At 37.6% G+C, this 236,259-nt stretch overlaps 1 protein-coding gene across 13 annotated transcripts; it reads right to left on the bottom strand.

The window, feature by feature from the left end:
- Window positions 1–16,637: 16,637 nt before the first annotated feature.
- B3GALT1 (beta-1,3-galactosyltransferase 1) lies at window positions 16,638–228,896 on the bottom strand. 13 transcript variants are annotated; one of them, XM_054830421.1, is made up of 6 exons: window positions 228,662–228,833; window positions 187,818–188,061; window positions 133,032–133,173; window positions 78,570–78,675; window positions 22,066–22,118; window positions 16,638–21,490 (listed from the first exon to the last, which is right to left on the bottom strand). In XM_054830421.1, exon 6 carries the CDS (start codon window positions 21,259–21,261, stop codon window positions 20,281–20,283), a length of 981 nt encoding a protein of 326 aa, XP_054686396.1. In that variant the 5' UTR covers window positions 21,262–21,490; window positions 22,066–22,118; window positions 78,570–78,675; window positions 133,032–133,173; window positions 187,818–188,061; window positions 228,662–228,833; the 3' UTR covers window positions 16,638–20,280. The 13 variants fall into 13 exon arrangements, 12 of the variants coding, with proteins under 12 accessions (XP_054686396.1, XP_054686392.1, XP_054686395.1 ...); XM_054830417.1 differs by lacking the exon at window positions 187,818–188,061 and adding an exon at window positions 48,566–48,704; XM_054830420.1 differs by lacking the exon at window positions 187,818–188,061 and adding an exon at window positions 29,201–29,273.
- Window positions 228,897–236,259: the final 7,363 nt, after the last annotated feature.

The raw sequence follows: 236,259 nt of genomic DNA, 5'->3' as shown, positions 1-236,259 counted from the left end.
AAAAGATGTTGGGGTATGAGTAGCAACTGTCAAAAAGTGCTCATCTGCTGTACTGGTTAGGGCTGCAGGAGGTATCTAAATAAAGAAGAATGTAATATTTTAATTGAAGCAGTCAGCAGTATTGTACCAAGATAAAGCTGTAACAGTTGTTGCTCACTTGCAGGTTGATGCAGAAACACGCCAATGCTTCACTGAGCTTCCTTGGTTCAGTGAGACAGCAAATTCATGCAGCAGCATTATTTATTGCAGCTGTGTTGGTGCTGGGTTTTTAATTTTTTTTTTCTGCTGCTATGGTTTGTGAATAAATACAATGTGAACAAAACGAGTTCAGAAGGACAATGACCTGGAAAATAAGGTAGATAAAGCTTTAGTGTCTGTTAAAATGAAGTTTATAAGTAGTTTATTCTTGCAGCTATATACAGGTGAAAAAAAGGTAAAAAATATACAGTAGCTTGCAGTAGAAAGTAGTGTGCAAGTGATGATAGAGTAGAAATAGCCACTAAATGGAATAGGAATTTGCTTCCTGAATACTATATTCACATCCTTTGAATAACATGAGAAAACCAGCAGCTATTCATTTATTCAGGTTTACATGAAAAACATTTAGGAGATGGGTACAGTTCTCTTCTGTGTGTCATGATTTTCCCCAAAGCAGTTGTGGCACTTGTGTTAGAAAGGTGTTGCTGGACAATACCCTGGGCCTGTTGCGGGCTGGAACATGTGGCTCTGTTTGAAGGAAGAGGTCTCTAATTAACAAGGTGAGGCTTGAACAGGTGAGCTACCACAGAGCTGTCTCTGAGGCCAGAAAAATAGGGCTTAATTAGATGATTCTAAAAATATAATCAGCTGCAGTGATGATTATATGCCAGTGCTTGCAGCTGGGCACTTGCAGGCTCTGTGGGCTGATGAATGTCAATGTCCATGGAGGCAGCCCTGCCAGTGTGCTCTGCTTTAGTGTGCTGTGAACTGAGATTGAAGTCAGTTGATCAAACACAGTTCTGTAATTTATATTTCCAAAGTGTTAAAAAGGATTAATATAAACAGAGAATTTAACTCGGCACAAAACCAGGTCTGGAGGATAACTGGTTTGTGCATGTGGGAGAGGAGGGACACTTCTAGCCTTATATCTGCTGGGAATCCAACATGGGCTTTGGGCCAGGAGAGCTGCCTCCTGCTTTGGCAACATATGCTTTTCACACCCAGAGAGCAGGAGCACATGTCTCTCTCCTCTGACAAGTGCTGACCTCAGATATTCCCACCAACGCATACAGAGAGTTGCATTCAAACTGCAGTGCAGCTAGCTAGTTGTGATAAATGTTTTCTAGAAATGCTATGCGCTACCACAATTTCCTCTGTAGACCTCCCTGTCCCAGAGCATGCTTCTGAATTGTGCGTGGAGGTGGAAGGGGGAGCAGGGAAATAAACCAGGAAACATCATTGAATTTTCTCTCTCACATTCTCTCCTGAGATAAAGATGAATGTGTGCCTTTTCAGCCAGCTTGGTCTAATTTAAAATCTCCAATTCAGGGGCTTCCAGAGCAATCCTATAAAATTTGATTGTGGGGCATCCCTTCAGAATGTTTTTAAACACTGATTTCTCTGAGAGGGAATGCTGTGTGCAGCTTGTAAATGGTGTGCCTCCCCCTCATGCTTCTCTTAATCAGAGATTTGTTTTCCTTTTCACCACCTACCTCTGCATAATGATGTTGGATGGTGAGATTGGCCTGTGCCTGAAATCAATTAGCTCTGATGATGAATCTGACACAGACCTAAAACACTGCTAATTGAGTGCATTGAAAATGCTGATTTTTGTTTAGCAGGGAGCAGAGGATGCCCCCCCTCCCCCCATTTTTTCAAAGCAGCAAAAAAAATGATACCTCATGATAACAAATAGCAGTTAGTATATTTTTTTCCTCTGGATCAAGTGCAAAATAACTTTATTCAGTGAATTGCTGTGGGTTTATCCACTGCTTCAAGTGGGCAGCCTTTCCACCCTCTTGCAATGTACTCATGCATGTGCATGCTCTAAGAATGCTAATTACTTTAAAATGAGGAGTTGGAAAAGTAGCAGGAACCTACATGGTCGAGATCCCTGCGCATGTGCTCTGCTCATGAGCTGGTGGAGCAACTGGATTTACTGAAACTGTGAGAACTCAAACAAATCTGTTTCGCTTGTGTTTTATTACACAATGGTCCAACCAATGAAATATCCTGGCACATTAGTTGAGCATTGTGACATTTTAGTTATTAATTTTCCCTCAATGACTAAGAGTAATGTTACAGTGCACATAAAAATGTGGTTTTATAGCTGCTTTATGATTGTTAGATTGACGCTCGTCAAGCTGCTTGCATGGTTGTTGTAATCTGAGATGTTGAACCAAACTCAGTAGTTGTGAAGTTGTCTGCTTCTAATAATGCTCAGAATATGGGTGATAGTGGATCAACGAGCAATTACAGGGACTTAGAAGAGTGTATGGTAAGAAGGAAAAATATTTAATTTTCACTGCATAAACTAATAGGGAGGCAATCTTGTCTTGGGACATGAGTATTTTGCCATCTAATTTTCAAATGTGAGTTTGAAAGGCTATGGTTGTTTATTGTCTCAGTAGGGTGTAAAAAATCGCTTATGCAAGTGGATGCGTTTATGTAAAGGAGCAGCTATGAGAAATAGAATTGGAGTAGATGGAAAAATATATGCCACCTCTTTTTCTTTTTTCCCCCATAGGTACAAATTTTAGGAATTAATGAAAACCAGCTATCTCTCAAATATGGACCTTTTTTATTATATTTGTTTTTCTTCTAAATGAAACTAAATGGTTTTTTGGTTCTTTTTCCTCCATGTAATAATTCAGATCCGTTGAGGAAAGGTGCTGCTCATGCATAGGAGTGCTGGGCTTCTTTAGATTTACGTTGAGCAAAAGGCTTTTGTAGTTTTGTCATGTTTACTCTGCACCTATAGACCCTATAGATCTCACTTTGTTTCCTTTGAGGACAATCAAGGTAAGACATCTCAAAATATAAGGGAAGTTAAGGTTATTTTAGTAACACAACTGTCTAGTCACATAAAGGTAGTGCTGTCATCAGCGGGCAATTATAAATAATGAGGCAGAAGAACCAGAGTGTGTCCAGTGGTTTTGGAGAGGTGGACTCTGTCCTACTCATGTCATGTAAAAACACATAAATAGGCAAAAAGGTTATATCTCCCACTAGCAAAACTTCTGTGTTCTAGAAGATGGACTGTGTAGTGCTAAATTAGAGAGCTTCTTTAAGGGAGAGGCCTGTGTTTCTGCCAGCATGTGTTTTTGAAAGCTTGGAATTGGTTTTATGAAGCATTCTGAGGGGGATAGAGGGGGGAGGGAGCAAAAAACAAACCAGCCCCACTGAGGCTCATGTACTTTGATGTTAGAGACTGTGCTTGTGCTGTTTCATAATGTAAAGGGCAAGGAAAGTTTTTGAAGATTGTTACCAGGAAAGCTCCTTATGTCTCTAACAGTTACTATTTTTTCCAGTACATCAAAGAAAGTTGAGGGAACACAGTATGCCATTATTATATTTCCTTTACATGTTGGTATTTGTATTGTGTAAGTTTCTGAAAGTTTGGGCATTTTGTTCTGGCAAATGAGTATCTTTTTCTAATGCCCTGCATTGGGCTAGTACTTTACAATTGACCAAGAAAGAAGAAAATGCTAAATTAAAGAGTGAAGTACAAAATCAAATAGTGAACGTGAGCTTGTTCAGAACCAGGGAGGTGTGGATGGGAATGCTCCCTCTTCTCCCAAGTTTCCCTGTGGTTTAATGGGTCGTGCTGGGCAGCACTCCCTTCCTACCCTGCCTGGTGGGACAAGGTTCCTGTGCAGTAGCACAGCAGGGCGTCATGGCTGCTCCTCGCTCTTGCAGTGAACAGCGAGCCGTGCCTTTGGTGCTGAATGTGCCCGAGCAAGAAGCTAGCAGTGCTCTGGTCTGATGCAAAAAGTAGCTTCTTAAAGGCGCTTTTCTTTGCCTCTTTGCAATAGAGGTAATGGACTTTGTATTTGGACCAAGAAATAGATATGGTTTTCTAAATTGCTTTGGTTGCGGAGTTTTTAGCATAAGCTGAAAGCTGTATCTTTCTGATAGTGCAAGATGTGCAATTTGTGAAATTAAATAAAATTCCTAAACTTTTTTTTTTTCAGATCTATGGAAAGGTTTTTGTGGGTTTTGTGAAGTAAGTGTTCACATCGAGGAAAAGCACAGTAGATATATGATTGGGGTTGTTAAACCTGGAACTATTTCCAGCATCTCTGAGGGTCAACTGAGAATCCTGTTGAATTTGGGATCTTTTTTTTTTTTTTTTTTTTTTTTTTTTTTTTTTTTAGAACACCTCTGGTTAAACAAACTAACTTCACTGGAGTGTTTACTCTATATTATGAGAAATAGGAAGGAGGTGGAGAAAAGCGCCTTAAATTAGAACACAGAATCCAGAGGGAAGGACTGTTATTGAAATCTCAGCCCCATGAATTAATAATACTTCACAATAGCTTCGGCGGGACTAAAATTTCACTCCCTATCTGTGTTGATTATGAGCTCCTTGGTTTACTCCTGGGGCTATAAAATGGAAAAGGATCCAATCGTGATTAAAGAGTAGGTGTGATTTGAATGGAAGGTGATTACTAAAATCTCCCTGAAGTCTTCCACCCTACTTGTGCTGCAAGCTTTTCCTATTTATAATAGCATAGCCATCCAAGCAGAAAATGACACCAGAGAGAAAGAGTTTCTGATTGTTTCTGATTAGGTTCAGTGCTAACCTTGTAAATCTATCTGTCAGATGGGGCACAGTCAAGTCATCCATAAACCTGATGCTTTGCAAAAGATTGAAAGGGTGAGAAAACTCCTGCACTTGTGTGTTGCTTGATACCTTTTTTTTCCCCAGATTTTCACAAAGATAAATCTACAGTCTTGGATGAGAGCTATTGAGCTACTATTTAGCATTATATAAATTACTATGCTTATTTAAAACTACTTTGTGTTCATGGATTTGTGTACTGTATCACAGTGCTTCCTTCTTGGATGTAGAAGGCCAACAACGGTCTGAATCTGAGGTCTGTCCTCTTTGAAGGTAGCATAGCTTAGATCAGTCTGTGGAAATCAAAGCAAGGCTGTGTTCAAGCAAATAAATGTTACTCTTTCCCCTTTTTTATCACTATCTTTGTATTCTGTTGCCAGCATAGTTGAGCAGGGTCTTTTTCATAGGCAAAAATTTTAATTTTTAATAAGGTAATTGCAGATAACGTCTTATAGTAAGGCTATATCTATTTAAATCCAAAGATCACTGGGGCTGTTACATTTGCATATGCCCCATAAGTGGTTTTAGGCAACATAAAGATTTATGCTAAGAGTAACAGTAATGAAGTAAATTTCATATTCCTCCCTTCTTCTAGTATAAGCCAAAGACCTAAAAATACCATTTGGAAGAGTACTCCAGTGACCTTGTGGCAAATCAAATTGATGTCAGTTTAAATTGAAGACAGCTGTTGGATGCAAAAAAATTACAACAAAGTGAATTAAACATTCAGTTTCAGTTGAGAGTAAATGGATTCGTTTTCCCATTTATGGTGTGTTAGATGTACACTTTCAGTGTTACAGAAAAGTGACAGTGTTTTACTCACTGTGAAATTGGCATCCTGAAAATGTGTGGTACTGTTCTGGTTTAATGAGGGATATACTTTGAAATACTGGAACACGTGGATAATATATTCTCGAATTCAGTTGAGGCAAAAAGTGTTCTCTAGCCTGAGATAAAATTTTGACTGGTTAATAATTGCAAAAGGCCTGTTTTGCATATGCCAGGTATCCGTGGGGCTACCACTTATCAAATACACCTCTTTATGTATTTATTTATGCTAATTACTGCCAAGGCAATGCATAGAAAAATGATTTATACTGTAATATTTTGTAACTCTGTATGTCCACATATGTTTATGTTCATATTGTTTTTCCTATGCTGAGCTGTCATCATCATTCACGTTCACCTGGAAGTAAACTTGTATTAACCAGATATTATGTTAACTTATATTAACTTGTATTTACTGGAAAAATCTCATCTAAAACAGAGGCTCCAAATGCTGTTAGAAGTCAGCATGGTTTTGTAGAAGCTTTATAGAGAATCAGCTTAGGCTAGCGCTGTGATCCTTGCAAATGTGAAGCAGCTGTAATGCAGCTAGCTGGCTGGGATACGGACAAGGCTGCACTGAGGTCCTGGACAGGGGAGCCGAGGGCTGCGGACAGCCCCACGCTTCTCCTGCGTTCTGCTTGTGCTGGCTGGCGCTGGAATTATGCTGGTCCCTGTGCTGACTCTGGCATGTCCCCCCAGGGTGCTGCCAGAAGAACAAAGCAACTTTTGCAAAAATAGTCCATGAAACCAATTTTTTTCCAAGTTTTTTTTATTTTCTTTAAGCCATACTCCAAGTTGGGAAGTGATGTTTCCTTGTCCCACTGTTTGGGGTGCAGTGCATTTTACAGATTCCCCTTCCAAGGCAGTGCGCAGGCCACAGCCCCCGGGCAGCGTGGTGGTTAGTGCCGGTGCTTGGCAATCATGGGAGCGGTGGTGTGTAAAAGCTGTGGACTACGGGCAGCAGAGAGTGACAGGAGAGGCAGTTCTCCTTCTGTGACATGTTGTCCTTGTGCCTGGAAATGTCTTTGGCTATGGACACTAGGTCAGTTATGGTACTAACGTACTACAGTATCTGCTTTTAAAAGAGCAAAGCTGCAGCTCAGAATTTTTCTCATGCTTTTGCAACTTATTTCATGCTTTCTCTGCACTGAGGCAATCCTTTCCTGATGTGCCCACCCTGTCTTCTCTTGCACCTCTTCTCCCAGAGCCCTTCTCCAGAGCTGCTCCAGCTGTATCTACTCTGTCTTCTGGAGGTGGTTTTGCTCTTGTGCTTCAAGGTAGCCCAGTGGGGCTGATGTGCTCGGCTCAGCGTTGTGCTGTGTGGTGGCATTTGGTCACTGCAGAATACAGAGGGAGCAAGCCTTGCGTGTCCGTGGAGTGCAGGCAGGATAAGCATGTATGGACTTCCAGAACGTTGCCTGTACGTAGTCTCGGTGCTCGTTATTTACACCTACCATACAGTCAAAGAGGAGAAGGTTCTGTGGAGCAGGATGGTAAATGTGGTATTGCCAGTCAATACAGTGTATTTTGTTATATTGTAGCTTATATGTAGACTGTAAGTGCCTGAAAGTGAGTACCTCGGCTCTGGTTCTCTCACCCTGCACCAGCACATATCGCTTGTAAATTCAGTTATTTTCACTTGGTGGTTTTAGTGCTTGCTTTGTACTGAGATACATGACTATAAAAAATTCGGGATGAGGACACAGTGCCTGATAAAGTATTTAATCCATCCTGGAGGTATGCACACACATTTTTCTGTTGCTCTTTGTTTATATGCTGTCCTTGCTTCCTATCTAGGAAGTACATGGTAGCAATTTCTTAAATAAACAAAACTCTACTACTTCATGTACTAATTTAATTTTACTAGTGGCATTTGCTTTTTCCCCAAAATTGCATCAATAACTACAAAGGTCTCCAAAGTATTTATTTTTCATTCCAAATTTATAATCACACGCACATATATTTCTATAAAACAGTTGTAAACCTTGAAGTTCACAAAATTATTTTCCTTTCCCTCTGTTCTAAAATTTTATTATTTACAAGAGGATTTATCTCTTCAGGCGGGTCCAAACGTCGCAGCACTTGGCGTGAGAGAAAGAAGAGCTCTCAGGCCTCTTGTTCTGTCTCCTTCCTCCTCCCTCCCTTTTGCCCTTTCTGTGGACAGCTCGGTCTAATGAGGAAATCTCTGGGGCCCACGGATGTCATGTTGTGGTTCATGCAGAGGCACGTACTGTGTGTGGACTCTCTTCGGAAGGTATAATAACTGCTGTCGCTTGGGAACCGCCCCTTCCAGGAAACCATTTCTGCTCAGGCCTTGCTCACAGCTTTTTGTGGTTTAGTTCTTTATGGTGGCACTGGAGACCGAGATGCAGCCGCACTAACTGTTGAGCAATTTCTAAATGTTCTGTAATACAAACTCCCCCAGGTTTGATTTACTCCAGCAGTCATTTGTGGTCTTTAAAAGCTACCGCTATAATTGCAAACAAAGCCAAAACAGAGCTTTGATGTCTGCGCAGTTGTATAATGTTGGGGGAAAAATCCAAACCCATTTTGTAGCTGGTGCTTCAGATGTATACCTAAAGGGTGCTTTCTTACAATATTGAGCTCTTGGTACGTACATACCATGTTTTTCTTTGATTGTCACCTGTGAACTTGCATTTTTCTGACTAGTCCTGGGTTCTGTTTACATGTCAACACAAATTAAGCTAATGTTGCATTACTAATGCTTGACAAAATAAATCTGTGCACTTAAACAATTTGTTATTGCCTTTAAAGGCGTTTGAAAAAACACAAACCAAAACCATTTCAACTGTTTACGCGCTCAGATCTCAAGGAGAACCCTTTAAAAGCTGTTGGAGACAAATATGCGTGCATGTTAACACTAGCTAATATAAATACATAACAAGCAGTGGAAATTAAGGTTTCTACTGCTTATCTAACAAAGATCATAATCCTTGTCTTATTCACAGAAGAAATTCTCTTATCTGTGAAAATAATTTTTATAATTAAAGGCAAAACTATTGCCTTCTGGAGAGGATTGCAAAGCTTATCTGTTCTTGAAGAACTGAACTATATTACTGTCTGAATTTATAGTAAGTTAATATAAAAAAAGACTTTTTGTATATAATGACCTCTTAGTGCAAATATTGGCAAATTTAGGGACAAGAATATAAATGTACTTATTTTGCAAGGTACAAAATGGTACCTACATAAATTCCATTATAATGTCAGGCAGGTGAAGCTAAGTAAGTTCTTGTGTATACCATTTAAGTTGATAATATGAACTTCTTTGTTTTAGCTATTCTTGCAAACTAATATGAAAGAAATTTTTTCCAGGAAAAAAAAAAAAATAGAAGTAAGTTTTAGTAACTTTACCTATTGGTGACATAATATGTTGAGGAAATGGAACATGTGGTTTATAGTTAAATTAAGTCTATGTTGTAATTTAGATTTGATATACAAATACATATTTTTTTGGCTTAAATGCACTGTTAGAACTGAATTTATTGGAAGGCATGTTAGAATGAGTTGTGTGAAGAAGACGGAATGCATACTACTCATCTGGAAAACGCTGCTTTTCATCGTTGTGTGGATACCGATACGATTAAAAGCGCAGGTTCACAAATTCATACTTTAAGAACTGTTATGATAAATCTGTTGCCAATTGTCTGATGTGTTCCAGGCAACTGCACATCACACAGATGATGTTGCCTCACCGATTGTGAATTACTGCTTACAGCAAGTAACATGTCTTTGTGTTACAGCAAACTGAGAACAAACTTGCAGATCAGAGACAGTGGCGTACATGAAATTTTGGAACACATATGTTTTTCCAAAGCTTTGTTGTTATCTGACATAAGCTTCAAAGATACAAGTAGTTTTGTCACCTAGAAGTGTATCACTTGCACTAAAATTTTTGCAGCTCCCAAGATTTTTGTGTCCATCCTTAACGTGTAAGGCTTCTTTGTTCCTTCTCCTGTGCAGTTTCTTCACCCGTGGGCAGTGATGTTGTTTTTGCTTCCTCTTGTAGAATTGTGGAATGATTTGGGTTGGAAGGGACATTTAAAGGTCATCTAGTCCAACCCCCAATCTTTGACTCTATCAGGTTTTCTTGCTGTCAAACAATAGCACAATTTGTAAAAGTAAAACCTGGGAAAGGACAGTTCTGTTTGCTCTAATCTCTCCTCGGGAGCTGACACCTGTCCTCACAGCACATGTCAAGGAACAAAACAATGTTTTTCATTTTGTTTCTGTATTTCATGTATGCATGTTGCCAGCCAGTGTGCATGTACAACTTCCCAGGTGCAATTTTTTCTATTTTTCATTTAAAATGTTTGCATTACATTAAGGGTTTTTTTCTTAAATGAAATACAACCTTACTGAAATTGTGATGCATTAAAAAAAACATAAACACAATTGTTAGGTACTCTTGAAATGAAGGTCATGGAAAAGAGAATGAAATATGATTGATCAGAGCTGGAAAGGGAAAACATGGGCAGTGCTAGTATTAACACTGACAATCCATATGGTTTTTAGTTTACTTACTGATGTGGCTGTCCCAGCATTCAAATGAAATGTAACATACTCCTCTGAAGTTGTATTTCTCTTGGGTTTAGCAGAAGATAAAAGTGCAAGCTTGTTTTCAATGACATTTCCAGCACAGCAATTTCAAAACCATAAAAAAATTTTAAGTATTTCATCACCTAAAATGTCCAGGAAATAGATCATCTCTCACAGAGGAGACAACTTTATCTGCTAAGGATTCATTCTCCTTACAGCCTAGAAATCCTAAAATGTCATGTTTGGGGGCACTATGATTTATTCTCTGATGTAAAACACACAGTTCCCCAGTGGAAGCTTTATGCCAAGGTGTAACCAAGGATCCTGCATGGTTTCTGCCTAATTATGCTAGAAAGCACCAAAACCTGGGGCTGATGTGAGTCTTCAGAATGTAGGATCTGTAGGATCTCAAAGGGTCAGGATACATTTATGTTTTTTAGTAGCCATACTATGAGGGCAGCCCTTTCCGTTAGAGGTGGGAAGGATGTGCCAGCCTCCTCAGTCAGAAAGGACTTTCCTTGCTAATCTCTGCTTTCCCAATATTGCAACCAGGGAGGTTATTAACCATTTTTGCCCTATAGATTTTGTCTGGTTACCTGATTGGGGTGTACCCCTCTGTGGTACTTAGTGGGTGAGACATTTTTCTGCTCTAAGTCTGCTTAGACTTATTGTTGGAGGCATTGTTTTTGTTTGTAGTTTATTTTCATAGAGGTGGTACTTCTTGGGCGTGAAGGTGGTTGTTGTAGGATATCCCTGGAGTTCAAGACAAGCACCATTGGGAGCTTAAACCTTAAAGTGAATAGAATAGAGGTCTAGACATTTCATAGGCTAATACACGTTCAGGTTAACCTGTGGACTATCTTCCACATGACTCATGTTTTAGCAAATAACTTTGCCCTAAACAAGAACAATAGTAGTAATCCCACATTATCTACCTCAACTGCACACTTAACTAGTGGTTTTTTTGGGGGGGAGTAAAGGTAATCAGTTTACATTTACTTCGTCCGATCATTCTTCTAAGCGTATGGCTGGGCTGGATATATTGTGTACATGTTATTCATAACATGTATCTCTGAGGTGCAAATCTGTCATGTTAGGCACATTTTTGCCTTGCGTGAATGGTGGGGTTTTATTTTGTTTCTGTATTGATAAAACAAATAGCCAATAATTATTTTGTTAGCTTTTCCTATAGATACTACATGTTCAAAATCCCTTTTAAAGGAGTCTGTGAACCATTGTGTAATTTATTGCACCTAATTAACACAAGCCAATACTTTTACAACTAATTAAATCAGTTTAAAAATGTTGTACGACTCACCCATCTGTTTGAAGTAACAGCTAAATTGCAATATAATACAAATTAAAATGTATACTCCTATAAGCTGTACTTCTAAGTATATGCCAGCACTTGCATTATGTGCATGTATGTTCCTCTATTAAAAAATGTAATTTTAATTACATGCTGTATATATTCTTTATTCTAGCCCATTAGTTTTATTCCCATGTGTAGAAATGCTGAATCCAAGTAACAAGGCTGTAAATAATACTGGCTTTTAATGACCAATTAAAGCAGCCTATCATCAACCTTGGTCTCAGCTGAGTTTGTAATTCAAAGTACAGCTATGCTGTAATTGGTTAGAATAAAACGGTGCTTGGGAAGTACCCAGTCAGTCTCATCCGTACAGGATACCGCTCGCCAGAGGCAGCAATACTTCATTTTATTAACCATCCTGCAAGTAAAACTTGATAAAACTGGAAGCTAAATAAGTGGTTCCAAAGTGATGGCAAATATAATACAAACCTCAGTGCACCTTGATGACTTTATCCTGACTGAGCTGGACCTTTTTTGTGGCCTTTGTGTGGGGAAATGGTGTTCTACTTAAAGTTCATTAACTAGGTACTTTTAAAAATAGTATGGCTATGCTGACACCTGCCATGTCGATAGCTACTCTAGCCCTGTAGACTTGCTGTCTGTTCCCAGATGCTAGCAAAAGTTAATTTTCCGCTTTAAATGCAATAATATAAGACAAGCTGTCCTGTCTGGTGAAACTAATCCAATAACACAGTCATTGATACCTCAAAAACAGGCACAGAGAAAAGTACTGCTGTGCTCAGCCTTCACGCAAATGCACTTGTAATATTCAGTGCCGGATGTCTATTAGATACGAGGAAAGTGGAGGCAACATAGGGAGCAGAAGCAGATAAAAAGATTAAAACATTGAAATTATGAAATAAGGTTTACTTGATTAAATGGAAGTTAAAATGAAATGTGAAAAAAATGCTGTTTTGAATTCTGATGAACTATTCAAGGTCATGTGAGGAAAGGTAAGAGGAATAAGGGGGGAGGGGGAACATATAAAGTGTGCAATAGCGAGATCTGTTAGGCTGTGCAATGATCTCTGCAGGCAGAGGCAAGATGAAAGATGATGGACCTGTTGTTTCCATATACCTAAAACTAGACCAGGCAATACCAAAGAAAAAGTTCTTGAAGGAACCTACTTCAAGGGCTACTTGTACTCTGAAAGTCACTTAATTCATTTTGCCAGTGGGCAAAGTGGGGAACTTCTCTTCATAAAACCCTGTGTTCTTATTTTTGTGGCTGGTTTGGATGGATACATTAGGTGTTGGAGAATGCTGTGCTATGTAAAAGCACATTAGGAAAACAGAAAGAGTGATGGAAACAACAGGGAAATGTACCAGATTGGAGGAGATTAAAAGTGCGGAAGAATGGAGTAAGGCTAAAGAGATTTTTGTAAATCAAGCAAAAAGCTGAATTGGAGAAGAGAGAGGAAAGAGAAGGATGTGGTGGAAAGTCAAGGCATCCATCCTATCTTACGGTAGAAGGTTTAAGTTGGGACTGGTAAACCATGTGCAAGTCTCAGGGTTTTTTTAAGAAACTAATAATGGAGAGAAGTAAACAGTCCTGCAAGGAGAAGAAAGAACAGTAGGAAAGCAGGCAGGTGACAGCTTTCCAGGGCTTGCTGGCGGAAGGAGGAGAGATAGGGAAGAGGAATGTGTTGAAGGCTAAGCCCCAGCTGAAGGACTTGCTGATGGTTGGAGTCTGTCATGTGAGATGGGGCAGCTGTGGTGATGGCACATCAGTGCGGAAAGGGACCTCTTTGAGTGCTGGAACTACATTAAATAAAGAGCTAGCTGAGCATGGGGAAAAGGGAGGAGGTTTAGTGTTGCTTTAAGGTAAGAGAAGGGGGAAGAAAATTATCCTAAATGAGATTGTTTGGATTCTTTGAGATGAATGAAGTCTAGGAAAGGCATTGTTGTACCACTATTTTTTCTCCAATGCAATGACTGCAAAAATAAAAGTTGTGTAGGGAACGAAAAAGAAGCAATTGCAAGAAGTAGCTATGGCCCTCTGAGGCTCTTGCTGGTGGTGTGTATTTGTTTGTGCTGCCAAACAGGGTTGTGGTTTTTTTTTTAATTGAGCATAATATAACATGTTTGTGAACTGGCAGAGAGCCAGGTGATGGATAACTCAACACAGAGCTGTCTTTCATCAAGAGCTAATGTTATATGCCCGCTTTCACTGCACAGGTTACAAACCCGTGCGTCTCATGTTCTACTTTGCCTTCATAAGGAGTAGGCTTAATGGGGAATTGGAGAGATTGCTCCTTGCTTTGTCTTCCTGATTGCATTTGATAAGAGTTGAAGTTCCTGGTGAGTGAAGTACCACCTGGAATACAGTGTTCTTTCCCAGAAACCTTGATAATATCTCAGTTGACTTCACTGCAAATAGGAGTAAGACCCAAGCTGAACGCAGAGAATGAAACTCAGTCCTTTGTGAACAGGCATAAATCCCATTGAAACTGATGGGCTTGTGGTTTGAATCAAGTCTAATTTGCCTCATGCAGGTCAATCCAAATGCAGTCTGCAGTATGGCAGATAAGGGAGACCAGTGTTTTACTTCATTGTTCCTGAATATTTATGAGAATAAGATCTGATGGATAATGGATAACTGTTAAAAAGTCTCACAACAGATTTGTTTTGAGGAGGAATTTTAATGAAATTGAATAAATAATAAAAAAATTCAGAATGTTTAAAAATGATTTATCCCTTTCTGCTCTCACTATGCTGTGGCACTGCTTTTCTTTTAAGATGTTCCTGTAAATGTCTTGCACTAAGCAAGAATCGATGTGTGGTCTGAGCATGATGCACTTAGAGCCCAATGGCTGGTGTATCAAGATGGATGAGTCCAGCTGCTGGTTGTGGCTTATCTCACTTACATGGCTGTTACCTTTATTGCCAAAAGAGGATGGATGCCATGCTAGCATGGTGCTGCTAGCACTTCCTTAATGATACTGCAGGGACCTCTTTGCTTCCCCCTTGCTTTAACTGCTATACTAAGGTGCCTGGGAGGTCTGCTTTCTCTGAGCAAAGAGGTCATGCCAGAAAATTGGCCACAGAAAGGAACTCCTATAGGAGAAAGGGATATAGGGATTGGAATTATTCTTGATAGTCTTGACTTGGCTGCAGATATGGTAGGTGTTATCCAGCACACCTCAAGTTTGGGATATTTGCTTCCTTCAGATAAAAGCTGTCTGCATTATACAACCATTGCACATAATTCTGCACAGCTTGATATGTAACACTGCCTTTGCAGAGTTAAATGCTCAAGGATAAATATTGCATGACGAATAAATCGCCTCTTGCTCTCCTTAGCTCTTTTGGGTGAAGCAGAGATATGGAGTTGGCTAATGCACAGACCTAGCAGAAAAATGGATCTTTTTTCCTGTGTTAGGCATGTCATCAGAGGAGATACTTGAGACAACTCTATTACAGGTGCAGTTGAATCAATAAGGCATATTCTTTTTTTTTTTTTCCCCTAGATGACTTCTCTTCTTCCATTTCATAAATTCCTACTTTTAACAAGAGAAAAGTAAGCTGATATTATTCAGTACAATGGTTCATGTCATACAGATCTCCTTTACTGGCACATTGCTGCTTGAATAGGCCAGCTTCAGCAGTATTAAGAAGGTTTTTTTACATATTGGTCTCACTTAGGGCAGTGCAAATTTCTTTGGAAATCTATGACAATCAATTAAGTAAAAGAGAAAATAGAATGCTTGTAATTAAGATAATCAAGCTACATGGAATCCACCCTACTAGTGCTAATATCTATATATCTCTAAGCTGTATATTAATTAAACACCATGTAAGTGTTGCAATTAGACTCAGGCTGCTGTGGTGAAAATGAGAGAAAAATGAAAATGATTGGAGGGGTTTTTAATGTATGTGAAACTCTGAGTTTTAAAGCATCTCGTGATTTGTAAGATTGCTGTGCTGCTGCAGACTCTCCTGTGATGCCTGAGGACTCTGTAGCGGGCTTCAGCTGCTTCTGAAACAGGTGACCCAAAGAAAATACACTTTGGTTTCCAACAGCTATATTTCTTCTCAGGGGTGTGTGTTATTTTCCCATAAATTTTGTGAATGATTTTGGGTTACTGAGCTCTGACACCAGTGGTCAAAGAGGTTAGATGTTTCATTTGACATAGGAAACTGCAAACAGGAGAATGGAGAGAGAGAAATTATTCTGACTAGTGCTTACAATAAAAGGGCCTCTGTCCTGCTTTTGTTGTTTTCTTTTGTGTTTTTAATGTGAAGTCTCTAAGGTCTCCCAGGCTTTCCTACTGGATAAAAGAACATCTTAATATATTTTTATTGGGAGGTGAACATTACATAAGACTAATTAGATAATCTGGGTGTATTCAGATTGTGCTCCTTCATTTCTTTCCTGGTGCTTTTGGAGGGCTTGGGAAGCAAAAGGTTCTGTCAGGGTGAGCGCGTGGCTCTAGGAGGCCAGGGAAGGACCCCTTCCCTCAGGGTGGGTACCCTCCCGGCAGTCACGCAGCAACTTCAAAGTGGGTTTAGTGTGTCTTTCTGAGATGTGGGGTTTGGGACGTTTGCGCTTTCTCTTTTTCTCCTGTGTGTAGCATTTGGTGGCCGCAAGCATACACATTAAGGTACCATGGAGGTAGTGGAAGAATCATGTTGCAGGGCCAACGGAGTCAGCCAGCTTCACCACCTTTATAATTGCCAAACTTCAGTTTCATTAGCTGGGGATGCCAAAGCAGCTGAATAGGGCAAAACAAATGATGAATCCATCTGCTAATTTGGCAGATATTGCCGTGGCTATTTTAAGATTAAGTCTTTGGAGTCAAATGAAGTAGTACACCTGATCAGTGTGGGCATCAGCTTGATGAAGCTGTTGCACAAATAATAAATAAAAGTAATATTTTAGTTGTGTGTTTTCCAATTATTTTTTTAAAAGCTGCTTTTGCAGCACAATATTCTTCCTTATTACAAATGAGTGTATTCACTGGTATTGTGTTTTCAGGTAATACCACTTACATTTCTAGAAAGAAGCCAAGGAGAAAACTGTAAAGGACACCTTCAATTTTTCATTGGACTTTGTTCTTAATTTTTTTTATTATTTCACATTGATACAAAAAAATAGTATCTTGATTAGCAGCTTTGCTGGCAATCCCACAAAACTGTAAATAATACTTTAATCTAAAAGAATGCACTCCTACAGACACTATAGATAAAACAATATATACAATTTAGACAAATAAATACATAAGTACAGCCAGTCATATATAATGATACACCTAAAGTTCGGTTACTGTTGACAAGCTTTTCTAGTTAATTACGCTCTTCATTTACAAATTGCCATTGCCATCTACATTATAAAGACCAAAAAATCCCAATAAAGAATCAAAATTGATACTTAACATTATTATTAGGAAAGATGGAAAATGAATCTTGAGACTTTCGTTTAAATACTCTCACGGTTTTAGCAAAAAAATGTTTTTGTGAAAAACTCCTCCTAAAGCGAGGCATTTCCCCCTAGCTTCTTTGCTCAATGTGCTTTGTTTGTGTATGTTTTGGAATCAAAATGTGATTATAGCCACACCTTTGAAGTGACTAGAAGCCAGCATGTCTTAACCAAGTTGTCATTTGTCCCAGGTCTAGTGAAACAAAATGACATTTAAGTAATATAAATATTTCTTTTGATTAAAGGAAGCCCAGTGCAAACACTTGTTTGTTAACAGTACCCCATGTGGCACAAATACTGCTGGGTGGAAGGGACAGTAAGCTGTCCCTGCGCGTAGATGTATTGCTCCCTTTCTAGCTCCAGGTTGCAATACTGCAATTTCTGAGCAAAGAGAAAATAATACATCTGTTACGTAAGTTAACAAGCTAGTCAAGTCTAGTATCAGAAAATTAATAGAAGTAGAAAAATTAGGCTTTTGTTGTGTTCTTTTAAATTCACTTGACAATAAAAGAAAAAAAAATCTTGTACATTCAAAAGTTAGGGCACACATGCTTAAGGCTCTTGAAACACTGGACAAATATAATGCCTAACTCAGCTCCATGCATAACAGAATACTACGTAGCAAGCAGACTCTACACATATATACAGCTGAATACAGAAGAAAATGCCTTAGAAATATGTACATCAGTTCCAAGATGAACATTTACATTTCTGTTGAACATCTATCTATTTATAAGTGGCAGGAAATACATTTTTTTCAGATACTGTTTTCAAGATGTACCTTCCAATCATTAATGCAGTCTATTTGTACTAGGAGAAATTCAAGGCTACCATGCTACTTGAGCCCTGAGATATCTGGATTGGGAGCCCTGCTGTCCTCTTGGTTACTAACCAAAGGCTGCAGAAGCATCAGCAGGAGAAGTAAGGCCACCAAATCCATTTGATTGTGTGGATTCAGAAACCCCAAATTACTGCACGGTGCAGGGGGATAGCAGAAGTGATTGCAGCGCGTGGGTTGAAATTATTATAAAGTGTGTTCCCGGTAGGACGGTGTCCATGCTGTCTGATTTACCCAAGGGCTGGGGATGAATTCCACCTTCATTTCCCTTCCTAAACCACATATTCTGGGGCTTAGGTAATGAAAGATGAACTTCACCCAATCAGTGTGTGTGTGTTATATATTCATCTATGCAATTAGTTGGACCTTGTTTAGCTAGAGTTCTGAGTTTGTCAGGAAGCAAGAGCAACTTTAACAAGGACTAGGTCAACTAGGGAAGGATAAATCTTAATTATGCTGTAAGAGATTCAGTATTTTTATATAAAATTACCAATTTTCATTTATGAAGGATGCGCAAGTTCCTGTTGATTAGCAGTAACTGCTGGTCTATCTGTTGTGTAGTTTTACATTTTGATCTGAAGTAGATTTGTTTGAGATGCCTACTACTGCCTGTGGCTTGAAGGCCAGGTACGGTTCACCTTGTTTACAAGTAGTTCCTTTCAAAACAATGTAGTGCTGCATCTGTGAATAAGACTAACAATTTGTCATGAAACGGCAAAACTTTTGGGGTAGCATCTTTGTTCCTCTGTTACTGTTGTTGTAAAGTGCTATGTACACCTATGGCAAAATCGGGTCAGAGTTTTCCTCTAAATTCTTGCTCAGTTGATTTCTGACAACTTTATAGACATCCTGAATTACATACAGACTTAACAGTTTTTCATATGTTACATATAACACCAGCTGAAATGAAATGAATTTGTGCTGTGGATGGTGTGAGTAATCTATGCTAATACTATATTTGGTGAGTTTTGTATCTTTGTAACTTGTCTGTGAATTCTTCGTTCCAAGTTGTTAGCTGAGCAATGTCATATTTTAGCTCTTTGCTAGAAGGTAGTGCTGCATAGAGATGGCCTGAATTTATTGGAGAATTTTCCAGGAAATAATTTTCATGACATTTCATTAGCATTCATATTCAAAACACATAAGCACAGCATTAAGCTTGAATAAAACATTGTGTGTGATTTCTGTCGCATGCTCTGGGGGTCTCTTGAACGGGACCTCAGTGAGTATTGGCTCTGTGATGAGTACTCTGGGAGCTGCAGATTTTTAACAGAGGCTATAGCTTGTTTTTCTTTAATAGGTGATTCTTAAAAGCCCTCTATTTTGCTGTGAAAGTTGTATACAACTGTTGTGTACTCTGCCCAATCAACAGAAAATTGATTGCATTCTTTATTGGACAATATTCTACTTTTCTACACCATGAAAAATCTGCTAGAATCTCATTCACATATGTACGTAGCAAAAAGTAGAGCTTACCCTTAAAAAGCTGCTTCTGCGTTACTTTTTTTTAGGTAAATAGTGTGCTGACATTGAAGAAATATGCTGCTTATTGACACTTTTATCATTCAATGTAATTATATATTGCTGTGCAAGACACTTATTGGAGAGATCCACTGATACTGAGAAACATTGCACTTGCTTTGAAATTAAGTTAAAAGATATTCATACTTTTATCATTAACTTTTAAGATAGCTTTTCATGCATCTCTCCTGTGTTATTTCACCTATAGATTCTACTTCATTTTGAAATTGTATTAGATCTTTTAGGGGCTACTTTAGGTAGTGGAAAGAAATGGGGTATCTTCTGAAATAATCTAAAGGAATACCATTTGGTGGATAAAAATATACTTCTGTGTGTGGGTTTGTTTCTAAGGCCTATGAGACTTCAATGTTCTTACCTGTCTAAATTCTGCTATTATACCATTGGTAAGCTGTTTGGGAATTGCACACATTGTACTATAAAATATACATGTCAAGATAGGTGTATAAGGTCAGTGCAAATGTATACCGCTCAATTTATTAACAAACCTCTAAATAGAGATGGTTGTAGGGTGTCAAAAAAGGCATAAAAGCATATTTGTAATTCTTCATTTCTTAGGGCCTGAGTCTTATCTCAGAGGCTGGGGCATGAACTGTTAAGCAGCTCAAGATAGTTTATTATTGTCCTTTTACATACAGATGCAGGAGCTGATATGCGTGATAGAGGATAATATACAAAATCTGAGATTTGACTCTAGATCCTTTCGGTTGGTGTAATGTCCTTATGAAAAGAGCCTGAAGTCTGTAAACCAGTAGTCAAAATGAGAATGAAAAATCAGTCATTAAAAATCCTTTCACAGTTAATATCCCACAGTTTAACCTGTAAATCAGCAGATCACTTTGTCAAAAAATAACCACACTAAATCAAAATTTTAAAAAAAAGGTATTTACATCTGTAAAAATCTTAACATCTAAGATGTTTCTTGCTGGACATGTCATTCCAAATTCTGTGCATTTCTTCTGGTGTTATCTGGTGCACTGTGATCACCCTGCGGTACCTGCACAAGCTGTAAGCCATTTTCCAGTGATTGAAGCCGCTGTTTTGGAAGGGGTGAATGCCCAGCTTCCGAAGACAAAGTCCAACGTACACGTCTTCAAGATGAAGAAGTCTGGTATGAAGGGAAGTTTTGTATATCAGTTCCGCTACGTCAGCTGAAAATATGTAGCCGGTGCCTGAACAGAAGGGTGGATAATTGCTGTCAGGATACAAATCTCTCGGCATGTACCACTTGCTGCGAACATCTCGTATTGGTCCTCCGTTTATAACATAACCTGTGAAGTACCTTCTCCTTGGCTTGGTGTTAGGTTTGAGCAGCTTATAAATAAGATTATCCATATTTACAAAAATATCACTGTCTGTCTTCATGACATACTTTGCTTTTGAACAAAATGTTGCTACCCACCGCATCCCCATCAATGTTTTCAGAGTGAGGTTATGATAGGAGTCGATAAAATCCTCCACAATAATGTCATGAAAAATTTGGCTTTCTTGCTCTACCATTTGATTTAATACAGGATCTGCATTTTTTCCAAGAAGAAATAGCGTGGCGATTTTAATTCCTTTAAAGTTGTTTTCGTCTCCCCACGTTTCTCGAATGGCTTGCCTTGCATCAAACTCTTTGTGAGTTGTGCTGATAAGAATGACCAAGAAAGGGATGCTCTTCTCACATTTGTTGGGTTCATTGATAAGAAAGTCAAAGGAATGTGGATTTATAGGTCGAGTTCTTATGTTGCCAAAGGAAACATTTTTTCTGGCTATAGATATGCTACTGAGCTGTCTGTGGCCAGTGTAGGAAGAAGTAGGGCGAGTTATACTTAAGTACCAGAGAGCACTTGCCCAACAAACTACTGTCAAAACATATAAGCATGAGACCTTTGAAGCCATTGTTCCTCTAGCTCTTCTATTCCGTATGATGAATAAATAGCCTTCGTACCATGAGTGCACCTATGTCCCAGAAAGGCAGCATATTATTAATGAAACCTGAAAGTTCGATATAGAAAAGTAACTCTGTAATCATTCATGGATCTCAGATAGGAGCTATTAACCCTGGTGATACTCAGCTTTTCTTCTTTTACTAGCAGTGGCTTCCATTTCTTGGAATTTTCTGTTATTTCTGAAAAACATGAAGAAAAATTTTCCATTGCTAGATCATAAAAGCCTAGGGCAAGTAAAATTAGCTTAAATATGACTGGCCATTAATAAGCTAAGTGTCTTAATGCATTTTTTGGATATGTGGGTGGTTGTTTTTTTCTCATGAAGTACCACAATGCAAGATAGTGTACTAGAATATAGCAGTGTAACTGAAGTAATGCTTTTATGATTGATAATTTTTCATAGATGATGATATAAAAAAAAGTTAAGCATGCATAGCATGTTGGCTATTTAGGTAATTTTAAAGGTATATGAAAATATTTTTCTGGTTTCTAGCGTTTCTTGGTTTCTAGCATTTTTTCTGGACAATCTTTCAAAATACGCCATGGAACATTTTAAAATTATTTAAAGAATGAAAATGTTCTTTATCTTAGGATTAATAGCATCGGTGGCAACCATGCACATGAATACCTACAAATCCCATTTGGTCTAAACGTTGTTAATATCTGCCCAGCTAACAAGAGCGCGCTTTGGTGGAAATCGAACAGAATGGGATTCACTGGTAAAGGTACAGGAGAGAGAGAGAGAGATACGTACGTATGCTGTCTTACCCATGTAAACTTCAGCGCTTGAGTAGACTCCAGAGAAGTCTAGAAATAAATTAACACAGTTCAGTTATTCTTGTTGGCTTCCTTCTCCTCTCCCCACAAACCAGTCTTTACTTCTCATGAGCGTTACATCATTTCTATACCATGTGAGATAAATCACGATGGCAGCCTATTAACAGTGTCACTTCACTGGCTGGCGTGCAGAGCACTTTCCTACCCGGCCGGAGTTCCTGCACCGACAGCCCTTCCCTGCTGCTGCACCAGTCCTGCCTCTGGCACTGGGGAGCTTTGAGGCTTCCCTGGATCTGGGGAATGTGCCAGCCCTGAAGCTTCCTTTGCTCTTGGCATGTGCCTGGGAACCAGTTCTGTTTATCATCATTTCATGGAAATGAGACAAGCTGCATTAAGCTTGCTGGATCAGTGCTGATTCCTCCAAGGCACACCAGTAGCTGGAGAGTGCCTGTAGGCTCCATATTCCTGGGTTTTGATATTGCTTCAGAGCTAAAGGATAGTACAAGCATGCAACAGATGAGCTTTACGCTAGAGGCTTTGAAATATTTATTATTTACTTTGGATAGAACAAAACATATATGGATTCAGATAAAAGATGGAAGCCCTGTCTTAGAAACATTCTTTCAGTTTCTCTGCTGCTTTGACATGTTGCTTGAATTACTTTTAAATGCTCTTTAAGGACCCTCCCTCACATCGGATGGGGAGGCTCCTTAAATGGTCTCTTTTTCTCTTTTCCAAAAGCAGATGAGAGTGTGGCCCTGGAGGGCAGCCCTGTGGCAGGGTCCCCTGCCAGGTGGCCTGTTGCTGAGGGTTTGTGCAGAGCGAGCCCCCCTGCCCTGGCCAGCTATCAGAGTTAGAGGACTGTTAGCATGTGTCACTGTTCTACACCGAGGTGTAAAACCACCAAAAAACCAATCTGAATGTTGGCTAAATATATACAGACTATATTATCCTTATAGATTCTTATAGCTAGTGCTGTCCTGCTAGTCATCAGATGCACTTTTACCTATTTAATGTCCAGAACCCACATACCCCTCTCCCCTTCCATGAAGTAGGAAAATGTGAATTTGTGGCCTGTTTCAGAGCTTCTTCAGTTTCAATCGGTTTTGCCCTATAACTGAGGCAATTAAATGAGGCAGATGTTGACTGTGATCTCCTTTGCTACTTGTCACAGGACTTGGGGTTTGCAATCTTTTCCCACCAAGCTGTAGCAATAAATGTTTGGGGGCAGAATATTTGAGTCCTTTAATTGCCCCACAGGGCTGCAGAACACAGTGATCTTGGCACGCATGTACATCCTTGTAAATAAATACAGTTGTAATAAAAATATGCACGCATGCTACTATCATGTCTGGAGCTCTGTCCTGCTGTAACAACCCGCTGGGGTCACTGGGACACAGTTCTGAGAAAGGCAAAACACACCCCTGATCTGGTAGGTTGGGTTTTCTTTCTGGCTTTGTTGTGAATCTCTGATAACCATCCCCACTGAAACCACAGTGGGGAAAAACACCAAGCGCAAATTGCCATAACCTAATGAAAACATAAGAGTGTAAGATCTAGAAGACTGTGTTAATAAAGAAATACAGCAGTCATGGATTGGAGATGTAGAGTGAGAGCTATGTAGGTCAGTGTGGTTAATGGACTCCAGAATTAAGGTCTCACAAATACTTCTAATACTCTGCATATGATGAATTATTTTAGGAAACTACATATTGCATTCTCTAAATGTGTATATTTTTCCACATCTTTTTTTTTTTTTTTTTTAAATAAAGGCAGGTGCATTAGTTACCATGAATACTGTGCCGATATCTAAGGGAACGGAAAATTGTAACCAGTGTTTCTTACAAACTGCAAAATTACATAAAATAGCTTTTCAGTCCAGCAATGTCATGGTTGTGATGTCCAATCTTGTGTGCTCTGGAAGGCTTAGAAGCAACAAAAGCTTCACACCGTTTTGAAGAAAGATGCCAAACTACTGTAGGGAGTTTTTTGCTCAGTTATGAAATCTACAGATAACTCTTTGTACAGGATGAATATTTCTTAAATTGGGCCTTGGATTGCTCTCTCTTGAAATAAGTTTATCTTTTTTTCTGTTGTGTGTGTTGATTTTTTTTGTTTGTTTTGCCTTTTTTAAAGAAAAATGAGAGTTTAGATGTTGCCAAATTCTGTTGTTAAAGACAATGCTAGTTCATCAAGGATCTAAACAAGTGCCTAACTCAGATCTTCCTAGAATTACTCTGTGTTGAAGGTATTTTGCAAAATTATTCACAGTATCAAAGTCTGTGACATCAAACCTTTTCCTTGTTATGTGTTGTGATCTGAAACTAAACTCCACACCCATGCAATATTGCGGGACTTGTATATCAAAGATGTGAATTACAAGAAATTAAATCCTTTTAACTGACTATAATTTGAGCATATTAATTAAAACTTTTGTGTGAATTACTCTTTTGCAAAAGAGAAGGAATAAAGTGTGTGAACTAAGATCACTACTTTCATCTAAGTAACAACCAAAAGCACTTCAATACCTGCCTGTTATTGTGGTTCCTTTAGCAGTTTACCCAGAAGTTCTTCAGAACGTTTTTACCCTAGTCTGTAATACATATATGAAAAGCTGCCTTAAATATTAAAATGCGTAGCAAATTCATTAATATATTGTGTTTATAGTCCTGATACTGGATTTAGCATATTGTCACTATAAGGATGATCTTGTTTGTTTGTTTTTTTGTTTTGCCATGATGTTCTTGAATTTGGTGTTGAAATTTGAAGACGCTCTAACAGCAAGATCTGGGTTATCACAGAGAGAGAAGAAAGCTTTTATCGGCTTTGGATTTGTTGGGATAGGGTATGTCACATTTGGGGACATTGGCGCAGACAAAGGGAAGTGTTATCTCTATTCCTCTGTTCTGTGGGGTGAAAGAAAGCTTTTTAGCAGGGCAGCAGCAATGTTAAGCTCATGGATCCTTGTTTTTAATAATGTTTTAACTTTTCCTAACCTGGTTCTCATACTATTAGTAATCAAAGGCTCAAGCTTTCTAGAGTAGATGATTATAAAAAGCAAATGTTGAGCATTGTGTTTCCATATTGTGACTTGAAGTTGCGTGCTTAGTTGCACTATTCCCAGCTCCTACTGCGCAAGGCTGAGAAGCCACCCAGTCGGAGCACAGAAGCTGTACTGTGTAACTTCTGTAAGTAATTGACCTGATGGTGACTGTGAGTATTCGCAGCAAACCTTTTATGAGCTGACTGCATATCAAGAATAATCCTCCAGATAACGAGTGCGTTTGAGAATCTTGCTAACTGTTCATGGGCAATTTTCAGGCAGACATCAAGAGAGTTTAGCAAATGTTACTTGCCAACTGCAATATTTTGTTGATATTTTGGAATGCTGGTTGCTGTCTCTGCTGAGAGGTTGTCGATCTTTTTCTTTCAAGAAAGCCCATCCTCTGTAAGTGTAGTTGCATTAATGTAATTAGATCACAGTGGATGCACATGATAGAAACCACAGCTCTTGAAGCCTGGCGTATTGTCATAGTTGTAATCCATATCTGCTGCTGAGGCATAATGTAGGTGCTGAGTGGGGGCAGTCATGGTGCTGAGTCCCAGGGATGACCCCAGGTGAGAAGCCAAGGGAGGCCGCAGCTGCTCATCCTGACACCTAGGAGCCTGTTAGGCAGAGCATGACTGAGTCAAATTAACAGCATGCATCTCTGCCAAAATGTACCTATTCCTCTTTCTGGGAAAAAAAAAAAAAAAAGGAAATGCAGCTGCTAAATTATTTAGTAAATGTAGCGCACGCTTTTCATTTTCCCTGAAGAGAGATTTTGTAAGAGTTTTCTATGATCATAGCTTTCATCTGTATATAGACCAAGACACTGAAATGTCTTCGCTGTTTATGAAGTCCTTCAATTACTGAAGGAAAAGTCTGTGATTATTACAGAGTCTTGTTGAGAAGACAATTATCCTGAACATCAAGAACACGTCTACAAAGAAATCTGGGGATGCTGTTATGTTCTTTGCTCTATGTTTTCATAGTAATTTCTTGAGGAAATTCTGGACAGATGGCATAGGCGATTTAACAAAAGATTGCAAGCTCCTCTTTGGCAACTTCATTTGAAGGTTTCTTAAATATTCTAAATGCTTTTGCTGTGCCTGGGTGTAATGGACATTAAACCAAACCAGTGCTGCAAAGGAAGACCTTCCTTTCTAGAATATATGTGGAAAGAGACTGTAATAGATGGAGGAACCACAGTCTCGGATTGAGGGGAGGAAAGTAACAGCATTCATTTCAGGTCCATGTTTTTTTAGAAAAATCAGTTGTTCTACTTTGGAGGTCCCAGCTGTCATACTTTAAAAGGGGCTGGCTTCTCTTCTCTTCCTTCAAAGGCAACATAGACAAATATTTTCTGACAATCAAGCTATGTTTTACGATATGCCATTTGTACATAGAGAATGATTCCTTGTTCACAGAAATATTGATGATGGGCTTTACCCTAGGCAGTCACTGAGTATGAAAGCAAGTATTTGCACAAGTGATTCTTTCATACTAATAGTTCTCTTTTAATGAATGCAGATTTGCAGATGGTTTATGCTGTATTTCATCACTGAATTGAAGAATTGATCTTTGGAAACAAATTTGGGATTTATAAATTATTTTTCTTTCAATCTTTACTACTTGCTCTTAATAGGAATGAAAGCAAGAATGACTGTGCATTGGGGAATTTTATGAAAGCTTCTAAGTCTTATATAGGGACAATGCAAGTTTTAGAATTTTCAGTAAATGTGCCCATGCTACCAAAGCTTCTCTAACCTTTAAAGAGCTACTGCAGAGTCTTTTAAGAGTTAAAAATTACTCTACATGAAAGCAAATCTGCATATGACTTTTCTGTATCTCCACTTTATATATTTTCAATGAATGTCTCTATAAAAACAGGATTTTCTGTTCTTTTTCAAGAACTGCTGAGTTCTTGAAACAAACTATGTTTTCTTTGTTTTTTTTCCCCCCCCTCATGCTTAAGAATGAATTATGCACCTATTTTTTTTCTCAAATAATTAGCAAGTTGAAAAGTAAACAGTTTCCACCATGACTAAGCTGTAAAGTGCAGTTTTCAATTGCAGAAGATCAAACAGTTGAAAGAAATATTTAGGACTCTTTGAATCAACACAAATGTCAGGCTTACCATGACTGAGGGGACTGGGATAAGAAGCTGGTTAGGAAACACGAGCTTGGCATGAAGGACCATTCCTTGGTTGGCAATGTACGGAGGTGGGATTTCAGTGTTGGTTTGAGCAGCCTTTCTCTCTGGCTTGGTTTATATATCAGGAGCTTTGCAGCTATATATTCCCATCCAAGTTTTGCAGCTCAGGAAGTATTTTCTATGCAGAAAATATTTCCCTGTTTTCTCTGAGCAGAGACTTGAGAGCTGCTAGGTGGACCACATGGTGTTCAGTGATTTTTGTACTCGCAGATCACTCCTCAGAGAGTCGGGCGATAGCAATCGGCTTCAGTACGACTGGGGAGTAGCTGCCTTCTCTTGAGGTGACTAGGAGCCTGGTCTGCACCAGATGTGGCTATGTGGGGCTTCTGTAGCTGCATTTTCTTCCTGGTAAATCTGACTCTGAATAAAACTGGCCTTGGAGAATCCCCTGTGCTGGTGTAGGACAAAAGTGGTGATAGATCAGGATTCAAACTTGTCTAAACTGGACACTGCGCCTGTTTGTGTTTGGGTATTTCATCAGAGCAAAACATTCACAGTTGGTTTGCTAACCAGAAAAAAAGTTTGATTTCCTAAAATCTGGTATTCATAGGAAATGAAAATGTGGGGGTTTGTTATTTGGTTTTGGTTTGGGTTTGTTTTTTTTTTTATCCCGTTTGGCACGACTCAACATTACATTTTCAGTAGCCCTCTTACTGTTTTGGTCATTTTTTTAAAAACAACTCTTTTGGTCATAGTCATTGTATGTTTGTGACAGCCTAGTCTTTTCCAACATCTCCAACAGTGGGACACAGCTGACTCCATGTGGAAGGAGATGAAAGGGCAGACCAGACCCTTGAGGACTCTGTATGATGGATGGATTTCTAAAGTTTTAGCAAACTGGCCACGCTTTGTCAGATATTAATCTAGAATGGTTAATAGCTAGATTTTACTCAACTCAAAATAATATTAGAACTTGGGACATGCCATTCAGCAGTTCTGTCTTGTTATGTTGCTGTTGCAAGCGATTTACTAGGAGCCAGTACATGCTGCTGTTAATGGGAGTCTTGCGTGCTACTAAAGTCGGCAGCATTTTAAGCATGTATTCTTTGCACTAACTAAAGAGAGAGAAAAGAAATGAACATAAACTGAAAGAGCAGAATAAAGCAGGAATATATTTTTTCTTTTTTTTTCTTTTAAAGTTGCTCAGGAGATGTCAAGTGTCAGACCTGTGCATTTTTTCCCATGAATGCTTTCCTGAAACAATTTTAAAAAACACTTTGTGACTTCATGTTTTGATAGGTCATTTGTGATTACATCAATCATGTCCAGTTACAGCAGTAACATGTAAATTGCATCTCAGTATGGTTATAAACTGATGCAAATAACATATTTCACTTTGGGTTACCATAGCCACAACCATTATTTTCTTTTGCTATTGTGCTGTGCTCTATTGTGAAATCTCACAGCAAGGTTCCTCAGCTCATGTCACCGCCAAATTGGTTACAATATTTTGCATCTAATGAAAGTTTAGGACAAAAACAGAGGCTTTGAGTTGTTAAAAAAATTTTAAGGGGAAAACCTTTAGAAATGCTTTAACAAAATCTTGATTACTTGTGAAACAATTTAATTTATTATCAGAGTCAATAGGTTAAATTACATTCAAGTAATAACATTTGAAATTAAATATACTGCTGTTCTTGCCTTAACCTTCTTGAATTTTCCTATTTCATTTCCTTTGTATTCACAGTGGTGCCTGTGAAATGGTAGTCTGGGTTATGACACCAAGAATAGATGATAGTGGCCTTGATCATATAGATGCCTACCCTAGCAGCACTGCCATTCTCAATTAATCTTTGTCATAAAAAGGAGGAGTAACAATTACGTGAAGACTAGAACACCTGAAATCACACTTACAGTGTCTGTGGTGATGATAACTCATTGAACTGGATAATGAATCTACTTCCCAGAATTCACATGCTATCAGGGGCTTTGGAGGAAAAGCACAAACAATTAAAACTTTTGGATTTACTGGGAAAAGTTCTAAAATAGTTTTGAACCTGCTCATTAAGGTCTCTGTCATGATGCTTGGGAAACTTTGCTTTTAACCTCATCAAAACTGGAGGCACTTCAGGCTGGAAACATAGATTATTGCTATGTATAAATACATTTTTATAACCTTAGAGCATAGCTCTTATAGACAGTTACTGGTGGGATTCTTGCATATCTCAGGTGTAGCTGTATGGTACCTATATTTATTGTAATTGTTATATCATTTACCTGTGAATGATGGAGATACAATTTTTAAAAAAAAAAAAAAAAAGGCTAAAAACCAGCTAGAATTCACATTATTTTTTCATTTCTTCCGCAGCAATGAGGTTAGAAAACTTTGTAAACAGTGAGTTTAGGTGATCATATAATAGCATAGCTGCAACTTTTTGTGCTTGAGAAAAAAACATTAGATATTATCAAATGTCAAGGAAATTGTTGGATGCTGTGACACTGTGGCTACATGGGCTTTTTTTTTTTTTCCTCCTTTTCTCTGGAAATATTCCCCATGTTGAAGAGGTCCTAGAGCCTTGATCTGTCCATCCAGGAACAGGTTGCAGTTCTGGGGGTGGGGTTTTGTGGTTTTGTTTTTTATTGGTGTTTGGTGTTTTTTTTCATATTTGCATGACAGTAATTAATGTGAAGCTATGTTGTGAAGTATTTGTGACCACGACCTATTTATAAGCCAAGCTTCAAGTTTCCACTTCCCTTTGTGAAGTAATTGTAATACATTTAACACAAGCTGTTGCTTTCAAAATTGCACCTGCCTCTCACAGAACTGTAACATAAAAAAAAAACCCCAAACACATTACTTTTGTCTTCAACCTGGAAAATATGGCCCATACTTCAGCCAGATGACTTATTCTCAAATATGCAAAAAACATTTCCTAGACATACACTTTTTTTCTTTGGTAACTGTTTAGTCATGACTGAGATTGCCCAGTTTACAGGAGCCATTCTGGGAATGGTTATCTGGTAGCATCGCCTTAAATCCAGCAGAGACAACTAACTGCAGCTCTGACACAGCCAGGTGGTGGCTGCCTGCAGCCGGCTGTGCCCCCTCGCCTCCCTGGTAGGTGTTCCTGGGGTGCTCCCCCACGCCTCTCCAGCTGTGGCACTGAGCGCCTGCAGCGCTGGCTGGGCTTTCCGAACAAGTTACTTTACAGAGAAGCGATAGTCCTCTTGGAAAAGTGGGATTTGCCTCCTCTTTGCACTGAAAGGAGCTGGAATGACATTTTCTTGGCTTGGCTGTTTACCTTAAATGCGTGGAGTGGTGCTTTCCCGCTAAGGAGCTGGTGTGGCCAGCAGCTGGTACGCGTGCTCACTGGCCCACTGACCTGAGCGCAGCTTAGGCCAGCTGAGGCACGGTACTTCTGGCTGGTAGTGATATATGATTGCCTTGACAACGAAGACTGGAAACGTGTTTCTCTTCGCTTTGTCATAACTAAATGGTAGATGGGGTTTTGCTCAAGCTTAAATGAAAACCTACTTTAACTGGGGATTGAACAAGAAAAAATTTCAGCTGCAGAAGAGGGCATTTTTTGCAAAGCTCTTAACGTTTGAGAGCAAGGTAGTGTCAGGCTCTTTCAACTAGCATATATGGAGCGTTTCACAGACATGACCCCAGACAATTTGTCAGCATTTAGTTTTCTGAAGCTTGCTGTTGAAAGGACCATTGCACAACGTTACACATTCATAGAACATACACTCAACTGAAGAGGCCATATCTCTTGTGGCAAGGATTTAAAAATGGGCTCAGCGTAACTGGAGTTTTTTTCATGAATCAAATAAAGGAGTGTATGCTGTAATAAATTTGTAAATATATATCCTTGTGAATCCACAGGAGTAAATTCGTCCTCATTCTTCTATGATATTTCAAAAGTGCAGCAAATTGTGTCCTCAGCTGAGACACAAGTTTGAAAAATATTGTTTGGGATCATAAATGGGTCGCTGCCTCCTTGACTAAACTGTAAACCCATTCTGGGTTACCAGCTATGCCTTACTTAGTCCACCCTCTTCTCCAAAAGAATGTTTCTTTATTTTTCCACTTTATTCCCTTTATGAAAATTGTGAATGTTGTCTATTCGTCTCAGTGAAAGAAACCTGGGTGTCTCTGGAGAAAGCAGCCAGTTAACAGCTTTTCTATTTATGCTCAGATCAGAGTTTAACTTGAGCCCTATGAGAGTTGTTGTAGGCAAAAAATGAGGAAGTTTTCTCACAAACTGTTATTGATGAACAGTTTGTGAGAATTTCTCAGTTAATAACTCTTATCTCCCAGCTGGGCAGAGTATGGCTGATAATCTCGGGTAGCTAATAAAGCTGCAGGAAGAACTGCATTCTGGTAAAGAGTAAATCTGAATTCCTGTTTCAACTCACTTTTATCACTTATGTCATTAGAGATGTCCTTCATGCGTACTTTAAAAGTTTTCACCAGGGAGCATAAATTTCAAACCCTGAAGAACTGTGTGAGTAGTCAGGAATACTGACTCTGATTTCTTACATCTTTTGTCTGTGAACCTTCCTAATTAGGGGTATTTGCAGTGACTGGTGACTAGGAAGATAGTTAAGCAAACTTCTAATGTGTGTGCATGTGTGTTTGTTTGTCCCTAAACATAACAGGGCCCATTTCTGTGGGCTCATTATGCTGCCAGCACATTTTGCTTTCTCTTTTTCCTATTGTGACTAGAGAAGCGTAACCTTTGCGATTGCAACTTCTCAGAATAATTGGAAACTCTCCAGTTGGCTTCTCCACCTGTAATTGTGTTGTCCCTAGTGGGTTGATGTAGGTGCAAATGTAGACTCATTGTCTATATTGAAGGATTTCTCAAAACATAGGCAAAGTAGTGTTATGTAAAGGATGGCCTCAAGCGTATTCGGAGTTGAAAAGCAGGGAGAGCAGTCTTCCTTCTCCTCCCAGCTTGACTGAGACTTTGCTGTGGCATGGGTAAAACCTGTGATTACAGTGCTGCTCCAGAGAAGAGATTATGCAGCAACTTGTACACAGCATTGCTTTCTGTTGCTCTGCTCTGGTGTGTTGCGCTGTTAGCATTGCTGGCACTGGGGATGGCTGTCTGCCTTGATCCTGATGCAGCTCGAGAAAATTCTTTTTATCACCCACTTTTCTTTGGGATGTGTTGGCTTCTGCTTGGATAGCAATATAATGCACTACTGATAGAAATCAACTTTGTGAAGCAATAAACAGTAAATATGTTTTGTCGCTGTGCCCAAGGGGAATCATATCATACCTTAGTTATCTGTGTATTCAAGGCCAAGCCTTAAGGAGAAAGAGGGTATATGAACATACAGTGTAAAAATACAGATTGCTTCTCTCAGCTCTCCATCTGTGGACCTTCAAGACCTTTATAAACATAGGCTCACTGAGCAGCTGTATACCCCAAGGAGGCAGGTAATAAAATCTGCCAAGCAAGTTAAGGGTCCAAATCTTGATATATGCCTCAGGGTTATAAGAATTAAATAGAGCCATTTCACAGAGAGACATTCTTCTGGGACACTCTTTTTTTTTTTTTTTTTTTTTTTTAATAGAAACAACATAAGATCATCCCCCCACTTTTGATCATTTTCCAAACTTTGGGAATGCTTAGTCTTTGAGTAGAATCAGAAGAGATTGCTATATAAATAACATGAACTCAGACCTTCTCTGGAGGAAGGTGTTTGGCTCGTAGCATGGCTGGAAACAACAGTGATTCTCCTGAGCATGTTTAAACTCTGTGCAGGTCTCCCTCAAATTCCTAAAGCCTTCTCTGGCTTTCGGCAGTCTCCTTTTAGCATTATTTTAATCTGAGACATCTCTTGAACAAAAGAGATTTTTAAAGTAGTCTGTGGTTCCATTTATTTCCCAGCTATTCTGATATCAAAGGCAGCATGAAGCAAAAATGATATGAAATGCAGCAAAGCAGCTGTTGGGCCAACTGTTGTGGGATCACACAGGCCATGGGAGGAACGCTGCTTTGCTGTGTGACCAAATGCTTGACGTGGGAGTCCGTTAGATGATACAGCTAGCGTCTCCTCTGGCGCTTTATATCTAGGGAGGAAGAAGGTGTGCTCTGACTCACTCTCCTCATACAGAAAAAGCCAGGAAACATGAGGGTTGATGCAAACATCAGTAACACTTTGTCCTGCTGCTTGGGAGAAAAAAATAATTGATTTCCTGGCACTCTCATTCAAAGCAGGGTGGAGCTGCTGGAGAGGCAGGGGCTGTCTGGCTAAACCCTGCTGGGTACACAGAGGAGGACAGGCAGTCCTGCCTGGGGTGTGCGGGGTGAAGCCTCCCTGTACTCTGTGGCTCCAGGTGAGCAGAAGACAAACAATCTAAATGCATAAAATTTCAAATTATTCTCTAAAGCTTTTCTTGCTACTGATGCAATGAAGAATAATGCTCCTTAGCAAAGGGATACAAATAATTTTTTGATAGTTTCTTTTGGCTACGTGGTAACAATGTAACTAAAAGCTGCCCAGTACTTTTAAAGAGAACTTCAGTGCTTTATTATCCTTTCATATTCTTAAGAAAAGCGCACACTTTCTCTGTCCTTTTCTTTGAACAAATTAATTTGCAGTCTGTATAGCTCAGAGTGCACGTAGTTAGCAAAGATGCTGCCATCTGCCATTTAGTTTCCTTTCTAAGCTGTGATCTTAGACATATATTTCAGGGAAAAGGAAGCCAAGTGGTTGAGTTTATTTTCCCTTTGTGTGAACAACAATGGGAATAATTCCAGAGCCAGGCAGCAAGGCTGCCTGAAATGCCAACTGCAAATCACCTTTTCAGTGAGGCATTAATTCATTCTGTGAAAAATATGCACAAACTGGGGAAAAGAACTCCATTTCAATTCCTCCCCCTGTCCGCTGGCTGGATCAATTAAACTTCACATAGGAAGTTTTTGAGATGATTTATGTCAGATTATTGTTTTTACTTTTTCCTACCCCCTATTTCTGATTATCTCCCCTCCCTCTCAACCTTTGCCGCATGCGCAGAAGATGGGGGAGCGGTGGTGGGTGCTGCTGGGTGTATGGCAGGGCCAAGGCTGCCCGTCCTCGGGGGCTCCTGGCCAGGGCACAGCCCTCCCTGCAATCAAGAACCCCTTAGTGGCTGAGGGGCATTAACGGTCCCTGCCTGTGGGCACAGAGAGCAGGAGGAAGGGGATCGCTTTACCCCTCCTTGGCTGGTTGTGCCTTGTCTTTGGGTGCTTCAGGAGATAGGAAATTCTACATGAGACCAAGATGGAAAACATTTCTTTGCATCTGCACTGGCAAAATGAGAGTCGCAGTGTGTGTGTAAGTCGGCACTGCCACAAAAATATCCATGCGTTCTTTAATACTTGATAATTATTTTTAGTCACATCAGTTCCCCAGTCAGATTTGCTTCGTGGTCACACAAAAGGCTGGATCAGCACAGCTGAAGGGCATCATCAGCCTGAAGTGAGAGGGTGGGACAAAATGGGGCAGACCTGTTTTCATGGCCACGCTCCTGCCTTAAGTGATCATCAGAGAGCTGAGGCGCTCTCCTTGTTCCTCTGGGGACTGTAGCAGTAGCCCCAAGGTTTCCTTGTACAAGAATAAGACCAAGCAAACAGCTTCTTTCTTCCTCTTGGATCAACTGCAAACAAGTAATAAACCAAAAAGCCTTTGCTTGCCTATTAAATATTTAGGTTTAAATTTCAGTGGTTACTGGAATGTTTTGGAAATCAATTCAAGCACTTCTTGAGAAGTAAAAAAATAACTCTCCCTTTTTTCATTTTTTTTTTCATTTGTTTTCACAATACCTAATGATTCTTTGTATCCTTTGACTCTCTCGAGATCACTTTGAACTTAAACTGGAAACTTAATTGGATTTTAACAGGAAACTCGTTCATGCATATAGGAGCTTTAAAGGGCACGAATAGTATAGTATTTGAGAATGTGCTCCTATTTGAGATTGATGTGACTTTCTGATTTTGACGTAAAATGAAAACATAGTGAGGGGTTGTCACAAGCCTCTGAATCAGCCAGATTCTTTTTAGAAGCTGAAGACAGCTCTTGGCTCAGGTAGGCTGTTCTCCTACATGTGCCTTTGCCAAAACAGAATGTGTATGTCAGGGCTTTTTTGCTGCTGGTTTGTTTTTTTTTTTTTCTCCAGATGGTGTAATGAGGGATAGACTGCTTGTTGCTTGCCAAGGGTTGTATAATATTGTGGTAAAATGCAATCCCAAGCTGCAGTTTTGAAGGTAGCATATCAATCACTCATCAGGTTTCTATGCTTCTTGTGTGTAGGGTTAAACCTCTGTCATCAGGCCAAACCTATTAACAAGTTTCATCCAAATGTTTTGAGAGTGGTGAAATTTGGTATGTTTTCACTCCAAATGTTGGTTAATGTGTCCACTGTTAGGATCGTAAGAGCCAATACGTAGCTGATCCTTTTTTCTTCTGTACTTCAAACCTAAGTCACAAAATCCCTCAGGTTAGCTAAAAATAATAATGCTTTGGGTTTGTCTGTAATACAAATGTCTCTATAGTACATCTAAAGTAAAAGCAAGAAGTATTTGGTCTCACAAATTATTTACTACCATGCTTGTGATTAAGTCATTTATTAGCTTTTGAAACACATTTTGAGTTTGGGATTTCTCAGGAAACTTTTAAAAATAACTTTTTGTAACTGATTGAAGTTATAATAATAAACAGAGATAAAAATGTGACCGGGTAGTTTTACAACTAAAGAATGTGTAGTTTTTCACTGGATTGATATCTGAGTCTTCCTCCTGCTGACAATCGTCTTCAAAATAAACCCAATATGAATTGCACCTTCACTCAGTAACAGAATGGCAGAATGATCTGCCTTCTGGCTCTTGGGTGTTTGAGAGTGGTTAAATACATCTAGAAAAAAAGTTACCCCTTGAGAGTCACATGGAGTGAATTTAGTCACTGTAATCTAGAAAGCTTCCAATATAGAGAGGTTTAGAAACAAAAACAGTTGGGGGAAGTCAATAATCTCTGTCATCTTTCAGCTTAAACATCTTTATTTGTCATAAACACTGTTTGTTATAGGGACTGTGTTCATTCAATCTCACAGCACTCCAAGATAGCCAAAGTGGTGGTGACTTAAAATTAGTGCACTGACATTTATGATAATAAAAGCAATTTTAATATGGTGATACGCTGCCTTTTTAATAAACTACTACGAATGGTCTCTGCCATGCAGCAGGAGAGAGCAAGATATTCAGTATTATATTTTTTTAAATACTTCAGAATGACAGCTTGTATGAAAAACACATGTAAGATGATTGCTTTGCCATGAGCTATAAAACAGCAAAAATCCTCCAAAAAACAAGAGCTGTTTTTAAGAGCAATCTGACAAGCTAAACAAGAGTAGGCATGCTAATTTAGCCAAGGCACTCCAGAAGGAGTGTATATGAGATTTTCAGCATCTTAGTGATATGACAACAGACAAAATCTACAAACACCCTTTAGGTGCCCTATATGCCATATTTGGACCACCAAAAGGATTTTCTGTCTCAGGCAATAGCAGATTACTATCCTGGCTGGCAGGAAACAACCTGTAAATTATAGCTACATCTGGCACATATGGAAGAAAAGCCATCAGACGGTATCATACATGAAAAATGGTTTCTCAGTTGCCTTGGTCAAGTAACTAAAAGTTTAGACATATCATCTTTTAATTTAAGGAATGATGAAACCAGCAGTGACAAGAACAAAACTGCAAGTTTCTAAAAGTAGATATATTGAACTGAGAGGTAGGTCATTTGTCAACCACCCTTGTAGATAAAATAAAGTGGAAGACAAAAAAGTTTGCTTTGTATCACAAAGCCAGAGACTGCAGCACAAGATTACGTATTCTAAGGTATCTACCTCTCTCTGTGTACACCTCTAGAGACACTGAAGAGGGTCTTAAATTTCAGCATGCTCCAGCATCTCAAGTTCTGGAGGGAGAAAGAGACTGTAGAGAGCTGTCTTTATACAGCTGACATCTGTAGCCTCGAATGCTGTCCATAAATTAGGCCCCTATGAAATAACAGTGCCCCTAGGCATCTGCCATTTAAAAACTGCCCTTCTGAGGGAGTGGGCAATCTTCTGTTAGGATGGATTATGCATTTTACAGTCCTCATAAGAAACCAGTCAGAAAAATAGGTACCAAAACAATTAAATCATCTCTGTTGGTTGATCTCCTCTGAGTTTCTGAAAACCTGCTGAGAGAAGTAAAGTTACTTTTGCAGTATTTTTTAGATGTTGTTTAGCAGTAACTTTACCTGCTACATGCAGAAAAGGAATATGGCAGGACGTTTCAATTCTGCCTTTCTTCGTTTGGCAGTTGATCTGGAGTGCCCGCATAGCCTTTTAAACTCATTTTGTTATAGCTTTACTATTGACATTTGAGATTAAATGCCAGGGAATGAAAGAAATTTCAGGACTATGACTCTTTGTTTCAATACAATTTTGTCAGGATCACAAGACTGCAACAGCCTACTGTAGTGTGTTATTTCAATCATTTCTTTCTACCTAGGAAAAATACCACTGATTAGCACAGCTACTATTGTTAAAAGGTTTATACAAAGTTCAGCAGTGTTAATACAATTGAACTTAATGGGAGCTGTGAATGCTTGGCACTATCTTGTTCCTGTTTGCAGTGCTCGCTTATCTCCTCTCATCTGATAAGCTACAAAGCAGGATAAGATCTTTACGAAAGCAGTGGTGAATCTTGGTGCTACAACACTATGGTAAAGGTTTTTTCCAGGGCTTAACCGATGCTTTATGCATGGTATTCTCACTCATCTAATCCTCATTCAGTCTGAAAAAGAGGGAGACCAGAGACCCGGAGTGCTTTACAGGCTGGCCTGAGCATGCCCTCCACGCAGCCAGCAGTGCTGGCGAGCACAAAACCCATGTGTGGGGAGGTCTCTTTCAGAGCCAGCGCCTGCCAGGTTTGCCTCTCGTGTTGGCTCTGGGGCAGCATCCCAGCAGACCTGTGTTAAGGCCTGGGAACCAGGTTCTGTAACTTTCTACTAAAAAACCAGGAGAGTCCATGGATTTGGTAGCTATTGGCGAACTAGAGGTGAACCACACAGGTCGCTACTTTTCACTGTTTTCAGCTGGCAGAAACGTAAAACCCTGTGAACTTTATCTGTCTGTAGACAGAATATTCTGATCCAGTGCATCCTAGAATTGCCTTTAAATACTTGGTGCTTTCTCTGAAATTATCATAGTGAAGGACAGAGCTAGTGTCATTTACAGATATTAGGGTTTTAGTGAAGACTTCAGAGTGATTTGCATGTCTTGTGTTAGTCTAACACTAATTTAGAGCTCAACTCATCTAGATGAAAGCATTTTCATCAAAACTATTCTGGAAAAGATAAGAATCACTTCATTTTGTATCTTAAAACTGCTGTTGTGTGATCAGATCAAACAGAGGATTTACAGAAAACAGCTTCTTTCTATCCTTATCCCCAGCACTATCGCTTTTCTAATTGGACTTGAACAATTCTTATTCCAGAATAAACTACACCTTTTACTATTACCTGCTGTGTAATAGACTACTGCAGCTTGCATCTGCTTCACAGAATGTGTTGGTCTGTCTCGTTAGACTGAAGATATTGGAAATGGCACCATTTGTTTCGGGTGTGTCATTGCAATTCTTTCCTCCCTATTCTTTCTTACTATAACTTGTCCATTACTGCCAAACTGGTCATGAAAAGCTATTCTGGATTGGTATCTTTAAAGCTCCCCATGAATGGTGGTGTGCTTGATCTCAATGGTGGATGAAGTATTTAAATAATGATGGAAGCTGTTGTAGCACAATAATTGTGCTAAGATTTCAGAAGTCAATAATGATTTTAGTTGCTACCGGTTTAGAGTAGCATGAATGTGAATGCAGATAGCATTAGATTTTGGTATGCTTCATGAAATAAAATTTTCCAGTTCTGTGTCTCACTTTTAGAAGTGGTAGGGCACACACACATGTAAGTTAAACTTTTTCAGTGTTTTTTTCATGGTCTGAAACAATCCCAAACTTTCAAGGGCAATGAGTGGTAGAAGAGGTGGCTCATGAGGTGTTTATATTAATTGTGATTGTATGCAGCCTAATAATGCACTTTCTCCTGTGTGATAGAAACTTTTTCTTGATGTCCACTGGATATTAAGCAATTTAATGACTTGATGAGCAAGAACAAGATAATTGCAGAAGTACTCTCAGCCAGCTAAAACTGAGCATGCAGCTCATTTTGCTGCTCTGCATCCTGTCTAAATGGGGCATTTAATTATAGGTACCATATTTGGGAGGAGTTCTTTGGTTTACAGCAGATGCCTGATAATGTCATCTGGAGTTTTCTTCTTCTGCCCTGAACAGATGCATCTTCTATTGAATGTTATAGCAAATACTTTGCCTGAGGGTTTGCCTGAACAGTACAGTTGTTTGTATCCCACTGTGTAAGACAAGACCTTCAAGGGAGCAAACCTAGCCCAGATATCTATTGCTGAATTCTGCTAGAAGGACCCACAACTTGCATGCATCTTGGAGTGCAGTGCTTTCTCAGTGGCTAATGAAAGGGGTTTTGGCCAACACTATGGCTGTCTTTTCTCTTGCTTCTGTGAGGGTAATTGCAGTCTGCCTGTGCCTCCCAGTGTAAATAGCGTTTACACAACCAGTGTTGTCAGAGGTTACTTGAGGAGAGATTCTTCTGTTCTGCTGCTCATACTTATGTCTGCTCCAAGATCATGTGCACATACGGATTTAGTTTCCAGTTACAGTTTTGACATTTAAATCTATAAATTAGTCTCAAGCTTCTTCTTATGCTACTGTCATTACTGTCATCTCCGTTTCTTCTCTAGTGGGATGGGTCTTGTGATGTTTGCAAGCTTTTCATTGCTTAGTCTCTTCTTGAAGGGCACCCAAAATAGTACTAGATACTTCCGTAATGGCTCTATGGTATGCTTCTAGTATGTTTTCAGGCCTATTATGATATTTATTTTTTTTTAAAGTATTTTGAATAAAGCCTAGACTGAGATGTTAGATACAGTCCTTAAGAAATAGAGCTCTTTACTCTGACCCCTGTGTTGCCTCATGGCAACAGTTAACTACTGAACATCTGAAGCTTCCTACCAGGGATATACAGCAGCATCTGACTAGCAGCAACTGTGTGGCCATAGACTCCAGACGTGAGAAATCCGGTATGTGTTCTGAGGAAAGGCTAATTTACTGAGGTCATTTGAAAGTCCTGCTGATGCCCGGTTTTCTGTCTCCCGTGCCTGTAATTGGCCTGGGCAATGCATGCCTGTTTGTATCTCTCAATGCGTAATGCTTTATTTCTCTGCTAAAGGTTATGCTGTTCAACTGATTAATTGTTCAATGCTGACAGACTAGATTTAACAGTAGCAGCACTTGGATTTTAAGAAGATGCAGCACATTGACTTTATAAATGTAACATCTGGCTTTTCCTATTTTAACATAATGTAACATTTAAAGAGCCAGTCAGGCTTGTGGGATTTTAAATACCAGATGGGAATTTTATATTCCCTGTATACTGTATCGTATCTAGTAAATAATGAAAGAAGCAGTGGCTAACTCAGAGGACCAGCGCTTTTCAACTCGCAAATGATTGTGCGATCATTTCTGTTGCTACTTTCAAAATTCTCGCGATCACCTCTGTCCCATCACCACCCTAAGCCTTATCCATGTCCAGCATATCTGCTTATCACTTCTATAACGCTTTTTTTAGAAGCAAGATGCTGCATTCTTCTTTTGTTGGCACTGTGGTAGGAGCTAAACTTAACAACAAATGGCAGTATGGAACTGGGCTGTGCCCGGATCAAGGTTTTCATGCTCTCAAGCATTTTAAAATAAACACCATTATTTTCAAAATAAATAAGGCCTTTAGAGTCTTTACTCTGCATTAGAAAAACAACGGTATAAAACCCAAGCAGACTATGAACCAAACAAAATTTTTAAAATCCTGATGATGGACCTCTGATGCTCTCGCATACAAGTCCACTCTGTTTTGTGTTCCATTACCTGTTATGCTTTACAGACAGCACAGAAATGAACCTACAGTAGTCAAGACAAAGGAACTCTCAGATTCTCCTAAATGACAACTAAGCTGCAACAGCCACTGCACATTCAGCTCCTATATGTCAACTGCTACAACTAGTCTGCAGTGGGAAAAGAAATAATCTGTTTCTGATGAAGCAACACTTTAAGATGGATGGTGTGAGTAGTGGAGATGCTGAGATGTATGTAAGAGTAAATGTGTATAGTCCAATATAACAGCTGATTAGATGCAATAGTTGTTGATCAATGCAACTTTCATATTTTCAGGTTTTAGCTAAAGATCTGCATCTCCTTTAATGAGGATATTGCTTAAAGTGGTGGGAAAATTAGTGATCAGAATTTTGATATGACTGGAACCCCAAAAGTCATATTAATTTAGATTTGAATGTGTTTACATGTGAAAATGTTGTTTTAGTTTTTAAAATTAAGCATTTTAAAAGCTTTAAAATACTTAAATATATCTTATTTTTGATTTCTTATCATGATTAGAAATGTAAACCCTGAATAGCTGGAGAAAGAGTGCCTGTTCACTTGAGATTTGCAGCTCATTATTGCAGTCTTGGACATTAAGATGCTCATCTGAGCTCCAAACCTTTAAATATTTGCTTTTGTCTTCTAATATATAAGGACATTCCTTTGAAAATACCAGATCATATAAACTACATAATTAGCACTGAATTCCCTGTATAAAGAACACTAATCTAGAATTTTCAGACTTCAATCCCTGTTCCTCATGATAAATCTGCTGTATAGCCATTAAATTATTATCGTATCATATAGTTAAGCGAATTAAAATAAAAATGAGATTCATGTTATCTGACATTTCAAATTGTAGTTTTGATGGACAATATGAAAACAGGAATAGTGAAAGAAAAGTTTTATATTGCTCCCATTTCACTGACCTTCATCCTTATTTCTACCTTTTCTGCTCAAATATCAAAAGATCTAGTGTAATAAAAGATGACGGGAAGCTCATCTGACAAAACTATCTCTTAAGTCTTGTTGAATAAAACATTCAGTGGAAACGCTTCTTAGCAACAGCAGGTTAGCATTAAAAGTGTAATGGTTTTGAAGGAAGCCTAAACACCCCTCTGACAAATGACAGCTCCAGATTTTAAAATTAAGATTTGAGATAAAGATGCTACTGAAGTTATCAAAGGAAACATACCCAGCAGCTGCCTAATGCACATGCTCATGACAATACTATTTGTCTGTCAGAAAATCACCTGCATGGGTGATCTAATGCTGATGATGCTGGCACATGTTATGCAAAGTAGAAGCCCTGATCATATTGTCAGTCACACAGCCAGGGTTCTTGCCCTTCTCTTTTATACAAAAAGTTTCCCTTTCAAATTTCTCTAGCATAGTTGGAGGGACCAGTTTGTCTGAGCTTTGAATTAACATTTGTTTCCATTTGCTTGAAAAATAAATCAGAAAAACCCCAGCCTATAAAAGCTATTTTATTTTGCTTATTTGTTTTCAGTAATAACCATGCTAAATACTAAAAATATGGAAAGCTTATATTTTAGCTAAGTTACTCTGGACAAAATTCTCAAAACTTACATAGACATGTTGAAGCCTAACGTAAGAGTGTAAATTCCAGGCAATTATTTGGACATATCTGCACTTGCTTCCCACACAGGGTTTTTGCATAGCAGGTTTGAAAACCCATGGACACAGTACAAGCTGAAGTTGACTTCTGCTGTGAACTAGTCAGTGTGTTTGCATAACTTTTCTAGCATTCTCCAGCCTCCTCATAACCACATCATCAGGGATCATTGTCTCCTTCAACCTCTGATGCCATCAGAAGAGCGTGTTCTTTATGGGTAATTATGAATGCAGAATTCTTTTTCTGCATTTTACGTAATATGCTCAATTACTTTGAATTGCTATTAGTATTTTTCCAAATTGAATTGAGGAATACAGATTTTTTTATGCTATATCCAGATGCCTAAAATGGAAGACTTCTAATATGGGCTCCTTGCCACTATGTATTGCTCAGGCAGCATTCAAGGAGGATCAGGGTTGTTGGAATGAGAATGAAAGTCTCCTCATCACTCATTTTACATTTCTCTTGGAAAAGTTATCTTTCTGGGAATCATTTTTCCTCCACTTTTCAAAAAGGGATATCAATAAAACTTGGAAATTTGAATGTAGATTGCTAAGATCTATGTTTAAAAATGTGAAATCAAGGAAATACTGACCAAAAGTGTCTTTTGTTTGGTTTCTTGATAACAAGTCTTCAAGATAACATAAACAGAATATTGCTTAAGTTGACAGATAAAGTTTTCATTTAGAATTATTTTAAAACTTGAAAAGAAAATGCCTCATTTTACTCTTAAAAGCTCTGGCATCAGATCATTATCTAAAAGTTGGGCTATTTCTTACTCAAAGACATTTCTAGTCTCATTATCTTTATGCAGACATAACTCCCATTGGAATCATCCTGAACTTTGCTTCTATGACTAGTATGGGTTTGAATGAGACACCGAGATTTCTAGGAGGCTCATTGTTACGCTTTTTATGCTTTGCTATATCTTCCATTCCACTCCTCCTCTGTTGTGACAAAACTACTGCCCAGTTTTCTTTTGTTCCAAAAATCTATTCACTCCTTTTTCTTTTAAGAGAACAAAAATAGAGGGGGGGAAAAAAAAAATCTCTGTATCAAAGGAAATGAATATTTGCGTCTCAGGGAATACTTCCTTTTAAAAGTTCCTTGAAAAATTGCAATAAAATAAAACCTGAGATATATTCTGGGTGGACTGTGGTGTATAAATATCTGTATTTTGACCCAATCTGTTTTAAGCAAGTCCATTAACAAGAACGTAATTCGTTTTACTTTTACGTTGGTGTAAAACAGCAGGCAAATTAACTAGATGCTGAGTATATTTAAATTATAATTTCTCCTGGCAGTAGATCATTTGGTGAAATAATTTTTCCAGAGATCTCTCTGCCTGCCTTTGAACAGCCTGCTGTTTCTTGCCACTGTTGTCATCAGAAAGTTCTTACAGACTGAAATATACTAAATAAAGCAGATATTAGCCAAGAAATAGGTGCAAAGGCTGCTACAATAAATGCTTCCTATCATGGAGTGGCCTATACACATAGGATTTCCAGGGTGCAACAAACTTCATCCAGTGCATCAGATGTCCCTGGGAAAACTCTTTAGAGAGTGCACCCTGTGCACAGAGCGAATTCATTCAAATATGTGAGAATAGACAAAAGTATATAGTTGTGAGAATACAGCTTCAATTTTAAGGTCATCCTTGTATGGAAGATGAGCTTGGAAAGGAAATTTCTTAGGACTCTTGGACACAAATTATGTATTCGATAGATATTGGTTTTTATGGCAAATTGTAGTTCTCTGTGTAAGACACCCTTGGTGTTCAAAGACAATTATTAATAGGTTGTCAAGCTTACCCCATGGGACCTAATCATCTCCCTTTTTGCTAACATTCCCTTCTTCTCCAAAGGTGCTTTTTCCTTTCAAATTTTATAAAGGATTACCATAATTAATTTAAATATGGAGATTTGTTTGCAAGCTGTCCTTAGGCTGAAGTTGGGTTGCTTTTTCAGGCCTTGCTGGTGTTGCATGCCTAAAACCATGTCTGCTCTCTTGTCTGCTATATAATGTTGTTTCATAAAAAGTGCTGCCTCTCCCTACAAACTGAGTCTTACTTAGAAAATTCATTAATTAGTTCCCATTATCTTTCTTGCCTTGCATATTTTCCTCTCTAGTTATAGCTTTATGCAGTTTGCTTTGCCTGGCTTTGGTTTTTTTTCATTAGACTGTGAGCTTTTAAGTTCAGAGATATAACTTGACTTAATAGGATCTCATTTGAGAAAATGCTGGCAGGTAGTACAGGACATAAATAGTAGAAATAATTGTCCATAAATGCTTATTAATGCAAATATATCTCCAGTACTTATTTAGAGCGTTTTATTTGAAATTTTCTATTTTGAGGTAAAAGTTCTCTTCATTTTAGACTCTTGTTCATCCAGCCTGTGAAGTTAAGGACTGAAAGTTCTGCTGCTGCCAGTGGGATCAAGGGGAGATGTGTCACCAGCTAAAAGTCAAGCTGATCGGTTTTAGTTGCTATGAGCTACTAATTTGATGAATCTCCATATAGGACAGGTGTAATAGGGAACATTAAACAAACGTCCTAGCTTCCAGATGTCCTTGCCATGTCTGAGCAGAGCACTGACGTTTCTGTCATCAAGCTTTAGTTTAGAATCTCAAACTTGAAGTAGTTCGAAACAAATGGTTTTGTGAATTTTATGACAATGATTAAAGGAAAAAATAAGTTCTACCCTCTCCAGAACATTAATGGCAGACCAGATGACACATCTTCCGTACGTGAAATGAGATTAAGCACTTTGAAAGCCAAGGCATTTCAATAGAAGTGAAATTGAGCTTTTCAGAGCAGACTATCCAATCACCTCATATAGCAAGCAAATCACTCTGCTGAGTGATTTTATAATGTGGAATGTTTTTGGAGTGCTATTGCAAACTTCGTATCATCCTCAAGCACAAACGCCCGTACACTTGCTGTAGAAATGACCCTATTAGGGACAGCTGTACAAGTGACAAATCTGCACATAGATTGCCAAATAAAGTAGTAGAAATTCTGTGCAGTAGCTGTGCTTTTTAAACCTTTCAATTTTGTGAAATACACTTCTCTAATGATGCTCATGTTGTTATTCCAATAATAGATTATATCCAATCACTTCAGAATTTTAAAGCTAGTCTGGGAAAACATCAGAAAATGTAACTTATCATGCACTTGCTGTCAGCTCTAGTGAGTGAGCTGACAGGCATTTCCTCCTACAATCTTTTGGATCACTTTCACCATTTGGTCATGAACTTGGGACGAGAGATGCCAGTCCATTCTACACTCTTCTCACAACTGTGCTGGCAATGTTTGCTATCTCTGTCAAAGGCGGATTGACCAACGTTCATTTTCTCAATAATCAAAATTAGAGTCCTACTTTATCAAATTGCAACCTGTTTTTGCACCTCAAACCAATCAGAACTATGCTGGATCAAAATTCAGTAAGCAACCCTCACCAAGTGTTCTTCCCAAGCCACTAAGCCACTGGGTACCTGTTTCTTAAACCTTCTGATAAAGAAATAATGACACTTCAGAATACAACGTTATTTCAAGTCCAGATTTGAGATGTAACTTTTCATATTTTTAAAGTTTTCATATTTTAAAATATGAATTAAAATTCCTCTTCAGGGCCAGGCAACTTTGCAGGATGGAGAGAAAGGGAGGGTATGGCTATGTAGTTAATTGGGTTTACTTTCTAACTTGCTAGTAAAGAAGTGTCACTGCCTTTAAGAATATTAAAACTATGCTTGTTTTTTGGTGAAGGCTGCAAAGCTGGAAACTAGTAGAAGCTGTGGAGAATGTTTGTTTAGTGTTTCTCAGACAGACCGGGACTTCCTCTGTTTCCTCTTCGCGGACAGCCGCAACCATGTGGCTCCAACAGAGAGGGTGGGCAGGGAAGGCTTAATGTCTGCTGGCAAAATGCTCTTTTGCCCTAACCAGTTGAGGTTGTGTCTGCCAGTTGACTTGCCCTTACTGTGACCTGCTTTATTCCTCTGATTCTGTCTGAGGAAAATGGGTCTAAATTCTGTATGTATTATCTAAAGCACTTTGAATGTTTGTTTCACATTATCATTGGAGCCTTACTTATCAGCTGGTTTTAATCCTCTGCAAACACGGTTTAATAGAAAGCATAGGGGAGAGAACAAAGTAATCTAAATCTCCGTGTGGATTTGCATCAGTGATGTAGCATAGGCAAAAGACAAATCCCCCAAAGCTGTGGATCCCCAATTATAGGACTTGCCTTGTGTATGCTGGAGCAGCAGGAGCTGTCAAGTCTGCATCACTGCCTTTCGCTCACAGAACATTAATTACCTTTGCTTTGAGCCCCTCCTAAATTTTGGTTCCCAAAGGGATCTTCAACCTGCAGTGACTGAGAAGTGTGGTGGGTGGAATGGCTTGTTCCTTGCTTCTTCTCATTCTCAGGCCGTGCTCTCCTGTGCCCTTGTTGGAAAGCACCAGCTAAATAGATGTCTGTGTGAGGAATGGAGGGGAATGTTCCTTGTGAGTGGCTTTTTTTCAGATTTTCCATCACCGAAGCCCGACAGAGACTTCATTATTTATAATTTCTGTGATTTTGTGTTGCCAAGTTGCAATGTAAAATGCCTATGCAGATATTTTTATATGTTTACAGTATTGTCTGGCAGTTGGGGACTTTGTAAGGATGGAACTTGTGAATTCTGGGTGATTTTATGAAAGCATTGTGTTGTGAATGCTTTGATATGGATGTGATCCATGATATGCTGTTAAGGCAGTGTCGTGCCTCCCTCAGAACAGGACTGAGGGCTGGGTGAGGAGGAGGTGAAATGGCTGCTGGGCATGCTCTTCAAAATGTGGGTGCAGGGAGGTGAAAATTCAACCTCGAAAGATTGCCTGCAGAGCTTGAAGCAGTTATATCCTTTCACTGGAGTTGCAGCAAGCCTAAATTTCACTCCTTATTTAGTATTATAACATTTGGTTTGAAACACTGCTTTATTGGTTAATTACATAGCATGCCTTTATGTGTTCTCTCTCTATAGAAAGTGTTTCCAAGAAAGGTCACAAGATTTCCTTTTACATTACCTGATTTAAATTAAACAGCAGAACCATAATATGCTGTAGCCATCTTTTAACCTGAAGCACAGCACTATGGTAGTGTATTATCATTTTTTGTTAGCTTGATGGTTTAGTGAGTACCAAATGGAAATGTTAATATATGAAATATGCTAAAGCAGAACTCGGTTACATGCAATATATTATTCCTGCTCCTTTGAACAAATTTATCTTTATGCTCTAATGTAATAAGATCGGCCTTGACCTCTCACTTCAAAATGTTGTCATTGTATCATAAATAGCAAATACAGTGTTTTATATATACACACACGCTATAATTGCAGTTAGACTTGTCCTGGTCTCATGCTGCCTTGTTTCACTGATGTCGATGAGGTTATGTGGTAGAGAGAGAGCAAAATGTACTCCTTCCATTTAGACTAAAATGGCAAATTACAGCTCTGAGTGCTTCTGGGAACACAGTGAAAGTCACAACAAAATTAAATTATAATTTATGCATTGATCTGAAATAGGAAACTGAGCGCTCACAAATTTTACAGAAAATTGCAGCTACTAGTGTTGAAATTTTGGGCCTGCTTCTTCATTGCATCTTCATCATCTTGTTACAGCTCATTGCAGAACTTGAGATCCGGTACTGCTTCTCACACAAGAGGAAAGCGGGTTTTGTCTAATGGCCAAAGTAAAAGAGTGTCAAACTCATTTTTATGAGAGAGAATTAAAAAAAAAAAGTTGAAGGAAGTAAAATTATTTTTGTAAGATTGTTTCTTTTTGAACACAGATATGGGCTGAAGTTAACAATATTTCATAATCAAATACCAGAACAGTGACATTATCATAATCATCATTATTTTAACTCAGAATGAAGACGCTTGTAATTTACACAAGCCAATACATGTTCATCTGCATTAGATGAGCACGCAAGCATACTATGGTACTTGCTGATGTCATACGTTGGAAAAAATGGAACTTTACATCCTCAGATTCTAACACCCTATTCAAGTGTGAAAAATCACCTACATGTACATTTTAAAGACTAGCTTTTAGGGTATCTACTACCTTTTTTTCCTTCCCAGAAGTACAGACCACCAGCAGCAGTTGTGATTTATGAGGCACTCCAAAGAAGGGACTACTTTCTTGAACATACTACATCTCTCTGTCCTGGGTCAGAGCTGGATCTGAGACTGTTGCTGAAATTTTAATTTAGTGGGGTAGATGCTGCAACCTATGCTGAGGCAGTGAAGACAATATCCTTATGATAAAGTGAAGAAGGCTTAGACAGTCTCTAAAAAGTGGTGCTTGGTAGCAGTATAGAACTGGCAGCCTCCAAGGGATAGATAATGCTCTGGGAAGTGGTGAGACAAGGATTTTGTGCAGATCTCAGAAACTCAGAGAATTTGGACTAAGGTATAACTAATGATAAAACAAACAGAGATATGAAGACGGATTGGTGGTGTGCCAAAAGTTACTGGCTTAAATGTTGATTCTCAATAGAAAGGCATGATTATCTCTTCTTCATGAGTTTAGTTTTATTTAGGGGAAAAAAACCCCCTAGTCTTGAATATCAGTGTAATATTTCTGCAGAAGTTAATAGTATGCATAGAAAAAACTTGGACAGATCATCTGCACTGACTCACCCTCCATAACCAACTACTCCTAATACCACACAGCGGGACCTTTCCGTGAGCGCGTGGGTGTGTGGCACTGCCCCAAGTTTTGTGTATATAAAAAGTGGAGCATGGTGCCCTTTGGCTCTGATCACTTTCTCCTGTGCTCTCAGAAGCTGCGTGGGCCTTTCTGAATGCGTGCTAGAGAAATATGGCAACTTATTTTCTTTCAGAGAGTCATAGAGCAAATAAATGCCCCCAGCTATGGCTCTGCTTTTCATCTCGCAGAGAGCAAATGTAGGCTGGTTAAATGGATCAAAGGAAAAATGTCGCTTGGCCACAAGAAAAATAAGTTCTATAATTGATTGGGTCAAGAGGAGCTCAGGGACACCTGCTTGGATGAAAACAGAATGGCATTCACAGCACAGACAGGAAATCTGATCTAACATGGCTAAAACAACTCAGGAGCTTCAGACATGCAAGTTGAAACTAAAGTTAGAGGCAAACATGAACAGCGCAAGCTGTGGAGGACCAGCCTTTGCATGCTTGGGGGCCTTGTTCACTCCCAGGCGGGTAGACAGGCCAAACCAATATAGTGACATTTCCTGTGAATGGTAGCTTTCCTAGGAAACCCTGCTCAATGTCAACCAAATTCTCTATTTCTCTGGCTAGCTTTCTTAGCTGATGCCTCCACCCAGCAGCCAAATCTGGCAGGCTCATAGGTCAGATCAGGCTCCTGGCCTGATTTGTTGGCCATCGTTAGTTGAAATGAATGGGAATTTGCAAGGACATGTGAAGTAACACAATACAATAAAACCAGTTACGTCCTCCTGTACATTAGAAATGCAGGAAATAATGGGTTAAAGTTGTAGTTTTCAGGGAAAGCTCTTACATTCTTTCAGCTGCATTCTGCAAAAGGAACTGAACAATATAGTCTCTATGCACTAAGAGCAACGCAGAGTGCTGTTGACAGTATAAGGAAAAATCTAAAATCAGTTACTATACCCATAATACCAAATATGCCCTTTATGTTCCTCCTCCCCATACTAATGTTTATATCTTTTCCTACAAGTGCTGAGATTCAAGCCCCCAATAGGATTCTCCTGGCAGGCAGAAATTGATGCAGCTGCCTCTTGCAGTTGTTAGTCAACAAGTTGTATCGGTCATGGGACACTGGCAGGTGAGCTGGGTGGTTATGTGCACGGTGAGTTATAGTCTCCATTTGTGACCTTGTGGGAGGACCACAGCCACCTGGAACAAATTAGAGCAAATGGCTTTAATGTGTTCAAGAGAGGGGGCAGAAAATCAGAGCCCACCCAATGGTGGTGTAACTGCAGGGAAACATCAGCGATGTCAGCCCCAAAGGTGTCAGCAGCCTCAGACTTCATCTAACAGGTAGCTGCTTTGCACAGTAATACATTAGTAATGCAAGGGAAGGAAGAACCAGCTATACTGACCCCAGCTTGTGAGTTGCGCAAGTATAGAAGAGAGGAAAGGATTAGCCCAGGCACATTAGTTACCCACACGTATCTGTGGGAGGACAACATGAGTCACTAAACCTATGGTTGATGACTTGTATACTGTATTTAAGTTTGAATGTGTATGTATGCACCTATATAGAGAGCTTTCTATATGTATAAGTATATAAATATACATGGTTAGCTATGGTTGAATGTTCCGCTTTGTTTTGAACTTAGAAATTAATTTTTTTTTTCTAACTAGGATTTTAATGACCCCACAGAAAATTCTCACTTTTCAGAAAGTCTGTGATTATCACAACAGTTTTCTCTAAATTAATCTGCAGAAACCAATCTTGACCTCATTTTCCAGACCATGGACAAAATGAAACTGAAGCAGTTGACAGCTGCACATTAAATGACAACTTTGCACAATAATTTATTAGTTAATTTTACCTACTTGGTGATGACTGTCCTTGTACCTTAGGGTTATTTGTGGTTTTCTGTTATCTGCGTTTTCCATTTAATTGTTTATAAACATGCTAGTAGTGTTCTATACATTGCTCTATTCATGTAAAATTTGGATTTTATTTTTGTGAAGCTGTTAATTATTCTTGTATCCAGATTTTTAGTGGGCCTGCAGGAAAGAATGATTCTGGTTTTGATTTATGTTGAAGTAAGATTCCTGAGGGCTGGATTCAAGAATACAATCCATTTGTCTTAAGCATTGCAAGGGCTCATGGCAAAGCCCTGAAAATTAATTTTTTGAGAGACAGAGAGAAGTTGTCTAGCTGTACAGAGGTTTTAGCAGTCCAGAACACTGAGGATTTTATTTTTTTTAGCTGGTCTTTAAATGATTATAGATTTCTTTGTTTTAATAGGGTGATAGTCAAGTATTTAAGGCTCTAAATATAGACCCTCTAAGTAGAAAAAAGTGGGAGATGTTTATAAGAATACATTCCTGAATTTAAAATAAATACCTATCAAAGCAGATTGATTGGAATTTAAGACCTCTCTGACACAGCTGGAAATAAAACCAGAACTAGAACGTGACTTCAACTAGAAATCATTTAATACTGTGCTGCTTTGCTGACTAAATGCAAAATATGAGTGGCAGCTTTGCGTCTACCTGTCAGCTGGAGAGCCAGTCAGGGCACACCACTCGCCCCTCTGGAGGTCTGTGTCAAGCTGTTGGCCAGTGAGGAGGAAGGAGTGCTCGTACAAGGGCTGGTGGCCATCTTGGGAGCCCCATGAAGCACTGATACCTTGTGGTGTTGGTGCACAAGTGGCCTTGCTTGGTTGCCAGCACAGCAAATCCCATCTTGCCAGGTTTAATCAAATTATAAAGGTGTATAAAGTTACTCGTGTGTGAAATAATTTCCAGATTTGTGATGCTAGTTTAGGAATGAAAATGAGGCTTGGGGTCCTTTGAGTTATTCAGCCCTTTCCATAGCCAGAGACATTGGTGTCCTATGAGACAGGTTGATTCTATGTTTGAGTGAAGCCTGACTGTAGTAATAGTGAAAAGTGAACAGGGAAAGTGTTATGGATAATACTATGCAAAACACAATGAAGGAACTGAAATATGTTTCTGATTTGCAGTACAACAGGCAATACGTCAAAGGATAATGTTTCCTTTTGCTTCTGAGGAACAAAGTCTGGGTGTTCAGTGTGTGCATTGTTTATATTCTAAATAAGTCCTTAAAATGTTAACATTGAAATGGATTTGTCTGAACAGAATAGAGATACGTTCAATTCATTGGAAGACTTCACAATATTCAATGATAACAAAGCTGAAAAATAATTTAAGTAGACTTTTATTAAACATGAGAGAACTAATCTGTGTTTCAAAATATATTTGCATAGGTTTAAGGGAACTTTTGTGATTGAAAGAAGGTGAAAAAAGAGGATTAAAAGTAAAGAATTATATGGCAGTGAGACTTTAAAAAGACACTAGGAATTTAATCCTATAAATCCTGTAGGAGTTACAGGGCAGGACTTCAGCTGATAAAAAATTTTTGTTGCCCCATTGAAGTAATTCTCCTGTATTTACAGTGGAAGTCTAAAGATGTGTACTTTCAAATTGCATTCTTATATAAAAAAAATAATCTCTGAATGGAAGTCTGCGATCAGGGGTTCACATAAATGCAGGTTACATTACACTGCTGTCTCCCCCTACCCACCCAGCTGTCTGGTGTAATGCCCAGTGCTGAAGATGGGGGCTGTCCAGAGCCAGTACTTGAGAGCAGGTGAGGTGATAGACCACAGTGCCATTTTAAGGCAAGGAAAACTTAAATTATTCAGAAGAAATGGTGCAACACTTTTAAACCATGAATTTACATTTAAGAAAGTATCCTTCTCTATTTTCACCCCCCCAGCTCAGCTCATCAGCCCCGGCACAGCAAATCTGTTGGTGGATGTGTGAGATGGAGGGAGAGCTGTGAGCTGTGCCACGCTGCACACCGCTGTGTGCAGGGAGATCTGCCTGGCAGGTCTAGAAAGCCTTTTGTTTCCCTGCGTGTATAACAATGATGTGTTGGACATCCTACATCCGTGCATGTGGTATACACTTGCCTAAGGTCTCAAAAAGCCTATGACAACCCTTCAGCTTGTTGAGAAGTTAGTATTATTGTGGCCTGTTTTCTGATATGGCTGTCTGTTTCTTCTGTGAACCTACTGACTGATACATACAAAACAAATGAACATTTAAGATCAAAAGTAAACCAATTCATGTACAGACTCTCTTGCTAACAGGTACTTCGTAACTAAGGTGGGACGCTTCTTTTGCTTCCATGTCACTTTAAGTGAGATTGGGTACCATGGAAAAGTTGGCATTTAGCAATCTACTACTTGCTAAATTATTAGTGGGTTTCTCTCTCTTAATAATTTTGGAGTGCTAACTGCTAGCAAATTTTCCTTTTTTAGTAGTGGTGACTGTACTTTTAATGTTATAAAGAGATGTGGATTGCAGCTTTATGTGGAATTACATATAAATACTAAAACCTAACATTTTAGTTTGCCTAAAGAGCAGATAATGCAAAATTCATCAATATATGTCATCCTAGTTATGCCTATAGCTTGTGGAATGAATGATTTATACAATTAATGTAGTCTTTTTCTGTTTGTGCAATATCAATAATTAGATCATGATTTCTTAAGTGTGCATGTTTATTTGCCAAAATGTCTTCTGAGGTTTTATCTCAAAGAAGGACTGCAAATTTTTAAAAATTATGCTGTGCTACTTAGATGTGTTTCTTCGGATAAGCAAAACAATAGAACTTTATTCATTAGATAAGTTCGCAAGTGTTTCTAGAACTAGTTTGTGTGTGTGAATTTGCCATTCTATTTCTATGAAATCTCATGCATTCAGTTTTGAAATTTCTTTTCTGTTTGTGCCAACAAAACTGAAGTACCTGAATGTTCTAAAAAAATGCTGAGGAGTCTGGAGAAAATCGATTAGGTGAATTTTGATTCTAAAATAAAGAACTGTTTCTTTAATTTTTTTTAATGACAAAAAAATAGAAGGCAATAAACATAATACTGAGACTGAAGATTTATTTAGTCATGTCCTAATTAGTATTAAAAATGAAATTCTGGATACAAATACAGAAAATGTGACTTGAAAAAAGGATGAATTATTGTAACCCTTACAAATCCAGCAGAGTGTTGAATGCATTTTATAAATTGATTATAAATTCTCTGAGTACAAGGGTGATTCTACTGCTCTCTCTCCCTTGTCTGGTGACTTTCCTTATTTTTAGGAGAGGATTTTTTCTGTTCTTATCTTCTCGTGTAATTTAGCAGTTGGCTTTCTGATGCAACCCTGATAAGCTTGAACAACTTCACAATATGGTACCAATAATAATATATTTATCAGTTGCAGAAGTAGAATGAGGTTGGGTATTTTGTGTGTTGTGTTTTTGATTTTTTTTTTTTTTTTAAATTAGGAATCCTTAACTAAATTAGAAATGAAAAGGAAAAAAACAAAAGGCTATTATAACCTAGGCCCTGCAATATCTGTTATTACAGATGACAAGATTTTATTTTTTTTTGCAGTGGGTCCACATTACAGTGAATCTTGCAGTAATGCTTGACAACAGCTTGAAAATGGATCTGCTGGGACATTTTTGATCTGGAATTGTGCTGACTTATGGCTAGACCTACAAGTGCCTCTGCTTGTGGGATTTTACTCTGTGTTTTTAAACCAAAAGTCTTCTATCCATTTTAGAAATTTCTGATGCTTCTTGCATAAGTGTTTCATTAAACATTTATTTGCCACACAAAAATTCAAGGAAGCTAACATTTTACTTTTCATTATACACTCAGATGTAATACAGATCAGCAATTCCACATCTCACATGGAATCATGAGACACAATGATCATTGACCTCCTATGTTTCCTCTGAATGTCGTCTAAGGGACACAGTGAGGAGGACACTTCACAGACAGGATGCCTTTAATTTCCTCAGGCCTCACTTCATATGGGAAAATCTAAAGCATGAGGTGAGTCTGACTGACTATTACACTATCAGAGAGATATATCGCAATTAGGAAGCCCAGAATAAATGCAACTTTTCTGGTCAATGAAGCATGAGATTAAAGGCTGATGTCCAAATGTGAGAATCCAATCAGTAAGTAACTTATGTCTATGTTACAAAAGTAAAATACTGCAATTTATGTTACATATTGTAGCACAATGTGGTTCCTATCCATGTAAATTATAGAAGATTTTATTATGAGTAGTTAAATACATATCTGGAATAACAATATACCATGTTATCAAGAAATAGCATATGAGAAATGAAGTATGGAAGTGGTGTTTTTGCTTCCACTTCATGTTATTTTCCACACTGAATAATATATACCAAGGCCTTTAGTGGTGTAAGTTGTTACGGATACTGACTGCAGTTTTGTAACTTCTGTTAAGTTTGGGGATAAACTGACTCAGTAGTTACACAATTTAAAAAGGCAGAGAATAGAAAACTCAATTTACATAAAGCATATAGGGTAGGAGAAGCATGTTCTTGAGAAGATATTTTTCAGTATCAGACTGCTGCATTTTGCAATGGGAACCAGTTCTCGACAGTCTAACAGTGCTTTGGACATTCCTGTGATGTATTTCCTAAAACTAAGGGAAATAAAGGGGAAATTGTACTGTTTCTTTGTGATATGTTCCTTGAGGAATAAAACTATGACGCTTAAAGATTGCTTTGTAAGTGAGACGTGGTCCTGTTAAAGACTCAAGAGATTTTGGTGGGGGAAAGACTTGAAGGTTATGGACTAATTTAGATAGAGGTTTATTTCACAGGTCATTTATTTGGATGATTGGGATTTTACAAAAGGAGTCTGGGGAAATGCATTAATTTCTTTAAAGTGACTAAATGTGTATGGTTTTATGATTGTTCTCACTTTATTGGGTAATGCACCTTTCCGATTTCCTCTTGATGACTCCCCAGAATGTATTTATAACTCATTAGGATCATGCCTAAGCTATGCAGGTCGGTATCTGAACATGTGTGTCCATTGCCTGCATGTAATAATGAATGATAATGGCGGACGAGGACTGTGCTGTTAGTTAGTTGTAGGGACTAGACACCCCTTTTTGGGTGACCATGAAGAAATACAGCTGATGGAGGATAGCTGGATTCACCTATCTATCCATCTTAGTAAGAAACATGAGGCGTGTATTATGAGATACATGCGTGTGTGTGGGAATTGCATCTAAGAGGTTAAAAACACAGGTGTCCACTTATCTCTTATAGAAACATTGTGGATGGAGATCTGCAAGGTTGGTACGAGAAGCAGCTGAAGGAGGGAGTCTTACGGTGGCAAGACAGCTCTGTTTTGACTAGAGAATGCGGAATAAAAAGATAGATAGATTCTACACAGAATTTTGAAGGTCGTGGTGCCCTGAGTGAGACCCTTTGCTTCATTATCTGTGAAATGAATATTAAAGTTGACATCCCTAAATATGATAATGAGCTAAAAGGAGTACATGCTAAACATATATGCCTATAGTACTTGACTCTCCACCCAAATAATGTTAAACGCCACCCCTGGGAGGGAACAGCTAAGATTGGAGTGTAATGGATATTGAAGAAGTTACCCCCAGCAGGGGGGAGAAGAAATTGAAGACACTGAAGAGGCAGTCAATGGGCTGTGCTCCTTCTCCTCCACCCAAGATAGAGACACCTTCTTGGTAAGCAATTGCGATCTCACCTTTTTGGTGAGAATACCCGGGATAGTATTTTGCTAGCATTATAATCATAGTCATATATTAGCGCTATTGCAGTAAGTGCATTTATCAACGACAATTCCGAACTCTTTATAAACTTTCTATTAGTTTCAACTTTGCGAAACTGAGTCAGTGCAAGTCCTCTGGGGGCTCTGACAGGCAAACGTTGGCTCTGGTATGTGGCTATATATATAATCCTTTAGACATGAACCGTTGACCAAGTCTGGGACTAAGACTGGACCTAGCCGCACCTAGGCTCCTCTCTGAGAAGGAGTTTAGAAAGCAAGGGGGTCCTTTCTGAACCTCGTGACTCAATGGGAGGGTCTCCTTCAGCCACACACCAGACTTTACCTTTTATGTGACAGTGTGAAGAGAATGGAAAACTGAGGACATGTGCTGGCCTTTCAAACAATGTAGAGAATGTGCATTTATATGTACTTATGTGTAGGTGTATAAAGTTGACCTAGACACAAAAAAAACCCAACCCTGACATCAACCAGCTATGACCTAGAAGTCCTGCATGCCTGGTAAACCCTACTGAATAACTTCTTATTACTTTGAACACAATACCTTGCTAAATATGATTACAGAGATTGTAAATCCACATCGGTTCAGGAAAAGAGGTCTGTATAAAATGAGCAAGTAAATATATCTCATGTTAGTAGAATCTACGTTGTCTAAGCTTGGCCTTGTGATTCCTTTTATCATGGTTGCCTTCATCTTACAAACATATAATTAAAATGTTCCTAATTACCAGCTTATAAGAAGGGGCTTTCAATTAAGCTGTTGAGAAATTTGGATGAGGAAATAGTATAATTTTATGGTTTTCATTGTTTGTTCTTAGCAGTGCTTTCTTCATCCTCACAAGCTATCACTGTGTGTGGTCACTTTCCTTTGTTGCAAGACTCTTCTCATCTTGTCATGATATCTGCTCACAGTCCACGTTATGGATTTCACTGCAGTGTCATTCTTCCAGATGCTGCCAAAGGCTATTATTCTGGGGGAAAAGTCTCTTTTTTTAAAAATCCAATTCAGAAGGTGTAAACATGAAAGTGAGAGTTAGTGATCATAGCCGTTTGTGGGTTCTGCTTTGTCAGACTCCCTGGTTTTATAGCATGAAACAAAACTTCATTAGAGAGCATATGGTTATTGTGACCTCTCCTGACACTGTTGTTTGCTCTTTTCCAGTATTGCTGCAAAATTTTACAATGCATGAGAACCTCCTGAAAGTATTCATAGTGTCAGTACTAGTTGCCACACTACTGTTGGCTCTATAAAGCTGGCAGAGACCATGTTCCATTTCTTTCTCTTCTGTTCCTTTCCTGCTGCAATTGTATTTCCTGAAATTAAGACAACAAAACGTTCTAGGGAAAATTTAAAATTTCATGATAAATTTTACACTACTTCCACTCTTCCTGTCATAATTTAGAAAAATGTACTCAAGGGAGGAGGCTGAGAAAGTGATTCAGATAAGGTATCAGATGGGAACAAAATACAAAAATTGTGTCTCTGAACCCATGAAGGAGAGTGTTGACCCTTATAGATAGTCCCTTATCTATTGCTGGTACTACTTTTACTATTCACTATAACTTATGAAAAAGTGTAACACAGAGAATGACCTGATTCTTTTTTTAACCCTGTCTGTCTTTTCCTTTTTCATCCCTGGTACTTCATGCTTTCAAAACCTTCCTGCATAAACTTCAACTTTTAAATTTCCTGTAGATAATTTCTTCTGCTAATTAATGCACCAAAAGTGGATTGTTTGCAATATATATATGTTTTTAATTTTTTTTCCCCAGAGATTCAGTTTTTGTTCCAAAATGCCTAGTGTTGTAATATATGTGGTGGAGTCCACTGTCTTAATTTCCTAAGATCTGTGCTATTTCTTGAGATGCAGAAAACAATTGGTGCATTTTAAAATGTATATTACATTTTTATTGAATAAATCATTCTAACAGGAGCAGAAATAGCTGTCTTCCTGCTGTGGATATATAAAAGATACACTCATCTTTGTACTGAACCTCTAGATCTCATGCATATTATTGTGTTAGACTTTGTTACAGCTGAGACATGGAATAAAGCTTTCAGCAAAGGTTTATTTTAAATGCACTGGTTTTTGAAGCCTAAAGTGCGTGTTAAAGTAATGAAATGTTTTATATTCAGCTTTAACACTGGGCAGTAACAACGAAAAGGAAATATTGCTGCATTCTACCAGGTATTTTGTATTATTTATGCTAGACAGGGAGAATAAAAGATACAGAGGTGGCTTAGACATAGCTATGATTTTACTAGAATTTTGCTTTTCAGGGTTGTTTATAGAAGCTAATGTGATTTTAAGATTTTAAAAAAAATATTGCAAACTGTCATTATTCTGTAAAATATAAATTCTGAAGGTTCAACTCATACCAGCTTCATTGTAACTTACAGCCAGGTTCCAAGCAGTGCACATCCTTCTACCAGACCAGACTGTTATCAGTCTTTGAAAAGTCCTTAACATCAAAGTAGTTTGAACTGATAGAAAATGTCTGCTATTCCCTGGAAGTTCACAGTAATTTCTTTCATTTATTGAGATGTTCTACCACTTCTCTGTCCTCTAGGAAAAGCGTGCCTCTATTCAGTCTGCTCAACATCTAAAGGATGTGAGATTGGACAGTTACAAATGAACCTTTGGCTTAAGGGGAGAACATTAGGCAAACTGAGAAGGCCAGTCCCATTGAACCATCTGCTACATAAAAACAGAGCTGAATTAATGTAGATTTCAATAGCTGGACTTGTGAAAGCATAATTTAGGAAAACTAAGATGTAAACACTTTGGTTTGTGGGGCTTTTACATCTGGAAGTACACAGAATACCAGGAAATGACAGTGCCCAGAGGGACCGGTACCCCGTGAGGGTTGTGGATTCAATGCATCCATCATTTGTGTAACTTAGATTTTATTAAAATCAACAGGCATTTTACCACTCATATCCAGTACGCTGATATCCACTGTGCTGTAAAAGCCATCAGATGAATACAGAGTACTTCTCACATCTCACCATAAATTGTATTTTTCTGTGAGCTTGTTGGAGTACAGAGTTTCTTCAACATTTCAGTCATCCATAGCAAACCAAAGCATGTTATCAAACTTGTTGTCAAATGAGTATGCAGTGATGCACGAAGCATGTATTTTAGATCCCAGATTGGTAGGAGATTATGTAGGCTTACATGGACTAATATGAAAGTAAGCTCTTTCACATCTGTCCAGAAACTAATGTTATTTTAAAGTGACACTTCAGTATTCCTGTATGCTTTTTGCCTAAGAACATGTGCTTTTCTACTGTTGCAGAGCCTTTCCTATTGTTGCAGATATTTATAATGCATTGTTTGAATGGCTACAGCCACTGACTACTGGAAAATCTGAAAAGAGCTGTGTGAAAGCAAGTAAAGAGTGTTCAGCTATAGTGGAAAACCAGCACAGGTTAGAATATGAGATGTGTTATATAAAAGGAAATAGAAGTGTAAAATTTCACATGCTATTGTTCCTAAAAATGTTGTGCGACAGACATAAATTGCAAAGACAGAAAAAGATCAGAAGTCCAGCAAAAAAGCCAAGAAAGAAGAGAGTCCTAAAATGTTTAGATCCTGTGAGAGGCAAGTTGATTTTTTTTTGTCACAGACTACATCAAAATATATTTTAAAATTCCTTGATAAATTCTCCTTTTATAAGAAGCTCAAAGGCTTCTTCAGTTTCAGCTTTAGTTGGACTCCTAACTTTGACAAACAGGTAGATTCGGTGAAGGGGTGTAGACAGCTACAAATGCTCATAAGGAGTGTGTGCCCCATGCTGCTAGTTAAGTTGAGAAGGCATAAGGCTGCATTTCGTGATGTGAGGAGCAGTGAAGGTGTGGGAGCAGGAAGAGAAGAGACCAACTTGTGAGTCCCATTAAAGCTGAGCTGTCTGCCAGCTGTGCGCTGGATTCTTGGGCTCTGGGCTCAGGGTCTGAAATGCTGTCATGGCCTGTTGCTATTAGCTATTGAAGACTTTCTCTTAGTGGTTGAACCAGAACCCTGCTTGTTAGAACATACCCATGCCATGTCTGCCCTGAGAAAGCACAGCTTTATTTACAAAGAGCCCAGATAGGTACTGCTCAAGCTGGTCTCACCAAAGCTGTTTATTATATAGCAAAATAAACCCTTGGTAACCAGAATTGCCCGTGTCTGTCAGATATAAGGTTCACTTAAATTGTTTAGAAAAAGGGAGGTAGTTGCTTCTTTAACAAATATTCTCCTCCAGTGAAACATTTCCAAGAAGTTAAAACAGGAGTATATTCTAGTAAATATTAATTGTGCTGTAAGGTTTCCTGCTGATTTGGTCTGTGGCCTCTGCTGTTCAGCTGTTCTCTATCTACAAGCCTTAGGTGGTCTTATATCATTCAATGGTTCAGTGATGCTTATGTCGTTAATAATTCTCAGATGCTCCTCTGGAAAGTGGCACAGTAGGATAAATCTTGAATGGGTTACTATACAGTTTGTCAATAGATAGAGAATTTCAGGCTTTTAAAAATGTATTTCTCTAGTAAAATGAAGACTTAATTCATGCTGTGTCAGGAACACTGATTTTATGATGATGGATGCTGAATGAAAGGCTTTAGAATAGATAAAGAAGAATGCAAGCTATGGGTTATTATCAGTTTTCTCCTGAGGTTTTTTTCCTCATAATTTCTGGATGGGTCTTTCCCTTTGGCAGGCTCCCAGAACAGCAAGTAACTATAATAGGCTGTCGGACATATGCTATTAAAACCGATTGTCCGTGGCAGTGTTCAGACAATTTATATAATCCCTAAAACTTATTTTAAAAGATCTTTTTGTTCACCTTCTATCTTGAAAGCCAGTTTCAACAAGCAATACTGAGAGATTTTGATTTACTGTTATGAGTGATGGTTTTAAATGTGCTGGCACTTTCACAGGAAGATGAAAAATATACTCTCACGTTACATTTTTTTCAACCCTGCCTGGGATTTCAGGTACATGAGGCAGATTGTGGTTTTGCTGTTCAAAGGCTTCTTTGACATTCCCAATGACATTTAGATGTGGATTAATATTTTGTTGATTATTTTTAGGCTAAGCTTTACTAAATACAAAGTCTGTGTATGCTGCAAATCTCTTAATAAGAATGAATAATTCTCTGAACATCTGTAAAAAGATCTGTCATTCTTTGACTTCATTACTATAAAATAATCAGCAGTTATGTACCTGACCGGGAGTACAAAATAATAATAACCTATGAATGCAATAGCTTTGTTAGTAATTGGATTATTAAGATTTTGAGGAACCTGTCCATCAATTGCCCTATAGAAAACAACAGAGGTGACAAATTTGGGGAATGCTGAATCAGTGCTGAAATATTTGCCTTAGGAAAACGCCAAACTAAGTTTACAAAAATTTTGTATTCATTAAGACTAAGGATAGATGGGTATATATTATTAATGTGTATATAGAAAGATAATACGATTAACCAGTCACCATACAATACTACCTCTCTATTCTTTTACTCAGAAAGGAATGCTGTATGTAGCTACCACAAATTTAATCACTTTTACTTTACTGAAAATACTTCAATCTGAAATAGATTTATTTATTTTTCTGAATAAGTATTTCATTAAGAAGTTCTGTTTTATTTATGTATGCAACACGTATTTTTCTTAGAATGACTTGGCTTTGATTTAAAACTTTTCATACGTGATATTCTGGTTTCCAGGTTCAAAATTGGATCTTTTGGCAGAAAATGAACTTTTAAAATTGATTTTTAAAATTCAGTCCTCAACATGAAAAGAGTAAGTGCTCAAACTAAACATTTGGAATTACTTGAATTTTGACTTTTTTGTTAGTAGAAATATGCCAGGTTGAACTTTATTTAGGACAAGATTTTCAATTTCTCAAAAATAAACAATAGTTTTCTACCCAGCTCTACGTAAGTTCTATTTTACACTGAGCTGCTCCCAGCTGTAGACAACCATTAGTGAAGGAGAGGTCTAGAAAATTAGTCTGACTTCTGGATGGTCTAATTTTGTGGTGACTTGTATGAAAAACTTCAGAACAGCTTAATTGCAGAGTACCATGATTGTTACTATCTTCAGTTGTGTGAATGGTGCTCCAGGCATCTCAATATTAGATCCTTAGTTTTGCTTTTTATTATCATCAGTGGTCTTTTACAATGTGGGCTTAATCATGCAATGAGTACTCTAGGTGCTCTAAGACTGGGATGTCACAGAGGCCATCTTTTTCTGGTTCAGTGATCCCAACAGATGTCTTTCACCTCTTCTTCTGCAACTTGAACTGAAAGATGCATTTGCTTTAGTTCGAGCCTTAGCACGGCTTATGTTTAAGCAATAGTGTTGGTTACAGAAATATCAGCTTGTGAAATTTTACTTTGTGCTTAGTTTGACTGAAATGAGCTGTCTTTTCTTTCCACCATACTATGTATATACGGTTATGTCACATGACAGAATTTCCCAACTCCTTTTTAACAATATAGTGATTGTTTCAGATTACTGTTATAGGTGTGGTTGTGAGGTTTTAAGTGCTCTAGGATGGGGAGTTCTTTGTGGGAAACAAAAATCTATTTCCATACTTCTTACCAGAGCTTTTCCATCTTTGGTGAGATTAGATGATTATTAGCTTTTGAATGCTATGGTTACAGACAAATAGTTTCATATTTATGTGAACTACCAGGCAACTATTAACCTGAAACTAATCTAATATCTAGAGCTTTCTACTTATCAGAAGTTTTTCTGTGGTACTCTTAATGTTCTGTAAAATTGGACAGTTGGGTTACATTATGGTGATATCCAGAAAACTCCATGTTTATCAGTTTCAGCATAGATATTTATATAAACATCCAAGATGTCTCTTATCTTGGTATGCATAACTCTTCATGGTACATCTCAGACCAGTGAGAGAAATCTTCATAGATGGAAAAGCACGATTCTAATGAAGCCATTTTATTCTTTGTATGTTGTTAGAAACATCCTGCCATTTTATTCTGTGAAAATTAAAGTTTGTATGTACATATTTGCAAGAAATGTTTAGCCATACATTGAGAGCAGAAGAGAATAGATGAGTTGTATGTGAGGTTTTTATTTTTAAATTCCAAGTAAATAAAAAATTGGGTTTGTAATGATAGCAAAAATAGCACTCTAGTATTTTAAGAGTGATGGCATAAAGACCATTTAAATGCTTGGATTTAATTAAGTAAAAACCAAGAAGAGAAACAATAAAGGTAAATCAACATCTTAGAGTGGACTGTAAAATGCTACAGAATTCCAGAAAGAATGTAGCCCAAACTGAAACCACTGAAGTCAGTAGGAATCTTGTACAACCTAGTGCAGCTTGGCAACAGGAGGAAAAAGGAGGAAGCTGGGGCACTTCTCACTGTGTATATGCTGACTGTGTATGCTGTCACAGAAATTAGAATTTAAAAGAATCATCTGTTCTGTTGCTTAGGCCTCTCACTGCTCCCTTGAAAAAGCAACATGCATCCTGGATGCTCAGCTACTATGGGTATGAAAACCACGCATGAAGAAAGGAAAGTGCAATGATACTTTGATATTTTTTTCTTGTACCCCAGAGTGTCCTAATATGCATTTTTATTATGTTTATAGAGTGTCTTTTGGCTATGCAGTGTTAACAACTGTCCATAGCCTTTTATTCCTCCTTCCTTTCTCATTTATGCATTATAAATCAGATATGCCACTTATTCCTCTTGACAGTCTCAACATATAGTTGAACTGGAGTTTGCCAGCTAGTCATGGTTCTCAACTACAGTGTGTGCGTGTGAAGCCAAATTCTACTTTTCTTTGACTTCTTAAGGAGGTTAGAATAGACCATTACTTTGTTTCATGGAGTTAGACAGTCTTGACCAGCTACCATGCAACCTCACTGTGCCTTTGCCATGTTTGCTAAGTCAACTGAAGTCTTTTTCAAATACCTTCTGCATTCTTTGACAGTGAAGCAAATGTCCCTGTGGTGCGTTACAGCAGATTTTTGTGTAACAAAATTGCTAATCTGTATGCATTTAGACAATCTATAAGACTAGAAAGTGCTAGAAAATAAAAGCACGTGGAGCCTAAACATCCAGTCACTTGATGTGGGTACCTCTTACCTCATTGTTTAATTCTTCTGAATACTATGGTCCTCCTGAACTGTACACAAAACCTTGAAATTCTGTGTGATTTGCATTTTCATAGAATAGATGTATAAAGGCAGGTTCTTAGCACCTTGATTGACATAATCCTGACATGCAATGGGCAAAGTTTGATCCTTGGAACCATCTATCTGATTTGCATGAGCTGCCTATGCACAAATACGTAGCCAGATGTACAATAAATGGGCTATGTGATAACAAAATAATACAGAGCCCCAGGTGGCCTCTTTAGACAAACAGAGCTTTCATATTAATGCCTTGATACTACATTTGGATGAAAAGAAAGGCCTTTTCTCTAATAACATGTACAAAGACTATAATGAATATTTTGTTATTTTAAATTGCATACATGTGCAGTAAAATTCAAACCTAATATTGACATAGTTCTGAAGTGAACAAAAAAGATTATTATCACCAGAAGTATTGGCTAGTGTGTGTTTAACTTGCAGATTAAATTGAATATATAATTCTAGTTGGTTTATGTTCCTTTAGATTTACAAAGAATTTTCCCTCATCTTTTTTCCTAATCTGTAAAATATAAATAAGTCTAAATATAAAAATTACAACTTTTCCAATAAGCATGATGAAGCATATGTCAGAAGCTACTTGCCCTGAGCTAGGACATATAAATTATGGTGAACCACAATGTTATCTAGCTCTTTTCTAAATCAATACTTCTATTCTGAGTCACTTTTCCATTAGTGACTTGTGTAATACTAACCCAACTTTTTTAGGTCAAGGAGCCTGTGTAGACTTTAAAGTTCCAGATACCTTTCTGAACAATTAATAATCTGTGCAAAACAAGAATATTGGCTCTATGGAGACGTGAAGTAGCATTGCAAGTTTAAAACTACTAGAAAATTCCGAACAAAATAAAATATTATAACAAGTTAATCAGGCAGACCTTTTTGTAAAGTAGAGCTTTAAAGTACTTTTTTTTTTTTTTTCTTCATTCTAGTTCCACTTATCTGCTGTAGGACAGCTATTGCTTTTTTCTGTATGAAAGCTCATATTGGGCAAGGTTTACAGCTGGAATGCCAAGTGGAAATGAATTACAGAAGAACATGGAGGGGGAAGAAAAGAAAAATCTCCTTCCTAACAGAAATATGGCACCTTTATATATGTGCAGTGTACACTTTCTTGCAGTGACCGTCTGTTATTGGGGAAGAAAGATGAGAGATGTGTAATGCTTCCCATCCCTAATCTCCCTCCTCACAAAGGTCAGTGTCTCAGCAGCACCCTCAGCATGTTCAGTCACTGTAGTGGGAAATGTTTCCCTTCCTTGCCTGTCGTGTCCTGATGCAATTTTAATTTTACAGTTGTAGTCTGTCCCTTTAAAACTAATCTGTCAAATTCTGTTTTCTTCTTCAGAAACATTCAGAACTGGGATATGAGCTTAACCGTTTCCATATTTTGACAAGAAGGGCTCATATGGTCCAATATAATTGCTTGGTAGCTTCAGTGCTTTGAATAGTGATTGAAACAACATGATAACTCTCATAGAAAACTGGGAATAGGCAAGGTTTGTGCTTTAAATGTTATTTAATTATTAAAGGTAGCTTAAAATGGAGGGTATAATCAGCGAATGGTAGTGCCCATCCTTGGCCACTGTATGTATCAGCTTGCTGCCTGGGTGGGAGTTTGAGGCAGGCTTCTGCTTGGGCAATTCAGTGAGTTTGTCATTGTTCTGCCCTTTGGTTATTTCATTCAGAGATGCTATATATAGGTTGTGCATTCAGAACTACACCAGATGCACAGAGCAGAAAAACGGAATCGCTAAACACTTTTCTTTTACGAGACACTTTTCATTTCCCAGAGTGTTTGAGGATATTCTGGGGGAGGGGATATCTTTTGGTGGTATTTTACAAAGATTGTTGTGTAATTGGGCAGGTATTAATCCAAACTCAGTTCATTTTCGTGTTTCAGGATCACTGTCTTGCACTGTCCAAAATACTTAGGCTTCAGGCTTCAGCTTTGAACTTACATAGTAGGAGACATTCAGAACACTGTGATTAAAGTTCATTCCATATCTTTCACTAGAATTCATAAGTGATGGCCTCGCCCCTTTACAATGCATAGAAAGTTATAGAGTAAACCAGAAGGTACTAGTTCTGTGATAGTTTAGACTGGTTTTGTGCTAACTTGACAAGAATAAAATTAACCATCTGCATAGAATTAAAAATATTAAATTGCACTCATCTATAAAACTGAAAAGCTTTAAGAGTGTGCACGTATTACTGCATCTAAAATGTGCATTTGTCTGTCGATGTTGAATTGGTTTAAATTTCCCCTCTCTTTTTTTTCTAGAAATTTTCTGTAAGTAGGATTTTCATCATGTATGTTAGGAAACAGTTGGTTTTCACGTAAAGTCCCTGTGTTTGGATTTGAGAATAAGTAATGGCGGTGGTAGAAATGCTTGTGCTTTGCTGAAAATTAATAGCAGAAGTAGTCCTATGCAGTTTATTTCACCATAGTACTTTGTCCAAGACAGAGTTAAAAAAAAATATTACTCACGTGCCCAACTTTTGCTTCAATTACTTTTCTTCAAAGGCTCTTATCAGATATTTCTGATGTATATTCTTCCAAGTGAAAACAGTTAATAGTTCGACATATCTAAGCCTAAAAATATTCTACAGGGTATGATGGATACACAAGACACTTGGAAGGAACATCAGCTAGTTTATATCTGAGCTGATGCATAGCTGATTTTAATTTTTGACCAGAATCTCTTTTGTGTCACTTTACTCTGGGCAAAATCACTTTAGTATAGAAATTGTTTTGCAGCTTGTGTGGAATGAGCTTGTGGTTTTGATTTTTCCTAATAAGATGGTCTAGCATAGTAACTGTGAACACTGACTTTACCCAATGCCTTTTATGGTTCTTTTGTCAAGATTAAAGAGATAAGAAAGGCAAATCCTCAGGCAACTAAACGTGGATATTTTTAGATTGCCTGTGAGACATGAAGTGGATAAGTGTGATCCTTATGATGTAGTGTCTGTTCTATGAGCAAATAAAAAAACTCTCATCCACAGATGTTTGTTTGGACACTTTCCCCAAAAGCTGTTTTCATATATGGAAACCTAAAAAGTTTGAATGTATTTTGTAGCTTGGCAACCAGATGATGTGCAGACACTGTCAGAGAAATGCTGATCCTACATTTCATTAACCTGTATGTCCTCTTTAATATAGAGGACACAGTTATGCTGTGTAGCAGTATCTTTTATAGAGATATCAGAGTGCCTGTGTTTACAATGTGGAAAGAAGAAATGGAAAATTCATCAGGACAGGAACACTTCTATGTTAGTATCCAAAACAATAAAATCTGCCTCAGAATTACTGCTTTCCAGCAGCGGTAATTCTAATAAAGACATTAAAGTACTGTTGAGCAGCTTATACATGAATAGAAAGGAATAATAACTAGTTGACGTGTTACTAGGATATTTTTTTTTAATTTCATCTGCTTCCTTAAGTTTGATTTAAATGTGGGACTTTTTGAAAGCCACATATAAGTGGTGTATATGCTAATCCTATTATTCATTAATAGGATTAATGAGTGTATCTCCTGCATAAAGCTTTGAAAACGTACCCTCTAGGTCCCAAGCTTCTCTTTTTTTGTGAATTGATTGTCATGATAATCCACATATATGCAAGAACATTCTGACGTATGAATTATATATCTCTTTATGGGCCTGAATTTTGCTCTGCATTTATCATTAGTAAGCATTGTTTCTGTACCTAGGGGCATTCTAGCAAAACAGTGAAAGTGAGTAGTACGTTATCCTCATGCTTTTAATGGTTATCAGTTCTGCTCAGGTAAGACATCTTAGATGAAAGAATTAAAGTTATCCTTTAAAAAAAAAAATTCACTCATCTGTAACTTCAAAAACAAATAGAAAAATTAATGTATTATAAAGTTCAAAGTAACAGAAACAGAAGTACTAGTGCATTATTAAAGCTGCAAACAAATTTCTTAGCTCATGATGTCCTGACTGCTGTTTTTTCCTAAGCTGAACAGATACTTGTCTGAAAGACAGACATCATGTGTCCCAGTTTAAAGATCCAAAGTCATCTCATAGGCAGGTACATTTTCAGAAATATCATTGGTGTTCCTATAGAACTATACTTTTACAAAGGTAGGTTTTTCTTTCTTTTAAACACAAAAATCTGCTGCAATTGCTTATGAACAGAGAATGCAAGAACAAACTGGCAATTAAAAAGAAACAAGAGAGTCCCTAATATTGTCACAGATTTTTGTTGATATGTATTTGAAGTCCGCTTCTTCAGAGGCAAATTTCTTATGTCTGCCATTTTGTGACTAAAAGCAGTTTTCAAGCTGTGATGTAGAGTTGTGGTTTTTTGATTTCTTTTTCTCCAGAATGACTTTTGAGTCTTACTCACAGGTCTATGCTATGATCAGTGAACAAAAAAAAGAGCACAGTAAATGAAGGTCATGGCTGATATGCTGTCTACTAAGAAATTATAATGGCAGTATTATATATAGTGAAACAAAAACCATACTGCTTTTGTACTCAGGAGTGCCTTTTTTTCTTTGGTAGAAGAGATTCTGGTTTTGATATCCTATATATTGATCAGTCATTACAACATTAATTTGACACAACTTGAACCCCTTCTTAAATCTCTTTCATAAAAAAAATCTGAAGAGGAGGAACTAAAGATGATTCAGGCCTCATCATAAGATAACTTTGGTTCATCCACATTTTGAAAAAAACACTTGACTGATTTTTTTTGCCATTGTAAAAGCCATTAGATGAGTAAAACTTCTGCTAAATACCTATTGGAGAAAGAATCTTTAAATTCATTCTCATCCATTTTTTTATTATGCTAGAGGAAAGGGGTTTGTTTCAAATATTTGTGTCATACAATTTTTGTTTTTCTAAAAAAACTTCTTTCCTACACAGAATTTAGTAAATTCAAATTCATCTGCATGATCATGTTAGAACTGTATCCAATGTGGAAATGGAAATCTAGACTGCCTAAATCTTGTTCTTCCCAAAATTTCCTTCAGGTTTTGCCACCCTTGGGTACTAAAATCTACCTCACTTTATATTGCTTAAACCTGGAGTTGCTGCAAACTCTTTTGATCAGGAGCACAATGCTATAAGCTCTTTTTTATCAAAACTCATCCAATTCCTTGGGTTCTGGGTATACAAACGTGTACAATGCTTACTCCTGGCCCTTTGTTCAGGCTAGTGTTAGAAAGAGGGTTAGAAGTTGTATACCACAAAAGACTTTGGTGTCTTCTATCTGTGACAAGTATATTTGTATGCTTTAGCTTTCTATTTTTGAAACAAAGACCAGTGTAATCTATGCTCTCCAAGAGAGTTATCCAGATGGAGAAGGTAGGAAGCCAGATGTTTCTGAAGATGGAATTCAGGGTGCTGTGATTTAGTTTGTGGTCTCTGGACTTAAATATCTATGCTTAAATGTGATTTAAGGGTAAAATTCCAAAACAATCTGTTCTATTTCTGGGTGACAAGTATGATATACTAGTCCTATCTTGCAGCACCCTGGGTCACTTGCCTGGGTACAAGTCAAAAATACTTCTTAGAGAAGTCCCTGATGAAGCCACTAGTGTTTTCAACTGGAGTTTTAAAACCTAGAAACTTACCAACTTTTGTCTTGTTAAGAAGAATAGGTTAATTAGATACAAGATTAGTCCCATTAAAATCAGTGACAAAACTCATTCTGCTCACTGTGATATTCAGCCCAATATGAAAATGAAAGGTTAAAATTTGTTATTGGCTGCTACTTTTTGAAGTACTTGGTGGAAGAAATGAGTTATACTCCTATGACTACAAATTCTGTGTTAAGATAATGATTATTCAGTAGCTGAAAAATTTTAGAATTTACTATAATTGGGAAGTTACATAATAACAAGGTGACTAAAGATTAAGCAACAAAATTTGGAAAGATTTATGGAAGTATTAAAAAAACCCCCACGTTAAGGCAAATGGTGAGGATATAAAACTATTCATGTGTGTGTATTAGTAGCAGAAAAAACATGGTGATGAGAGAATCACTGGTACGTTCAATCCCCAGCATTTAAAATGTTCATACTTGATGTTTATAAATATTCAAGCTGTTACCATGTGATGAGGGAAAGTGGCACTTGCACTTACAGCAATACCTCATAATATCATTGCTACCCAAATTAAATTCATGTTATAGGAACCCCCTAGTGCTTTCGGTGCAGAACAACAACTAAGAGCCTGCTGAAGCAGAGTGTGTTTTCATATCTCTCTGATGACAAGCCTTCTGGGCTCAGATAAGATGAGGTTGAGAGAATGGTCATTTGGTTCATAATAATATCTGAGTAGCAATGTCCACATAGCTTTTAAATCAGCTGTGATGACTAAGTAAAAAAAGTTATATCCAGACTGTGTGCTCTTTATAGATTGCACAAAGATTCAATTCCCAGATGGCTTTTGAAGGAGGGGTAAATGTTATTTTTGGTTGATAAATGGGATTAGTGTTCTTTGAGAGACAGTGGTATTAGGTAAAAGTCGACATCTTTTTTGCTGTGATAGTAATATAATTTCAAAATGTAACTTTCCTTTCTCTTACTTCTTTCCCCCTAATATTCTATACTGATATTGTGCCAGATGTGTTATCTAGTCAGCTTCCCTGCTTTGCCTCTGAAGAAGTCATGTGCATATAGTATTATTTTACATAGCATATTTTTTACCTGCATATATTGCTCTTCAAAGATTTAAATTCCTTTTGTAAAGTGTTTTTTAGTCCTGGAGGAAAAATAAATTGACAGAAGCATAAAACATTTCCTACTTCTTTCTCAACCTCTTTTCACTTTGGTATTTTAATCATTCATCAAATGATTCTTCTCTGCAAAATTATGTCATTATAGAAGACAGGCCATCTACAAAGATTCATTTGAGAGGTCTTACATTGGCTTAATGAAAATTCCAATAGTAGACATATCTGTTAACTTTTTTTAAATTTTGCAATCAATAATACATTATTGATCTTTCCCTGAGCTTAACTCTTGATGCACTAGCAAAATCTAAGATTACATCTCTACTGTGCTTCTAACAGAAGAATGGTTTTCAGTCTACCTGAAATGTTTGTTATTCACTAATATGGCAGTTATTACTAGCTGAGTAAGTTCAAGAACAGAATATATTTATTTTTGCACATATTTTCCTGATGTTCTAGAACAGTCTTTTAGAAAGAAAATTAGTATGACCTTATGAAAATACAGTCAAAGAATAAAAAAAAAAAGGCAAAATACTTTATTTCACAAAGATGTGTATTTTCAGGGAGAAGACAAGTACAAAACCCCACAAATTCATATGGAAGTCAGTGGGAGTTCTGACCTACTTAGGCTTATGCAATTTTAACCATTGTATTTCTGTGTCAAATCATGTAATGTAATTTATTTTTTTATTTGGGTTTGCTCTGCATATGAAATATTATTTGAGAGGATTTTTATCGTATATGTGAATCTAAACCAATCTTGTTTTATCAGTGCAGTGGATTAGCTTATGTCTCTTAAGACATGATTTAAAGTAAGTCATCTGCTTCTGTGAATGTCTTTTTGTTTTGTTAGTTACAGATAAAATAAACACAACTAATACTCCTGGCTATGGAACTGTATTTCAATAAACTTGTAAAACAAAGACTAATTAGATGATATGGTCTGTAGGAATATAGAAATAGAAGCAGAAGTGTAAATGAAATACAGATAAAATTGGACATACAATGCAGTCCAGACCTCCTTCCATTCATGGTACTTTTTCTCTACACAAACTTGCCAGAGTTAAACACAAGTATTTTGTGACCTTGTAAAAGCCCGACACATGTATCTTTTTAACTTCTAGCTCTTAGTAAATGCATTCAGTTTTCTGTTAATAACTGAAAAGAGGTGCAAAGAGGACAATAGAGTGATCCATTGCTATTTTGCTACTAATTAAAATAACGGGGTATTTTGTGTCAGTTGTGGGTTAACCCCAGTAGGCAGCTATTTACCCATTTCCAGGAAAGTAGGGCATCATTGTGCGCAACAGCTGGGAAAACAAACACCTTAACTCAGAATGTTCCCCCTTCCTCCTTTTTCCCCCCAGCTTTATTGCTGAGCGTGACATCATATCTTATAGGATATCCCTCTGGTCGTTTGGGGTCAGCCGTCCTGGCTGTGTCCCCTCCCATGTCTTGTGCACCCCCAGCCTGCTTGCTGGTGGAGTGGTGTGAGAAACAGTGATGGCCTTGATGCTGTGCAAGCATTGTTAAGCTCAAACATTGGTGTGTTATCAACACTGTTCTGGGCACAAGTCCAAAACACAGCACTGTACAAACTGCTATGAAGGAAACTAGATTTATCCCAGCCAAAACCCATACAGTGTCTGAAGGGAAGGGACAAAGCGAACAGGCAAAGGATTAATGCAAGAGATAGAAAATAGATGGCTGCAATAGCCTGACCAGAAGAGATCAGAAGTTCCTGTGTGAGCTACCAAGCAGTTGTGACTTGGCTATAAATACTTGGACACAGTAAAGCAAGTAATAGACTGGCCACTAGCATGGTGTGTATGCTTTTGGCGTACCTTCAGTGATTATCATGGTCAAATATGCAGCCTTGATGTTATTGAGGACTGGGCCTGTGTATGGATCTCTCTCACGCATTTCTTCTGCAGTTCTCCTGTAGCACATAGCAGAACTGCACTCAGTGCTCTTTGTTTTTATGTATGTAGAGTGTCCTCTAAACTTGTATAAATATAACAAGCAAATGCTACTTCTTTCTATGAGATATGAGGCTTGAGTAAAGTGACATTTCACCTCTTTGCTTTGCAATGTAGGTAGCACTATTACGTTGTGCTGAAGGTCAGTGCAGTTTGTTCTTGTTTGCCTATCAAGCTGAAGAGCAACTTCATGCCAAGCCTGCGGTCCTTTACAGAGGGCTAAACATATACATAATTAACTGTAATTTTAGTGTAGCTCCTCAGGTTGTCATCACGAAAACTGTCTTGGGTTTATTCTTTAATACATTGATTACAATAGATTATTCAGCAGCAGACAGAACCAGGCACAGCTGAGCAACTTCTGCCATGCTCCCTGGCATCAGGACCGCTGTTCATAATTTTATTTGAGAAGGTGAAAAATGTTCTAATGATAATGCTGAACTTGATGATGCAGAAGGTGGGAAGGGAGAAAAGAAAGACTTATATCTCTCTGACAACTGATAAATCCTGTTTAATCCTTCCAATTTATTTTCTTATCTTTCAAAAGGCTATGCACATTGTCAATGTTTTCCTTTTTTCCTTTAAATTTATGCAGATAGTTATTTTGCTGCATCTCCTACCTTGAGGGTCCTCCCCTTTTTCTTTGCTAGGTTCCTCCAGTTGTCATTCCCATAACTTTTTATGTAATCCCTGTTCTGTTCTCACCTCCAAGATTCCATTCAACTTGAGTTTGTACAGGGAATTTTGCTTTTAGTAATACAAGCTAAGGTTGTTCCACTGTGTTTCCTTCTTGCCACCTTTCCCCTTCAAAGTCTGTATGTTTTTGAAGTCAGCCTTCTGGAAGGACATGAAACACCACAGGCAATCATAATTTTGTGTTAATGAAGTTATTTGTCAGTGAATTAAAATTCAGAAGTGAAGTTTTCAGTTAATTAAATATGAAAAATTACCAAAAAGTGCAACAGGGCTTGTTATTTTGATATTAAGTTCCATTTATTTGACACTGCATTGTCAGCTTTCAGTATTATGTAGACTTTCTGCATTAACAATAAAATCTAAAGAAGAGTGAATGAAAAGCATGTTCTGATCAGTTAACCATGGAAGGCTAAAATCCTGTAATTTTGCACTTGTCTACAAACCAAAAGTGATTGACTAAATTTTCAGGTTATGGTCTCATAGTCTCAAGTAGCTGGAAATGAAATAATTGCTGCTGGAACTATTTAAATGCTTTGCCTGTGATCTAATTACTTTTGCTTTAAATGATTATGCCCGTTCCTCATTTAGCATGCCCAATGCATCCATGATTCATTTTGTCCTCACGTCAGGATAGATTAAAACGTCGTTGCACTCTGAAACAGGAAGTTAGGACTAAGAATGTGTCATTTATTTGAAACTCAAGTAAATGGTATTTAGGTTAACGTCCAGCTGGTTTGAAATAGGTCTCTGAAGGCACAGTTTAGGTCTGGTCTAGGCTACAAGTGCTGCCTCCTGCTGCCATTGAGTATTCCCTGTATTTGTGCAAATATTCTGCACTTTGCGGTAGCAGTATACAGCAAATAGAGAGCATGTGCACTGGGTTGTGTACTCCACCCTAGACTGTGCTTTTATGCACACTGATACGTATCCAGTTGCTTTGGTTTATTTTCTTCACAGAAAATGTATGTGCCATGACTGAAAGGATACAGAACAGTCCATTTTAAGGTGAAGAGTGGGGGAAAGGAATAATAATGTCAGCTACTGGCTGGCAAAATGTTGTCTGTAAATTAATGCATTTTGACTTTTTGTGTGGACAGATGGTAGGTTAAGGCAAACCTAAAGATATTTCCTCCTATGATGATTTTGTAAAGCAGCATAGCAGATTGTCAGTTCGTACGCTGTTCTAATGGGATAAATTTTTTGACTGCTGGGTTGTTGCATGGTGCTAAAACTACGTGAATTGTTGCTCAGTGCTGTATCCTGGTGAATCAATGTTTGCAAGTATCTGCAATCATACAGATTGGATTCCTGAGTGATTCTGCCTGTGAAGGATAGTAATTTCTGGCATCTTAATCTCCCTTCTCTTAGTGCAGTTGTCTAAAAATAAAGGCCATGGTTGTAATTAATTTTGTGAAATCCAGCATGCAACTTTTAACTTGGCTGAGCTCTGTGGCTCCATCCAGCCACCTCCTGCCCCCAGCTCCCATGGAAGATAACTTTCCCTGCTTGGTTCCATTTCAGTCCCTCTAATGGTGCTCTCCAGCTCTGAGTAGCTGAAGTGCCTTCTGTTTTGTCCGTTGCCAGCCTCCTTTTGCCGATATATAAACAGGTTGCTATTTGCTCGAAGAAAGAGCTTGATATGCACTTCTGCAGTGAGTCTTGGAAACATTACTGTTCAAAGACAGCAGCTGAAGTACTCTCTGAAACTGAGAAGCCCTAACACCCACCTTGATGGGACTGACTCTGCACATTACTTTGAAATTTCAACCTCACTGCTGACCCCTATATTGTGTCAGCTTTTGGGTTTGGAATTGAGCCTTGGATCGTACTTGTTTCTGAAGGTATATTTATAACCAAAGCAGGAGAATACAGTTATTTTAAAAGAAAACCTCTATCAAATTTCTGGGAAGGAATGGATTATGTTACTAAGGACTCTCCAAGCCTCTGGTTTTTGATTATGAATAAGAAAGCAATATGAACAGCAGCTGACTTGCTGATCTCTGTCTTCACTTAAAAGTCAGAGCTCAGGCATTCATTTAGAGCACTGAATACTTTTTTTCACTATACAGTTCTTCTGACGTTCACAGTTAATATTGATACTCTGTAGGCTAGAAATATTACTAGAGAGAGAATGCCTCAAGGCTGATCCTGCTTTGAGTGGAGTTAGTGGAAGTTTAACCATTGCTTGTAAAAGGAGGAACACTACACCAAAAAAGATTTATAATTTAAACGTGTTTAATGGTTGTGTATCTGTATGATACAGACTTACACTATTTAGAGTATATTTTAAAAACAGTCTCTCTTATTTTCTAGGGCATTGTCTTGTTTTTAGTCTCTATATAATTAGTTTCTATTTATAGAGCAGATCAAGAGAAGTAGCTCACAGATGTCAAAATGATGCATGTTTTCTCACATATGTGTTTTCTTGCTTTCACTTTATGCAAATACTTTATTATTAATGCTTTTTAAAAGACCACAGGAGGTATATTGACTTCAATTTTTTTCTGTATGATTAATACTAGCCATTTGTTTTTTGCTTTCATTTGTATGTACTTCAAACTCTGCCATAGAAAGGAGAAATGGCCTATATGTATTTAAATATACACATAAAGATTAAAAGAATAGCAATCCTAATTTTTTTTAGTCACCTACATCACTATAATGGATCTCTAACATGAAAGTTCTATTTTAGAAAGTGCTATTACCAGCGCTTGTTTCCATTTTTCATCTTGGAAAAACATTTAATTTCCAACTTAAGTTCTCGCTACATATTTTTAAATTCCCTTACGTTATAAATGCTCCTTCTATGTCTCAAGAAGTTAGGTAGTTCACTGCTTTTGACTCAATAAAATTCTGACAGGCAGTTGTGCTATTGAAATTTTGGTGAAATAACATGTGAGGCTAAAAAAGAAGTGATGACTAGAGTTACTATCACCCTAGTCAGAGTTGTGTGTTTAAATGTACGTTGCTGTGAACTGTACTCTGTATGCTAGTATTCTTGTATATTCTATTCTGTATAAATTCAGAATCACTCAAAAGTCCTTTGTAGCTGCAAATAAAATGTAACTATTCCCTTTTAATATGATGCTAATAAGGAAGTGGTAAATGCATTAAAGTATTTAAGGCACGTAGGTATTCTAGATACTGTGTTAGTATAGAAAAGAAAGACACCATGAATATTGAGAAACTTAAACTGTGAGCCTTTTCACAGAGCAACAGCAACCTCCCCCTTCTCAACCTGCGAATGACCTCACTTACCACACTACCTCAAAGATGAGATAATAATGGAATTTATTTATAGTATCCCATAGAACAAATGTTTTTAGTAGTGGCTTTTGTATTTGTGTTATGCAAAATTTCTCAAAAAATTAAATTCAGCCTTTATATTGTATCTTCCATCTTGGATTGTAAATGGGGAAGGGCTTTGTTAGGTTTTCTTTTCCTGTTAAACACATTTAGTGTAGAGAGTCAAATCAAAATCTTTAATCATTAACAGGCCAAAGAATTGTTAAAGAATAAAAAAACTTAGGCAACACAGTTTAATAAAAGTTATACTATCCAACGAAATCATATGCATTTATACTGTTGTATTAGCTATAAAAATATAAACCAGTTTATAATATCATACAGTTACGTAGGTACTTACCATTTTAAAAGAAGCATTAAGTGGAATCGGTTGAAAGTCCCCAAGGTGTAATCAATAATTGATTAAAATGATGAGCCTTTGATGGTATTATTTTGAAGTGCACAATCTGAAATTAGAGGAAATTTACTGACAGTTTTATATTTTGTTGAAAGAAGGATTGCTCAGAAATATATTAACAACAAAATCAATGTCTGTTGCCTTCTACAGAGTACAAGGAAAGTGATTTATTTTGAGAATGTCTTTCAGCTGGGTAGCTAGGTAACTTACACTGTGCTACACGAAAGAGTTTGGATTCCATTTTGTGAAGCAGGATTCCAGTGCAATGAGTGAAGGAAACAGATGGAGTAAGAGGAGGACAGATGGGTACCAAAAAATTACAGCTACTGTTTTCAGTACCTGGCATTAACTGCCATAAATCAATTTATTTTCATTTACTGAAACAGGAAAATCATAGATTATGAAGCCAAAGCATTACGGCGCCCAAATCCCACTCTATATTGAAAACATATATTTGTAGTGGTTAATAAGAGTTCTAAATGGGCTACATCTGAGAGTAAAATTTTCTGTAGGCAAGAACTTCACCCCTAGTGCAGTCATTTCATTCTGTTAGGGAGATTTAAGCATCTCTCTTATTCAGCAGGGGGAGAATTTGTTGGTTATTCTGCCATATTATACAGCTGTACGGCTTTTCTTGGAGACCAGAGGTGGGTTACTGAAGTGATGCAGTGAGTGCTTCAAGCAGCCTGGGAAGGAGCTGAACCTGAAGAGCCCAAAGTAAAGGCTGAGAGCACAGAAGGCCACTTTCTCTCCTACAGCAGCCTTGAATTGCAAGACATGAATGGTGGATTAGAAAATCAAAACAAATTTACTATATATATACACACCAGCAGTCCTTATCTGCTACATGGCACAGCTGCTCTGTTGCATACTTGACCTTGACTTAATTTGATCATCCCTGTGGTTAAATAGGAAGTTCAGCTGTGAGCCAAATAATTTCTTAACACCACTCAACCCACCAGTAACTGCCAGCTTGTTGCTGATACTGTTGAATTTTTATATGACCACCTGTCTATTAGAAATTAGATGGTGCCCATCCAGACAATTAACACTTATTTTAGTGTCTTGCAATTAGTGGATTTTCAAAATTGTAGAATACAAATGGAAATCATCCTTGTATTCAAAATATGAGAGAAATGAAGAAAGATAGGTCAGAATATGTAATTGTTCTCATTCTTGTTGAATTTATATCAGGAAGTTTTCTTGTGTAGAGACACTGCATGAATAGTCACTATCTTTTGGTGCAGCAAGGGCAAAAGTACGAAAAACTCTGTAAATCAAATATCTTGGAATTGGCTGTTAGATTTTATCCCTGTTCCTTTAAAATTTTCCTATGAATAGTTTGAATTAAAAATTCACAATTTTTTTTTAATTTCTAATTGAAAATTATTTATTTTAAGGGTTAGGCTCACTACTTTTGTAATAAAACATAAATCAGATATGGTGTTTTGTCTTCAAATGAAAAAGGAATGGTTAGACTTTATCCCTCAATCTATTAAATGCCATTTAGAGGTTAATGTGGCAAAACCTGAGGTTTTTAACTTTGTTACCTGATTGTAGATTCCCTTCCCTATGTTATCTCATTCAAGGTGAGCATTGCAGTGCAGGCTGTCATGAGTGCTAGAGGCTGGGTTACAGTCTTCAGCCATAAACAAGTCCTGTTCAAAACTCATCATCTTCTCCTCCCACCTTTAAACAAATCTCTGTTGGGTTGGGATGTGGCCTACAAATCAGGCAAATAGTTGAGAAGGAATGTGGTGGGATAAACAGGAAGGAAGATGGTTTGGCTTGGTTTCATAGCTGAAGCGGAAGAGAAATCATTGTTTGGTTTCCTTCAATTAGAAAACATTAGTGATCTGAATCTGGTTTCAGAACTGCTCTATGCAGATGCAAATATACTAGTTTTATTTTTGTTCCATTACAATTTTTTGAGTTGCAGAAACATTAATACAATTGCCATTATTTTTTTTTCACTAGGACTTCTTATAAAATTCCATATCTCCATAGCCATTGAGCTTCTTCCCTTCCACCACCAATCAATGCTTTTCCATTCTGTGTTTGGAATAAAATAGATATAAAATATTATTTCCTTTAAGCAGGTGGGAGATAAACTATACTGCTTTTTTAAGCCATCTATCTGAAGGAGACAGTTTAAAATCTTTACCAGGGTCAAAACCGTGAGGAACTCTTTCTGATTTTTATAGTTTAAAGATAGAAAGAAATTATAACTTAATCATTTTGAAAGCATAAAATTGCTTTGGAAATTAAACTCAGACTGGAATTTACTATTTACTACTATGATTCTTTTGAAAACAAGCTTGTAACACACAAAGTAAGCACTCTTAAATCCCCATGAAAAGTAATGGCCACTCATAATTCTGTTCTAACAGATAACCCTTCAGCCCATTGAAATCTGGCAGTGTGTAGTGTCAGGAACATCTTGATACTAGTATGGAAGAACAGTATAATTATTTTGATCTGTATAAGTTAGACTCGAAGAGAAGATTATCTAGGGAAAGGGAAAAGGCCACGTTGCTGTCAATACTTAGCAGTAAGTCTAAATGATGTGCATCTTTGTTTATATTTTTGATTTGTATTCAGCCCAGACTGAGATTGCCCTTTCTCAAACTGCTTAATCACTTTTAATTCCCTAGAGGAATGCTTTTAGAAGAGAGGGCAATCTTGTACAAGGCTCTTGCTGATAACTAAATTTGGGGCTTCTTGCCCTGATGTGGAGAAAGAACGTGTATGCACTGCAGAGAAGAGGGCTCTCTGTTAAAAATCTCCTGGCAGTCCTCAGCTATTATGCACTGAAGACTGTTACCCACATGCTAAGGCTAATCTAAATTGCAGCAAACAGGAGATCTCTCTAAAGTGGTCAAAACTCAAGTGCTCGATCTTGTTTCTCTGCACTACAAAAGATGGGATGCTAGTTTAAATGCTTCCTTGAGCTGTCATCCTGGTGGTTTTGGTTCCACCATTCTGCTTGGAGAGGGAGTCCACCATACATATTAGCTTATTAAGGTAATAAAAGATGATGGTGAAACAGCTGTGGGGCATACATGTCCAAAAAAAAAAAAAAGTCACAAGCTTCTGTACAAGTACAAATGGGAATAAATGCCCAGTATATTTGCTGCTTTTGGAGCATCTGTCAAGAGCTGAGTATCCAGCAGAATTCCCAAATAGGAAATCACTCGTACCAAGGAATTGTTTCTTTCCATATTTTTGTCATCCAACCATTTCAAAATGAGCTGAGCTTCGTCATCTACATTGCAAGTTGAAACAAGTGTATTCTGTTCTCTATGTATATGCAATACGTATGAATTGGTCTAATGGATTAGTTCAGTTACTGAGATCAACCAAACAGCAGATTCCATTCTATATATGAAATTAGAATCTTAAGTTTAAGCTGTAGGTATCATTATTTCAGATAATGTAAAACCTTTCAAATTAGTTACTTCAGTCTGGTTTCACTTCAACAGTGTACATTACTACAAATGAGAGGGTGTACTGTGAAGGCAATAGCATAACCTGTATAACTGCTTTAAGAATATTCCAGGAAGAGTTTGCAGGGCCTGGGAGTTTGGAATCCCCACCTCAACTTTGCGTGCCTCAATCCAGGTGTGAACGGCTATGGGAAGAGTACGGTGTGTGTTTCAGCCATCCTTCCCACCAGGACCATGCTAGCCAGCAGTCAGAAAGCCCTAATACTTTTACTGGTAGAAAGTAACTACAGAATACTAGGTATTGTAGTACAAAAGGAAAAAAAAGTTATTCTTTCTACTACGAGTGAATTGAATGGTCTGTAAATAATACTTTTTCTTTTCACCTTGTGTGCGCTTGCACAAAAATGCTGCTACTCAATTGTTCTGAATATGTCTTCACTTAATTTCAAAGCTCAAATTAGTGATTAGCAAGAACCTTGGGCTCCGCTTTGCTGTTCCACTGTTAAGTAGCAGATTAAAAAAGCAGCTTAAAACTCAATGTAACTGGTGATTGTTAACACTGTTTCTGCTTGTATCTTTGGGGATTCTCACCTACTATTCTTAGTTACTGATTCCCGGATCTTCAAAATAATAAAAAGGCCCTGGGCAAGCACTTTTCCTCGTGATACTGATTGTTCTTATTGAAATTGCAGCTTCTTTGTGAGGAGGAAGAAGGAAGTATAAAGGCTTGAGGCAGGTTTAGCTGTGACTAAAATCAGTTTAAATCAGTTGGCAAGGGCTTGAGCAAATGGAGGGACAAGCTGAGGGAATGTGTTTAGGACCATAGAATGAAAAATAAACAGAGAAAACCAGAAAAATATAGCAAGGAATATGATGAAGAAAAGAGTGAATGAAGGTATGAAGGAGCTTAAAGGTTGGAAAGACAACAGTAATTAGAAAAAAAACTTGAAGAAATAGGATAGCAAAAAACCAGAGGAGCACATAGCAAGAAAACAGAGAAAGTGCAAGTGTGAAAGGGTTGGGACTAAAAGAAAGGTTTTCTGAAGATAACGCCTATCTGTCAGTCTGACTTCTTTTGTTCTAGACTCTGATTCCATTATTCCCCACCCCTCATATATCCTGTTGACTTGTAGGCTTCTCTCCCAAGCAAACCAGCTAGATGCCTTCAGGAGAAATTGTGGTAAAATCAATAAAATTGTATGGTTTAGATTGCTGTATGAGATGCAGAGGGTTTTAGTTCCTATATCTATACAGTAAGAACATGGCAAATCTATTCCTGCTAGGTCTGAGCACTGCGGGTATGAGCTGCTGCTCACTAACTGCCCTAGGAATTGATGCTAGTTTCTTCCGTAGAGCCCACCCCCTACCCTCCCAAAGAGTATATATGTGGCTTTAGTTTTTCCAGCAGTGAGTTTATATTACTATATGTGTAACAAACTATGTTTAGAGGTCTGTAAAATGTTTAGATGTGAACGTGAATCTCATCTTCTATAAAGATGCCTTCAGTATATTAGAAGGTACTTATTTGTCCTTGTTAATTTAACTGTTCTTTCCACACTGGTAAATAAGCCTCTTTCTTTCTTTTCTTTCTTTCTTTCTTTAAAAAATTTTTTTTTTTATTTCTCACTAAATAGTCACATGAAAAATTGCTGTGATTTAATCAGGAAACTTTCAGTAAAGGATGCAATGTCAAGCTTTTTGGGGGGAGAGAGGAAAGTGGGTGCAGCATCCAGAATTATTTCTAGAACATTGAAGAAGAAATAGGATAGGGAGTCTGGAGACCGTTTTTAGAATATTTAGCTCTAACAGTTGAGTATTAATAATTCTGAGTGATAGAAACAGGAATCAAAGCACTTTGTGGTCTGTATATTGTTAGTATAGGACCACCTGTGAATGAGATAATTTTAAAAATAGCCAGTTCTGAATTTCTGGTAATACTTTCTTCTGACTTTTGACAACTATTTTAGCACTATAATGAATTATGTTGTTTTTCCTTGAGTAGTTTTAAAATTTCTATATATAAAACCTCCTCACACAGGTGCAAATACAAAATACTGGGTATATGCACAAATGTTAACCAGACAAGCTTTGTGTAAGGAACCTGATTTTGTGATAACGAACATTCTGCAGAATGGCTATCATGATATATTCTCCTACTTAGCAATAGGAGAGGGATGTGTAACTAAATAACTCATTAGAATGATGAAGATCATGTTTAAGGCATGTTCATTTTCCTTACCCATTTTTTTCCCCTAGACATCTAGCTCACTAAAGAATTTATCACTGCAGAGGATGATGTCTAATGTATAACTTGTTTTATGCCAGCTATCTTTTACAGGCATTTGTGCTACCTTATTCCCTTGACTCCGTCTGAAAGAAAAGGCATAGGATCATATGTCATTGAATGCTCTAGCATGGGAAAATAGACATTCCAATGCTTGGCTTTTGCCATGCATTTAACGAAGCCAGAGTAGTTCAGTAAGCTTCACTACTAATATTTTTAGGCAAACAGGCAACAGTTATGACCGCTACGATACTTGCTGTAATTTAAGTTAAAATAAATTTAAGTTAAAAAATAAACTGTTGAAGAACTAGAAACCACTGGCTATGCTCAAAGCTTTCATTTTTTAGAATGAATTGCTTTGTCGTTCTTATTTTCTATAGCTGTTTCTGTAAACCTAGAATTGAATCTCAAGTGTTGATTTGTTCTGATGGTATTTCCATTTGGAAATGTCAGATATTTCAGAAGAAATTTTATTCCTAGAAGATCTTAAATTGCAGACCTATTATGGAAATTTTATCCTTGCAAAGCTGAATGGAATTTACCCAATTATAAACCTTAAACATTTTGTAAAATGCCTATATTAAAATATGGCCTCAGAGTTAGTAAAAAAAACCCAAAAAACCCACCAAACAAAAAAACCCCCTGAAGCTAATCTAAACTGATCTAATAAAGAGTATTGTGTCTGTCTGTATATGACAATGTGAGGATGATAAATTCTACTATAAATACCCATTTCTTTTGTAATGACTGCTATATATTGTAAGTAGGGCATCTGTATGCTGCCTGAAATTAATTCCTTAGTAGCAGCAGCAAACTTTTGACCTCTTTGTTAAATAGCTGTTCATTGCAAAGTTCATGCCACCCTTACTAAACTGAAGCTGTACTGTATTTAGATTAAATAATGACCAAGGTCCAGTCCTGCAGCCCACAATTATTTGAGTTATTTTTTTCTTAGTGCTGAAGTCAGCAGAACTTCTCATCACAGTCCAGGGGCTCAGAATTGGCTCCTCGTGTTTGTTGAGCACCATAATTCCATGCCAGCTTGACTTCTAATTATGTTCCCTGACGTCTTGCTAAGTTTTTATCTGCTTTATACTGCAGCGACAAAGGCTGAGTATATTTTAAACAGAGGCTTATCATAATGTTTTACAGTCTCATTAAAACTTTTGGCCGGTCTAGTCTACAATTTCATCTTTTTTTAATGTATTTCCATCTTCTCTATATTGCTTACACAGACTGAATTTAGAGGAGACTTTACTTCATAAAGCGTCTACTTTGGTTACAGTCATTTTACACTTATTTCATCATTATTGCATGAGATTAGTATTGAGTATATAATTTAGCTTGCTGCTTGCTCTATGTTCAACCAAAACACGAATTTTCTGCCATACCACTTTCATTAAAAGAAAAAAAGGAAAGCACTTAACAATGAGAAAAAAGACAGGTAAAAATAACTCCTTGTCCTTTAGGAAAATGCATTTTATTCTTTCTCTCATCTGAAACAGTTCCCCTTAGAAATATTCTTGAGTTGTCTGTTTTCCAGCAAGTTCTTATTCTCTCATGCATCCAGTCTAAAACATCATTTTGCTGCTTTGTGAAATTGAATCAGACTTGCAAAATTCATCATCATTTAGAGTTGTAAATAATGGTCATCCTCCTATCCAGTACTAAGTAATAAGCTCTCAATGTTTCACAGTGCTGGAAATAAAAATAAGGTCTGTTATGTGTTACAAAAAAGAAAGTTCTTAAGTGTTCATTTAAAAAAAAATTAGAAAAGTAATTAAAAACACTTAGGAGAGTTTTCGAACAGTTAGTGTTTGGTGCCTATCTTTATACATCTCAAATGTATGAAAAGAAATCGCTGTTGCTGCTTCTGCAGTACCAGAAATGAAATTCAAAACTTGTTTACACAACCAATAGTTCATTCATTTCATATTAAAGGAAACTGGTGCTAACTGAGCATTATTCTAGATCTAGTTCTCAATCAGTCCCTTCAATTGCTCTTGAATCTTTGAATCCTTCTCCCATTCTCTTCCCTTTTAGAATTCAAGTGTTAATGAAGCAAATTAAAAAGTCTTGCATCTCTCAGAACAGTTAAATGTGTACAAATATGAAAGATGTTTCTGGACTCTGATACCTTTATGGTGTATTTTGGGAGCAGAAATTAACTGGTGCTTTTTGTGGGCTTCACAAGCAGTTCTGTGCTGTATCTTTCCTGTAGTTTGTAGAAAAGATTGGTCTTTGAGAGGACTTCCATTCAGGAAACAATTTCTGCTTAGTATTTCAGACCTTGTCTTTGGATGTGTGTGTGTGTGGTGTGGCTTCTGCTATTATGTATTTTGTAGTATTACACCTTTTATTAACTGAAGGCTTATCTGCTTATCACTAATTCCTATCTGAGTACCCCACATTGTACGACACCCTAGGCCTCATTAGCAAGATACTTACTATTTTTTCAGAATAATTCATTGAGTATTTACTGTGATGACCCAGAGGCTAAAGTGGTTCCTATTCTGAATAACTTAGTTTATTCTAATATTCTCTTCATACCAATTCTGATTTCATATCTCTACTCCTTGAGCTATCTGCATCAATTTAATTTTTGTATGACAAAACACTATACACATCTGTGCAGGTCTATAAATAAAAAGCAAAAGCTGACATTTTTCACCTCTATCAAATGTATTTCATACCCTTTTTTCTGGTATGCTTGCTATTAAACTTCTGTCTCTTTATCACCCATCTGTATTTCCCATGTCCCTCTTCCCCTTTTCTGGCAATTGACAGAGTTTTCAGCCGCAGATGAAGTGTAATACACCATGACTCTCTTCACTATATCTACCTCTGTGCTGATGGGTTCACACAGGCATTGCAGATACTTTTTGTGCTATGGCATATAAAATAAACTGTCTACAGTCATGTATGTTTGCTTTCACACATATAAAGTACTGCTTATTTCAAGCAATATATCTAAATATAAGGAGAAAGTTGTGGATCTCATTAGAATCTGTCTCTGAAGTGAAGGCAAGGCTAAAAACCAGAAAGCAATGATGGGCTGAGATCATTGGCAACTCAAAGCTCTCAATGATCTAATCAGGCCACTTATTACATAATGTCTGTAGCAGTATCTAATATATTTTAAGAGCTCATGTTATACTTGTGCATGGCAATTGTCCTACGTTTATAAAATTCAGCTGGACATTCGTGTTGTCTATTTTCAAGACTCAACTATAGCCAGCCATCTGGCTATAACTGGTCAACCAGGACTGAAGACTGGTCTCTTAGCCTGACCAATAGCTGCTGACCCATCTGGTGTGGGAGCGAATTACACTAATTGCTCTAGGGCACTCAGCAGGTTGCTTTTGTTTTTACTCACACGCATATTATTGTACCTCATCCTTGTCTTGTGGCTTGCTTGTTAGTCCTACTCTTTAGACCCTCATTCCTGCTCTTGTTCCTAGATCTCCCACTTGCAGTACAATCCTCTTTGGGTTTTGCTCACTTAGCTTCCTTGCTGGCAATACTCTTATTTCTCAAGCTCTTGCATGCCATGGTTTCTTCAGTTCTTGACTTAAGATCATCTTAGATCTTTCATCTATGAAACAAAATGAGAAGTTGAGCAGAGACTTTGATGACAATTTCAGTAAGAGGCTAGACTTAACACTTAGATTACTGTTGCAAAGTGGTCTGTCAATTTCTGATGCTCCCTGTTAATGTTGTTGATTCATGCAGGTTTTTTATAATTTTACTTTTATTGTGCTTTAAAAAAATAATCTTTAAGCCCCATAACACCTAAAAGTGTGGTTTTAATTTACAACCAAAAGATATTAAGGCTTCCTTGTACACACCTTTGATTGAAAGACCTGAAACTGAAGACAAATGCCTCATAAAATATTGTTAGATTTTTATCAGAATCACAAATTATGGTGAAAATACAGTCTGTTACACCAAACAAGCTACAGGATTTATCAATCCAAGTATAGAGTTATGGAGAAGTCAGGGAAAGGAATAGGCACCTTGGGTGTCAGCAGAAATGGTTGATGCATTTCAGTTTGAATTTTATTCACATTTAGCAAGATATACAAGTAAAGTAGGGTCTCTGGGTTGTTTTAAAATGTAAATATGCCAACATTTAAAATAGGTGGTGTCGTATGAGAAGATGGAGAAAAAGCCAACAAATCCCCAGTAGTGAGGTAAATCAGCATGCCCTTAAGTGGTAACAGATATTTAGGAGTGCGAGATCATTTTTTGTGTATTCATCCTTTTTTACTTCCTTTTCCAGAATGTTGGGCAAAATCCTACAGAATTTTGTCTTACAGCAATACCAATGATGTAGGTTGTAGTTACGATCTGTTCAAACAACTAGTGAAATGATGCAGGGCTTTTAACTGGACTGCAGTACTCACTGATTTTCTGGTTGTAAAATAACAAAATAGTCAATGGATAACTAAACTAAAACAGAAAATTCTAGGTCAGAAGCCCTGAATAGGGAAATGTCCTAAGTAAAGAACAGCTCAGTCTAATCTTATATTTACTTCTAATGCACAGGAGTGTAATCCTGTCATTTAGATGAAAATAAAAGGCCTTTTGTGTACATAGGCTAAATCAAGATTTTCATATTACTGAGCTGCGCTGTAATTTTAGCACCAGTGTTGCATGTGAATAAGTTAGCTTTTGGTGTTTTAAGTCCACGAGCTGAACTAATTGTCCACCTTTGTTTAACCATAGAATGGTTTGGGTTGGAAGGGACCCTAAAGATCGCCTAGTTCCAACCCCCCTGCCATGGGCAGAGACACCCTCCACTAGACCAGGCTGCCCAAAGCCCCATCCAACCTGGCCTTGAACACTTCCAGGGAGGAGGCAGCCACAGCTTCTCTGGGCAGCCTGTTCCAGTGCCTCACCACTCTAACAGTGAAGAATTTCTTCCTAACATCTAATCTAAATCTACCCTCCTCCTTCAGTTTAAAGCTATTGCCCCATGTCCTATCGCTCCATGTCCTTGTAAACAGTCCTTCTCCAGCTTTCCTGTAGTCACCCTTCAGGTACTGGAAGGCTGCTCTAAGGTCTCCCTGGAGCCTTCTCTTCTCCAGGCTGAACAACCCCAACTCTCTTCATAGCAGAGGTGCCCCAGCCCTCTGATCATCTCTGTGGCCCTCCTCTGGACTCGTTCCAATCTTTCCACCTTCTGCCCCTATAAATCCTTTTCACATTGTTCCATACATGCAGCAGTAACCTTAGTCCCATTAAAAAGCAGAAATCTATCTGGAACATATAATTTCAGTATATGGCTTTCATACTCATGTGCATTTGTCACTTACCTTTTTACACTTGCTTTTGAAACTACACCAGGTTTAGCAGCTGGTGCTTTTAAAGTAGGAAGTGCTGGTCAACAGAAGGACCCTTGCCACTGTGTTTATTTCTGTGCATTGTGATTGTTTATAATACATTTTAATAAGTTTGAAAATATACTTCCCTACCAAACTGTTCCTTCCCATTTGGCACCCTGTATCTCTGTCTCACTCTACCACAATTTTGTTGCTTACAGAACTGATTCCATAGTTTTTCCTCAAATTCCTTCCCAATGATTATGCACAACAGCAGAATTCAGCCTTCAATTTTTATCAAAGAAATGAGACTTAAGCAATCACGTCATCTATCTCTTTTTAACTTTTAATTGCATGCTTAAATATTTAACCATAATTTTTGGCTGGTAAATTCAGCCAAATCTGAAAGAATGATAGATTTCCTAAAGACCACACACACGCTTTGTGAAAATCATCAGCATGAATAGAAGAGAGAGACCAAAATTACATTCCCTGCTAAGAGAATGAAAAGAACAACTCAGTGACTATACCTTCTGTTTTCTAGCAGCTAGCTGGTAAATTTTAATATACATACTGAACACTGTTAGTGGCAGAGATGGGGAGAGTCTCTTAGGGCAGTGGGACAGCTAAGGATGTTGCTTTTGAAGATATTTCTGTGATATTCCCATGGGGTGCAGAAGCATTACCTATTATATCAGCATATCTCTGGGAATGTTGGCATTTCTTTTTAGTTATTTTTACTACTATGTGGTTCAAGTCATTATTTCACTTAACAAACTATATTAAAGATATTTAGGAAACTTATCTTAAATCACAATTTCAAATGAGAAGAAATTTAGCAGGCTTTACTACGCATTATTCATACTCCCCCCCCCCCCCCCCCCAATCCCTATGTGGACAAAACTGTTTGGAGAACTAGGGAGAGATCTTTGAAATTTGGAAAAATATATGTATGTTAAGTTGGAGGTAAAAATAACTGCAATATTACTTTTTAATTGCAAACATCATTGTCCCTGTCTGATACCAGTTCAATGCATGGCATTCTTCAATTTTACAAATGGAGGCAATATCACAAAGCCTGACAGGGTACAGTATAGTGTAGAGCAGTGTATAGTGTACAGCATCAGTATGGATGCAGTGCTCAGGTTTATCCTTAAAAATACATATCTGAAGGTTCTGATTCTTTAGATTTATCTGTGATATTAGAGTCTCATGGGTGCCACCACACAAGCTTGTAGTCTGTAGGACCAAAATGTAAGATCAGACTCTAAACAAAGAGAAAACACAAACCACCACTGGAGAAAGAAGAGAAAACCTTAGTTTAGGGCTGCCTTTTGCTTTAATACTTTGATAATGATTTGATTACTAATTTTTTTTGTGTGTGTGATCTAGCATTTATTGTAGGCTTGTTTTGTGTAACAGCCTGCTGTACTGCTGATTGTTATTCATATTAGGTTTTTCACTTCCTATTTTTTGGAAGCACTTTGAATACCAAATAGTAGCAGTCATCTGTCAGATAATAGATAGGAATCTGGGATTGTAATTAAATGTAGCTACAGTACATGTACTTAAATACTAATTAAAAGGCACTGACTCTGAGATCATAATCTGAGTGATTATAACTAGATTCAATTTATGAACAGATCCTGTCCAAATAAGATTTTGTCACATTCCTAATTCTTGTCTTGCATAAAAATAGCTAAGAAACTCACTCCTTCCAAAGAGATTTTCTGTCTTAAAGTTCTTACAACATAAAACAAAGCCTTTTGAAAGATTTGATCTTCCAGCATTGGAATGCTATTCCAAATTGTTCTTGTATTAGTTTGCCATGTGTTTCATTAGTTTCACGAAGACTTTACTAATAAGTATATGTTAGATGTGACACAGGAAACAAGACTATATCTAAGCTTCCCAGAACTTCTCATTATAAGAGTTTGCATTCAGTTGCTAGGAGCTTAGCCAAACTTTTAAAGTATTTGGGCTGAAATATGGGTTTGCATTATGATACAGACTTTAATTATGTGAGGACACACTCTTCTGCAACTCATTCCCTGCCTGCCTCATTCAGGTCACAAGATGGATAGTACTCATTTAACGGGCAGTTTTCCAACATGTCATTTAAAAATGTGCTTCATTCAGTTTGCGGCCCCCTTGCCTGCTGCAACATTCAAATCTTTCTCTGAATACGACGCTATTGATTTCCTCATAAGAGTGATGGGCTCCATTGAAACTACAATACCTCAGAGTTCACAAACGGTACCGTCTCCATTTTATAATACTCTTGTGAAATGAGTGGTTATTATTATTTCCGTTTTACAACGTGGTACTATGGCACAGTAATATAGCCTCAAAGCACAGACCAGTTTGGGGGTCTAATGCAAAATGATTGTCACCTTCTTTCTCAAAGTACATAGTTTTCAATATTTGTCCAGAGCTGCAGTTTTTAAAACTAGCAAGTCGATTCATTTTTAGCTATGAATTCTTAAAACTTCTGCAAACTTAATCCTTTGTGTGTCAGACTGAGTGCTCAGAATACACAGCAGCTGCTTGTGAAAGTTTCGACTGAAGCGATTTGCCTGGGATCATGCAGGAATCAGTGGCAGATCTAAGACATTTCAGTTCTCCACTCTACTTTCTTTAGCATAAAACCTGAGCCTCCTTTCAATTTCTATAACAAGGGAAAGTGGGTTTACAAACATCAAGGTCATTCTCAACACAGCTGGCTTTTATCCTCTGAATGTCATCTTTCCTGTGCACTGCAGTGACAAGATTTTCTTTTTAAATTAAAAAAATGCTGATGCTTAATATTTTGCAGATAAGTAGGAGTTAGCAAGACATATGTTAAATTATGTTTTGGTTTTGGTCTTATTTAAGTAATATTTAAATCTCTCTCACAATCTTTGTTCTTGAGCTTAGCTTAAAACCCCCATTGACATTTTAACTCCTGTCACTCGCAAAATGCACGTGCTTGGGATCTATGTTATGCAGCCCACACCATAATTTTAAAATTATATCAGTATTGGATTGACCTGATGACTGATTTCAGAATTCTTCTCTGGCAAGATCTGCAACACATCTTTACTGAAAAAGTGGTTTGATAGTAGAAGCTGGGAATTCCTGAATAAATTGACTTTTTTTTGTGCCGTTCTATTAAGGCCAGATTTTCAAATGGGCATCTTCTTTAACATCATTATATTAGAAGTTGTTTTCAGAGATAACTACCTACAGAGATTGCTGGGAAGAGGGTGGAGATTGTGAATACATCTGTTTAAAAATAAATAAAAAATGTAAGAAGCCCACTTTTGAAAATTGGGAAATACAGAGCCAAGAGCGTGTCTTTATGAGGTGGTAAGGGGGACAAGCCTGCTCTGGGAGCTAGAAGTTAGGACATGGTGGCTTTGGTGCTGAGGCTGGTTTAACCACTGCTGACCATGTGGTCCTGTCCTCATGTAGTGGAAGATAGCTCTCTCAACTGTATTGGTTGAACTATATGTTATTGTGATATTGGCATACTCACTTGAGAAAATAGTCTTTTCTGGAGAGTTATTTTTAACCCATGGCATGGTTTATACCAGAATTTCACAAGCAATTATGGTACTAGAAAGGAAAGTGAGGAACTTCTGAAGCAAGCTTTTCACTGAAGTCCATTGATTGTGGAATTATGAGTTAAGCATTGCAACATCCTAAATCCTGTCTGTCTGTGTGGTTAGGTGGAAATGCTGTCAGTTCAGGTCAGGATTAACATTTTGTCTTATCCAAATCCACTTAGATGGAATGTGTGTTTACGGCAGCAAAACTGAGCTATCTTCCTCAGCTTTTATGACATCAAGCATTGAATAAATTCACAGGCAGTATGTGGGGGCTTTCCCCCCCCCCCCAACTGAACAGTGTATTATATTAAGGGTATGTGCATTTAGGGACAGACAACCGTATACCCAAGATATTACATTAACCTAAATTAAAGTCCAGGAGAATGAGTGTCACAAACAGAGTAAAGAATTGTTTATGCTCTGTCATTGGGACCATATGGATATATGGTCAGCTGTGATCCAACTGAAGAGAAATCTGATGCAGGAGATAAAAGTGAGCAAACTAGTTCTGTGCATGTTGTGTTTTTTAGAACTCTCCATAATGTATGTATAATTCATCTTTGATGTGTCCCACAAGAGTCAGCAATAAGGCTATGTCCTACACTTCATTATGAACCACAATAGCACAGGGAGGCATGACCATGGTCGTGAACAGGTTGTTCACTACTCTGTGGGTAAATTGAGTCATATCTCCTTAAAACCTGACATTTTATTCTTAATAGGTGGGCACAGTGGATGGATAGAAAGACTTCAAAATTACCTTTTTTTTTTTTTTTTTTTTTTAGGAAAAAAATCTATTGTCTTGGGGAATTGGAGTGGCTAATTTGTTTTGTTCATTTGTACCTCATGTGGTCTTTGCCATCTTCTATGCCTGATTCATTCACCTCTAGGTTACTGGGGGAATGGAGTACATTAAATAAGTACAAAGGATGTTCTAAACATTAAATGTCAGTAGGAAGCAATGCTTGAAGAAACCTCAAGCGTTAGGCAGGATGAACAGTTTTCCATTATTCTTTAAATGACAGAATTATAATTTGTGGTTTATTACAGCTAAATGGAGACAGTGGTATAGAAAATAAATCGGAAAATCATACCAAACTGCACCCTCAAGACTAACGTTGTCTTTCAGTCCATCATTCAAAATTTCTGCTATTTTTCAATTTTATGTAACTCCTCAGTTTTATAAAACTTTGCCTTTTCATTTTGTATTCATCCTTAGTCAGCTTTTATATGAATATAACCACACTCTTAATAAATGTATGTGTATATTTAAAAAAATTAAAAGGAAATCTTCTTGCGCATTTAGATATACTCATAACTGAAGGTGAAAAAGAGGAAGAACCCTAATGACTCTTTCTCAGTAACAATTTTCATGAGAATGCCTCAAGACTCTAATCAAATGAAGAGATTTTGTCCTGCTGAGCAGCTGTCAGTAAGAAGGTTCTAAATTAATATTAAATGTCTTTCAGCAAATGTTGTCTACATCTGAATAAGAAATCTGATTTTCTGTATGATATTTTAATAAGAAATATTTGTGTAGAAGTAATCCTCCATCAGTAGTGTTTGGAATTATTCAGTAGATTGCCAAAAGGAAAAAGAAATAATTTAAATGATGTAGCGTTGCAAGGTGACACGAAATTATAGACCTGCAGCAGTGTCAGCTAGTTGGATATTATTAAATTTTGTTAAGCTCATAGAAGCTTGCTTTAATGGTGAGGAAAGAAGACTGCAAAATTGAAAATGTATAACTGGTTACAAGATTATTCTGTTTTTTGATAACCCAAGGAAAAATAACTCTGTCCTCTAAGATTAAAATCCCAAATTGTCTTTGAGATTCTTAATAAACAAAATATAATTCTTCTTTCTTCCAGTGAAGCATGCACATGCATTCTGTGTGTATTCTTTGCCAGCAATTAGAAGTAAGCTTGGTAGAATGCTCTTTCTATAATCAGTGTCACTTATCTACATCTCTGTGTCAGTGTTATTGCAGGCTTGCTAAAAGGTTTTTGAAGGACTACTGACAGATTTAGACTGTCTTGATGAACCTATCCTGGCAACACAGAGAAAAATGCATCTCAAGAAGGTTCAATTCACTGGACCTCTAGAATTTATTTCAATGACATTAGTGTTAGTATTCACAGCTAACTCATACGTTTCTAAAGGGAACCATAAATAGGAACAAAGAGAAGAATCCCAAAGTATCTATTTAGTTTTTAGTATGTTTTTATCTCCACTACCTGTTGACATGAAGTAGCCAGCAAACTCACCTGAAGAAATCCAAGCTAGTAGGCCTTCAGGTACACATAGTGTATAATTTTTTTGGGAAAGAGATGCAAATTCTGACTTCTTGTGACTGAACAACTATATTTGTCCTGGAAGTCTGTGTGTTTTTTGGGTTTGGGTTTTTTTTTTTCTTTAGTTTAAAGGGTAACCACAATAGAGTACTTTTTCTTGACCTTACACGGGCACTCACTAAACCTTCCTCTTGCTTAAATAATGAAACAGTGATGTGCCTCTTCAAAACAGCTCAGAAATTTGTTACAGGATTCATTAGCATTCACAATGTCTTAAAAAACATGGTATGAACACTTAAACCGATGACGACAAAATCTAGAGCTAATTTGCTGTGGTGAGTTCTAGCTGTGGTACCTTCCTATGACTTGGGAGCTAACATTAAGGTTGAGTTAAAACCACCCATGTTAGAAAAGCAAGCTTCCTTGATGGGGCACTAAAAAATCTGAATTTTCAGAAAATGCAGCAACTAATGCTTGGAATAGTTTATGATGTAGTTGGCAGCATAGTTTCTTAACTGTGGCTGTCCCTGTATCATGACATATATTCCACTTCCCTATGGGAGTGCTGTATGTGGTATTGTCTGTGGATTCATCCATACCAAGACACTGCATAATAAAAGGGAAAATCTCAACTCCTAACCTGGGAAGAGAAAGACCCACAGCTGTCTACACACAATATACCTCTGAAGAGATAATCAGAAATGTAACATGTGAATAGATTTCCAGCTGGAAAAAGACATTCACCTTTAGGAGACTAGAATAATTTTCCATATTATTGGGGGAAATAAATTGGTGAGGTAATAGCTAGAGAATATGTAAAATTTGTAAAAGGAATACAAAAAGCTCAAATCCAGAAAAATATCCAACCCTTCCCTCCTGATATTTTTTTATGATTAAGTTACATCCTAATTATTGTATTTTTCTACTATTCTGGATCAGTCTTGTATTCCAAATGCTTTTTCATTCTAAAGCAGTCTTCCCATTGCACCATTTTCATTTTGTAAACAAAAGCAGCACTAGCACAAAGATCAAAGCACACTGGTAAGAGAATGTAAGTAGCAATTCCAGTAAAATTTGAGATCTGCCTTTGAAAGAAAGATATGGCTGAGTTGTCTTAGTACCCACTAGTGGAAATGGAGCAAAATTTTTACAAATTGTTATGCAGTTGTACTGTTTTTTAGAGTTGTTTCCCAAAGCAGCAAATCCTGAATGATTTCATTAAAATCCAGTGAACTATTAATTCTAGCAATCAATGAATGTTGAATCAAACCATTTCTAGTATTAACTCAGTGCCTCTGAGTTCAAATGAAATTAATAACCATTGATGGGTGGGTCAGTGTAAAATTCATCGCTCTGCAGAAAGGCCTTTGTGAGTTTGTGTGTCACTTAAGTAGCATTAGAACTGAAGTAAGATTTATGTTCTCAATGCTACTATGTTGAGTGCTAGTTTGATGTGTGTTGCTGGGTAGCTGTGTGAAGTTAGGCAAACATTTTTACCTCTCTCAAATTTGTAAAGGGGCTCTGCAACACTCTAGTGCCTTTCAACAACGCAAGGTCTCTCGGATTTATTATGTATCTCACAATAGTTGGTGTTTTCCTTAAAGTCCCAGCTGCTAAATCAGAGTCTCAAAAAATTGTTGAATCCTAGTGGTTACTGAAAGAAGTCTGAAAACATGATCAAATGTATGTGAAGTCTCAAAAATCTGAAATCAAATAAAACCAGAAAAACAAAATGAAAAGGCCTTAAGTTCTTGGCATGTGAAGGGAGTATCTACAAACACTTGGAGGTCAGTTACGTGAAGTTTCTGGGGCTATAGGTGTGTGATGTGTGCACTTTCATTTTGTGTGCTTCCCTTTTACTCTTCTCCTTCCCAGTAAAACCCTAGCGGCTTTCGAGTTGCTCTGCAATGATGTAGTACTTAGATGATTGCCATATTGCTTTCAGCAATGCTTGGAATACTTGGAAAAACAGGGTACAAGAAATGTGCAAATGAAAAGGCATCTTCTTTTGATGCTACAATGCTCCTTGTTTTCAGTATGAGGAGAATGGGATCTTCATGTTTGGTCATTTGAGTAACAGCTCAATAACTGAGACTGTGCTATCTTTTATTGTTAGACTTAGTTGGTCCTGAAGAAAAATTATCCCCTGATATTTGAACAGATTTTAAAATTCAGTTGTTTCATGGTGTTTGCTTTTTATGAACATTCTAGCAAAAAACCAGGAGTGTTCACAGAAGAATACAGTTTAAGTTCACGCTGGAGGAGAGGGTGTTTGGAGAACACATACCGGTTATAAGAACAATGTTCAGGCAAACACTGAACAAAATCTAATATATGGCTTAGGTAATTAGTTTCACAGACTAAATTTTGAATAATAAACATTCATAATGGGAGTGAGCTACAAAAGAGGAACTGTTTGCAGAAATTATTCAGCAAATAGTTGCAATGAATAATAAATACAAGAAAATTGTGATCCACTCATAGGCATTTCATTGGTAAGTAAAAAAGGCAAAAATTGTCAAGTAAATTATGAATGGCAAGTAAATTATTAATCATTTCCACAAATTTACTGTTGAGAGATCATGTGTTGACTTTGAAATGACTCAGAGTAGGTATGTGATTTCTTCTCACTTTTTTTTTTTTAAATTTATTTTGACATGACAGGTTCTGAGTTCAAAATACAGATACTACTCACAGGCGTAATAGACCCTAGTAAATCACAAATCCTAAGCACCATATTGCTCTATTAAAGGCAACCATATGTAAAGGCATTTATCTAATATAAATGAATGGGCATGTTTGTCTTCAAGCATATAAAAGTGCTGGTTGACTGTGCTGGACTATTTAGGTATCTGAAAGTAAACATAGCACCAAGTGGTTGCTGGATACTAGTTTATACCAGAGACAGGTAGCTGGTACAGGCTGGCTAGTCACGGCTAATGAATGGGAATAGCATAGCATGGCATGGGTGCTTATTTTTCAAGTATCACATAATATGATATATTAATTTCTGGTAATAATAGCATGTATAGCTGCATGTTTCAGTGGGCTTTAACAACATGAGCATACAGCTCTGATTTTCACAGAATCACAGAATGGTTGGAAGGGACCTCTGGAGGTCATCTGGTTCAGGTCTCCCTGCTGAAGCAGGGCCAGGTTGCTCAGGACTCTGCCTAGATGGCTCTTGGGTATCTCTAAGGATCGAGATTCTACTTCAAATGCAGTTGGGCTTTCATGCCAGAGGGGTAAATGCTGCTGCTGGCTTACTACTTTGGTAATAGGGATCCTTGCTGGATCCCTAACCATCCTAGGTAGATATATCCTACTTACATGCTACAGAGTAAATATGGTGATATTTATGGATTGAAGACTGTTGCAGGGAAATTGGAACTTTTGTGTTATAAGGAAAATTACTTGGTTGTCTGTAAATGCGAGTACACGTCTGTATTGTAATGATTTCTCATTGTTTATAAAGTTTTTGTGGTAAATCATCCTGGAAATTAGGAAGATATATATTAGTATTTATTAGACAAAAACACACTTTTAAGAACAGTAAAAGAATTTCATTATTTGAGTCACACATAGTGAATGTAAGCTTACTAAAGAGAAACCCCATCTACCTCTTCATAATTTTTCCAGTATCTTACATAGCACCCTGATCAGGGTACCAAATCCTAAATAAGACTTTGAAAATCACTGCACATATGTAATTAAAAATGCTTGTTTTTCCATGACAATGTTTATCAGTAGAAATTATTTCCAAAATGTCTTACTGCAATAAACTACCCAGGAATTGGAGCTTTACAAAAATGAATAAATAGTAAAATAACATTCCTTTGGAAACTTACAGAATATTAAGTTTGTGCAAGAGTCTATAAATTTGTCTGTGCTCATCTACTGCTGGCAGATTTTAGGGGTTCTCTCACAGTTTTATATCCAATAAAGTGAAAATGCAGTTTTGAGAGGATATTCCTTCCCACATATCACAAGAACATATGCTGTTTTTACAAATTACTATATTACTTTCAGACCCTGGTTCGTACACTATTGAGAATAAATTTGAGTGTTATTAACCATATATCTATATCACACATTTGAGAGAGTGATAAATGATAGTTTACCACATGTCCTTGAGATCTAATTTTTTTCTCAACTTCCAGAAGCATCTATGCCATTCCAGTGCCCAAAAGGCTTTTTTTGAAAGGTTTCCTTTCTTATGCTTTTTATATCTTCCCATTTTTAAGACACAAATACTTTGATTCTTCGATGAATGTGTTCCATGTCTATTGCTTTGGGTTTCATGTCTCTACACAGTTTAAGAAGGAAATAGCAGATTACTTGAGATCTTGTACATTCTTCCTGCTTTATGCCAGTGAGCGTTAGGTTAGAGCTGCTTGAATTTGATGTTTAATAGGAAGGATGCATGTTGTTGTTAGCAACCTAGAATTCTATCCCTGTGTCATGGTTTAATCCAGCTGGCAGCTAAAACAATCACACAGCTGTTTGTTCACTCTCCTCTCCCTTGTGGGATGTGGGAGAGAATCAAAAAGAAAAAGGTAAAACTTGTGGGTTGAGATAAAGATAGTTTAATAGGACAGAAAAGGAAGAGAAGAAGAATTGAATATACAAAACAAGTGATGCACAGCACAATTGCTCACCACCCAGAGCCAATGCTCAGCTAGTTCCTGAGCCATGGGTCTGCCTCCCAGCCCGCCCCCGCCCCCCCCCCCCCCCCCCCCCCCCCGTTATATACAGAGCATGATGTCATGTGGTATGGAATATCCCTTTGGCCAGTTTGGGTCAGCTGTCCTGGCTGTGTCCCCTCCTAGCTTCTCGGGCACCCCTCGCCTTCTCCTTGGCAGGCCAGTATGAGAAGCTGAAAAGTCCTTGACTGGTTGGCAACAACTAAGATGTTGGGGTGTTATCAACCTTATTCTCATCCTAAATCCAAAACACAGCACTGTACCAGCTGCTAGGAAGAAAATTAACTCTATCCCGGCCAAAACCAGGACACCCTGAAAAACTGTTCAATTATTTTTCATGTCGCAACAAACTGTGATCAAAACTCTTTTCTTCTAATGGAAAAGCTTGTGCATGAAAACATAGTACATGTAATGTTCATTACAAGACCAGGTTCTGCAATATATATATAGAATGTATGAACAGAAAACTGTAAACTCTTTGCTTTCAAATATGTATGGCCAGGAAAAAAAAAAGAGCTTCAATTTCATTTATTTTGAACTGATTCCTGGAGCTACTGCAATCTTAGTGAGCAGGAAAAGCAATCACCTCTTTTGACTGCAACACAGAATGAGATAAAAGCTTTGCAGCTCTGGGTAACAGAAACCTGGAAAAGTCTGGAGTATCTGGCAAGTTTTCACTTCTTATCTGATAATTCCCAAATGCTGATCTTTTCATTGTTGAAACCCTAGTGTTCCTACACTGAACAGAGAGAAGGCAGTTGAACTTTGCACCTTTTTTGCCTCAGTCAGCAAACAAACATTAGATGTAAAGTTAAATACACGTCTGTTGGTGGTTTGTCAGAGAATCTCGAGATAACATCTTACATTGCTGGCACTGATCTTGGCAGTTAGAGAACTGTTTCAAGTCCTGCTTTGAGACGGTCATCCTTGCTTCTGAATAAATTGAACATTTTATCCACCTTTACCAATAATAGTAAGCATTATCTTAGACCAGGAGTAACACAGTTTCCAATACAGAAGACGAGAATGTCCAGTTATATTGAATTGTAAAGTTATAGAAAACTATATGATCTCTTCATTCTGGATATTGGTAATTATCTATGTTTCCATTATTATGTCTCTGTACATAAGGCCCAGCTACCTAATCAGCAGTTACTTGCCAAATGAAATGGTAATGCCACTCCCAATGTTACCACTGACATTTAGCTGTTGTATCTAATGAAACTGTAAGAACGTACGACGACTCTAATTTCGGAAATGGGTTTCCAGTGGCCTAACTCAACTTAAATCTAGCCTGATGGGCAATGTGAGAAGTCTTAAGAGCTTCTTTCATTTTGGAAATATTATACTTTGGGCATTTTTAATTGCAGTACTGTGAGAATTAAGTTATTCAGGCTTATACTTGATAAACTGTGTGAAGAGATGGTAAATGCAAAACCTGCATGTTTCAGACTGTGCTAGTTTCTACATTTGAGCCTTCAGCAAATTGCCAGCTAAGTGGATAAATGTGCTGACAGAAAACCAGGCAGACTTCCTTTTGAGAAGCTGGTTCTCTTAGATTCCCCTGGACATCTGTTTTTGAATTCTGCTATAATTTTATTGTAATCATTCAATTCTCTGCATAATGGTTTGATTTTGACAAATTAGCAAATTCTCATAAAAAAAAATTATTAAAATTATTTGTAGTGCTCTTTCTGTTTGCTTTCTTTGATGCACTTTTATGGGACAGCATGGTTGTGGCATTCTGGAGTCCTGCATCCCACTGTATCTACTGTATGCAGCAGTAAATATGCAGATGGTACTTGGTTTCATCAGTGCACACCTGACGACTTTTTTTTTTTTAACAATTGTCAGAATCAGAGTATGAATATTTCCAGGTTTATAGTTTCTGCCTGAAAAGTATAAAATTGCCAGCCAGCCAATGTGTCAATTGGATGAATGAGATATAGGGATATGATCAACATGTTTTCAAGGTTCCATTAAAAGGAAAATGTTGTGACTTGACTTCATAGGATATGATATTTAATGTTATAGCTGTGCCTTTATATATTTAATCTGATAATTTAATGACATACGTAATGCAAGTCCTCATGAACACTTTTTGTTCTAACATAATCTCTAGCTCTTCATGTTCATGAATGACTGCATTAGATTCCTGCTGTTCAGACGATGAGAACAGCCAGAGAACGGATTGTGTCAATATCTAGCCGTTAATTCTGAAGCCTGTACACAGGACGAGACAGGAGGATGAGGGTTTAGTTACTCTTTGCAGGTAGTTTTGCAATGCAGACATGATCTCAAAAGGTTGGTATTGTAAGATCTCACTGTTGCATTTTTCTGCTTTAATTTAAGACGTTTCCACTGGGAATGCAGTAGTCAGCTTTTCTCTTTTGATATTTACTTTATTTCCTCTGTGATTTAAACCTGCTAACATGTCATTTTCCTCACCTCTTTAGAAACTTCGGTGATGGTTTTTTCCCTTCCACTAAAACTTCTTGTTTCTAGGATTATTTTTTTCTCTTTTATAACTTGGCATGTTTCTAGTGAACTTCTTGTAAGATTCATTGCTGCTTTACTCATTAAAATCTCTTCAAGGTTTAAGGGCAAGACTGACTTGTCATAGTTCTTATGTGCTGAAAGAATCGTCAATGCTGGAATGATATTCACTGTCAACTCCCAGATTTCTTTGTTAATATTATATCTTGAGAATGCTAGATAAATGAGAAACATTATAGTTGCAGTAAATAATACAGTAGCAGTAAAATAACTTAAAAGTACATGTAGACCTCTTTTGTATAGGAAGATCAGGCCACAATATTATCCTTTCAGCTTGCTGTAAGAGACGTTTTGAGCTATTCTAGATTCCTATAGAACAGTTAAAATAACAACCAAAAGGTATATTTTGAATACTGTACTTAAAAAGAACTACATGCACTGGTTGTGGTTTAAAATGGGTTTTCTTGTTGCCTTCAGAGTTAGTGCATTGCAGTTGCTGAGAGTTAGTCAATATCTAGGAATTGAATCATGATACATTTTTTGTCTTACTTTGCTTAAGCTGTCTAATTCACATTCTTTTCAAACTGACGTCTCTCCATTTTGCTGTTTCAAATGACATAAGAAAGTTCCAGTTGATAAGGAAGTACTGACAGAAGTGTAGGTAGCTGAACTGCTGAGTTCTGGGTGCTTTTGCCTTCTGGCCTCTGTATTTTATCAATGCACCTGAGTGCCTTTTAAGATCTTATGTTGATTATGCACTGGTTGCTATTGAGAAGGAAAATAGGTTAAAAGTGCTGCTATGGCTAGTGGAACTTAATGTAAGTACTAATTTTGTTTTGTTGCTGCTGTTATGCTTTTCTATGGGCTGCATGTGATGATTTCACATCTGATTTTTGTATTTCCTTTAGGCATCAGAGTCTGTTTCCTCTCCCCTTATGGGTATGTTTGATACATGGCATTTGGGCAGATCTGTGTTCTGACTTTCTCAACCTTCTGGACTGAACGTCTTCTCTCTGAAATGGCGTTATGAACTTAAATTCTCTACACTCAGAGAAGGGGGCATGTACAAAACCAGTTCTGGACATGCACAAATGCCCAAGAGATCACTTGGGCTGTGAAGTCACTTTGCTGACCAAAACATACTGTTACTATGCTTCAACTAGTAGTCTGCTGATCAAGTTTACATGTTAATTGTTACCAGTGGAGGAGACAGGTTACTGGAAAGCCTTATCAGTCACCAAACTTGGAAGAGGTTTGGGGATAGGCTGCTGTTACATGACTGTTGATCCCATTTTATTGCTGGGCAATGCAAGAACCTTTGTATTATGAACAGAATCAAAATGAGAATCCCTATTCTACCTTAGCTCTACAGGATTTAGCAGGGTGTGGCCCATTACCCTCGTCTCACAGTTGAAGTGACGGCTCCAAAGCTGTGGAGATTAGCCTTTCTTCTCTGCTTCTTGCCATAGGATTTTGCTGCCATAACCAGCATGAGGTTTTTTTGGTGGAGGAGGGTTTGTTTGTATTTTTTATTATTTTTAATCTCAACACCTATCCATCCATCAAAACAGCTTTATGTATTAAGATGGTTGTAAAAATAATTCATTCCAATTCTCTGTGGGCTTCTGCCCCTCCCGTAGTTTTTGCCTCCCCCACATCTAGGCCCTTGCCTTATTCATTATTGGTTAAATAATTAAAACTGCCTGTACCAAAATACATTGTTGCTGCAAAGTGCTACATGTCATAGTGATGGATTGGCAAACAAATGTTTTCAATCATACAGTAATAATTTTAAAGAATACAAATGGGCATTAAATTAATAGCTAGCAAAGTTAAAGGATTGTATAGTCAAAGGTCAGAATAATTGTGGTGCTGTGAGTACTTCTCAAAAGGTTAACTCATCCATTTTAACTTCAGTGGCATTTTGGTGGCCTTTTAGAGAAGCAAGCAGGTCTGTACCAGTGCAACATTAAAATACACTTGACTTGGATTTTAGAACACTTTGGAAGAAGATGATGAAGGAGTTTGTATATTCAGATTTCCATGTAATTTAACAGCAGTGTCCCTACATATTTCTGAAATTCATTGGACTTTCTTGGCAAGCTTTTTGTAGGAAAGGGAGGAATTATAATTTTTATGATTGCAGCTTGAGATTTATTTTCCAGTCAGGCTCAGGCCTTATGTTCTTTGGGAAACACGTTTTGGTCCAGCAGACCCTAAATCCTTTAAAACTATGAAAAATCATTAACTGGTTGCTCAGCTGAGCACCATGATCCTTAAGAAAACTACTCAGATTTATTTGTTTTTTAAAATAAAGTCATATGAGTAACTGTAGGTCATTTCAAGCTGGATCATTATAAATGATTGTAGATGTTTCTGGTTTGGTTTTTCAGAAGAAAAGCATCAATTAAATTATAAGTAAATGATTATATTAAACAATGTATTCATCCTAAGAGATCTTAAAAACTGTATATCTGTTTATAAAGAACAAATGAAGCAACAGGAACTAGAAAGGTCAAAAAGTTTTTTGAAAATATATATGTTCTCCTTTCCAGTAGAACAATTGAATTAGGCTTCTACAGTCACACAAGTCCGGGTCTGGACTGTAGGCAGAAATAAAGAATTTTTATTGCTAAGATTTAAAGAATTATAGCAGTTGTATTGACACATATTTCCCCAATATTGATGTGTTTTTAGAGGGAACAAATACTGCACCCAGCTGCAGAGATCCCAATTAGGCCTGAAGGAGAGCAAGACAGAAAAGCAGTAAGACCGACAGTTTTCTGAGCTCACAAAATTTCTTGTAATCTTACTGTTGTCTTGAATGATATTTAGAGGACCTTTAAACTCTCTTTCTGAGCTGTCCTCATTATTTGTGTAATTCCAGTTGTGATCTGCCTTAAATGTTGCTGATACTGCAAGGCTTGGAATGGATTAGCACTGATTACATATTAAATCCAGTATGCATGTCATAATATCAGTGGCAAATAAATTTCAATGCTTGCTGAGACATTTTTAATTAGAATTTTGTGTATCATTAAGAACATCTTTGCTCCTGCTCCTTTTTTTCCTAGCTGATATTATCTCTGTCTCACACGTCACTAGAGACCCAAAATTTGAATCTTTTTCCTGGATAAATGTTGCACTTAAATTTATTTTTTCAGGGTACTTTTTGAAAGGCTGTTCATTCTCCTTCCTTGGATGAATGCTGTAGCTACACTGCATGGCAGAAAAAGGCAGTGAGAACCAGCAGCCAGTATAAATCTTCTGTGTTAGGCACTCTCTGATCGTATTTGGTCCAATCCCCAGCCTGACGATGGGTGAGGGTACAGACCACTGGGAAGCTGAGAATGGTATGAGCTCTTCTATGTGGCTGTCAACTCCCCCGCATATTTAGGTTGGGTTTCCAGGAGTTGAGTTTGCCTGGGGTACAAGCGTGAGTGTGGCATATGGAGGCAGAGAAGCCTGTGTGCAACCTCAGCAAAAAGAAAAAGTAAATTTTCCTGTTAAACCAACAGATCAATGAAAAGCCTGTATAAGAACTACGGAAAAGAAGATGTGGGAGCCTCTTGACCTAAGGCGTCTTGGCTTTCCTAGCTGGGAGAGATCTCTTCTATCTAAGTAGCTGTAGCTTACCAAGTTCATCCCCATGAGACTATGCTGGTGGTGTCCAAAACAGAGACAAATAGAGAGGCAGGTCTGTTTATCCTGGGCAGGAACAAACTGTAAGAAATCCGATTCTTGAATTTCGTATGGTACGGGGGAACCCTCTCTGCACCTGTTAGCAAGTAAATTCTAGTTTGAATGTGAAGCTTATTTGCTGTCTTTTCTCTCTTGTATTTCATATTAAATTGGTGTGTTCCTGAGTTTAACCTAATGTTAGACTATTCATTAAAATGCAGTATCTCCAAACAGACATGGCGCTCTACAGTGTAATCCAATTTCTCTGTGAATCACAGTTATGGTAGCAGAACAAGAGAACTTGTTGAAGGACACAGATTGACTGAGAAATGAGATTTGAGAGGGGGAAGTATCAAAGGTGACTAGGATTTACAAGAACAGTTGCTTCAGTAATTGAAAGATACTGACTGTATGGGGTGCATGAGATTATATTTGTGTGGTGTACAGTGCAAAGCGTCCACACATCCCTGGTGGGATATCATGTCCAGCTCAGCTTTAGAAAACACTGCCTTATCCCACATGAGATTGACATCCTAATTAGTTACAATGTTGCAATGAAGAGTGATGACATCTGGCTCTCCAACACTTCATCATTCATCCCTCACTCAGGTTCAGTATCCAGCTATTTTCCCTGCGCGTTTTTCCTGTATGTCCTACCACCATCACAAAACTGGCACATTGCAAAGCAAACTTCATTCTCTCTTCCTCACGCTTTACTGCCAGTTCTTATTTCCAGGTCTGCTGCTGGCTCTCCTGTCCTTTCTTCTGACCTGTCAGGGCAGTTTCCATGTTTACTTTTTTTTTTTCCTATTACTGAAACTTCCTTTTCTTATTGTTTTCACTTATGTCCTCTCTGACTTCTTGAAGACCAAACTCTCTTCTAACTCCCTCCCTTCACCACGTCATACCTGTCTTGAACAGTTGTATTTGCTTTAGTTTTCCTCTCCTGCCCTTCTCACTGCTTGTCAGTCCTCTGTCCTTCCTATGTCCTTGATTTTTCTATTTTCTTTCGTTTTAGAACAGAATGGAACATTTCAGTTGGAAGAGACCAACAACGATCATCTAGTCCAACCGCCTGACCAATTCAGGGCTGACCAAAAGTTAAAGCATGCTATTAAGGGCATTGTCCAAATGCCTCTTAAATACTGGCAGGCTTGGGGTATTGACCACCTCCCTAGGAAGCCTGTTCCAGTGTTTGACCACCCTCTCGGTAAAGAAATGCTTCCTAATGCCCAGTCTAAACCTTCCCAGGGCCAGCTTTCAGCCGTTCCCATTGGATCCCAGGGAGAAGAGCTCAACACCTCCCTTTCCACTTCCCCTCCTCAGGAAGCTGTAGAGAGCAATGAGGTCACCCCTCAGGCCCCTTCTCTCCAAATTTGACAAATGATGTCTTCAGTAATGCTTCTCCTTATATCTTGTCAGAATTAAATTTCCTGCCCCTTTTTTTTTTTCTTTTACATCTCTCCTAAAAATATTTTTCTGTGAGTTCTTCCTCTGTTCCATGCCCAATGTTGTTCTTTTTCTGTGTTGTTCTTTTTCATTAGACTGTGAGTTAGTGTCTCTTTTATATTTTTTTAAAGTCTTTGTTACTCAACACCAGAATATACAAACAACTTTTGCTATTAAATAAAAATGCTTTGTAGTAGTTAGTGTCAACACAGAAATGCAACATTTTGGTGATAAAGCTGTATTTGTCATGTATGTAGCTACTGTCGATTTAGAAAACACTTGCAAAAAAGTTGCTGGATAATAGGGGTTTTTTTGTCTTTGCCAAGTGTACAATTTTGGAACCCTTGATATTTGCATAAAAGCATATTTATATAAAGTGTTTTAGATTTTGTTTATCCTGCAGCAGTTTAGAATCTAAATGTAGAATTTATATACTACACTTTTCAATACTATTAAAATGTCTTCCTGTCAGCTAAAATAAATCACGTTTTAAAAGTATCACTGCAAAAGAAAGCAACATATATATGCCTTTTTACATATCGGGGCGGAAATTTAGATATTGCTGTGTATATACATCATAAAGTACTGTATAGCAAGTGCTAACATAACCCACAGAGGCCTGTAATCAATAAAGCATTTTAGTCAGGACAACACAATTTACCTCTCGTGAGGTACAACAGTACCTTATAACACCCCAGTCCAGTGCAACAAAACCCAATACAATACCAGGAAGAGATGCTGGAGCTGGCTGGCTGCAGTGCCTTACACAACCTGTTGCAGTGTAGCTGCATGGCTGACTTACCCTGGTATTCTTGTATTTGCTCAAAAAAGGCTGGCTCCTGAACAGCCACAACCTTCAAAGTGTTCCTCGATATAGGACAAAAAGAAAAATTTTACGCATTAAAATTACTTTTCAGTCTCTCAGACATTCCTGGATCATGGGGGGAGTGGAGCTAGTAGATGCTAATCTGAAGGGCCTGTGCTCAAGCTAATACAGCGAGGCATGGTGAGAGCAGAGCATTGCCTAAGCAAGGTAGACTTACATCCAGCTAGCTTAGAGCAGACAGAATGAGCCCAAGGCTGCCTGTGGGAGACCTAGCCACCTAATTCTGTGTATTACCCTCGCTTAGTAACATGCTCAGATCATGACTATACCTCCGGTCAGATGGGCCTAAGCAGGAGGGAGAAAAGGGAAAAGGAAGTTTCTTAATTGGTATCTTGGATGTATGGTCACACTGATACAAGTGTAATGCTTCTGGGCTCTGAGGAAGCTACAATTGCTTTGCACCTTTCTGCAACAGCGCTATGCTATATAAACACACCTGCATTCCACACAGCATTCTATTTGGTCTAATTTGGTATTTGGTGTACTATGTACTTACCAGCTTAAGGTAGTGACCAGCTGCCACCCATCTGTTTAATATCTTGTTAGGGGTCATGGGTTATCACACTGGAACATAATTTCACTTCACAGTGCAAATTAGTCTGTGATAGAAGTAGTAGTGTCATTGCCCTTCCTCAAATGCCAGTTATGAACATTTTCTATGTCATTCTAGTACAAGTCACTTTTTACATTAGCAGTCTCAGCTACCTCACAGTAGTACTTTTCTATTTGATCATTTTTCATTTTTTTCAAAGGGATAATGGAAAAGGTGATTCTGTGACAATGCGATTCTTGACACACTTTGAAGAGAGGAATGGAAATGCTAATGTTTACTGTAGGTGAAGATGTGCCTAAGTCTTAGTCTCTTAGTGCAAGACAAAGGGTTTTGTGTTTGCCACAGAATACTTGGATAGAGCATGCTCTGGCAATTGCTTCATTGAAAGATCAGCTTTAAAGAAACTGCTATAAAACAAAGAATGGGTCAGGTTCTTTACCTGATAAACTTATTGTCCTGGTTTCAGCTGAGAGGGTTAATTTTCTTCATAGTAGCTAGTATGGGGATATGTTTTGGATTTGTGCTGGAAACAGCGTTGATAACATAGAGCTGTTTTTGTTCTATGGACCTATTGTTGAGCAGTGCTTACACAGAGCCAAGGCCTTTTCCGCTTCTCACGCTGCCCTGCCAGCAGGATGGCTGAGGGTGCACAAGAAGTTAGGAGGAGACACAGACAGGACAGGTGACCCAAACTGACCAAAGGGATATTCCATACCATATGACATCATGCTCAGTTTATAAGGCGCTTGGGGGAGCGGGGGGGGGGGGGGCGGCGGCGTTCGGAGTGATGGCATTTGTCTTCCCAAGTAACCGTTACGCGTGACAGAACCCTGCTTTCCTGGAGATGGCTGAGCACCTGCCTGCCCATGGGAAGTGGTGAATGAATTCCTTGTTTTGCTTTGCTTGTGCACACGGCTTTTGCTTTACCTATTAAACTGTCTTTATCTCAACCCATGAGTTTTCTCACTCTAACTTTTCCAATTCTCTCCCCCATCCCGACGGGGGGGGAGTGAGCAAGTGGCTGTGTGGTGCTCAGCTGCTGGCTGGGGTAAAACCACGACACTTATGCATCATTCTGTGTATTTGAAATGCAGAGGACAAATGGACACACTCTTTTCTATTGTGAGATTAAAAAACAAACAAACAAAAAATCCAACAAACCCACACAGTGAAATACCTGAAAATTAAAGCTATGTGAAAAATTAATTTTTCACACCTGTAAGTGGAGGTCTGAAGGAGAGAACAACTTGGTTTAGATTAAATGTTTTTATTCCCAGCAAAATAGAAAATCAAAACTTTTGATACAAGATTGGTACTTATTAGAAAAATTGTAGACATGACACTGCATTTTAAAAATTCTTGCACTAAGATTTTGGAAGGGAGGGGGAGCAGGAGAGATCATTTCAATCCTACTTTTAGCATTTTACTTTGTTTGAAATACTTGCACAATCACAGAGGGCAGGAGACACAGGATGCCTCAGGCCTGGGAACTGGAATATGGAGTGGGCATAAAATTACTTCTTCAAAGTGAAATGAGCATTAACAGAAAAAGAAGAGAGACACCACTTTAAAATAGCGATTAGCACGGTGGCTAAGATGACGTCTGGGAGGGAAAGAGGTGAGGTCAAATTAAGGTAGTGGAGAGAACGGAACTTTTTTTCCCTACCGTTTGTCTGACATCTAACTAATGAGTTGCCCAGTTCAAAGACATTCAGGGAGGGAGGGTTTGGGCAGGGAGGTTGACAGTCATGAAGCTGACATATCAGTAGTTCTTGTTTTCCTTGCAAAAACAATGAAATGATTTTTAGGTTGCATTTCAGATGTTGTCAGAGAGACTAGAATGACGTTTCTAATTCGTCTGAAACTTCTTACCCAGCATTATTGAGGATCACTGAATGTGTAACACGTCAGTGTTTTTCATAATTTGTCTGTATAGATCCTTTCAAAATTTTCCTCTTCACCTTGATGGGATTTTTTTAACATTTTTTTATCAACGGCTCTGTCAGATATATGTCATGTTTTTCCTTTCTGAATGTAAATATTCTTCCCCCATATTAATAATGTGTTTCAGCCTTGGTTTCCTGGTTAAATCTGTTTGTGAAAAGAGCACTAGCATTAAATCTTATTAGAACGTATTATTAAACTGGAGATTAGTAAAGTTAGATGGTGTTTTGGATGTGTTACATCTTTTCAGAAATCCCTTCTAGTTGGCCTGACAGCATATGTTGTGCTACTGATTAATTATAGTCATGGAACTGACACTACAGCTATCATTGAGAAGTTACTTTGTGTTAAAAGATCATCTCCTTTCGGGGACTTAAAATCTTTGTGTCTGTAAAATGTTACTCTGAATTTTTTAATTTTCCATCTTTCAGCTCACGAGCAGGGTTCTTTATGTTTTTGAGTGGCTTAAGGCTTCTTAACTCCATCTCCTCCCCTCAGATAGCGTAGGGATAGCCCAAATCCATTTCTCTTCATTCCACTCGCTATGTACGTTTCTACATATTTTAATTGGTTTTCAGATAAAAGAAAACAGATTTTACAGAAGAGCAAGGGATTTTTTATGAGTCTGAAGAAATGTATTTTAGAATAAAAGCTGGAAAATTCAGCATGGCACTCAGAGAGGTAGGTTAGGCCAATTATTCAATGGTTAGACAGCCATAAGCGACAGAATGGATTTTTCCATGACCATGTGGCTCTCTTAAATTGAATGTTTGGAATATAACTTCTCATAAATGTGTGCCTGCTGCAGGCTGATTTAGAACAAGATGTAAAAAGTCATACATCTTGTGCTTAATGCAGGGTTCCAGGAAATGAACAAATAGAGATGATCTGCAGAGACAAGTTATTTTTCCAGCTCCCAACTCCTGACTGTCCAGTTAGAAAAGTCAAGATACAACTACAGTTGCATCCTGCAAAAGGTTTATTCTTGAGATATTCTGCAGGGCCAGCCTGTTCAGTCTTTCCTCTGGAGGACCTTGAGTGCAAAGGAATCCTTAGATAGATATTTTTAATCAGCACAAGGTCTTACTTACGCTGCTGGCACACGTAAAAGAGGCCAAGATGTCATTAACTACTGACTTATTTATGATCTACAAAGTAGCTTGTGTAGGTGTATTGCTACATTTCTGTAAAGCCTTATTGATTTAGGTCTGTCAAATTCTATCAGCGTCTTCCAGCTGACTGAGCTGTTGGATTTTTAGGAGTTGGATTTGTTAATTCTATCTTTGTAGAGACAAAAAAATTAATCCTTTTCTAAGGTACAGAACTGCTCTATGATTACCATTTTCATACTGAAGTAGTTAGTCTGCATCTCTTGCCTCCCTTCTTCCCAGATACAGCTAATCAGTCCCATACAACTTACAGTTCACTGCTCCTTCGATTCCTCCACCCATTAAGCACAAGAAACTCTTGTAAAGATGAAGAGTCCTTGTGCTTCATTTGCACAAATTACCTGCCGTGATGTTAACCAGACAATGTGTGCATTTAGGAGCTTGGCAGAGGTAGTCCCTCTGGGCTGAAGGACGTACGTGCCTCTTGAGAGACTCTCTCATCGCATGAAGGTTCGACTGCTGGGAGGGATATGATTCACCCTCAGAAGTGGTGGCAGTTTTTGAGGTTAATTGTGTTTAATTGAATCTGACTCTGCATTTTCAGATAAACCATGTAATATGTTCATTTGAATTTGCTATCAAACTTCTAATTCTAGGTTTTAAAAAGCCGAAGAAATTGCATGAGAGAAAGTCCTGCATTGTAATTACTGCTGGCATTTAAATAGAGTAAGAAAATTCAAATCCTATTTCAAAGATAAGGGTTTTTTTAACAGAAACTTGGCTATAATGTATATATATAAATTTAACTCATAGCAGAAATAGAAGATGATATTACTGGTGTGTTTTTAGACATAAAGGAAAGATTATGGGAAACATGAAGACATGATACTAAAATATATCATAAGAATGTAAGAACATAAAATTAGACAAAGGACAGAGTTGGTTGTTTTTTTTCAAGTACCTTGACTTTGGAAAAAAAAAAAAAGGAATGTACTGAGCTATAATATCTGTATGCATATGTATAAGCATTCATACAGTCATACATATGAATTACTTCTGCCTTCCCCAGTAAATACATTTTTATGTACTGCTACCATGGAAGCTAGGGGTAAAATTCCCATCAATTTTAATGACAGTGGAATCAGACCTTAGCTGTACTTTGTCATAAATATTTTCAACTTTGGGCATTAGGACCAGGGATGTATGTTTATAGTGAATTATTTCTGCATTGTCATAGCCTCGGAACTCTGTTTAGCATTATTTTGAAGTATTTGATAATTATTATCACTGTTGTTTCATTTGAAGCTTTAAGGAACACGTTTTCAAAGGATAAAGTCAGTGTGACTCCAAACACTTGCCTGTTCTACAGAAAGAGGCCCTTCTGCATGTGACAAATAACTGTGCCTGCACAGCTGACGGCTGTTGAAAAGGAATCACTTGCACCTTCCTTCCTACCTGAAAACAAAACACTTATCAATGTTTATGGAAACAGCCTATGGCAAGTTCTGCTGCTGTAGGAAGGGAGACAGTAAACCTATAGGAAAGGGCTATGGAAAGCTGGTACTGCAACACTTCGGGAGTCTATTTTACTATCTAGGAAATAAAGCTACTTCAAGGAAACTACCAGTTAAAATAAAGGCTCAAAATGTCTACCCTTTCTATTATTCCAGTTGCTATATACAGGAATATACTGTAGCCATTTTAAAGTCCATTTCCTTGTATTCTTTACATCACCTGCGTGCAGGGAAGTCTCATATTCTGTCCATTGTCTAGGATTAGAATAGTTGAATGGGGTCAAGGTGGTTTTGTTTTCTGTAAGCACTTGACAGCATTTAGTGTACCTTATTTCCCATTTTTCCTGTATGGTGAATAATATCTTATTTTCTTTGTGTTAAACAAGAGAGATAACCTTAATTAAGAATTTAATATACAAAATTGTAAAATTTTGCAGGGCACTTGAGCAGGGGACTAATATTTGCAGGAACTCTCTTTCTTGCAGAATACTCTCTCTTTAACCCTCCTGGTAGGTGTATGTTGCCTCAATGCAGGCAAAAAATAATATTTATGCATGTTACCATGGCATCATCACTACTTGAATATGTTTGTAGTGTTTTCTCTGTGACAATCTAAGAAGGCGAGGTTGTAGGAAGAGAGAGTGTATTTTTCCTAAAACCATCTGATGTGGCTGGGTGAAATAGATGTGCTTTTAGGAACACAAATTTTTCTAGGTAGTTTGATTATTCTTTTTCCAGCTATGTCAGTTGGTCCAAGAAAATACATTCTCTCCGCCTACAAACTTTGCCTCACTTGTAACAGTTATGTCACTCACAACTCAATATTTGACAAAAGGAAGTCCCAGCAGAGTATGTTAATTTATAGCAAAGGATAGTGTTTTGACTCCCTGAGCATGCCTTATGTCATGTTATTAGATTGATAATAATAGGGATATATTGAAAGGTGCTGGGCTAGATATCAAGAAGAAAGTTTTCTAGGGATTAGAATTTAAATGAAAGCTGACAAGCTGCCATAGACTTTGTAAGGAGCAAAACCAGACCCATAATGCCCATTAATGTAATTCAGCTACAATGAGGAGAAAATGGACTTATTACAAGTTATGTATCAATAATGAGGTTTTAGTGAACAGAAAAATAATGCAAGGCTATTCAAAGTAATTACAATTATTTTCTTATGAAGACCTATAATAATATTTTACACCGTGCATGCCAGAACTATAGGTTGGGGTTTTTTTTTTTAATTTTTGCAGCACCTACCTCAGAGGTACCATTCTTTAGCTCCAACACAAATTACAATAAATTTTACATTTGCAGGTCGGTGCATGATAGAGATTGAATCTATTTTTTATCCACAGGTAATCATTATCCCCTTCAAAAATTGCATTGTTGATGGTTATATATTGAGAAAGTTGTATTACTGTCTCCCAGTCATGTTGATAGTTGAAGCAATTCATCAACACTGTGCTTATGCACTCTTTCAAATTAAACAATCTGTAACATTAATTTCCACGCAGAATAGGAAAAATGACAGATTTTATTTTCCAGTTTTGCAAATGATTCTAGAATGCTGGTGTAAAAAGCATTTATGATCACAGTGGAAGAATAACTTTTGAAAGGAAAGAAGAATTTAACAAAATGTTGTATCTGGAGAGTTCTGTTATAATTCTGGAATATAATTAATGAACCAGTTTGGGGCATCTAGAAGCCAAAATAGAAATCAGACCTATAATTGGAAAACATAAAAAATGCAGGGAAATTTCCCAGGGCCTTGTATAGAGGTAGAATAAAATCTTGACTTTTCATTTTAATTGAATAGTTTTTCAATATGTACTCAAAAATCAAAATATTTTTCTGCTCTTGCTCAAAGACTGTAGCAACAACAGCCCACAAACCGAAGCCCTTCAACATGAGCATTGATATTTCTCAAAAAAGGTTGCTGTTATCTGGCAGAGACTCAAATATACTATGCCAAGCTCCAAACTATTTCTGTTTGGTTTTTTAATTGAAATGATAAAAATCATGCCTTTTTGGGATGGAGATTCTGTTGCATCTCTAGATGCATGAACAAGAAGCAGCTAATCCTTATGCTCTGTTCTCCTGTGTAATAGGAGAAATGTTAGTGATGTAAAGGGGTGTCTAAATGATTTTTTTTTTTAATCTCTAATGTCTAGTGTAATTACTAAAGGAGCAACAGTGCACAGGAAAAAAACCAGCAAACCCAACTGGTCTTCATTTGTAGCTGATGCAGTTCTAAAAATAGTTTTCTAATGTACACATATGATTAAAGAATTTGGGGAATTGGCTAGGAGAGGTCAGTACGTGTCAGGACAAGTGAAAGGGGACTGATGGGTATGGCTTCCCCTTCTCCCTTTCTCTGTACAGAGATTGCAGGCTGCCCTGTCTTCTTCCTTCCCTCCGAGCAGGCTGGATGTCACCCTGCAGCAGTTAGCATGAGTCAGGCTTAGTTACTATAGCTGTTAGCTTAAGCCCATGAACTTTAATCAACTTTCTGCTGTGGCAGAAGATGACAAAATGCTACGATGAAATCCATTCCTATGGACTCTGTTCTCAGTGCCCAGGCTGCCCCTGTGGGGTGCAGGGGTGAAGGGACCACAGGGCATGGTGAGAAGGTCCCAGGAAGCAGGGCTTTCTGCTTCTGCCACCAACTCCAAGAGGAGAGGGAGGAAGGGACAGTACCTCTGTGCCACCACCATGGGTAACAGTGTCTCTTCCTTGCCGAGAGGACACGAGAGTCCAGAATATCACCAGAGGGTATTACAGGTAGGGAGCAAGTGTTCAAAGCCAGCATCTCCTTCGCACAGCACACGCAAAGGCAACAAGCTTTCAAGAGCTGACTGCTCTCTGCCCACAGCTAGCCCTGTCCCTGTGGCTTTTTTACACTGGGAAAGTTTGCAGATCTATTCATCCTGTCATTAAAATGTTCACAAGTGTTACCTATGTATTTGGTTCCTAAAGAAATACAGCTGTGCCAAAGAAATTTTGGAGCTATTTAGCTTCAGTACTCTGTGTGCAGTAAAATCTCGCTTTTTCTATAAACATAAATTTATTCCTAAGGAATGGAAACGAAGAGAAAAATGGGCTTGGGCTTTACAATAATTCTCTCCCTTCTCTCTTGTCCTTAGAACTACCACAATTAAGAGGCAGACCTTAGTTTAATTGTTTTGGTTCCTCCCTCCCCAACATTTACTTGGTTAGTGTGTTTTGTTGCTTGTGGTTTCCTAGGATTTTATATACTCCTGCCACAAATGTTAAACAGTTTATCTTCTTCTGTATTAGGCGCAAATGCTTTAAAGAGATATTACATGAAAAGGTGCATGAAATCTCATATTGGCATAAAAAGTCCTTGCCGGGGGCATCTTCAGTGAAAGATGTGCTTTCTATAATGCATATTTTCAGAGAATTTTGTACAACACCCAAAGAAACTTTTTATAAGTTGGTACCAAAAATAACTATGATTTTCAAAGAAGGATGAAGATCATGGCTCAATGATTCATTCATTTATCCATCCTGCATGGTATTTTGTGGCATGCCCTGAAGTTGGAGCAGCTGGATTAATTTTTGCCAATATACATGAAGGCACATACCATTCTCTCCACCCACAAATCCATAAAAGCATGTGATTTTCATAGTATGGAGTAGTTAAAATTTAGCTGCTTTTTTTCATATGCTTTGAAAAGACTGACAAGATTAAGGTTTTATTTTTGCTTTTTGTTACCTAATTTTCCTGTACTTTGTGTTGTAACATCCCAGAAAAACTGCAAAATAGCTACTGCTGGGTAGACTAGAGCCATAGGAAAAAACCCGAAACATTTCTACCATGAATATGAACCTGAATTAGTTTACCTAGTCTTAATCAGGCAGGATGCAGTCCTTTAGTCCTCGTGACTTTCACACAGGTTTTACTTGCGGCAAACAGCCTGCTCTTCAATGCTTGGATATTTGATTTGAAACATCTGTCCTACCTAAGTAATAGACCAGATGCGTCATGTTACTAAAAAATTCTATTTCATAATGGACTAAAATAAATTGCTGTAAGAAGTCTCGACTCTTTTGGAAAGCCAAGCCATTTACTGAAACTGTGTGACTCCAGTGTTATCTGAAAATATGAAAATGATGGTCTTATATACACCTGACAATATACTTTTAACTTTTAGAAGTAGCAGTTAATTGAAATTATTTGAGCCTAGTTTTACACCAGCACGCAGTGGGACTTGCTGCAAAACCCCTCAAGACATCTATAGAGCCAGCTGATGCATTCATATATATTCAAGGAGATTGCAGCTCAGATCCTGAAGCCAGCTGCCTGTCAGCAAGGCTAGTTATTTTAGGTACAGATCAAGCTATACATTTTCCAGTTTGGAGCCAGATGAGCAGCTAGCTGAGATTTCCTTGCTTATAATCTACAATAAGGAATGTGCATGCTTGTCATCTTGGAAAGAATCTTGAGCTGGTCCTAAAGGTTGTCACTCAGTTCTGCCTCGAGGAAGACCAACAGTAGGTTTACTCCAGTGACTTATTTAGTGGTGTCACTAAAAGTTTTGTTTAACGGAAGTTTGTTAATAAAATATTGAAGATATTTAAACCTGTGAATTCATATTCACAAATGTGAAACACTATAAAGAAATGAGAGAGATCTGGATGCAAATACTTTGTTATTTTGTACCCTGGTTCTGTTTTATTTTAGTCCATTAACACTATTGCAATCGCAAAAAGAATTTATGACAGCCTGGTTAATTCCTCTTTCTGTAGTCAAAGGCATCAGGTAATTGTAAGATGAACAGTTTTTATATATTTTGCTGCATCTTATTTAATTTATATGGGCAGTTAGACATACCAGCATGTGAGAAAGCTGCTGCCTTTTAGAATAGTTTCTTAGGTGGGAACACTTGCATAAATGGTCAGCAGTTGAGGCAGCTGTGGGTGAAATGGCCTTTCTTATTAAATGTCACAAGATTTAATGTCACAGTATAACTGGGATGGAAGAATAATTGAGCTAGGCTCAACATGTCTTTTTCTGCTAACATGTTACTAATCTACAGGAGTGTTAAAATATGTTTTGTAAAGGCCCTATTCACCTGAAAATTGTTGGCTCATACAAAAAAAAATAAACTGTTTTATTGTAGAGCTTATGAACAACAATTCTGGATTTCCTTCAGAGAGAATTTAATTTGTAAGTAAAGTATACAGCAAAATGGAGCACAGTAAGGAATTCATGAAACACATGGCTTTAAAGATATTTTTTTTTTTAAACCAGCAAAACCCCACATATATAGCACCCAAACACCATAACACAGGTAGTAACCGAGAACTGACTTCTGTTTGAAGTCCCAGTATTTAGCCTTCATTTGAGAATTTTCTTTCAGTAATTTGACTTGATTGACTTTAACAACTAATTTATTGATATAATAATTTCACATAAAGTTATTAGTTCAACACAACTAACCAAGTCACTGAAGAAGGCCTTTCTGTTTTAGCAAAAGAGCAGTGAGCAGTGTAGGACATTAAGTACACTGTTGTATCTTGAAATTTTAGATTTTTCCATTACCTTTCAAGTAAAACATAATAGTAGTAGAGAATCCTTTTGCAAACATCATTACATTTCTGATGGTTTCTTTTTGAAATGTAAAAGGATTATTTTTTATGCTAAAGGTTATATATTTATGTCATTTTTGGTAAGGAGGCAATTCACATGAGAAAGGCAACCAAAAGTCTGAATCAGTGTTCCAAAGGTAACTATTTTGAAATTGTATTTCTCACTATTTTTTTTCCCAAATAATTTTAACTGGTTTTCCAACTGGAAGATGTAAAATGAGTAAATGAGACTCTAATCTGCACACACAAAATATACTGTAAGCATTCAGCTCCACCTTGACATTTTCTGGGGAAGCATTCTGTCTTTCATCACACAGGTTGTCTGCCTGCTTTTGCCACTAAGAAAGAATTAGAAAGTTGAAAAAAAAATCCCCATAGCTCTTTTTTACTGTTTTTCTTACTTGAAAAAAATTTTGGGAAACAGTTAAAGCACATTTCTCTTGTACTTTATGTAGTCTTACTTATTTCCAAATGGAAAACAGTTACTGTATTTGTCATGCTGCAACTTCTATACTAAAAAGTCAGAAATGTTTCTAACCAGAAATATTTTCCAATTTAATTATACACTCTAAATAGAACAAAAAACCTGCTTTCACTGAAAATTCGAGTGCCACTGCTGTGATTCAGAGGGTTACAAAGTCTGTATGAGTTGGGGCCCAGCATTGTGATTGTTTTCTTCATCAGTATGAATAGATGAAGTTTTTTATAGCCAATAATTTGAAGTACTTAGGAAGCTAAATCTCTATAAATGTACAATTTAAGAGTACTGACTTTAATTTATGATTATGCATGCAATACTTGCTCTGTTTTCTTCCCGCCAAAGAAACAAAATTAACAAAGAATGCTTGTTCTAATTAATCAAAATAGTAATAGACAGTAACAATGTTTAGAATTTGGTGCAAATTTGCTCAGTTTCCAGATATTTTTGCCCATTTAACCATTTCTTCATCAATTGTGTTCTGCATAATTTATCCCATTATCTTAATCTATATTCAAGCGCTGAGTTTACAAAATGTCTTTGTTTTTTTGGGGTTTATTTTTAACCTCAGAACAATATAAATACTTTATACAAATTGTTTGTACTGAAAAAGAGGGGAGGAGGTGGTCAAGGTGTATTTGCCCTATAGGAAGGAAAAACATGGCAAAGTATCTTAGCAGCAGCTCTTCTGTGAAATAAGGGAGACGAAGTGAGTATTGCTCTCAGAATTAAATTAATGCTAATTAAGCTCCCTATCTAGCATGAGGAAAAAAAGCCTTTTATGCTGCTGGGGTTTTATCATTACTGATAGTCATGCAAATCATAAGATAAAGCCTACTTTCTAGTAGCAACAATTTGTAACTGACATAGGCATATCAGGTAAACTTACAAAAGCAGACAAAAATCCTCTAGCAAAAATTATTGAAAGTTGCACTAGTTCTGTATCTTAAAAAGCATCTGGGACTTCTTTTGGTTTTGTGGGGGTTTTTTTGTGGTTGTTTGTATGCTGACATAACTGCAGTTGCTGGCAGTCTTATAAAAGCTTTAAGTGGCCATCATTAGTTTCCAAAATTTATAGCACCTCTTAGAACTCATTCTCTAAGTTATTTTGGGAACCAGATACGAAAAGAGAAAAATAAGATGCCTTAAAAAGCTTACTAAAAGAGGATTTCCATTTTGCAAGAATTGATCCAAATTTTTCTCAGAACATCATATTTGCACAGAACTAAAAAAATCTGAAAAATTTCTGGATCTCTTGGGACAACCTGTCTGGAGCCCAGACAAGGCATCCTATGAATCTGATTTCCATTCAGTGAAAATTCATAAAATCCAAAATGCTGCAGGAAAATTCTTCCATTTATGAAATCAGATCTTCTTTAGAAAACCTTTTCACTGGAATATTTCCAAACAGTTCTGTTTATCATGTTTTCCAAGATATCTGGGCATAACTTACACAATGCACATAGGGATCAGCAATATTTCTAGCAAAAATGGGCAAAACACAATTGTTGTCTTCAGTGCGCACATTTAAATACCAGCTATCCAATTAAGTCTGGGCAAAGGATGGCAATGTGCTCCTTAACTTTCCAGGATGAATTCAAGTGTTACATTCCTAGCACTGACAGTGCTCCAAGGTTGGTTAGTTGTCTCTTGCCAAGACTGTTAGTTTGAGGCAAATGTAAGCAAAATTCAGAGAGAATGAGTAATTTCTTGAATTACTGAATCATTTAGTTATAGTGGTATGTACAGCCTCTTGCAGGAGTGAATAAACAGTCTTTCATTGAGAGGAAAGGGCATACTCATCAGTGTTAGGTGCAAAGAAATAGTTCTGGCCGTTGATGCAATCAGTGAACATCAAGTGAAGTGCCACCTGGAATAAAAGTCAGGCCTGCAACTCCCTGTCCTGTGTGCCAAGGAACTGCTTTGACTGGTGTTCAGAAAAACTTTTAAAAGAGCGTCTGTGTTTTGAGTCCATGTTCTCCTAGGCTAAAACCACAAAATTTAATTTCAGTCCTCAGGAGACTGAACTGCAAGTGCGCAAAGTAATTAACCATTAGCAACTGATGTATGCTATAGTGCTGGAGAGGAAACTGCAGAGAACATAGAACAATTATCTCCTGCCTAGTAAAGCTCGGAGGAGCTTTTGCCTGCTTATTAAACATAAGTTATAGAAGGTAAGAAGGATGAGTTGGAGAAGGCAAATGCCTGAAATCCATGCACCCAATAAAGCATAACGATGTGAATATATAAGGTCTGATATAGACCTCTGTAGGAAATGTCTTAGTTGTAATTGTGTGGTCTTTCCTGCTGTGAAATTATAGCAAATACTGATGAGCCTTCTATTGAAAACTGTAGCCTTTTCTTTGAGTTTACTTTTTTGTGTGTAAGGCAGGAGCATGAGAGAGAGGATTTTAAACAAAGGCAGTCTAAGACTATAACAATCCTGCTTCTCCTGAAGTTCAGGAATGCAGTCACAAAGTGAAAGAGTAAATATAGCAGCAGTAAAATGTTAAGTTTTTTATTTTCTCTATTAATCAGATTAAAGTCTCCCGTGCTACAGTTGTAACATACACTTACAATTAGTAAATAAGCCGAAAATCCCAAAACTCTAAAAAGCCATAGCTTTTAGAGTAAAGGTAAAAGGGGATCTTCATCTCTGATGTTAAATATACTCTTCCTGAGCACAGTACGGCATGTTGGGGGAATTTATTCCCACTTCACTCCATAATGACACATAATGATTCTGGACAGAGACACTAGAATACAAAACATCCCCTGAAAAGATGGAGTAGCTAATGCTTTAGTGAGAGCTTTTCCAGCAGAAGTTTTGACTGAGTTTAGAAAACATTCTCAGACAACCTCAACTTCATTCTAACAAGAGTATTTGCATGGCCTGTTCCTCCTTTCTGCTTATAGCTTATGTTCTGCTTGGCTCTGCTGTTCTCAATACTTACAGGTGCTACTCATAGTTTAAAAAAAAAAGAAGAAACAATTCTTCAAAGCAGCAAACAGCTGGGTCTCAGCTTCTAAATTTTTGCCTGCATGTTCTGATGAGTTTTATGCTATTGAATGTATGCATATTTTAATTATTTAATGACCCAAGGCACACTAAAACTGTTGGGTACTAGAGAGACTGGAAAGGCATGCAGAAGCTAGAATCTACACCCAAAAAGGGACAGCTAATGAGGCTCTGACATTCCCTGTCTGCCCAGAAGTACTGGCTTTCCCATTCCCCTGGAGTTTTCTTAGAGGAAATGTCTAGTTCCCCTAGGTGTTTTGTAAAATACTACATTTTGAAAACAGTAATTGAATTACCGATGTGGATTTTGCAGCACACTTCTCTGTAAAAACCGTTTGTACCTAAACCATCTGAACTAATTAAGAAAGTGTTCCTATGCATCATCATTCCGAAAATCTAAGTCTTTGAAAGGGCTCTGTATCCAGCATTTGAGAGTCTCTGAGAAAAGGATGGTAACAAAAAAGTAACTTCTACTCACAACTGTAAGACTATCAGAAGGTGAGGATGGAGTATCTCTAAAGAATCGTAATCAAAAGACTCCTGTCCAACAATAGAATCATTTAACAATAACTTAAAACTTTGATGACTCACTAATGCAGGTTTTCCCATATTCTCCGCCACCCCCCACCCCACCCCCCTTAATTAGATGCCATGATTGCAGTCAGGAGAAAGAGTCTAAATTTAATATGGAAGATGAAATATAATCCCGGTTTCACGTCACAGTGCCACATGCACAACCTTACTATGGTTAAAAGCTAGACAAAATACAAAGTCTGAACTTCAGTCCATATATACTGATTCTAAATGAGTGCAAGAAACTGAATTTTCAAGGTGAAACTTTCACTCGCAGTGAAAAGTATCCTTCTAATGCACCAAGTTGTAGCAATCATGTCTCTTTTTAAAAGAGATGCCTTTAAAGTCAGACAACTATAAAGGTGTCTTCCACACCACTGAATACCTATTAGTGTACTGTCCCAGACATTGAAAGCAAACTGACATCGTCATTTGGAAATCAAGGTGTGCTCAGGTGATCACAGCTGTGATTTTTTGGGCCAGACAATAAGTTTAGTCGGAGCCCTGAGGTGGCTATGGCTGGTGTGTGTGCAGCACAAGAAATTTCCCTTTGTTTATCATTCAAAATTGACTGAGTTAAGAAATGTGCTTGTATAACCTAAAATAAATAGAATATAAACTTTCTCCCATTAAGGAGACTTACTTCAAAGTTGATATTTCTGTTCTTGGAGCTCTTTCTTGCTATATGTTTTTTGAGGGTCACCATTCAGAAGTGAGTGAATTTATTAAGAAGCTTACAAATAATTCACACTCATAATGGTAATATTGTCCTGAAGAAAATGATGATACAGCCATTCCTTAGGATCTTAACTTATATTTAACTGACCTGGAGATCTTTGGCTGAAGAATCTTAGCAATATCCAGCCTTCTCGGGTGCCAAATAACCACTGCTTTTACTGACTTCAAGTAACATTACCTTTATATACATATAGAAAAAGAAGCCTATTCTTGACTTTATGGTTTATTGCTCAATTTTCCTGTATTGTAGCTGAACTGAATTAAAAACAGTGCAAGTGAAAAGATATCTCTTCCAGGGAAGGCTGAATATAATATTATGGCTTCAAGGCACTGAGCAGCATAATGTATTTTACCACTGCTGTTAAAAAAATATTAAGAATGTCACAGAAGGAATGAGAAGTATGGATTTTTGGGAAAAGAAATAAAAGTTCAGTGTTTAAACATTCAGAAAATAAGAAAAATCTTCATTTTTCTTTTGCGAAATAAATTCTTCAATCATAAAATAAGTAAACCCCAACCAATAAATTCAGTGCTGGATATGGGACATATATTGTGGGGCTCTCTTTGTTGGTATTATCAAACCTGAGAGTCACTGAGGACTGAAAATTATTGGCATGAATGAGAGATTAGAATTGGATCTACAGGCATTGCAATGCCTGAATTTGTGTTCTACAATGGAAAGATTAAAGTTTTATTAGATTAGATCAAAGAATAGAACTGAATTGCATTTTTGAACTCTGTTGTCCTTTTGTATTGGATTCCTGACATACATACTATATACTTTATTCTCTCTAATCATGATGTTTTATGTCATAATTGTGAATTTATTTAATGGCAGGTTTTGCATGTTTTATTTTCCAAATAAACATTGGGAATCGAAAAGAAATTATAAGAAAAAAAATTGGTCTAAAATAATACCTAACCTACACTTGGCCAGAATTTACCTTAGGAATTGCAAAGCTAGTTTTTTTTATTTAGTCCCATAAACTGGTTATTTTTTATATTTAATCCCATTTTATTTTGCACTTGGTTTCACCATGGTCTATACAGCACCTGCCACAATAGAACAAATACTAATTAGGGCCATTAGGTGCTAATATACAACAAATTACTAATAGTAGTATCATGAAAATGTAAGAAAAATTATTTCTGAACAGATGCTCAGAAGACCACGATTCAAATAAATCAAAAAGGTTTACAGATCTCAGTATAATAATCCAAACTTCCACATTATGATTTTTCCAATGAAATAAGCAAGTACATCTTTTGAGGTTCCCCTGTTGTGAGCAGCAATTTTCTGCTTTTGCAAACTTGCACAAATGAATCAAATATAAACAAGAAAGGTCTTGCTCCTGCTCTCATTGACTTCAATCAGAGTTTGGCATTGACTTGGAAATGATCATTACTGGATGGAGAATTATTATATTAAATAGAATGTGCAATGGGCTGCAGTTTTGACTTGGAATTTCATTAGAATTCTCACAGTCATTTTTATTGTTGACTTTTTCCTTGACTTAGTTTGCTAAAGTAATTTAGTGCTTCATGGGACAGATTCTCATCCTACCTTGTTTTACACTAGGATAACTTCATTGTCTGGAAGAATATTATAAGATTGAATTACTAGAATTTTCTTTATTTAGGAGATTCATCAGGTAATTTGTAAAATAATAAAAATTATCAGTAAATTTTAAGAGCTTATTTAAATAAAAGACAAAGCACAAGAAACATTTATTTAGAGTATTCTCATAGAAATCGTATTCTCTGCATCAAAAAATTGAAGTCAAGGAGAATCCTAGGCAAAAGCACTTATGCAAGTGAAATCAGTATGTGCCTTGCTAATTAAGAAGTTAACTTTATAAAGCTTTCTCCACATTGGTCCTTTTTCCACTTTGTTGAACTTTATTAGATGATCTATGACTCAGATCCTGACAGTATAGATGTCAATGTTAGAAATGTACTGGCTTCCTGAAGAGCCAGAATTTTTATTAGTATCCTTATATTTTCAAGATTTATTTTATAAGCATGTTAAACTTCAGAGCCTGCTGGTTTCTCAGTTAGGAAACTTAAAAATTTGCTCTAGTAAGTTTAATGTTGTCACAGAAAAGAACCATACCCTTTGCAGTCTCTCACATCAAACTCTGTGCTGTTTCGTCCTGATTAAGATCACGTTTTCAAATCAACTTTATCTTACACAACCCTTTCTCTCTCCACTGCGTGCTCCTCTGTGCCAGTCCTTGATTCCTTCTTCTTTCCTGTTCTTTTTTGTTTGTTTGTTTGTTTATTTTTTCCTTCTGAGTGCAGGAAGTTATTTACTGGAAGAAAGGCCAAAGGCGAGGATGCTTCTCAGTGACTCTCCAAAATTCAGTACCTTTCCCTTTATTGAAGATTTCCCCTCTCTTTCTACAGTTCTGGAAATGATTGGATGAGACAGTTACTGCCTTATATCTACAGCCCAGCCAACTGTAGGTAGAAGATTTGCAAATGGTTGGCTGTGCCACACGCCATACCAGCTGGTGCTTGATACTGAGGACCCTCAACTTTTTTTTTTTGCATCCCTTAACCATTGCCTCTTGCCTATAAAATACTGGTGGAAAAAACTATGTAGCTGACATTCAAAATCATCTTTACTGATAAAGACCAAAACTCTCTATACTTTTAAACAAATGGTAATATGCAATTGACTATTTTTAATACGACAACTATAAAAATTGTAATTCTCCAGATAAACATACATGTAATTAGAGTGATTGCCATACCAACAATAAGGCATTGCTGCTATTATAAAACCATAAACTGTTAGTCAATATACTATAAAATTCAAAATCTAATTGAAATTGCTAGTTTAGTATAATTCCCAAAAGCCATCATTCTTTAATATTGTGAAATGAATGGGAGTTTTGTGGAGCTATTAATTGTTACTGACAAGCAATAACCACTGGAATGAAACTCCAATTATCAGCAGCCATTAATCACATTTACTGTCATCTGTGATGTCAAAAAAAAATTCAACAGTATTCTAAACAGCAAAAAGGAATTTATACCTCTTATGTTTTAATGCACTTCATAGAAATCAGATGGTCCTTTGGTGGGGTAAGCAAGGAATTACAAAAGGCTATTTTCATTCTAAGCACAATGTTCAGTCTTGTATATTCCAGTTTAAAAAAAGTTCTCCCACTTTATTCTATTTTGATGAAGACTTAGATACCTTGCAGGTTTATTTCTATACAGTTATGTACAATTTATAACATAATTTGTTGCTAGCATGATGTTATTGCAGTCACCTGGCTTTAAAAATAAGAAATTACAGAGATCATCTGAACATGTAGTTCACTAGTCTGTTCCAGGAAAGCACTTAATGCTACTTTTAGGATGCAGGCTTGAGCAGGAGATGAAGTGTTCTTGGAGATGAGGGTGTAAATAAGGGTGGCAGAGCCTTCATTGTGGTACCTGAGCATTCAAATAAAATGAACTCATTCAGAACACGTTGTTCAATACTTTTAATCTTGTTCATTTTTCAGATTCTGTTGTTTGCTTCGAATATTTGTTTTCTCTTTTTTGGAACCTACACAGTATATCAAAACTAAACACGTACATTTCTGGGATCAAAAGGATAGGAAATTGTTCAGTACTTTACTAGAGACTGGATTGGCCAAACGTGCAATGCAGGCATCGCAGTCAAAAAGCCGTGCTTGCAAAACAGGATCTGCTTGCTATACCCCTGAAAATTCCTGATATTACAAATAACACTGTTGGACCATTATGGGCATATTGTGGTCCTTACTCTCAAATGATACTGAGGTTTCTTCTGGACTACAGCAAATACAGATCATGCTGGGTGATCAGGATATGAGACTTTGCCAGTCATTTACCTTGAGAGTCTGTCTGCTTTTGATGGCATAAAGACTTAGATTTAGAATAGTGTGGAAGCACCAGGCTATAATCTGCTGTGAATAACTTCAGCAGTGAAATCCTAAATACTTTGTTTACTATGTTGTTCACTTACAGTTTCATCCACTCTTCATAATCCATCAAAGATACAAGTCCTCTAACATGAATCAGGAGAGCAGGAATCTGTTCATAATATACTGCAAATATCCAGCAGAATATCTTTTTGGAAGAAGCATATGAGAATTGAGAGTTGAATACATGTCAAAAGAAGCCCTAACATGGATACAGAAATTGCATTTAGCTAGATCGTAGGTACCTCCAAAGCACAGGGCAGTTGCTTGTTTTTCAAGTTTTCAAGTAGAGGTGTATTTATAAAATTGATTATATTAGTGCCTCTGGAAGTGAAAGTCAGAGGTTGACCATACTAACAATTTTATTATTCCAGTTTATATAACCAGTGTTCCAAATTTTTTAAATACTGCATTTTCACTAAAAACGGGGTGCGTAGCTGACAGTATGGTTTTATAATGCACAATGTACTACTTAAATAGGTCATGTCTTTAAGATTGTCCTCTCTGAAATTCTCTTAAGATAGTGTCACTGTTCACCCCTTGGTTATTTAAAAACTGTGGTTAGATAAAAATACTTTAGTGGTGATTTTCCTGCTAAATGTAATTGAATGTTCTTCCTCTGAAGCATAGCAATTTTTTGGCTTATCTGCATTTCCTTAAACTAATTGAAGGCTTTGAAAGTATACACATCTAATATAATCAATATTATACTATAATAGTGTCATGATCAATTAATCAAAAAAATTAACTGCCTAAATGAATTGAACTAGCAGAAAAAACTTTGTCTGTCATGAGAAAACTTTGGAATGTCTTCCATTTATTATTTTCTTGATATTTTCCTGAGTTGTTCACTGTGAAATTTGAATAGTTTGTAAATTTTTTAAAACAATAATAGTGGTAATAATTACCATGTTATGGTAAGATTTTAGGTTGAAGAATTCATACTGACATTCCATTTCTGATATTTAATTAAACATTTTTATTTTTTCAGAAGAAATTACTAAGCATTTAAAAAAAGGGTTTTTTTTCATTACCAATTTAAAACTGCTGCACCAAGAATTTTTCACGAAATAATGCATTCATTTATGCTTGTTGTCAAGGTAACAGTTTATCAGAATAACAGAAATCAAACTATTTAAAATGGAGTTGTAAATTCTTAATTTATTAGGGTAAGGTAAATGCTAGTTCTGTCAAACACTAGTTATCTTTCATTAGTATGGAATTGAATACATTCTTAGAAGGAAAAAAATATAAAATATTATTCTCTCTTGTAGTAATACATAGCTTTCCTTTAAAGAAGACAATAATAGACAAATGTTTGCTAATTCAGCAAGTATGTTTACAATATGGAGTCTTTAAATTTGAGCATCAATTAACATGTATTCCAGATTCCTGATAACTTAAAGGGAAGAACACCCTTGAGTAGAATAGCGAGAACTGGCTTTTTCTCTCCCTTTCTGTCTCACTGAATAATAACCCTCATTTAGTGACATCAGTCATTCTTGCATCAGCCTTTTTTTATGGTTGGAACAGAAGATTATGTGTGGAATAAGCATGAGTGGCATTCAGACTGAAATGTGTGAAAACTTCATAGATTTTTGATAATACAGTGGAAAATGTGTCATGAGTTGCTGTTAACATTAGCTGAGAAATGGAAATGGATGCAGTAATTTGCACAGCAATTGCAGTTCAGCCCCTCCTGCCATCACTGGGCTGCAAGTATTTACAAATGTAAACCATTGGTAGTGAGTGCTAGGAGGGGGAAGCTTACAGGGGCCAAACAGCCATATTCATTTTACCGAGAGGTTGTGTTATCTTTAAAGGACAATGGGTCACCTGGATGACTTATTAAAAAAAAAAAAGTTATCTTCCTAATAAGCCAGTAAAAGCTTAACAAGAAAGCAAAATGCATAACCCGTAATGGGAAATATTGAGAGTTACTAGTTTTTCTCTGATTTATTGCTGTTAAAGAACTGGCTAAAGAGAACAATCTTTGACTTTTTGGCTGCTCAAACTGAACACTTGAATAGATGACAGCTTTGAAGATGTCATCTAAAGTATTGCACAATTAGCATGAATAATTTTAAAATACCCTGTTCCTGTAACAGATCTTGAAATGCTTTATCTAATGGACTATGGTGTTTAGAGCCAAACTATTCAAAAAACTAGCAAGCCTGTGCATTTCCAATACTTGGTATCACAAAATCTATCATTTAAAATTGAAGTGGTGACTGAATAATAGCTCCCAAAGAATGATCTGACTGTGGTTGCATTTTGCTTCAGAGTCAGACACCTCCAAAGATGGCACTGCAGGGTGCGGGGTGAACCTCACTTCACTGGTGTGGGAAGAATTGAATTTGCAGGCAAATACGGCTACATGAAAAGCAAAGTATTTTTTTCATTGCACCTACTTTCCTGAAATCTTGGCTAAGTTTTGACCATGTTAATAACAATCTGCTTGTGAATTCTGATATATTGTAAGAGGAAAGCCTTTTTAAATTTGGACATATGGTTTGGTTTGGGTTTTCTTCGGCTTTGTGAACAGCAGCTCGCTCATCCTGATACTGAATTGACACAACTAATTCAGGATTCTTTTACTTTAATTGTTTTCAGCAAATACTCTCTCTCCGTGCCCCCCCCCCCCCTTATTCTAATCATTCATTTGATGATTTTATTATAGCTGTGCATACAGACTCTCATTTTTAGAGATGACTGATTTTTCTCCGACCTACTCCATGTAAAACTATTCTTTATGTAAAATGGTATTATGGTAAAATGTGTAGCACTGTACATGGCATTTGCTGACTTTTGAGTCAACTTGCTTTGAGGTTGTCTGTAGGCTTCTACATATGGTGGCTGGCAGTTTCTTCCTGTTTAAATATTCCTGACAGGAGTTTATTACTTTTCAGTAACTGAGGAGCAGTATAGTACACGTTTGACTCCCGTATTTAGTTCCATCTCCATTTCAGTTACAGACCTTATTGCTATAATTAAGAACTATACAATTTGTGCTTATTATTCTGTATACCTTAAGTGTGTTCTGTTCTCCCTTTCACTTTTAGCGCACTCCCCAAGGTAATACAAAATAATAACGTGCCATATGGCAAATGGAATCAGCTGTAACACCACACAGCGTCTTTTATCATGTAGCTTTTACAATATGACATTCCCAAGTTTGTAACTGATGAATATTGCATGTCCTAGAGAAACTCTAGCTCTATTATGTTGCTTCCCCCATTAGAGGCATCCTTGCTGATACTCTGAGCCTTTTTTTAACATAAATGCAGCAGCTGTCCTTTTGCAAGAATCAACAACATACAGAAGGATAGGCAGAATGTCTCAATGTGTGGTAATCTTGCTAAACGGCAAAAAGTTAGCATGAACACAATATTGCATTATCATTAATTGTGCAACATATAATTGATACGATATAACAGTAATAATAAGTTTTATGTAGTTTGGGAGGCGTGACTGGGGATTTTTGTTTGTTTGTTTTTAATTTCTGTAGAGCTCCTGGGAATTCACAGAACGTGTTATTTCAATAGTGAATTTCCATAGGTTTGGAGTCAGTCATCTGAAACACACTGTCTGGAAGCATTAGATGTTGTTCTATGAAGTTAAACGTAAGCATAACATAGGCACTTTGTAGAAGGCTTAAAAAGCCCTTCTACAAAGCCAAACTCTAAAGGAAATTCTGTGTTGTGGATATGCTAAATGGGTATGATAAGTTGATGATGTTACTCAGGAATGCAAAAACCTGTAAGTAACCATTTCTTAATAGTGGACGTGTCTTGGTATACCAGCATCTCTAGTTTTGTGAGTGGAAGGGAGAGGTAAGGATTAAGAAGATAGATAGGCAAACAATGGATATGTGATGTTTAGTTATGAATATTTCTTTCTATCTTATGCTAGTGGCAAAAATGTAATATCAATCTATTCTAAAACAAAGCATATCTAATAAGTTAAGAGAACGTTTGTCATGAACAATTGCATCACATAACATGCAGTTAGCTTAGTTTCCCAGCTTGTTTTAGGCTGTAGAGAATATACAGCCTCCACCCCATTTACGGGTCCCACTGTGTTACTACAACTTTTCTCCAAAGCAGGTGAGCAGAGGAGCAAAGGATGAATTGTTGCTCACTGTTCCTCCAGTTTTGATCCTTGGTAAATATATTTTTACTCCTCTTTAGTCAGGCTTAGAAAATAGAAGCGTGCTCACGCTCTAAATCAACTTTCCACCTGTCAGCAGTGTGAGAAGGGAGAGGTGGGTCATAACACATGTTGCTTTTCTGCAGTGTGCATGTAATGCCCCAAGAGATTAGCACTAGGATGGTAAAATGTAAGGTTTAAGAACTTTAAACTGATTTTTTTGAGAAAGAACAGTAATACACACACCATGACTCTCTTTTACTCCTTTGTAAAAATATTGTTTGGTTCGTTTGGTTTTCTGTAGGAAATAGTTACAATGTTTTATTTAAAATAAAATGAAATACAGAAAATGGATTTTATTAAAAGAAATGTCAAATACTAGTATAGTAAATATTTTCACTGAGGGTAACGGCAATTTTGCTCAAAAAGGAAATTCATTGTGCGAGTGCGTGTAAGTAGGGTATATGCGTGCGTGTACATATGCCCATAGACACATATAGCAGGAATTCTCAGAAATAACAGGAAGGACAAAATAAGCATAAACTATTTGATATGATTCTTTGTATGATTTACACTTTATATAGAATCACCTGAATTCCTTACCTGACTTTTTTTAGAAACTTCTCTGTCTTTTTGTCCTTATTTTTTCTTTCTTGTTGATCTGCGTCATATGTACTGCCGTTCTCCGCCGTTTGTTTGCCTCCTTGTCACATGTGAAACCAGTGCGGACTGTATATTGATAAACCTGCATTGACAAATATCCGTGAGTTACATATGGGTAAATGACAGACTTTTTTTTTTTTATTACTCTTCTTTCTGTCTTCCATGACAACAGAGATAGCATGAGAAACCTGGGGGCAAGTTCTGAGGTAATAACTTTGCACGTGTGAATACTGTTGTATTTTTATATTGCTAACCACTTAAATCCAGGCACAAAATCTATTTATATAATATTTTTTTTCTGAAAAAAAATGTGGCAACAGGGGCACTTAGAAATAAGTGTCTTGGAACAGAAAACATGTGGGCTTATGAGAAATAGAAACTACTAGTGTTTGGCAAGTTGTCCTTTGGAAGCCCAAGCAACACCTTCAGAGTGAGCAGTCATATTTAGAAGTGCCACAGGCTAGTTTAGTTGCAGCATTTATCTGTTTTCTTTTAGGCCTGATCTTGAAGTTTACAACAAGGTGCCTATCTGAGACACCTCTGCAGGGTTCAGTGATTTTCACAGAATTCTGATCAGGCTTGCTAGAATTATCCTTATATTGTAAATGGCAATCTTCTAAATTGCAATGTAAAGCAGGTTAGTCTGTTTCCTTTTCTGTTTTATCACTCTGTGGTGTTGGGTTTATTTTGCCAGAACTTATTTTCTTGCTTTTCCCCAATTCCTGACAATCCCTCCTCCATCTCTTGTGCCTCTTTTCCTCACCTTTGCTTTTGAATAATCATACCTTTAGGCAAGAGTTTGTAAATTAAAATTGTATTGTCCTGGTTTATGAACTTAACTATTCCCAACATTCTCATTTCTAATCCTATAACTTGCTTAATTAAGTCCAAGATAGTTATAAACACCTGTATGGGGAATTTGATCATGATTATCTGAAATTACATATTTTTGTCATACAAGCAGGTATGAAAAAAATTAAAATTTGGGAACATATAACGGTGACAAGGAATTTTAATTGTTATACTGTAGAGTCTTGGGACATCTTTTCTAACATTAAAAGCATATCTTTAAAATAACTTTTACGTTCATGGGGAACTTATTTCCTTGAGAAAATATTTGTTGCAGTATTTGTTGACCCTTTTCCAGTAGGATTTATGTCAGAATGGAGACAAAAAGCATATAGATACTTTAAAATGGCTTTCTTTAAATGATGCAAATGGTTCTAGCCTTCTTATGCATGGAGTCCTTGAGTGTTCAGTCTGAAGGACTGCACCAGCCTCTGCATAAGCCTGCCTGCCTGCCACTGAGCCTGGGCTGGCAGCCTTCTGTGGCTCAGAGACACGCAAATACAGTGCAGTGGGCGACGCCCTGAATCAAAGAGGAACTTAGCCTAAAAAGAGCAGAATTTGGCTCCATGTTTCCCTTTGTCTCACTGCCAAAAAGCTTTATATATAATAAACACAGTCATCAAAATTCACTTATGACAAGTAGCGGTTAGCTTGTGCATCATTTATCGCAGAGTTCTGTGATTAGTCGCGTCTTCATATACTTTAACATGTAATATGTGTTTCCTTAGAGCACGCCACATCTTATTAAGGTGTCCAGCTTTTCACAGGGAGGATATTAAATGAAAAGCATTCTTATTTGCCTGGAAATTCATGCCATACACCAAATACCATGTTTTCTGTGATTAGTTAGCAGGAACCATCTGTCATGTCCCCACCCCCACAGCGCTGAGGAAGCAGAGACTGAAGGTGAGAAGTATATTTACTTTTGACAACAAAACCAGCTGTTGCTATTATTTTTAGCTGTAAGGCAAACATGCTGGAAAAGGTGACTATCTATTGTGATTCTAGTGCACTGGGACCACCTGTGAGTGCTGGTGACAGCAAACCTCTTCAAATCCAGAGGAAAATTACTTTATGGCTTATGTCAGGAGGGCATGTACAAACACAGCTCCAGCTGGGAGCTGGAACCAAGAAGCAGAAACTTTGGGCTAGAAAAGTATCAGGATAAGTTCAAGATGCTCCCCCTTCTCCTGCCTTTCTTTTGGTAGAAAACTATATTGGAAAACAGAACTATTTTTCTCTAATGGTAACACAAGATTCTGAAATTAAGCACAGCAGGTAGAAACATCTGGCACAGATTTAAAAAGATATTGCGTATTCATATGCTGAAATGTTTCCCAGTGCTGACAGCTAATTATTCTGAGTGGACAAGGTACATGCTCTGCGGTTGTTCAACCTCTGCCAATTTCCCTTCTTAAAACTCTGGCACCGTATTTTGGGGGCTGTGTAATCTAATCTCTGTTATTCTTACCATCATCCCATCAGACTAAGAAAGATATTTACAGAGCCAAATCATTGTGACTTTGAATACAACTGCAGCAAATAGGTATATTTTCAACATTTTTGAGAAAGGGAAAAGGGGTATTTCTTCACTTAAACCACTTTATTCCCTTGTTACCTTATTTTTTATTATACAAGGAGAGCACTGTGCTATGGTCTGAACGTACCTAGAGCATATTTCAGGAGTAAAATATAAACATTGGCAGCAAAGGGCACTTTATGCAAATGCATTTCCTGAGTGATGGCTCTTCCTCCCTGATGATTCTGGCAAGACATCATAATTTGGGAAAATAAGTGGAGTGCCCTGCCCTTCAGCTCTTTTCTCTAGAGCACGTACATCCCCTTGCAAATAGGATTATGACAAAATAAAAGGTTCATTTGGGTGGGAGCTTCTTTCAAAATATGTTCAATATATCACTGTAGAAAATAGTAGAGATAAAGCAGAGCTATAAAAACCACACTTTTAGGAAGAGAAAACAGACCATCATGCCTAACTCCTATATTGCACTCATTTTCCTTTTACAGCCTACCTGTCAGTCCTGTTATCCTTGTCTAGAAAAGCATTTACAGTAAGTCTCTGCTTCAATCAGTTTCCATGGTAACTTGGTTCTGTTTTAAAACCTTTGCATAAAAATGGCTTGGTTAAAATGATAATGAGCTGGAGTACTTGCCCATACCTGAACTACACCTTTCTCATTGCTCAGAAATAATCAGATAGGGGTGTCACTCCATCTGCTCTAGTTCCTTTAGCTTCTGCAACACTGTCTCACTAACCAAGTCAGCTCAGTTTCTTTGTCATTGGGAAATCTCAGTTTTCAGAGATGTGTAGGGTTTAGGGTACTGTTAGTGTTTACACATTACATGCTGTGGAGTAAAGCATGTCAGGGTCTGGAGTCTTGAGTTCACAGATCCCTCTGTGTGTACAGTGCCTACGGCAGGGCTGAAAGATCCAAGTACCATAGCATCTTTTAAGAAAGGAACCAGAGGAGGCAGGCTGTCTCCCTTCTAGACAATGCTTTTCACTAAGGTAGGAAAAAGATTTCTCTTCAGGCCAGATCAAGGGGAAATAAAAGTTCAGAAAAAAACAAAAGAAAGTTTTAATTGATTCTAAAAATCTTGTGATACTGTCCCATCACTGTGGATATGTTTTATCCAAACTTTAGTTATCCCTTATCCTAGTTTCAAGCTCATCTATTGCACTGACAATTTCTGATTCTTTGGCTCAGTTTGACTTTGTCTTGGACAGTCTTTTTCATAATTCTGATTACTTCTTTATATTGTCTCAAATCTCACTTAGGGAAAAAAATCAATATCCTTTTTTATGTAACTTACATGCTTCAGTGATAACATGAGTTTCAGTTACAGGGAAATCTCAAAAGAACTTCTAATGTGGATCTGATAGAGCTCTTCAGCAATTACTCTGAAAACTTGCTGCATATCATAGAAGTTGACACCTTTCCTGTGATATCAAAAGCTCCTAAAATTCTGGACTAGATCTGCTCTTCTAAGTTGTATTGGTAGCGTAATATTTGTATAGGAAGTTTCTTGTTCCATAGGAGACACTGATAGAATTTATGAAAAATAATTTTACACTGCTGTATCTTCCAGGCAGGCATGCCAAAAGCTGCTGAATGTAGGTATACACCAGTTAATTTACAGCTGAGGTTGTCCAAACAAAGACTTGGTAAAGATCTCAGGTTTTGGCATGAGACAAAGCAATATTATTTTCCTGTGATAAGTGGTTGCTCAGCTGGTCCCTATTAAGCATCTTAACAGAAACAAATCCGTGTTTGCACTGTGTTTTATAGTTTGGATAGTATGAGATATTACCGCCTTGTCCTTAGCAATACATAGAAGGGCACTGCCCAGTGATTTTTCACACCTTCTTTTTTCTGAATGGCACTACTATGCAAAGTGTATGTGTGCTATATCCTTTATATGGGTTTACTTTTGTATAGACTAAACTTTATCATCTACTGATTCATCTAGATAATATGATCATCTTGAAATTCAGTTGCAATTTAAAAGGAAAGAATCAGTATCCTTGTCCCAAACCAAATAATGAGTGTACTAGAAGTTTGATTTAGACCTATATAATTCCTCCCAAAACAACTTGAAAAAACAAGCTTTCGAATGCATTTTTCCACCCCTTATACTTAACTAGCAGTCTCATTTACCCCCTATGTCCTAACACTGTCCTATAGACATTAATTTCTGAGGGCAAGGCATTGTCAAATCAGGGTATCATAAATCTACTGAATTTCTTTCATCAGTCATGGCAATAACATCTTCACAGTACTCCCGTGTGTCAGCAGAGTGTGACCTTCACTGACTCATCTGTGCAGACACTGCTTAATTGAACTATACTTTTCCAGTGCGCATTTTAACTTTCACACAATGAGTTTTTCAATAGCCAATGTCCAACCAACTGGCCTCCAGTTTCCAGACGAAAGAATAAATAACATCTGATGCTTTGTCAATTGAAGAAAAGTAGTTACTTATTTTTAATCCTTTTAACCTCTTTTCACTCAATTGAGCAATTAAATATGCTTACACTTTCCGTGTTTTTTTATTCCTTTCATAACCCTTTGTATAGAAGGAGGACCGATTCTGTGCCTCTTTTCACCATTGTAGCATTATTGATTCCATCCTGACGCTAATCAGTGCTCCAGAAATGCTGTAATTTAATGTGAAAACTGATCATACCCGGTGGCCCCTTGAGATGGGAAACTTCTTGTAGGCATGGTTTTTAATACAGTTCTTATTGTATTTATATAATTTGCGTAGTGCAACAGGCTAAATTTTCTTTTGCCCTGAATATTGTCCAAATCTATGGCAGATCAATTGTTAGCTGCAAAACTATCTCAAATATTTTGTTTGATATTCCTGCCTCTTTTTAAGTAGATTAAAAAATACTGTTAAATTAAGAGAGTCTTATTTCTTAATTTTTAGCTCGTTATCCTGACTTATACTTTTGTGTTGGGTTTGGGTGGCAAGGTTTTGGTGGCGGGGGGGCTACAGGGGTGGCTTCTGTGAGAAGCTGCTAGAAGCTCCCCCTGTGTCTGACAGAGCCAATGCCAGCCGGCTCTAAGACGGGCCCGCCGCTGGCCAAGGCCAAGCCAATCAGCGCCTCTGTGATAACATATTTAAGAAGAAGAAAAACACTTAGAGAGAGAGCTTTTGCAGCCGGAGAGAGGAGTGAGAAGATGTAAGAAACTCTGCAGACACCAAGGTCAGTGCAGATGGAGGGGCAGGAGGTGCTCCAGGCGCCGGAGCAGAGATCCCCCTGCAGCCCGTGGTGAAGGCCATGGTGAAGCAGGCTGTCCCCCTGCAGCCCATGGAGGAAGGATGAGGGGGTGTAGAGATTCCACCTGCAGCCCATGGAGGACCCCACGCCGGAGCAGGTGGAGGCACCTGAAGGAGGCTGTGGCCAGTGGGAAGCCCATGCTGGAGCAAGTTCCAGGCCGGACCGGTGGACCCGTGCAGAGGGGAGCCCACGCCAGGGCAGGTTTGCTGGCAGGACTTGTGACCCCGTGGGGGACCCCACGCTGGAGCAGTTTGCTCCTGAAGGTCTGCACCCCGTGAGAGGGACTCCATGCTGGAGCAGGGGAACGATGAGAGGAGTCCTCCCCCTGAGGATGAAGAAGTGGCAGAAACACCGTGAGATGAACTGACCGTAACCCCCACTCCCCGTCCCCCTGTGCCGCTGAGGGGGGGGAAGGTTGAAGCCGGGAGCGAAGTTGAGCCTGGGAAGATGGGAGGGGTGGGGGGAAGTGTTTTAAGAGTTGATTTTATTTCTCATTCCTCTACTCTGTTTTGCTTAGTAATAAATTAGATGAATTCCCTCTCTAAGTTTGGTCTGTTTTGCTCGTGACGATAACTAGTGAGTGATCTCTCCCTGTCCTTATCTCGACCTACAAGCATTTCGTTATGCCTTTTCTCCCCTGTCTAGTGAATGAGGGGAGTGAGAGAGTGGCTCTGGTGGGCACCTGGCCTCCAGCCAGGGTCAACCCACCACAACTTTTTAAAAAGTCCTTTTTTATTCCTTTTTATTTTAAAAAAAGTCTTTTATCATCTTATATTAATAATTACCAAGTATTTGAGAAATACCAGTATTTATTACTAATTTAGTTGCTTTCAGGTAGGAATTCCAAATAGTTAATATCTGTGCCTTAAATAATTATGTGATTTTTTTTTTCCCCTCTTTAAAACTGTGACTACCCTCATATGCTGCTCTATATGATTTTTTTCTTTCATTTTGCATTCAATTCATTTTCTTTAGTACCTGTTTTACCCCCTCACGGTGCTTTCTGAAGACACATATCATAATTTGAAAGCTAGTTATATTGTGACCTAAGTAGAACAAGCCTGTTTGGATAAAATAATAAAAGCTCAAATATTCACGCATCGGTGAACCTTCACATTACAAATCTCCAATGCCTCTGCTGATGAAGGCTGAATGGGCTACGTATAAACAAGTATGTAAAGTGAGACTCAGTAGCTTGTAAGAAGTTAAAACTCTTCCTGCATTACCAGTTTGCTGCTGTCTGTGGTAGCTGAGTTGGATGAACTTTGCAATTGTAATCTGAACCTCAATGTCCCTCTTTCCTGGTCCCTCTGCTCCTGGTGTCTCCTGCATGATGCATCCTCCAAACCTCCACATTATGTCCTAAACTTACTTTCAAGATCTCTCTCTATCTGATTTTATCCTCCTTATGCAAAGTATTCCCTCTCCCTGGTTACATGTGAGAAATCATGCTTCGAAGTGTGCTACACAGAAAGAGATCAACAGAGGAATACCGTTGTGAAAGTTACAGGAGGGGAACTGAATGTGCAAACAGAGTTTGGAGAGTGTGAAGGAAGGAAAGAGCAGTGCTTTGTTTCTTCTCTGTCTTGGTTTCAGCTGGGATAGAGTTAAATTTTCTTCCTAGCAGCAGGTATAATGCTGTGGTTTGGATTTATGATGAGAATAATGTTGATTACACACTGATGATGTTAATTGTTGCCAAGCAGTTAAGGACTTTTCAGCTTCTCATACTGGCCTGCCAGCGAGGAGGTGGGGGTGCCCGAGAAGCTGGGAAGGGGCACAGCCGGGACAGCTGACCCAAACAGCTGGCCAGTGGGATATTCCATACCATACGACATCATGCTCAGTATATAAACTGGGGAGAGTTGGCTAGGGAGAGTGGCACCATAACTCAGGAACTAGCTGGGCATTGGTCAGTGGATGGTGAGCAATTGTGCTGTGCACCACTTGTTTTGTATATTCTATTATCATCATCATCATTTTCCTTTTCTGTCCTATTAACTGCTTTTATCTCAACCCACGAGTTTTGGGGGTTTTTTTGATCCTCTCCCCCACCCCACTGGGGGTGCGGGGAGTGAGTGAATGGCTGGTGGTTGTTTTAGCTGCCAGCCAGGTTAAACCATGACATTCTCTCTGTTGGCTCCTTCTGTGAGTAGCACAGTCAAGATAGGAGTATGAAAGCAAGTTTAGTTGGATCGTTAAGCTGCTTGCTGACCAAATTAACCGGGTAGAAAGGCTCAGAAAACGGAGTTAGACACTCTCTTTGGCATATGTGGTTTGTCTGAGTCAGAACCACAGCACGTGAATAGTCTTACACACTTTCACTTCTGCTGTTCTCTTGCCTCTAGCTCTCCTCCTGACAAAGGCACTGCTTATCTGGCAGTATAACTTGTCACACTAAATGCTCCTTATCTTTATTGTAGTAAGTAGTAAATAAGAATTGTTTTATAATGATGCAGGGTAGGAAAGAGCAAACAGGTGCAATGGGCAGAAGAGCTAGGAGCTCAAACCAAGCCTTCAGGCGCAACTCGGAGACTACCAAACCTTGTTCTGTTCTGGAAGGCCAAAAGGTTGTGAAGAAGTAAATTTCAAACTAATATCATAACCCACTCAATGTAATTAAGACATTGTTGTCTCTAGAAACTCTTGTGATCACAATTGATCCATGGGACTAATCGGATCAATTTTTTTTTTTTTTTTTAGCAGAACTGTTTTTAAAAACACACACATTCAGGTCACACTAAAATTAATTTTAAAAGTTCCACCTTATCTGGAAGATAACCAGTGTCAGTGAAAATAGTAAGGGGAGCATAATGTTTTCATGTCACCTAATAGCATTAAGTATGTACGTATATTTTGAAACTGAATTTGCTGTCTCAAAGTGACAAAGACATGGCTAGCCATTAAAGTCTGGATTATAACAGAGTTAGGGCAGTGAGCAGGACTCAGGGAAACTCAGGTTCCTTGCATAGCTTCTGGGCTTCTCCCTCTTCTATAAAATGGAGTGCATGAGACTTCCTTAATTTGTGCAATGGTAAGAAATACATTCCAGATTCTGTGATTCCCAACTATTATAAGGAAGAATGAGAGCTACAATATATGTAAGTACCTAAACAGGAAATAGAAAATAAATCATGCCTATTTTCTAGTTAACCATCATAATTTTACCTTAATTTACTCAAAGATTTGCATCTTCCAATGTGAAGCTTTTCAATGACATTACATAAATGAATCTAGCTTAACGTGTCATTCTTACAAAATTTATATCTGTTCCCCGAGCACTCCATTTCTAGAAAGAAATGCAAGCTTTCCGTATTACTGTTAGAAGTATTGTATAAACAATTCATTTTCCTTTCTGTGCTGACAGTCTCGGGTTTTGGGGGTTTATTCATAAAATCTAAACTAGCTTGTTTGATTTTCCATCTTCCTTTCCTTCTTTAAAAAAGTACAATTTGAAGGAAGCACAAAATCAGATGGAAGAACTCAGTTTGGGCTCTTGAGAATATACAGCAATCATATTTCCTTTTACAAAGGGAAAAGAATTAATCTTTTCTAAATTAAAGGTGAAAAAGAATCAGCTATGGAGGTGTATGTCTTAAATAAGCTTTATAAATATGTTTGCTTTTGATTTCTGAAGATAATGTAAGGAATAGGGCAGCTACAACAGAAAAAGCAGTCAGTCAACACGGTAACATCACCATTCTGGTTCTGGCATTGTTCTAGAAAATGGGGCAAATATTAATCTCATATAGAAACTATTGTGAATTCCAGGGTTACATATGCCATAGATATACAGCTGATTCACCAGCTTTGAAGTCCAGAGTGCTTCATAGATGAATGTGCTTTTAAACTAGAACTAAAGCTCAATGGGAAATGGCTTTGTTAATTTTTGCTAAGATGTCAGTTTAACCCATCAGAACATTTCTCAGAAAAATAGTATTAGGATCAAAGACAAAGATTTTCACAAATCTTCTAAGAAAAACTTGTAAACTTCTTTAGCCACCTGTATTCCCCCCTCCCCGCCAACCCCAAAACCACAAGTATAAAATCAAGACATATTTAAGACAGTGTATCGTGTAAGATTTAAAGCAGTTCAGCTTTGAAAAGTAGAAAAAAAGAAAAAAATGAAATAAATGCCTGTGAGAAAGTTATGGTGAGGCTCTCCAGAAAAGCAGAATCTAAAACATGCTGAGGAGCTGCCTGGCTGATCCAAGTCTAGCAGAAACACTTAAAAAAAGCCCAAAACCAAACCCATGAAACTTCTAAAGCAAGTAACAGTCATTTGTACAGGTGATGTTCTCATCTGTGTGATGTTCAGGTGTTTTTCCATCAGAAGTTTTCTGCCCTACCTTCCCCGTGCCACCCCCTCCCACATAAAAAACCCCCAACCTGAAAATCTCTAACACTGCTTTTACTACGTATAAATTTATCTTCCTAGCATCTTTTATATACCTTTAAGCTGCCCAGTCCTTTATTCTCCATATTCAGAAGCTTCAACAGCTAAGCAACTTCTTTATGTATGACTTTCATTAGTAAGACACTCTAGCTAGTACTGAGTATATCAAAAGCTCTCTGAATTACTACTTAAACTTAATTGTTTTGATGGAGGAATTTAAGTCTAATAGGCGAGCATAAAAATGTGAATTATTTTTTTAGCAATTTTTTTTCAATAATAGCATAGTAATGGGACTTTTTGTTCAATTGTGATTAGATTTTTTTTGTCATTTTGTTGAGTTTGGTTTTGAGGAAAAGAAGTTGCAAGACAATTATTTTGGCTCAAGAAGCTTAGTCACTCATGTGAGTTCAGTACCTTCTTTACTCCTATAAAATTTACAAAACCAGTAATTTTTGAAGTCATGAAAATTAAGCAAAATCAGTCATGCTGAACTTACAAACAACTAAATATATTTTTTTTTTTAATAAATAGGCTCTCGGCAATGTAAAAGTTAGATTTTTAAAAGTAAAGAGTGCTGGGGAGGGAGAGTTGAGAGAGAACATTCACCCATCCTACAAATATAGTGCGAGAGCTTAGTATTTTTAAGATAATTTCTCATTTGTTTGAATTTCCCTGATGGCCTCCTAAAATTGCTTAGGTTTAATATAGACTATTATTCTTCACTAAACTTCAGCTCCTCAGTCCTACAGCAAAACATTTTATTACCAATTGTGAGAGGTAAAAGTAAGTTTTGGAATTTTTAAAATCTAGAAGTAAAAAGAAAAATAATGAAAACAAATGCTGCTTTTCTATACACGTGGTCATGGGTTGAATTATGGGGTTTTTTCCCTCTTAGGTTTGCTTTTCATCTCTAGGAATATAACATTGGGAGATAATTTTGTAGCTATTTTTCGTGTCAGATGCCCAGATAGTATAAATTAGCTGCATTGACTTCACTGACGTAGCATGGATTTATATTCTCATGGAATGGATAGCATATACATGTAACATAGCATAGCATAAAAGTTTTTTCATTTAGCAGAGATTATCTATCTGCATGAGAATTTCAAAGTACTTAGTATCTTGGACCAAGAACTCAGAACTTGGTGGGAGCTTTACCATTGCCCTCTCTGGAGCTAATGGGGAACATTCATATTACCCAATTTTAGGCTACTAGCTCAGACAGGATAATTACACAGAAATTTAGAAAAGGTAAAGTTGATTTCTTCATGGTCCAAATCCTTATTTAACAAAAAAGAAAGAACTATGTTCTGCTAAGCTCTTTTTTTGAAATTCAAATTATGTTTATACCTTAGGGAAAAGACTAACTGGAGGCTAACATGGCTTTCATGAGCTTCAGATGATTAACCTACTTTATATTGCTCTCACCACACTGCATCGGTTAATCATTATCTTTTAGCAGTGTCTTTAACAATTAGGTAAAACAGCATTTATCTCTTTCCCGTATTTAGAAGACCTTACACAAACTAATCTTATTTTTCATTTATTTTCCATTATACTTGCCATATGGAATGTGTATAGTAGAATTAATGTAAGAAAAAAATTCAATCTCTATCCTTGACTAGATTCAGATGAGTTAATTCTTTCTTATCTTTACGCTGCCTCTAGGCCCAGTGTCCATTACTGTTGAATGAGATACTTTGGGTTTCTCACTGGCAATGAACAGACTTTAAAATTCAGTCAGGCATTTTCCCTCTGTTTTATCAGCTGATGTTTTCTTGAAGCATTATATAACTGATTGAGAAGTCTGATAAATAGAATATATTATTGAATATTCTGTCCAGAATGAAACGCTTGTTTATTATGGTATTATTTTATTATTATTATTATTATTATTTATTTGTAAGACAATCCTGAGTATGTGTGACAATTACATGGTGTGGTTCAGCTTGTAAAACAACTATACTAAAGGTGGGAGAACTATCGGATCATCAGTTATAATATATTGGCTTTCTAATGGTGGCTATTTTAGGGGGAGAAAAAAAAATTTTTCAGGTTCATTTCCAGGTCTATCAGCTGCAATTCTGCAGCTACAGCACAATTAGAGATATTTGATCTATCTACTCTTCCTTTCATATATTTCAGGGACATAAACTTTGGTCTTCAGCTTTTCAAGATAGTATTTCAGAGATGTTTTTAATAACTGGTGTTAGAATGATTTTTTTGAATGATATGGGAATTTGCAATGGCCGGTTCTGCTATATGTGCAATATATTTGCAATTCACATAGGAATCAGACAAAGGGACTTTCATTGTTTCATTATACAGTTTTCTTTCTATATCCTCAGATTCTCTTACAAAAGTTGTAGTATTTTTGTAAGAAAAGTACACTAGCTGATTCTTACAACACTGTGCATACTCAAACTGTAATGTCAGAAGTGCTATTTTTAATTTTTTTAAGATGCTAAACTAACAAGAATTCAAAAGGATATTCTTTAACACTTATGCAAAAAGGCTATATGTAAGAAAGGAGCATTCAGCTGTGCTTGTTAGTATGTGTCACTGTACCAAGTTTTTCTGGTAGCAAACTAAGTCAACTTATTAAGTAGAAATATTAGTAAGTGGACATACATTCTGACATCCCCAAGAAAAGATTTTGGAGCAAAATAAATATAAGTGATTTATGAAATTGTTTATATACAACTAGAAAATTGCAAAAAACTGTTTTTCTCACGGAACGCCATCACAATACCAGTCCATGTAATTTCCTTTGAGAAGGTACTTAATTATGCACAACACAGGGACAAAGTCATCCTTTAGTGCCTCAAATTAAGGGGCCAGTGATGATGGCATACAGAAAATGGAATAGCTGAGAAAAATACTAGGTTTAGGCCCATGTACAATGCTAGATTGAACAGTAGATCTGAATTTCATTCAACTGTGTGCTTAATTCCACATGAATACCTAATTCTTGTAATTCATGGAACCATCAGAGTAAAGAACATAATTTTCCCTGGGCTTCAGACAATTACCTAATGACTTTGTCAAGAGCAATCCACAGGAATGGTTGCTATTTTTTTTCCATCTTCCTGTACACCATCAAAAATCTATCTCTCTCTCCCTAGAGAGACTTAGTTACTCACAAACTTAAATACTTACTGAAAACACGCAAATCCTTCAAAACTTTTATGTGGCACAGGAAGAGAGCAAAAGGCATTGTGCAACACCAACATGTCCTGCATGTTGAATAGAAGGAATGTTACCGGGGAAAAAGTGCTCAAGTGACTGAGAAAGAGACTGTACCACATGCTATAAAAGGAGGCAAATGAAAATCAAAAGCTCCTGCCTGTCTGATTCTGTGGTAACAACTTCTTCACTGAACTCCGATTATTGATTAACTTTGAGCATGTTGCTCTAGTTGCAGACCATAAGGTGCCTCAAAACCACTCCAAGCATGGCTGCACTGTGCTCAGCTTCCTGTCCCCAGCAGAAGGATGTGCATCTCAGCCATGAACACAGGCCTATCGGATCTACTTGTGCTTAAATATCGGTTTTATTTACACTGCCTCTAGGTGTCCAGTGCTAGAAGTAGAAATGTCAACTGAATAACTAAGACAAGGATATATTTGTGATGGCAAAGACTGGCTAATTTTGGAGAGCTTTTTGCTTATGAGAATCCCAGCACAACTAAGAATTACATCTTGGGAGCATTTAGTAAAAAAAAAAAAATAAAAAAAATTCCCGCATGCAGAATTCATGCATAATATTCTTTTTTAATACTGCTTCTCCTAATTCAGAGATTTCATTGCCACCTTTTTAACATTTCCCAAGGCCATACATTTCAGAAACTATGTATTTAAATATCTCTTTCCCAGAACTGTAATAATAGAGGATTTCATTAGCAACATTTAGGAGCTTTAAATTATTGCAGCAGAAACATATATTATAGTGCACAAAGGAAAAGAAAGAATAGTTTTCCCCCACAGCAGTGTACGTTATATGATTCATAGGGAAGAAAAATCATGTAAATGAACTGTGTTTTTCTGTTTGAAAATATTTAAAGCTAGATTTACTTCCAAATTAAGAAAGTGTTATAAAAGAAAAAATTCTCACCAGCAAACCCCCTACATGAATACTAAGCATGTACTGTATATTATGCATGTAAGCAACTCACATTTGAAACAGTAAAAAGGTGGGAGTTTTACAAAGAAACTGCGAGGAGTTGCTGTAAATTCTTGAAGAGACAATGTGACATAATAAATACCTTATGATCCTATGATTTTTTTATTTCTACACAGACTATGTACTAAGAAAAACTATCGACTTTCTTTTTAATCTATCCATTCTACTTTATTTTACTTTGATTTCACATGCCTGCTAGGTCTCATTCATTTAGCACAGACTTGCTCTTCCACCTCCTGCCCAGTTTCACGCTCCTTGGCCATGGTGCTAGCACATCAGGTATTTGCTGGGCAGCTCCTCTCCTGATCCTGGACCACACATGCTGGAGGTAGCGGATCAGCAGATGCGTCAACTAGTTTGGCCTGCAGTATATTGTCCTGAAACAGGACAGAGACACCAACATTGCATTTCAGTGGGAAAAATGTTGTTTGTGCAACCTCTCTCCCAGCCATGGATTCTCTCCGTGCAGAGGGATGTTATTCCCCTGCCATCACTAACTTCACCAGTCAGATTTGTGAAACAAAGGACATCGCTGTGCTGGGTTTGAGTCTAGGCTTTTAAGCTGTGCTAATATTATTTTAAAATTACATGCTTACTATTTAAAAATGAAAATAATGTGAAGCAATCTACTCACTAGCTACTCCATTTTTATCCTCCCCATGATCTCTCTTGTCCTCCTGTGCACTGTGATCGCAGCTGGAGTAACTTTACATTTGACAGCTCAAACATTGGCTACGCATCTGCTGCAGAAACGAACTTTATGTGGGTCGCACAATCTGTGTGGGAGCCCATAATGCAGGTGGTCAGCTCACACTGAACTCTGTGTGGCCTCGCCTAAACTACTGTCTGTGCCTTGGCATACTGATGCTTGGCTTGGATGTGGTCATGCAAGCTGCAAGCCTGATTTGAATCACCTTGTAGACGTGGCCTCAATAGCAAAGCTTTCATAACAAAATAACTCAAAATTTGAAAATCTGGATGGTAGTGTTTCTGCTGTGCCTCAGATGCTACCATGATGTTATCTTATAGGTATAAAAAGTACATTCACTGGTAAAGTAGTTTTCAGCTCTAAAATGCTGTAGTAATGCCTCTTGGAATAAACTACATTTCAGGTAAGTACTAATCCACAGAATCCTGCGTATTTTTTTTGTCTTCAGTATGTGATGTAGTTCACTCTCTCAGTACTTCTGATGTGTTTATCATACGTGATGTTCCTTGTTGAGGAAGAAACTGTCTGAAATTCTGTCTTCTGTTGAAAGCATCTCATTTCTGAGACAATCAGATCCAGTGGAAAGTACATGCTGACTTTTTGATATTTCGTTCCTTTCTATGAAACAAAGGTTCCATTTTACAAAGGTAATATATAAACTTTAGCAGTGAATCCAGAGCAGTTCTGTAGGCACTATGTGTAAAAAGCCAAAGGTTCGTAAATGGTAGTTGTAAGTCATCAGTTAGCGTAGTATGTGACCCAATACTCTAGGTGTGCTCTGTTAAGGCTAAGTTGTCCTTCAGGCCAAAGAACTAAAAAAAAGTTAGTAGCACATTTGGGATAGCTCTGGAGACCTAACTGTTGGCTTGGCCATACCCTCATACTCTAATCATACAGTAGTTTTCCCACCATTTCAAGCTGAAAGAAGAGTTCTGTAGGGTATTTTCAATCTCTTAATATTTTTCTTTTGAATTTTATGACAATATAATATCAACATGGTGAAACTTTAAGATTTCATATCCTGTCCATAAAATTATTGCAGCAGCAGGGTAACAACAGTGTGTATAGCTTATCAGCTCTTTGTCACTACAAATGTTTAATTGGCTAGATATCAAAACATTTTAAAGACATAGAAAAAGCAAAACAAGAATTTGACAATCATAATTCAAACAAAATCATTACTGGACTGATTCTGGCATGGTTTAGAATTGAGAAAGAAATTTAAACAGACATATTTACTATATATTACTAAATATTAAACCAGAGAACGTGTCATAGCATCATTCTTAATGTACTGCATAATGAGTGGAAAGAGTAATTGGCACTGGCTGTGACTTCAGTTCATTGCTAGCCTCAGCCATTACTGTCTGAAGTTGCATTTTAGGCAGAATGCTGACTCTTCTGTCTGCAAAGAAACTTTCTGTTCACTCTAATTAAACTGGATAATGCAATTCATGAACTGTTTCTGGATCAGTGCTCTTCTTACTTTAATGGAAATCAATGAAAAATAAGTAGGCTTCCACAGGAGGAAATAAAAGTACAAACTCAATCTCAGAAAAACAGCCCATGAAGATTTGTCAAAAGTAGAACACAGTGGTGACCTGCAGCCTTTCCAAGGCTTAATACACAGTACTCACCCTGGAAATACTAATGGCCAGATGGCACTATTTCATGCTCCTTTGAAATGAGTTATCAAATCTTGCTGCTAGTATACAGCCAAATAAGCCAGAGTTTTAAAATACGTTATCAAATCTTGGCACTGGTGCACCGCCAACCAACCAGAGGTTTTACAATTGAGTGCTGTGGAATGACCAAACCAAATCTCAGTAGAAAGGGAAACCAGAACAGTTTTGTGACTGCAATTACAACAAAAAAGGCCGCAGCTTGCCCACTGCAGCAAATCCACTGTCTCTAGCAACCTCTTTTCTAACATGTTTTACTATTTAGACTTCCCTTGCAAACTGGAAGATCTAACAGTGCCTACTGAGAAACAGAAATGCAGCACCAACTTAGAATTCTCCCAGCCCCTCTCCAGTTTCTTTCCTTTTACCTGTGCAGGGGGAGCTTTAAATGATTTGTGTTTCTTCTGTGGCCTAAACCACTCTTCCTTTAGCACTGTGAATAGCTCCCTGTATTAATCTGGAGAGGCATCACTTGGGTAGTAGTGCATGATGTGTTGCTGCTAGAAGAAACCAAATGGGATTTTGGACAGTAAAGCAGCAATTGGGTTGCTTTCCTAGTTTAACGATGTTCCTGTTCAGATGTAAGGCTGTTTCTTGTTTGTTGGCAGAGGGTGTGTAGGTCTTTTTTAACTATTGTCACATGACGCAATAAAGGTGGTTTCCACTTTCCAACATGTGATGTAATTTGGAGTAAAATATTAATAGGTTTTGTTGTGAACCAACATTTCCCCAACCTTGTAGTTGCTATGATAAGACAACTTTGTTGCCTGGGAAGCTAGAAGAGCCCAAACTTTGTGACTGAGTTCCAAATCTGTACAGAAAAAAATCTGTCCAAATTCTAGTTTTAAAATTCTGCAAGAATATTTCATAAACAGACTCTGAATATTTCTGTCTCTGTGACTCATTTAATGCGTGCACTTCATAACTGTCTAGGATGTTTAATGACAATGCTTAGGTTCATATGGAGACTTCAGCAAATTGTAAACTAGCAGCAAAATCCTTTCAGCCCTGCAGGTGGAGCAAGGTGGATGGTGACAACAGTCATATGTCACCTGCACAAGAACTATATGCATCATTGTAAGGGGTTGGGAGGGAAGAAGGCCAGGCCTCTATCTTTAGCCACAAAGCCCAAGCAGAAGGCGTCTTTAAAAAACTACTGCTCATCAGGTCTCAGATTCTCAATTCCAACTCTCTATCCCTTGCTGTCTGTGTCAGTTCCAACTGTTTTCCCCAAACTATTTCTCCTCTGTGCACTTTTTCCTGCCTCCTAAGCCTCAAGGAAATTAAAATGTTTCAAGCCATTAATTGCGAAGGCATAATTGGTTTTCCGTGATGTGAAATGAATTCTACCGAAACATGGAATGTTTAGAGGACAAAAAAACCCCAGATGAAATTACCTGTTAAAACTTTAAAAACAGTAAGTTGATCTTAATATTTTATATGATAACACATACTTTCTCAATAGTTTTGAATTTTTCATTTCTTAATAACTGAGATTTCATCAGCTGAGTTAGCTCATATCTCTTCTGTATGGTAGCAGTATTTGTTGACATCTAAGAACCTCCCTGACAAGAGGAAGGAACTACTGTTTAGTGTTGAATAGTGTGGAATTAAGAAATTCCCCTGAAAAGCTTTTTTAATTATGATGACAGCATGCAGGTGAAACAATGACAAAAGGATTTCTTTTGTGAAGATAAGACTTGCCTTGCATGAACTCCATTGGAGTATGCCTAAAATAGATGTCTCTGTATCTGCCTGAGGTTGCCAGCAGTTCACCTGAAATAAGAGGCTTCCTGGTGTTTCTCTTAGCATGTATCTAACAATTTAGTCAGTCTAATCTCAACAGTCATTATCTACCTTAGTTGTGTCACCTCCAAATGATCCTTTAAATATTTATAACATAAAATGTTTTAACATGACAAATGCAAGCAAAATCCTGTGAAATTAAAAAAAAAAAGACATTAGAGCTAGACTACAGAAGATTCCTTAACAGTATATAACTGATTTTTCCAATATGAAGTGAGAGAGTACTCGGTATACCTCAACGTCAGACTTGAGATAAAGTTCCCTGAAGTTACTCACCTATGAGTAGAAAAAAAATGGCATTTGAATTCTGAAGTAGCTGCTGCTTAAAAATTTGGCTTTATTCCATTGCAATAAATTCCAGAAGCCATGCAGAATATAGATCCCTTAACTCTTACTCATCTCTGCCCTTATATTTGTCATCCTCCTACCAGAAATAATTAGAGCCATCTCAAATTCTGCATTTTAATCTGACTCAATAATTTCCATGTAGGTCTTACCTCCCAGAAGTCTGTTTATGATCTTTAAAGCTATTTCAGCTTATCTTAAGAAATCTCACATCTTTGATCATATTGTTTCAAAATATATCCTCTCATACCAGTAAAAGGAAATTAACATTTAGAGGGCATCTTCAGGTGATTCAGAACCCTAAACCAATATAAGCATAATTACTTGGAGAAATACAGATCAAACTAGGGAGCCAGTCCTCTTGTTTATCAAGGGAAGATTTTGCAAAGGAAAGAGCCCTTTATGACATTTCACTTGTATCAATTAACTATGTGGTGTCATCTTTCCATGCTGGCACAGAGGTGATAGATTTTGGAGAAGCAGAAAGAAAATCAATGACATTCTTGTAGTGATCCTAAACTATGTCTTATGTCCTGCATACTTGCACTTCTTCTCTTCTTCTTCTGCAAGTCTGAACAAGGTCTCTGTGGCTCAGGAAAAACCCAGTGAAAAAGCTACGCAGCATTAGCTTGTGACACTTACAGCACAGTATGTATTTCAATGGGAACATGTTGTATGCCATTCCCATTGTACCCTCTGCCCGTCTTTGTTCCCTGAATCCACAGCGTGCTGTGGCCCACAAGGATGTTTCCATCTACGACGATAGTTTTAATCCAGGAAAGAGACAGGGAATTGTTGTGCTGGCAGCCTGCTTTAACAACCAGATATTTCCTCCTTTTACAAAGCACAAATCTGTGGTGCCTATGTGGAAAGAGAGAGCAAAGCACTAAGTCGTGGGATTCGCTGTGGCCACATCGGCACAGTCTGCAGCACCAAGGTAACCAAAACACGAATACATCCATTGCAGCTAATAAAACCAGACTACTTCTTCAAAGCCTGGAAGAAAACAGAATGAGAGTATATCAAGAGTTGCTGCTTTGTCCCTCTATAAGAAGGCTATTGTCCTGCCACCTGAAATTCACTGAAGTACAAATTATTCACAAGTTGTGAAGGAAAGTCATGTTATTTAAGATCCTTCGCTGCCCATTTGTGCTAGGTTGTTGAAAGTTTATGTATGATCTTTCACTTTTTTTTCAATCTACCAAATATCAGATAATTCATTGTAAAGTTCTGATGAACTCATGATTCAGTGCCATTAACAGCTGCACAAACAATACAAACTGTAGATCTTCTGTTTCTAAAATTCAATTTTATGTTTAAGTCTCGGAATATCTTGAGTTTGGTCTATAAGTCATCCTGCCAAAGGCTATTTCTTCTTTGTGCAATATCTGTAGCTGATTCCTGTAGTACCTTCTAGCATTAAAAATATGAGACATTTCTGAAATATTTTCAAACTTGATGCCTAAGTGATTTATGCAATTATTCTGATGTAAGCAAGTACTGAAAAAGCTTCAGTTTTCATTCTTGATTCCTGGGGATGCTAAAAAGTTCCAGCTCTCTCTAAACTCAGTTAATCAAAATGATACCATCTATATACACATCCAGATAGGAACAGGAGGAATACCTGATCTCTTCTCTCCGTTACTGCTGGACAGTACTAAAATCAATTCTACATTGATGCTAGCAAAGGCAGAGAGACTTGAAGTCCTCTTTTGCAAATAAAATTTATTTCTCCCTACCTAAACACTTGAACCAGTATATTTTATTTCAACCACTTGTTTTGTTTCTAGGACACTCTGAAAACAAAGACTCAATTTTAACCAGTAATGAAGTTTTTGTGTGAACCAAAATGCTACAACTATTTTTACAGAATCAAGTGATAGGAAAGGACATCACTTCAAAATGTAGGGAAAAGAAGTGGAAAGTCTTTCAGGTAAGATTCTAAATTGAAATTACTCCTAATGGAATGACTATTCATAGATAAATAAGGAGCACATAGTGCTTTGCAGGATTTCAAAAATACTTCATGCCATTTGGTAAATAAATAATAATTCACAGACAATAATGTGATGGTATTATTTTTGTTCCAAACAGTCAGATTGTTTTTACGCATACTTTTTGAATAAGGAATTCTAGGGATATACTTTCTGAAATACACTAGGCACATGCCAAAGAATCGATTTAAAAGCACTACTCCTTGTATTTTACACTTCCAGCAAGCCAGAAAATTTAAACTCTCTCACTCTGTCAAATATGCCGTTTGTCTCACTGAGATTCCTCAGCAGTGCCTTTCCTTTCAAGCTTGTTAGTACTAAGTATCCTTCAGCAGGTTGAGGACTGTATTTGGCGCTTTTCCTCTTACCATGAATTAAAACCAATGGGGATTCTTTCATCACCAGCAAACCTCTGCCACTCCCCGAAAAGGGAATCACTTTGTCACACCTACTTCAGTGTAGGTCCACATACCTTAATTTAAAAATATGGTAATTTGCAGCACAGAATTATCAGTACCCACAAATATTTCCTGGAAGAATAATTATGATGTTTGAATTAGGATTGTATATTTACTAACAACTCAACAAACTTACATTTAAAAGTGAAGGAAGATTAATTAGAAGCAGCTATCCTTTTATCATGGCTCAGAGGAATAAGAAATTTCCTTTAATGTACGTTAATAAATGAAAATCAAATGTGAAAGTGCAACTGTGAGGTCTACACACAAATGCTGCTAGAAAAATATTTCTGGATATTTCCAGCAACTCACTTCATCTCCTTTCCCAAACTTAGCGATTAATCGCTTTGATAGCCATTCTTTTTTAATTTGTTGTCAGAGACTCCCAAAATCCATTTTGAATTTTCTCTTAAAATAAACAAAAAAGCCCATCTCTTTTTGCTGATATAAACAGTACAAAAAAAGTATACTCTACAAACAGTATAAGTTCTAGACTTAGAATTTCTTCAGCTTTGTCACTTGACAGTGAATCCTGCCATTAGAAGCAGCTGCTGAGCAGAACATGGTTGCATGCTAAGGCAGTATAGTTTGAGCAATGAAGAAGACTCCCCAAAATAACAAAACTGGCTAAGAGTTGTCCATCTCAGCACATATACTAGTGTGGCACACACACTCGCCAAGTATTTATTAACAGACAAAACCTAATTTATTGGAATCTTTTGAATAGGGTCCTGGGTTGACCGTTCCAACCTATGTGTGTACAAACCATCTCCCAATATCTTAATTACATACAAAAGGCTGTCCTGTGTTACCATTCCTGCATCTGCAGAAAAATGCTGCAGAAATTGCTTTGGGGACCCCTTTGGACTGACAGATTATCTGTCCAGGGGATTAATTAAAAAATTTAAGCATTAATACACTGTCTATCAACTGCCTTATGCACAGCAGAGGCTGCTCTGGGAGTTTCCAAGACAGTCTGAAATTCCCACTTGTAGACCTCCTGCAACAATTAGTCAAATGCTTTGCTGTGAAGACAGTCAGATGTTCAGTCAATCCCCTTGTCTTTCGCTGGGCTCATCTCAGCAGAGACTGGCTGGGAAGTTCCTGGACTAATGCCGGAATCTGATGACTGTGTGCTGGGTAGGCACACAGGCCTGGCCCTGATACACAATTATAGCCACAGTATGAACTTGAATTTCACTCTAGTATCACAATTATAACTTAAATTCCATATATCTTGCCCTACAAGATAGTGTAGAAAAAACTTTTGGAAGAAAGCTTTGGCAAATACACGCAGTGAGAAAAACACTGTGTCTGACTTGGAGGTACTGAACATTAGGGATGATAGGATTGCCTATCCACTAGGATTTTGGTAATATAAATCAAGTACAAGGCTATAAAAGTGCCATAATGTTTGCTGTCCCTATAGGAAAGAAAAGCAAACCCAGAAGTGACATTTTCTGCTGAGAGGTTGCCATGAAACTAACCAAGAATTTGAGGCTGTGGTAGTCGTTTCAGGTATCTAAGTCATCTCGCCATGGCTTTCCCGATTTCTGTGGCAGCACAGTAGATACCCTTTCAAAGCCTTACCTCAGTAGTCTCTCTTGGGAGCACACAGTACAGTATGCAGTTAATGGTGATAAGGATGCTATTAGAGATGTCCGCAAGATCACAAAACCAATAAACACTATAGCAAGGAAGAGAATTAACTTTTTTTTTCCCCCAGCACATTTAATAGCTTAAATTGCACAGAACACTCATAGATGATATTTTTATTCCCCATCTCATGTTGATAAATGTAGGAAAAAACTGAGAGACTTGATCCAATATCAGATGGAATCGAGGGTGTCCTTTGCAGTTTTCCTTTTTATTTTAGTCTGTAATCTCAAATAGACAAAATGCTTGCAACTAAAAATCAAATTGAAATTGTGAAATGTAGCTTTATAGTCAATCATGTTAGAAAGTTAAAGGTTATGAACTGGTCATTGTAATCTTGTTATCCAGGCACTTATTTCCTTACTCTTCAGTCCTAAGTATTTGATGTAGAGATCTTGTCTGGTTTTTTCACATAGTTTTTCCTTTTGTCTGTTTACCTGCAATAGTAAGAATAATCGTCTTTTGTTCAGAATGCATTTTTGGCAGGGTAATTCTGTTTACTCTTGCTGGATACGAGTTGCCTTTCTTCACGCTTTCGATTGGTAAATATGTTTCTGTTTGACATTCTTATTAATTCAACACTGTCTTCTCAAGATGAAATGATGCCTATCAACAGTAGCCTGCCTGCTCTCCTGTACTGCAATTTACCCTTCAGGCTTATTAGCAGCAGTATATGCTGGGTTCTCTTCTTACGTGCTCTCCTTACTAGTTTGCTCCTCTACTACATTGTTACATTAACTTATGAGTATGTGTTGGTCTTTAATTGTCTCTACCCAATTTTTTTAATGGAGACTACTGCTTTAAGGCCTGCAGGTCTGTAAGAATACTAATTTGAGCCACTGCCAAACTGAAATGGGCCAAAAATTACTCTAAAATATCTTCCCATTGGTGAAAGTTAAAGGTGTTATCTTTTAAACCTAGCAAGGAAAATGGGCTATTTCTGGGAATGAACCATAGCCTTCTATAATGCACGGAATCCATTTTCACAGGCCTTGGCAGAGCATTGTCTTTTGCAAGATTTCTTGCATCTTGGCGTGTAGAAAAACAGGAAAAAAATCTATCACTAAAGCAACTAAATTCTAAATACTAACATTTCAGCTAAGAGGCGTTTTATTGTTCTGAATTCCAACTGTGTTGTATTCTATTTTTATTGGACAGCAAGGAGAATGACTAGATGTTAATTGCATCCTTCTCTTCTGACTCACCATCCCTATTGTTTTCAAAACTTGTGGGCAAGTTAAATAGCAGAGAAGTGGACAAATCCTATGAAAAAAAATTAAAAAGGTTGACGGGGGAAAAAAAACCCAAATAAAAGAAGACAAGGATCAAGAAAATCAACTACAGGAAAATAACACTTATTGCTCTTTTCTTGAGACTTGTATATGAAATGTCATAGGCTGAGCATGAGACTCTCCCCTTTCATATCCATATCACAGCTTCCGCAGTGAGTTACGAATACCATACATTGATAGCACAGCTTGAGTCCTGCACCAGGCTCCCATATGCCTGAGTCAGCGGTTTTATCTGTGATCTGTCAACCGTATCGGCTTCCAGGCTGAAAGAGGCCAGTGCCACTCTGCAGCGACAGATACTCCTCCAAACATTGCCCTGCTAAAAGGCACACTCCTAAGGATGCTAGCCCTTCCTCCTCACGTGACAAGGCAGAATCAATATTTCTGATTCACATGATCGAATGCCTGCATCCAACATGTGAAAGCTAACAGATACCCACTCTGTTGTGCAAGCCAGCGTTGAAGTTCAATGCATTGAAGAAAACTGAGAAGTTCAAGTTTTTTGTAAGGTCACAAAATCCCCAAGTAGGGATTATGCCTCACTGCACGTTTGGGGCAGGATTTTCACATGCATTTTTGGCTCAATGTCATTACCGTATGGGGTCAGTCTCTTACTGCTTTCATTTGCAGCAGAGCATGTCTGATACTGCATTTTTTGGGAGCCTCACCTGAAAAAAATTCCTCGTATTCATTCTAATATATGAAATGAAATGCAGGCAGCATTGCATGCTTCTAAAGATGACTGTGCTGGCTGAATGCAGAGCATTTCACCTCCTGATAATTAGACTGCATTGAGAAGAACAGCTAGGCAGCTAATAGGGTTTTTGCTTTGACTGTGTTGCTTATCTTTGCCACATTCCTAGCTGGACAGATGGCAACCATGTTGTCAGTCTCAGCAGATTCAACAAGGACTTCAGTATTCAGGGAAACCGAACTACCCTCATTTGCATTAAAATTGATTCCTCCAGCTTGAGATTTTAGGCATGCTGGTAGAGTGTGATGGTGCATTCAGTGTATAAACAGCATAGTGCTATCAGATTACTGCATTCTAAAGAACATAAAATTCACCTGGGAGAAAAAGAAAACATTGATGTGTTTAAGTTTCCACAGACACTCAGCTCATAATTCCCATAGATTTGGCGGACTTTTAAAATTACAAAATACAGTAATTTCTACATTCTGCAACTGCCTGAGAGATGTGTTATAGGATGCTTGAAACTTCTTTGAAGTATGAACAAATTCTGAGGTTTCGCTTCTGTGGTAACGTCAAACCTATTGGTATACTCCAATGTTTTGAATCTTTCTGCAGATTCTTTGCATTTGTTTTCTGCCGTTACACCGGTGTGATACTTAGCTCTCTGTTCCCTTTCATTTCTTCAACAGTACATGTAGCTCAGTGTGCTGCCTCTCTTTTCTTTGGTCTTTCGTATTTATTTTCTCTCTTGTGATTTATGTTGCACAGTATTCTGGTAGGGATATGAATTTCCATTTGTTCTGTCATGCGAAGACTGACTGTACGATCTTTCTTTGTTCTGTCCTCCTACTGATTCACCCCCAAATTGCAGAAAAAGTGGGTTTCATATGTATTGAGATATCTTCTTGTCTAAAATATCAATACAAACGCATTATATTTAGCTGATAAAGCCATTAATTAATTCTAGTTTGAACTGCAACTTAACTACATTTAACACGGAGCTAAATTTTAAATAAAGAGGAACTAGATTTTCTGTTTCATTAGCAATTCTCCCACTTCAGTTTTTCAGGCCCAAAATGGAAAACAAAGCATTCTGAAATTTTTAAAGGAATGAATCCTTATCCCGAATGAATCCTTATCCCTACGAAAATCAGTTGGGTTTAAACAAAGCATTTTATATCAATAAAGTCAAAAGGATTTTGACCTTCTTTCTGACTTATTTAATTTACAAATTTCATTCAAAAAAGCTGTTTCAAAACAAAGAATATACAGTATTTTGTTTGTCCTTTTTTAAATATCAAACTAGGATCCATTCCTAGCTGAAGTAGTTAAATCCTAAACTGAAATGTTAAGAAGCATCAGTTTGTTTTTATAAACAATTGTAGAACGGTTTAGGTTGGAAGGGACCCTAAAGATCACCTAGTTCCAAGCCCCCTGCCATAGGCAGGGACACCCTCCACTAGACCACGTTGCCCAAAGCCCCATCCAACCTGGCCTTGAACACTTCCAGGGAGGGGGTATCCACAGCTTCTCTGGGCAACCTGTTCCAGTGCCTCACCACCTTCATAGAGAAGAATTTCTTCCCAATATCTAATCTAAATCTCCCCTCCTTCAGCTTCAAGCCATTGATCTTTGTCCTATCGCTCCATGCCCTTGTAAACAGTCCTTCTCCAGCTTTCCTGTAGTCACCCTTCAGGTACTGGAAGGCTGCTCTAAGGTCTCCCTGGAGCCTTCTCTTCTCCAGGCTGAACAATCCCAACTCTCTCAGCCTGTCTTCACAGGAGAGGTGCTCCAGCCCTCTGATCATCTCTGTGACCCTCCTCTGGACTCACTCCAACAGGTCTGTGTCTTTCTTGTACTGAGGATCCCAGAGCTGGACGCAGTACTCCAGGTGGGGTCTCACAAGAGCAGAGTAGAGGGGGAGAATCGCCTCCCTCGACCTGCTGGTCACGCCTCTTTTGATGCAGCCCAGGATACAGTTGGCTTTCTGGGCTGCAAGTGCACACTGCCGGCTCATGTTGAGCCTGCCCTCCCTTTAATCCTGACCCATAAGCGCTGTGTCGGCTCTTCAATTTTGCAAGTATTTATTGTTTGACAGATTTTGACAATGATGAGCATATCATTTCTTCCTGAAACAACATTTTGACAAAAAGCTTTAATCAGCTCTGTTGAGAACTCAAATGATTAAGATGTTGCTTAACATTACAGCTAAGCTAGACCAGCACTCACACTTTCTGTCCTTACAGTGACAGTTTAAATCAAACCATTACAGCACACTGCTGTGACTAGTGCCTTGAAATTATTTTTATATGAAGACAGAATCAGCCACCTATTAGAATTTACTTTTCCTTAAAAAAAGTAGGAAATCTTTTCATGTTGGACTACTTGGCAAGTGAGGACCCATGCTTCAGTGAATGGCTGCACCCTCTATAGCCTCCCAGCACAGAATCATAAAAAAAATGATAATAATTGTGTTCTCAGTACAAGCTCATGGTATTTTAAACTCTGCACAGCATGTTTTCAAGTTTTCTCTTTCATCCAGTCCTCCAGGTTTTGATATATTATTTACTGAGAAAATTCTCATTTCGGTAATGTTGGAATTCAGAGTGTGTTTTCTGCCCTGTTCTTGCTGCTACAGCATCATAATAAAAGATGGACTCAAGCTTTTAAGGAAGTTGAACAGAAATTGTCGAGTTAATAGACATAAGCTCTGCACAAGCAGCAAATAGTCTCCCATAAATAACAGGATTCTGCTACTGCTTCAGATTTTGTCTCTCAACTCTGAGCGGTCAGGTTATGGGAAGAGTGGAAGTTTGTGCACCACAGCCAAGATTTGCAACTTCTCTAAACACTAATAGCATTACTTCTCCTTTTTTTGTTGCGTTATTCAGTCACTTACCAGTCTTGTGAATGTTGCCTGCATTTGTAGAGGGGTTAAGAAATGTCACCCTAGTATTTATCTGTGCCATGGGAAAGGGCCAACAGCAGGAATTCTGCAAAGGCACATTGGATCACGGTCTGAACAAGACAGCACCAGGGTTAGGAGCTGGCTACAAAAGGAACAACCCCGAGAGGCTTATTGGTGTCTCACTTTTGCTTATCTCTACTGGAGTACTCCGTCAAGTTACACAGGCTGTGTTCACAAGCACCTGTACCTTACAAAAGATAAGTTGTTACCAAAAGAATGACAAAAGCTCAGCATTTCTGCAAATTACATTGGATATATGCTGTGCATATGAAATCAATTACTTATAATTGCATTAAATCACCCACATTAACAAACTAGTCAGATTTATGTGTTATTTACTTCTAAAATATCATTTACTCTAGCATTTTTAAATGCTCTGAATATTTATAAGGCCTTTTGAAATAGTCACTAGATAACAGAAATAGATGAAACAATCATCTGGTGGATTTAAAAGGTAGATGTTTGCAGAATGTAGTAAGTCATTACTTAAAAAAATACATTGACAAACATTGTTAATATCTGTCTCAGTGGCTGCCACAGTAGTATTTTTAATGGGCTCTATTTATTTTTAGCTTTTAGTAGTGGTATTATACTCTATAACTTACACTAGTAATTTACAACAGAGATTAACCCACAACAATACATATTATGGATTTGCTTTGGGACTTTTCTCCAAGTGATTATTTTAATGCTCTTTTGCCCATGCCTGATCGTATTCTTTCTTTTTTCCTCAGTTTGTTGTTCATTTCCACCATTCCTTCTGATTTCTGTACTCCTTTTGATACTTTCTTTTGTGCACTTAAAAAGTTCACAGATTATAAGAACTCCATCATCTGCAGTTTACTAGAAATCCTGACCTGAAATACTGAGTATCTGTTAGCTGAGTACTTGTTCTGCCTAGAGGATACGTTAGGAGCTCTGCATGAGTAAAACTGTTTTCATCTGATCCACATACTGCATACTCATTTGGAAGTTATTTATAGATCCGCTGTGCTGTTTCCATTTTCTACCCCTTTATATGTTTATCTCAATATTAGAATTGCTTTCTGCCTCTTTCCGAATCTGAGCATTTCTGTCATTGTAATCCTGCTGCTCTGATCCATTATTGTTCTACCTCCTTTACTTAACAAAAGTCATTAATCGAACTTCATACGTTTGGGCAAAAGGGAAAAACATATGACACAAATGAACTCAGTTGCTGTCACATCAGAAACAGGACAGTTCTACCCAGGCCAATAAGAAGTTGAATTAATTGTGCACTTCCCATGTGTTTGGGGAAAATATGGGACAGCTTCATGGCCAGTTAACAGCAGATAATCACACCCTCCCTTCTTCCCGTCCCTTGTCAGGAGAAGCAGCTGTAACTCAGCTCTAGCTGTACAGTCACCTTTAGGTGATTTGAGCGCAGCCCCTCACTGGAGGCGTGATTCCCATTGCTCCCTCTACTCACAGCAACCCTGCATCAGCAGGTAGCATTTGCACAGCCGGGCAATGAATCGGATCACGGGCTGATCTGGCTACAAACTAATCTAGCAAAAAAGAAGATTAGTTTTCAGTTGGCTCAGACTAACTGCACTGCCATGCAAATCTGGGAAGAGAAGGTGCTAAAAAGAACAGAACTGCTAATTAATTTCAAAACATGTAGGAGCAAATCCTGAAATTTCTTTAATTGTAGACATTCTAGCATGTGTAAGTTATTGATGAATAATGTATAAAGTGGGAAAAAAAAAGAAGTTATTTATGGTAAGGAATGTTTATTTAATTTTGTCCTTAATGAAATATTTACATGATTTTGAATGTTTTTTTCCCCTGGAACCTGAATACTTGTATGGAATCTTAATCTTTGTTATGGTGAAAAAGAATCCACACTGTCTATGCGAGTTCATTTTTAACGGAATATGGTAAGAAAGCATGATGTAGCTTTACTTTTAATGACCCTGTTGCAACTGGAATAACTCTGTCAAGTGAACTGCATGATTCCGGCATGACCGACAGCAGAATCTGGCACTTGTGCTTCTGTGAATATTAATGTAATGAAGCATTCCAATGCTCACAAGAATTTAAAAAATATTAGTCAAAGTTAATAAGATGCATGATATGTGCTCGGCTTATACATGTAACTAGAAAAGAATACTACAAAATGTAAATAATTCACTAAAATGCTCAAATATTTCACAAAGTTAAAAATTTGCATGTTTCTATTCCTACCAATCAGATTGATACCCAGAAATATTCCATAGGACCCCATTCTGAAATCCTTCCCTCAAGGGTAACATTGCATTACCATTCCTTAATGTTCCTTATTTCTCCTGGTCCTTTCACCCTTCTAGTTACCTAGACATTAATATTTTGTTCTGTTACCTAGACATTAATCTTTTGTTCTGACTACCTTTTTTTTTTTCTTCAAAGAACAAAATTAGTCCAGTGCTGCTGTTCCAAAGTTACACTGCTTTACCACCAGATGTAATGTTACCTTGGTTCTTCCTCCAAGGGAAGTGCATAATAGACTGTGCAATCCTTAGACAAGGATCCTTGTAGCACGGAGGATTTAATGTCAACATTCCAAGAGAGTTAAGAAAACATACTATCTTTTTTCAAAATGCTTATAACTACATAAACGTCCCATAAGCCAACAGATACAAATGATGCCAAATATTCTGCATCTTTCAGTTTCCCTTGGCAAGAGTACATTTTGAACTGGCCAAGTTCAAGTGAGTTTCTTTTTATTTCTGAATACGCAGTTGGAAAAGTTGTGTACAGCTTTTTTGAAAGTATACAAGTCAAAACCTGTTTTATTTATGATTATTTGATTAAAGTAATGCACTGCATATTGCCATCACTCTGAAGCCCTACAGAAAATCTGGGCTCTAGCAAGGTTTATTTATTGTTAGGAAGGAAATGAGTAGATACAGGTATTTGGTATTTTATTCTCAGCTGGTTTTTTTTTTTTTTTAAAATATGTACACTTTAAAAACAAACTATCTAATATCAACAGCAATGCACAGCGTACTGCTCACAGGGCTGGCATGACACCTCGAGAGCTCCAGAAACCAATTCATTTAAACCTCCAGCAGCTCATTTTGCCTCCTGCTGTTTCAAGAACTCGCAGCCAAATTCTTGGCCCCATGTAGTTTTGTTAAAACAGTTTGTGTTACTGTAAGCTTTCTTTTACATATGAAATTGTTTGGGACACATTTTATCTTAGGCTGGTATTTCTCTGTTGACCTGAGTAAGGAGTGCTGATTACTCTTGCCCAAGTGAAAAAGAATTAGCATCTTTGCAGTATTTGTGTTGGAAATTGTTTTTTGAGTAGTGTTACCCAAATAAGTCTTTCATGCAGTCAGATGTATCTTGAAGTCATCTTAACGTGGAGACGCCTCAACTTCTGAAAAGGGGAGCCCTTATCCTGTAGTTCAGTCAATAGGGATTTTTTTCCTTCCCGTTGGTTTCCAGGTTGAGTAGGACTACTGCCTGATCGAAACTACAACTCTATGGCTGCTTCAACGCAAGATATGTAGGTATGTACGGGCAGCTGCTGAAAAGGGTGAGTGGGTGATTTAGTCACGGGAGTGACTAAAGCATTTCCCAAACTAGTGTCTTAAACATAATATGAGCATGTTATTTATAAATAAGAATTATTTCTACTTTAATACTGGAATATGTGCAGTTTGCATCAATTAGAAAGCTGATTCGGTCCCAAATCACTGATTTTTCTGAAGCACAGAAAAATTAACTCTTGTAGCCCTTTTCACAATGTTGTGTTCTTCAGCTTGACTGGATTCTGAGCACATGTCCTACAAGGATTTCTCATGGATTTCCTGGCGCAATGACAGTTAAAGGGTGTTGGCATTTGGGGGGGCAGAGGGGGAAAAAAGCCTTGATAGCATGGAAATTGTAGGAGGATTTATAGCAGAAGATTAAAGACCTTGTCACTTGCCCCATTGAAAAGAGGAAAAGACAAATGCAGACAATCACAACCAGTAGAAACTCACACTGATATGCTTTTTACACGAGATGTAGACCTGCCAGCTAGACACAGATGGCAGGCTATCTCTTAATTTGCATAATATCTAGCTAGAATATATATACACAGAGAAAGGAGGATAGGCTAAAGCTGAATCCTAACAAGCCAGAGGTCAGGACAGTCTTAAAAGGAAATAAAAAATCACAACATCTCAATTAGTGAATGCGATTGTCCAGGGCGTAGATGAATTTTGTAGCCTTGAGACTGTCTACGATTCTTCATACTCAAACCGAAAACCAGATTACAAAATGTGCTCAGGTGCAGCTGTCCAGAAGAATGTACGACATGATATGAGACTTAGACTTATGTTTATCCACACAGACTTGAATACTTCCGCCTGCAACAGTAATGGAATAAAGCATATTGAAAGACAAAAATAAAATGCTACCATAGAATGTAGTGTCATTTAAAAACAGTGAAGGATTTGTGCAAAGTATGGGCATTTGAAAAAAAATCTCACCTCTGTTCTTGGTGTGATTTACTTAGATTGAAATGTCAGGTTAAAACCTCACAAAAGAAAAAACCCAACTGGTATATAAGCAGGAAGAGGCAGGGCCTCCTTCACACCTCTGCCTGCCAGCCTCGTGCTCAAGATAAATGGGGAGAAAAATAACCTAAAGCTACATTTCCATAGGAATCTCTATGTGCTTTTGCACAGGTTTTCATACTCAGAAATGCAAATTTCTGTTCAGAATATGTTTAAGCACCTTTAATGATATTACTTTTGGTTTTGATGCATGTACAGTTTCTATTATTGAAACAATCTGATATGATTTGGTTTTCAAATTACAATCATGTAGTATTCTGTATTTCTTAACAGGCTGACTGGAAGATTATAGAAATGTAGAGGGCAATTTCCAGCATGACAGAAAATGGGTACACTTCTTCAGTTAATGTTTAAAAGACTCCCTTGTTTGCTAATACATTTATGCATATATTTTTATTTTTTAAATTATTACTGTATTTCATTTTGACATAATGAATAATTTTCTCTATAAACATGTTACTTAGGATAAAACAGTGCAGCCAATTCATTTTTGCTTTTTGTCTTTTTTCAATATTTTGATAACATGTCTAGGATTGTTCTCACTGTTTTCCTAGGAGCATTGCATTCTGCTCATTTTAATCACGATTTAAGAGGAGCTTTCAGTGCAATCCAGAGTAAGAATATTTTGAGAGTAGGCAATATTCTCGCTTCCTATGTGAAGAACTTTGGGATTCCTTGTCTTATCATTCATCTTCCAAACCTAAAATATTGGTTTTCATGGCCTAAGCCTTGTTGTTTCCTCAGCTTTGTCAATTATATCCTGTGAAAAAAACAATTTTACCTCTAACTGCTGCTTTCTGTTCATCAAAGAAAAAAACATTCCCTACCTTTAGACAATGGCACAATGATTACAGTCATTTCCAGTAGCTTGTGTAGTAACAAGATTGTCTATAAATGGCATGAACCCCCATTTCTGTAATATCTGGGAAAGTGGAGGATTACAGATTTTATCCCTAAGTTTGCTTCCTCTGGTATTTCTGTGTTTGCTCTGTAAAGCTGATTTACTGATCTCTTTTCTGCTGCCGATGCTCATGTTTTGAGATGTCTAGCAGAGAGAAAAGAAAACTGGAAGACAGAGAATCTAGAACCAAACCTTAATAAATCCTTTACTCTGACCCTAAATATAGAGGGGGGTTTGCACATCCAGCCTACCTAGAAAAGTTAAATTGTGATATAGTACCTTAATTTGTTTTTGTAAGTTCTCCTGTGTTCTGTGTCTGTGCATTTGCATTTAAATTTGAGAACCTTTGCATAATGTACTGCAATAATTTCCTGCCTATTAAAAAAAGTTCCATCTGTAAATGTTGCCCAAGTAATACTACCCTTCCCGGCCTCTGTATGTATGAAATTGGCACAAACCTTTCTAGAAGAAAGTAGTCATAAAATGAAAAATTAACATTTGTCTTAAAAAAATCTTATTGGAATGTCTGTTCACTTAAAATGTTCCCCTGTGAGCTCCTCCTCCTCCTCCTCCTTTTTCTTCTTTTCTCTAAAATCTCCTTATTGAAACTGAAAGCAGTGCATTTATCATCTTGAAAGATCAGAGGCGCGAATGAGTTTTCAAAGATTTTTTCATACACCTCATACCTGTAAGCTTTCACACATAACTTTGAAGAGACAGGCATTATCTGGCGTTACTGTTGTCCACAAAACATCCTTGTGGCTTCCCATTTTAGCTCTGCCGGAGTGGCCTTGGCCACAGATTTGATCAGACTTAACATACAATTTGCTTCACACTAACATACTGCCTTTATGGTCACAGAAACATTACAACTGCAGTTTTAAATGCCTTCCACTTGAAGTTAATTTTAAAAAAGAAAATACAAATAATTCAATGTATGATGGAGTTACTAAATTTCCTTAGGAGAGCTTAACATTGTTTTCTGAAAGTTGTATCTCATTTATTCACAGATACCTATAAGAAAACAAATGTTTTAGAACTAAATAAGGGCTTAGACACACTTGGCATACTGAAAGAATTTTTTTTTTTTCAGTGTGTCTATTATTCCTCTCTATTTTTATCCTTATTTTAATATCAAGCTATCATGCAAACATCATTAAATCTATCCTTGCACCACCCTTCAGAGGATATTTGCTGCATCAGGTCTTTGCTATTCAGGACGTCTCTGGCAAAGCAAATGAAATCTGAAACCCATTCACAGTTTTTCTCTATACTTGGGTTCCTTCAGTAATAACTGGTCAAATACAGAATGAAGTTTGCAGGTGCATCATTGCCTTCTCCTAATGGTAAATGAATAGATGCTGTGTTTGCCTTAGCTATTGCAGATGATTTCTAGTATCTAGTATCTCTTGAAAATGTGTTGCCTCATGCTCCACATTTTTTTATCATCATTTACATTAGAAAAGCTATAGTGGTTGAATATCTTGCTGCCAGTATGATTTCTACCATACAGGACCTCTGCCCCTCATCTGGGCAAGCTTGGAGACCGCAGAACAGCAACTGAGGCACACAAAAGTAACCTGTGCCAGCTTCTGCTTCCATGTAAAGATACAAAATTCTGGAAAGCCAAAATCTTACAGGTTTCCCTTACCGTCTACATCCTAATGAATTTGGGATTCCAGATTCTGGAATCCATTCTAAACACAACATCTCAAAGAGCAACTTACCATTGGAGTAAGTATCTTTTATCTCCTCTTTTCCCATGTGCTACTGAATCCTCCTGCAAGTAACTGATTAGCAGAGAGCTTATGTCCTCTTCAGAGAGTGCGTTCTGCCTGTGCCTGTCAAACTGTGATTATAGGGGTGCTCTCCAAAACGTGTGCATCATCAAAACTAACTTTAGAGTCCAAGGCATCTTTGTGTACAAAAATTGTTCTCCTAGTGGATTCCTCACATATTCTGATTAAACCTTCTGCTTTTACTGGATCTTGCCGTGCCACGCAAGAGACAAGAGTACACAGTTACTCCAAAGCTTACAAGGGCGTCTTCTAACAGAGCATACTCCAGATATCACATCTGCTAGACAGCTGATATTTAAATAACTGCAGTATTACTGTAGTCTCAGGGGAGTAAACTACTTCTTTTCAGTTGCTAATAATTCAATATTTATGGTATTTTTTACTTCTTTTGGAATGTCAGGTGCTTGAAGTGACACAACAGGCCTCTGGTGCTAATATAGGTTACCAGGTTGCTCCTTCCTTCAGAGGTTCTGCTCTCCTTGTGTCCTGTCTCCTAAGCAAGGCAGGACCCCAATGTTTTTTTCTGGAGACTTGCTGTTAGGTACTTCCAAGAATTATCTGGAATCATGGTTGGAGATGTGTCTATATTCTGTGTAGTTCTTTTTCTTAGTATTGATCTTCAGGATCAAACTTGTCAGTGCGGGGGTCGGTGTGAGGCTGCTGCTGTCTTTGCCCATCATCTTTTCACTCTTGGGTCCTGGCTGTGTATGTTTGCATGAGAAACCTTTGTTCAAATGCCATCACATAAAGCGACAGCACAGTATGCTTTGAGACAACTATCTATCTCTGGACATAGGATTGAGAAAAAATATCAGCAAATTGAGCATCTATATGAAATGAGTCTATTCCATAATCTGAGTAAGTAAAAAAACCCAACTTTGTTTACAAGATAGGCATGAATCAAATCTAAACTGTTCAGCACTACTTGCAGCAGTCAGAGCAAACTAACTGCTTTATCATATTTCACTTCCTCTCTTAGTGCAGTTCATTTGATAAGTTGTAGTATTATTGGGTAAGTTTTATTTGTCAGCAAGATTAGACAAGCATTCAGTGGAGTTATGGGTCACATATCACGGGGTTCTGTCAAACTACTTTTAGTGGTAGACGATTTACTTAAAATATTGTGACCTTGTATTCATGAAAACCACTAACGTCTTCATCTCCAGACTGATGCATGACCTTGGAGCTAATTCTATTTGGTATTAGATGTGCCCTGAATGTGCGTATGTACAAATATCTCGGCTCTTGTATTTATGGCATTTGTAATTGCTAAACCCTGTTCTCATTCTAGTCAATCAACCACAATAATCTGATTTTAATCTCAACTAGCATCTCAGATGAACAGGCATATAGGAAAAAACAGGCTTCTGGAGATTGTAGATCCTTGGTATGTCATATGACTAGTTCATATTCTATTTCTCTATCCTAGAAATGATTCCTTCAGCCACAAGACATGTACGTCCATACGTCTGTCATGTTTGATTCTCAGTTTTGAGCTGCATTGATCGGATAACTCAGTTTTGTGCAACTGATGTTTTCATATTTCTTACTGGCATGCTTCAAATATACATTTTGAATCTGATATACAGCAGCTGTAAACCTTTTCATCTTTTATTTGTTGTTTTAGTACTCGAGTCATTTTCAGATTTAGAAATCATCTCTGCCAAAGTTATGCTATATTGCTGTATTTGGCACAGGTCAAAACTACAGTTTACGTCACTTCTGAAGATTTCTTCCCCACACCCAAAGCTATCCTATTAAATGGGCAAGGAAATAGTAAGGATTGAGGTGAAGACTTACACAGAAGACTGTAAATCTTAAACCACCCACCTTAATTCCCACCCTCTGTTGTCCTGTCATGGTGCTGACATTCCTGATAGACTCTGTACAGCACTACCTTCTTCCCCGTTACTCCTATTAGCCGCAGCACGGCAGTGGGAGCATGAATGTCCCTTAGTAGGAGCAGCAAATAGAAATGGATGGAGGAGCTTAAGCCCCTCCCCAACAGACTCTTTGTACTCTCCCCTGCCTATGTGAGGGCATAGGAAACCGTACGTGCATGCCCATTAGCTTGCGTAAGCAAAGCCATTTCTTTACCATCCTGACGCATGCCAAAAACTGTTGGGACAGCTGGCCCCCACCTTGCTTCTCTCTAAAGCCAATTTTGCCCAATCCAGCAGTCAACAAGTACCAAAGTCCCAGGACTTTTGCAGAAGGTTAGCCACCATTATATTAAATACTGTGCTAATGTACCTAAATTTGCATTAATAATCTGAAGCTAATGGTATGCTGGGCCAGCAACTTAATTCTACAAGATAAAGACTACACTATTCCAAAACACTGAAGCCATTCACTGGATATGGAACTAATCTAATTCTCTTAGATCAGAATTTACATGATATTAAATATATTCTGACAGCACAGTGATAAAGAAGATTAAAAGAAAAGAGCGTGCAGAACTGTACAGGTTGCATCCATCTTCATATTACATTGGGAGGGTTTTTTCTTTCCCCACTGAAGCCTTGAGTTTAAAGAACCTCCCACAAAATGCAAGTAGAAGGACAGGGGTTCAAATCTAATAGCTGATGTTTATTAATATTAAGAAGTCCCTGATATCATCAGTCATTACAAATGAGTTGGGTCTATTATGCATCATCAGTTGAGAATTTGGGCAGATTATATCAAAGAAACAGCTACTAATTATAGCTGGAATAATACCAATTAACAGATACCACTTTTAAATTTTTTGGTACAGTAGTTCTCCACACAGCATAATCTTGGCTCATTAATAGGAATAAAATACCATGCTGTGATCCCAAAAATGTACAGCAAGTTTAGCCAAGTGCCCTTACGAACAGCAGAGATGTCAGACACCAGTGTAAGTAGCACTGCCAAATCCCTGGGTTTCTTTTATCTTTGACTGGCTTTTGACCATGGGCTGTTATTGCAGAGGCCAAGGACAGATAGCTGTGATTTGTGCTTCTTCACAGCTACCCACAGCTTCCTGGACTGGAAAACTGCTGACTGGATGGCATCCAGCAGCCGCCCAGGGCTGTGTTAGAATGGCCAGAAACTGGACAAGGTAATCATTAATCTGTGCCCGCGCTGCCTGGGCAGCTATCAGGCTCGCTCATGACCTGCCTAGGGCACTGAAGAAGCAGGATTTCTGACAGAGAGGCTCAGTGTTGCTCCCTCACAGATTCAAATGTGCTGGCAGGGCTTGTGCCAAGCTCTCAACCATCAGTAAAGGGCACAGTAAAGAAACGTGAATAGAAGTGAATATACGAACACAAGAAAGAAGTTGGCAGAAGTCATTGTTTAAGCCTGATAGGTTTGTTTCTTTGCCCCAGCTTCCTACATACAATACTTTCTTTTAACCCATATCATGCTCTTGAATGCTTTTACTGTGAGTATTGTCAGTGTTACAAAGGTTCTTTTATGTATTGCTGTCCCTGTTGTTCATGTTCCAGGCTACTACAGGGAACATCGAGTTTTCTTCTTAAAGTCTTTGGACTAGAGAAAGCTGCAGATGCCTCAAATGCAGTGTCCTCAGCCCTCCTAGTAACTACACTGCGGTGCTTCTCTGTAGCATCCCAGGTGAGAGCAGATCAAGGGATTTAGGCCAAGTGAAAAGGCACAGTGAGCTGAAACTCAAAGATTTCTTTTGAGGTTTGAACCACTGTCACCTCGTCAGCTTGTTCTGAAGCTTGTATTATACCTTTAAAGATGTACTAGTGTGCTGTATCTGAGCAATTGATTAAATGGATTCTAAAGAGAAAATCTGGAGATTCAGGCACTTTGGGCTTGAAGCAATCTTATGTGTACAGCAGGAGTTGTAATTTCTTTTCTTGGGTGGAAGATTTGAAAATAACTTTTCACGAAATGAAGCATACAAAGAGCAACTCAGGATTAGGGTTTTTTTCTTGCATGTATTAATTTTTTTTTTTTTTAAAAACAGTTGTAATAATAAAGGATCTCCGGAGACATCACTGTCTCCAAATATCTGTCTTTAGGCAACTGTTCAGCTGATCTTTCAAAACATTAATCATTACTTGTGATCCTTGATCACTATTTTATAATAGAAAAGCTCAGCCCTTCTTTCCTCTCCCCAAACCCCCTGGCCCTGGAATTGTTTTTTTTTAATTCACCTTTGCTTCTAGTAATATGTTCTTTATATAAACAATTTACATTGTCCAGGGTTCATGGAGTTTTGTCTTCCAGTTTGACTTTCCCAGGAAATTACATTCCATATTAAATATGGAATACATTCAGTTCATTCATCAATCTCAACAAGGCAGGATATGTAAAAGTGCGGCCATGATAAAGAAGTCTTCCTGATCTTATCTCCCCAGGTGAAGTTGTACTTTACAACCAAGTTGCAGAGTTTGATTCTCAACACACAGGTCATTGCCTACACACACTCACCCTCACAGCAAGGACTAAACTTTTCCTGGAAAATTTGGGATGATATAAACCTATACATGTTTGATCATGAAATAAATGTGAGTTCAAACTCAAGTAAAATCTTTACACAATCTTCTAACAAATCTGGATAGATTTAAATCAAATTTGATTAATTTTTAACTGTAATTTCTGATTCCTGTTTCTGACCTTTCCCCTTGCAAAAATACATACACAAACAAATCTGGTAGATTTTTTCCATTCTATCCATTCAGAAATTAGGTTTTACTTTCAAGATTTATTCACTGAGTATTACTAACAATACGATACAGTTCCTCATTTATACTAAAAAATTCTCCTTACTGCACAAAATTTGCTTTTTAAAAAAATTTTAGCTTTCCAAGTGTAATAGATTATGAGTAAATTTATATTTAAAAGTATCATGTGAGCTGATACTGTTATATCCATACCTTGTAACAGTAGCATTTAAACAATTATATGATATAAACCAGTATAATATAAGTAAACCCTATGAGGAAGATTATTCTGTTGGAAGTACTCAGAAACCTGAGTTCAACATGCATGGAACAGCTGTTTTTAAAAATTATCTTATTGCTTCAGAACAAGTATTGCATTAAGTCACGGTGAAGACTTCTGCGGTAAGTCCAATGAAAAATAATCTCTTTAAAAACAAACACAGCCCCAAACTTACAAGCATCAGTAAATCTATGTAAAAAAATGTACTTATACACACTATTCTGACAATGGTGTGGGGTATTTTCAGACTCTGTTAACACATCAAGACCAGTAAGTGGAAAATTTAATCATATAATTACGTATATTTAATCACTTTATAGAGCAGAATGACAGAACTTTACTGAACCATTATTACAGCTTTTAATTTTAAATTGCTTATCGAATGGACTAATTTTGACCTTTAGCCAAAAATAAAATTCTCCATAAAAGCAAAGGGATAAGATCATCAGGTACAGCAATTTGTGATAGCTACTACAAGGTCAGCAGAGCTTTGGAAGTTTATCACTCCTGTCTACTCAAATTAATTCCACACATCTGGTTGAATTCTAGATGCTCCAAGAGACATAGTCTAAATGAAGTAATAATTTTACAGCATTAATAATTTTTTATCATTTTTCTAACCACCAAAGTCACTCCTGACTTTTGTATTATAAACACATTCTCTGATATTCTTAAATTTTGTCTATACAGTAAATCAATTATAAGCTAAAATTTTTAATTTATTATATTTTGCATATATCACTTCATTAGAAAGAATATACTGAAAACTGAAAAAAAACCCCAATCTTACTTTATAATTTTAAAAGATCTTGCCGGAATGGCCAATAGGCCATTTTATTTCTGTTTTTTTTGTTTTAGAAAAGCTCTCAGACCTCACTTTTGTGGGGGTTCAACATCATTCAGTAAATGCAGTTAATAAAGGTAATAGTGCTACAGAACTATAGATAGATATTATCAGTCATAACAAGTCAGTTATATTAGTGACATCATCCATTAGATGTGCACATTAATCCTTTGAGATTTACAGCTGAGACTTGGTACAGAAGAGCACCAGTTCTTCATTAATCAGGAAATTTAAGAGCATGTAACATGCAAACGTGAGCAGTGTACTCTGTCTCTTCTCAATGGAGATGCATCCAATTTGATTTACACTTGCTACCCAGAGAATGACTTGACTTGTTCTCTTCATGCTTTAATTCTGCTGTGACTTTCAGCCTTTGTGATGATACCAGGTTATCCCTGATGGCTATTTTTCGCAATTTATTCACACACTAGGCACACAATAGCCACAGCACAGCAGTTTTTGCTAAATGATCTAAACTCCATGCGTAATCTGTAGGATTAAAATCTGTTCCATTCCCTGTAATTTCCAAACTCTGCTGTGTAGGGTGAAACTCCCAATGACAGTCCCAGTCTGTGCAAATCCAGATAATGTCCCTGAAGGACTGCCCAGCCAATGATTACATATTACTGCCTTGTATAGTCTACAAGAAACAATTTATTAGATAAACCCATAGGTGCCATTTTCTTTATAATTTTTCATGTACTGAAGAACAGCCTGCATGCTTCTGTCTATTTGTTCTTCATATCTGTGCTTCTAATGAAGGACGTTTCATTACAAGACTTATAAAAACCATGTTCCATGTATGGAATAACACAATTTCATTTCTACATTTTTCTACTTAATTGGTATTTTACATATAGAGAAACTTGACAAAATGGCTACCTATAAATGCTTAGTTAGGCAGGTGGTGCCTGCTTATAAAACACTATGCTTGCCCATGATATCTTTATATTTAATCCTATGAAGTCCTTCATCAATACTAACCTAAATTAATCAGTTTAAGAATGAATAGCTGTGTCTCCCTGGAGACCATAATGAATTTCACATCTAAGCACCATTTCTATATTGCAAAGAAAGGTCAAAAATACATAGGTATTCTTAACTATACTGAACTCTCTACTATGTATATTGAGTCTCAAAACAGTATGACTTTAGATTGATTATGCTGTCATTACAATCTGTATCTTCTTTCTCTAGCTCCCAAGACCCATACATTCTCCTAATGCAGTCAGTATATATTTATTAGTTAGAAAATAATTTAAATTCCTATTGTGTTTGACAACTAATACAACCTGTAGGGGTTAAAAACCCACTGTCTTTTGCCTCTCAATTACATTTGTCTGTAGTATATGGGCAGTATTCACAGGCACTCTGTTCATATTAGAGAAAAACATTCCTAGATTGAGAAACCATCAATACAAAATTCTGAGATGAGCATGCACCTTCATGCTCCTATTCATCACCTTTGTCACCTAAATAATATTCAAAGGCAAATTCAGATTTCTTTCTAGTTCTAAACATAACTTCTGTCATAGTTCAGAGACAAGCTGCATTTGCGATCTCTTTACCTTTCAAGCTTCCCTCTCCAGGAAAATTTACACTCTGTGATGCAGCCGGAATTCATAATTTGCAAGGCACCCTATCCTTGCCGTACTGTTGTGCTAATAGGGACTTCTTATTGCAATCTCCTTTGAGTGCATATCAGTCTTGTAATACTATTTTTTTACCTTCCCTCTATATGCTAAGATACCCTGTATTGTCCACCCTATGCACCTGAGCTAGATCTTCTGTGTTACCGAGCTCTCACAAGAGACAGATCTTGTAGGTTGCTCTAGGACATTGGTTTTCTCTGTATTTAAATGAATTAAAATGCAACCTCTGTATGATTAGGATAGCTTTTTTCACATGTACTGTTTTTTGTCATGCCAACTCAAATATTTGCATGCTGGCTAGTCAGTCCTTAGAGTAGATGTTCTCTAAAATTAATGTTTATTTCCAGTTCTTGGTATTTTCGTTCTACCTGCCCAGTTATTATGTTCTTAATATCTCAAAGTCACAAAACATTTTCCTACCTCCAGCCACTGGTTTGTTTCCAGATTACTCTTCCTAATACCCTCCTTAAATTAGCTCTGCCTAGTCAGCGTAATGTCAAGTAGATAAATCAATGTAAATATACTTTAGTTACATCTTATACTACACTGTATAGCTGTATCTTAACAGAAAAAATGAATAAAACCTCTATTTCGAGGAAAGTTATATATTCAAAGACAACTGTGAGCAAAGAGATTAAAAGCTATTAAAATATTCACTTTTGTGAAGTTATTTGCTCAGCCCTACTAAATGTCTACAAGAAATATTTCTAGTTTTGTATTTAGCAATTTCACATAATAGATATTAGAAAGTGATGAACAGACAAGAGGAAAATCTGGCAAGCAAAATATTCTTTGAAAAATGCAGAGAAATGAAATAGACTTTTTTGGTATTACTAAAACATAGACTAAATTGCAGGGAGCATATATTCATTAGTTCCCTGATCCCTAGTAGAAATCACAGACCTGAAACAGGTACCAACTTTTTTCTGTGGTATCCACAGGAATTGCAAGATGCTTAGAAATGGTTGCTCCAGTAACCAGTCTGTAAGTAGCCACTTGCATTCACAGGGTGGAAATGGAGGCCTAAGTCCATCCTGTCCTAAACATATTGATACTTAATTGTGGGCTGAAGAAAGGTACCCACTTCCACCACGGATTCAGAATGCTGAGCATTCTTCTTGAGCTGGGTCTAAGCCAGATATTGTACTCTGTCAAAAAACACCTGAGAAGCTTCATATTGATTAACCCAATGATCAGAGTCATTAAGAGGCAGTTAGAAAAATTTAGGATTTAGCTTCTTGCTCAATCTCGAGGAGGCTTGAAATGTGTATTTTGTATTTGCCAGAATATCAGATTCTTACCCGTGTACTGTAGTGTTAGTATTCTGAAATGGACCTGTAGAAGCTGGTGGACTTTGCATTAATAGCTAAATACCAACTGAAGCAAGAGTTAGAACTTGGCTGTTTCCATGTGAATCCTCCGAGCTTCAGGGTATTTAGTATTCTCATCTTCCTTCTGAAAAATACTCACGTACTTAACGATTTTATTAGTAGACAGTAGGGTAGAGAAACATTTTAGATGTCAGTCTAGCAGGGACCCTAGTGAATCCAACACCTCCGAGTGTAATGCTGTGGCTGATATGTACCCACAACATGCAGACCTCAGTGCCGTTCAGAACAAATTACTGTTATTTGCTCTCGAATAGCCACCTCTGCCATCAAAAAGCAACCTCGTTTCAAACTACCTTGGTGATGCATATTCAAGCAATGCATGACTGTGGATGACTGTGGTACTTAAACAAACCTGACACACAATTTACATGCACTGACCCTGTTATGAAATTGTAGCCTAAATCAGTGCCATTTTTGGTGTCTCCTGTGAAGCATCTCCAAACATGAAAATCCACTGAACTTTGATTATTTTAAAAGAACATCAAAATTTGGGTTTAGAATTGGGACTGGTGCAATGGTTAAAGTAAGTTAAAACTCAGGGTGGAAGAAATGAAGACTTTGGATAATTTCTTGAGAGGTAAAGGTACAATAACAGCTAGTGAAAAGAAGCAGAGGAAGGCATATAGTTATAAAGAAAGAGATTAACGGGTAGATGCTTTGGGATTTTGGTTTTGTTTTGCAGCTAGCAACATGGAGTATTTCTGTATGGGAAATACATTGCAGTCTGTTTTCTGGATGGAAGATGTTGAAAGTAGACTAGCAGCAAAGCTGCCAGTATTATTTCCGCAGGTAATTCTTGAGATTGCAGGCTTTCCACAGTGACATTTGCTCATTCTTTTTCATTCCACAGACAAAGCATCCCTGTGCTAAATGAAATAAGGTATAATTATATGAAAAATTAAGATGTATCAGGACGCTCTGACATACACATGCTATAAAATCTGGATATTATCAGAAAATTACCACTTAACTAAAGAAAACCTTTATGGATTCTGAGCATGTGTTCTTATTTTACTGGCAAAGATGCTTTTGGCATTCTCACTACTTTTAAATCTTATGTTTATTACAAAACATGTAGTCACCAGGTTAATATAAGGGATTACAGTAATCACATATAATCTCTTTCTCTTATGTCCAAAAGGAATTCAAATTGATTCCATTTTTGCCTTTTACATTTTTTGATAATTATTTTTGTGAAGAATACCTCAGCCCCCTCCAACCCAGTATCCAAAGCCAGCATTTATTGTTTAGATCTTCATGTACATTATCTATTACTTGGGTGTTAGCAAAATGTGAAAAAATAGTAGATTTTATGTCCTATATCTCTCCAAAGATGAATGAGACAGGCAAATATTTCATACTTTACACTGGCCACTAAGAAGTTACTTGCAGCTATTACTAACGCTTCTACCTGAGGTTATTCTTCCCTCTATGGGCTCATTGAACTCTTCTGTTCCAAAATGCTCAGGCTTATTTCCTAATAATACTTCTTATGCATTTATTGAGTGAAATCATGACATTCTGATTGATGCCAGTAACAGTTTGGCCAGATAAGCCACGTTTAAATCAAGAAATCTGGGCAACCACCATGATTTTTTCTTCAATGGCTATCTTGAAATCAGAGTTCTCAAACCAGTTTTTGTTTTCAAGCAACTAAATTCATACCACACTACATAGCTTATCATCTAGCTTTCTTGCTGCAGAACAAGCAATTTTTCAAAGCTAGCAACAATCTTGTACCTAGCTGGCATATATGGTGCTGTATTATGTCCAGCCAGCCAATGCTGTCTCAGTTAAGAAACATGAAAAAAGTCTTAACAGCTACTATACTCCATCAGTTTTTTCAGTGACTGCAAATTATTCTCTTTTAATGAAGTAAATTTACATCCTGATATGAATGTGTATCATTATCTCATGTTCACTGCTACATGCATTGCTCTACTTTTTATACATTTGACAAAATCACTGCTATGTGTATCACAGGGTTCCTCTTCCTCTAACCAACCTGCTAGCCAATTCTAACTTTCTGTTGTCACCCTCAACAGCTTTATGTGCTAGTGTAAATGAAAATGACAGAAACAGCTATTCGTCATCAGAGTCCTGATGAGTCTCCACATAGACAGGAACGCTTCTTTTTTAGGCTCTGTTTTAGAGTAAATCAGTGACACACTCTAGTGTAAAGTCAAACTCAAAAACAATCCACAGGATGACCTCTGAAGAGAGAGAATTTGGGTCATGTACAGCATTATACAAGACAGAGGGGGGGATATTTGGATTCCAAGAATCACTCTCACATGAAAACAACATAATTACAGGGCCCAATTTCCTAAAAGGCCAAACTCAGCTAGGTCTAGAAATTCTAAAGAGTAGATGCAAAGATTGCTAAGGCATTTTTGGACTCTGACAAGTATTACAAGCTCTCATGGTAAATGTAGTCATTGAATGACGCTGCAAACTTTCAGCAGTAAGCAGAGAAAGCTAGAATTACCTTTCCTTCTGGTAGAGGATGGTGAATGTCAGCTTGAGGCTTCTGTATTAAGTCACTTTGTCTAATGCTGTTTGTTTTCTAAAAATAACTTTTTCTAATGTAATTTATTTTAGACTGCCGGATCTAAATATGAAGAAACTACACTTGCTTTATCTCTTGTTTTCCGGTGTTAGATAATGCAGTAGCATTTCCCACATGCTAGAAGAAAATGTGAAACCTGAATCAATACCTTTTGTTTTTACTGATACTCTAGTATTTTTGTTGCTTACTGTGAGACACAGAAGGAGTATGAAAAATTAAATCTTGCTTTTAATGAAGTGATATTTGATGCTAAATGCTTTCATATTGTTGCAGCATCAGTCACAGTAATCTTTTCATATTTGATTAACTAAATTAGGTAAATGAGGAATGTAATTAAAATGCTACTCTCAACCTCTAAAATAATTTAAGAAATTAGACGAGCGATGGATCAGTTCACATACCTTACAAGAAACATTGAAAAAAATAACATTATTGTCTCCTACTCGAACAGTAAGTCAGCTGATTTCAACATGATTTAACCCTCCACAATTATTGTGAGTACAGCATAGCTTTCTTTTGGGGGGCATTGTAGGTTAATGTTTAGTCTCTTTAAACCAAGCTAAAACAAGGCAGTGTTTGAATCAGTTCAAATGACATACAGCTGATGTTCTCAACTTTGTCTCTGCTGAGACCTCCTTTTTCGGCTTGAGAGGTCTGTCTCTCCAGGCAAGTAAGAACTCCACTCCCCTTTGAAATATGGAAAGTATAAAATCACCCTAATGCCCTGACACTCGTTTACCATTCCATCGAGCATTATGACTCTTTGGACTAAAAGCCTTTGAGACATGATAGGGTTTTTTCGTTGTTTCCAGTTAGCCAATTAGCCTCCAGTGTAGATTAAAACATAACTGAGTGCATATCCAACAACTAGAGGGAGCTCAACTCTTTGGAAGACCTCTTCTTTCAGCCTGACTTACAACTGTTCAAGAATTCAGTTTTGCTGATTATTAGGTGGAGTCATAAAATCCACAGTAAACAGAATTGTTACACTTAGTGCCAAACAGAGGACGTAGAAGTGTGATTTTTTTCACTTCCCTGCTAATTTACCTGAAGAAATAATTCCGATAACCAGGAGCTGGCAGTGTTACACTCAGTAGGCACTCTCAGAGCTACATACTACCTTGGAAATGTATGTAGAAAAGTGATTTACTCACCATAGGGGTCCACTCCTTGTTATAAAATAAAATAACATGTAATAGACTATTTCTTTTAAATTAGACATTGTTTTGTTAGTTTGCAGGAATCATGGCATCTTTCAAGCTTGTAAAATGTATATCCTCTGCAGTATTAGAAATTGCTACTATATGAACATATGAATCATAAAGAACATAATATAAATAATATTCACACTAAATATGTATGTGGTGGGTTGATCCTGGCTGGAGGCCACCACATATATAGTAATGTATTATAATATAAAATAGCATGTAATTAGCATGTGAATTCCAGCAATATGTTTTAGATTTGCGTTTGCATTGTTTTCAGAATAAAGTTTACAAAGTACAAACTTTTCTTTAGCTCTACATTACTATAAAACTGCCAGCATTCATACATAGAAGTTGCTACCTGTTATTTGTTATCCAGACATTGTCTTAAAAAATAGGCCCTGAAACAAGGCAGTAGTCCCAGGCAACAACTCAGCGTTCTAAAAGTGCACCAGTTAATAAAAGTAAGAATATCTGTTTGTTTAGATATATATGCATATCCATACAAAATGCATTACATATATATGTATATTATATATACACACACATATATTTAAGTCTCATGAGGAGTGGCTGAGGGAACTGGGGTTGTTTACCCTGGAGAAAAGGAGGCTGAGGGGAGACCTTATTGCTCCCTACACCTACCTGAAAGGAGGTTGTAGCCAGGTGGGTGTTGGTCTCTTCTCCCAAGTAACAAGGGATAGGAGAAGAGGAAATGGCTTCAAGTTGTGCCAGGGGAGGTTTAGATTGGCTATTAGGAAAAATCTCTTCACTGAAAGGGTTGTCAAGCACTGGAACAGGCTGCCCAGGGAAGTGGTTGAGTCACCATCCCTGGAGGTGTTTAAAAGATGTGTAGATGTGGTGCTTAGGGACATGATTTAGTGATGAACGTGGCAGTGCTAGGTTAATGGTTGGACTTGATGATCTTAAAGGTCTTTTCCAATCTTAATGATTCTGTGATTCTATAGACATATACATAGGCATACATATATAGAATATATTAAAAATATTTAAAAATACAATATTTAAAGATTCTCTTTAATAGAAACTTTGCTACTTCCTGGGGAGGCAACAACTTCTCTATCCTACTCACAGGGAAGTTAGACCGGCATAGGAGGTGACCTAAATGAATACACAGGAATAGAAGGATAGCCTATATAGCAGGTAGCCACATTTCATTGAGAATGTCAGTCATTACCACCTTGTTAACACCCCATTTCTTCTTAACTCTTCCCATTGACCATGCTTTACTTAAGAGCTTTCTATGTTTCCCCTCATTCTCCCTCTCCCTTTTCTCCCCCCTTTGAACCTTTCTGTCTGCTTCTTCCTTTGACTTCAGTTTTCCTTAAAGGATTCAGAACAGTAGCAGTGAACTTTTAAGCACTGACATTCAAACAAGATCAGAATGATGTCAAAGGAGTTCACACCTCCCTACCAGTATGTGTTTATAGAAAATGACTTGACTTCTGGCTTCTCAAAATGTAAATGCTTGTTACAGAGGGAGAAATATGTCATAAAAAGGAGATACTAAAGAAAGCAAGAGGCTTTATCCTCGCCCCCCCCTATTTCTCATGCAGTTCACAGAAAGTGCCACATTTCATTTCACTCTAAAACCTGCTTAGGCTTTGCTTTAAAAAGATCTGGAATATGAAAGCTTGTGTGTCCTGTCTCCTTTGGGTCATCCAGAAGTAGTCTGGGATTTTCACAGCTGCTATTTGCAGAATAACTAAGAAATACTGAGCACTGTATATTAAATTAGTGTTAGTGACAAAGAAAGAAAAAAGAAAAACCAAAACAAAACCCCACCAAATTCCTCCCTTCCCCAGTTGTTCTATCAAGTCAAAAGTAATGGTTGCCCACTTGGTAATACATCTTATGTAATTCATTATCATTCCAAACAAATTAAATAGGACCTTGAGAAGCAAACCATAAAAACTGTGTACATAGGTAATCTTTCTATTCATACAATTGCACTAAGGGACAAAAGAGAAAAAAATCACATTTCTTTGTGAAAATGATGATGGTGTTATCCAATATAAGAAAGTTCCTAAAGATCAAAGGATGTACATAATAAAGGTTTCTTTCTGATATTTTAACAGGTGATATTTCAGTAGTCAAGCAACTCACAGGCATCTGAGCTCCTCATATAGAAACCTAAGCTCTTGGTGTGTTGATTTAAGATAGCATTATTGTCACCATCATATTCAGGTACCATTAAAAACCACATTTTCAGGCAACTGTGAGATTTTTAAAGAAACACCAACAAAAAGATAAACAAAATCTTTCCTTCTTGTCAGAGTGTGAGAATGTTCAAATTCCATTTCATTTGCCCTCTCAGAGGTTTTGATTGCCTTTTCCACAGCTTGACCTCATCTTGCTCTTTTCCTCGCAAATTTTTCTTCTCACATCATAGATGCTATAAAACATAGCCATATAACTAACACTACCCCAAGGATCAATTTATATTTACTTAATTTGCATGTAACAAAATATCAGACCACTTATTTCACTGAATAAGGAGTTATGTATCCATTCACAAACACGATGTTGCATTAATCATGACCGGACCTATTTTTGCAGAGTATGAGTGATTTTTTTTTTTCAACTCCTCTAAGTTTCTTAAAACATATTTAATTGATATCATTTGATTTGGGTAGTTACAACTTATAAACACAAAACTTCAGCTCTACATGGAATAGCATGTAGACTGCTTCCAATCTTTTTTATGGTGTGTCACTTATCATTCAGCCAAAACTATTCAATTGAGGGATATTCTTTTTCTGTTGCTGCCCTGGACAGATTTAAAGCATTTTCTGGCAAGACCTTAAAGGATGAAAACAGAGGGGGGGGGGAAGACTAAAACACAAGGAAGGATCCAAAATGACAAATATTCTTGCCTACTGACATGAAGTCCACAAACTGGACTATTAGGAGATAATAACTACTAAAGAAGAATGAGTAGAAATATGATGAATAATGAACACAGGAGATCGGGGAACGAAGACGTGAAGAACTTCCCAACCAAGCAGTCTAGTTAACATACTTGTAAATCACAATCTAAAAGTTCCAAATAGTTGCCAGCACTTTCTGCCTTTGTGTAAGTAGCAGACACTTGTGGAAGTTACACTGTTCTAATTCAGCACAGAAAAAAATAATCAGTTTGTTCAGTTGACATCCCTGGCATAACACCGAGTTAGCTGACTACATATGCCAACTTTCCCCTAGTTTCTTAGTAGGAGACTACAAGAGAAGTAACAATCTCTTTGACATACACAGTTTCTGAGTGTGTTCTGGGTACGAAGCATAGCGCAACTCTGAACAATGCCACCAGCTGGTGCAAACATATGTACAATGGCAGATAGTACTGAATCGTTCAGGTTTAAAATTTAGAAGAAAGATTAATGCTGATGCTTTCATCTCTTCTCTACCCCCATTTTTCATAGATTTCATGGAAATATGTTGATGCCTTTACAAAACCAATTCTCAGAAGTTCAGGAACTTCATTAATGATTTATTTTAGCATCTTAAAATGAGCACAAATGTTGACAATATATCAAATATTAAAATTTCTCAAGCATTTCCTTATTTGTATTATTTCAATAGCTGTTTTACAGGTTCTACATTATATTCTGATCCTTCTGTCTCTTGGAAGACAGCATGTTTTCTTAAATAAGTTTATTTGGCATGTCAACTGTTTTAGAATTGATGAATTTCATCTACTCTTCATTAATTCATATAACTATTTTTTCCTTGTATTTCTTTCTCCCCCTCCTGCAATGCATTTATAAGAGCTTTTACTCCCATACTTCCAACTGGGAAAACCTTTAATGAGTTGAAAGCTGTAGGAAGAGGCTTCCTGTATTGTATTAACATCTGCTAGACTGTTTAATGTTTGATGACTACAAGGACAGACCTAAAGAACAGCAACCTGAATCTCTGGCACTAAACTTTCAGGTTCTGCAACTGGATTTTACAAAACCCAGTACCACCTACTAGTCTTGAATGATGCTGTAGCTTTTGCTCTGAGAAATACAGAGTTGATACACAGGATTTTAGATAATAAAGATCAGACATATATTCTCCAAATATTCATAAGTAGGACACTGTAACTTAGTAACCTTCAAGAGTTACCACTGGATTTCCTGATGCTCCTGGTCTCTAGTCTTGACTCTAGCCTAGTATCGGTACTGTGGCACCACAAAATCAAACTGAAGGAAGAATTTACTTGAGAGGGAAAACCTGCATAATGGAATTCAGCACTCTTTCTAGTCTATTTGTTCTACCTGACCTTTGCCTTTTGTTGCTTAGTTTCTCTTTCACATGCCTTCCCCATCACCAAGTCTTCTGCCTCCTGAAATAACAAACAGCTTAAATTAATTTAGAGTTTTAAAAGCTATATGAAACAGAAATTACCTAAGGGGAGGGCATTTCTCTTTGCTTTTAAATGATTTCATATAATTTTCTAGCAGCAGAAAAAACTTGATTTTCTAGTAGTCTCTACTTCTCCATGGAGAAATTTCATAACTCAAACTCCAGCAGAGTCAAACAATCTCTGCTCCAATAGCACCAGTTTTACACCTGAAATCTTATCAGTCATCCTAAGAGCCATCCTGCAATTATCTCATAAAGATTAAATTACTAATACTAATTAAATACTAATTAAAATAACTTCTGTTACAGTCAAAGACAGAGGAAAAGTCCCTGTAGATGGCCAAGAAAATGCCAGCTGGTCAATGAAATCTCGTAAACCGCATTTTAAATATTATCCCACCAGAGGAAAATCAGTCTAGCACTGATTACATATTACAAATGAGGGTTGGGTTATACAACACATAATTTTTGTGTTTAGCATGAACAGCGATTATGATCACAAAGCTTCTACAGTTTATTTGCACTGAAACCTTCATAGCATAATGGGCAAATAATGATGGACTTTTATAATTTCTTTTACAGAAAAATAAGTTTGTTGAACAATTTTTGCAAGGTATGTGTAACTGTAAGAGAGAAATTATGGCTAGATACACCATATCAACTCTTAAGGACTCTAAATGAAAATTAAAAGTATGATAGGACAGTAAGATTTTGTAAAAATATCTTTTTCCTTCTCTTTTTGGAGCATTGGCTATTCAAAGACAGAGAAAGGTCATTTTCAGTAATGAAACTAGAAAATATATTGTGTCTAATATGATCTACTCTTTGCACTAAAAAACCCAATAATATTAAGAAGCAGCATAAATCTTATTATTGATTTTTTTAATAATTTTATTAATAGCTCTATAAAATATATCTTCAAACTTTTCTTTCAATCACATCCAGCATAGTTTAGTCACAGGACTCAATTTTAGCTTTATCTGAAACACGAGACCAGTATTTCATTTATACTACAGTAGTTTTAAATGGAGGCAAACAGGGATGCTTAGAGATTTAAGCTGAATGTTATTAAAATACATTATTACTAGTGAATGATAACAGTTATGTTCTTTCTGGAGATATAAGCCTGAAACTTTCATGCCTGACCTAATTTAGTTGTATTTCATGAAATGAATCTTAAAAGAAAGAAATCATTTTTGTAAATTCACTGCTCATGTTAGAAATCTCAAGAGTTCTCATTAACAGAAAAATACATTCATGCCATCAAGAAAGCTTTTGTCATCCTGCAGATGAAATAAGTCTGTATGGAGTCATGAACTAATTTGAAACTATTTGAAAAAGGAGCTAAAACAAAAAGGGGTTTTCTTCTGATGAGTTCTTACTAAAAAAAAGGAATATCACTGAGGAAACTGATTATTCATGTGAATAGATAGTTTGTATGAAAAAACTGCAGCTATCAAAAAGTTCCAGACTTGCCATTGAATGTGGTCCATAGGCGCCTGAAGCAGAACTAGTCCCCTTGCTGCATGGTATTCGTTTGATACGCATGCAACTAGCTCTCATGGCAGTCACTTGAGTGCTTCCAAATGCAACGAAGTCCTCTTAATTTGTACACGTGAGTGAAAATCTGCAATTTTTTTCTAATACTAAAAGCAGGTTGGCCTATCATGAGGTGCTGTAGAGTCAAGTTGACTTCCTGAACTGCTTAAAAGCTAACTACTATTAGTAATATATACAAATGTATATAATTCTATTTTTTTTTGTTTATGTATATATCTTTGGAAATACAGACTTTTTTCTAGATACACATTGTTCATACATCTATAAAAAGTAGATGAGACAGACTTCTGCATAAGGGTAACTTATTCTCCATACACATGGCATATACAGCCATAACTGTATCTACTTGTTGATCAAGGTTGCTGAGAAAGTGTTTAAGACTGTAAACTGCTGGTGAAGTTCATTACCCACCTTAAGTTAAAAGAAGGGCAGGGAGAGGGAGCGGAGATGTTTTTGTGGCTGGTTGGTTTTAATTTTGGGATGTGTCTAAAAAGTAAATCCTTCCAACTATATCACAAGCTATTACTTGTCAGCAAAAAGTAGTTTAAAATGATACATCAACCCCCAAACTGCTATCTTATCAAACAAGTCATGATTTTATGTAATGAGGAAAGAGCAATCAATTCACTTCCCGTCACCTTATTTGCACAAAGAATAGTTATTGTCTCCCTTACGGACACTTGCTGCAAAAATATGTCCAGTACATCCTAAGTCAATGGTATTACCACTACCTTCCCAGTAGGCTTTACACAAATTTATTCTACCATAATCTATTAAACTTTAAGCATTCCTTTAGCATGTGTACTTTACTGATATTGTTAAATCTGTGCTTCTTACTAAAAGCATCGGCCATTTAATTCTTCTACTTTTTCAGATCATTCTGTGTGTCTATTCTAAGGTATTCAAGATGAACCCTATGACAACTTTTAAGGAAAAACATCTGTAGTCTTTATTGAATAAGAACTGCAGTCAAACCTCATATTTGATTAACCTTAATGCTTCCAAAATTGGAAGCACTTTGGCATGCCCATTTTGCTGAACGTCCCTGTCTAAATTATACATTTGTAAATATTTCTTTATTGCTTACCATTATTTCTAATGTCCTTCCTACAGTTGATGCCAGTTGGTTTCAAGAACAGTAGAACGCCCCAGGGTTGCAGGGAGTAACAGCTGTGGTTCAGGAGGTGGTACTCTGCTCACCGGCTCTGTGCTCAGCTAAGGTCTTTGCTCGGCAGGGGACACTGGGTTCTCATAGGTGCACGCTCCTAAATACAACATCAGTGTCCTCTCTACTTCATATAAAATATGCAGCTGCTGTAACAGATGGCGACCTAGTAAAAAGGTTAGAAGAAAAAATCCAAAATAATGATGTTGGTTGAAACATACACTACTCAGGTCAGGAGAAGGTGGAACTGTCTTGCAAGGGCAGTTCTAAGTTTCTGAGTAACTAATGATAACCAGAAATACCAGCAGCAGTCGAGGCAAATGACTATTTAAAGTTTCTAAGTACAGCAAAATTAAAATCTGTGCATTCAAGTTTATTTTGAGAAAACATTGCTGCTAGTCTAGCCTAATCTAGATTGTAATGTAGCCAGTTTACATCCATCTAACAAGGATGTTATTAAGAAAACAATCTTCCTCCCCTTTCTTTTCTCCAATACATGATATCTGCTGATTCATTACAGGTAGATTAGGTCCCCATCACTGCAGTGACCAGAGGCAGCAGATGCGCCCAACAAATAGATGTAAACTAAGAATATGCTATCTCTGATGGAAAACAACGCAGGTCTTCAAAAACAAGCAGTTCTGCAAACTGCACATCTTGGGAGCTCTACTATATTCTGGATTTTCATTTGTAATATCTCTCCCCTGTGCGGACTCCCCAGCAATATAGTGGAATTCATACTGCATCTTTTCACTCAGTGGTGATCCTTTCTGCTATCTTTCTCCTTTACTAAAATGTTTCTTTCCCTGAAATTTGAGGTCTGTATTCACATTTGCTGCCATGCTTCTCATGGCTCTCCTCCTATCTTTAGTGTTAGCTAAAACTGAAGGGATCAAACAGCAAAGTCAGCTGAAGACCAATTCTCCTTTTCCTACCACAATTTTTAATAACATAGCAATTAAAAATATTCCGATGTATAAAAAGGCAGTATTATCTATGTGTGTCTTGTGATGCCAGCAAATGATAAAGCTAACAAAAATAGAGCTAAATTTGTGGTGCTATCTATATGTTTAGTTTTTGTAATGTTTTCTTTTTCACATGCCTCATTGAAAACAGCTGGAGAAAACTATTATACCTTACTTCCTAGGCCTGTTCTGCTTGTCACTTAAGACTAACACATTGGCACAAAGGTGTTAAAACTTCTTTGAGACAAGATTTTAGCTACTCAGAGGTACAACAGTTGTCCAGTGGTTATTCTTAGGGGTTGCTTCCTGGCATAGTTCCCCTTTCTGCCAATGTAGAACGGGACTTTTTTCAAGTTCTGAAGCTTACTTCAATGATGAATGAATAAGCTCCTCCTTATTTCAGAGGAATTAAATACTTACTTTAGACAATATCCCTGAAGTCACTTGCTAAAAATGTCGGTAAATAAGAAAGAATTGTGCATGTGTTGTATGCAGCCTGGTTTTGTATGAAAGTGCGTGCCTTGGTTATGGATACCATAGGCAGAGGGAAAAAAAAATATATAGACCAGGCCAGCTGAGGTCTATATAATGAGGTGATACCAGCTCTGGAGTGCTGCCAGAATGTGGCTTCTGGAGAAGCCAAACAGGAGACAACTTGTGTGGTAACGTGCTGAGCTGAAGCCAGTTTGAGCATGTCTGCCATGCCCTGTGAGCGCTTCTGGTTCCAAAATGTCTTACTGGGTCGGGCAGACCCAGATGCAGCACCTGAAGTGGCTCCATGTGTTTGTGCAGTGTGCACATTGAGAGCAGGTCTCAGGTGGCACACCAACCTTCAGAAGCAGCAGAATTAAATTCTTCCTCAGTCTGGGAAAGAAAGCTTCTTCCAGTCTATTTTCATTGCAGATAATGGAGTGGTGACTTGATTTTAATGCTTCAGAAAATCTTTTTTTCCCCTTACTGGTAACCCTATAAATAATATTGTACAGCATTTAGCAAACTTGGATGTGCAAACCCCACCAGTTCCAAAATGCAATAGCTAGCACACAAGGAACGTTAAGTTTAAGAACTTTTCCAGAAGTTTCCATAAAAGGCAATTTAATAACATAGGTATCTGTGACTTACCTTGGGAAATAGGTTTATCTTTGCAAATGATACTGTACTACTTATTGTCTGTGTAACTGAGAAGCTCTTTAGACAAATGTTTTATTTTTCTTTCTTTAGATTGACATGGGCTTTACAGGAACGTTTGTTTTTTAAGACTGATGTGAAACTCTGAAGGCCTTCTGATTTGCTTGTACTACATTTAACTTCATAGTGAATACTCATGTTTTTAGCTTTTTTTACATTTTTAACATTTTCTTTTCCCTCACCTGCATTAGAAATACTTGCTATTTGTATCAGGTATAAAAAGTATTTGGCTACATCACCTTCACACCTGTGCTTCTTAAAGACAAAGACTCATGGTCTCTTTCTACATTTTATTGTGATTATTTTGAGAGACATGATTTACCTTTAAATGGGGGTTGACTCCATGTTACTGAAAGCTCTGTATGGGCACTATGGAAAAAATATGTCCCACGTGTTTTAAAACCCACATATTCCATATGCATAGGTTGCATTCATATTCACCTGTTCCTCATTTCACTGTCATTCATTCTTCCTGTGTTAAAGATCCGATGATCTCATTTCTTATTCTTCCAACTGTTTTTTTAAAGTAACTTAAGCATCAATGACAGACATGTAGTTCTTGTCTTGGACACTTATTTGAATTTACTCAGCTTTTTATCTACTTATTCATGTTTTCCTCTTCAGAAAATGCCTTCAATTATCCCCCCAAAATGAAATTATATGAATTACACATTCTATTTCTGTAAATGTGTAGGTATCACAAAGTAGTTAACATGTAGCTATTCTAGCCTATAAAATTTTTTCATACTATAAAAAGTCCAGGTGCTACAGAAATCAATGGAGAAATTCAGATTAATGAGCTAGGATTTCACTGCTAACTTGTTCTAAAAGAGAAATGCCAGTTTAGCAGTTCACTGATGATGGACTACTGTACAGTGCAGTGACCAAAGATCAATATGCCAAGCTACTAGAAGAAAAAGACATTGTAAATCTATGTGGTGCATTGCTGAGACAATAGTTTTTATAGAACAAACAAGTTCTCACACACTTTCTCTCAAAAGTGGATTCAGTGTTTATGAAGAACGAATTGTTCTGGTTCAAAATGTCTGCAGGCTGTCCTGATGAGCCTTGTCAAGTCCGGAATTACAGATTTCATCAGTCTCTTTAGGTGAGGGACGTTACGTAAAGCTGAGGTGGAAAGGAAGCTAGATAAGGCCCCTCTTACAAATTACCTTAAAACAGCTACAGAAATTGCTAATAGGCTGCTGAGCTATTGTCCCACCACAGATGCTTTGCTTTCTTCCACAGCCATGGCTGAACATCGAGGTCTTGACCAGAGCACTACACTAAATGGCAATGGTCCTGTGCAACCCCTACTTGAAATATCGCTGGACAGAATTAGTGTGGAATTAAGAAAAATAAATCTAGTTCTTGTAAGTTTCTTCAAAACACTTTCTCCCACAATGATCAGTACTGTGTAAAAATATAGAGAGTATCTCAATAAATTGTGAAAGCTGATTTATAGCCTTAAAATATAAAAATTAAAAATATGCTTTCATATTATTCTGATTTTACATAATTGAGCACAGCCTGTTCTGGTAGAAAAGAACAGCTGTCTGAAGTAACTTCATGTTACATCTTCACTGGCACATATTTTTCTATCTAGTTACAGATAATTGTATGCAATTACAACATTGTAGTAATCTCTGGAAAACAGCTAATTTAGTTGTCTTCCCCCCCTCCTTTTTTTTTTTTCCTTCTAATTGTCTCCCTCCACTTTCTGACAAATAAACTGAAATGCAGAATGGATAAGCTAGGGACTTCACAACTGTTTGTAACAATCTTAAGTGAGGACCATCTACGCATCCCATCTTTATTGCCACAAATTTTGCTCAGACATTAAAACACTTTGTATTGAGTACAGCTCTCCTGTATCACATAAAGACATTTCAATCTTTTCTGTTAGAAAAAATACAATCAAATGGAGTCAGTATATTGGTCCAGCTAAACTGCCTGTTCATTTAAAACTCCAAAGTGTCAAATACTTCTCTAAATTTGTATTAAAAGTGTGTCCCTGAAAGTCTTTTTCCTCCTATAGCTTTTTTCACCAAAAGCACAGTGAACTATAGCTTTCTAATTTAATTCTTCTAATTTAACCCTTCTTGGGATTTGCCTGTCTGGACTGCCAACAGGGCAAGTCCCTTTGCTCCTAAACCAGTGCACGTGCTGTACTGCACCAAAAAAACCCTGTACCAAAACTGCAAAGTGACTGCAGATTTTCTGCATCTCGTGCACTTCAGTCTATGCCTGAGTAGTAAAATCTTTCTATACTGCACTGTGAGTGGTCTTTTCGCAAGCAGGCATAACAGAGTATAACAAAGAATGTTTCATACGAAAGAAGACAGAGTCATTTATTTGTAAATTTTTATAAAACTTTAACTAGCTAATTAATGCTTCTAGAGCATGTCGATTCTGCCTTTCTCAAGCAGGAGAAATCAGAGATCTCCTAGGTCTCTTTGAAAATCTGGCCATTACTCAAATTACTTTAATTCCAACAAGATTTTGGCTTGAAATCACACAGATTTCCCCCCCCCAAATCCTGCAGTGAGTCCCATAAGGTAGGTATACAGCATATGAAAGCATTTAAACAAACTAGCTTTGATTTTTCAGTGCTCAGCACCCAGAAGGACAATCAAGGTTAAATGGAGATGTGAATATTGTACAGTTCTTAGTATCAAGCTATGTCCCTGGGGCACCGTAGCTGACTAATTTTGAAATATTATATAGCATTTTTGCATTTGCAAGAAATGTGTGTGTGTGGAGGGGTGTTATCTTTGAGCATTTGTTTCCTGTATAGGTTCGCTACTCTACAGAAGAACACATGTAGGTTAGTTTTCACTACAGCTAGTAAAACAAATAAAACTTGTGGACACCGGCTATGGTACATATACGTAAACAGTTCTAGGATTTCTGCAATTGTGTGTTTATAGAGTGAGCAAAAATGGAAATACTAAACAAGGAAGCTTGTTTCCAGTAGAGGCTGTTTGACCAATTTTATACAATTCTAGCATTTTAAAGGCAACTGTAATATAGAAAAATGAATAAATGTAGGGTTGTGGAAGGAGTCTACCTGTTTCATTTGTTGAGTGCCATTTAAAAATGCAGGTTTCTACTGTTCTTTCAGTAGGTTGGAGAGTGTTTTTGTGCAAAAGTAGACTTGCAAGTTTCAGTAGCAAAAAACTTTAGTAAACCGTCAGCCTTTGCTACAACTGATAAGCAAGCAAAACATGCTTTCTGTTTGTAGATTAAATTGCCCATCAAATACAAAGGAAAACCAAAACAACCTTGTCTTGTAACAGATGCAAAAGGCTTCTAGGTGGACTTCATACAATTTTTACAAGCATGGAGAATGAATGGCTATCTGTGTATAACCAAGCATTTATAAAAAAACTTTCTGAAATAAATCCTTTACTAAAAAAATAAAAATATTGTACAAATTAGCTATGAGGAAATTCAGAAGGGGGTTCTGTGGATGAAAGCATAATGCTTTATTTTCAGACTATCATCTTCCATAAATGTAGGTGTTCAATACTGTACTAGCCAGGTGTCAGAAATTAATAGTGAACCTGCTAGGAGAGATGTTTTCCATTTCTTAACCACCATCCTGGTCCATGACAGAATTGATTGGCTTTTTCACATATACTGCTCCTACTGGCAGAGATAAAATATCACCTCTCTTTAATAAGTATCTTTACACTGAATTTGTTCACTTCAGGTGAGTTCAGTATGATAAATATTTTGATTTTTAAAAAGATAAATTAAATAATCTAAATCTACTATTAAATTCTTCTTTTTTGTGAATACTAGAATACACTTTTAACGAAGGGCTTGCTTTATAATTTTAGCATAATATAAGCACAATGTACAGTAGATTTTTCTCTTGTTTCACTGGTACTTGACCTTTACTTCACTGAATGGGTATCTTAATCTATTAGGTACTGTATGCTGTTTCCTATGATGAGAATTTGAGTTCTCAGTCTGACTTGAAAGCCTTCCTCTACGATATAAGGTGTTAGTAGACTCAACAACACTGTTCTGCTGTCAAAACACCGATACAAAAAGAACTCATTGGTGACTGGTCACTCTTTAGTAGTCTGCTGCATGATGTAGATTTTCCTACGATCTGTGAATTATGAGATCGATTTGCATCACAAAAGCAATGCAGAGTTACAGGAGTCTTGTTACCAAAACTGATGTGTTTGCATCCCCTTCTTAAAACTCTAAATAACATCAGCTATTGCAAAGGAAGGCAAAAGCTTTGCTTTGCATCACATTCCAGTTATTTTTTTCTTCCGTAGTGTTTCTCCCTGCTGGCCAGCCCATGCTGATCCCAGAATGAGACTCTCATACAAAGGTCAGCACTATAAGGTAAGGGATCTGCCATCAGGCAGACAAAGACTTAATTAACAATCATCCAGGTCAAAGTGAGTCTTTTTTCATTATTTTAATAGACCTTAGGTAAGATTCTTAATTGAGAATAGGTTGCCTCAAGAGTTAGATTGTTCTCAGAAGTGAACGTGTTAAAATCTTTGGAAGACAAACTTCTCAAATCTCCCTTGCTGTGCGTTCAATTTTTTAATTAATTCTTTTCTAATATGTCTGCATAATTTGGCCATATGTTGGCACTGAAAGGCTGTGCTGGTTTTGCCTGGGTTAAACCACAACAGAAGCTGTGATTTTTCTCCTGCTCTATTACTAAAATAATAATATACAAAAAGCATATCACTGATCCAAAGTCATCCATCTCTTTGTCTTTAGTAGCTTTGCAATAAGTAGGCAATTTTGCAGCTTTCATTATAAAAAGTCACATTTTGATCAGCAAGCCTTTGGATAGCCTTCTGAACAAGTTCAGAAAATGCATGTTCTCAACACTACATGTTGCATTTGAACCAAAGATAGCTCAGTGAATAATAGAGGAAAATACTGCTACTAGGATACCCAAGTTGTATGGTTGTGTTTCCTTCTTTCATGACCTCAGTGTTCTCTTAAGGTAATAACTGTATGTGAATATGAAAGAAGTGTGATCCTGAATGTAATAAAATTAAAATGACAAGTTACAAGAGCATTTTTCTATATGTCTTTACAGATATTTTAAAACAATAGCAGAGGACTACCAATGATTTTTCTGGATAAAAAGATTCCATCACCCTTAAAACATTTTCTCATCTTCCAGTGTGATGCTTTCCACAGTGAGCTGGCAAGATGAAGGTATAATTATGCAAACCTGAGAAACTGTACGGTTCTCTTTAAACGGCAGGATATCTTCTTCATAACAAAAAATATTCAAAATCTGATTCCAAAAGCGTATCACTCCTGGGGAAAGTTGTATTTCCACAACTACTCTCAACAGCTCCACCTTGGGATTTTCAGCACATAGAATAGTTTATATTTGGATAATACCTATGAAAAGCCAGCTGCAATTCTACAAATGTTGCATATTGTCAGATTATATAAATTTAACTCTACAAGTTCTCCCGATGCATACAGAAACACATGGGTTCTGTATGTCTTCAGAATCAGAGATGAGGATTTAGTGATACAATCATTTGTTTTAATACACTGTTGTGAGATCTTTATATTCTGTACACCTCAATTATTTCTATGGGTTTCATAGAGTCCTGATGCAAATAATAGTCCAACCCTGGAATGAGAAGTGAAAGAGCCAGCTCAGTTTGGCGGCAATACAGCAGCGGTATCAGAAGGCAGCTGGGATGGGTGCTCCCTGTTACAGGGGATGCTTTGGGGGCCCCATCGCTCTCTCTAGTAGTGCACATGCACAGTGTCCTACATCAGCCTGGGCTCAGCTTCTGAATTATTGAATTGCAGTTATTTAGTCTGCCCAATGAAACAATAAATTGTGGGTTTATGTTGTGGTGCAAAGAAAGCCATTAAAAGGGTTGGGTGGCCACTTCAAATTATTTCTCTGGCAAACATGCTATAGATTTCATCCTCAGCAGGTATTACTATACTGTTACTACAGAAACAAAACCCAAAAAGGACAGAATATGTTGTCAGTGTTTGTATCAGTTCTAGCTAACAAAACTACTAACTACTATGAATAGTATTAAAACCATAAACAGTGATTAATAATCATATGCAAGTATAAAACATTTGTGTTATGAAAGCCAGATGAATTGCTTGCGCATCTGTGGGATACACTTGTCTTAGCTGAAACGGTGATCGTAAAATAAACATTTAGAAGTTTGAGTTATTGCTTATATTGATACAGAAGTTAAAAGCTTAATATCAGGTTCCTAGGAGCTTTAAGAGTATATATTTAGTTAAGTGATAACGCTGACTCAGCCTGCAAATCTGACTCCTGTCCTTTTCAAAAATAACCCACTTTGGTGGGCTTTCTGCCCCCTTCTGCTTTGTTTCCTCCTTGGTCTCACTCCCATCTTCTCATTAGTCACACAGCTCTCGCCTGCAGAATAGCAGCAGTCTGCTTAGGAAACACAGCCCAACACCTCCAAATTTCATTCTCAACCTCCTTGCTGAGTTACTCTTAATTCTGTTTTCTAGACACTTGTTTTCCATCAATCTTTTAATGATCTCTTGCCACCCTCTCCTGCTTCATCTCTGTCTTCCCTTCAGAGTATGTGCATGTATACACACACATATTTCATTTCCTGGAGCTGTCACCCTCCTGTGTACCCTCCTGTCCTCCACACCTCTGGCTCCAGCCTCCTTTACCAGGATCCTCATTCAATCTCAAACTCATTTTTATTGTTTTTTGTTTGTAATTATGAAGGGAAGATGCTATGGTTCTCTACTAAGAATGAAACACTTATTAAAGAAAAGTTGAAAAATAGAAGAATTCAGTTTTCCCTTTGTACTTTTATTTCCATGTGTTTTGATTTACATTATACAAAATTCAACTGATAATATGGCATAACTCAGAATGAGCTTAGAGTTCCATTTCCAGCTATGTCAATTTATATTTAATAATTTTCCCATTCTTTCTAATAATCTATTTCCTATTTTGAAAGATAAGAAGCCTGAACGTGCACTCTCTTTTCCACCAAAATTCATCAAAGTCTCATGGAAGTCAACTCAATATCAATAAATGAGTTAAGTAGAAGGAGAGAGGGCACAACAAACAATAAAAACTGAAAATGAATTTATTTTAATTCACTATTATAGCAGATATGACACAGATGAGGATTGAGTGCCAGGAGAACACACTGGAAAATCACTGAACTTTCTTTTTGTTTCATTGTGCAATATGTTAGATAGTTATTACAATATGATATGTGACTTTTTTTTTTGTATGGCTTGATTTCTTCCTTAGTGTCTCCTACTTTCTGTTCAGGCATTTTATTCAAAATCTGCTTGACAAAGGTACAGCAGGGATGCTTTGACAAGCTCAAAATCCTAGCCTAGTACAGAAACTGAATATGTATTAGAAATGTGTGGTTAGATTAGTTCCCATGAAATGAATGGATATGAAGTTATTTTTAAAAGAACATATTAAAAACATTCTTTTCTTACTCTTATCCCTAAAAACTCTGCTTTCATAGTTATCATTTGAGGCATATGGTTAGAGCACCTGGAACCAATCAGTCCATTGAAGCTCATTCTTCCACATATATTATTAATATGAAAAGGATTCTTTAGTAGATTAAAGGTACAGTAAGAACTTGCACTGTCTTCCTGCATTGTCATTGATGTTTTCAGGGAGAAAAAAAGGTGACACTGAATTAAACTTCTGCCATGCTTCACTTTTCAGAGTACAATTGGAATTAAAAGGTGTAAAAATGTTTCTTTCACATGAGTATCAGGGGATAGGTTTGGTAAGAGTGGAGTAAAGAAAGTGCCACTTTTCTGTAATTAACCTAGAGAGTTGAGTTGTTACATACCCAAAGAGGTTGTGACATTTTGCTACAGATCTGGAGTGGATCACCTCAAGTGATTTTGGAGAGGGTTCAAACAGCACCATGCTGCTTTAGCTACTCAATTCAAGGCTGAAAAGGAGCATCAAAACTTCACATCTTTGTTAGAAATTAATGCCAAGAAATCCATAAGCCTCTTCCACGGCTCCTCTGAGAGGGATTATCCTTGGGGCACGTGTAACAGAAGGAGTCGTCTTCCCTACTCAATGTAACACAGCCTGACTTTCCCCTGGGGATCAGTGACCTTTGGTACACCCGTGCACGTGTAGATGCAGACCATGGATGGGATGATTCAGGAATAGCACAGAGGTAAAACCAAATATTGGAGATTGATATATTTGTACATGTTTTTTTACATCTTAATGTAGAACCTTCCTTGGCAAAACAGTTATGAATACAGTCAAGAATAAGATATTTCCTTATCAGAATACCTTACGGAACAAACTAAGGAACTGGCTGCCTTGTTTAGGTATTCAAACGTTTGTTTAGATAATGGAAGCTCACATTTCCCCCCTTTACCTTCTTTGCCCAGGATGCACATGTGTTAGCATGCAGGCTTCAAGAATAAAAAGGTCAGGTTTGTATCAGGGAAAAATGGTAACGGCAGGTGTGGATGACAAGGCCAATTGCCTAGGGGTGAAACAGCAACATTTTTTGCAGCTGATGATGACTTGGATAGGAAACATCCTCTGTCTGACCTTATCTGCTAACTGCAAGTCATTCCCACTGCAAACAAGGATTTGCCATGTCAGACTGTCAATACCGTCTTTCTCATGGTTATTATGAATTTCCCCTTTTTTCCACCATTTGTGCTGGCTTTGGTTAGGACTCTCACACCTTGTTTTAAGAATGTAGCTGAATGTTGGCCTCTGTGTTTCAACTCTAAACCTCAGCAGGCCTGGGGTGGGGGCTGATGAGGAAGATAACATAATAGGTGTTGACTGTCCTTGTTCCACTCATAAATAATGTTAGAAAGGTTGCTGTGGCAATGTTTTTGGTCACAAATGGTTTCAAGCTCAGTAAGTTGAACCTTCTATCCACATTGTTTTTTAGGAAATGTAAAAACTATGACCTTCATCACAGACTGAGTCCCTCTCAGCTGAGTGAGAGGGGGGAAAAAAAAGATCTTGTTAGAAGATGCTGTAGATTTTCTAATGGTAGAAGGGTACTGATGATTCTCCTTATTGTTAACATACAAGTAATTCTGTTTACACGGGAATAGAATAAAGCAAATGTAGTAGTGGGGAGACCATGTACAATACAGTTTTCCTCATTTCTGTGCACCAACATTTGGTGAACAATGAAGTATGATTATTTTTTAAAAATATATTACAGTATCTATTTTTATCATCCAGATAACAAAGCAAAACAAATTAGTTTCACTTTTTCGATAGGCTTTCAAAACAGAAAGCTGTATATGTTTTCCTGGTAGCTTTTCCTTTTTCCAATGTAGGCAAATAATTTTTTAGAAAGCTGAAGAACTAGGGAATCTATCCTCAGAAACCAGCTAGTACCAGATAAAGCCTTAACTTGGTGTCCTGAATTTACCCAAACATGCCACGGTGCTACATGGTATTGTTTCCAGAGGTGCTGGAACACTCCTTGTTCCAAAGAGCAAGTTCATTTGCTGTTTAATTAGCTACCATCAGTAAAGTCAAAGACTTTCAGTGACAAAAATGGCTTTGAAATGAAAACAACTATTCACAGAAAAGATACATTCTGAACACAGACCAGTAATTTGCAGGTGTGCATGAGGACGGGAGCCACTTCTGCTGCTATGTAAGGCAGGGATGGTCCTTCAGTCATGGACTGCAGGGAGGCTTGCCATATGCTAGCAGGGGAGCAAGACAAAACTGCTAAGCTTCAGCTTGAGTGGAAAAAAGGGCCAGTGACGGACTCTCTCAGCACCCTGAAACTGGTTTTCTGAGTGGGACCACAAAAAACACTGTGCTTTATTCCCAGTGCCTGTAAAAACTTACTCAGTAGAGAAAAATAAATCCTACTGCCAGACAAGCAAAAACAGATGGGAAAAAAGTTCTCTTGACTTTCAGGTTCTTCCTTATATTTCTGTATTTCCCTTAGTGAAAACTATTTTTCATCTATAGCATAAAGAGAGAGCTGACACAAAGCAAACCCCCAAATAGCCTGTTCCACACACTGGGCAGAATTTTTAGCAGCTATCTCCTTGTTAATGCTACTTAGAAATATAAGCTTCAATACATTTCTAGTTATTGAATAAGATGTCACCAAATATATCAAAATATAATGTCCTTCTTGATGTTCAGCTGTAAGCTAAGAAAATGTAACTATCAGAAATACATGAATGTTATTCCAAATTTTTTAATTTAGTGAATGGGTTCAATTCTAACACATAAATGTTAGATTACATCTTGGTCTTATCTGATGATAAGTTCTTTGAATCTCATCTTCTCTTCAAGATATTTTATATCTCATTTTTGATCAAGTAAGTGTAACCATGTGATTTATCTTCACGATAGGAGGGTGATAATTCTTTCCCATTGAAAATGTGCCCCATAACCGTTCAAAGTATTAGGAGTACTATTATTATTCCAATCCAGCAACTTATGAGCACTCAAGCAACTCAGTTTAAAAAAAAAAAAAAACACAAACAACCCCCCCAAATTCAAGCATGATTTATTTGCATAATCATGAACAAAATACACTTTCCTTCCTATGTCACATAACATTTTTTTGAGCAAAAACATGTGTTAGCGAATATGAGCTCTCCAACGTATCAATTTGTTAGAATTCCATATGGATATTTTCGTATTTTTTGTAATACTTTGATTACATTTGAGATTCGTCTTAAAAGTGTGGTAGTTCATTTCAGAGGAGGGTTGAAGAAATAGAGTCTGACTAGATATTTCCTCAGAGGTCTGCACAGGCTTCTCGGAAGAGGAGGATGGGATTAGAAAGTAATACAATTCACTCTGTGCACAGAATACAGAGCAAATGGACAATTAATCATACAGTTTCAATCAATGAAGGTCCCAGAATCTTTTTAAGGATGTTTATACAATAAAGTTATCAGACTCCATTGATTCCATGAAGGTCTGAATGCTTCAGTTTGCACCAACAACAAGCTGTAGGAACCTCTTTGAGGTAGAGAGCTCTAGAGGCTGCTGGAAAAGATCAGAAAGAAGGGGAATGCATCAAATGATTAATATCCTAAAAGTTAACAGAAAGCAGCCTGACTACTTCGGTAACTTTGAGACAAAACTGCAACACTGTAGAATACAGACGTCACTGACCAGAAATAGAGGATGACACAAAGAATTCCAGGAGGTTTAATTTTATACAACCACAACACTAGGAAAGTTTATGTAATCTGTTAAAGCATTTTCAGCTTTGATACACTGATTCCTCTTCGATGGAAAAGCAAGTGCTTTTCATGAGAAGACTTAGCTAGAATGTAACCATTTAAATGAGAGCCCAAAGACATAAAAAAATCTTCAAAAGTTTAGGTTGTTCAGAGATCAATTAAGTTTTTCTCTGCTATAAGATAGCAGAATTGGGTTTCATTTTGTTCCAGATAAGTATTTGGATAACTAAAGTGAGCCTATTAAGAAAATATTTCAGAACAAGAGAAGGTGCTGGAAGGAGGCGGAAAAGGCATTTGCACTGTCTGACAGCTTATGTGTCTTCAGATTCTTTGCACGGAGACCCCTTGGCCTGCATGACTGGACGGCTCATATTCCTTCTCTGCCATCTCCTGTATGAGATTGCATCAAAATATTTAAAGGGCAATATGTAAATACTAATGAAGATTAACTTGGATTTTATTAGTTCTTTAGAGTTTAATATTCCAAACTAAACCACAGCTGGGTACTAAGATGACATTATTAGGTGTATTATGATACATCTTAATGCAGTAGAAAAATCCTATTCAACAGAGTAACTGGTCTTGTGATGTTTTACTTAGGAATAGGAGCTTCAGAAAGTGAGAATAAGGTTTTACTATATTCAAAACTCAAAGCATGGTTTTGGCTTTTAAGGATTTGTATAATAAATCTTTGCATCCTTACTAACTTTTGATGAGTTTATTTGTTAACCTCCATCAAAAAACAGTTTAATGTCTATGAGAGTTAAAAGCAGACTTGTTTCTAGTCCTACAGTTTCCATAGCTTTTAATTTTAATTTAGTTTTAATCTGTGTTTTTAAGAAAGGTGAGAAAAAATGCTGTATTTAAAACTAACGTTCATAAGAAATGCTTTAGCTGGAGGAGAAATTTTATTGATTTTTAGGGCTGGGCTTTGGGAATTGGATTTTTCTGGAGCATTGCATTTTATTTACTGGTGGTTGATAATCTGCAGTGTGACCTGCCAGCTGGCTTCAGTTAAAGAAAGCTGATTGATAAGCCATGACATCCATATGAAGAATGAAATTATAAAAATGGTAGAAACTTTCTCCCCCTCCTAGAATTAGTCAAACTAGGTATTCCTTTGGCTTGAACAGGATCATTCTTGTTATCTGCTGCCTCCAAATAGTTATCATCATATAACAAATTTAGACATCTATCCATGTGTCAACTGCAATTTCATCTCCTCTGTATGAAGATGGCTGTGCTAAAGTACTCCAGTGTTCAAGAATAAATAAAAATAATTACATTAAAATAATTCACATATTAAATGCAGAGGCAGAAAGCAATAGCTTTTCCAAGGTTTTCTTTTTGAGGTTTCCAAAACAATCTAATGACTAATTCCTTTGGCTTTCTATACAGGAGAATTAGTTTTACCTGTGGTTACTAGTAAACAAGTAGCAGCTGCATCACTGTTCCTTCATTTCTTCCTTTCTCTGCCTTACTGCCTGTCTCAATCATGCCTTAACCTTTGTCTTGCTGGCTATGGTCAGCAGACAACTGCTTTTCACACCTATTAACCCTGTTTCTTGACTTGTGGTTTGAAGCAGGGTGGTTTGTCAAAGCCTAACTGCCCCCCCCCCCCCCCCCCCCCCGCCAAGTTTTGCACTTCAGTTGATAAAGGATTGGCAGCAAGGCAAAGGAATCCTGTACCATACAGATATTTCATAACCATCTTTTCTGTCATCAGATGTGTAACAAAGACTGTGAATGACAGGACAGTAATCCTAATTTTAATTGGTATTAACAGTGATTTAGAATTTAAATTAGAACTACTTATCTGGAGGACCACTGATTTTGGTGAAAAACAATATGAAATTAAACCTCTACTATCAGAGATTAATATCTTTATTAGATACACTTTTTTTTTAATTCCAGGGGGCTCTGACTCCAAACAGATTCATGAAGGCTATAAAATACATATTTAGTACAGTCCTTCTGTTATGTTTTGAGTGTCTAGAACATACCAGATGAGACCACAGAAACTTCTTGTAGTGTCTGGGATAAATCACCTTCTAAGGCAGCTACTATCTGCCTGTCAGGTGTAGCCAAAAAAACCCACAGGGCATTAAATTCATGCATGTAGGTGGTCTGCAGGCTGTCCACCAGATAGATGCCTTGACACAAAGCATTATGGACAAATGTATATGACAAGTTTGTGGCTTTAGAGGCCTCTTTTGACTACAGGCTCTCACTATTTTAATCAACATACTGAGCCAATCTTCTGTCATAGGAAAGGGAAGCAGGAACTCTCTGTCATTTACCTTTCTGGTTCTCTAATGCAGGCATAGAAGGGAACCCCTATCTAGTGCTATTGAAAGATTCTTCTACTGCATCACATTCTATTTACAAAACAGGCAAATGAAAACCCCCTTCCTATTCATCAAGGTCTTGGAATGATTAATTTTGGTATTCCATCCATGTGATACCAAACACGGCAGCAGAAGGGCAGGAAAGTACAAATGCCTCTCCCGTTTTGTGGATGCTATCGGACTGGTCCCACACTTCAGAAGAGCAAAGAGCTCTGAGTTGTGATCAGCATTTCCTTGATAAATGAAGCACATAAACAAGTTTCCTTAAAATTAGTTGGCAGCTAAAAAAACCCCACCCAAAACCCAACAAAAATAAACCTCAAACAACAAACCCAAGTCTGCACTAAACAAGCATAACCCACATGGAGGATGTGATGCCTGTTCAGCATCTCCAAAATCTGCAAGAATAACAAGTATTGCTATTGCTGAGTGGGCCTTCTTACTTTCCTTTTAAAAGCAACTGTTAAATTAAGACAGTAATTGTTACTGATTTAGATACCTTCATCAGTTAAAAAAAACCCAAGAGAGTTCTCAGCTTCATTCCCAGAGGAGCACAGAACATCTACCAAAGGGCATTATTATCATAACAAAACTGGCTTGCACTGCAATTCCTGCAACTTTATTTACGTTTAAAGAGATGCATTAAGGAGAACTCAGCAACATCACTTCATTCATGCCTGACTGACTGTCCTTATAGCTGGTCATTGGACTCAACCATGGTTCAAAACCTGCTGCCACAATGCAGCAAGCTGAAGGAAGCTGCTCATTAGTTAGTCTCTGCTCAGACTTACTATAATTGTCATTGAAAGACTTTCTTACACAGGTCTCTGTCTCTAAAAAGAGTAGCTACTATGTGGGCAGGGAGGAACAGGCGGTAGCTCCCTGGGCAGACTGATACTAGTCAGCTTTAATTCTTCTTCATTGACTGGAATGCAGCTACCTGCTTTGGCCAACCTCACCTCAATCCTCACACAGTTGGAGACAACCTGTAGCTCCTACAGCCACACTCACTGGCTGGGTCTAGTCAGGACAGATTGATGACAAAGACCTTTTGCCAGTCACGTGCAAAGTTACTGTGGTCTGTAACAAGTTCATAGGTGATTCCCTGAGAACCCTTGATGGAAAGTAGTTTTCAGTGTACATCTCAAGATCCAGTATGTCAACCATTTAATTGCTAGTATTTAAAAGTTAGAATGATACCACGTTAAATACATCACTTTTTAGACATACTCTGATAGAAGAGATTTTATGTTATGTTCAACTATGCCAAAAATTGAATTCTAAGTAATGTTTCCCATTCTGTTACATTGTTGATTTTGACTAAGCTGAATGATCAAGAAAAATATCCTGCTAACGTATTATGAAACCATCCACAAACATGACAAAGATGTCTAGTGACAATAGCACTTGATCTTTTTTGCACAATCCAACCATTTGCTAGGATTATCAAACTTAAACTACACTGTAGAAGCACCTTTTCTGTTGGAAAATAAAGCTGTGAGAGGGACCAAGGGATTTTAATGAGTCAAAACTAGTGTTTGACATTTAGTATTTGCTTGCTTAGCGGCAGTAGTGGAATCTTTACTAGGAGCAGAATTGTTGGACCTTGGCTGTGATTCACTGAAGTGTCTATTTTGTCTCACTCTTATAGATCCTTCTCTTTGTCTTAGAACTTGCATAATCAATTTATAGTTGTCCCAAACTTGGGTGGAAATGCTGGGGTGACTGCAGTGAATGAAATGCTGGGTTTCACTGCAGTGAAAATTAAGGTTGCAATGGCAGAATAAGATGATTCACTACTGTTCAGAATCTTGGGATCACTTCCGCACAGCAAGGCCAAACTGTTTAATGTAAATCTAAACACATATACTACATAAATTACAATGTAGAGGTACGCTGTCTTAGGCTGCATCCTTAAGTAGCTACAGTGCTGTCTGCTTGAAACAGCTTCTGGCCCTAGCCCATGGTTGCAACACAGAACAGAAGAATCCTCCCTCCCCCAGCCCATGTCTCCAAGCAGCCCATTGTTCATTCAGCCTTTTGCAAACATGGAGGTTCAGTGCACCCCAAACTATTCCAAGCAGGAGAAAGGAACAAATGTATGATTGGGAAGGAGAAAGCTTGTTTGAAGATTAAACTCTAATTACATCACAGTTCTTCCAATGAACATTGATTGTACCATGTTCACTAATTTGGGGTTTGTCCGCATAAATGTAACTCTCAAATGGACAATACATGCCATCAAGGATTAATATTTAATTTCTTTGTATAGTTCTCTCATGAGAACTATTCTCATTTAAGAATTGTATGTATGAGACGTAACCAAACTAACTGAACACTACCCCTTGCTCAGACACAGGAATTAGGCCAGTGGCATAATCACGCTATGGCAACTCTTGACTGCTGTTCCCTACAGGACTATTACTGTTGAACCAAGTTTTATCAGCCCGACATTGTTTAGTTTACCCTTGCAGCCAAACAAGCCGCATATTTGTATTTGGAGATATTTATAAGGATTAAGGGAGCCGAAGCAGTATTCCAATATTTTCCCTATGCTACACCTCAAATTCCTGAACATTTCCCTGAGAGGGCTCAGAATTTGCATATGAGTGCCTACACTTTGGGTGACTGCTGCTCTGGAAATAGAGATTTCACAGATGTTCATTTTGCCTCCTGCAAATATCCGAGTTTTAACAGCTCAGTGCCAAAGCCTACTTGATTTTGTTTCTAACAAAATCGACAAGAAATACAGTGAATGATAAAATTAGAATGCATTACTATTACTATATGCTTTTCCTCTGTAGGGCCTGAAAATCCCAATCTTGTACAAAGTGGAATTTTTAAAAAATAAATAAAATACTTCCTGACCCCAGACTCACACAAGCAAGCTTGATAAAGAGATGAGCCTTTTCACTCTCCACAAAATATAAACACACTTTACTAGTACATGCAAATATCAATTTAGTAGGTAGCTACTGTGTAAAACAGGTTACCACTAATGTGCTTATTTGTTACGTCCTTTTTCCACTAGTAATGTTTCGGAATATTTCTTCTCAATCAACTTGAAGTGGTATTTAAAAATGAAAAGATACTGGAAGTGCAAAGACAATTTACAGACAGTCTGCAAGACATCACTAATCATGTTGACTTTACAAATTTTGTATCTGTGATGAAACCCTAAATTCTCAGTTGACCTAAGAGATCTTCCAAGGTAGAGGGAAATCAGCGGATTGTCAACAAGTCCATCGTGTATGAAACTAAGGTCTATAAAAATACAGCTTACTAGAAGATATTTCCCTTTCTTTAAACATGTTTTTTCTTGACAGCAAAAATTACAAATTCAGAGCTACCCTATAATGCATATATCTAATGTGGATTGAATCATTAACAGCAAACTTCAAGTGCTTTGGAGAAGGGGCTATCATCCTTTTTTACATTTACACTGCCTCACGCAAAGGCATCCAAGTTACATACATGTAAGGAAGAATAATAATAACATGATATGTAATACTATTATATATAATACTACCCATAAAATGAAATGTGTGTTTCTGAAAGATGGTCCATTTTACAGTGTTATATGGCTATCTCAAATCAAATTACGTTGCTCTAACAGACCTCTGTGAATATCACTACCAGGACTAACTCCAGCAGAACATCAACTGAATGCAATCGCTATAAACACCCCTCATGAAGAGATATTTACCTAAAAATCACGCCTTCCTTCACAGGCATAAAAGACAAGTAATATTTCATTATAAAAGACTGAGTCTGATCTCTGGGAACATCTACCAACTCACCTGGCATTTCCAGATTGAAAGGGTTTTTTTTTTTAAAAAAGATAGAACAAAATTTTGTTCTTAGTTTCACAAAAAGATGATAAGGAATTAGAGCTGGTCTTCAGAAAAAAACAGATTTTTATTTAAATGGCTAGAAGATCTAGATGGGAAGGGGTTTGTCCATTCCACATACCAGTGCCATTTCAACATTCATAATCCAGTTCTAGATTTGTTTTCTAAGTTTTGCCCCATCCTTCCTTAAGATGTTAGATATTTGGATCCAGTACTTCGCATCAAATAATCTGCTTCAGGTTTGTAAAAACAAATGTAACCCTTTCCACAGAGTTAAGGTACTTGGAGAGTAAACTATAAATCTAATACAAAAAGCTTGCAGCAGACACACAAAACTTCTCTTCCAATCTGCTATTTTAAATAAAATAGGCATTATCCAGGGCAGCAGGAAAGAAGTTTTGAAAAATTCCAAACTACAAAGTCAACTACAATTAATGGTTTTCTTACTGCTCCAGTAGCTCTAACACTTCAGAAAGAATGCATAATAAGAATCTCTTAGTCCTAGCTAGCTTTTATACAGACTTTTCAAGAATATTAAGAAACAGTTTATTTGAGTATTAGGATCATTACTGGTAATAAAACAACAATCTCATTGTAAGTACCAGCCATTTCAACTGAAAGAAATTTTCTAAGGAAGATTTGCAACAGCTGATATTTTAAAACATACATAGAGATTTTCATTGTACTAAGGAAAGCAAAAGTGTTTGACTCCACCTTGGTGTTTCCCATGCTCACTGTCCAGGTCGGAACAGTTAAATTGACTGGGAGGAAAGGAGGAATGGAAATAATATGCTTCATATTTTAAGAGACAGACAAAAAAAGAGTTTCTAGATGTTAGACTGTTTCTTTATAAAACATTCTTCTTTGTATTAATACTGGAAATGTTGTTATGCTATTTCAGAAGTTAGGTAGAACAAAGGTAGGATAGTAGAGAACTACATACAACAGCAACTACAGTGTCTAGTCCTTTCTTTTGAATGATGTTGTACATGCTTCATTCCTAAAAGCACACCCAAACAGCTAAATGGAAAACATATAGATGTATATAACAATAATTAAAACTTACAATAATAGAAGCCACACAGAGATCAATTAAGGAAAATGAGAATATGAGAAAAATATAAAAAGTTACAGAAGAAGGCTTCTGCATTTTATTTAATAAGGAGCATTTCTGAAATTAAGTAACTGTTTTTCTCAGTACAGTGTGCATGGAACAAATCTATTCAAAAGAATGCATCACACAAAGTCTGAACAGTGAAACAGAGCCTTTGGAATGAATTTGAGATGTTGTTTCAATACCAAAAGATCTCTTCAGGGAAAAAAATGTTGGACCTTTATGAAAAAATTACAGAAGTTGAACTGTTGGAAGGAGGCTAAAATTAAGAGTCAAATACCTAAAGGTTGAGTAAAGAAAGAAAAAAAAAACCAAAACCAAACAACCCTCTAACATTTAGAAAAAGTTGGAGAAGTTAGTAATCTGCAAAAGCAGATTATGAAGTTTTGTGGGGGAGAATCTTTGGCTAGTGTACACAGTCATAACTTCATTAACTTCAGCTGCATTTTGATAGTATGTATTATTCAAGAATCTGTTCGCAAAGTTCTATGAAGGCCAAGTCCAATTGGTTTCAAATTGCTGTTAGGAATAACATCATGTTTTCAGACAGCTTACAGTAAGATTGCTTATTGAAAGCATCCTTCAAGGTGAGGTGGCTGAGCCTAGAAAGATAAAATTGGTTGAGAACTATAAGCACACACCATACAACATTTCAAGAGACTGCAAACCCTTTTGTGGCAGTTTAACTGCACAGCAGAACTACTGTCCTATCTGAATTTTAGCATGGCCTAAAAATACGAAGAAATACCTTTCATTTTCATCTGAACATCATGCTGCTTGCCAGGTTTTTTAATCATCTAATTAAAGAGAGTTCCTAATATTTTTGATTTTCTAATTCACTTTGAACAAATGCAGTAATTGCTGAGGAAAACACACTTGATCTCTGTGTACAGTACGTGAGAAAAACTTGCACCAGGACTCAAAGGAGTGAAGCAATTAATTTCAGCTTCAAGACAGTATCCGTGCCTGGCAAGATTATGGAGCAGACCCTCCTGGAGACTATGCTCAGGCACATGGAAAACAAGGAGGTGATTGGTGACAGCCAACATGGCTTCACTAGGGGCAAATCGTGCCTGACAAACTTGGTGGCCTTCTGTGATGGGGTTACAACGTCCGTGGATAAGGGAAGGGCAGCTGACGTCATCTACCTGGACTTGTGCAAGGCATTTGACACTGTCCCGCACAACATCCTTGTCTCTAAATTGGAGAGGCATGGATTCGATGAATGGACCACGTGGTGGATAAGGAATTGGCTGGATGGTTGCACCCAAAGAGTTGTGGTCAACGGCTCAATGTCCAAGTGGAGAACGGTGACGAGTGGCGTTCCTCAGGGGTCGGTACCGGGACCGGCACTGTTCAACATCTTTGTCAGTGACATGGACAATGGGATCAAGTGCACCCTCAGCAAGTTTGCTGATGACACCAAGCTATGTGGTCGACACGCTGGAGGGAAGGGATGCCATCCAGAGGGACCTTGACAGGCTGGAGAGGTGGGCCCGTGCGAATCTCATGAAGTTCAACAAGGCCAAGTGCAAGGTCCTGCATGTGGGTCGGCACAATCCCAAGCAAAGCTATAGACTGGGCAAGGAATGGATTGAAAGCAGCCCCGAGGAGAAGGACTTGAGTGTATTGATTGACGAGAAGCTCAACATGAGCCAGCAGTGTGCACTTGCAGCCCAGAAAGCCAACCGTGTCCTGGGCTGCATCAAGAGAGGCGTGACCAGCAGGTGGAGGGAGGTGATCCTGCCCCTCTACTCGGCTCTTGTGAGACCCCACCTGGAGTACTGCATCCAGCTCTGGGGGCCCCAGTACAGGAGAGACATTGAGCTGTTGGAGAGAGTCCAGAGGAGGGCCACGAAGCTGACTGGAGGGCTGGAGCACATCTCCTATGAAGACAGGCTGAGAGAGTTGGGGTTGTTCAGCCTGGAGAAAAGAAGGCTCTGGGGAGATCTAATTGCAGCTTACCAGTACCTGAAGGGGGCCTACAGGAAAGCTGGTGAGGGACTGTTTATCAGGGAGTGTAGTGACAGGACAAGGGGTAATGGGTTCAAGCTGAAGGAGGGTCAATTTAGATTAGATGTTAGAAAGAAATTCTTTACTGTTGGAGTGGTGAGGTACTGGAACAGGTTGCCCAGAGAGGTTGTGGAGGCCCCATCCCTGGAAATGTTTAAGGCCAGGTTGGATGAGGCTTTGGGCAACGTGGTCTAGTGGAGGGTGTCCCTGCCCGCAGCAGGGGTTTGGAACTAGATGATCTTTGAGGTCCCTTCCAACCCTAACCATTCTATGATTCTATGATCACTGTATTAATTCAGTAAGGAAAAAATATTTGTGAAATTTTAAATATGATATTAAAATGGAAACCTTTAGCAATATTTGGATATTTTTTGGAAATGCTTAATGCTACAAAAATAAGATATCAGTGTTATGGTTGTATAATTTATGTATTACATTTACAGTTTTATAATACCAAACTCTTAAGGTTGTGTTTTCAACAAAAATAATTCCAATCTGACAGATTGTGAAAGAAAATCATGAAGTTCTATAATCAAGTAATTATAAAGGTTTCTATTAAAGATGTTGACATTTCATAGCTAAGTAGCTGTTTTTCCAAATGCAGTGGCAGCTTCACTTTGGAGCAGGGTCAGCCAGATTCCCCTACGATTTACCCATCCTCATTTTGTTAACGTACTACTGGCAACACAGACTCACAGTCAATGAGCTCATCTTCAAAAGAAGAATGCATGACCTGATATCCTCAGGACCTTGATCATTCCCAGGTCTGTCAAAGAGATCAAAATACAGGTTTTCCTTCTTCTCATCTGGTCTGTTCATTCCTCCCATCTAGCCAATGTATTAATTTTCTGCTCACCTAACCATAGCCCCACCTGAATCACGAACAACATGCTCTTGATAGCCTACTGACACGTGTACTGTACCTTGTCTATCACAGTGGCTCTGTCACCTAACATTACTAACAGCATCCATCTCATCGTCTTTTCTACAATGAGACATGCTCTGTGAATGTAATATTCAGCTCTAACCACTTTTGAGATAAATTATCAGCATAGTGCATTTCACACATGACTCCCATTATATCCCACAGCTACAGTATAAGCCGCTCCCCAGCAACTACAGCAAAAAATGTACCACTTTAGGTATTTTTCCCAGCTAAAGAAACCAACTTGCTATTTTATGAACTTCATCTATGAAACAGTCTTGGCTACTGTCAGCTCGAATTATTCTGACTAATGGTCCTTAAGATGCATTTTTAGCCCTTTGTCTAGTTTGGGTTCTGATAATGAAGCTTCTATCTTGCAAACCTACCACCTCAATAATTTTAGCACCGAGGAAAAAAAATATTTTTCCAAAATGAGAAATATCTTCCCAATAAAAACTAACCATTTATATAAGAATTATAATCATGTCATGAGCTAGAAATCCATTTTATATGGGAAATGAAACTCCTAGCATGCTGGCAAGAGTGGAGATGCTGGATTTATTTTGTGGAACACCAGAAAGAGTCTTTCAGTTGGACTTCATTCACATACTGAATGGGATTGCAAATATTTTCAAAGGACTATAAGCTTTTAAGTAGACTATTGTTTCCTATGTTATCCCAAATCTATTTAAATGAATTTTGTTAATATCTGGGGAAAGCCAGAAATTCCTACTCCTTGTTTAAAAACACTAACCTCATACTTACATCCTACCTAGTGAATAAGAAGATGTGGCTGTTGTGAGATCGGTATTCATTTAATACACCAGAAAATATTTTAACAGAAGTAACTGATAACAACAGCTAATGAATACTTCACACATGAACAGAACCTTCCACCTAACAGCAACAAAATTCGGGAATTTCCCCCCTCTGCCAGGGGAAAGGATTTAACAGCAGACAGTAACTTCCCCATATAAATAAAATCAAGCTTTATTTATATAAAATATCGAGGTAGGTTCTCTTACTGATAACTCACCAGTGATAACTACACCACTGCAGTTTAGCATCTGCAGTGATTAGATTTTAGCATGTCTTGCATCATGCCTACTAAAGTTTAGCTTTTTTAACAGTGGAATGATAATGTAAGATATATGCATATATGTAAAATATACAAAATATACATTATAGTTTGAGACAAACTCTTGGGCTTTAAAGAAAGTTCTACTACTGCCAAACAGAATTATACCGAGTTCATGTTTCGGTGGTACATACAGAATCTATTAAAATCTAGATGTTCAAGGAGTTACTTTTACAGAACCATTTTACATTCATATGGTTTCCAATTTTTATTTAGAAGATGCTTGTAGAATGAAAAAAGAAATCCCTGGCCAAAAGATGGTATGTACATATAAAGAACTGCATACCATCAACTGCCAAAAGGTGGTGGTATTTTTGAAAGAGAGTGTAGGGCTCACAGCATGAGGAATGCGAGTGAACACACCACTGATTTTTTTGTGCAGCTGAAATGACATTAGTGAACATTAGAACAACTAATCTGGACAGTAAAAAAACCAAAACAATCCAAAACAACAAAACCCCACAAACCCTACCAAATCACAATGTCCTCTTTTAGTGATATGTAAAGTGAATTTCTGAGTTTTCCGGAAGGATAGAGAATGTTCCAAAACTAACTTCCGTCTTCTTTATTAGATTACAGATGCATTCTCTCTAATTCTTTTTTCTGAGCAGCAGATATTTTAAGGAACATTAGAGAAACTTTTGTTCCAAATAACATTCATTAATGCATTTCCTCTCTTGCTGTCTTTATATAATACTGGTATACAATAAAGCAATGTACACTGAAGAAATCTTAATTCAGATTTTACAAGCAGTCCTGCTACCAGAAGTGTTGTTTTCTACTTCAACATAAAAATTACAAGATCCTTAAAAGTCACATGATTGACTCTGGGTTCAGTGAAGAGCTTGATAACTCAATTTAGGTGTTATACTATTCTTACACAGTTGTATTTTCTCAACAGTCAATTAACATATAAGGAGCTTCATACCATTGTGATTATATTGCTTCTAGTACAGGAGTCATTTAGGTATCTTTGTTCTGCACACAGAGAGTGGAGTTTCAGTGTAGTTGTGTTCATTTAGAGTAGTTTACTGCATATTTTATCCACATCAAAGATAAAAGTACTGCTACTGTCACACTTGTTGGCAATTTAAAATCAACTCTGAAAAACCTTTAACTGAAGGCAGTAAGTAAGCAAAAAATAAAGCATATGTATAAATTTGCTCACTGGGCATTGACACTAAATTATGAAAGACAAATAAAAAACATTGGCACTGAGGAGATTAGTTTAAGTTGCTGCTGCTTGTGCTGTGTTTGTTTTGTGGATGAAGAGATGAGCTCATATTTTACAGATGTCAACACTTGTCACCACTACCAAATAGAATTGAAAACCCCTACTGCACACTTTCAAAACACCTCTTATGCAACATTATTTTCTAAAAGGTACATAGCCCTCATGCTTCCAAAATTACTAATCATGCCTAACCAGTTCTCCTGTACCGTTTCTATCATGCTGTAAAACATACCTCCTTCAGTTGCAAATGGTATAAAAATAAGTACATGCATGCAGTTTTATCCATTCAAAAAAGAAATCCTATAAAGGCTTAAGAATTTAGGATCTACATAATCTTCCACTGGCATGCAGCCTTGAGGATGGTCAGAGACACAGCAGTTCCAGGACAGAAACCAGCACCTGTTAGCTAGCTGCAGACAACGGCAATGCAAAGAGTAAATAGCAAAAGCAGAGCAGACTTATCCTTTCCCTTTAGGAAATTCTATCTATCTCTGCAACTGTTACAGAGGTCTAGAGAGAGGGAAGTATGTCCTTGCAGTAGAACAGGAAAAGACAATAAACACCACCTCTGTTGACTGATACCGCTCTGATAAAAAGCGCAGCATGTGTGCACGTGGCTACACTTTAAGCATCTTCCTTGATATCCTTTAGTGAAACTGACCCTGAAAAAAGTGAAAATTAAACTCACGTACAAGTTTATGCCAAGTTTTGACATGACCCTAGAACACACTCTTAGAGACCATCTGACTTTGTGAAGCAGACAAGCATTTTCTAAGAAGTCTTATGTCACTGTCACCAGAAGTCAAACGCTATACAGAAATTGGCATATTTAATAAAATGCCATTGAAATGCATCCTAGCTAGAACACTGCTAAATAACATGCCAAATTCCTGAACCAAAGTAATAATCTTCAGTGTCACTGGGTAATTACCTGGCACCAAAACCTGGCATTTCCATTAGAGCCATGTATTCATCACTTCTATATTGGGTAAACATTGGAGTTCAAATTGCGTTTCCTTGAGAGAGTTCAGTATGGTGTAGCTGGTACGGTATTACGAATTTAAGCTTGATGCAAAGTTTTAGTAGTAGTAGTACAGTTTTAGTTCAGTGAGATTCTCATTTCATGAACAAACATTCCATTGACTTTTCTGTAAGCTTTATGTACTTCAGGTCTGCAAGGTCAGGTCTTCTGTATATATCTTAATGACCTAATCAAAAGAACAATTTTCATACCAATACACAAGATATAGTACAGCAAGAAGAAAGGGAAAGCTGTTTCACTTTTAAGCTATTAACGGCCACAAAAAATTCTAGGCAACACCTTTTTGTACAGTTCAGTATTTCCTCATAACAAGAACTAACTGGGTTATACTTGCGCCCCAAATGATGAGAGAATCATATATTTGAAAGGAACAAAGCATATGGCATGTCTTTCTATGTATGAAAATCCAGTTGGACCAGAAGAGGAAAAACTGAAAAATAGTTTTTCATAGTTTATACTCAGAGAAAACCAAAAAATAATATACAAGCTTCCTAGGAATGTTCTCCCCTCAAACCATCCTTGTAAAACATAGCATACAATTTTTTATTTGACTTTCTTTTCCTTTTTAAAAATGCAAATTTGTTTACCTTTTGTTAAATAAAAGAAAGAAAGAACAGCCTAGAAAAGAATGAAGATTTAACTGGTTCAAAAAGCCAAGTGCAGTATACAAGCTGCTGTACAAAAGAGGGGGGGGGAAAAAAAATCTTTGAAGATTTAAATATGAAGATACCAGTGTCACAGTTTTAACCCTTATATAAAGCCAGAAAAAAATTTAACATAGGTTGAGAAAAATATTATTAATCTGATCTTTGCCATCACCTCTTTCTTTTACTTTCTTGAATATCAAATTGTGCTGTCTCTTGGATATACATTCAAAAGTCCCATTAATACCAATGAAAGTTAAATGTCTGAAACACTAAATATAGAAGAGACTATTGTCATTTTGCTTGGAAGGCACCATTTTCAGAAAAAAACCTGACCAAATGAGCTACCTAACAAAGTTCCCTCTCCTCTGATAATTCAAAACTTCTTTAAAACCTTAAAATGCATGTTGACTTAATATTAACTATGCTGCCAACTTAAATTTCTAGCTGAAACTTACACAGTTTTCACTGCTTTCTCTCTCTCATTATTTCCAAAATAAATATAGTACAGAAATTGAGCAAGGTGTTCCTGAAGTAAATAAATATTACCAAAGCAAAGTCCTCCTAAGCCCTGATAAAACAAACATTATGAAATAGTATAGATAGTATCCTGACAAACCCACAGGCTGCAGTTTTTGGGGAAAAGGAAACTATAAATCTTTGAAGCACTGTATTCAAGAGAAAGCTGTTAAATGCACTGAAGGTGTATTTAAACTACCTAAATCCTGAAAACTGGACTCACTGAAATTCCGGGAAGTCCTGGTTTTTCACTCTCAAGGAAGAGGGGAAAGGACTCAAGGTTGACTGAAATTAACTGTGATCTCAGAGATCACTTTTATTTAGTCCAGTGGGCTTTGGATAAGGGCTTTAATGTGAAACTCACTTGGCAATCAACTATTTATACTTTTTTTTTTTAAATTTTATTTCTATCTACATACTTGTATATTAGCCTGCCTTTTATGCAATTGTTAACATTGAATATGTTCATTTCATTCTTATGGTTCTGTTTATTGTAACTGTTCTTTGCATAAAAATTATTTATGCAGAATAATAATACTGTTTGAAGAATAACTCCAGAGAGCTATAGTTGAGGTTCTTCTCTAGAGGTGTGCAAGGTTATTACAATATTTCATCACCACAGAACAATACATCTTCAGATAGAGGCAGTATTAGCTTGTAATATTCCGTGCTACCGTGGTACCAACTTTTCCTTGTAAAGCAATTTAATCACTTTCCATATTGGTTATGCATGAAATATTAGTCCTATGCTTCATAGGGAACACCTCCTGAATTTTCATTACACTACATTATTATATTACTTACACAGTTAAAAAAATCTGTCTTTAAGCATGTCACTGCACCTCATTGAAAAATGTCTAGCCTAACTAAGTTTTACTAGTTTAAAAACCATGTTTCTCCAGTTGCAAGTCCTCAATTCAACCAGTCTGTGGTTCATTACAAATTTTCTAAACTCCACATGTCATCTCCATAGTTCTTTTAATTATCTTTCATAATAACACCTATCAGAACTATTCAAAGGCTATAAATTTTTGTCTTTCTAGACAGAGAAGAACAATCACATAAATTAGTATCTCATGAGATAACCTGTAGCTATATTCTTATCCATCTAATATTAACTATATTCATACCTAGCAACTATATAGCAAAAGAAACTAAGACTACAACAATTTGTATTGGTTTACATATGAAAGATGTGGTCATTACCTTCAAAAGCTTAACATGATCTTATTTTTCAACAGTGAAAATATATGAAAGTCAAACAAATTATTTTATTCTTCTCCGTGGAAACAGTCCATCAGATAACACACTAGAGCTACCTTTATTAATACTATGCCTTTCTCAGCAAACCAGGCAAAAACATCGTCCAGTGAGTTATTAAATCCTAGCACATAAGAATAACATGTACAAAACCTAAGCAATTACAGAATTCACAGGTAGTACACAAGACACATAATGGATTAACAATTTAGGCATGCATAAATAAATATGTAGGTACTGCATATTTAGAAGGCTTTTGAATTGAGAAAAGATCAAACTAAAGTTCTGATCAGTGTTTTTATCATCACTGTGGAAATGCTAGGCCAGGTCCTCAGATGCATGAAGCTTCCACTCTGCAAGAGAAGCTGTCACACCGCCAGTTAACAGCTACTTGATTCTGTAGTGTCTGCAGCACCAGCACAGACGTGGCTCATGCCACCCTCCTAAGGCTCCTAGGGAACCAAACTAGTACCTTTCAGCTTCACCCATCCAAGCAAGTACAAGTGCCACCAGGTACGCATGCATGTCCGTGTGTCTGAGAGCACTTTCAGACCCAGCAGATCTCACCTGGCTCTCCTGGTGACTCTCTAGCCGTTGGGATCAATTAGTTATAGCATGCAGTGGGCAGAATGCAACTTGGAAACTGATCCACTACATCCAGCCAGGACTGCTGCTCTTGACCATCTCTGGCCTAAGCAAATCTGCTCTCATGTTCAGAGCAACAGGGAATCTGAGAGCCAAAACCGACGGCATGCCTCTGCTGCAACGTGCAGAAACTTCTTAGCTTGTTCTACAGAAAACTCAAAGACTGTAAAGAAACAAGAACTACTAAAGGCATTTGTAATGTAACTAATACTAAAACTGATCTCCTGTATTAATCACTGTAGTTTTTATTCAGAGGATGTTTCAACATACAGGATAGTAGATGCTTCTTTCCAGCTGCATACACGTGCTGTGTCTTAAAGAGAACTTAAAAACACCTTTTAAAAAGTAAAAATATGCAATATTTTTAAAACAGCTGCTTGAAGCCATGTTATTAAAACTGTGATTAAAAATTACTTTCAAACAAGTGCATGTTGTATAAGTGTAACCTTGCTTATAGGTCATATTGGCCCAATTACATAAAAATTCATAGAGTTTGAAAGATAGACAAAGCCTATTTTTAAAAAGTTTGGGTATATCTATAAAAGTTGGAAAAAACATGCAGAACCCTTATTGGTATCTTGCTAGCAAGAACGGCATTAACAATAGTTCTGGACAGCAGAGGCTCTAAGTTAGTTCCAAAATATCAGGTAACATGCAGTCACAGTGAAATCCAACTGAGCCCAAAAGGTCTTATACAGAAATTACAACAGGTCTGAGTCTTCATTTCACTGACAACTGTACAAAGTGCATAGGACTTACTCAGACATAATTGACATGTTTGCTCATGTCACAAGTCTCACTACAGGGCAATCACCTCAAACAAGTATCTAATAGAGAAATGAAAGCATGCAGTAACTTGGCTGAGTGACCATACAGAAAACAGGGACATACTTTAGGAAAGACAAGTTCCATTAGCACTTGTATGTTGCTTGCTTTTACTGGGTTATAAAGAAATTTTCCTTTCTCAGAGTTTTCAAATTATGGAGGAGAGGATTTCCAGGTGACCACAGCTGTGACACATTAACCAGTACATGGCTTCCCCAGACTTTGTGGTTATTATAGTAATATATAGTTTAAAATTATATAAAACGGGTATGATCTGGCCCAGACTCAAACTCCTTTGTTCCAAGAAGTCCTTGCAGGGCAACCGACACCTAGCAGAAGCCTACTGTGATGGTCTGCCTGTTATATGATCCACCACTTCTGCTGCATCATCCACATTCATTCACACATCTTACTGTGACTTGATGGAGTCTGATACCTAGTACACATGTAACATCTTCAGAGGAAACCCTATTACTTATGACTCAGTTATTTCCTGTGCAATTTCTGTGCACTGTGTCATTTTATGATTTACTTTCTAAAAAGAATGAACAACTTTTGTTTCAGAAAACTGAAATGACAAAATGTCTGAAAGTAGACGGCTGATGCTATGGCATGACTTTCCTCTCCTCCAAAAACCTGCAAGTAAGCTTTTTGCTTTTACTAGCAAATTCTCTTGCCACCTACTTTTGTCACGACCATTCCTGAAATTACAGCACTGTCTAATTGTGTCAGATGAGAAAGAGTAATTTTACAATGTGAGGTGCAGTACCAAATTCACTTTGCAGAAGACTTCAGGTGATATCAATACCAAATCTTATTGAGGAAGAATTACAGTTTCTTCTCTACAAATGAAAAACAATTCACAGCAAACGTCTTAACTTGGAACATTTCAACAGAATTGTCTGTTTATGTTTAGAATTTGTGCCAGTAACAAACAATAGTATTTCATTTTCCTTTTAAGTGAGGATATTACTGAATAAATGGTACAGAATTTCTAGAAGTTAGTACTTAGTCTAACTAGTTTTTTGCTTGATGTCTCTATGCACACTTTTGTTCATACCCACATCTATCAAGATTTTGTATTTTCTCCAGAGAAATACTCAAACTAAGATACCCAGAATATGGTATTTCAATATCTCCCCCTCTCTTGTAACTAGGACATAATGTGTTGAATTCTACTCCCATTGAGTTCTAATTTCATAAACTAGACTGAATATATGGATAAAAATTTTTCCCAGTAGCAGTGTATTTTCTATGCGAAATGTTTAATATGATCCAACTTGCAACATCAGTAGCAGACTGGATGCTCAAATTCTATTTCAACCCCCAATTTATCAATGGGAATGTTTGACTTTGTACAGTAATCTGAAATCTGCACATAAAACTTTCCAGCAAGTAGGCCAGTGTCTTCAGAGTTTACAAAACATTTCTTCTCCTGAGCTGCAACATTACACAAATATTTGTGTAACAGGTATGACAGAGCAGAAGTAGTAATGTGCTCTTTAACAAACTGATAAGAATCCCAAGCAAATATATGCAGACTTGAGACACCAGACTCAACCTGACCTAGTTGCCACTAACTTGGTGAGAAACTTTCATTTGAAGCTTAATTCATGTATTGAAAACCTGTAATATGATCAGCTATGCTCATACATTTGAATCTTTCAGCCAACTTTCACTAGTGCTGTGTTACTGCCTAGCTTATTTTAAGCAAATACAGTGGGGAACTACATGTAGCAGAATTTGTTTTATGATTACATTTGAGATAACAGGCCTCATAAAATACATCTTAACAAACACCTAGCATACTCAAAAGCTTGGCAAAAATAAAAAGTATTTGGTTTATTAAAAAGTCTGAAATCCAAGCAAAATTTATTATTTTTCTACAAGGAAAAAATTTCACAAATTCTGAAAGCCTTAAATTTTTATAAAATAAGTTTTTACAGTACAATGCCATGAATGTGCAAATGCCACTCTTACTAACTGCCTATCAGACCAAACGATTTCTTGAGTTTTAAAGTGTAGAAAATGTACATAGAAGAAATTAACTGAATATTTTGTGGATGCCCACAGCAGTGTGGCTTCCTTTTTTATTTATTTATTTATTTACCATCCTACCTACATGAAAGTATTTTTTCCAGAGAAGAACATACTAAAGTTTGGCTGATGATTCTGAAGTATCTTATAAAAATGTTAGATGACTGACTGCATACATCTTAACACAAGAAGATATAGTCATAATTAAACAATGGAAGACAAGTTCCACTTTTCATTATGATAGTCTGTTCAAGGCAGATAAGCAGTGTAAGTAGCACTGCTCTATCAGTATGCTGCTAAATGTATTCAGCACAGATTTCATCAATTACCACTACCATAGCCTATAAGTACTGAAGAAAAAAAAAACCCAACACCACACTGTGCAGACTATACACTAAGCGTTCATGTCCATCCATGACATCTTTGCAGGCTATCGTGAACTCACTATCCAGCATTAAACTAATCTCGAACTGCATCAGTCAACAGAAAGCTGACCATGACTTTGCAGCTATTGTACACAAGGACACGTTTGTCGTGAAGCATCACGAGGCAAGTTTCAAGCATACCATGCAAAAGGGACACACCAAAACATTTTCCTGTGGCAAACAACTGCCTTGTCTTGGTTGCTACAGATTCTGGCAAACAGCACCCATTAAATAGATCAGGAAGCTGACTTTAAACAGCCCATTACTAAATGGAAACAGTAGAAATATTATATTTGTTACATACTTGAATACATGATAATTTGAAAAAGCTGTTTTGGTGAACTGTGTTATGGTGGAAAACAAGAATCCTATTGCTGCAAATAACTACAATTGGTATCCCAGTCTTTTAGACAGCCAGATTTACACAGCAGATGACCTCATCAATGGATAGTAGAAAAGCTGGGGCCTTCCTTCAAAGGATATAAAATATAATTCTTTAAGCTGAATATGCAAATTAACAAAGCAATAGGTTGACGACTAAAATAGTCCTGTACTTCTGCCAAATATTTTAACAACAATAAATCAAGAAATAGAACAGCGCTTCAGGATGGGGTTTGACAAGCACATTAAGACAATTTAACTGCTGCCTGTCAACGATCTTGCTCTCCCCTTGCATTTACTTTCATAGTTCTATGTCCTCCCTTGCATCAGCCTTCATAAGGCCCTCTGTGAAGCAGATTCCAGCTGGCAGAAAGGGGTTTTCTGTTTTGTTTTTTTAAAACCAGTGGCCAGTGAGGAGGAGTTGTCTTCTGCCAGACTAATGTGCTGAAGTGGTTCTGCAAAGGGTTAGCAAGGATGGAGCCGTTGTGACTGGGAGAAGGGAAGACAGGATCATCACAGAGAGGCTGCTGGAGTCACGCTGCTGTGAAACCACATTTATTATGAAGTAACACCAAGTAATAACGCAGCACGCTAATAATACATTACTAATGTTTCTTTAAACCTCACTCTCAATGCTGTTTGCAATGCAGCAGCTCTTCTAAGTGGCATGTTCTGAATATCAAATGACTAGCCTGTTTCTAAACAAGGAACATGAAGAGATCCTTTCTATATGGTGGGCTTCCAGCCTAACCTCTAATAAAACTGGGAGGGAAGAGGGGAAAAGCTTTGCTTATTATTTTCATGTTACTATGAAATGTAGTTCACAAATGGCAGGTGATTAATTAGATGGTATTTGAGTTAAGACTGTTGTGTAGTGAATCCTTAGAGAGGCTAGGAAAGCATTAAAGTTATTTGAGTAAACACCACTTTGCACTTCAACATTTTTGAAAGCTTCTTTGGTTTTAATTAAGCATAATTTTAATAGCAATCAATGTAGATCAAATACCATCTACCACCATTCTCATTTCTCCATTCAGTGCAGTTGGATTAAGTGCTATGAATGGCATCTTTCAGTTTTCTTTCATTTTTTCCTGGTCTGGGTTTCTAGACACAGCCTTAACCTGTTATTCTTCTGAGTTCATGTTTGCTGAGGTTCAAAGAAGAAGAAAAAAATAATTGTGTTATATACAAGCCATTTTTAAGATCTACAAACACCCTGACTGATTTGCCACAACACTTTTATCCCTCTCAGACATCAGACGTACATGTGAAAAAACTCATAAGGAATGATATTGTTGGCAAAATTAGGACAAAGACAAAAAGTTGCCTTCAAGCACAGAACTAATGCCATGCTGATGGCAAACAACTCCAGAAGTATCTTGCAAAACTCAGAGTGGACAAAAAGATGACAAATGAGCTTCAGTGTAAATATATGTAAGCTAATACACCTAATGAAAAATAATCTAAATCATATACACACCATGCTGACAAATGACTCTGAGAAGAAATCTAGGAATCATGACTCTAGGAATCAGATCTGTGGAATCAACAGTTTTATGTTCAACAGCAACCAAAAATCCTACCAAAACACTGGGCATCATGAGGAAAGGCATTGAGAACAAGACATAGCACGTTTATACAAACAACCTTCGTCCACCCATATCTCAAGTAGTGTGTGAAGTTCTGGTCTCTGCACCTCAAGGGCAGACTCTAGTCAGAGAGGGGCAAACAAAATATCAAAAGGATGGAGTGCCTGCCTTAGAAAAAGAGACTAAAGAGGCTCCTTTCTTGGAGAGAAGGCTGAAGCAAGATATGATCAATCAAACCATGAAGGTAGTAAATAAACTAATGTAAAACTTGTGCTTGCTAAATCCTCCAGTAATAGAACTAAGGGACATTTAACAAAGCTAGTAAGACATTAGTTTATAAAAGATAAAAGTGCTTCTTTACAAAGCTAGTAGTAAGCTTCTGGAACCTGCCACGACAGAAGGGTGGTAAGGTAGTAAGCATCAGCAAGTTTGAAAAAGACAAGTTCTTGGTTGGCAGGCCCACAAACAGGCTCTAAAAGCACTGAGCAGATATATACCTACCATCCCTAATATGAAAACTAAGTATGCGGGGAGAGTACAAGGGAACAGATGCATAAAATGGCTAAGTGTGTGAACAGCCCCTAAATAGCATCCCTTAAAATCGCTGTGGGAGACTGAACCCTGAGTATGAAGGCCCACTGATCTGACCCAATAAAGCTTTTTCGATATTCTTAATTCTAATATCTTCTTTCAAGCTCTGAAAAAAAAACCCACACAAAAAAGGTTACACCCCTGCTTCTTACCCACTGTGAAAGATACAGGTCAGATTTGAATAACAGCAGACCTTCAGTATAAATTCTAACATATAATATCCCATGTTAAGCAATAAATTAGTACTATATCTTTAAACAAAAAAAAAAGAAAAAAGGTCAGACCCAGGAGGAAATATTTGAATTACTCCAGCCAGTGTGACCCCCACAAAGCCACAGATGTTGTTCCACAGCAGGATCAGCTATTTCAGTGAAAATGTAGCCACCTGCTGAGGGACAAAAGAAACAAACAGCAGCCCCTCAAACAGCAGAGCTGCAGAACAGCTCAAAGGGAGGCAAGGTTAGGTCTGTAAGTCATTCACATTTTTACTACAGCAAGTCTCAAAAGATAGTAAGAGTTAAAGCTTACTGGTACTCAGATGGCAGTCTTAAAAAACTGAGTGCAAAAGCCAGTATCTATAGGGTATTTCCTGCCCTCTTCTCTTCTACATAAAGTATTTATACATGAAATAGGCATATTATAACTGAAATATTTTGAGGCTACTGATAATACAGAACACTTTTTGCAAAGGGAGAAGGTATGCTGGCAATATAGTTCAACAGAATTCTCACATGGTTTTAACCGTATAGCGTATTCTTCACTCACTTCACTCTTACCATTAGCTCCTCTCCAGTATTTGGTAACTTCTTGTTATTCAGAATGAAAGAATGTATACTTACGTATGTCATATGCATATGTAGTGATACATTATGTTATACATTAAATTATACATGTATGTATGCATTACATTACATATTTTCATTCTTAAGGGAATAATAAAGTACAGTTTTGATGAGTAACTATTGCAGATATTTAGATTACTCCCAATAGTTTGGGAGGTTAAATTGAGAGCTACAAAAATCAGATTGCAGGAGGGTTAAAAAAGTGTCTGCTCCCCACTATGCCTGTAAAATACTTAGCACTTTTACATTTTAGGTAGCGATACAAGAAGAGGGGTGTGCTCGTAAATGAGATTTGTAATTCATTATCACACCTTGATTCATGCCTGTATTAATACTACCTACAAGCAGACCCAAGGCTCAGAGAGACTCTTCTACATCCTTTCTTTCTCCTGGATCAACTCTAGAAAGCTGATCTCAGCCACCAACACATCTGCAGTCTGTACAGCTCTGCTGAAATTTACCCCTGCCTGCCTACCTACCAAAGAACAACTTGCCCATCTTCACCTCTCTCCCTCTGTTACTGTGTTCAAGAGCTGTGCTCTCAGCATCAGGAGCTGAATTCCCATGTCCTGTTTAAGGGTACCTTTTGTTAACTTCCTGGAAAAGCATTTACAGGAGACACAGGAGCTAAAGAGCAATTTTGGTCATTCACATATGCCTATGGCAGCAGATACTATCACCTTTTGGAAACATCTGAAGCCTGTGAGTAAGTGACAAAGGGAACACTTGGATGCAGAGGCATTTTATACTTCTGTTTATCTGGAATTCTGCAGAGGTCCATACATCAGTGTTTACAGTCGCTGTGTTTACTGGAGACAGTACTAACAGCTACAAGTCAGTATTTTAGCTGCAGTTCAAAAACAGCATTAGCTTTTCCAAAAAGATCCGTGTACCAGTTGCATGATCTAATACAACTAGAAGAAGAAACATCATTCATTCATCTTTTCTATGATCTTCTGGAACTTTTGAGTAGTTCAACTAAACATACTTATTTCTAAATAAGCATGCCACTTGTTTTCTCTAGCTGTATCAAAAGAAATAATTTTCCTACTACTCATGGCAAATGACATCAATAATATTTTAGTATCCATCTTTATCTAAGCAACTAAATAGGCAGCAGATTGGAGAATGGGACAGCATTGGCTGCTTCAGTTCCAGATTTCTTATTATATTGCATATAGCAATACTTCCCTTTAAAAATTATTACTACAAAAGCACCTCAGGAAAACCCAAGATTTTTTCTGCTATTTTAGTGAGTGTCCTTTTAGTTGGGAGACATACTGAGGGACTCCTTAGAAGAAAACTATGAATAGCAAGCTAACAATCTTTGAAACTTCTGTGTTCTGCTCTAGGTTGAACTAGGTGAGAGCATTATGTAATGATAATTATGAATATTAGTAAGTCTATAGCTGATGAATATTTTTTAACAAGCAAGTAGTTAATACATGTATATTCACTTTAGTGGTGGAATGATCGATCCCTGCTCCAAAAAAGTTCATTACTTATTAATAGAAAAAGAAATCAGCAGTGAATTGAGCACCCTTCTGGAGATACACACTTCAAATATTTTGATCTTTTAGAAAAGGTTTCCTAAGAACACTGAGGGAAAAAAAATAGTTGAGATAAAGAGAGGCTATGTAGCAAATACAGTGGCATATGTTCTCCTGCATGCACATCCTCCTGAGAACAATCCCAGTGAAATGAGTATCACGAATAAAGACCACTCATGTGCTGAAGGTTCTGCAGTTTACCCACCATAAAAGAGATTTTTAGATTAAAATTTGGTGTCACTCACGAGGGGGAAGAAAAAAAAAAAGCTTATTTTCAGCCTGTAATCTTTGCAAAAATTCTACTGGTCTCTGCCACAAAACCACCACAAAAATGTGGGGGTTTCTTTCCTAAGAAAGCACATAAAGAAAACACAGGTGAGGTATGAGACAGACTGGCACAACTGAGCGCATCTCAGACATTGTGTCATGGCTATGTGCAATGTACTTGGATCAGGAATGCTCTCTAAATTAACCTAAAATACTCTGAAGATACTGATTCAAGTTAACTAAATGAGGTTTCTGAAAAACTGGTTTTCCAATATGACATTTTGCTGGATCTATCCGGAATTGGTGATGTACAAGAAAGTGAAATTTCACTAGCAATTTATGTTCTGTCAAAAACAATACTTAAGTGGATAAGTATGCAGAAAGGGAACAATATTAACCGGTATCAGTTATAAATTCCACACCTCAAATCTTTTACGCTTATTAGTGCCTTCCCCTCAGCTGTAAAATTGGGCTTCAGCTCTCCAAAGCAGAGCATGTACTTGTAACAACAGGGCTTATACTGGCTATTCATCCTTGCGATCTATCACATGATTTTAAAAAATTCTGAAAGCATGTTATGCATCACGTGATTGAACGCATCCTTAACTGCATTAATGTATCAGAATGCTCTGTATCAAGAGAGAACCAAATCAATACACTCCTAGAAAGTAGAGAAAGAAGCTTACAGCTGCAAAAGAATGAAAAATCAAATTAAAAACTCTTTATATTTTCTGCACATTAAATGTTTCTTAATGTTTAAAATGCCCAACCCATCACATGCAAAATAATCAAGAGATAACAGAAGCTATTTTGTCTTCCACTGTTAATTGTGGATGCTATCTTGCTTCCTACTGAATCAATGTCAAAACTTCTCTTTATTTCTATGATGGAAGGATCACGTCCATCATCACAAAGTCTGGCAGCATCCTAACGATTCCTTAAAACGTTACATAATCAAGATTCTGAATGTTTACATTAATGTCTGTAAAGAGCATCTAACGGCTTTTTTTTTTTCCTACATTAACAAGATTTGACAATCCCTCAAAGCTTTCCAATATCATCTTCTATCACTAAAAGTACAGCAGGTTGAAGAACAATGAAAAAGGGCACATAGGGATAAATGGGATTTCATCATTGGGATTCCGCCGTCTTAATCAACCCTCGCGTTACACTTACTTTAAAATAACTCAACTTCGTTGAGCTAACTGTTTTAACAACTTTAAGATGCAGTCCGCGGCCACAACAAGCCCACCACCTTCGTTAGTTTCCCCCGCACGTCAATCGCCCAGCTGAGCGTCCGGGACCACGTTCGAGTAAAATTCTTGCCGGGGAGTTGCATCCCCCGCCCCAGGACGCCCCGCCGAGCTGCTCACCCCAGCGCCGCCGCCTCACCGCCGGGCCGGGGCCGCGCGCACGTCCGCGCTGGCGGTTACCGCTCTCCTCACCCGCGCGCGAGCTCCCAGAGCAGGGCTGCAGCAGCCGCCCGCCCCGCGCGAGCCGGGCCAGGGGGCAGTCCCGCCCGCCGCTCCCCTCAGCGCCCTCTGCGGAGAGCGGGACCCGCAGCGCCCCGCCGGATGGGTGCGGGGACGCTGCGCGGTCCGCCTTTCCCAGCGACCACCCTCACCTGCCCGGCAGCCCCTCAGCGGCACCGCCGGGAACACCGGCGGCGCCGGTCGGCGCCCACCGCTGCTCCGCGCTCCGGCCGCTCCTCCCAGCCCTCCCGAAACGATGAAGGAACGGAAGGAGCAGCACCGCAGCCCCTCCACTAGACCCGACTGGCGGGCTAGTGTCGCCCCCAGTCGCGGCTCCCACGGGTACCGCCGGCCACCGTCAACCCGGCGGCGGCACCGAAGTTCCCGCCGCGCCGCCGGTCCCGCCCGGGGACCGGGACAAGGCACGGCCAGGTCCGCCGTACCGAAGGGCACGGCAAGGGACGGCGGGGGACCGCACCCTCCCGCGACCCTTGCCCGCCGCGGCCCACCGCCGCCCAGCGCTGCCGCCGGCCTCAGGCATCCTGCCCGTCCGCCGCTCCGCCCGTGCCGGTACCGCTGCCCGGCGCTGCCACCAGCCTCTCCAACACGAGGCGTAACGGACACGAACGAAAGCGAGCATCCGCGTTCCCCGCGGCCGGACCTTACCGGCCGCGCTCGCCGCCCTCACCCGCCTGGGGGCACGCCGCTCCGTGCTGGGCTCCCGCTGCCGTACGCCGCCCCACAGCCGGCATCACTGCTCCGCCCGCAGCCGCACCAGCCACCGCGGCGCCCGGCAGCAGCGCCCACCTCACGAAAGCGCAGCCCGGGCACCGGCGGGGCTCGCCCTCTCCGACTGACAATCTCCAGTAGCCAATCGCCGCCCGCGCAGCACCGAGGAGGCGGGAAGGTGTGACGGAAAGGGCCCAATGGGAGCTCGCCCCTGCGGCAGCGCTGTTTCCGGGAGGAGAGAACGGCGCCAGGCGGCGGGGGTAGCCGTGGGTGTGAGGTGTTGGGGCGCGCCCGCAGGGCGGCGGCGGGGACGTGTGGATCGCTGTGCCGAGTCGGGGCGGGCCTGAGTGTGACTGGAGCTGGGGCAGGGCCTCGGCCTCTGCGGGACTCGCTTCAGCCCCGGTGGTAGCTGCCGGCAGTGGTAGCGCGTGCGGCGGGGCCGGTCTCCCCTTTCCCCAGTTGCTGTGGAAAACGGGAGCGGGGCTGAGGGCCGGCCTTTCAGGTGGGAAACGTGCGTCGCCCTTCCCCTGCGTGCGCAGGAACATCAAACTTCACGCTGAGGCGCTTTGTTTAAAAAACAAATAAATTAAAAATGGGGAGAGGCTGATCATTTTTTTTCCGGCGGAATCCCGCTGGGCCGAAACCGTGTCTGCCGGCAACATCCCCACGGCGGCCGATTGCTGCCGACCTTGGCGTCGCCGCGGCAGGCGGGAGACCGCGTCCTTAACGGGCGGTGAGTGCGGTGCGGGTGTGCAGTGCCGGCCCGGCCCGCCCCGCGCGGGGCCCTCCAGTACCCTCTGTCGCTATGGTGGCAATGCCCTGTGAGGCTTGTACCGAGTTCGTGAGGCCTCAGAATGGAGGCTTGTCGCACTGGCTGTGCCTGACCTGCCTGCACCTGGGTTTTACTTGGTTCACCTGGACCAGGTGTATCTGGCTAACTTTTGTTTATGGGTTACAACTACAGTTTTGTATCGCTGTTATTCTATGTAGAATGGGGTCTTTTGCACCCTAATCGCAGTGATGTAGCATAGAGGTATACAGGCCTGGCAGGGTGGCGGAAGCCCTGGACAAGTGAAGACGTAGGGTGCACCATAGAGGAGTATTGGCATAGCGTGATAAAGGAAGGGGCACAGGCTTGGTACTGGAGACCTTATGGCTATAAACGGCTTACCCATGGTCAGTTAAAGAAATGGAGGCCTGGAGCTAGAAAAAAAACTGGTTTTGGGGTTAATAAAGAAATAGTATCTAACATTTCTAGAAGGTAACACACTTCTTAAATTCAGGTGAAGAATTGGAGCTGCAAACCAGTGAAGAAAGAGAAAGATAGAAAAGTATGTTAGCAAAGATTAAAATTACTTTAAGGGGATCCTAGAGGAGGAAGAAGAAATCATAAATGTGAACATCATACTTGTCCTGGCCAGGGACTCAAAATGCTTACAAGTCACTGGTGTCCCCTCACACTCCTAACCCAGAATGAAACTGATTGGGGATACAGAGCAGCAGTGGAAGGGTGGATGTAACAGCAGGAGAGGGGTACAACAACAACAGCTATGTTATTATCACTCTTTTTCTGCAACTAATAATTATTAGACTCTTAAGTTTTCAGTTATACTAACAGTAAATGTCTCTTCCCTCTTTTCTAGTCTTTCTAAAAAGACAGGTGAATAAAACTTGAAAACATTTCAGAAAGATATTTCACTGCTGACTTCTTTTCAATACTGTTGGTCTGTATCCACTGTTTTGGCATTTGCTTGTCAAGAAAAGCCCCTTACCCAGTTTTGTGCTTTATCCACTAATTCAAAAGGGTGTGGAGGTTTATTAATTCTTAATGGCTTACCATTATATTTCATGCCTTTTTAGAAATGTTTCTAAAATGCAGTAATCTCTCGAGTTAATCTGGTCATAAGCAAATGTCTGTTAGGTCTTATTGAAGGAATTTATTGTTAATACTAATATTGGATACTGTTTATGGACAGAATTCCTTTTCACTTGTACCAGATGCAGGTACCCTCATCTGTGCTGAGTTCAGAACTGCTGCTACTGTTAAACAACCTGAAAGTCATACCTTTTCCTTTCATAGCAACATTTTAATGCAAATTTTATTCTAGTGAGACTGATCCACTACAGCAGTAGATTTCTTTTCCTCCCACTCTTCAACTGCTTACCTTTTTTTTGGTGGCAATGATATATTTGAGTTTACTGTGTCCGGTGTGAACATTGAGTACATTCACTTTTGTTTGGAAGGAAAAAACAAGAAATGTTTTTGAATGCTTATGGGTTTGGAAACTCCGTGCAGTAGCTCAGTCAGAGATGTCTGTCTTGTAGCAAATTGGTTTTATTAGTTCAGGAGCCACCTCAAGCCTTGAGAAACTACAGTATTAATAACAGTATTGTATACTTATCAAAAAGTATGAGATTTTTTACCCTTTGTTAAAGAAGGAGGTGGTTTTTTTAACATTTGATGTCAGCCATATCTTGGGAAAAAAAACAACCAACAAACATTCTTTATTTACTGTTGACAGTTTTACAAATGTTGCAGAACCAACTAAAGCATTATACAGTTACAGCTTTACAACTCCCACAAAGAAAGATGAAATATGAAAAATAATCCATATAAGTGAAGCTCTTTCATATAACTAGGACATAAATGTCATTATTTTTAATATTTTAAACTTTATCTAAAAATGTAAACAGAAATTCAGATACACTGTCTGAACAGTATTTTCCTGTTAAAAGAGTAGCCTTTAAGGTTCAACAGCAGCTTTTTGCAAGCATACACATAGCTCAGTGTATAAGGTAATTAAATCATTACTTGCCAGGATAAGGCTGCAGTTTAGCTACAAAAAAAAAAAAAAAAAAAGAAGAGTAATATATCCTAACACAATTTTTTCAAAAGTGCTGAAGATCTCTAAACAGAATTTGTTCCAAATAGAAAGACAATATACCACATAACAGCTAAATATCCTGTTTATGAGAAAACTTCTCAGAGGAAGACTTCTTGTTGCAGGCATAGAAGCACCAAATAATTAAGTGGAAAATGTGAGAAAGAGAAAGCAGCACACTTGAAATATGAGTCTGTTCATTAAAGTTCTTTATAGTACACATAACATTTTCTAAATTTTAGCAGAGCTCTTAGTACCTTGGTAAACTGGTTTTGGTTTGTGTGTTGGGGTTTTTTATCCCAGTAAAATTGCATAGATTGGTTTAGCCTACAAAACTGTAATTTAGCCTTCAGTCCCATAAGACAGAAGAGTTTGACAGTTCTTTCTGAAAAACAATATGGTACTCTGCAAAAGTACTAAAAGGACGTACAGGAGCTGAACTACTTTTATTCACAGCAGAAACAGTATAAGAAATATAATCCCCATACAGCTCTGTCAGCCGGAGTCCATTCCGTCCTGGATCAACAGACTTCTGGGAGTCGCAGGAGAAGTCAGGAATCACACCTATTAAATCATCAGTTTAGCTGTTAAGACTGCCAACAAGGTGTGAACTGTGGTCAAAGTGCTGGTATTGGGGATCTTGGCAGGCAGTAGGAGCTATGCTGAAATTCAACTCCAAAAAAACCCCAGTTACTGTATATCCTTTGGTCTCAGGTTTTAGGAGAGGTTCTGCTTTTTACTAACAATGTGTGTGCTTTGAAAAATTACTCCATCTCCATCCAGAAAGTCTTTGTGGCCCCAGGTGGCTCCCCAATTAAAGCGATTTGGTTGCCAGTTATAAGATGTTTCCACCTGTTCTGTTTATGACTTCATGCAGGCATTTTACTTTTTCATGTCTCTGCCATCTTTTTATGCATAAGAAATTTATTGGTTTTGGAGAGAATCACCTCACAGGGAGTTGCTATTTTGCTAATGTGGGCAGCAGTAAGTGGAGTCTTAGTATTATGCTTTGATATTAACTGTGCATCCAGCTGGAGACTGATTATACTAAACATCAAATCTTCAGATTTTCCATGCTTCATCTAGTCTTTTCTCCATTGATTCATCTGTCTTCTTTCTCTTTTAATGCCCTGCCCCCTTTTTTTGGATGAAAGCTCTACCTATAGACATACATAAATTGCATCATTACCTGCTACTGTTTTCTGATATGAGTCGTATTTTTAGTTACTAGGAAATAACTGTATGGGCACTAAGTAGGTGAGTCTATCCCAGACCAACTTTCAAAGAGGAATAACTGCAGTATGGGTTTGATGTCCAGGAGGAGTACCAGAAAACACAAAATCATTCCCAGGATGGTGATAGGCTGGTAAAACCTTGGAATTATAAAATACTGTGGATATTCTGTGCTGTGTGGGTTGATTGTGGCTGACTGCCAGATGCCCACCCAGTTGCTCTCTCTGCCCCCCCCCCCCCCCAACACGGGGAGAAAGTAAGATGGACAAGCTTGAGAGTTGAGATAAAGACAATTTAATTAGAAAAGGAAAGCCCATGTGTGTAAGCAAAGTAAAGGAGGGAATTGATTCACTACTTCCCATCAGCAGGCGATGTCCAGCCACTTCCTCGGAAGCAGGGCCTCAGTACATGCAGTGATTGCCTTGGAAGACAAACTTTGTAACCACAAATGTCGTTCTCCCCCACCGCTCCTTTTCCCCAGCTTTTATTGATGAGGAAGATGTCGTATGGCATGGAATATCCCTTTCACCAGTTGGGATCAGCTGTCCCAGCTGTGTATTGGCCATTAGTATTAGAAGACAAACAATGTATTAATCGAGCCCTTCTGTGAGGCATAGCGTATCAGCAGATCTTTTACATCTAACTATAAAATAACCTTTTAGAGATAAACATTGTTCAGTCCCTTTTGGTAGGGTTTGAATACTTAGCTGATGAGTAGATGAAGCACTGCCTTTACAGATCTGAGGGAGGAATGTTTGATTATTTATTTTTAAATGCATTACAATTTGCCAGTGCTATTCAGCCTCATTTGGTAACCCATTTGTTAATATTATGTAGATGTATGTCGTGAGATGCAAATCACAGTTATGCGCTAGGTGCTATACAGACATGTAAGGAAACAAGGTTCTTGCCCCAAAGAGTTTGCTCACGTGATGTCTTCTGGAAGTGCATTGTGATCTGATTTCACACTGTATGAAGAAGACCTTCCTTTTATTATTTTATCTACCATGTATTATGTCAGCTGGGGAGAGCTAAGCTCCCCATAAACAAGGCAAGGCAACTTCCTTTGTGTGCTGCTGGCTGCGTCCTTCAAGATGTTTGTTTATCTGATCAGTTGCAAGTACAGCTTCCATTTATATAGTGTCCTTCATAGCAATGTCACTATGAACATAATGAATATATGAGTATTTAAGGACACCATAAATATATATTTCTTTGCGACTGCCTTGAACAGTGATATAAGATAGGCCTTTTGTGTTGAGGAAGGGTGGGTGCTGGGTCATTTTTTCAGATCCAAGCAATTCTGCTTTGCATGAGTGACCAGGACATAGAAAGAACTTGTTTTTTCCTCCATTGGTCCAGTCAATTTAGGTATTTTTATCTTTGTTTTTATTATATTAGAGATTTTATTGTTCCCCACCCCATATTTAATTTTGTGGTGGATCATCTGTTTTGATAAACATTTGCACTACTACCTAAGAAATTAATTATAAAAAAATTAATCCAGCTGTCAACTGGGTTAACCAAGAGAGAAGAGCCTTCACATCACAGTCAGTGGCTGAATCCAGCTGGCAAAAATCAATGTGGTTCTGTTTAATCATGATTAATGTTTTCACTTATTTTATAATTTTGCATGCAATTTTCTTTTTAAGGCTCTTACAGGATGATTTGGCAATTGCTATTCATAAACCAGAGAGCTTGGTTCCGTGTCACCTGATAAAGTTATTATCTCATTTGCTTACCAGCAAGGAGATGTGACCAGTAGAGGGATGTGACTTGACATTAAATTCCATTTTCTCAAAGGACGCATCTGCCAGAATTCAGGATTCATGTGCCATGGTACTAGCACTGCAAAGGTTGGAATTGTCATCACTGATACTATTTTATGATTGACACACCAGCCTGGTTCTGTCACCCTTATTTTCATTGAAGAGCATCTTAAGAAAAATTACTCACACATTTCTGCTTCTGTAGTGGCATCCATGTACATAACGATGTCTGCCTGGGAAGGGGCTGAGGACATTGCTGCATTTATTCAAAGACAAGATAGAAAAACTATATTAGGAATATTTAGCTGTGTGCTTTTGCTTATCATCTGGAAGAAAAAGTTGTCCATAGTCTCAGCCCCAAAGAGCTTATAATGCAAGTAGAAGAACAAAAAAAGAAAAAATGGAATATATATGGAAAGAAAGAAGCTGGGGGGTGGCGGGGGAGGGAAGAGAAGCCACCACATTATGAAGCAATTTAGTGTTACTAAGCTTGCTAGTTCTATATATACACAGGTGGTATTACAGTAATTTGCTGATTGCTTGTGGCTCTACTTATGTATACATGAGTATCTATATATACGTACAGACATATGATATTCATATATTACATTAAAAGAACATTAAGTTTGAAAGTGAGAATGCCTGAACTCAAAGGCTGTCTGATACAGTCTTTAATTTTGTGATTGCGTGGTGTTTTTCTTAGGACTGTTACCTTATTCAGAGTATAGACAGGATGAATCCTGCTACTTGCAACATTATTTAATATTTTGATTTATTGAATTATTAAAAATATTACCTTGTCTCCTATGTATCTTATAGCTGCTGCAGCAATTCAGAAAGAAATCCTAATAAAAACATTCTCCTGGCTATATATCACCAGGTCATGATCTGTACCATAAAAAAAATAATGTAAGATGTTGAAATCTATATTGCAAATATAGTCAAAATAGAACTATATCAAAATTGAAGCATTAGATTGATTTAAATTTATTCAGCTGAAAGATCTTTTTTAGTATGGGAGAATTCTATACTTTTATCAGATGGTTTTCCCGGAAAGGGAGGAAGCCTTTTTTGTAAAGCTTTAAAAAGAAGTCGGTCTGTCTGTAATTTCCTACGTGCAGAAAGCTTCAACCCAAATAGATAACATTAGATGAAATTATAAGCGATTGAAAACAGCATTTTTTAAATGGCAAGTATGCAAAACTATTACTACAATGGTATTATCTTTTCTTACAATGAAGATGCATACATGACTCTGGGATAGAATAAAACATAGATTTTAGCATCACAGCTTAGCAGGATAATATTACTCGAGTAGGAGCGTATCATTTACAGAAGTCACCCCAGACAGGTATTGGTGTATTTTTTCTGTTCCACCAAAGCATTTAATGTGTGTTAATGAAGAATCATTCTAGAAAATTCTTGAAAATTCTAGAATTTTTTAATCATTCCAAGACTTGAGTCAGAGGAGGAGTATTATAAAACTTAAAAGTCCAGCAGTCCATTAATCATGATATTTTGGTACTGGGCCTTAACAGTTTTCAGAACTTTCAAGTGGATCCAGATTTTGAATTTGCAGAACTCAACCATCGTAATTGTATTTGGCACATACCTCTGCGTGTCTTCAGCAAATATATTAAAGCGACATTAA

The sequence above is a fragment of the Grus americana genome, chromosome 6 (assembly GCF_028858705.1).
Source record: "Grus americana isolate bGruAme1 chromosome 6, bGruAme1.mat, whole genome shotgun sequence".
Taxonomy (NCBI): Eukaryota; Metazoa; Chordata; class Aves; order Gruiformes; family Gruidae; genus Grus; species Grus americana.
This window is presented reverse-complemented; position numbering and strand designations above follow the sequence as displayed.

What these genes read in the sequence shown, in the direction of transcription:
- B3GALT1 (XM_054830419.1), bottom strand. Translation starts at nt 21,261, where the DNA reads ATGGCTTCAAAGGTCTCATGCTTATATGTTTTGACAGTAGTTTGTTGG.